General features: G+C 39.2%; 2 protein-coding genes and 2 pseudogenes across 6 annotated transcripts; 3 read left to right on the top strand and 1 right to left on the bottom strand.

The window, feature by feature from the left end:
• The first annotated feature begins 5,160 nt into the window (after positions 1–5,160).
• SPMIP2 (sperm microtubule inner protein 2) lies at positions 5,161–92,342 on the top strand. Its single transcript, XM_012735621.2, has 5 exons — positions 5,161–5,348; positions 42,134–42,366; positions 53,565–53,623; positions 83,289–83,469; positions 92,068–92,342. Exons 1-5 carry the CDS (start codon positions 5,285–5,287, stop codon positions 92,086–92,088), a joined length of 558 nt encoding a protein of 185 aa, XP_012591075.2. The 5' UTR covers positions 5,161–5,284; the 3' UTR covers positions 92,089–92,342.
• On the bottom strand, positions 91,416–209,176 carry FNIP2 (folliculin interacting protein 2). Of its 5 annotated transcripts, none has more exons than XM_012783589.3 (18): positions 208,771–209,176; positions 156,189–156,315; positions 153,390–153,533; positions 151,006–151,106; positions 150,823–150,894; positions 148,937–149,037; positions 148,675–148,764; positions 147,066–147,137; positions 134,983–135,112; positions 127,711–127,912; positions 127,314–127,402; positions 124,859–125,005; positions 124,571–124,740; positions 117,255–118,608; positions 116,176–116,332; positions 100,056–100,256; positions 96,165–96,280; positions 91,416–94,252 (listed from the first exon to the last, which is right to left on the bottom strand). In XM_012783589.3, exons 1-18 carry the CDS (start codon positions 208,878–208,880, stop codon positions 94,174–94,176), a joined length of 3,462 nt encoding a protein of 1,153 aa, XP_012639043.3. In that variant the 5' UTR covers positions 208,881–209,176; the 3' UTR covers positions 91,416–94,173. The 5 variants fall into 5 exon arrangements, with proteins under 5 accessions (XP_012639043.3, XP_012639040.1, XP_012639041.1 ...); XM_012783586.3 differs by lacking the exon at positions 208,771–209,176 and adding an exon at positions 176,025–208,734; XM_012783587.3 differs by lacking the exon at positions 208,771–209,176 and adding an exon at positions 176,138–208,733.
• A 168-nt stretch (positions 209,177–209,344) lies between these two features.
• LOC105881754 (gem-associated protein 8 pseudogene) lies at positions 209,345–229,059 on the top strand (annotated as a pseudogene).
• Positions 229,060–230,441: 1,382 nt separating this feature from the next.
• On the top strand, positions 230,442–230,546 carry LOC142876739 (uncharacterized; annotated as a pseudogene).
• The last annotated feature ends 13,946 nt before the right edge of the window (positions 230,547–244,492 follow it).

A 244,492-nucleotide genomic window follows, 5' to 3' on the forward strand; every position in this document is an offset into this window, starting at 1 on the left:
TGATTGGCCAATGACCAATTCAGAGAGGGACTCCACTAGCTTAAGCAGAATGTGTCTGAGAAGCAGCCAAATTAAAACTTAAACAGGAACAGCCTATAGGAGAACAGAGAGGAATATGGGCACTTGGGACCTCCAGACATTCAAGCTGGTGGATGAAGTGAAGTTCGGAAGGGGATTGATTTTTTTTTTTTAAATAGTTACAAGGGTGGGAGAGATATTAAGCTAGGAAAATTTAGGATTGAATGTTGCTGTCACCTAACTTGCATTCACAGACTGGGAAGTTGCAATCGCATGCAGAGGGAATAGTTTCTAACTATGATTATTTCTTCATATGGGAGAATTTCAATCATGTAAAAATAACATTTTGAAAAACATGTTTATTGAAGATCAATATTAGATTTCAACTATTACAATCTAGAAATAATTAGCCAAATTTGGGAATCAATGTTCTCTGTTGTGGACGCATAATGAGACATAACTTTGACACTAACCTCTGTGGAACTCGCCTCTTTGGTAGACTAGGGTAATGATTCTATGTCATAATATTATTGCGCAGTTAAGAAAACTTTTGGGAGTGTGTTTAGCACAGTGCCTGGCACATAGTAAGTGTGCAATTATATTTGTTCATTGATCAATGAAAAAAGCCTTCATCAGAAAGTTAAAGTGGTGGCAGAAGAAAGATCAAGTAAAACACTAGAGCAAACTCCAAGGGTTTTTAATATCCACAGCACCATGAAAGAGATGACAGACTCTTTGACAAGGCAGAGTAGGGAGAAAAGCACCCTGAACCAAGAATCAGGAGTGGTTTTTTTTTGTTGTTGCTGTTTCTGCTTCCAACTCCCCTGGTGCCTTTGGCGAACTCCTTAACTAACCCCTCCCAGTACCAGCTGGCTCTTGGGAAAAATGACTGGCTCAGCCTCAGTAATAGATAATTTCACTTTTAACAATGACAATGCATACACTTAAAAATATGACCATTATTGTTTCCATAACATGTGCTCTAAATTATTTATTGTTTTTCAATGTATAGTATAGCAATTAGGGGATAGCAATTATAATGTTTTGTGGATTTAATCTTTAAACTGTATTTTTATGGAAAAACACTAAGTGTTTTATAATCTCCAATTAAATTAACTACAACTGTGGGAAGTTGGGATGATTGGACTGATAGGGAGGAGCACCACTATGCTTTGGGCACCACTCTATCCAAATTAGAATTAAATGAGTAGGAAATAGACCACAGACCCTTTTAAGAACTAGTCTTGCAAACCCAAATATTAAGAGTAAAGTTACATGAGCCAGGCATGGTGATATGTACCTGTAGTCCCACCTACTAGGGAGGCTGAGGCAGGAGGACCACTTGAGCCCAGGAGTGTGAAGCTGCAGGGAGCTACGATTGTATCACTGTGCTCTAGCCAGGGCAACAGAGCAAGACCCTGTCTCTAAAACAAAACAAAACAGTAAAGTTATGATGGTCACAGTATAAATTTGTATTAGTCATCTATATTTTCTCAGGAAAGAATGGGGGGTGGCATGGATGTAGGGAAGGGGTGATGAGACTAATATTACAACTAATATTTATTTAGTACACACTATGTATCAGATACTGTGACAAGCATTTTACATATATTATCCCATTTGCCCTGTTGGTAGGCATAATAATTCTCATTTTATAGAAAAGCAACTAGCTAATATTACACAGAAGAGTTGTTAGGATTTGAAGCCAAGTCTGTGACGCTATTTGGTGTATTTTCCAGATTATTTCCTGAAAACAGGAATATATGGAAAGGACAAAAATATTTGGTACTCAAAGGTACAAGGAAAGGTTCACTGATACATGGATGGCAAAACTTCCCAGTTTGCAAAGCATGTTTAGTAATAGGATATTCGAATGTTATCGTGTAATCTTAGCAAATTCTGACCTATGTTCATCTGGAGATAGATATCACTGCTGTATTATAAAAGCTTCTAGTTTGTATCCCTTTTATGTCATGAAAATGTATACCTTAATTCTTTCCCAAATGTTAGAACACGGTATTTTTGCAGGGCCCCTGTATTCGCCTCCACAGTTGTAACTGCTGACATAGTTATCAACTCTGAAGCAGCTATTAAATTATCGAAGCAAGACAATAGCCAAATTTTCATTTGTGCTGAGCAGCAAACCCTGAGTTTCATTAGAAGAGGCTACTATTGATTCATAAACAATAGGGATTTTCTCTAATAGAGAGGCATCTGGTGGTTAAGGGAGACCACCTTTAATCCCTATAATGAGCTCAGTAACTGTCATCATATTTTATGACAATTTGGGCTTAATTTTAACCGCTCTATTAGCCTGTTGTGCGGCATATACAAATCCACATCTAGTTAATACTATTGCTTTATGTATCAGCCTTGGTTTTATTTCTTTCTTTTGTTTCCTCTGTCTTATTTTGGAGTATTACTACTACTCACCAGTCAACCAAGCTAGAAAACTCGGGCCATCCTTGCCCTCTAACATACATTCCAAATGTGTCTCCTCTGCTCCTTGCCCTCATCCTTCACTGCCTTGGATTGCTTCAACAGCTGCCTGCAATAATCATATCTAGGAATCTATCTCAAAGATGTCTCAAAAAAATATGAGAAGATGTACACAGAAAACTATACTTTGTAGCTCTTTTTGCAATAGCAAAAAATTGAAAACAGCCCAAATGACCATTAATGATGGACTGGTTGAATAAACTATGGTAAATGCATACAACTGCATACTTTGTTGCAGTATAAAAAATGAGAAATATCTTTATGTAGTGCTATAGAGCACTCTACAGATGTTAAGAGAAAAAAGCAAGGTAAAAAAGTATGTTCAGTGTACTATTTCTTTAAAAAAGGTAAGGTTATGATCACAAATATAGAAGTATAATATATATATAAATATATATATATTTTTAAATGTTTTCTACAAGGAAGGAAAAGAAAACAGGGTGGAAGTGACAAGGATCAAAACTGGACTTCTCTTAATATCTCTTATTTTAAGGATTTTACTTTGAAACCATGTATTTACTTAATTATAAGATAATTTTTAAAATTTCTAAAAAATGAAAAAAATATCACATGAACCTAATATATATTGAGTTGATAGAATAATCTCATGGAGAAGGACTAATTTGGTTCTTCTCTATGGTCCTTTCTCTCTATCCTTTTGCCATCAGAATTTCTGGCTCTCAGCCTACAACATATTGTAAAGTTTATAACAGTCTCAAAGGCATAGTAGAAGCCTGTATTCCACATGATAGCTTAATAGGAAGTCCTCGATCAAAAGCCAACATCTCCATTGTTTTCTGCTTATTTTACCAAAGAATTATTTTCTTCATTTAGGTTCCTCCTTCCTTTCTCTTCTCAGTATCACTAAAACCACAAGTGATATACTCAAATGGGCCGATTCCTGTCTTCTACTAGGAACTTTCAAACTTGGATGCCTTGGAAAATGGTAGCTCCAAGGATACAAATAGGGCATTTTCAAAGAGGGATACTTTCTTAGGTAGGGACAGAGAGCCCTTGGCTGTAGTGACCAGAGCTAGGAAATCTCAGAAAGAATAGAAAGGCTTCTGAAACAGTAGTGGGCCAGGATGGAGGCAGAGAAGAGTGCAACGCAGGTCAGGACCAAAGAAAATGACACCAAAGATCGGTAACACAGCAGAGACTGACTCTAGCAGGCCACACTGGGAAACAGAATCGGTTTCCAGCTAGAAGGGTTGAGTGGTTAAAACGAGACGTGCTTCTGTGTAATACATTTGTGCGTTTCTGTCTGTGCTGTCTAGTTATCTCAGTTCGGGTTCTCAGGAAGTGGTTGTATGGATCTGCACCTGCGGAGTGAAAGGAGAGGAAGCTGGATTGAGCAGAGGAAGACGTTGAACTGTGACGAGGGCTTAACAAACCCTTGGCCAACCAGGTGAGAAACTTCCCCATGGCAAGCTGAAATGACTGGCCCTTATACCCCCACCTCGCCTAGTCACCTGGCACGGGCTGCCCCAGAAAGGGCTTGGCCTCAGACAGAAGAGGCAGCTCTCTGCAGCTAAAGCAGCCCTTGAAGGCACTGCCAGCTGGAAGCTCTCTGCTCACAGTCCTTCCTGCAGCTGGGAGACGAGCCCTTCCTAGAAGGGGGAACTTCCTGGGTGGCAGATCTCTCTGCCAACCGTACTAGTAAACCTCTCCAGAGTTAATACAGCATTGTTACTTTAATTCTCAACAAACAAAAAGTATTACATTTTTGGTAAAGAACCCCATATGTTTAATGTTGAATTCAAAATTACTGTTAGAATTTATATTCACTGGATTGTCAGGCAGTCAATATTATATTTCTAGGATGGACTGTTCATTCATCTATTCATTCCACAAACATTTATTAGCTATCTATCGCATACCAGTCTCTGGAAATTGAAATATGAATAGATACTTCTATCATGAGCTTCTAGAAGTCAGATTCTAGTGGGTAGACAAAACAGACAAATAAATAAAGTAATGAGTTAAAAAGCTAGGTCTGAACATGATGCTGTAAAGGGTAAAGGGACATGAAGAAGAAAGTACTTAGCTGTGTGTGTGCAGACATTCTCCTGGAGGAGATGTGGGCATTGGCTCTTAGAGGACAAGAAATATTTGCGTAGGAATATTACAGGAAGAGCAAATTGTGTACATAAAGGCCCAGAACAATGAAAAAACATTGCAAAGATTGGAAATCACAAATAAATTGCTATAACCATGGCACAAATTGTGTTTAGGAAAGGATTAGAATATGAGGCTAGAGAGAAACACATATAAAATTATCTTATTCATTTATTAATGTAATTTTTACTGTATTTTATCTAGCCAGTTTTTTTCATATATATTTAACCATAGTTTGTGGGGGGTTTTTTTGGTTTTTTTGCCACAACACACCTATGCAGAATATTCTTTGGGAAACTGAATGACACTGGTGATTGAGACTGCCAGACTATCTGGGACCTAAGCCTGCTCCAGATCTAGTACCTGGACAATTCTAATCTGACTTGTTATTGACAGCTAAGGAAAAGTTATCGCTGGTTGCAACTCCTGGGAATGCTGTAGCTGTATTTACCTGTTCTTGGAGACTGGAATACTGAACTCTGTGGGAAGGAAGATTCTAATATCCCTGTCATAAAGAGTCCTTAGCAACCACCTAGTTTAGGTGACAGGGAGAGCAGAGACTGAAGAGTCTTTGGCTTTTTGTTGTGCAGGTTAATTGGTCTGCGGAGGCTGAGGAGGAAACTCCAGTGGCACAGTGAAGACTGTAGCCATGGCATCTATGTCCTACCGGAAGCCAACATCTGCCAATGTGGGAAAACGGATGATTTTTACAGGTAAACAAAGAGTTTCGTGTGTGCTTTCACAAGGAGACTTAAATTTCCTTCATCCTTCCCCTATATGAGACTTATGTAATGGACATAACAGTGAAACAATTCATGTTTATTTCACACAATACTGCTATCTCATTATGCCCACTCAGCCGTGGATACCTTGTTGCCATAAACACATCTTTAACACAGCAGTTGTCACCGTATCTGAGCTATCTTTCACAAAGGAACATTTTTATTAGCATAACATTTACAGTTTGTGTAAGAGAAACTGCTCTGATGTTAATAAGAAAGTGTCCTTTTAATCAAACTTTCATTACTACTGATTTAAGCTTCTCATATCTTTATAAACTTGAAATGTTTGCTTGATAAATTTTTGTTTTAAATTTCAGAGTATTATGGAGGTACACATGCTTTGTTTACATAAATTGCCTTTGCACTGCCTGACAATCATGCCCATACTCCAGACAGCGTGTACTGTATCCCTTAGGTGTGGATTTACCCATCCCACCTGCTCAACACCCTATGAATGTTACTACCCATATGTGCACATTACCATGTTTCCCCCAAAATAAGACAGGGTCTTATATTTATTTTTCCTCAAGAAGACCCTTAGGGCTTATTTTCAGGGGATGTGTTATTTTCCTAGCCATGCCCATCACTAGGTCTTATTTTCAGGGTAGGGCTTATATTGCGCAAATGCTTAGAAATCCTGCTAGGGCTTATTTTATGGGTAGGTCTTATTTTCGGGGAAACACAGTAGTGTTGATCAATTAGTAACAATTTAATGGTGAGTACATGTGGTATATGTTTTTCCATTCTTGTGCTACTTCTCTTAGAGGAACGGGCTCCAGCTCCATCCAGGATAATACAATAGGTAGTTCATTATTTTTTTAATGGCTGAGTATACCATGGTATACATAAAAATTTGAACACAATGTGCATTAAACCTAGCAAAGTTGTTGGTTTGTGTTTTGTTCCTTTAACTTACTTTAAATAATTTGGGCAGCACACGTGTGTGGAATCATAAAATCTAAAATATGAAATATGAGTAACTGGAGTAAGTCCATAAGGCATAAACTAAATTTCTTCTTATTTCCTTTATGTTTTCAAATCAGAAGCATATTTTACAATGTTACAGAAAAATAATCAAATGTGTATTTACAGTGGACATTTGTGATTTATGTTCCTAATCATCTATCTCTGCCACTATTAATATTGAACATAAAATAAAATATCATGAGAAATCATTTTTTAAAATTAGTTTAGATGTTGATACATAAGGAAAAACAAACCAGATTATAAGAAAATAAGAAAATTCTTGCAAAATTTTGTGGCAATTCTGAAGGTGACTTCAGAACACTTTTTAAGAGGTTCATAGTATTTTTATTGATGCCTAATTTAATTTTAAAGTGAAATTTTGCTTTTGCTTTCTCTTGCTATAGGTATAATACTACTCTTATATTTATCATTGATAAGTATAGTTGTTTTAATTTTCATTTCTATAATTTCCAGTGATATTCAAATTATTATTAGTAGTAGTTAATTTATTTTTTTTTAGAGTCTCCGTCTATTGCCCAGGCTAGAGTGCCATGGCATCAGCCTAGTTTACAGCAACCTCAAACTCCTGGGCTCAAGCAATCCTCCTGCCTCAGCCTCCCGAGTAGCTGGGATTATAGGCAGGTACCACCATGCCCAGCTAATTTCTTTCTATTTTTAGTAGAGATGGGGTCTTGCTCTTGCTCAGGCTGGTCTTGAACTTCTGACCTCAAGCAATCCTCCCACCTCGGCCTCCCACAGTGCTAGGATTACAGGCATGAGCCACCGGTCCAAGCCAGAGACTCAATTATTCTGTGTAATGTTTATAGTATGTATTTACTTAGTGTACCTTGACTACTTAACTAATTTGATCACTCATCAAATTTTGATATATTTCCTTTTAAAATATATTTTTGATACCAATTTTTTATCATATATATTTGAAATCCAATTTAACAAACATAAATTGAATCCCAATTGAATACTAAACATTCGGCCATGAGCTTTGGAGGATACGAAAGTGAACATAAGATGTCCTTTTTCTTCTACAAGGTTATACTCTATTGTGTAATCAGAACATAATAGGGTAGATTTGTTCAGTCTAAATATTCAGCACAGCATAGTGTGCATCCAAAAGAAACACAAATCCAATTCCAAAATAATGTAAAACAAGTGGAAAAGGAGGAAAGTTACCTCATATAACACTCCACAAAACTCTACCATGTATTTCGCTTTGTTTTCTTACTCATTTCTCTGTTTTAAATATCATAATTAGAACATGAATTACCGCCTACATTGCAGATGGATTTTTAAATTTATTTAGTTTTTGATTAGTAAAGGGATGGAGATTCTTTTTGAAAAAAACTGTCAGCCAGTCCAACTTTTAAAACCTTTTAAAAAGTTGCTAGATAACATGTTTTATTAAGCACTTCAGTTTAGTGTTCAGCTTGATAACATTTTACAAAGTGAACACCCTTGGTATATACTTTTTAAATGAAGATAGTGAATGTTTTAACACTAAAAAGTTTCTTTATGCCTTTTCCCAGTCAGTGCCCCCACAGTCAAACACTGTTCTGATTTCTATGATCCATATGGTTTTGATAACTGTATTAAACTGATAGGGTAAGTTAATCATCTGTACTTTTAAAACATTTACTTGCTGGCTATTCTTCCACATTGGTTTTACTACTAATTTGCCAAATTCTATGATGTAGTAACATTATAGATAATGTTATTTTTGCATTACAAAGATTTTACTACAAAAATCTAATATTATAAATCTAATATTATAAACAAAATCACGAAGAGATTTAAAAATATTCAGAGTATGATTATATATATATATATATATATTTTTTTTTTTTTTTTTTTTTGAGACAGAGTCTCACTCTGTTGCTAGGGCTACAGTGCCATGGCGTCAGCCTAGCGCACAGCAACCTCAAACTCCTGGGCTCAAGCGATCCTCCTGCCTCAGCCTCCCGAGTAGCTGGGACTACAGGCATGAACCACCATGCCCAGCTAATTTTTTCTATATATTTTTAGTTGGCCAATTAATTTCTTTCTATTTTTTAGTAGAGATGGGGTCTCGCTGTTGTTCAGGCTGGTTTAGAACTCCTGACTTTGAGCCATCCTCCCGCCTTGGCCTCCCAAGAGTGCTAGGATTACAGGTGTGAGCCACCATGCCCGCCCTGATTATATATATTTTAAACTTCTATTTACATAAAATAATATAATTTATTTACTTAGTTCCAGGTCCTATGCTATTTTAAAGTTTAAAAATTACATTTTTTAAAAACACATTCTTTAATTCTGATTTTTTTCATGAATTCCCTCTTGTTCCAAATTAAAGATACTTATAGAATAATTAATATAGGACATGAAGTTAAAAAGGCATTATAACATATAATATAATTTAACCCATGATTTTTCAAATGGGAATGCTTAGGGTTCAGAGAAGTTAAATGACTTACTCAAGGTCACACAGCCTTATTCAGGAGGATAAAAGCCAGCTGGACACATTGGCTCCTGCCTGTAATCCCAGTGACTCAGGAGGCTGAGGTGGGAGGATTATTTGAAGCCAGGGGTTCAAGAACAGCCTGGGCAACATAGCAAGACTCCTGTCTCTAAAACATAAATAAATAAATAAAAAGAATGGAGGCCTCCACTTGACCCCTATTTATATGGGCTATTTATGTGCATTATATCTAAATTACTGACTAAATAAAATATTAATGTATTTAGTCAGCCATCGTATATTTACTAGAAAATCTGCTCATGTAAGCCATGAATATTGCAAAACTATACCTTTTAAAGGAATGATCACAGCATGGGATTTCTGTTAGAAATATATCAGAATTGGAAATATGCTCTAGGATATGGCCAGAAACCAATATGATGAATGAAACTATAAGTGGTAAGAGAAGAACATAAATGTACATGTAATTTTGAAAAGTATTGCTCCATTAGCCTGGGTTTCAGACCCATTTGTTCATCTTATTTTTTGCTGTGTGAAACTGTCACACTAATAGTTATGTCTCAAATTCAATTATTTTAAAAATAGAAAATGACTTCACACTGAATTGCCAGTGGTTTCCTGTTTGAAGAAATAATAAAATAGTCCTACTGCAAATTCAGCTGAAGTCTCATTGCTATAATCCACAAGGCAACTATTTTAGATTTTTAAAAGCTAATTCATGACAAAAGGTTATACATTTTCATGTTACTGAAACATTCGGTTGCTAAACTGCATTTTATTTATTTATTTATTTTTGACTGCATTTTATTCTGTTGTCATAGCATGCAGTTTGTCCTGAATCGAAATTCGTTCTGTTATTTGAAGATATATATTGTGCATAATATATGTATGTCCTTACTAAGATTCTTTGGCCTAATAAAAAATAATAAAAAATTAAAAGCTAAGGGTTGTTGGAAATGATCGTCTGATAGAATATAATGGGCCATTTATTTAAAATAAAATTATCAAACATCTACTTAGCCTAACCATATCCAGTTGTAGTGATTTATTTATTTGCTTACTAAAGGTAATGTTAGATGTTAGGTATCACTACTATAATACCAAAAGTAAGAGGCCTTATGTATTTGCTATTCATTTTCCTCTAGACACTGGTTTGGGTTTTTTTTGTAAAAGTTATTATTATTTTTACAAAAATAAAATGTTACATGAAGGCCTTATCTACATGTGACAGGAGTTTCAAATTAGTCCTACCTTAAATTGCTGGTCATCTAAATCAACACCAGCGTGATTTGCAAGGGAAAAAAAAAACATTAGTTGCTGTCATCACTTTGAAAAGCATCTGAACCAACCTCTTAGAATAGGACTTTTAAGGACAACTTTTTCTCATACTCAAGTTTTTTTTTGTTTTTTTTTTAAGAACAATAAACACCTTTACTACATGAGCTAATATGGAAGGGAGAAGGATTTATTTGCCTTTTGGGGCCTTGATTTAATTTTCCAAAGTTGATACCTTGTAGGTTACATTAATATCACTTTTAAAAATCAGAGTGAAATGCTCATGATTAAGCAAAAAGAAGTTTGTGTTGTTGAAACAGGGTTTGAAAAAATTCACTCTTTTGTAACGGTAAGTTGATTGTTTACTGTGTGTTAGGCCTTCCGCTCCCTTCTAAGAAACGGGATAAAGCATGAAGACACTGCTCTAAGAAGCAACTGTGAGCTTAGACATCAATCTTGGCTTTTCCCCTTACCCTTTCTGAACTCAGTTTTGCTCTGTAATTTGGGGAAAATAATACCTATTTTAAAATGTTTTCTATGCTATTTTAATGAGATGAAAGTACCTGCATATAATATGAATTCAATCTTATTTTTTGTACTTTTTTTTTTCTTGAGAAGTTGATTATCTGGGGGTGGTAGGTGCTGGTTAAAAGACACAAAAATCATCTTAAAATCCTATTCTTTCTTAATAAGCCAACCAAGTGCACTTTATTTCCCAAAGTCTGAAGCCATAAGCAGGTTTGTAAAGTAGGGGAAGAAACAACCTAAGATTATCTCAGTGAATGGTTTTAAAACTTTAACGTGAAAAAAAACCAAAAAACAAAAAACTTTAACGTGCATGTGATTCACCTGGGGAGTTCTGTTCAAATGCAGATTCTGATTCCCAAGGTCTGGGCTTGAGAATCTGCATTTCTGTCAAGCTCCCAGGTGATGCCTATGCTGCTGGTCCAGGGACCACACTTTGAGTAGCAAGGATCCAACTCTTCTGGCTCCATTTACCTACTGCTGTGACCTTGGACAAGATACTTTACCTCTCTGTGCCTTAGTTATACCATCTGTAAAAAAGCAATAATAATATCTACTTTATAGGGCTTTAAGTGAGTTAATGCATGTAAAGTACTTAGAACAGTGCCTGGCATGTGGTAAGTGCCATGTAGGTTAACTCCGTAAATGTGCATTGTCATCTGACATAGATCATGGGCAATAGAAACTGCTGGCTATGGGGGCTAGAAGATGAAGTTATTTGTGATTCTAATAATTAACCTGATAAACATTGGCCTTTTGGATTTTCTTGTAAACTTGATCTAAATAACACTAAAGAAAAACAAGTTCCATTAAGAATATTTTATGGGCCGGGAGTGGTGGCTCACGCCTGTAATTCTAGAACTCTGGGAGACCGAGGCGGGCAGATCACTCAAGGTCAGGAGTTCAAGACCAGCCTGAGCAAGAGCAAGACCCCATCTCTACCAAAAATAGAAAAAATTCGCCGGGCATGGTGGCACATGCCTGTAGTCCCAGCTACTTGGGAGGCTGAGGCAGGATTACTTGAGCCCAGGAGTTTGAGGTTACAGTGAGCCAAGTTGATGCCACTGCACTCTAGTCGTGGCAACAGAGTGAGACTCTGTCTCCAAAAAAAAAAAAAAAATATATATATATATATATATATATATATATATATTGAATGGCAGATTTTGGAATCCTACTGATAAACCTCCTTAGTTTACATAGTCTTGGTTGCTGAAAACTCTATGCCATTCTATAGGCAGGAAGAATAGAAAAATCTTATTAGGGTGCTCTGAGTGGGCTTTTTATTACAGGCATCATTTTGTCTGTTTACCTTGAGTCCACCTCCTTTTCCTTTCCTCCCTCTTGTGCAAAAGGTGAAGTAGCACATGCTGAACTGCAGCAAGGAAGCACTTTACCCTCAGTGCCTGCTGTGCACGATCCTAGTCAATTTCATTCGCAGCAAGCGATAAAGGATAAAGTGCCTCACTGTCTTGCTAACCTCAGTTGCCAGCAATTATCTCAGAAAAGGTAAAAACCTTTCACAGCGCCTATTAAAAGCCCCATTTGACCACAGATATCACCTTTTAGAAAAATATACCCCAGGGAACAGTCTGAGGTGGATAGAAGATTATCCATGCCTTCAAGAATTATGGCTTTGAAAGGGACATCAAATCCTTTAGTTGGTCAAATCATTCATTTGGGGCAGCACTTTCTAAAATAAAGGAGATAATTTCTGGAAACTACGGAATTGCAGGAGAGGCAATGATTTGAGGGGAAGAAACGAGCAGACTGATTGCTCAGGCCCTGCGGTAAGGGTCGAACCAGACAAGCACCACAAGGAGTCCACCTACTCCATTTCCAAGCAGAGTCTGAGCAGAACCGAGCTCCCAGTCAGGATGATGCCTACTGGTAGCTCTCAAAAGGACCTGCAATGGCCTTGAGAAACCTTCTGGTGGAGGAAAGAAGAGATCTGCTTTATTCTTGGCAGTCAGGCGAACCACACTGGGAATGGAGGAGTGGGAACCCGAGGGCAGAGCCAAGAACCCCAAGTGGCTGGAACAAGCACAGCAGCTTCCAAGTTTACTAAACAATGATCAAAACTTACAAATGCATAATTGGCAGAGGGTATATATGGATATTTAGAAAGAGATTATGAAGGATCGGCTCACGTGACTATGAAGGCTGAGGAGTCCGTCATCTGCTGTCTATAATAAACTACAGAACCAGGAAAGCGGGTGATGCAGTTCCCCTCCAAACCTGGAGTTTTAAGAAGCAGGAGCACTGATATCTAGGGCCGCAAGCAGAGGGCAAATGTGCCCTTCTTGCCTTTTTAGTTCTGTTCAGGCCCTTGCAGGATTGGATGATGCCCACCCGCATTGATGACAGGGTCTTCTTTACTCAGTCTACCTACCAAATCATATGTTCCTCCCTCCTGAAAACACCCTCACACACACACCCAGAAATAATGCTTAATAGACTCTCTGAGCGCCCTTTAGCCCAGTCAAGTTGACACATTAAATTAACCATCATAATCTTCCCAAAGGGGTCTCTGAGCCATTCACTATCCTGACTGCAGGACATCGATTCTCCAAATGTAATAGGCATAAGAACCACTGAAGAATGCAGAGTGTCAGGCTCTATGTCCCAAATTCTGAGTTAGTTTTTCTGGGGCCCTGGAACCCGTATATTAAGGCAGCACGCCAGGAGACTGTGACATAGGCAGTCCATGTGACACTTTGTGGGAAACACGGTCGGCCCAAGAACAGTAGGAACTGTGCAAGTTCTGCTCCTTGAAGTTCACATGTGCTTCCATTCTATTGCTCATTAAGGTCTAACTTGTCATAATCAGTCAGAAGGCTTCACTCGCAACCACAGATTTTTAAAAGTAATATAAAAGCCCCCAATTTGAAATAATAAAAAGGATGGGAACATTTGTATAATCCCAATTACTGTGCACTATACTCATTCTGTAAATGATTATATAAAAATTCAATATTGTTTTCAGCCCAGTGAATGATGGCACTGGTGACAGGATAATTAGGAATCTAAGTAGTCAAAACTTATGCAAACAGCTATCTGGAGTTAAGGGAAGATTAGTGAATAAATGCTGATCGTATTTGGGTTAAATTCTTTGTTCATAGCTAGGAAATAATACCTCCCACATCTCTTTTCTTTTAGAGATTTCCAGACTCTTTCAAAGTTCAATTACAAGCTAAGTAGCTGTCACCACCCTCTTTTCAAAAAAAAAAAAAAGAAAAAAAACGGAAGCAGAACAAAATAGACATGCTAGTCATGTGGGCTAAAAAAAGAAGTTTTTAAAAAATAGGCTATGATTCTATGATCCCAAGAAGTAACAAGATAGATCTCATTCCTTTCCTTTTCTGAGGATTCTATAGCCACTGAAAACACAAGGTCCACCCCTGAACCACACTCTCCTTCCCCATCACCACCCTCCCCAGGGTGTGCACACCTCTGAGATGTGGAAACATCCTGAGCCTTCCTCCCTTGCAATCAAAGATGAAAAGATTCCGGCTGTTCCCCAGATGTCACTAGGTAGAAAGCCACTTCTACTCTGAGCAAGTTTTGCCCAGTGAAGACAGGTGACAGTCACTGGGCTATTTACCCCTGTCTGGTTTGGATCCGCTGCTCCTCTTGACTAAAGATGACTTATCTCAGACCCGCTATTGAGTTCATCGTAAACCCAAGGAGAAGACTCCGAATTTATCCCAAATTCTTTCTAGTAATTCCAGAGGCTGCCTATTTTGCAAGGGGCCTGAGACCAGCATTCTGAGCCACCATAGTCGCTTAGTGGAAAAAACAAAATACGATTTCCTTTCACTTTTTATAGTTTGGACTTTTCTTTTACCTTGTTCAATGATAAGCTGCCCATGGCTTCATCCAGCTACTATCATTCATCAATACGGATTGCCTAACACTAGACTCAAATAACTGACATAAAGAGCAAATAAGAGCAACAGTGGAATGCGTTAGCTAGACTGAACTCCTTGCCCCAACCTAAACGTGGTGGGTTTGCACTGTGTCAACTGAGCCAAGTTGGAACTTTTCCCAGGTTTCCCTTCCCAGGATAGTGTAGGGTTGGTCAGGGCCACACGGGACGTTTTATGCGAGATTTGGAAGGCAGACATGAAGAAGCAGACACATCATTTCTACTCAAGAGCTCAGAGGCGGGTGCAGGTCCCCAGCGCTGTTGCTGACATGAGCGCCCACCCTGCCATCCCGGCCAGTTCCGCACCTCCTCCATCGGCATCTCTGACTTCCGGGCCAGTGGTGTGTAGTCCCCTGTTGAAAGGCACTCGTTTCGCCGCAAGCCACTGCATCATCAAAATTGGAGGCTTGGAGGTGATAAGAGACCTGCTTGGGCCCAGCTAATCCTCGTGGGTTCCTGTTTGTCGTACAACTTTAAAGCCCACGTTGAGTCTGTCAGGACCATCTGAAGCCACACCTGAGGCAGACTCAGTAGCCAGCATCCTGGATTTCTATGATTCATTCTTTTATTTTTTGAGACAGAATCTCACTCTGTAGTCTGGACTAGAGTGCCGTGGCGTCAGCCTAGCTCACAGCAACCTCAATCTCCTGGGCTTAAGCAATCCTCCTGCCTCAGCCTCCCACATAGCTGGGACTACAGGCGTGTGCCACCATGCCCTGCTAATTTTTTCTATATGTTTTTAGTTGGCCAATTAATTTCTTTCTATTTTTAGTAGAGATGGGGTCTCGCTCTTGCTCAGGCTGGTCTTGAACTCCTGATCTTGAGTGATCCGCCCGCCTCGGCCTCCTAGAGTGCTAGGATTACAGGTGTGAGTCACTGCGCCCGGCCTATGATTCATTCTTATTCCTGCCCCACACTCTATATCTCGCTGCCCCAAGAACCCCTCTTTACCGGTTCACACCCACAGTGGCTTAACTCATCGGCTCTGACCTAGTGCTTGTTTCCCAGCGTCAATCGCTCTCCTGCGCTTGTGTCAGCAGACCACACACAGTGCGTGTAGCACAGGCAAGGTCTCTGGTTGGGCAGCTCCAGCTAGGAGACCAGGACTCTGGGACTCACACTCTTTCTGGTTCCGGCTTCTGAGAATCAGAAACACGTACACAGTCCTAGCACCAAACACAGTCTAATGCAGAGTACACTACAAAAAAATTGTGGAAAGGGTAAATGAACTGATTGACAAATCCTTGAGAAGTTTGTAGTCTAAGGCATTTTCCTTTCTCTTACTATTCGCAGACACTAACTTACAGGTTTGTCTGATTGTTCTACCCAGAGAGTCATTCTAGACAACCGTTTATCCCTAAACTGGGTCAATAATTGCGTCAGGATAGAAAGGCAATGCATGCCGGGCATTGTGGCTCGTGCCTGTAATCCCAGCACTTTGGGAGGCCAAGGTGGGAGGCTAAGGTGGGGGTCTCAACATAGTGAGACCTGTCTCTACAAAAAATAAAATAAAATAAAAAACGAGATGAGTGTGGTGTCACACACCTGTAGTCCCAGCTACTTGAGAGGCTGAGGCAAAAGGATCACTTGAGCCCAGGAGTTGGAGGCTGCTGTGAGCTTTGATGACACCACTGCATACCAGTCTGGGTGACAGAGCAAGACTCTCTCTCTAAAAAATAAATAAAAACACAATGCGGAAGGAACATATCAGTGTTCACTGTGTTTGCTTCTTCTTTGCCTGGCCAAGGGTGTGTTGGAAAGGAGGGGAATCCTCCCCAGTATGGCCTTCCTTTCTCATCCAAAGTCTCTCCAATGCTGCTTTCTCACTGATCCATATGATTTGGTCACTAATAGAGGACTCCTGAGAGAACAGCCAGAAGCAGATTTCAGATAAAGAGCTTCCACCTGTGCCTTCCAAGCCATATTCCATTCAACCCCACCTCTTCCCATCGCTCCCTGCAGAGCTTTCCAGCGTGGTGGCTACTTATGTTCACTCTGCTTTGGCAGAGACAGAGATTGGCTTTCTAGCAGAAATGGAAACTGAAGGCACCGCAGACACAACGTGGGACTGCAACGTGGGACGCAAAGGGAAGGACTCGAGCAACTTCAAAGGGAATGTACTTACCCCCTCCTTCGCCAGTGGCTCAGCTGCTACTCACCCTGGCCTCTCCTTGTGGGGGGCAGGCTGCTGTGGAAAAGCAAAATTGAAAGCACAGTAAGACTCCCCACTTTAGCCCTTTTAGCTGGCAAACACGCTTGAGGTAGCTAGGCTACGACCACAAGGGGTTACCAAAGAAAAGGTAGGAAAATAAAATAGCAAAGATCGCAATCTAGAAAATCTCCCTAAGAAAGAAGGGGAAAACAAAATAATAACAGAATTAATACCTTCTTTTTTTGTTAACTGGAAAATTGGGAATTAGAAAAAGATCTGTAATTTTTAAATTGTTGTATTTTTTTCCCAGTTATAATTAACAGGAAAAAGTTAACACTTGAAGGAGCAAAGGTAATGTTTTTTGTTTTTTGGGTTTTTTTATTTGTGAACAGTAGAATAGTAAGTGGGCTAATTGGTCCATGGTTATCACTGTAATTTCTTCATCTGCTGTAAGGAGTAGTCAGCTTTTGAAGAGGGTGGAAAACATGAGGTTTTTTTTTGTATGAACCTATAGCATGTCATCATGATCAGAGAATAGGAAGATGTAACAAATTCTCGTCCCCATATTTCACATGTATTTGATTATAAACTTATATTTTTGAAATTATGAATTCTAATTTTTAAAACATGTGTGTTATAGCCTTAATGCATTTTTTGCCCGCTGCCCAAGAGAAAGCCAATACACTGAGATAACAAGGGTTGCAGCAGAGAAACGGTTTAGTATCACAGGCACCATTAGAGGTGACAGGAGGAAGTTCTCAAATCCATCTCAAGAATTTGGGAGAAAGGGTTTTTAAAGATAGTTTGGTGCCCTTAGGGCTAGAATTGGGCCTGGCTGATTGGCTGGATTTGGGGTGGAACCACAGGGGTGTAGAAATTGTCTTCTAGTGCTGAGTCAGTTCCTGGGAGGGGGAGTTACAAGACCAGTTGAGTCAGTTCCTTGGTATGGGACACTGGTCCGGGTGGGTCAGCTGATCCACTGGAATGTGGGCCCTGGAAGCTATCTCAAAACTAGCCTTAGGTTTCACAAGCATGATGTTGTCTATAGGAGTAATTAAGAAAGATAAGAATCTTTATGACCCTCAGCTATGTGACCCATGAGTAATAATTATTGGAAAGCAAACTAGAGGACAATGGCTGGTTATATATATATATATATATATTTTTTTTTTAACTAAGCCTATGCCTTGCAGAGTTCAGGCCCCTACCACAGTTCCCACCTTGTGGCCCTTTATTAATTTTATAAAGCGTGGCTTCCTGTTGACTTTGTCAATCAGTCCTGCTCAGGACCCACGTTTTCTATGACTACTACACACTGATTACACCGTTCTCTGAATTTCTTTTTCAGTTAAAGGAAGCATCACCCAGTTCTGCTTTAGCTGTTTAGTGTGTAAGACTATTTTCTTAGCTAGATTATAAGCTCTCTGAGGTTTGGGCCAAGTCTTATCCTTCTGCCTCCTCCTCATCCATCAACATTATATAGCACATGTAGTCAGCACTTCATACACTTTTTAAACAGCTGTAATCATTAATCATCCTAACTGCACAAAATTCTAGGTTTTCAATCTTCTGACAGCATTTTAACATCATTATTCATATTTATATATATTATAATGCAAAGCATTGCAAAAAGTCAAATTTCTTTGTTGCAACTCTTTCTAGTATGATAGACTATTTATGTCTCTTTGGTCTAGCAAATCTTGAAACTTATATTACAATATGTACAGAGGCATTAAGAAAAATACTCAGAAGTTGCACCAGTTTTTATTTTTTGCTTTTCAAAAGGGACTAAGTAATACTGAATTAAATTTTATTTCGAAATGTTTTGCTGCAAACAAAATTCATTCTTTCTAAATGGAAAGTTATTAGCTTTATTTTAAAAGCTGAATTATTCCTGCAATAATGTGATGCTATCCCACAGTGTGTTGCTTAGAGGTCTGGTTTTCATGAGACACTGCATTTCTCCCTTCCTTCAGTGAGGGGATTCTTTCATAACATGCAGATACACACATTTATTCATTTATTCACAAATACTAATTGTGCGTTAGGATCCAGGCATTCCTTGCATTTGTAAACTAGTCAAGGAAGGGAAAGAGAGGCAAAATATATCTGGGACTTTCCAATTCTGCTAGTTTAGAGTCAATTAGCAGCTGACAATATTATTACATTATTTACATACTTGCAGGACTTGGAAGTCCCCAACTGATTTTTCCATAATTCAGTAAATGTATAATTTTATTACCATCACTGTGATGACAGCACATGGGAAAAATGAAGTTGCAATTTGTACTTAAAATCTAGGAAATTCGATGGAAAGGTAGACGTAAATGATGAAATAGCCATCTGATACATTTGAAAAGACAGCATAGAAAAAAGCAGAAAACAAAGATTAGGGGTTGACAGACTGAAAGTACCTCGTGGCAACACGGTGTTGCTGAACCAAACCGGAGTTCGCTCACCCTGTGCAGCCCAGGCAGACACGGAAGCCTAGAGCCTCACTGGGAGAAAGAGGCATTTTTATTGCAGGCCTCCTTGCAAGGAGAACGGGCAACTAATGCTTTAGACCCAAGCTCCCTGAGGGCTCACAAGAAAGGGTTTTTTAAAGGCAGGGGTACATTTCAGGAAAGCAAAAGTTGCAGGCAAAATTGTAAACGAATACATGGAAGTCATACAATGGTCTGGCCTAAAAAGGCAGGATATCCTAAAACAGGGGCTTGTCGGTCATAGGCAGCTTCAGGGATTCTTTGATTAGCCGAAAGAAATGTTGAGCACAAAACCTCATGCACGTTTCAAAGCTAGGTGCCTAAAACTTCCCCCGAAGGGACTCAAGATTTTCCTTTATTTCCATGGCTGGGGGGCCCAGCAGGCCACTAAGAGGGGGCCCTGCTCCATCTCAATGGTAAGTGAGTGTGTTCACATTTGTTTCAGAAGGAATATGTCCACCAAGAGTGAGTGCCATACCAAAACGTGAACAGTTTAAGTGCTTTTCTCTCGTTTTTTTCTTTTGTTAAAAAATTGTGGCAAAATAAACATAACATAGAACTTATCATTTTAACTATTTTTAAGTGTATAGTTCTGTGGCATTAAGTACGTCCACATTGTTGTGTGACCATCTCCAGAACTTTTTCATCTCGAAAAACTGAAACTCTGTGCCTATTAAACACTAATTCTGTTTTCCCCTTTCCCTAGCCTCTGGCAACCACCATTCTACTTTCTGTTTCAATGGATTTGTCTATTCTGAGATCCTCATATACGTGGAATCGTGCAGTATTTGTATTTTACTTAGTATTATGATGTCCTCAAAGTTCAACCATAACATAGCATGTGTCATAATTTCCTTCCTTTTTAAGCCTAAATGATATTCCATTGCATATGGTTATGGACTGAACATTGTTTTCCGCAAAATTCATATGTTCAATTCACACTCTCAATGTGACTGTATTTGGAGACCAGTCCTTTACAGGGGTAATTAAAGTTAAATGAGGTCATAAGGGTGTGGCCCTAATCTGATAGAACGAGGTCCTTTTAAGAAGAGGAAGGGACACCAAAGTTTTCTCTCCCTGCACATACACAGAGGAAAGGCCATGTGAGGACACAGCAAGAAGGTGGCCTTCCACAAGCCAGGAAGAAAGGCCTGACCAATCACCAACCCTGACAACACCTTGATTTTAGACTTCTGGCCTTCAGAACTGTGAGAAAGTAAATTTCTGTTGTTTAAGCCACCCAGTCTGTGGCATTTTGTTATGGCAGCCCTAGCAAACGAATACATAAATATATACCACATTTTTTTTAATTCTTTATATTTTTTTTCCTTTTTTATTTTGTTTTGAATGCACTTCATACACAAGCACATTTTGTTATTCATCCATCAATGGACACTTACATTGCTTCTATACCTTTTGACTATTGTGAATAATGCTGCTATGAACATGAGTGTACAAATATCTGCTCCAGTCCTCACTTTTATGTCTTTTGGGTATTTATCCAGAAGTGGAATTGCTGGGTTTTATGCTATTTCTCTCTGTGAGTTTTTGAGGCATCACCATACCATTTTCCACAGCAACTGTACCATTTTATATTACCACCAGCAATGCACAAGAGTTCCAATTTCTCTGTATCTCTCATTTTAAAAACATTTAAATATGATATTTTGGTTACTGCGAGGAACCTGTGGCCACTGAGTAATAACTAGTGACTTGGGACTATTGACCACATATTCAAATGTGTAAAGTTCATCTGCTTTCCTGCAAGCAGTGCTGCAACAATACACGATACTGCTTTTGAAGGGGAAATCCAAATAAGCAGGATTATTGGTGCCATTTTGTATGAGCATAACTGTGGTGCTAGGTTAGCTAGGGTTATTCATGTTTATAAATGAAACAGTTGCTACCCCTTCTCCCACAGTGCCTTCACTGTGTCTACTGAAAATACATTTTCTGGTCTTTCCTCTCTGGCTGTTTGAAAGGTATCAGATCCAATATCATCTCTGAGACCACCCCTGAACTGAATGGGGCATTTGTGATCATGATGTTAATAGCTTTCAGCTCCACATTTCCCATAATCGTGTAGCTCATAAACGGAGTTCAGGAATATGTTTCTTCACACAGCCTGTAAACGCCAAGTGTTAATTCTCTGTGCTAAGTAGGCTATCTTTTAAAAATTTTTTATTTATAGTTATTTTCTCTTCTTATAAACTGAAGGAGCCATTTGAAGAATAATTTTCATAAGCACAAAACTAACTCAAAGAAAATTGCAAAAAAAACTTCAATTTTCTAGTAATGGTTTTTAGTACGGCATCACTACTCTCCAAATACCTCAATTAATCCAGGATTATGACAAAAGCTCTTAATTATTCTATACTGTGTGTGAGCTACCTCCTTCTGCACACATCAAAGAACAGGGATTTATATTTCAAATATTTACTCCCTGGTAAGCGCTCTAAATGTTCCCTAGGAATTATTTACAGTGATTGCAGCATTTTCATTTTTTAGGCTACTTCAGCTAAAAGACAGATTGAAGTAAAATTGGCTAGTGAAAGTCAATGTTTAACTGGTACTTCCCTGGGACATTTTATTCTAGTTTCAAGCTTTAACATTTAATAATTGATTGCGAGAGAGGAGCAGGAATTAGCTCTGTCTTGTTCCACAGTTTTCTCAGTGATTTTATAGAGAGGGAAGGCGTGTTGTTATGTTTGCAGCAGGTAAAAACCAAGGAGAAAGATAGGAAAATCAGATGATGATTTGGATTGCAAAAGATGTTAATATTTTAGAATTAGAGGCTGAGACTAGTAAGGTTATAATTTAATAGGAATAAATATGAACCTTGCACTTGGAGTTAAAAAATCAACAATCCAAGTAGAGGACAGGCGAGACATGACGTAATTGGCTGGTGTGGAGGTTACCTAACTGCAGACTTGAGATGGACCCAGAGGTTAGCACTGTTGCCAACAAAGCTGACATAATCACAGGCTGCATTAACAGAGCTCTGTGCTCAATAAACAGATGCTGCCCTGATTGGACCGCATTGTAGCATTATTTTTGGTTATGCATGCCACATTTTAAAGGAGATATTAAAAAATTCAAGAGCATAAAGAGGCAGGATGGTGCAGAGCCCGAGAATCGTGTTGCATGGGGAACTCGGAAGAAGTGGGGAAGCCTAATTTGCAAAAGGGCCTTGCCCAAGCCTTTCCTAGTGTCTGACAGGCTATCCAATGAGACAGGGATTATTAACTGGAATTCAGAATTCTGACCAAAGTATGACTGCTGCATATCTGCTACAGAAGGCAAATTTCAGCTCGGTGTATGGAAGAATAATTAGACCTGTCCAAAAATAGAATATGCTTCTGTTACTGGAAATATTTTGGCAGTTGGATGAACACGTGCTGTGAGAAGGAACCTACACAGGGTACAAGGTTGTCCCTGCTGACCTCTATAGGTTGCACCAAACCAGAGCTCCCTCAGAACATGCTGGAAACCATGTACCTCTCTGCCAGTACTTTGTAATGTATAACCAAATTTAGGGCTCTATTAGCATGATTTCCAAACAAACAACTAGCAAAACAAGTGGATTAATATGTCCACTAATATAGCAGGGCATATATTTATTTTAGCATAGGAATTTTGCTCATGGTCTGTGCCGTAGAAGCCACTTGAAATCACAAGTAGCTTTTTACACCCCCTTCTCAGAACCTCTCAATAGCAACATGAAAAACGGAAGCATTTGAAGATAAAATTACCTTTCTACCCTAAGAGCAACAGCTTGGTATCCCTTTTGTTGATTCTTGGAACATATATTAATGAATTCCAATTTCAGAGTCCATAATTAGATGCTTTGAAAAAATCAGAACGCCAACATTTTTAGTTTTGGCACACTAGTTACTATGTGTTAGAAGGCAGTTGGCACTTCTCCTTCAGAAACAACAACAGTATCCGGCAGTGGTTCTCAGACATCAGCATGCATCAAAATCACTTGGAGGGGTAATGAAGATATGGGTTGCAAGGTCTCATTTTCAGAGTTTCTGTTTCAGGAGATATTAATAGGGCCTGAGATTTTGCATTTTTAGTAAGTTACCAGGTGATGCTCATGCTATCGGTCAGGGGACCACACTTTCAGAACCATTGGCATAATGCACGAATGAACACGGCATCAGAAGCCGTGTTATAATCAGGAAATTGCTAAGTGTTTATATGAGTGGTATGCAGGAGCCAGCTTATATTAATACCTGCTTGAGAGAACCAATTGCTAGCATCTCTTTCCAACTTTGCATTCAGTGATGTTACATTGATAGTTTGAAATTGGCCGTGATAGAAATATTTATACCACAGAAATTGGTAAATGCTAAAACCATAGCTTTTTCTTTTTTGTTTTTTGTTTGTTTGTTTTCATCTTTGAGACATGTTTTGAGACATTGGTGTTATCATAGCTCACTGTAACCTCAAATTCCTGGGCTCAAACAATCCTCATACTCAGCCTCCTAGGTAGCTGGGACTATCGACACAGACCACTACGTTTGGATAATTTTCCTATTTTTTGTAGAGATGAGGTCTTGCTATATTGCTCAGGCTGGTCTCAAACTCCTGGTTTCCCAAAGTGCTAGGACTACAGGTGTGAGCCGCCACACCTGGTTCATAGCTTTTTCTCTTGAGAGCCAGTTGTTAAACATTTACTAGTAAACCAGTGCTGTAGTCTCAAAGCAGAGAGAGAATATTGAATGATCAAGGGTCTAATGCAATGCTTCTCAAATTCACTTTATTCCTTTTTTCTAAGAGATGTGGTCTTGCTATGTTGCCCAGGCTGCTCTCTAACTCCTAGGTGCAAGTAATCTATCCACCTCAGCCTTCTGTGTAGCTGGGACTATAGCACCTGGGCCACTCCACCCAGACATTTATGCTTTTAATGAATATTTCTTGAGTCCTGGCTATATAACCACAGCAATATTTTTTTTTAATTACAATATGTTGAAAAGTCTTAACAAGAAATGGAATTCATGAAATAAACTGTATTCTTGGATTAAAGCAAATACGGTTTCATATATTAATTTGCTCTAAGAAATAGTCAACATTTGATCCATTTTATAAATGAGTATTAAAATTATAACATTTAAATGTTACAATAAGCACAGACCAGTGATCATTAAATTATGTACAGTACTGTAACACTGACTGCTTAAAATGGGCACTGTTCTAAATTCCTTTTTTTTTTTTTTTTTTTGAGACAGAATCTCACTCTGTTGCCCAGGCTAGAGTGCCGTGGCCTCAGCCTAGTTCATAGCAACCTCAATTTCCTGGGTTCAAGCAATCCTTCTGTCTCAACCTCCCGAGTAGCTGGGACTATAGGCGTGCGCCACCATGCCTGGCTAATTTTTCCTATATGTGTTTTTAGTTGGCCAATTAATTTCTTTCTATTTTTAGTAGAGATGGGGTCTTGCTCCTGCTCAGGCTGGTTTCGAACTTCTGACCTTGAGCGATCCTCCCCCCTCAGCCTCCCAGAGTGCTAGGATTACAGGCATGAGCCACCATGCCCAGCCTGATTATATACCTATGTTTGACGTATTTTCAATGTGTACATTATTATTAGGTTATGGTCAGTCTCTGATTGTTCCGACTTAAATACCTTCTGTCTTTAAGGTTGTTTTGTACCTTATCATCTGATCACAATCAGTATGGATCCTGGGGGATTTCTATCTGTTACCTCTTAGTATTGCCTACAAGTCATCTTTCATGCTCAGTGTTTCGTTCAGAACCATAATATGACCAAAAATGAGTATTAGGTTGAATGAAAAACTTAGAAACTCGAGATGTCAGCATGTGCAACATATCCTGTGGGGAGTGTAATCTCACCTTCACAGGGATCCAACTGTGAGCAATTAGCTATAGAAACCTGGAGGGCAGGTTTCAGGGATGAGTAACAAGTTGAATATTACATTGCAGCGGCAGGGCGTGGTATATTTATCCACAGGTTAAAGCTACTGGCTTTTCCTCTGCATAAACGTGGTTACTCAAATTAGTTTCATTTTGGTCTTGGGAATGGACCTTCCTATACTGCTTCTGTCTGACTCGTCAGCCAGTTATATGCACAAAAGACCTTGCCCTAACCAACAAACATTGCCACACGTTTTCCAGATCTTAATGAGCCACATTTATAATTATCCACCCGCTTTAAATATCATAGAATTTCACAAGTTACTAAACTCTAAACCAGCAATGTTCAATAGAAACATAATTCAAACCACATATGTAGTTGAAAATTTCCTAGTAGCCACATTAAAAAAAATTAAAACAGGTAAAAACAACTTTCATAATGTTTAATCCAATATATCCAAATAGTTACCATTTTGATATGAAGTCAATATTAAAAGCTATTAACAAAATGTTCTACATTCTTTTGTACTAAGTCTTTGAATCCGGTATGTATTTTTGACTTACAGCACATGTGTTATGTGGTTGGTGGCTACTCCATGGAAAGTGTAGACTGTTTAGAGCTCAGGTTAATATTATCTTGGAACACCCAAATATCCAAACACCCCTAGTTGATGGCTTTTTAACTAATTTTCCGGAAGGAGTCATTAATTAAATACTCTTGACCTGATAGCTTCAATACCAGGTCATATAATTAATAGTTAGAATTACTAATAATAAAGAATTAATTATAGTGAAGAACAGCTAGAAGCTTACTGTGTATAAATAAACATGAGTAAATGTATTAAAGTTGTACAAAAATAGAATAGCCATGTTAGATGCCATAATTTCAATTATTTATAATCAGGTAAAGTCTGCCCAGTCTAGGAATCTAGGAATGCATAAAGTGGCATATTTAATGAAGAAGAAAACCATAACAAATATAGAATAGGTTCAGACAATCCCTAGTTCCTCTTCCAAACGGACTCAACTGGTGATAACTCTTAAAACAATCAGTGTTCCAATCTGATTCCTTTTTCTGTGTCTGACATCATCTTCTCTGAAATAAGAATATTCTTGACCCCATCAGTAATCCCAGGGCATTTTTATTTTTGGCTTTTAAGTCCTGGGGAATAATAGTTTGAGCTGCAGCTCTGACTCTCTTAGCTGAGTGTCCAGCATTTCCAGAAGCTGTGTTGTCTTTAGAGAGGAGTATTTTTACGTCCACATTTATAATAGGAGGGAGATTTTAAGGTTTCTTTTGTGGAAGAAGAGTTTCTCTCTCTCTCTCTCTCTCTCTCAAGTAAAATTAAATCTGATCTCCTTCATGTCTTTGGCACCATGGTTCTTCGTATGTAAAACCATTCAACATTTCTCACTACAGTAGTTTAGGGCATTGAATTTAATCACCTCAGGCCCAGTATTGTACAGGCTACTATAGCATTAGCATAGTAGAAATTATGGACATAGGGGAAGGCAATGGAAATAACAGAAGTGGCTAGAAGGTATATAATGTGGTAATAATAGCTATCATCAGGCATCGGTTATGTGCCAGGTACAGGACTGGACATGACTTACATATGCTAAATGCAATATCTTGCTTAATTATTACAACAAATACATGAGGTGGTTAAATGTGGCTTTACTTTTCAGAAAAAGAAACTGAGCCTCAGAGATAGTATTTTGAAGAAAGTTACAAGGCTATTATGAAATGGAGTTCAGTTGAAGTATGGTGCATTCTCTTTTCTCCACATCAAGCTGCCTCCCAATAAAGCAAAACAAATGAAAAAGGAAATGATTTGCTGTAAGCCAATTGCAATCCATAAGAAATATTGAATGAAAGGTCACAATGTGAATTACACAGAGGGTGATATAAACTTGGCAGGGAGAAATAAAATGTTTCATCATTTCCCTGTGTAGCAGAGAGAAGAGGGAAAAATTGAAGGAACAGTGAAAACAGTGGTTTCCTGAGGTGATCATAAATGTGCTTCCACAGAAAATGAAATTTTAGAGGCACAGAGGGAATTGAAGAAGTAGGAAGGACTGAATATACAGAAGTGATAGATATGTAAGATTAAGAGACCAGAAGAGAAAAAAAAAAAATAATTCAGCTGACCATTATAGCAGTAGCTTTTAAGCTTTTCTGACTGTAGCTCACAGTAAGAAATACATTTTACACAGAAGCCAGTTAACAAACTGTGTGTGTGTGTGTGTTTGAGTGTTTACATAATTTAATAATATATATTTAGTGATATATATTATTAAAACAAAGATGTAAGGCAATTCAGTGGAGAAAGGATAGTCATTTATAAATGGTGCTAGACTATCTAGATACCCATATACAAAAATTGAACTTCATATCTCTTATCATATATAAAAACTGACTTGAAGTGGATCATAGACCTATGTAAAACCTAAAGCTATAAATGTTCTAAAAAAACATAGGAGAAAATTTTTGTGATCTTGTGTTAAGCAAAGATTTTTAGATATAACACATAAAGTATGACCTATTAAAAAACAAATTTATAAGTTGTGTTTTATCAAAATTAAAAACTTCTGCTCTCCATAAGATACTGCCAAGAGAACAAAAATACAAGCACATACTAGAAGAAAATATTTGTGAAAGAAAATATATAAAAAAGAACATATATTCAGAGCATATAAAGAACTCTCAAAGCCCTCAGTAAGAAAACAAAGCAATTAAGAAATGGGCAAAAGATTTGAACACTTCACGAGAGAGAATATCTAGATGGCAAATAAGCAATAGATGCACAACATGATTAGTCATTAGAGGATGCAAGTTAAAACTGCAGTGAGACCACTACATACCTGTTAGAATGCACACATTAAGAAGATCAAGGGCCGGGCGCGGTGGCTCACGCCTGTAATCCTAGCTCTCTGGGAGGCCAAGGCGGGCGGATTGCTCAAGGTCAGGAGTTCAAAACCAGCCTGAGCAAGAGCAAGACCCCGTCTCTACTATAAATAGAAAGAAATTAATTGGCCAACTGATATATATATAAAAAATTAGCCGGGCATGGTGGCACATGCCTGTAGTCCCAGCTACTCGGGAGGCTGAGGCAGAAGGATCGCTTGAGCCCAGGAGTTTGAGGTTGCTGTGAGCTAGGCTGACACCACGGCACTCACTCTAGCCTGGACAACAAAGTGAGACTCTGTCTCAAAAAAAAAAAAAAAAAAGAAGATCAAGTAGTGACAAAGACGTGAAAAAGTAGAATGCACATATGCTGTTGAAGGGAATGTAAAATGAATAACCATTTTTGAAGCAATTTGGAAGTTTCTTTAAAAATTAATACAACTACCATATGATCCAACCCTTCCACTCCTAGATATTTACCCAGGCATATGTCCATGCAAAGATTTATACACAAATTTCCATAGTAGCTTTATTTGTGACAGCCCCAAAATGAAAACAGCCTGAAAGACCATCAACAGGCAAATCAATAAACTGTTGCATATCTGTACAATAGATTATTACTCAGCAATAAAAAGGAATATGCTATCGGTACATGTTATAAAATATGGATGATCCCTAAATGATTATGCTTAGTATTAGAAGGTGGATAAAAGAGAGCTCATAGTGTATGATACCATTTATATCAAATTCTAGAAAATGCAAATTAATCTATAGTAACAGAAAGCATAAAAGTGATGGCCTGGGTATGAGAAAAGAGCAGCAAGTAGGAAAGGAGAGGATTTACAAAGGGCCACTAGGAAACTTTGGCAGTAACAGGTCTGTTATTGATCTTAATTGTAATGATAGCCCATGGACAGGGCTGCTAGATTTAGCAAATAAAAATATAGGATACCCAGTTAAGTTTGTATTTCAGATAAATAAATGTCTTAGTGTAAGTATGTACCATGCAATGTTTGGGGGATATACTTATACTAAAAAACGAGTCATTGTTTATCTGAAATCCAAATTTAATTGGGCATCTTGTATTTTAGCTGACAACCCTGTTCATGTGTACACATATGTAAAAGGATACAGATTGTACACTTTACATATGTGCAGTTTATTGTATGTCAATTATACTGTAATAAAGCTATTTTTTCAAAAAAGAAAGAAATTAACGTTAGCTAAGGAAGAGGAAATGACTTTGTCAAGTTCTCTATGCCAATGGCAGAAAGGCCAAGACCAAAAATCCCAATTGTCATTCTCCCTGTCCAAGTGATCTTTCTATTATACCAAGTTGGTGCTAAAAGAAAATGTTTGCTCACAGGGATGGAAAAATAGATCCTCAAAGTAAGAATATTCAGATATGGACTGAAAAGAAAATTTAAGTAAATTTGTAAATCTTTGATCTCATGTGGCTTTATCCACCTAATATTTTACCTGTTTACAAATCTATTTATTTTAAAAGCTAAATGCTACAGTACAATGAAATCCATTTTCGGAATGAAATAAGGGGTCATTTTATTTCAATCTTCTTAATAATCTGGAAGTACAGCCAGTCCCCTGGCTAAGTAGAGAAGGGTAAAGGTGTTATAAAAAGAAAACCAAAAAATGTAAAGAGTACCTATCTGTTGGTTACTGCTTACTTGCTTTTTACAATTAAATATTTCTCAATAGTCCAAATAGCAGGTTCACATGTTCACATGTTTTCCTTACAGCATACTTTTACACATATTCACTTGTTTATTTTATAATTTGCAAGGTTGATAAATACCACTTACGGTCTAAATTACCCTGGCCTAAATTGAAGTCACTTACTGCCATCTAGAAATAGACAAGCCTTTCCTGATGGACTGTTTATCCAGGGAACAGAGAAGGGAATTGCCGTACGTCATCTAGGCTAAAGAGTATCATTGTCATAAATTGCATTTAACTTGTCTGTAATTGTGATGCTCCTTCCTATCAATGCCTACATTTAAAGTGATGAATTTCTTTTCTCTTTTTGAAGCAAAGCTGGGATTAAGTCCATGGTACCTTTTACAACCTATATCATTACAGAGTGGAGGGTTTAGAGCACCATTTCCACCCGGTGCATTGTTAGCTGTGCTCTTCTCCCCGGATTACATCATAATTACTGTGATCACTCAGAGCAGTGAAAAAGCAATGCACACCTCTCAGCTCTTTGCAGTGTGGGTAATTCTTACCTAATGTTATCATTTCCAATCTGTCTGTATAATTTAATATGCCCACCCCCCAAATTTTTAATCTTTTAATTGCACTGGCACATCTATATTCATATCTTCTCATTGATCACTTACACAACTCTCATAAAAAGAAAACTAATTATCACAAAGTCAGAAATGGGATGGGGCCAAATTGACACTGGCAAGGTAAAGCAAGACTCTCCACTGGGATTTGTTATTGTACAAATAAAAAGCGTGCTCTTTTATGAATATGCAAAATAGTACGTTTAAATGAAAAACTTATTTTTGCAGTTATATAACCAATTATTTAATTCTAACAAATAGAGAAGCTTTGTATCTAAGATATGCATGGAGGAGGTATAAGATAAAAGACAAATAAGAAAGGTTAGTAGACAGACTATGGCTCATGGGCCAAATGTGGCTTGTCACCTGTTTTTGTACAGCTGAAAATGGTCTTTCACTTTGTAAGTGGTTGGAAAAAATTAAAAGAAGAATGATATTTACTGTGCCGTGAAAACTGTATTAAATTCTGATTTCAGTGTCCATAAGTTAGGTTTTATTATAACATAGCCACATTTATTATTAATAGTTTCATCTTGTCTACTGCAATGGCAGGCTTGCATAGTTGCAATGCAAGTGGTGTATACAGTTCCCAAGCTTAAAACGTTTACTATCTGGCCCTTTACAAAAAAGTCTGCTGACCTCTGCTCTAGATCAAAGAGTTTGAATATAGAGGAACACCAGCAATTGCTCTCTCCCTTGCATTTTGTGGAGATGATTTCAAACTGAGCCACTGGCTTGCCTCTACTCCTTGTACTGTTAAGCCATATCCTCAAGTATGGGCGCAGACACCAAACTAATTATAATTTAGCAAGTGATTAAGGCCAAAGGAGGGGCCAGGTGCGGTGACTCATGCTTGTAACTCCAGTGCTTTGAGAGGTGGAGGCCAGAAGATCACTTGAGGCCAAGAGTTCGACACCAGCTTGGGCAACCTATAGGGAGATGTCGAAAGAATTTTTAAAATCTTGGCTGGATGTGGTGGTGCGTGCCTATACTCACAGATAGTCTGGAGGCTTAAGGTGGGAGGATTGCTTGAGCCAAGGATTTGAGTTTCCCAAAACAACAACAAACCCCCAAACCCAGTAAAAACAGACCAAAGCAGAGAAAAGTAGTGATTTCAAATAATTTCATGTGATCTTAAAAGGAGATTGCAAAGCAGCAGCTAAAAGTTGTGTGTGTGTGTGTTTTCTGTAAGGAATGTTTTCCTTTCTGCTTTGTAGCTGATAGAGGCTAGTACATCCTCCTCCCTTTCTAGAGAGCCTCCACTTTATCTGGAGGTCTACCTTCACCTCACATGACTCAGGAGTAAATTCTGAGTCATCCAAGCCAGTCATTGAAATCCCAACCCCCTTGCCAGGGCTTGGTTTTAGGAAGAGATGAATGACTCAATTCTGGCAAATAAAGTGAGAGAAAATTTTATCTGGAGTTTTCTAGGAAGGGCTTCCCTGCTGATTAAACCTCTTGGACATTATAGTTTCTGACTATGAAATCTGAAACCATGACAGCCTCCTTGGGACCTCGGGGGAACTTACCTGAAGATATATGGAGGATGCAGCACACATAGGTGGAAAGAACCTGTGATTTTGAAGACATCATTGAGCTACTGAATTAAACAACCCCTGATGTTCCCTCCTTCAGAATATCTTATTGTGTGACATAATTTTCCTTTATTATTTATTCTATTTTGCAATGGATTTCCTGTTACTTGAAGTATTCTAATGGATTTTTATTAGTTCTACATACATAGATCTTGCTATTTTTTATGGAATTTCTAGAATGGTAAGAAATCTACATGAACAGTAAGAGTTTCTTATAATAAAATTGACTGTATCATGCATATTTAAGCTAGAAAAATTCCAAGCCAAAAAAAATGTCATTTATTAACCCTTTGCACTAGGATGTCGAGTGTGACTCGACACAGTTAGCAAAAATTATAGAGATTAAAATTACTCTTTGAATGTATCAATAATTTGAAATATAAAAAAATCCAAATAAATATGTTTGTATGAAAAGAAACTCCAGTTTTTTATTCTGCTGCCGTGCTTTGTAAAATCTGGGGTATTTAAAAAATTAAATCCCGGCCGGGCGCGGTGGCTCACGCCTGTAATCCTAGCACTTTGGGAGGCCGAGGCGGGTGGATTGCTCAAGGTCAGGAGTTCGAAACCAGCCTGAGCGAGACCCCGTCTCTACCAAAAATAGAAATAAATTAATTGACCAACTAAAAAATATATATACAAAAAATTAGCCGGGCATGGTGGCGCATGCCTGTAGTCCTAGCTACTTGGGAGGCTGAGGCAGTAGGATCGCTGAGCCCCGGAGATTGAGGTTGCTGTGAGCCAGGCTGACGCCACGGCACTCACTCTAGCCTGGGCAACAAAGTGAGACTCTGTCTCAAAAAAAAAAAAAAAAAAAAAAATTAAATCCCGAGTAGAATAAATGAATCGAGAAAAAAGCAAGCAAGAGCAAAGGGTTAATTATCTACTTAGATTTCCCCTTCAGGTGAGATGGATATGTGGAGAGTCACCTGGTTGCAAAATTTTGTCAGGATGAGTCTGTTAGTTTTATTTTCCAAGTAAAAGTCCAGAGATACTTATGCAATTTTTGTCTTTTTGTTTGTTAGGTATTTATTTAACATTGCTTATTATTAATATAAATATACTAAAGATGCAAATTTTAAGGCAATATTAACTTTTCCAAGAAGAAAATCAATTAGTTCTTCAGGTTTCCAATTTCAGTCTCTCCTCTGATCCTACCTTCTTTCTCTACTCACCAGAAACAAGGTGAAATTTTATATTTTTGGATTACATCAGCATCTTTAATGATAAAGCAGTCGTTCTTTTAAACAAATATTACCAAGCATTTGCTGGGTGTATTGCACTGGCCAGAATTCTGTGGAAGTTTTGAAGTAGATGGGGGATAGTGCAAGTCCCTAAAGGTGACCAATAAGGGATTGATGGACAAGCAAAGAGACAGGACACATACTCATGAAAGCTAGGAAACCTAAGCACACACATGAACATAGATCAAACTGTATTTAAAGTTTCAGTGAATAATAGTGTCTGTCATGAAGAGCAGAAAATGTTTCTTAAATTAGGTTAGCATGGTCTTCTTTAGGTTGTACAAGAGACCAGAAAACCAGAGGGCTTGTCACACGATCTTTGTTCACACCGACCCAGTGCAAGGCTCATAGCAGGGTGCCACCAATGTTAGTTAAACCACTGGTTGAACTGTGCATAAGTGTGAAGTGGATTCTCTAATTCTTTATAACTCTGAATTCCAATTTATGTTTTTATGCATAATGATATCTGTTACCTTATTGACCAATAATCCTGTGGGTTTACTGGAAGCAGTAACTGCTGCCCCTAATGCTTTCAGGTTGTCCGCAGAAGGTGTATCATTTGAGAAAAGAACTAATGTATATAGTGAAGGTGTTTCTGCCTGATGTGTGTTTGGCTCATTCAGACAACTGACAAGCTGAGCCTTTTTTTTTTTTTTTTCAGTTCTTGCAATGGTTTAAAACCTTTGCATAATTGCATCAAACTGAATTGAAAGGCAATATTTAAAAATTTTTCTAGTCCATGAGTTCATTCTGTGATAACTCTCAGAATTGGAGAGTCTTATTCATGTTAGCAGTTATAGTAATTAATCTCTAACGTTGTCTCCTCTCTTCTTTCCCCTCTGCACACATAAGCTGTGCCCACGAGAGTTCATTTCACAGAGTTTCACATTCTCACCACCACACTCTCACTCTTGCCCTGGCTTCGCTCCCCTGACAAGCCCAGCTGTTCTGCACTGCACATCTGCAATAGGCAAATTATGCCCATGTTGTCAACAGATTATCAAATATTCTTGCTAAAACACTCCTTCCCATGTTCCACTTCATTCCTTTTGATTTATTTCCATGGTATGTTTCATTTTGGTCACTGAAGTGGAGGACTGACCTCATGCAGCAATATTATAGAATGAAGTAATATTACTATGAACTCTCATCCTCCTCTTTGCCTCTAGCTATTAAAAATAAATGTTGTGAAAAGCAATTCTTCCTCTGACCTTAAGTGTCCTATCAAGAAATGCGTAATAGAAGGAGGGTTTAGGCCAGGAGTGGGGAACCTTTTCATGTTGGCAAACTGCATTAATTTAGCTGTAACCAAATAAGGCTGCCTTCATGAAACATCAATTAGATATACCTTAAAATGCACATTCTTTTGTAAAAATCTAACTAGTATGTACTTAATAACTTCAAAAATGAAAACTATTTGTTAATTTTAAAGTTAACTTACCTTTTAATGACTTTGTTTTATCTGTTTTTTGTTGGAAAGCATGTGAATATTTGCTCATAGCATGGAAGTGTGTAGTTTCAGTTGATCCTCTTGACAGGTATCAGTCATTTGTGACCTTAAGGGCATCTTGATTTGGGTTAGGTAGGAAATGTAAATTCTCAGCAATGAGTGGTGGAAAAGCAAGAAAGTATTTTTCAGGCATGTTGCCAAAGGGGTAGGTTCTGCTGAATTTTTCCATATTTCAATTGGATCTTTCTTAGCATCAAAAAATGACTTTAAAATGTCATCTACTGAAAGCTCAATCAATTCCATCTGTAGTTCTTTAGGTGCCTTGGTGATATCAATTAGGTGAGACAAAAATGCTAATTTGAGTGTGATGTTATGATTCTTAAGGTTGATGAAACTTTCATTGTGTTCTCCAATTAATAGGTCTAGAACAGATGCATATTCTTCAAATGATTGGCACATATCATCCTGCTCATCAGTGACCTTTGCTAACTGGGGAAAATGTTCATCCAGAATTTCCTTTGGAAGAAGAAATGTTTTGAAAAAAGATAGCTTTTTTTGAAATGCTTGGCTTTTTGGCCCCATATCCTATATAGACTTAGTTTTACCTTGCAATAAATATTCAAGTCATTTTGATTTGACATGATATCACACAGAAATGCTTCCTTCCTATAGAAATCTTCTTTCAGTAATTCACACTGCTGATTCAGTTCTTCATAAAATTTAACTCTGCTCTCACAGAGGTAAAATTTTGGCTGACACCTGTCCCTGAGATAGCCAATGCACTTTAGAATCATATGGTAAATCCACACTGAATAGCTCATTGTTCAACTTTAGTATGTTATGAAACTGACAATGCCTTGTTATATTTGCACTAATAGAGTTAACAATACTTATAACTTGTTGCAAAGTACCACTTAAAATAGTAGTTTTAACACAGAGATTTTGCTAATGTATGATATAATGAAAAGAAATGAGAGTATCTGGATCTGTTAATACTTTTTTTATTTTTTTCAGAAAGAGTCTCACTCTGTTACCCGGGCAAGTGCCATGGCATCAGCCTAGCTCACAGCAACCTCAAACTCCTGGGCTCAAACAATCCTCCTGCCTCAGCCTCCTGAGTAGCTGGGACTACAGACATGCACCACCACACTTGGCTAATTTTTTGTATATATTTTTAGTTGGCCAATTAATTTGTTTACATTTTTAGTAGAGACAGGGTCTCACTCTTGCTCAGGCTGGCTTTGAACTCCTGATCTTGAGCGATCCGCCTGCCTCGGCCTCCCAGAGTGCTAGGATTATAGGCATGAGCCAGCGCACCCAGCCTGGATCTCTTAATACTTTTTTATCTGTGCAATAAACCCTTTATGTTTTCCTGTCATGGAAGGTACACTATCTGTACATACACTCACTAAAATTTGCCAAATTAAGGCTGGTATGGTGGCTCATGCCTATAATCCTAGCACTCTGAGAGGTTGAGGCAGGAGGATTCCTTGAGCTCAGGAGTTCCAGACCAGCCTGAGCAAAAGTGAAACCCTGTCTCTACTAAAAATAAAAAAATTAGTCCCAGGTACTCAGGTGGTTGAGGCAAGAGGATTTCTTGAGCCCAGGAGTTTGAGGTTGCAGCTAGCTATGATGATGTCATTGCATTCTATTCAGGGCCACAGAGCAAGACTGTCTCAAAATAAATAAATAAATTTACCAAATTCAGTTCAACTTCATGACACATCTTGAAAGTTGTTGAAGATATCTATGCCTTATGTTCACAAGAGTGCCCAAAGTGAGTAACTCTTGGTAACAAAGCAAATCTTCTGTTATGATCCAAATTATAGTACAAAACTTGGGCCAAGTCAGTAGTATCAGTTGATTCATCCAAAGCAACTGAATAATATATATTTTCCTATTGAAGTATTGCATGAAGCTGTTTTGTTAAGTTGGAGGCTAATTCATGCTGCCGATTGTTCTCCTTGTAAGAGGCAATTATTTGTGCTTTGAAACGTTATTGGAGTCTGAGCATCCTACAACTTCAACAATGCATTCTTTCACAATTTCCACATCACTGAATGGCTTCCCTTTTCCCCCAATTATATAAGCTTCTTTGTAAGTTTGCTTTAGTGGCATTATTTCTAGGTCTTGTTGCTGCTTGAAAGAATTGTCTTTGCTTTTCTACTTTTAATTTCTATAATACAACCTTTCGGGCCTCTTCTTCTAACTTAAAATATTTGTGGTCCTTCTGAGTGTTATAATGCTGTTGAACATTTACTTTCTTTAATGTTGGTATTGCAGTATCACAAAGCAAGCAAATCATCTTATCTTTAGCAGAAACAAGATAACATTGCAATTCCCAATCCTCAATAAAAAGTCCGTTTTCTTCCTTCAGTGTTCTCTTAGTCTTCTTTGACGTGATGGGTTGTTAAGCAGACAGAAGTAAAAAATACTGTCAAGCTGTGCAACTACTCACAAATTCCACTTCAAACGGAAACACAGTGCACTGGTGTCAAAAGCTGGTAACTGACTGTCATATTTGACCCCCATAAACTCTCACCAACAAGCCTCATGCAGTAATGGCACCGCCAGTCGGGTGGGGAAAGTTAGAACTAAATCATAAGTGTAGCAGCCGTCAATTTAGCCTTTACGGCTTACTAATGTTCTAATTGTGCTGGTCAATCTGGGAGAATTATTTCGTTGAAACTTATTTTATGTTTTTGGTATTTTAAATGCATTCATTTTAAAAATAAAATAAAATATGAAAAGTGAACAAAAATGTATTAATAAAAATAAAAGTATTCTGTAAAATTTGGATTCAGTCAAAAGGCTACACTTAAGGACCTAGAAGGCCACATGTGGCCTCAATGCCACAGGTTCCACACCCCTTGTTTAGGCAGTTCTGAAAATTTAATTTCTTGTTAGATACTTAAAGAATTGCTTGCCTCTCTTCCAATATGACTTTGTATATCTATCTTCTGATGGAATTCTTTCATTTACTCAATCAACAATTTGCTTATTTATTCAACACACATTGCTTGTGTGCATCTCTTATGTTCAAAGCACTGTGCTGGCAATTAAGAGTTGACAGAGACAAATATAGCTCTTACCCTCTAGGAGCTTACAAATGGAGAAGATCCATTAAGTTTGATATTGAAAAGCAAAATGAAATTCAATGAAACTACCATAATTACGGCATGCTGATTGTCTAATTTTGACTTGGGAGGATTAGAGATGTTTTCTAAAAAAGGAAGCATGTAAGGTTTGTTTTAATAATGAGAAAAGGTTATGGAAGGCATTATGGTCAGATTATGAAGACACTGTTCTGCAATCCTGAGAAATCTAGGTGGACACAAATTTATAAGCATTGGAGAAAAGCACCTTATGTTTTTTACAAAAGGAGGTATTTGATGTTGTCTGGGTTTTAGATCACTCTTTGGAGCTGTGTGGAAGATGCATTAGAAAGGAAACTAGAGCCAAGACTAGTTAGGAAGCTGTTGTGATGATCCAGATGAAAGACAATGAAGGATTGTTTTCTTCTATCACTTGACTCTCAACTAAAATATAAGTCCCATGAAGGCAGAGCCTTTGCTCTATTCACTGATAAAGTCCCAGCACTCAGAACAGTGCCTGACTTACAGTAACTGTTCATATGTATTTGTTGAATAAATGAATAAATAAGTTAGTGAAAGAATAAATGAATGAATGAACTTAATGAGATAATGAAAATGCAGAGAAGAGGTCAGAAAGAGATATTTGCCTCAACGATGGAATTTTCTCCTTCTCTATTGACACACATTGTAGCTGTGTTTTCTTTTTCCAAATGTTGTCAGGAAAGGAAGTTTGTAGGACACACACACATATTTTGGTTGCAAAGCATGTGCACTTTTCACCACATCTTCTAAAACCAAGTGCTTGCTTGTTCTATGGTTTGAAAGTGTTCCCTCCAAAATCCAGGTGTTGGACCTTAATGGTCAATGCGATAGTATTAAGAGGTGGGGCCTTTAAGAAGTGATTAGGTCATGAAGTCTCCGCCCTCGTGAATGAGATTAAGGCCCTTATAAAAGAGGCATCACGCAGCATTCAGCTCACTTGTGGTTGCCCTTCTGCCTTCTGTGGGGTGAGGACGTGGCATCCTCCCCTCCCAAGAATGCAGCAACTAGATGTCTTGGAAACAGACAGCAGCCTTCACTAGACAAAGAGCCTTGATCTTGGACTTGCCAGCCTCCAGAACTGTAAGAAAATAAATTTCTCTTCTTTATAAGTTATCCAGCTTCAGGTATTTTATCATAGCAGCAGAAACTAAGACAGCTGGCAGGTAATGGCTATTTTCTTTTTTTTTTTTTATTTCGGCATATTATGGGGGTACAGATTTTAAGGTTTCAATAAATGCCCATTTCCCTCCTCTCCCCACAAGTCTGAGTCTCCATCATGACCATCCCCCAGATGGTGCACATCTCACTCATTATGTATGTATATACCCGTCCCCCTCCCCCCTCCCATCTGCCCAATACCCTATTACTGTAGTACCTATGTGACCACTTAGGTGCTGTTCAGTTAATACCAATTTGCTGGTGAGTATATGTAGTGCTTGTTTTTCCATTCTTGGGAAACTTCACTTAATAGTATGGGTTCCAGCTCTAACCAGGAAAATATAAGATGTGCTATATCACCATTGTTTCTTAGAGCTGAATAGTACTCCATGGTATACATATACCACATTTTATTAATCCATTCTTGGATTGATGGGCAGTTGGGCTGTTTCCACAGCCTTGCAATTATGAATTGTGCTGCTATAAACATTCGAGTGCAGGTGTCTTTTTTGTAGAGTGCCATTGGATCATTTGGGTAGATGCCCAGCAATGGGATTGCTGGATCAAATGGTAGATTCACTTGTATCGCTTTAAGGTATCTCCATATTGCTTTCCACAGAGGTTGAACTAGTTTGCAGTCCCACCAGCAGTGTAGGAGTGTTCCTCTCTCTCTGCATCCACGCCAGCATTTGTTATTTGGAGACTTTTTGATAAAGGCCATTCTCACAGGAGTTAAGTGATATCTCATTGTGGTTTTGATTTGCATTTCCCTGATGATTAGAGATGATGAGCATTTTTTCATATGTTTGTTGGCCATTCTTCTGTCTTCTTTAGAAAAGTTTCTGTTCAAGTCCTTTGGGTAATGGCTATTTTCAAAAAGTTATCACAGGCCGAGCATGGTGGCTCACGCCTCTAATTCTGGCACTCTGGGAGGCTGAGACGGGTGGATGGCTCAAGGTCAGGAGTTCAAAACCAGCCTGAGCAAGAGCGAGACCCTATCTCTACTAAAAATAGAAAGAAATTAATTGGACAACTAAAAATATATAGAAAAAAAATTAGCCAGGCATAGTGGCACATGCCTGTAGTCCCAGCTACTCGGGAGGCTGAGGCAGAAGGATTGCTTGAGCCCAGGAGTTTGAGGTTGCTGTGAGCTAGGCTGACGCCACAGCACTCTAGCCCAGGCAATGGAGTGAGACTGTGTCTCAAAAAAAAAAGTTATCTCAGTCCACATAACAATAAAGAAACTACATAGATGTATATCTGCTCTCACATTTATGGTAGTATGTGGTGATGACAATTTTAAAGATAACTGAAACATTATACAGATGGTCAATATTTCCTCAAATTTTTTTGGTGTCTGTAGAATGCATATAAATGACCCAGTAGGAAAAAAAATATGTTTAAATCAGTTTGAAAAACAATCTATTATATAATTATAAACAGGTTTATTCACCATGGGACTTCTCAGAACTCTTCATATATTTTCATCTGTGAATATCTAAAAGGCAAACGTGGCAAGCAGTGTTCCCGAATGGATTTGACTATGGAGCTCTCCGCCCCCCACCCCAACACACACACATATGCCTTCACGGTGCACTCACAAGAGCAGCATTTGATGAAACATTTGGGAAAACACCGGCCTAAACATACACTGAAATGCCAGCAGGACTAGCATAGTTCTTCTATATCTCACTCTGTTTAGAAGAGATTGCAAAAATGTCCTTGGGTTAGGAGCTTTGTAGACAAAATTTCCAACACCTGTCTTATGAGGAGAGAAGATAGTTTTTCATGCTCTGACAATGCTCTACTTTACCAACGTAGTTACACCTGAGTGAAAACCTGAAGCAAATAAAACTGAGAGCACAATATACTCATCAGGGGAAATGAGCCACTCAGTGAATACGCAATGCATCCTGGGGAGTGATGGTGATTAGGAAGCTGTGAAAACACCTGCCCAAGTCGTGTTTCTGAAGAGTTCTCACGTTCCCCACTTCTTTGGAAAGCTGAGATTACTTTTCCAAGCACAGACCTGTTGCCACATTGACCATCATTGGAGTGCCTGGTCCACATGGCAGGGACAGTGGATCAAAGGCCTCCTCCACCTTGTGCTCTCTACGAATACTGAACTCCTGGATGTAAGAGCAAGGTGCAAGGAGCCGCAGGGCCAGGCAGGGCCCAGGGGGTGATGTGACCACAGCACAGCTTCTGCCTCCAGGGTCTTTGGTCAACTTTTGGTAACAGGAGTGAAGTCTCTTCTTTGTGTCCCCAGTCTACCCATACAATCCTACCCATTTTGGTTCTGGGGCTTTTGAAATTCTTCTTGGGTCGGTAGCTCCACTGTCTATTTTTAATCAGTACCATTTCTTCCAGAAAGTCTTAGCTCCCGTTTTTACTTTCATGCCCTCAACTTTAAATACTAAATTTAGCTGGGCTTGGCGCCACGTGCCTGTAGTCCCAGCTACTCAGGAGGATGGCTTGAGTCCAGGAGTTTGAAGGTGTAGTGTGCTAGGATCATTCCTGTGAATAACCACTGCTCTCCAGACTGGGCAACATAGCAAGACCCCATTTCTCTAAAATAAACCTTAAAAAACTAAATTTAAGTGACCTTTTCCTAGACCTTATTTTTGCTTGTTTCACTCATTTCCACAATCCATTGTCTATTCTTTGTTCATTGTTTTACATTTAAAACACAAGTATGTATTAAATACCCCTGCCTTTGGTCATCATTTGTTATAAGTTGTCCTTCTCATCTAACAATATTCTCCACTTTACAATTGTTGCTAGTGTATTTGGGGAGTATTCTAATTCTTATTTCAGATTTTAATGGGATAAAACACCCCAATGTATGAAGGCCTATATCCTGCAAATGAGGCATGTGTAGAAATTTTAGTATATAAAATATGTCTGTATTAAGTTGGTTATAATTCAGGCAGTTTAGTGAGGCAACTAAGAGCCCAACCATCACAGCAGCCTGCCTGGGTCTCGAGCTTGTTAGCTGTGGTTCCGGACAAGTAACCAACCAGTCTTCCTGTCCCTCATTTTCTCATCTATAAACTGAGGAAAATAATTCTACCTATCTCATTTGGTTCTTAGTAAGGATTAATTGAATTCACAAGTCCAAAAACGTGAATGACAACACCCAGAGTATAGTCATATACTCATTACTTCCACTGTTAAAATAATGAAAACATCTTAGAATAAAGTGTGGAATATTTTTAAAAGTATTTCTTTTTCTCTTTAAGGTCCAGATTACATAAAGGACCATTTACCTAAAATTCACCAGCACACTTCCTACATAGGAGAAAAGCGTCCGGTGTTAGAAAAAACTGGAGATCTCAGGTATTTATGGAGGCCGGCCCCAGACAGAAGCATGCCAGCAAAATACAAACATGAGTATGTCGGTGGAATTGGCTGGGGAGTGCAAGAGTATAATTTCATCAACAAATCGAGGCTTGCGAGCGGCTTTCATGTCAAGGTATTGCTCTTAATCTATGCTCTGCATAATATATCGTTTTCTGACTTGAGTTCTTCCAAAGGAAATGGCAGGTGTTTGATCTCTCATTGAGAATTAATGGAGTTTGTGTTTTGCAGAAAGGCAAATGTGTGAATACATGTTCTTGCTCCCACACCTCCCCTTAGACCCCCTCAATACAAGAGAGCAGGGGGATGAAGAAAATGAAGTCATGGATAATGCAAAAGCATTTGTGTTTGGTGTTGGAATGCATTCATGCTCACATTTGTGCTTCCCCCATCCTAGCACTGCTCCGTGAGTGGGTGGTGTAAAGGGAGACGCCTGTGTGGGATGCAGTCCACGAAGCTCACATCTGCGTCTCAGATCTTTCAAATCCACCGTGTGGGTAATGCTTTTGTGTCAGGTAATTCAGGCTATGTTGTTACAGGGTTCTTAGAAAACTTGTCTTATTTCCTTTTGGTGATGGGGACGTAGGCACAAGCCCAACAGTCTCCTCTGAAACAGGAAAAACAGTACAAGTGTTTTTAGAAGTAAAATCTGAGAATTCAGATTTTTTTTTTTCCTGGTCTTTGCATTGTCTGAAAATGTATCAGTTATGCAATAACTGGATTTCCTCAAATTCTTAAGGTGGTATAGGACACTCTCATCTAGTAAAGGTTAACAGAAGAAAAAACCTTTTCTTGGCCCAAACTACAGCAGTCCAGGGGAATGGCTGGAAGCTCAGTCTTTGAGGTGGGACTCTGATTTAGGTCTAGCTCTGTGACCTTGGGCAGAGGGGTTCACCCCCTCTGCATCATCGTCCCCTCCTCTTCCATGTGGCAGTGTTTGGAGGTCCACTCTCCAGGATCACCTGAACTCCTATCCTGGTTCTGTCACCAGAACCAGGCGGCCTTGGTCAAGTTCTTTAACCCCTGTGCCTCAGTTTCTTCATTATGAGATTTTTAGTATCTATCTTATCGGCTTGTTGTAAACAGTAAACAAGTTAATAATTGTAAGGTGCTAGGAGCAGTGCCTAGCATGTAGCAAGCTCTGTGTGTGTTTAATATTGTGAGGATTAAATATGAGAACCAAAGGACACACTGTGACCCTTGCACATGGCTGACATCCAGACTTCAGCTATTAGCATTAACTGTTGTCGTTGTTTTATTTAATGTTACTCAGTATCAGTTAAACAGAAGGATTGCTCAGCTTCTTATGGTGTGTCCTGTTCCACTTGGGCAATAAAGGTGAACATCAGAAATTTGATTAGATATCAGACTGGCCACCAGGAAGAAGAGTACAACCCAAAGCGAAGCAGCTGGTTTGAATAGAGTCCAGAACTCTCGTTGCCGTGTTACTTCTCTTTGGGTGGTGCCCTGCCTTGGTACGCGGCCCTTGGTCTGTCAGGGCATCTTGAGTGTGTATAGCCTCTCTTCCTTCTTCTTTTGCTTGAGGACTCATTTTTCTGCTCAAATGAAGTGCAATCAAGCATTCCTTGGTCTTTAAAGCAAGCAGGGTATTCAAAAGAGATGACAGCCACGAGTTAGCCTTCTGGGAAGGTATTTATTCCATTCTTTTAGTTAGTATTTCGCACAGTGCTTTTCATCACTGCCCTGCTGGGCAGCCGTGTCCCCTTGGGCTCTGTGGGATTGAGTGAGAGCCATACAATGATTTTCTTCCCACACTGACAGCGCACTAAAAAACTTTTTATTTTTTTATTTTAAGAGATAGAGTCTCTCGCTCTTGCTCAGGCCGCTCTTGAACTCCTGAGCTCAAGTGATGCTCCCTCTTTGGCCTCCCAGAGTGCTAGGATTACAGGCATGAGCCATCGCACTCAGCCAAAAACTGGTCTTATTTGGAATATGTTGTGAGGGACGTTGCTTATCATCTGTATAATTTCTTGGCCCGGGCATTTTAACAGTAATTGTTTTCAAAGATCTACCTGTCTCAGATAGTAATCTTAAGCAGTACCTTAAAGAATTCCTTGGACTTAGAGCTTTATAATAAAAAGATTCACTGAGAACGACCATATATATTAGCAATGAGCCGCCTACAATTCACCTACCAGTTAAGACTTAGGTTTTGGCCAGGCACAGTGGCTCACACCTGTAATCCCAGCACTCTCGAGACCAGCCTGAGCAAGAGTGAGACCCCGTCTCTACATAGAAAAATCAGCTGGGGGCTGTGGCACACACATGTAGTCTCAGTTACTCGGGAGGCTGAGGCAGGAGGATTGCAATGAGCTACGATGATGCCACTGCACTCTACCTGGGGTGACAGAGGGAGACTGTCTCAGGGGAAAAAAAATACCCTAGGTTTTGTCAGTGAGGTTGTTCATCTTCCCTTCTACATCCAAGGCAGATCACAAAGTCATGTTTTGAGTCTACACTCAGACTTTGATTTCCAATCAACCCTGTGCTTCAGGAGGGTCCCTCCAATCACTCAGACTTATGTGAATTGACACTTGAGCTGATACATACACATGCACTTCATGCACAAAAACATGCACCTAATTATAAAGAATATACAAGAGTGGCAGCAATAACTCATGCTTTCCTCACAAGGGAGCTGGTAAATTTCTCAGTGAGTGTCACTTAGGGCAATGTCTCAATCCACTTCCTGTTCTTTCTCCAGTTCTTGCATATCTGTCTTTTCTTGAGACAAGATCTCACTCTGTTGCACAGGCTATAGTGTGGTGGTGCAACCTCAAACTCCCAGGCTCAAGCGATCCTCCTGCCTCAGCCTCCTGAGTAGCTGGGACTACAGGCATGAGCCACCCCACCTGGCTAATTTTTTAAAATATATTTTGTAGAGACAGGGTCTTGCTATGTTGCCCAGGCTGGTCTTGAACTCAAGCAATCTTCCTGCCTCAGCCTACCAAAGTGCTAGGATCACAGGTATGAGCCACCACACTCAGCCAGTTCTTATCTTTCTGTGGACCCCTTCCATGTGCCTTGCTCTTCCTGTGCCCCATGATAGTTCAAATCATAACAGTCACTTATTTCAGTCTAACTGCAGAGACTCCTCAGTGTCTCTCACTGCAATTGCTCAAAATTTAGATTTTTAAGCACAAACTTTCACCTACTGGATTTTTATGGCTCTAACAGCTGCTCTTCCTAATTTACTGCTCCAGGTTTATATAAGACTGGAGGCTGAGGAACTCGGGCACCTCCCATAGACTCTTGGTAAAATGCCTGGGGCAGCTGCCTTCTGCCTGGGAAAGCTCTCTCCTATTTGGGGCACTGGGAGGGGTTCTATAGATCATCTGGGTTTTAGCAGGAAGATAATAACTTCCATGCTGAGTGACACCTGAAAAATTTCCCCCACATTGCAGAGGTCAGTAAAAATCACAAGATCAGGTTTCTCTTCTGGATTTTTTTTTTAATGTTTAGCTCTTTTCTACTCACTTTTATGTGGGTTACACATGCCATAATACTACATGTATATAAAAACCAGGAAAAATCATTACTCTTGTTGTTGTTTCAGATTTAAGAGCAGCACATTCTTTAAAAAAAAAAAAAGAATGGATTTGGTGTCTGCCAAACTATGTTGTTTCTGCAAGGATATATGGAGACAATTGAAACAGTTCCTTTGGTTTCCATCCCATGCTAAACCTAGGAGCTTTTCTAACTGCTTCTGGTCGTGTCTCCCCTTCCCCTGGCCTTCGTTTAAACCAAACCTTAACGGTCAGCTGGCCACATTCTGCTCCTGTGCTCTGACCTTGTGACAAGATGATTTAAGTCATTTGGTTTTCCCACAGATCACAATGTTGTGCTGGACTTGATGACTCACTTTTCTCATTGGTGTGAGCCCAAGGACAATATTAAACCAATTCATCATAATATAACTAATATATAATTTTAAAAAATCTATATAAGATTATAAGGAGAACCATGGAAACCCATCAATATATTATATTTACATGTGATACAATATAATGGAAACTAACATTTTTGAGGCTTTGCAATCTCTGCCTCATTTTTTAACTGCCACAAATTTTGCCATTGTGAAATAGAGAGGTAGACAGTTTTATGGACATTTGAGCAGACTTCTGATGAGATGTTGAATTTCTTGATGGCTGTGAAATAAATTCATCGAGGGTTGGTTGTTTTATTAAACAGTTTCCTTGCTATGCATTTATTTAGAGAAGACAAACATAAAAAGAGCTCCATTGACTTATTAAAATAAGGCTGGTACTGTGATTATTTTACAGTGGAGGAAACTGGAGTGTCAACAGGTGAGGTTCCTTGCCTGAGGCCACACAGCTAGCCATGGCAGAGTCAAGATTTCAACCCAGGCTGTGTGAATTCAGGGACTGGGGGGGGGGGGGGACAGGTTGTATGAAGTGAAATGATAGACAATGAGATCAGAACATTATGAACTGGAGCCAGTATATAAAGTGCATAGCTGTGTTATTTTTCTGTAAGGTGGTGTCAGTTTGGGGTCAATTCCAGCTATCTTCTCAGAGAAGGTAGACTCCCCTTTCTTCACAGTGCTCTCAATTTTTTCCCAGCTTCCCACTTTGCATCATTTGCATATAGTGTACTTCATTTATAATATTAAAATAAATTTAGTAGATGCCACCCACCTATTTGACTTAATAAGAAATAGCTTGGGTAATAGTTATTTTTGAATTTTTATTTGGTAAGTGCTTTGTCACCTTTCAAAACATATCATCAAATACAATCCTTGCCCCTGGCTGGGAGAAAGAAGACAGTGAGGTCTCACCAAGCCGAACCTTCTTTCTTTGTTCCAGCCTCACTCTGTGCATTCTTCTAAACTGTCTACTCTTACACAACAGTGTCCTCCCGTTTTTAAATTCCTTTGGAAAAAGTGTGTAGCCATCACGGAGTAGATAGGTATGGAGGCCACCAAGATACATATTTCAGAATTTCTGTGTTTTGTTTTTTTTTAATTCTCCAAATCCTCATTTACCTTTGGGTTCATTTAGAGCAATTGTAAAAACAGCCACCAATGTTGAGTCTCATTAAAATTTCTAATCTCCAGATGTTATCAATATGGAAGATCTTTAAAAAAATAATAAAGCTTCCCTTTTCAACTAAGTTATAAAAGCAAAATAGAGAATAGCTTTTTCTAAAGTTAGGCACATCTTTGGAGTGCTGCTGTTCCTTCCCAGATGGGCGTGTGTTTACTTCTCACTTTTTACTTCTTACAGTTATTTGCATCCTAACAGTTTGTGGCTTAATATAAAAATAATTACACTAGCACCTTTCATCCTTAAGTGCTCTACAAAGTAACATATTTTATGATACCATGGGAAGCCTTTAGTGAGGGAATGCCACGTGCTGACCATCTGTGAGGAAGGAGAAACATCGGCTAAGGGAACCAAAGAACCCTCCTTTTTTCTTGAAAATAATATATTAACGCCATTAACCTTCTTATACACAGATGTTACATTTTCCCCTTTTTACAAAGCTTAGCTTTATAGGATTCTTCAAATACACTGAAGAAAGCAATTTCCTTATAAAATCTTACTTGTATCTGAACTTTCTGAAAATAAATTTGATGTTTGATGCTTGCTTTCCCTACCAGACCATGGAACGTCAAGGGAGGCATGTATCACTGATTTGCAGTCTCTGTACTGTGTTCAGAGCGGTTCTGTGCAGATTAATGCATTCGGAATAGGAAGTATTTCTGCTGGGAGCTAGTGATGCTGCTATGTTCTATTGCACTGCCCAGCCCCAGATGACCTGACCTCTCAACTGAACACAGTGCTTTCCCTCTCTTGTCGAGGTGACTTTAAAGAAAATTATCAGTCCATTGGAAAGCAAACCCATCCTAATTTTCACCTCTTTTGTTAGGATGTGGAAATTGGTGGGGAGTGGGAGGGAAAGACAGAAAAAGAATCCAGTGTAATATAAAGCCTGGTAGGTGATTTTATCCCTTAATTGAAGAAGGCTAAAAATACACGATGGTTGTCATTAACTTTTGTAGGGCTTGACATAACATCTTGAGTATGTATCTAAATGTAAATATCACCTTTTGTTAAGAAAATTAAACTACTTCAAGTTAGTAATTAAGCATATGCCATAGATTTTTCAACAAATATTATTTGATGATGGGGATATACAAAACTAAGAAAAGACTGTATAACTTAGAATGGTTATAATTGTATTAAAATTGTGGCATGACTCCATAGGTAGGATATTTTAAGTATATTGTCAAAAATTCTGAAACTTGTATGTGATCTAATATCCCAAACTCAGGTGGATAAAATACTAGGGCATCTGTTTTTCTACATCTGGCATTTATCCAGTCTTTTTTTCTTTAAAAGATCATTGGGGAAAATTCTTAAATCATTGTAAATTTATGATTATAGTTTTCCTTATTATCCTAATATACACTACTTCCACAGTACCTCATCTATGTAGACAAAAATGCATAGCATGCATAGCAAACAAAACCAATCTGGAGACACCTATTTTCCCAGGCTTGACTCTAGGAAATCAAGGAATCTTAATTGAGAAAGTTTAGGAAGAATTCATTAAATATAGGGGGCCCCTGCTACATGCACCCAGCTCTGTGTTTGACACAAAGAAAATAACCCTGAAAATACATGCTATAGAAATCCACTGTGACCTCTTCAGTTGGGGAAGAATTTTTGGGAAAGTTTCTTTGTGGTGTTGCTGAAGTTTTTAGCACAACTATTGTCAGTAATTGTAGTGTATAGGCTCAGCCACATTCCAGTGGCTTTAAGCAACCTGAGGTCTGAAATATGTTATAGTTGTCTTTGTACTGACATCAACACACTCCCCCACCTACCACCTCCTGGTGCTTAGCATGGGGTAGATGATTATCAATAAGTGATGAGAAATGGAGACTGAGATTGCTTCGATTTTCATCTCATGCCGTGTCTTTGTTGAGAGACCAAGTTGTAGATGAAGAGTAATGAATTTTGTAAGTGTGCATTAGATTGGCAATTATTCTACTCCCAGCTTATTCAGTAAAATCATTTGAAAACTACCTTTTTTAAAAACTGAAACGTAAATATATTGTTACTGTTCACAGTGCCTGAGTTACCACCCCTAGTTTTAGAGTTAATTGGACAGTTAACTTGGAGGAAGTATACTTTTTAACCTTAGAATGAACAACAGTGGCAAACACATTGAAAAACTCCAAGGGCGAGTACAGTTGCAAAATGGGCACTTGATTATATTTCAGAAACTATGCACTGAGCACACGGAGAGACTTGGAAGCTCTTGTATGGCTTGTCTGTAGCTCGAATAGTTGAGTCCGCTCAAATTTCAGACCCTGCCAGGATCATCAACCAGCTCTGGATAAAGTACTGATATCAGAATGATTGGTTACCTGTCACAAAGCATAGCAATTCCCAACAAAATAAATTCTAGTCTGTCTTTAAAAGAAAATCCTAGTGTATCTTGAATTATAGAATGAATAAGGAAAATGTTTTATCTCCCTGGAAGAACATAGGGAGAGAAAATAATAGAAACTTGCCTTTTCTTTGCGAATTAATGAAGCAATTAGCCATTCATTATTGTTTTTCAGGGCAAGTCTATGTTTGTGGCCTTAATGAAAATTGAATGTGGCTTACCAGCTAAGTAGCTGGTTGAAGAACTTTCTGTTTTTCCCCTTTTTCTCCACCTGCATGCTAGTCTATTGTTTTTTATGATGCCTCAATTTTCCCATCCATAAAATGGAGATGATACTGGCTTTGTATTGCTGTAGTAACAAATTACTACAAATTTAGCAACTTAAAGCGACACCCATTTATTTGCTCACAGTTCTATGGGTCAGAAGTCCAGGGATGGTGTGGCCGGGTTCTCTGCTCTGCTCTCACAAAGCTGCAACCAAGGTGTTGCCGTGAATCTCATCTGAGGCTTGTGCTCTCTTCCAAGTCCACGTGGTTGTGGCAGATTTTAGTTCCTTGTGATTGTAGAACTCAGGTTCTGTTTCTTTGCTGGCTGCCAACCAGGGGCCATTCTCAACATCTGGAGGCTGCCCACGTTCCTTGCCACATGACCCCCTGCCTGTTTAAAGCCAGCGTGGAGAACCTCCCTCCTGTCAAATCCCTCTCAGACTTCGAATCTCCTTTGCCAGGAAGAGCCCAGGTCTTTTTAAGATCTCACCTCATTAAGTTAGGCTCACAGAGGAGGATAATCTGCTTTGTGGAAAGCCAGCTGATTTGGGGACCTCATTACAACTGCAAAATCCTTTCACAGCAACACCTAGGTTAGTGTTCTGCTGCATATCTGGGAGAATGTGTGTATATCAGGGTGAGAATATTGGGAGCTATCTTAGACTTCTGTCTACCACTGGGATAATAATACTTTAGAGTGTTCTTAAATGGCTTGAGATATGTGTGCAAAGTACTTAGCATAATACATAGTACAATGAGGTTCAATAAATAGGATCTAGTATTGCTAATGTCTATATTTTCCTGCCTGCGTGGATTTTTGAATTATAGCATTATAAGCACACTAGAAACATGATAGAATATGTTGCTGATTATTTGGATACTCCACAGAAAGCAGAGATACTAGGCCAACAAACTCACAAAACCCAATATTTAGTCTATTTGCTGGAAGTTGATGAATTAATCAAACTGCACTAAAAACAAAACAAAACAAAACAAAAAACCCCAAACCAGGCTATCATTCATGTTGATACTCAAGCCCATCTATTAATGTGGCATAAAATGAAATATGTATGGGTCTCTACATTGTTCATTTTTTTTTTTTTTTTTGCTTTTTAACAAGAAAAATGCATTACAGAATCCATGCCTTAAACACTGACATTTTTCAGAAAGAGTTGTTTTGTTTCTACTCATGCTCTGAATATAAAATGAATACTTCAAATGCTTCATTCATGCCGGGGCCTCTATGCCCCCTTTCTCCCTTCAATAATCCCAGCCTAGAATAGGCAACATTATGCAATTTGGTGATCCAGCTATAACAATGGGAATGCTTCTCTCTGGCTGTGGGAAGAAAGATACCTAAGGGGTTAACAGTAATATTTTGCAAATTGAGGCAAGGGAAGAAAAAATACATTAGCATAAGAAAAGGTAGCCTTAGGGGATTTTCCAACTCAAATGTTTGGTACTAAGAGCCCCATGTTACCAAGGGGGAGGTTAGTGAAGAAAACCCTTAGTGTCGCATTCTCGGAATACATCGCTATTGTATTTATTCTACTGGAAAGAAAAGACCTCATAGTTAGAGAGATGGAAAATGGTTCTTTCTAGGAAGAGAAGTCAAAATCTGATATAGTAAGAAAAGCATCTCAGAGTATCGAAACAAGAGCAAGAGGATTCCTCAGGGATCAATCCCAACAAGATGATTTCCTAAGTATGTTGGGACTAGACTAGAGGTGGTTTGAAATTGAAAGTCTTTAAGCAATGATTTTAATTGTGAACTAGAACGAGCCCCAAATGTCTGCAATTAATTTAACTTGAATTTAACAGTTTTTACTCCTTTTAAAAATTGTCTCACAGCATCTGAATGCAGTTAGCAGATATTTCCCTTTTATTAGTACCTAGACTTTGTAAAGATTGTTTTGTAGGAAATATCAAAATAATTATTAGTTAAAAACATTCAAAATAAGTATAAATGATTCTCACTGATTTCCTTAAGATAGAGAATATACTAATTAGTTGTTACTGTTCCTATGAAGATGTTGAACTAGTTAAATCAACCTTTTCCTTATTCTTATGAATGACTAGGCAGTAAGTGATTTATTTGATTCTGAATCTAATTAGCTTCAACACCACAGTGAGTGTATGGCTGTCCAAATAAATCATGATGCATTTCATTAATAAATTAAGGTGGAGAAGAGCCAGCTTATTTTAGATAAATTGTTTATGACATACACTATCTATGGGGGAAATGCAAAAAAGATGTTTATTTTTTTTCTGAGAAAGTTCTTATCCAATTAATAAGATGCAATTTTGGTTATTAAAAATGGGAATAGCATAAGATCAAAGAAGATCATCCAAGTCCTGGAAATGTGTCCACAGTAAAGTATTTATGATATTAACATATAAATAAAATTAATTATAAGTCAATGGATAAGGGCAATTTTCAGTGACTCATATGTCAGAAATCAATTGAGAAATAAAGCTATACCATGGTCTTTCCATTGTATGCAGATTATTAGTTTTCAGATCTTCTGTGGAATTAGTGATCTTGTTTATGTCTCTTTCTTTGTTTCATTTTATGTGTGGATGTTGAAGAGATCACCATTTCAGGTCTTTATTCCTGAGAAGGCATAAGTAAATGGATCTGCTTTCTCAAGCACAAATAACTCTGAAGTGGTTAATAAAGAAACTTGAGAGAAAGGAAGAAAAAAGAGGGAAGATTATTTAAAAAGTACTAGGTAATTCCCCTGATATTGAAATTCTCATAATATGATTTTGCATTTTGAGATATTATGACCATAGCATCCTATATTAATGTAAGTTAAAAATGCATTCCAAAACTCAAGTGAAATTCTTTTGGATGATCCATGTTATGGTTTCCCAACCCTAGCTGCAAAATTGAGAAATGATTATAGACCAAAACACTTTTCAGTATAAATCTGACACTTCTATTCCACGTGCTTATTCACAAGAGGTGCCGTTCGTTGGGCTGTTCCCTGTGAAAAGGAGGTAGTATATAGAGTCATTCATTCAGTAATAATTGATCATTGCAATGCACGTAGGAATTATTTTTTTAATGTGGGAACTGGTTCTAAGCTACCAAGTATTTTATCAACAGTCTGAGTTATGCTTTCTGAAAGTTTTCAGATCTGCAGTTAACCACAGACCCTCTATAATCCAACTCTTTCCTATATTATTGCCACAGTGCTTTCTAATTCTGTGAGTATAAGGTAAAGTGAAGAGAGCTAAACTATTTGCGTCTAAATGGTAAATGGTAGTTTAGAAGGCCTGCTTTTTTAGACACAGAAGCAAGAGGAGCAAGGAGCTTAGAGATCATGGGTCACACCCTTTTTGCCATCCAACACCCTTCCTTTTACAGAGAGGGAAAGGAAAGCACATTGGGTCATATTTATTTTACTTCTTGTGCTTTTTTTCTCTCAGTTCAGGAATCAAAAGACCATCTTCCTTCCTGTCTTCTTTTAACTGAGTTTAGCATTTCCTATTTCATTTCCCAATGTGACTTCCTTTTTGACTAAGAATATAGACCCTTGGATATGTTGATGCCTATTTACCTTGGAACCATGGTACATCAATTTTCTTCCTTTTACAGGGTGGAGAAGAAAGTCTTGCTGCTCTTAGTAAAGTAACCCACAGATTTCAAAACCCATGGTAAGCCCATGCAAATATATTTTTTATTAATATTATTAATGTACTTCCTTCCTAAATTGGTAACAGGGTTAATTTAAAAAAATTTTTAAGTATATTACCACTTTTTATTTCATGTAGGTTTTTTGGTAAAGTTATGAATTTTTTGTTTCTGATAAACACAATAAATTTTCACTTCCTGCTAGGTTTTAATTAAGGAGAAGAAAAGAGTAAAGCAAACATAGTGAGAATAAGAAATTGCTGTATTATAGCAAAAAAAAGAGAAGCAAGCCTGAAGCTATTAAGAATGGCAATTGCATGAGAGATTGGCTTTAACTTTATAAATAATTCTCTCTGTGGAAAAAAAAAAACAATTAATTTTCTTTTCAGTTTCAAAAAGAAAAAAACCTTATTTCATGCTGTTGGCCTGGAAACCATCATAATGGATAATCTTGGTTAATAAACATAATCCTACTAAAGTCACATAATGGCTTGAATTCATGCTATCTTAAGGCAGTTTCTAACCAAAATTAAACACATCTAGCCAAAGACATTTTAAATGATGGGAAAAGAACAAAACCAGGGTTTATCATCTAGATGTAACATACAATTCAGGTTCGATTCAGGTTCCTAAGAGGAAAGGAATTAATCAGCATTGCTCTTACAAGATTGCAGATTAAATATTGTCTTTGTTATCATAGGTTTTTGGAGGTGAGGGTTTCTGGGGCCTATCTCACCTCCTTTTTAATGATTAAAGGATATAATTATTAACATGTGCAAAGTTATTATATTTTAATCTTTTCTTTCTATACCACCACAACATAAACTGCCTCAAAGAGACACAAGACTTTAAACTCCATGTCAAAAGCCAGTTAGTTACTATTCCAAGATAAAAGATCTCACTGGGCAATTCCTATAACTTATTAAGCATATCCCATATTTAAAGCCATAGAGAAATAGTTATACTTCATTGCATGAAAAGTACATATTCTTATTTAAATATTCTACTTCATTTATTTAGATAACATTGCAGGTATCTACTGCAAATACTCCAATGTTTTTCTTTGCCTAGGAATATGTGATAAAGTCCATTGAAAATCAATGACATTTCAATAAACATGGTTAAAAGTGTAAAAATTTGCTGCATTTAACATAAAAAAAATTGTTTGGAGAGCACCTGAGAAACATGGAAGCTTTGAATATTTTCTTAGATAAAAGAATGTTGGCTATCTTTATTTCTGGGGAATATGCTATGGATTGTACCAGGTCATGAGAATGCTGGTACAATGTTTATGAAAAAGACTTTGTACTTAAGGGATTGTCAATTCAATTGGGAAATTGGGCATATATATGAAAGAAAAAAAATAGCAAAATCAATTTGCATGTTGAGTGCCAAATTAATAACGAAGATAATAACTAGAAAATTAGTTAGGTTTAAAAATTTTTTTCATGTATTGGCGACCCCCTGGACTCACCTGTAACTTCTGGATTGGGTCCTTTTTCTTTTTGTTTAAAAAATTTTTTTCGTTTTATTTCAATATATTAAGAGGGTACAAATGTTTTTGTTACACGGATACCTTGTATAATGTTTAAGTCAGGGCTTTTAGTGCGCCCATCACCAGAATAGTGTTCACTGTACCCGATAGGTAAGTTTGTACCTCTCCCCTCCCCTTTTCTTGATTTCCAATGTCCTTTACATCTCTTTGTGCCATGTGTGCCCATCATTTAGCTCCCAGTTATTAGGACATGCAGTGTTTGTTTTCTCATTTGGTTCCTATTTCAAACTAGTCAGATACCAATAACCCAAATGTTGCTTCCCTCTTAAGATTTTAAACACCTATGCTGTTTAAAAGCTTCTCTGCCCCACTCTTGAGCTAGCAGGATATCCTTGAATAGGGTACCGACACGGACAGGCTCAGGTGTGCTCTAAATTGGCCTACGAGCCATCCCTTTCCTGGGCAAAGTTAGTGCTTGGCCTCCCCATCAGTTTTCATGTTCTGTTCTCGGTCAACAGCATTCACTGAATAAGTTCAGCACCGCCTATGTTCAGAGCTCTGGTAGATTCTGTGGCCATGATAGCGAATAAGCCAGTCTCAGTTTATGCGCTTCTTGGAACTTGTATTCTAGGGGAGGAGAGAGATATTAAATGTATGGCTTTTTAAAAATATTATACAGTTCACATTTGAAAAAACATTTTTTTTTAAATTGCAAATATAAATCATGCTTGTGGCAACAAATCAAACAATATAGAGGTATACTGAGGAACAAGTTAATCCCCTACCCTAATCCATCCAGTTTGTGACAAAACAGTGCATTATGTAGGGTATTTATGGGATTAAAGAAAAGGTTTCCCTGGGGCAGCCACCTGGATGGAGGGTTGGGGAAAGTGTTTACCGAGAAAGTGATTATTAGGCTGGTATTGAGAGGGTGAGTATAAGATCATTCCTGGCAGAGGGAAAATATTAGCCACAGTCTGACGTAGGAAGGAGAACGTCAAGTTAGGACTCGTGCTGTCTGTTGGCCCACAGAAATAAATAGGGAGAATAGTAAGATGTGGATCAGGTTTTGTAGAACTTTGCAGGCCAGGTTAGGAAATTTGGATTTTGGTCTAAGAACAAAGAGAATTCATTGGAAGATTTAACATAGGAAGCAGCATGATCCAAATTTTTTGGTTAAGATCCTTCTGGAATGCTGTAGTCCTGTGTGGAGAATGAATGGATTGAAAGGTGACAAGAACAGTTCCAGGAAGATCAGCCAGGAGATGATTTCATTTTTACAGGCTGTCTTGAGTTTTCACTGGGCTTTGCTGACAGCCAAAACAAACGAGCTTACAGAGAGCTGGGGCAAGGAGAAGGGTTTGAGTTGAATTTTTAAAGAAACATAGGCTTTAAATAAATGGAAAAAGAGGGGACAATAATGACGGGGAGCATTATAGCAATCTGATGAAGCAGATTTAACATAGTCTCTGAAATTTGATGTCTTCACCTGTAAAATTAAGATAAAGTCACATGACTAAGGGCCACAGAGCTAGTGTTTTGGGCCAGGTTGACTGATTCTATTGATCCATGTGGCACCTGGGCTTGGACATTTTTAAAGAGCTCTACCAGTAATTGCGATGAAGGGCTGAGAACCTCTAGCAAAGACTGAGAAACGAAGGGGATACCCTTGAATAGGGTACTGTTGGGGTTGCCCACATTGAGGGCAAGATCAATGGGAGTCACTGCAGGAGAAAAGGAGCCGTAGAGGTGGGTGACTTAGGACAATGGAAGGCTGCCGAAGCCTGTGGGGAATTTCAAAGAGTAGACATTAATACAAGGAAACAGAGAAATTAAGGAAAATAACAGACAAATATTTGGAAGTTATCAGAGGCCATAGAGAAAGTAGTGTAGGAAACTAGGATGATTTGATTCTGTATTACCAGTGTCAAAGAATGTTTGTCTACTAACACGGTGAAATCAAGAGTCCATCCACTCTGTTTTTGAGACAAGACATACACTAGAGGACAATTCCAGGATTTCCTCCATTCTACAGCACACTGTTTATTTTTAATTTTCTTGAAATCAGGACAGGTTTTATAATAGTTGTGTATAAATATAATGCACAAATGTAGTGCTGATTTTTTTTCCTTCTACGTAAAGCTATATTAAATCAGTGGTATGTTATACAATTTATTGCATCTTAAAGACCAATAAGTACGTACTCTAGCAAATGTGAAATGGTGACTTGCTGTGTGCCACGTGCTCAGAATTTAAAAATTAATAAGCGGGGCCCTTACTGTCAAGTTGCTCAGAGACTTTCAAGATAGATGATGTAAACAGAAGATTTCAGTACAATATACATCAGTGGAGAACGATTGTAGTCCTTGGGTATGGGTTAACACCTTCTTTTCTTAATTAAAGGAAACATACTTTTGTTCTAAATAGCTCAGTTTTCTCTAGATATGAGTTATTCGTTTTCATACAGTCTTTTCTGTTTGCAGTTGTATGTGTGCCAATTTATACGTACATGACTTCTAATTTCCACAAGCAGAATAAAAAGCATAGATAGAAAATAGAGGAATAGTTTACAGCCCAATTAAGAGAAATCATAAGAGAATGTATTTGGCAAATGATGACTTGGCAGGGCTTTTTGTTTTGCTCTAAGAGGTGAGTGAATTCTGTAGAAGCTACATGCCATTACTGAAGAGCTCATTCTATCCTCTTAGGAAAGACCTTTAACAAATAATATGAAGGCTGATTTCAGAGATGCCTCTGTTTCTCCTTTCTGATGACAGAAAACTTTCTTTTAGGATCATCTTTTGTCCTAGATGTTTGAGTCACTGAGCTCTAAATAAAATTATTTCCGGGGTTAGAATTTCTTTAGATCTTTGGAATACAACTTATTTAGTGGTTGTAATTATCGTGTTATTAAACATCTGGGCACAAGATTCATCTCAAAGTCACTGGGTTTCTCTAAAGCCACGTTGATTTAGAGGTAGACAAGTTTGGAAAGGGACAATGTTCTTGTCATTCTTTCTACTCATGATTCAATAAAATGTTCTCAGGTCATGTCCTTTCCAAATAAAAAGTGAGGAATGCTGATTAGTTGCTAAACTTCATTTCCTTCCATAGTGTGCTGTTTTTTCTTTACCTCAGAGGTAGTGGATCAGCAAACAAGAAATACTTAAACACAAATCCAGTCCTTAAAGTTAAAATGTCAAACCAGCAATCCCAAATTATACAAAAAGTAGACATAATGTGTTTGTCTTGCCATCAGCAGATTCTGGATTTCCCTGCAATTTTGCAGGTCAGAAAGAGGAAATTAGTACTTTTGGAAACTATCTACCCTAAATCTTCTTCCCCTTCCTTCACCCCACACCTGTAGTGAGAATCTATGGAAAACTACTCAAAGTCATGAAATCACCGGGCAGTCTGCATTTTCATCCATCCCTGACATATTTCAGTTAGTCACCTAGTTAGGGAAAGCGTTTCGCTGCAATCAGAGCTCACACGTGGGGACGCGGCCCCCTCAATGTGGTCTCCCGCTGGTCTGACATATTCTCTGAGGCCTAGCTCCTCGAACCTGTCGTATTCTTTTCAGGATGCATTTTGTGTGTGTGTGTGTGCATATGTTCCTTGTTCTAGCTGAAATAACTTTTAAACTTTCTCTCAAGGTACCCTCCCCTCATCTGTTTCTTAGACCTATTCATAAAACCAGGAATTCAGCATTCATTCTCTGTTCAATATAATGACAGCCATGTGCTGCCTAATGTTTCAGTCAATGATGAACCAAAGGAGACCATCTAAGATGGTGGTCCTGTGAGGTTATAACACTGTATTGTTACTGTACCTTTTATGTGTTCAGATGCACAAATACCATTGTGTTATAGTTGCCTACACGCAGTATGGTAGAGTAACATGCTGTACAGGTTTGTAGCCTAGGAGTACTAGGCTGTACCATTAGAGCCTAGGAGTGTAGTAGGCTGTGCTCTCTAGGTTTGTGTAAGGATACTCTATAATGTTCATACAACAAGGAAATTGCCTAATGACACTTCTCTGAATGTATTCCCAGAATATTTAATTAATGACTGCATTTATTAAACACTAGGTGGTAGGTACTAAAGCAAAGCATTTAGGAAACAAAGATGAGTGAAAGTATGGCACCTACCATCAAGAAATTCACAGTAGAGAAGGGAAATAAAAACAGAATATAGCAACAGTTTAATTCAAGAAGATAAGATAGAATAAGAAACAGTGAGGTCCCACTGGGAAGCAGCTCACAGTAGGAAAACACCTCTAGCTCTCTGGAAACCTTATTCATACTTCAAGACACAGCTTGCATGTGCTCTTTCTTCTGTCAACCCTTTAACCTTCCCACAGGCCCTCCCTCCAGACACTGTTTTGGAGACTGTGACTCAGCCCCATGGCATATTGATCTTCCCCACAAGATGGTGGGACATGGAGGTATTTTGCTTTCTCTTTTTTCCTCTTACATTTAACATGGTGCTTGACACATACGGGGCACTCAATAAGTATTTGCTGAGTTAGCTGTAAAAGACAAGTCCTGGTCCTGCTTGTACTCCTAATGCACAAATTGGTATAGTTGAGGCTTGGGAAGCTGAATGAGCTCATCATGAGGACTTCCTGAAGGAGATGAAATTTAAGCTGGGCTTAGAATTTTAGGAAATTCTCTAGCTGCCTCCTTGGGCGAATTTTTTAATACATATAAATAAAAGACTTATTGAGATTATGAAAGCAATAGAATTACTCACAGGCAAACATCATTCTAGAAAGAAATGATGACTTCATGTCACAACAAAGTTGCCTCTTTGCCAACTGGGGGCTCCTGATATTTGCCACTTAACTTGCTGATTTGTGGATTTGTCCCAGGACTAGTGTTTTAAGGGACACTTGTCATTCCTGTAGACAGCCGTTGTCAGTAAATGGGGGCGGGTGTCAAGGAGGCTGCAAGCTCCAGGGAAGAACAGCCAAACTGGGCATCAGCCATGTAGATCAGAGAAGCATGAGTTTTAAGGATCAGAATTAACTACAACCTCCCCTAGGTTTTCACTTACTTGAGAGCCACAGAGACACAACTCTTTTCAGTGTTGACTCTCTCAATCTGCTGCTTGCAGTTTGCTTTTTCATAACTGTAGGATTTGTTAGTGAGCACCCATGCCCAGGAGACATGCAGCATGGCCAACTTGGAAGAGTGTTGAATTGAGAATCAAAGTTGGTTTCGCTAGGAATTTATCCTTCCCAAGTACGTAATAAAGGAGATGCCCAAAGATTTAGCTAAGAGGAAGTTCAACAGTATGTCAGCAGTAAAGTCAGAAATAACCTTATATTTCCTCCCCAAATAGGGGAATGTGAGCACTTAAGAGGCAGTATCTATATAGAGATTAAGAGTGATGGCTCTGAAGACAGGCTTCCTGAATTCAAGTCCTAGCTTTACCACCTACTAGCTGTGATGCCTTGGATAAGTTCTTTAAACGGTTTATGCCTCAGTTTCCCAATCTGTAAAATGATAACAGAATCTATTCCACTGGGTTGTTGTATAGATTGTGTTTTTACATACACAGTGCTTAGAACTGCCACATACTGAGTACTCAATAAATCAATCGAAACCGGACACTTTGAAAAGTAAAAGAGGAAGTTAATCAAATGGGTCACCAAAACAAACTAAACTGAAAAAGCAGGCCACTCTATTAATATTGTCTATTAAATAAATGAAATACATTGAAATAATGTAAATGCATATATTAAAATTCATAGTTGGCTAAAACTGATCAGTGCAATGATTCAGTATGGCATGGAAATTTCATACTATATAGCTGAGTTAATCCTTCAAGAGTAAAACAAAAAGTCCAAGAAATGGAGAAGAGAAGAGAAAAAATATGAAAACAGATTAATTAAAATGACTCATATCTGAGTAAAGATCCAGAAAGGATTTAGAGAAAACAGAAGGAAATCAATAATACAAGAAAATGATCACAAGGGAATAACATAAATTTCCAGATTAAAATTCTCTATCACGTGTGAATGGGGAAAAAAAAACCCAAAATACTTCAAGGCATATAATTTATAAAACTTCATAATACTGGGATGAAGAGACAACTCAAAAGCCTTCCAGAGAAAAATTGGGATGCCTACAAAGGATCAGGAATCAATATGGTATCACACTTCTCAACAGCATACTGGACTCTAGAAGGCATTGGGACAATGATGCCCGTATCTGATAGAAGATGACTTTCAACCTAGAATTCTATACCCAGCCAAAGGGCAAGTGGAAGGGCATAAAAAAGGCATTTGCAGGCATTTCTGTATTCAAAAAATCTATCTCCAGCCATTTTTTTTGGAGGGGAGAGGTGATTGGAGAATGATACCTAGCAAAACAAGGGGGTAAAACAAGGGAAAAGAATTCAATCCAGTAAACAAAGTACCCAACAAAAGTGACAGGCAAAGGGAATTCCCAAGACAGTGGTAAAAGAAAGTACTAGGAATGTGGCCATTCAGGGACCTAGAGAACTATCAATTCAGATAGGAACAGGAAAAATGGGGGCTCCAGAGGGAGCTTTTATTGTATATATATATTGGGGGGCTAAATAGAGTACCAGAAGAACCAAATGGGCTAAAAGTGGTTGCTTTGGGGAAGTGAATGTCGGGGTATAGAGTGGGGAGAGAAGGGGAGTGTTTTTATTACAAGTGCTCTAGTACTGTTTACATGTATTATCTACATGTATCTAAATTAAAACGGAAGAAATACTGTTATGTACATATATAAGCATTTTATTTGAAAAAATAAAAATACTATGGGAGAAATAGCAATAGTCAACTGGAACTTTGGTAGTTAGGGCTCCTAAGTTGAAAAAATTTCAATCAAAAGCCAGGACTTTCAGTGCTAAAGTTTTTTCACTGACCTGAATAAACAAGACTTTTTATTTATTCAGAAAAGTATAAGGTGTGCCTATATTCGGCATTAATTTGTTGGTGTATAAAAAATTGCCTGTTTTATTCCAAAAAAAGTACTTCCCAAACCAGTTGTTAAGCTAGCACACACTTAATGACAGCCACCATTTAAAAATATATTAGTACATAAATGTGTGCTTTTCTTCTTGGAGTTGTTTTCTCAAAGCATCCATAAATCTTGACAGCTTTCTATTTTTAAGGCTGCCGGTGCCTGACACACTACAAGGATTTCCGTAAGCATTAAGTAGCAAAAGTTCTGCAATTTTTCAGATTGTTAGTGCCTATTCCTACTTTGGCCCTTTACGCCTGTTTACTAAAAACCGTCTTCCCACTTTCTTTCCTGAGTTGCTGCCTCCCCCACTGGCTGCCTCCTCAGCTGAGCAGCGAGAGAGCAGGGTTCCCGGGAGGCTGCCGCTGAAGTCAGGTCAGTAGGGAGCTCCCGGGGTCGTCACTGTCGCAGTGCCCCACTGATAGCTGGTGCCAATCTATCTATTCTATAAATATCTGAATGCCTCACGCCTGTAATCCTAGCTCTCTGGGAGGCCGAGGCGGGCGGATCGCTCGAGGTCAGGAGTTCGAAACCAGCCTGAGCAAGAGCGAGACCCCGTCTCTACTATAAATAGAAAGAAATTAATTGGCCAACTAAAATATATAGAAAAAATTAGCTGGGCGTGGTGGCGTATGCCTGTAGTCCCAGCTACTCGGGAGCCTGAGGCAGGAGGATCACTTGAGCCCAGGAGATTGAGGTTGCTGTGAGCGAGGCTGACGCCACGGCACTCACTCTAGCCTGGGCAATAAAGCGAGACTCTGTCTCAAAAAAAAAAAAAAAAAAATCTGAATGCCAACAAGACAGACATAGTTCCTGCTTCCTTACCATTTTCTCAGGGGAGATAGGACAGAAACAGCCTAGTATATGATTAATTATCTAATTGCAATCATAGAGTACTTGCCATAAGGGAGAAATGCAGGGTGCACGTGAAGTGTGTGTTGAATGAATGAATGTGCTTCTTCTCAGGATGGAGCCCTTACAGCAAAAAGACAAGATGCAACGCATTTTGAAAGCTGCTGCTGTTAAAAGAAAAGCTAGCTAAAGAAGAGACAGTGCTGTTATTCTTAAGGAGAAAACTCCCTAATTTATCACTTGATGCTCAGGTGATGAAAACTTCCATTCATTTCAGAATGTGGCCTTTCTCTGCAAATTCCTCTCCACGTAAATTATGAAAAATACTGACATCTAAAGCGTGTAAGAAAGAGGCAGTAACAATTCACTGGCCTATCATCTATAATTTCTCAGCACTTCAGATAGAACTGTAGCTTTTACAGCACGTTTCAGGAGACCAGGGTTACTGAGGGAACGGCTGCTGGACCTAACGGAAAGGCGCATGGCAGTGAAATCAGAGCAAGGACTGCAAATTACAAGTAAATAGATGAGTTAAAACTTTAGGCTCAGACAAATAAAGTCTATATGTTGAAAAGAGTACTACAGGGAAAAAAGGGTATGTTACAAGTGTGACGTCCATCTTACTGGTAGGGGTCTGTCATCAAACTATTTCAAAGAATGTAGGTTTGGTAAAATTTCAGCTTTCAGTGAAATTGCCGTATCTGTGACACGTAGCTTCTCTTCAGTGTCACCACTGGGTCCGAGGCTTGTATGATTTCCCGATAGTTATAGTGACACAATGGTGAGGAAGAGAGCTGTTCTATGTGATATTTGGAGACTATGCAAAAAAAAAAAAAAAACAAACAAAAACCCCAAAAACTAAGAGTCCCTGTAGCCAAGGGCATTTTAGAATTATTAATAGTCAAAAGGAAAGTTTCTGTTCAGCATTTGTATTTTTCTTGTAATTCGTTTTATCCCAAATAGTCTCTTTGGTATTCAGTAAAGAAGAAATGCCCTTTTCTGACTACTTTGGTTTAAAGCCTTCAGTTGGACCATTCATTATTTAGTCAATATATCAATACACACTTCTAGAGTGCTGTCCTTTCCATCAAACAGCTCATGTACTGGGGAAATAGACACACGGATCATTCTGAAGCGCGTAGTAAAGGCAGTGACAAGGCCACGCCAGGGTGTTTGCACGTCCCCCAGAGCAGGGGTGGGGAGGGAAGCACAGGAGGCTCTCTGGGGAAGAGTCTGAGGAGGTGAGGTTAGGTAGGAAAGGAAGGGCAGTGATGCAGAGGGGTGGTTCAAGGACAGGTAACAGAAGTCCAGAAATAGCCATCACATGGACTGATGCAGATGAGTGTCCTAGTGCTGGATCCCATGGCGCAGGGAAAGCCAGAGACGCAGTTGGGCACTCTTGGGCTCTGACCTTCAGAGGATGGGAAAAGCCAAGAAAGAATTTAAATTGTATCCGCCATTCCCTTTGAACGGCACCTGAAGTGAGAAGGTCAGGTTTACAGTTTGAATAGAGGGTGGATGTACGTGGAGCACTACTGGAGACAGGGACACCAGGCAGGAGTCTGTTAGGGTGGCCCAGGGGACTGATGGTGACCTAGGGGAGGAGGGGGATCATGATTGACAGGAGGGGACAGACTCCAGAATTATTAGGGAGTAAAAGCAGGATTTGGGTATCAGGTGTAGGGGATGAAAGTAATGATGGAGGCAGTGACTACATCAGAGTTCTAGTTTGAGTGAATGAGTTGACAGTGGATCAACTCAGACTGAGCACAGCGGGAGCATGTCCTGTAATGGGGGAGGGCGAGGAGATGACAAGTTTGGGGAGATTTGAAGTCCCTGTGGGACATCCAGTGACAAACAGAGATTTGTGAAGCTGGATTGAAGCTTTCTCTGTCACCATATTTAGGTCACATTTGAAAATGAGTGAATGTGAAGGGAGAAGACCAGAGAAGTAGGGCAGGATTGTAGGGATTCAAACTCTGATTGGAAAAGAAGAAAAGCTGTGAATGAAGACATAGCAGGAGCTGAGGCGAACCCGGAGAACTGATGATCAAAGTTAAATAAGATGTGGACTGAGCAGTGTCCAGTAAAGAAAATAGATAGGAAATCACTGGAGACCCTGGTGAGAATAATAACTGACAGAACAATTTGGGGGAAGGGGAAGGCAAAGACGATAGTGAGTTGTATGATTGCGAGACGAATTTGAATAAACAAGTACCTGTCATGGTAAAATTGAAAAATTTAGATAAGGGAAGAAAATGTGAATGGTAGGGCCAAGTGTAGGCTTTTTTTTAGAGTGTCAGAACTTTATCTAGAGAAGGGCTTGGGGCTTTGGAGCAGTGTTGGGGGTTCCATTGTGGGTTCAAGGGGACAGGTGAATATGGAATTCCTGGATGGGAGAAGGAATCCCTCATTCCCAGAGACTGAAGAGAAAGATAGGATTGTATTTGTAGGTCTAAGTTTGGGGTGCAGGTTTAGGGTGGTGGTTGATGGAGCTTAGACCAGATGGCCTTGGTGTTCTCCATGGAGTTATTTATTTTGGTGATTTTTTTTTTGAGACACAGCCTCTGTCACCTTAGCTAGAGTGCAGTGGTGTCATCATAGGTCATTGCAACCTCACACTCCTAGGCTGAAGTGATCCTCTTGCCTCAGCCTGCCAAGTAGCAGGGACTACCTGGCTAATTTTTCTATTTTTGTAGAGACGAGGTCTCACTTTTGCTCAGGCTACTGGCAATTTTTTTTTAAATGATGGTATAGTAGAGATAACATAAAATGTACTATTTTAATCCTTTAAAAATGTGTAATTCAGTGGTCCATGAAATCTTGTACAAAACCATGTCCTACAGAGAGCTGATAAGAGTGATGAGAATGAGACATAATAGATGTCTTGAGGAAACCAGGAAGGTCCACTTGAAGTTAGAGACCATGGGTTTATAACAGTGAGATTATCCAGTTTTCCCTAGAAGAGTTAAGCCACCTTGATAAAGGATCCAAGAAAAATTGGAATTGGGGCAACTGGCTAACCTTTTGGAAAAAGTAAAATTACAGCTATACCTCATCATATAATAAAATGAATTCCAGATGAACTAAACAATTAATGATTTTAAAATTGAGATAATAAAATACAGAATAAAATATACACGAACATTTATGTTTATAGAGTCATGGAGTACAAAAGTCAGATTGTAACATTAAGTTGAGGGTTTGTATGTTATTCATCACTTTATCTTTAAATGTTGACTCATAATATCCTTGAGAGCATCTCATGTTTATTATCTATAACTCTAATTCAATTTTCAGCAGTGTTACCTCTGTTCTTTGTTCCATCCAAACTATGGACAAGTATAGTACCAAGCAAATAAGACAAAATTTTCCTGCCCTTTTAGAGCTTATCATCTAGTTGGAGGTGGGAGACGCATAAACAGATAATTATATTAGAGAATATTAGGATGCAGCAATAGAAATATTTATGGCCTACAAAAAGGTAGTCCATAAATATTGGACCAAGAGGTGACCAATAAGGTCACCTGAGCTTGAAGGTTGGGTAGAAGTTAGCTTCTAGAACTGCTGGATTTAGATTCTAAGATGCTGCTATTTTAGAGATGGAATTTCACACATTCAGATGAATTACCTTGGGACACAATATATATTTGACAATATAAACTTTCCATTTCTAGCCTCTGCAGCAATGTGTGAAGATGGCAGGGTTTATCCAGAATGCTGTGGCTTGTTTTCTGTCTAGCAGCCTAAGGGCTAACTCATTAAAATTCAAAGATGAATTACATGGTGGGTGGAAGAACAAATGTTTTCTTCACTGAACAGAGCTGGGGCCTCAGAGACAGTTTCTCCCAGAATCTAAGTCACCCTTTGCAGCTGTTCAGTAAGACATGATTCAGGCATCACCTCCTCCTCCAAATCTACCATGGCACCAACATCCCTTCCTCTTCGTTAGACACATATGGTAATGACAGCAATAAGAAAAAAAAAAAAATAGAAGAGCAATGCTGGTTCTGTCCTTGACTTGACTTTGAAACCATATACATATTTTACCAATTGAAAATAAATTAATTTAAATATAAAAATTTGAAAAGACTAAATATGTTTCCAGTTGATGATTTAACACATAGAGATGAATTATTTCAAGGAATCTGAAGCACAGTAATTTGAGTATAAATCTCTAGTGGGGTATACCCTAAGATGAAAAAGAATAGCAAAAAGTGTTATAAAAGTGTTGCTTTGATTTTGCTGTGGGTATATTGTGGAATACAGCAAATGAACAACAATATGATGTTTTTACTCAATCATTCCTGTTTTGGATTAGTGTTAGGATTCTTGGAGTGGGAGAAAGGAAATGCAGATGCTATGATAAAAGAGCTGAAAGACAAACTCTGAATTTGATTGAAGGTTATATGTATCTGTTTGCCTATCTGTGTGCATACATATACGTATGTATATAAAGTGAATGATTTTGTGTTTACCTTGTTCTTCATTGCTCTGTTCACTGTAAAGGCCCAGATGCAGAGATAACTCAGTAGCTGTGTACTCCCCTAGTACTCAGATTCTTCAAATACCTTTTCCACTAAAAGGAATCAGGGCTTCTTGAAGAAATGGCTGATTCTGGGTCTGGAGAAGGAAATAAAATGAAAAAAGATAAGCCTTGCCATCCCAGATAGCAGGGAAGCCAGCAAAGACTACCACAGGCCTGTCTAAGGAATTTAGGAGCCAAACTTGGAGAAATTTCCACTGGTCAAAAAGGACAACTTGGATAATAAGGGTAATAACTATAATGGATTAACATAAATCATACATATTCATATACATATACATGAATATTCAGGAGTTCAGTGTCACTTAAAAATCATAACTGGTCACATTGGAGGATTCCAATGAAACAAGTTGTCATTTTGAAAATGGTAAAAGCAAAGAATTAAACATGAATTCCACCTTTGCGATACAAATTGTACCACTACATAACCAAATGGAAAATATGACTTTTTAAAAAGATTAAAGTATGGCCGGGCGCGGTGGCTCACACCTGTAATCCTAGCATTCTGGGAGGCCTAGGCGGGCAGATTGCTTGAGGTCAGGAGTTCAAAACCAGCCTGAGCAAGAGCAACACCCCGTCTCTACTATAAATAGAAATTAATTGGCCAACTAAGATATATAGAAAAAATTAGCCGGGCATGGTGGCGCATGCCTGTAGTCCCAGCTACTCGGGAGGCTGAGGCAGGAGGATCGCTTGAGCCCAGGAGTTTGAGGTTGCTGTGAGCTAGGCTGATGCCACGGCACTCACTCTAGCCTGGGCAACAAAGTGAGCCTCTGTCTCAAAAAAAAAAAAAAGTAATCCAGTTAAATAAAGGAACACTAGAATTAGGACATATCATCACTTTGTCAACCCTAATAACTTAATGAATCTAGACATTGATCATCCATTGGCTGCCAAAACCACGAGAGATGACCAGATACGAAGTGCCTCTTAATGGAAGAACACAGCACAACCTAAGAAGTAGTGGTTAAGGGTTAAATGATGTCCCTCCCTGAATTCATATGGTGACATTCTAACCCATCTAGAATGTGACTGTATGGATATAGGACCTTTAATGATGTAATTAAGTTAAAATGACATCATCATGGTGGGCCCTAATCCTACCCTAACTATAGGATTATAAAAAGAAGGAATATGACTGGTGTCCTTATAAGGAGGGACGGGTGCAGAGGGAAGAGCATGTGAGACACAGGGAAAAGACAGCCATCTACAACCCAAGGAGAGAGGACTCAGAAGAAACCAACTTTGTAGACACGTTTATCTTGGGCTTCCAGAATTGTGAGAAAATTAATTTCTGTTGCTTAAGCCACTGTGCCACTTGGTTATGGCATCCCCATCAAACTGATACAGTAGTCTTGCCCCAAAAACCAGCCTGACTCAGATCAGTCCTCTAAATCCAACTAACAGCGTATAGGAAATAAGATGACAGTGGAAAATGTTCAACAACAACATGGAGATATTATCAGAAAAATGTATTGCGGGAAATTTTATACGACAAATGATCACTTTTTTCAACAAATTGGGAGAAGGAGAAAAAGAAAGGAGAAAAAAGAGAACCTATGAATTAAAAGAAACTTGTCAACCAATTGCAAGGTGTGGAACTCATTTGGATTGTTCCAACAGTTAGAAAATCATAATTTATGAGACAAATTAGAATTTTGAATGCTGAACATTTGAGATTATTAAATTTTTAGGAGAAGTAATGGTATTGTGATTATGTTAAAAAAATAGTTTTTTTTTTTTTTTTTTTTTTTGAGACAGAGTCTCGCTTTGTTGTCCAGGCTAGAGTGAGTGCCGTGGCGTCAGCCTAGCTCACAGCAACCTCAAACTCCTGGGCTCGAGTGATCCTTCTGCCTCAGCCTCCCAAGTAGCTGGGAGTACAGGCATGTGCCACCATGCCCGGCTAATTTTTTATATATATATATCAGTTGGCCAATTGATTTCTTTCTATTTATAGTAGAGACAGGGTCTCGCTCTTGCTCAGGCTGGTTTTGAACTCCTGACCTTGAGCAATCCGCCCACCTCGGCCTCCCAAGAACTAGGATTACAGGCGTGAGCCACAGCGCCCGGCCAAAAAAAAAAAAAATAGTTTTTATATTTTTGAGGGTCATACCAGAAGGATCTGTCTTGGCAGGGCTGGAGTGGGATTAGTAAATAGGATAGAAATGAAATAAGAGTGGTTATAAGTTGATGGTTTTTGAAGTTGAGTGATTAGTACTTGGGGATTTTTAATACTGTTTTGCCTATTTCTGTGCATATTTAAAATTCACAAAGAAACTGAAAATAAATTGTATTAACCTCGTCCTTTGCTAATGAAGGTCAAAACTTACCCAAAACTACTGCTATAGTCTGCTGACTAGCTTTCACCCTAACTGCTAGCAAGCAGCTGACATAAACATGGCTCTCCTTTCTTCCCTGCTCTCTGATACACAAATATGCAAGTGACGTCTGGAAAGCAACAGCACGAAGGAAGCCCTGGGCTTGGCATTTCAGAAGCTCTGAGCTGCTGAAATTGGCAGAACTTCCTGGACGTCTTATCTAAAATCTCCCATATCTCTGGGAACATCAGAAATTATATTTAACACTCCTAATAGGTGACACTAGATGATCTAATATGCTGCATTTCTAGGAAGATTTTGGACAGCTGCCCCTGAGGCTTATGTGCACAAGAAAACCCAAAGTGATTGTCACTTCCTATAAATCATTGAAAAATACTGAATGAGAATCAATAAGCACCTCTGTGTATTTCTACATCATGGACAAACTCCTGGCAACAGTAACCTTTTGTAGTAAGCTGTTCTGCACAGGAAGATGGTACGTTTGATTTAGAGCACATAGCCGGTATAACTACAAGTCCAGCTGGAGCCCATAAGGGCAACCAGCCACATGCTGGTGACGTCACTATGGCAAGGATGGCATTTTTCACATTCTAGAGTTTGGGGACAACAATCTGGCAAATTAATGGAGGAGTGTTCACTTAGGGTAATATGAGACCTTTCTTGTTTCAATTAATTCTTTAGTACAGCAGTAGAATATTTAACAAGCCTTTCAAATAAAGTGGCTCTGTTTTCTATGAAATAAAAGCAATAAATCAAACCAAAATAGTCACAAGTTGAGGTCTGAAGCATATGGTGCATATAATTTTGCAAAACTGTGCAATCTTTTGATGCCCTCCTTATAGCAGAGAGCCCAAGAAAGTGGGCTTTTCCTTCTTAAAGGAAAAATAAATATGATTAAATTGTTTTGTTTTTCTGTTTTTTAAAAATAGTGTTCATAGGTAGAAAGACTACTCTTGTGCTTTCCCAAATACCACTTTGGGATGGGATTTCATTTTTGTCCTTGAGACAGTATAGATTTCATACTAATGGGGGAATATACGGTTTTGTTTAGAAATAATTCCTACCTATTTTTGCAAAATAATTTGTGCTTGTAGATATGCAGACACATTTCATGAATTTGTTTTTGAATTATTTTGTTTGAGAAATGGTCTTGCTCTGTCACCTGAGCTAGCGTGCCGTGGTGTCGTCATAGCTCACTGTAACCTCTACCTCCTGTGCTCAAGTGATCCTCCTGCCTCACCCTTCTGAGTAGCTGAGACTATAGGCATGCTCCACCACACCTGGCTAATTTTTTCTATTTTTAGTATTTTTACTTGGGGACGGGGGTCTTGCTCAGGCTGGTCTTGAACACCTGAGCTCAAGCAGTCCTCCTACCTTGGCCTCCCAAAATGCTAGGATTATAGGTGTGAACTACCACATCTGGCCTTGTTTTTGAATTGTTAATGATGTAAAACTGATCATAGACATTTTTGTCATTTTGGGAGAGAGAAAACTCCTGAATAAGAATAAAAGAGCCAAGCAGCTGTAAAAAATTCTTTCACATTTCATCATACTCATTCTTGGAAGTTTATTGCCATTAAATAACCTCTTAGTACTCATTTTACTCATTTATAGGTACAGCAGTGAATAAGCAACTGTTTATTCATATACTAATGTTTTTGCCTTTTGCCATGTGTCTATATGACACAGACTATTAGCTTTCTGTGTGGTTCCCAGAGGACTGAGTACATGGTTGAACACATTCTAGGAGTATGTTCAATAAACTATGTCTCAGATACTTATTGTCTAAAAATAGGAGAGCATATAGATAGCTTCTGGATCCTTAAGGCTACTAAGTGCCTCAAACTGTCCTGATTAGTAGGATCAATATTGCTTTGGACCTTAATTTTAAGTAGGATGTTACCATTCAGAGGTAGACCCTCAATTTTCCCAGCATCCCGAAGATTGTACATAAAACAAGTAAGCATGGCCCATGTCTTTCAGATAAATCTCGGTAAGCTCCTTTGGATTTTGATTACTAAAAATTAGCTTCTTTTTTTTTTTTTTTTTTTTGAGACAGAGTCTCACTTTGTTGCCCAGGCTAGAGTGCCATGGCGTCAGCCTGGCTCACAGCAACCTCAATCTCCGGGGCTCAGTGATCCTACTGCCTCAGCCTCCCAAGTAGCTGGGACTACAGGCATGCGCCACCATGCCCAGCTAATTTTTTGTATATATATTTTTAGTTGGTCAATTAATTTATTTCTATTTTTGGTAGAGACGGGGGTCTCGCTCAGGCTGGTTTCGAACTCATGACCTTGAGCAATCCGCCCACCTCAACCTCCCAAAGTGCTAGGATTACAGGCGTGAGCCACCACGCCTGGCCTCAAAAATTAGCTTCTTTTTATAAGTCCCTTTCTCTTTGTACTTCCCACAAATCTCCTGGGCAACAACTAACGTTGGATAAACTCATTAACATTGAAATTTTTCTTGATTCATAATTGCTAAATATGGTTGTATATTCATTTGTCCAAATACAAAATATCAGGATAACTTCCTGCTTTTAATCATCTCCATGACAGCTGTTGATCCAGGATCAAATAAATGTTATCCCAGAGGATTAAGATGAAATGTTTTGAAAACAAGATACAACATTATCATGTATGATCCTACGGAGGCAGGGAGAAAAGGGAGATTAATGTGGAAGAAATAAGCTTAGACTCAATCATGAAATGGGCCTATAGTGTCGCCAATTTCCTCAGTTCCACGTTTGTGGTACTAACCCTTTAAAATATGCTATCTTGAGGAAGGCCAGGTAGTAATGCCTTATTGTCCCTCTGTGTGTACTGGAAGCCTGTCTCTACTTCTGGAAAGAAAGCAGGAGCAGAGTAGGACAGAAGGGAGTATTTTCTCAGGCAGCCAGTGTCGCTGAAATCATACCCCATATGTGGCTGCCTGTGTCAGCAGTCACACCCACCCCACCTATGTGGACAGCTAATTTAGCAAAGGAAAATATGATTAAACACATCTTTGTGGTCCCTATAGTGATTCCCTTAAGATTCTGTCCGTAGGTGTGGACTACACCGTACGCTCAAAAAGATCTTTCAAAAGCAGAGGTCTTGTTTTCCTGCAAATGTTCCAAAGAGAAAATAACAGGGAAAGAAGGCTTGTTCTCCCAGAAAGTACAGATCCTGCCAAATGGTTTCTAAATGTGTTTCTGAAAAATTTCCATGTGCCATCGATGGCTTTTTAGCACTTTGGGGAATGGAAAGAGCAGAGATCAATGACACTGTGAGAAAGCAAGCATCTGAGGGAACTGGCTTGCTGAGGAAACAGGTAGTCATGCTTCTAGGTCGCAGTGCAGATATGGCACCAGGCCTCTTCACAAGCCAGAAACACGTGAGTACACAGAGTTACGTCACTTTACGATGCCGCAAGGAAAATGCTGAAGCCCCAAAGGGAAGTTTCCACATAATTTCTCCATTTGAAACTCAAGTGAATGACTGTTTCTGGGGTTTATATTAGACTGACTCACTGGAACTTAAACAGTAATTTTCTTTCTTTAACTTTGGAATCCAAAAAGACAGTAATTTGACCACTTATTAGAACTATTTTTAGTCAACCAGAGGGAGCCCAGAAGGTGGGGGTCAGAATGCTGAACAGAAGCAGGTTTCTTCCCAGGCGAGACTGAAGCCCGGGTGGTCAGTTCTCCAGAATAACCAGCTTATTTTGATCGATTTAAGTAAACATATTTATTCAAGCTGTTTGTTTTGCCAACATACCAAGAGTTCATGGGATTGTTTGGTCATGAATCAAAATGGCTACTACTGAGTCCGCTGTGAGCCCAGCTAGAAGCACACAGGAGTGGGAAGGCTGGAGACCAATAGCACCACCCCCGGCACAGCCGTCCAGAGTGTTTTCTCTGGCAGAAGTGTCAAAATGAATGTCAAGTTTGTCCCATCTGTTTTAGACAGTTACATAAGCTAGGCACAGCCAGTCATTTCTTAACTGAGTACTGGACTCCCCCATCTTCTCATCCTATTTCTCCCCTGTTCAGGCTGCTAGGAAAATCTTGGTCATTTCTCAAATAACCCAACAGTTTTTAAGGAAAATTTCAACATGTTTTAATATTTAAAATCAGTTCCCCCACACCCCAAACCCTGTATTGTGTGCCGTCACAAGTCTCTGTTGTTGAAGAGAAAAAACATTTTTTTTTTTGGTATCTTTATAGAAGGAAACAAAATTGACTGAAAATGTGTTCTATGTCAGGAATTCTGTTAGACACTAAAGATACAAAAAAGTAAGGAATGGTTCCCTCCCTTTACTCACAGATTTACTGAGGGAGAAAGTCCACACGACAACACCAAGTGCAATATATTTGATAGAATGAACACTGTCCTGTGGGGAAGAAAGGAAGTAATTGTGCTACAAAGTTGAAGGTGGGCCAATGTTGAGGGATGTTTTGTAGGAGAAGTAACACTTGAACTGTATTTGAAAGGCTGCGTGGAAAATCATAAGGAGAGAGGGGAGGTGGAGGCAGGAAAGGAATTCTAGCCATAGGGAATTACACAAGCAAAGGTTCACCTTTCATGATGTGTTGGGAAAATGACTGGTTGTCTGGTATGGCTAAAATGTAGGGTTTTGGCTTTGAAGTGTGGTGAAAGACAAGGTTGGAATTGCAGTACAGGGACCAGATTGTTCAGTGCTTTATTTTCCTTCCATACCGAAGATTTTGAGCTTAAATCTATTAAGCAATGAGGAGTTGTTTTAAAAATTTTGAGTAGGGAAATGATATAATTAAATCCATGTGTTAGAATACCTGGCATATAATAGGTGTAGGACGCTGTTTGATGAGTGGATGGAGCAGAGGAGGGAGTGACTGAGGAAGACAAGTTTAGTGATATTGGAATAATCACAGTGATGGGAGCCTGAATTAGAGAGCTGGGGGTGGTGAGATAGTTTAGAAAAAGCCTCAGTGAGACTTGGCAACCAACTAAATGTGGAAGGATAGAGGAGAAGTAAAAGTGAAAGCTAATTCTGATATGTCTCTCTTGGGTGATGGAGTATATGGTTATGTCATTGACCAAAATAGGGAACACAGGAACGAGAGAGGGTTTTTGGGGGGTTGGAGGTGGGAAGAGAAAGTAGGGAGATGGAGAGATGGGCTGAGAAGTAGAATCCTATAATAATAATATAAATAGCTAATGTTTATGAATTTTTTACTATAGGCCAGATACTGTTTTAAGTGCTTTGTAAGTATTAACTCATTTAATCTTCATAAAAAATAGATACTATACTATTATCCCCATTTTACAGATGAGGTAATCACGTTTTTAGAATAAGACAACTCCAAGTTCAAATTCTAGCTTTTCTGATTTTTAGCAGTTTTATCTTGGATATGTAAAAATGAGAAATGAGGCCAGGCACGGTGGTTCATACCTGTAATCTTAGCACTCATGGAGGCTGAGGCAGGAGGATCCTTTGAGCTTAGGAGTTTGAGACCAGCCTGAGCAAGAATGAGACCCCATCTCTATTAAAAATAGAAAAAATTAGCCAAGTGTGGTGGCACATGCCTGTAGTCCCAGCTACTCAGGAAGCTGAGGCAGGAGGATCACTTGAGCCCAGGAGTTTGAAGTCGCAGTGAGCTATGATGACACCACTGCACTCTAGCTGGGTGAGCAAGACTCTTTCTCAAAAAAAAAAAAAAAAAAATATATCTATCATATAGGATTATTATGAAGGTTAGAGATAATACATATAAATCAACTAGCCTGGTATCTGTAACCTCATATATCTCCATAAATGCTAGAAAGTATTATTATGATTGGCTATGAGATATCCTGGTACTATGACCAGTAAGAAGCTGAGCATTTGTAGATTATAGAACTGAAAATAAAAAATTTAAACATCACTAGTTGATGTAAGTTAGATCTGTAGATATAGATACTATTCCTTGGCTTGCAGGAGGGTGGTAATATATGAAGAAATGAGAATCAAGGATGCCAATGGTAAAGCAGCAAAAAGAAGAAAATATTCTTCCAAAAGAAATGTAGATGAAATAATATTAGAAGTAATTGCTGGTTTTCAAGGCTACCATGGAAAGAGATTCCAAGAGGAGGACAATGTCAACAATGTTCTGGGAAGTCATTAGCCTGAAAAGAGATGATTTGATTTGGAAGCGAAAAAGGAGGTTGCTGCTGGCTGGGGTGAGAACCATTACAATGAGGTAATGACAACCCAAAGCAGAATGCAATGTTTGGAGGAGGGACAAATGAAGAAGTGAAAACAGAAGGTATAGACAATTTTTTCTTTAAATAGTCTCCAATTTGTTTTACAATGATTCAGTTTGGGAAGCGCTTCAGTAATGGTAGAGTAAGGACCTCCAAAAATATGCTCCTCCGAAAGGAAATAAAAATACTTGGCCGGGCGCGGTGGCTCGCGCCTGTAATCCTAGCACTCTGGGAGGCCGAGGCGGGCGGATTGCTCGAGGTCAGGAGTTCAAAACCAGCCTGAGCAAGAGCGAGACCCCGTCTCTACTATAAATAGAAAGAAATTAATTGGCCAACTAATAGATATAGAAAGAAAATTAGCCGGGCATGGTGGCACATGCCTGTAGTCCCAGCTACTCGGGAGGCTGAGGCAGCAGGATTGCTTGAGCCCAGGAGTTTGAGGTTGCTGTGAGCTAAGCTGACGCCATGGCACTCACTCTAGCCTGGGCAACAAAGTGAGACCCTGTCTCAAAAAAAAAAAAGAAGAACACTGGCAAAAATCATCAAAATCACCTTTTTTCAAAACATTGGAAATGAACCAAATGCTTATAGCAATTCATGGAGCATTTAAGAAAATTGGCCAGAACTGGTCAATTTGTGGCATCTGAAATTGTGCTATTCCCATCCCTCTCTTCCCAGTTCCATGGCAGCCTTGAAAACCAATAGCCTCACAGCTATGATAACTGAAAACCAGCAGCTTACCAGTCATGGAAAGGGAACACAGGTTTGAAGCTCTTTAAAAATCCCTGTATCCAAAGAGATGTCATGTGTTACCTGTCTTGAATCCCCTTGAAAAAGATCCATTCTCAGGTTTTGTCTTTATTTGACCTGACTCTGTGTGTGAACAGCTCTATCCCATGGACATTTGTAAAAAAAAAGAAAAAAAAATCAGTAGCAATTGTTTCACATCATAGCAGTCTGAGGGAACAATAGCAGTTGGGGCAAAGAGTAGCTGACAAAAAACCTTAAAAGGAAAAACCAGGAAATGAGCTGTCCATAGGGGGTTTTGAGAAACTTCAACATATTCCTAGGGATCTAGAAGGCTGTGCACATGTGTGTAGGGCTGTGTGCATGCCATGGAAAGACCTGAGAAGGACTTAATCTCTCATCTTTGGCTGACCTTGAAGTTCCTATGCAAGCAAGAAATGAAGGGTAAGGCAGAATTGTAATGTGACTCCCAGAGCATTGAAGGTATGCCTCAACATACACAAAGACCACAAATCTTATTGGTTCAAGGCATTTTAGAAATTTCTGCCCAATAATTAGCTGACCATGAAACTAACCAAGCAGAAGCTTCAGGGGGCACATACGACAGACTTTATACTAGTTCAGGACAGTCACTAAACAAACATCTGTAACATGACCACCACCACCAAAACCAACAAGAAGGAGCAGCATCAAAGTCTATGGAGCTGGGTGCAGTGATGCATGCCTGTAGTCCCAATTATTCAGGAGGCTGAGGTGGGAGGCTGAGACAGGAGTATCCTTCAGGAGGTTGAGTCCAGGTTGGGCACAATAGTAAGACTGTATCTCAAAAAAAAAAGAGAAATTCTTTACTGGAGGAGCTCAGTATTGAAAAAGAATCAGTGAATTTGAATATAGGTCAATGGCTATTATCCTGTCTGAGGAACAGAAAGAAACAAGAATTTTTAAAAAATGAACAGAGCCTTTAAGACTGTGGAACAACAAGCATATTGACATAGCATATGATCCTTCAAGCAGAGGAGAGAGACAAAGGGGAAGAAAGAATATTTGAAGAAATAATAGCTAAAAACTTCCCAAATTTGATGAAAAATAGTCATTTATACTCCAAGAAGTTTAACAAACTCCAAGTAAGATAAACTCAAAGAGATCTACATGTAGGTATGCCATCGTCAAACTGTTGAAAAGCAAAGACAGAATCTAGAAAGCAACAAATGAAAGTGACCATCATGCACAAGGGATACTCAATGAGCTTAACAGCTGACTTCTCAGCAGAAACCATGGAGGTCAGAAAACAATGGGATGGCATATTCAAAGTGTTAAAAGAAAGATGGTCAGCCAAGAATTCTACATCTAGCAAAACTATGCTTTAAAAATGAAGGAGAAATTAAGATATTCTCAGATAAACAAAAACTGAGAGATTTTGTTGCTAAAAGACTTGCCTTATAGGAAATGCTAAAGGGAGTCTTTCAAGCTAAAATGAAAGGACTGTACACAGAAACTCAAATCCATATGAAGAAATAAAGAACACTGGTAAAGGTAACTGCATAGGTTTATTAAAAAGTCAGTATTTTTCATTTATAACATTTTATATGATTTAAAAGATAACTGCATAAACAATAATTATAAAACTATATTGCTAGGCTTATAATTTAGAAAATGTAATTTGTATAAAAATAGCACAAAGGAAGGAGAAAATGGAGTAACAGTGAGCAAAGTTTTTTATATTACAGAAATTAAGTTTGTATTAATCCAAACCAGATTATTTTAAATTAAGATATTAGTGATAATCCTCAGGCAAACCACTAAGAAAATAATTCAAAAACATATAGTAAAGTACAAAACAAGGAAGTTAAAATAGTGTACCAGGAAATATCTATTTACCACAAAAGAAAGCAGTAATGAAGAAATAGAGAAAAAAAAGATGTAAGACATATCGAAAACAAATAGAAAAATAACAGAGATAAATCCTACCTTATTAATAATTACATTAAATATGAATGGATGAAACTCTCTAATCAAAAGGCAGAGATTGACCAAAACAAAAAACAAACAAAACTACGATCCAACTATATTCTGTCTATAAAAGATAAACTTTAAATTCAAAGACAGGTATAAAAGTAAAAGATAGGCCAGGCATGGTGGCTCATGCCTATAATTCTAGCACTCTAGGAGGTCAAGGTGGGAGGATTATAGCTTGAATTTAGAAATTTGTGGCAGTCTGAGTAAGAGCAAGACCCTGTCTCTACTAAAAATAGAAAAATTAGCTGGACTTCATGGCACGTGCCTATAGTCCCAACTACTCGGGAGGCTGAGGCAGGAGGATCACTAAAGCCCAGGAGTTTGAGGTTGTAGTGAGCTATGATGATGCCGGTGTACTCTACCCTGAGGTGACTGAGTGAGACTCTGTCTCCAAAAACATAAATAAATAATAAAATATATATCATGTGGTAAAGTTAGAACGGTTATTCTAATATCAGAAAATTTAGACTTTGAGGGAAAAATTTTTACTAAAGATGGAGGACATTTTTTAGTGATTAAAATGGTCAGTCCACCAAGAAGACATAACAGTTTTTTGGGGAGGAGTGTGCAGAGTACACACCACTCTGCCTGGCTAATTTTTCTCTCTTATGCAGAGATAGGTTTTCGCTCTGGTTCAGACTGGTCAAGACGTAACAATCATTAAATACATGAGCAGCCTAGACACGGTGGCTTATACCCGTAATCCTAGCAATTTGGGAGGCAAAGGCAGGAGGATTGTTTGAGGCCAGGAGTTAGAGACTAGCCTAGACAACAAAGTGAGATTTGATCTCTACGAAAAAGTTAAAAAAAAAAAAAAATCAGCCGGTGGTGTGGTGGCTCCAGAGTAAGGAGTTGGGGAGCCGTGTTGGTCCAGAGCAGGTGAGAAGGGTGTCCGCGAGGGAGTGTCCTGGATGAGGGTGTCACATTGCACGTGGTGTGAGGAGGGTATGCACAAGGCAGAAGGAATGGTAGTGGTACTGGGAGATTGGTTATAGACAGGGAGGGAGCCTGATCAAATAAGGGGCATGGGAGCCAGGTTTATCACTATAGTAGAAGAAATTTACAAATACAAAAACGAAGAAAGCTATGGCTCGGGAGCAGTGTCATTCTATAGCAATAAAAATGCTTAGAACCCAGAGCTTGGTTTCTGAATACCATTCTCCACTAAAAGGGACTAGAGTAGTTTGCAAAATGGCTTATTCTAGGGCTGGGTCAGGAAAAAATGAACCTGGGACATTTTTTGTACCAAAAAACAAATAAAAGGAAATGCTCAAAGAATGACAGGGGTATAGTCACAAGGACACAGAAGCCAGATTGAAGGGGCTCCTACTAGCCAAATCTGGGACAACTTGAGTGTCAGAATGAATAGCGTTAGTGATGGGTTATTACCCATTGGATAAAATAGAAAACCATGAGTCCATACTGAAATAAATAAATTTATTTATTTAAACAAAAATAAATAAATAAAACATTTGATATGGAATGAGAATTCTGCATCATTTGAAGGTATTTTCCCACAAATTAATAAAAGGGCAAAAGTAATGTTACAAAAGAGAATCCTTTTTAAGCAAGTGACCTAAGTGAAACTCACCTCAAACTTTTTAAACGGGGGGGCCAGTTCACTGTCCCTCAGACCATTGGAGGGCTGGATTATAGTTTTAAAAAAACTATGTACATAATGAGTGAGATGTGTACTATCTGGGGGATGGTCATGCTGGAAACTCAGACTTGTGGGAGGAGGGGGGGAAAGGGCATTTATTGAAACCTTAAAATTTGTACCCCTATAATATGCCGAAATAAAAAAAAAACAGACTATGAACAAATTCCTATGCACACTGCACATATCTTATTTTGAAGTAAAAAACAAACAGGCAAAATCACCCGCATGTGGCCCTCGGGCCGTAGTTTGAGGATGCCTGAGTTATGGGCTCAGTCAAAACTATGGCCATTCTGTGTTATTCCTGTCAAAGATGCATAACCCAAATCTAATTAAGAGGAAACATAAGATAAATCGAAATCAAGGGGCTTATACAAAATAACCAGCCTACATTCTTCAAAAGTATCAAGGTGTGTGAAAGCCCTAGGAAGACTGAGAAACTGTTCCAGACAGAAGGAGATGTGAATACGAAATGTAGTGTGAGACTGTGAACTAGATCCTTTTGCAAAATGGATGTTATTGGTACAATTGGCCAAACTTGAATGATGTCTGAGGATTAGCTGGTAGTAATACAAAAATGTTAATTTTTTTGATTTTCTCTGATTCTGTTGGTTATGTTTAGGTTATGTAAAATGTCCTTGTTTGTAGGAATTACAGAAGTATTTGGGGATAATAGGTATCCTGTCAACAACGTACTTTCAAATGGTTCAGCAATAGAAGCTTTTGTACTGTGCTTCCAACTTTTCTATTAACTGGAGATTGTGTTAAATAAATATCTGACCCTTAGGGATCTACTTAGTGTAATAATCAAGTAGTGAGAGTGTTGCACTAAAATGTTTGGTGGTGTTCATGGTGGGGGCACGTGTGTCCCGACACCTAATCATGACTGGGGGCCCAGCATTCATGCCCCGTGTGCAGTAGACCTTCTGTTCCTTGGTTGATCTCTTTAGACTTTGGGGCTCATTTGTAAGTGCAACATAGTATGGGTAAATCCCCATCATTGATGTGGCCATTATTTCTATAAGACCTTTAAAATCTTTGAATTACAACTATTTTTTTTTTTTTTTTTTTTTTTTTTTGAGACACAGTCTCACTTTGCTGCCCAGGCTAGAGTGAGTACTTTGGCGTCAGCCTAGCTCACAGCAACCTCAATCTCCTGGGCTCAAGCAATCCTACTGCCTCAGCCTCCCGAGTAGTTGGGACTACAGGCATATGCCACCATGCCTGGCTAATTTTTTTCTCTATATATTAGTTGGCCGATTAATTTCTTTCTATTTTATAGTAGAGATGGGGTCTCACTCTTGCTCAGGCTGGTTTCAAACTCCTGACCTTGAGCGATACATCTGCCTCCCGGAGTGCTAGGATTACAGGCCTTGAATTACAACTAATTTTTAACTTTCCATTGCTTCTGGCGATTCAAGATTCAGGAACATAGGACATTCTGAATTTAAACTAGGAGATTACAAAATATTTTAGTCCTTAAGGAAAGACTAAAATATTTGCAAGGATTTTTCTTTTCTAAACTATTCTATATAGTTACTTGTTTGCATTATTGTAAAGAAAAGGTGACACATTTGCATGAAATGGTTATCCTATGCATCATGAATCAAGCTAATATAAACTGTAAGCAATATCTGTTTTCTATATTCTAATCATCAGCTATCCTGCCCTTTAAAGTTTCTTAAAATTATCTGTGCACGGTAGCTCACACCTGTAATCCTAACACTTTGGGAGGCTGAAGTGGAAAGATCACTTGGGGCCAGGAGTTTAAGACCAGCCTGAGCAACATAGTGAGACCCTGTCTCTATAAAAAATAGAAAAATTAGTCCAGCTGTAGTCTGAGCTACTCAGGAGGCTGAGGCAGGAGGATTACTTGAGCACAGGAGTTCAAGACCAGCCTGGAGCTCTCTGGGAGGCCGAGACGGGCGGATCACTCAAGGTCAGGAGTTCAAGGCTAGCCTGAGCAAGAGTGAGACCCCGTCTCTATTAAAAAAAAAAAAAATAGAAATTAATTGGCCAACTAAAAATATATAGAAAAAATTAGCCGGGCCTGGTGGCACATGCCTGTAGTCCCAGCTATTTGGGAGAATGAGGCAGGAGGATTGCTTGAGCTCAGGAGTTTGAGGTTGCTGTGAGCTAGGCTGATGCCACGGCACTCTAGCCCAGGCAACAGAGCAAGACTCTTGTCTCAAAAAAAAAAAAAAAAAAAAAAGACCAGCCTGGGCAATGTAGTGAGACCTCATCTCTTACCACCCCCTGCCTTTATGATGGAAAGGCAGAGCTGAGATAACGTTTTAATTTAGGGTTGTTGAAATCTACCCAAGGATGTCACCATGGAAAGAGGAGGAAGCCTAGATCTTTCCTCCAAAATGATGGCCAAAGCCAGCATTAGGAATCTAAAAGCTGGTGTTTTCTTGAATGCCCCGGAGACCTCAAAAAGGACAGGCCATGTCCTTCAGGAGAACACATGGGTCTCAAGAGGTCTCAGCAACATGCCACCTTCAGCCTCACAGCATCTTCCCTGCTTGGCTCTGAAAAGACATAAAGGGTCAGTCATGACATGGGAGTGCGTTCATTGATGAGGTTCCTAAACGAGTGTCCATCCTGCAGGCAGTTTCTGGCACTTACAGCAGCCCGGTGATGTGGAGAGGATGGAGTCCAGGAACTTCTCAGAATGCTGGCTGGTGGCTCAGGTGTTCAGCTCTCCCACATGGCTAGAATCGCCTCAAATGACTACAGAAACAGACACCTCTCAAGCATCTGAAAACTGGTGGCCTTGTTGCTCGATTTTTTTTCCATCTGAGAACTCATCAATTTGTTCCTATTTCAGGCAACCAAAACCTCATATCCTGGATATGCAAGGAAAATATAGTCGCGCTTTTATGGCCTGGCATACGGATAATTACGAGGAAACCACTCAGAGAAATTCCAAATGGGCCGTTCTTGTTAGGCAGAGTAAGTCACCATCAGTAAGACCTTGCGAACAATCTAAGCTACCAAAGAAGGAAAAGGTAAGATTTTTTTGCTTTTCTGAATCGTCACGGAAAAAATTCAGGTTGTTTTAACATTAGAGTGTTTTTAAGAATAACCAGTTGTATATCTCCTTTTAACTTGCCAAAGCATTTTGTCATTAATATTGGATTGCCACAATAATGTTAATTCAGTGGGCAAGTGGGTATTATTCCCATTTTATAGCTAAAGAAAACAAGAGGTTGTGTGGTTTAGTCCTTAGAATTGCTTATTTATCACAAGGTTTAACCTGGAGAGAATGCCCATTTCTGTGACTTCCTGACCGAGAAAGCACTCGATGAAACAGAGGTAAATCTCTAACTCCCTCAAAACTCGCACAGAGTGAGAATATACCAGTTCAAACTCTAGGTTTTTTTCCTTTACTCTCTCCTGATTCTTGGGCAAGTTGCATAATTTCTGTATATGGGTTTTTAATAAGTAAAATGGGGATATTTGTATGTGTTCTGAATATTTTATAGAGTTAGCATGAGAATCAGGTAAAAAAGTGTAAGTATATGTTCAACAACTATTTTCTGAGGTCTGTGTACAAACCACTCTCCTACAATAGCCTCATGCATAATCCCACAGCACGATGCACTTTGTAGTCATCCAGGATTTCACTAATTGAGTTTGACAGCAAATTCCCATGGTAGAAAAGCGAATAGAAGAGCTCGGATCCAGAGACTCCTGTTCCCTACACGGAGTCGTCTTGCTCCGTTGCAGAATCTTGCCAACTCGCTAGAATATTACTTACCCTCTGTCCCCAGAGAGCTGATTCATCAGCAATTAATTATGTCTATTTGAAACATTCTCCGAGGAAGCCATGGTCGTCCTCCTTGGTAGGTCCTGACCTTAGGTAGATTCTGTGTTTAAAAATGGAACAGTTCAAGTGCTAACATTCTGTGTGGTCTGAATTTTGGGATAGATCCAAATGAAACGTTTCATTGCAGTGTGTGCGGAGGAGGCTTGGATTAGTTACTTTACATCACTGAACTAATTTTGTGTAGGATTAGAGTTATCATGAATTCAATTACCCCCAATACCTTCTTCTATCATTCACTAAATCCAATTGAAATATTTTTGTGCATTAAAAAAAAATCTGGTAAGACTTCTTATTTTGATTTCAAATTTGCAAAGCAAGTTGCAATAACAGTACAAAGAACTCCTCATATACTCTTCACCCAGGTCCATCTGTTGTTAATTTTACTTGCTTTAATGTTCTCTGTCTCTCTCTCTCTTTCCCCATTTGATGGCTAGTTGCAGACATGTTTCCCTTTGCCCCTCCTCCCATGCTCTTTTTAGGGATACGGTCTCACTCTGTCACCCAGGCTGGAGAGCAATGCTGTGATCGTATCTCACTCCTAGGCTCAAGAGATCCTCCTGCCTCAGCCTCCCAAGTGGCTGGGACTACAGACACGTGCCACTACACCCAGCTTAGCCCCTTTACTCCTAAATATTTCAGGATGTATTTCCTAAGAACAAGGATATTATCTCACATAACCACAGTACAATTGACAAGATTCAGGAAATTTAACATTAATACATTATTATTATTATTATCTAAAGTTCATAATCAAATTTTATTAAATGACCTTTGTATTTTTCCCTGATCCAGGATTCAATCAATCTAGGATCATGTATGGCATTTAGTTATCCTGTCTCTTTAGTCTTCTTCAATTTGGAAGAGTTCCTCAGTCTTGGTCTTTTATAACACTGATGTTTTTTTGAAGAGTACAGGCCAGTTCTATAGACTATCTCTCAATATGGGCTTGTCTGAAATTTCTTCATGAGTGGATTCAGATTATGAGTTTGGGGCAGGAATCCCAGATAAATGCATCTCAGTGCATCTCATCAAGAGGCACCTGAGGTCAGTTTAACTCTTCACTGGTGAAGGGGGTTGATCACTTTCCCTTCCAGAATAAACAAAATACTGTATTATTCAAAATAGTCTTTCCTTCAACCAGGCTTTCTCCTAAATTTCTGGAGATATTTAATACATTAGATACTTGTTCTCCAAGTCCATTTTTTATACCATCCTGCAGAGCTCTTGTGGATAGTTCAGTAAGTACTCAACCCCCCTCCCTTTTATATAAATCCTTTTCAGGGAAAATAAATTGAAGCAAGTATTCTTATATATTCAAAAGCAAATAATGAATACCACATGCGAACGGCCTCCAACACAATGCCTCACACGTAGACACCAATGTGTGGCTGCCATCACTATGCCTGAGATGCCAGCACATTTTCCATTCTTATGCTGTAAGCATCAGAACCATGCACCGAAAGCCTCTCAAAAGTGAAAATGTGGGATCTGAATGAGAGTTTTACAATCATAACCCTGTAGACAATACCACATGCTTTCTCATCAAAATAGATGGTTGAAAATGGGCATATTTTATACTCATGCTCTTGAGTTTGATTTTCTATTTATAAAGTTTAGAGCTTAATTGTAATTGATTAATGTTTCTAAAATATACGATTTATGCTAGTTAGCAACATGTATCATTCTTGTATACATTTACCCAAGATACTCTTACAGATATTTTTAGAAATCCACTGGGGCAAATTTCTAAACTGTTTCTTCTACTCTATTCTCCCCAATTTCTCTTTTTAAATCACAAAGCAGGCCGGGCGCGGTGGCTCACGCCTGTAATCCTAGCTCTCTGGGAGGCCCAGGCGGGTGGATCGTTTGAGCTCAGGAGTTCAAGACCAGCCTGAGCACGAGCGAGACCCCGTCTCTACTAAAAATAAAAAAAAAAAGTTAATAGTTAATTGGGCAACTGAAAATGGAATTAAAAAAAAAATCACAAAGTGTCTCTCAGGTTCTATCCTTCTGGTCCATTTGTTATTTTCCCTTTTCAATTTTTGGTCATTGTTTTTCCTCCACATAAGTAACAGCTCCATAAGTGTCATAAAATTTATGTGCATATGATATTTTTTTTTAATTTTTATATTTTTGTAGAGATGGGGTCTAGCTATGTTACTCAGGCTGGTCTCAAACTCCTTGCCTCATGCAATCCTCCAGCTGCGGCCTCCCAAAGTGCTGGGATTACAGGCATGAGCCACTGTGCCTGGCCTGACAGACACTTTTAACATCATCCATTTCTTTGCTGGCAAACATTCTCATTGCTCTCCTTCATTCCAATAAATGAACATCAATCTCAGTGATTGATACATTCTTTCCTTCATCCACTCACTCACATTGAATTTAAGAGCAGTATCCTCAAATTTGTGCACACGAATCACAAAGGGATTGTATTAAGATGCAGATTATGACTCAGGTCTGGGATGGGGTTTGAGATTCTGCATTTCCATCAAGTTCTCAGGTGATACAGTTAGTTGGTGCTGGCCTGGGGACCTTGAGTAGCAAGGTGCTAGAGGATTTGATACGAATTGAATTTTGAGCTAGGATCAGGAGGGATTTGATGAGGCAAAGGGAAGAGGGAGACAAGAAAGCGCAGATTTATAGGGCAAAGGCAACAATAACCTAGCACCTTTGGGGAAGTGTGGTTCAACATGGCTGGATAATAGAGCACAAAGAGGAATATCTGGTGATGAGGCTGCAGAAGAGAGATTAGCTGGGCCATTTAAGTGCACAGTGCTCAGGAACTTGGATTTTACTGGGCTGACTTTTTGTTGTTTTGAGAAAGGGTTGTCTCTGTTGCTTAGGCTAGAGTACAGTGGCCTACCTGATCACAGCTCACTGCAGCCTCAAACTCCTGGGCTCCAGTGATCCTCCCACCTCAGCCTCCCACGTAGCTGGGACTTACAGACACACACTACCACATCTAGTTAATTTTTTCTATTTTTTGTAGAGACGGGGTCTTGCTATGTTGACCAGGCTGCTCTTAAACTCCTGGCCTCCACCAGTCTTCCCACCTCAGACTCCCAAAGTGTTAGGATTACAGACGTGACCCACCATGCCCAGCTTGGGCTGACTTTTGAACAGAGCAGTGACAGGACTAAATTTTCATTTCCGAAAGATGTAGACTTCAGGCTGGAGGGTTGATTAGAGCTGTTTGATATAAAAGGGAGGTGAGTTTTGAGCACATTTCAATGACTCGATTGAGAAATGAGGAGTGATTGAGAGAAGGCAGAAAAAAGCAAAGGCGATACATTTGACACACAAAGTTGGCTTGACAGCTGTCACATGGGGAATTACTTCCAGTTATCATGGGAAGGAAGGAACTCTCAGAACTAGTGAAGGTGGTGGGGAGTGGGGAGCCTGGTGGCAGTGAGTAGAGAATGAACAGGAAGCAAAGAAGTGAAAGCCAAGTAAAGCTCTCTAGCACGGTGGTCCCCAACCTTTTTGGCACCAGGGACCAGTTTCAAGGAAGACAACTTTTCCACTACCAAGGGGTGATGGGGGATAAACCTCTCTGCTAATGATAATCTGTATTTGCATACACTCCCCAGCACTAGCATCACCGCCTCAGCTCCACCTCAGATCACCAGGCATTAGATTCTCATAAGGAGTGCACAATCTAGATCCCTCGCATGTGCAGTTTACCGTAGGGTTCGCACTTGTATGAGAATCTAACGCCCCTGCTGATCTGACAGGAGGTGGAGCTTATGTGGTGATGCCAGTGATGGAGAGTGGCTGTAAATACAGATGAAGCTTCCCTCGCTCACACACACCGCTCACCTCCTGCTCTGCGGCCCGGTTCCTAAGGGGCCACAGACTGGTACCGGTTTGCGGCCCGGGGGGTTGGGGACCACAGCTCTAGAAAATGCTTGGCTGTCAAAAGAGAGGATAAAGGGAGGGGGGGCTTAAGGGAAAGGCTTAATATAGGTGAAACAATTTTTTTAATACCTTGTGTTGAAAAAGTCAGTAGACTGAGAATCTGAAGATAGAAAGGGATGATACATGATGGCTTGAGGTCCCTAGGAAAGCTAAGAGATGCACAGCTATAGGAATTAGCACACAACTGTGGGGAAGAAGGGGACATTTTTCTTCCATTTTTAATGAAATGTTACCTCATTCTCATCTCAGAGGGTTCTGTTTTTTTGTTTTCCAATTTTTCTTTGCAGTACATGTTCAGAGACTATGTGACTTGTATTTTAACCCGTAAGGGATAACTCTAAAGTCTATACTGTTATTATGTTAAAGATCTTTGCTTACGTCTACTTGCTATAACTTGACATGACGATACTCTGATCATACTATACTCCATTTCGGGTTACCACATATATCGTTGTACTGATCTCCTAAGTACTTGTACCAGTATCCTCCAGAGAAACAGAACCAGTGGGATGTGCATGTGTATAGGAGAGCAGGAGGAAGGGACAGAGGTGTTCCTTTTAAGGAATTCACTCCTACAACGGTGGAAGCTGGCAAATCCAAAATCGGCAGGGTAGGCCAGCAGGCTGGAGACCTAGGGAAGAGCTGATATTGCAGGTCAGATCTGGAGGTAGATAGAATTCTTTCTTCTTGGGGAGACTTCAGTCTTTTTTAAGTCTACTGGTTCAAATATTAATCTTAACTAAGAAATACCTTCACAGCACCATCCAGACTGGCATTTGACCAAATAGCTGAGCATTGTGGCTTGGCCAGGTTGACACATAAAATTAACTGTCACAGTACCCGTCTCAGAGAAAGCATCTGACAGAACAGTCTAGACACTAGGGAACCAAAAAGCAATGTGGTGTGTATGTGTGTTGTTTAAATCCTTTACCAATGGCATGATTTCAAAACTGTTTCAGTTGAGTGCACAGTGGGGAAGCCAACCTTGGTTGAGTATGCAGGGAAAAAAAGAAAAAAACCCTGCCTCAATGAACATGAGAAACTCTTGAAATTTTCATTTAATCAGAAAAGATTTTGAAATACCTAATCTAACTCCTCCTTATAGTCTTTAAGATAACATAATACAGTGTGGCATCATGTTGGTGCAAAAGATACCCTCAATGGCATATTTTTTCCTGAGACCCGTAGTGTATCAATGGATCTCATTCCTTTTCAGAGCAAATATTTTGTAATGCCTCCTTTACTGCCCTAAAACTCAAATAACTATATACTGTATGACTAACCAATACAATGCCCTAGATATACTATTTAAAAGTAATTTATAGGCCAGGCACGGTGGCTCACACCTGTAATCCTAGCACTTTGAGAGGTTGAGGCAGGAGGATTTGCTTGAGCTCAGGAGTTCGAGACCAGCCTGAATAAGAGCGAGACCCCATCTCTACTATAAATAGAAAGAAATTAACCAAACAACTAAAAATAGAAAAAATTAGCTGTGCGCGGTGGGGCATGCCTGTGGTCCCAGCTAGTCGGGAGACTGAGGCAGAAGGATCGTTGGAGCCCAGTAGTTTGAGGTTGCTGTGAGCTAGGCTGACGCCATGGCACTCTATCTCAGGCAACAGAGTGAGACTCTGTCTCAATAAATAAATGAATGAATGAATGTAATTTATAATGGTACCTAGTTGAATATGTAAGTGTTATGTACTAGAAGGTTGAAAATATGATGAAGTAGGCAGATGCTTGCATCTATGTAGTGTCTCCATGAATGCAGCAGCTACAAATGAAGGCAGAGATATGTACTCTGCCAGTGACTCCAATTCCATGAGTATCACAGCTGTTAAGTCACATGGTTTTCCAAAAGTACGTCAATTCTTGGTAATGACCAAGTGACCAATTCTTGTTAAAGTAAAATCTTCCCTCAATTTATATAACAGCTGCATTCCTAGAGAATTTATCATATATTAAAATCCTGTAAATAACACATTGTGCTTTTAATGTAAAGCAGAATTGAATTATCAGATTATCACAAACAGATTTTTCACTCACATGAATGTCCGGCAGGACATTTAAAGGTGACACAGGAGGTGGGACAGTTCCTCGTCTTGTGGGGCTGTCCCTCATGGTACAGGACATTTCACCTGCCATTCTGAGCCCCCACCCTCTACATGCTACTCCCTCTTCTCTCTCACCTGTCATTATGCTAACCAAGAAGGTCCCCACATTGAAAACCACTGACATATATAGAATTGTTTTGGTATGAATTATTGGAAATGAGACTTCTGAATTTGATTAAATGTGACAAATCATATGCAGCACCAGGAAAATGTTCAAGATAAATTCAAAAGGTTTATTGCACCAAATGCCACAGAAAAAAATGGATCAAAATAATACATGAACAAGTTTTAAAAACAAATTTTCACACAATGACATTGGTATCTATTCAACTGATCAAAAATATAAAGTCCTATGAGTTTCTCTTAATGGAGCTTCAAATAATAATAAATCCCAGAATTTTCTCCTTTTTAAAACACCATTTAAATTTAAGCATATTGCAATTTCACTTCCAAGATGTATGGTTCATCAAATCTTGACATTTAAAAATAAACATTCAGAGGGGGCTGGTTGATTTAGGCAAAAATTATATTAAAATATCCTCTCCCCCAAAGCACAATAAAAACACAAACAGTTCACATTTACCAAGAGAAGCTAAAGACTTTTTCAATTTAATGGTGAAAATATGCATGGACAAAATGCTCTCAAAAGTACATATTAGTGGAAAAAGCCAGACATTTAAAAGAATTTTGGGGTCACTTTATATTCTTTATTTTTATGTACAACCAACTTAGTGAAGAACCTAAAAAGCTACAGACTAAATTTTTATAAAATCTCAGGATCTAATTATAAGAGCACAAACAACAGTTTAGTATCATTTAGCATGTGGGGATTTTCCTCCCTTCAAAAAAGTTAATTTTGAAAAATATGGTCAGTTTAAAAAGTTGCAATGTGTAAACGGCAGTTCCATGGGATGTGAAAAGATTATAATTACTTTCATTAAAAAACAGCACACTTCCGAAAAATGGATTGAAGCCTGTACAAAAAGCTATTTAACACTGATAAAAAATAAAATACTTTGGAATTATGCACAAGGATGGAAGCTATATTTTAAATTTTCATTGTCATGTTTAAAACGTCACAATTACCTTTACATTCATTTCACTTATCAATTTATTAAAAATAAAACTGCAACATGCTAGAAAGAGGTCCATCACAGTAACATTTACACACTTCTGCTCTGTCATGCCTCACTAGCTTGCTTAAAAAAAAGCAAGATGCTACAAAAGTTACACTCAACAGGTAAGACTTAAAAGTTGAAGAAACCCTAAAGGTGGAATCCTGTCAACTGAGGTAGATTTCTTTCTTTTTTTTTTTTTAATTTTTTTTTTTCTCGAGGTGGTCATGGGAGCAGGTGGGATCCCTTTCTTGCCTCTTGGGCTCAGCCAGAATGAAGCCACTGGTGCCCGATGGGTGAGTGGGTGTATCTCAACACACTTCCATGAGATTTTCTTTTTTGCTTTTGGGAAGAGGTTGAATTTAAGACAAAGGAAACTTGAACGTTAAGTATTTAAAGTAGGATTATAAAAGAGCAGCAACATTCTTGGTCTGTTTTTGTAGGCAATAGAAATGATTAGGCTGGGGCTGGAATCCTGAGTGTCGCTGAGACAACCCCCACACAGGCCCACCTGTAGTTTTCCAGACATTTTTGGAAGAGTTTTAGAGTATTAGATTCAAAGGCAAATTACATTTTCTCAGGCTTATGAGGGTCTGGGCTAATTTTTTTTTTTTTTTTCTTCATGTATAGAGTTTGGAATCAACCCTTTAATTTCCCCTATATGGGTCGAATTTTCAACATGCTACTATGTCCATGTTAGAATTGATTTTGTATCAAGTTATTATCTATGAAAACCTGGAAGATGGTGAATGAGGGAAAGCGCCCAAAACATGTAAACAAGGAAAAGGAAACTAGAGATGAGGGGAATGCTTTAAAAACTGGTGCAGATGGAAAAGCTGTAACATCAGCTATGACAATTTATTCACATATAATGAGAAACGAATGCCGAGGGAGCCGAGCCACAGGTAAGGTTCATTCTCTTTCTGTAACATAACAGCAAACAATGGTGTCATGCAACTAGAGAATTTAAAATACCAAATGTTAGGCAAAAGGAAATGGAAAACCTCAACTTTATGAATGACATAAAATGAAAATTAAAGACCTTAAGAGCCTTAATGCACCCATCTACACTTCACATTGTCAAAAAAAAGAGAGGGAAAGGTAGCAGTTATGACCTATTCCTAGGAATTACTCCTAAGAAATATGTTGATTTTTCTCCATGTTATACTCTTTCAAACAAATGATTTGCATTTGTAAAAGAATAAAGAGACAAACTTGTGTAACTTGGTGTATAGGATCAGGATTTTATCAAATAGAAAATCTTAAATCATTCTAATCTCTAGAAGGGAGGTTATTTCATCTTAGTTACAAAGGATGTATGGAAGGACTGGAATTAATTCATAAAACAGTGAAAGGAAATCAGTGCTTGGTTATAATCAACTGCACTCAAAATCTCCAAAGTGCTAACAATGTTTTGTTTTACTAGATTAGTCCTATCTTTCAATGGCCAATTTTTTTTAAGAAAGTCTTTTATTGGACCCTGGATGTTGGTACATAGTCTGTTTCATGGTCAGTAAACTAAACTTTCTTATATTAACAGAAAATTAAGGTTTGCTTTTTTTTTTTATTTAAAGTAAACTGGGCTAAAACAATTCATTTTGGTAGGTTTTATACAATGGGTAAATTTTTGGAAAGATGTTTTGAAAAGGACATAGGGATTAGAAGGCACAGCAATGATAATGTAAAAATTTAGATCATATAAGAATTGTTTCTAAATGTTCAAACTAATTGCTTTCACTAGTCATGCTGAACTACTGCAGGTTTCATTTCCCACCAGCACAGCTGTGCCTTTTAAAGTATAGTCATTTGTATTAACTAGTCTAAGAAAGTGGCTTCAGCTGGAAGAACTTACCAACAGAAACACTTCTGAGCTTATAGAAATAACTTTGGTACATGGCCTCTCTTAAAAAGGCTGCTGAAAGCTCTAAAGTAGAAGGATACAACATATGGTTTCAGACTGTACACTTTGTTGCTACAAACTATATCTTGATGGGATTAAGATGCTACATTGATTCTTGGGTTTATTGCACCAATAATCCATCTCTGACCTACCTGTGGCTACATCTGAAACAAGGTAAACTCCAAGAAGAAATGAAAACAGTGGGTTCCTAAAGCACGCTTTCCAACAGGCAATCCTCTTTCATGTTTTATGTCAAACAGTAACTGCTACAGCCACCACCAAAGTTGAAGATGGTACAATCTTTGGTGGCTTTCTTCATTTCGCCTTGTGTAAAAAGCAAACTCCAATCTGGAATCCAAAGTCCTTGTTCTGTCTTCTCAGGATGGCAAAATATGCTTTCTCCATTTTGGAGTGCTCATGCTTAAACCTGGACACGGTTTCCTACTGGAATGTCATGTACATTGTTTACCTCCTTGCTCCAAAGTCACTGGTTCTTCTTCTTCTGCTCAAACAGCACAAGGCAATCTGTCGCAACAGCTTAGTGTTTCGTGTAGTGCTTATGTTTCCTCCTACCAAAAAGGTCACACTCTCTGTTGATTCATGGGTAACAAAAGGCCTAAAATGTTCATGACAGTCACAAATGCCATTATGTCAAGTAAACCTAAGGCTTCCAATGAAGCATCTGCTTGAAAACAAAAACACAAAACAAAAAGGTGGAATGACTGTTTCCATTTGCTCTTCTTATGCTTTTGACGTCACAAAGAGCTTATTCCTTTCTCCTTCAGTTGAGAATTTGATTTTTTTTCTTCTGAGGAAGAACTGTCCTGAGCTTTAGCTTATAAGAGTATTTGAGCCACATAAGGAGAATGTGTACTGGCAACAGCAGTCAACAGAGGCAGGTCATTGGATTCAATCCTGAATATTGAAAAAAAATGTATTACTTTTACATAGCATGATTTTATAGGAAAGCATTATTTCTAGAGCCCAAGCTTACTAGATCATCAAACTTCATGGACAAGTAAAATAGATGGAAAGATAATTAACGTATTTTTTTTAGTAAGATCTTCCAGTGGACACAACCAAGGAGGCAAAGGGAGACAGAAGCAAGTGTGCTGTGCATATGTGTGGACATCAAGCTATTCTTCCCCACCCTGACTTTACATCTATAACTTTTCTGTGTTCTCTGTAGAACTTCATTATGTCATACTTTAAGGCTGTCTCCGTTATGTCTTCGTTTCTCCAGTCAACACTCCTAAATGCATAGTGATTTGGCAACCAGGTTCAAATTAGTCTTAGGAAGATGATGGTAGTAATTTATTCAAAAACCCTGGGAATCTGTTCAACAGGGCATACAACTTAGGGTCTCACTAACCACTTGAGCCACAACACTTTGACAGCAAAGTGACACTGAATTAAGAGACATCAGTTTCAGATGGACATAGCTTTCGCTGCCCCTGTTAAAGCAGAGAGGGATACAGTATGGTCCCAGGCCAAATGATGCCAGATATCATAAAAAAAATTTGGACTGTTTCAGTCTATGTAATACAAAATAATTCTTTTCCTTGCATTCCCCAAAATAAATTTTAAAATGGTAGTTGGCACTACTTCATGGAGCTCTCTATTCCTTCTCCAGTAATGCTAACCTGCAGCTCTAGTACCAGAGCAGACAAGAAGTTCTCTAGTGCTTTTAGTGCTGCTGGACCTAAACATGGGAGAAAGTGGGTAAAGGAAGGATGAGCATGATTCCACTAATAATGGACTCAGAGGACCTGGAGATGAGTGCCAAGGGGAAATAATTTCTTATGATCCTTCTAATAGTGTTGATGGTGGATACCTGTCAGAGTCAGGGAGGCACGATTAAAGAGAAGAAATAAAAACTAAGAAAATAGAGATATAGTGCAAGTTAACTGCAAAAGCAAACATCTCAAAAGGGGATTAAATGTTTTTAAAAATTAAGTAAGAAAAACACAGGAAATGCTAAAAGCCAAACTATACATCAGTTATATTCTGGGTGTGAAAGATGAAGTCTGACGAGAATGTGAAGGCCTGAATCTTAAAAATAATACCTTGATTAGCAGGCTGCATAGAGAATTTAAAGGTCAACATTACAAACCCTATTTTCTTGTCCCAAGTTAGGGGAATCATGATCATGGATAAAGGGGGCAATTCCCCATATATATAATGTCTTGTTATTTTTCTGCTGAAAAATTAAGCAGAGAGTTAAAACAAAAGCCATAATTTCTTCCCCTGGAGAAGTTATGGTAAATACCCTCTAGAAGATGATATACATTATTAGTAACAGAAGCAAGTCTCCTTTCTGGGGGGCTTATAATAAAAGGAAAAGTACAGTCACCCCATAGACATGCAGGCAGGTGCCTCAACATCCAAGAGAAGGGCCTTTCCAGCCACCAGGTGGGCAGTGCCTCCCAGCTCCTCCTCAGGGAAGTGAAAGGTACATACAAGCTGCTGCTCTGGGTCTGACAGCCTGTGACTTGGGCATTTTAAAATATTAATACTAGAAATGGGCAGATAGAGTGAGATTTAAATTTTTTTCCTTTCAAGCAAAAAAATAACCCAGGGAGAAGAGTAACAAAGTACCACTAAGCCTAAAGTTCTGCGATTGTTTCTAGGTGTGAAATCTGGTATCAGATACAAGGAACACGCTATTTATTGAGGAGCTGCACAGGCACACAGCTGATAGACCCCAAATACTTTGGTGGGTCACCAGGGCCTGCGTGTTAAGGGTGGCAAGGCTAAGTGGGTCAGTGGGTACAATACTAGGAAGAGCCCATCACAGGGAGAAGTGGTGGCACGTCACAGAACTCACCCCAGTACGACGCCTAATTCTTTCACATGGACTCGTGTGTGTCCCCGAAGATATTCAGACAGCATTTTACTTTTAAGGTACATCTCCTGCAGTCTGTCTTCAAGATGCATGATGCACTGCAAAGCCAATAACATTCAGAATGAAGGCTAGAATTCAAACCTCTGCCAGTATTTTAAGAGTTACAATCTTTCTCTTAAATCATTTCGAAGTACACAGGTATAATCTCATCCCATTCAAATATACTTAAAAAATTACAAGCCATCTTAAACCTTGGTATAATAGATTTTTGTAAAACAAAGTTTACTTTTTAATGACTATTAAGATTTTCATATATATCATTCTAGTCTTTTTAAAACATTTTTTACACAGTTGAAATCATTCCCTAAGTACAATTATTCCCTGCAACCCTCTCCCATGTTAAGAATTCTTTATTGATGTAATTTTTATGGCTAAATAATTCTTGAGAATGTGAATTTACAATTATTTAACCACATGGCAATTTGCATTTTTGTTATAAATGATTTAGTAAAGAATATCTTTGTTGTTTTTTCCTATATCTCAGATTATTTTGGCCTATTACATTCCTAGAAATAGAATAACTAGAACAGGTCATTTTTGAACACTTTTTTTTTTTTGCTTTCAAGAGCATATTTTAACTAAGTCTTTAATAACAATAAAGAAAAGGCAATTATTTTCAGGACATCTTTACCCTTGGAATTGTGTTCAGCTTCATTTTTTAGAGAATAGCAACCATCTGTGTCTTTCACCAGAGGCAAATGCTTTTGCATTTGGCAGGCAGAGCTACCCGAGCATCTTCAGTAAGACACCTGACGGCTTTGGCAAGGGTAATTTCATCATACATAATCTTCTTCTAGACCATTAGGCCTGTTATTTTCAAGGTAAAAAGATTAACAGATGCATTTGAAAATGTTGATCTTGACCATCTGGGCTGCTCAGTGACATGGGAAAAGTATCTACAGGAGATACAATCTTCTCAGTTTCTCGTTGGTTTAAAATCTTAAACGCATTGTGTCAAGTGGATGAAACACAACTGCTAAGTGACAATGAGAAATAATCAAAGCAAGGAAGATTTCGCCAATTCTCGTGGAAATGTACCCCACCCCCAGTAAACAGAGTTAAGTAGTAAAAGGATCTCTTATTAAGTTTCAGTTCCTTCTGGAGTGAAATACAAAGTTTTTAATAAGAATGTTAAATATTAACAAGAACATTCATTTTACATTGAATCAAAGGATGTTTTGAAATAGTTAATTTACAGTGTTTTCACAGTCTGCGTGAAAACTGTATGATGCAATGTGGAAATAGAACTCTGGTCTGTATAGAATGTATGCTGAATGTGAAATTAACGCAGTTAGAAAATTTTTTTAAAAACTTGATTATCAAATAGAACTGTGTTGATTTTTTTTCCCTCCTCTTTCTGGGATTTTTCTAAGATGGATTTCTTCAATTTTTAGCTTCTAAAATTTTAAATAACTGATTTCTCCTTTTGTACTGAAGGTTCTAATAGCCATTTAATCATGTTTCATTCAAGTGATATTAAAGGAGAATTTTAAACAATAGATAAAATTTTCCTTGATCTTAGTTTTGTCATGTTAAATATGTCATTTATATTTTAAGTGGTTAAACATTTCCACCCAAATGAAGTAAAAAGAATTAGCTACAGTAATGTGTTGCTTTGATAACTAAGATGTCAAATGTAAAAAGAGCTATGTATTATAGAATGAAATGTATAAGTTTGATAAATAATTACAGCAGTAAAAAACCATGAAGTCTTTCTTCCCTTACAGAAAAAAGACTCTAAATGAGCAAAACCAAACCTACACTAGAAAGAAAAACTGCCTACAAATGTAGAACAAAAAATGACCTCATCATACCATATAAATACTTGTCGTATTACTCCTGGCATGGATGTCCTGCAAGAGTATGCTTCCGTTTAAAGACCAAATAAAGATGTTAGTAAAAAGGTGTTGTCAGTCTTTACCATTAATACTGTTTCATGAAACTAATTGTTAGCGACCATCATACTGATAGAGGGTATAAGCACTCAGTTGACAGCTACTAACACTATTCCAAGTGCTTTATGTTAATTCTCTAATTTTCACAACCATATGAGATAGGTTCCATTATCTCCCCAGCTTTGCAGGTAAGGAAATTAAGGCTTTGAGAGGTCACACAGTAAGTAGCAGAACTTGCATTTCATTCTAGGCTATTGGACTCTAAAGGCCATGCTCTGGCCACTAACATATACTGGTTTTTAAAGTATCTTATACTGGCCTGGTGTTTTGGCAGTTTAAAAAGCAGTATTGTATACCTAATTTTCAGAAGATTCTCACAGCACACTTGTCGAGTATGCACTATCTTCATTTTACAAATGAGAAGGCTGAGCTTCAGAGACACTCATGATTGTCCACTGCCACACAACTAATCAATGGCAAAGCCTAGGCTTTAGCCCAGCCACGGTCAGTGGTCTTCCTGCCACACCACACCGTCACTCCTTTGACGACAACCAGGCAGTATTTCAGAGCACCTGCTTCAAAGCCAGAAAAGTCATGACTTTTTCTCAGGAATGTGGTGCGAGTATAGATTTGGTCATAAGAACCCAAGGAAAGTGAACACTCTGTTAGCAATTAGCAGAAGTAATTAAACATTTAGCTTCCCACCTGGTTGTTAGGCAGGTCTGTATCATGTTTGGGTCTGGGGCTGTGCCGTGGAGAGCGGCAGAGCAGCGGACTCTTCCATTCCCGCATGCAGCCCCCAGGGCCGGCTCACCTAAGCCCTTCCTGGCCATGAACCCGGCAGCCTCGCTTTTATTTTTTCTTTCTAGTGGTTATCACCACCAGAAAAACAGCTCCTCCTCTTTAGAAATCTTTCTCCCTCCCTTTCTACATATATCTCTCTATGTATATCTCCTCTTTCTCCCTATACACACAGATATTAAAAGGAATTTGCTATGTATGCTAATTCCAGTGACTGAGAGCTGCTAATTTTCTAGGAGTTTACAGGCTCTATTTGTTGTTAGTATCTAAAATGTTATGAAAGTGATTCTAAAATCCTCTTTGAAAAGAAGCAACTGATACCATCTTACATGTGTATAGTACTTTGAAATTAAGTGTTGGCCGGGCGTGGTGGCTCACGCCTGTAATCTTAGCACTCTGGGAGGCTGGGGTGGGCGGATTGCTCAAGGTCAGGAATTCAAAACCAGCCTGAGCAAGAGCAACACCCCGACTCTACTATAAATAGAAAGAAATTAATTGGCAAACTAATATATATAGAAAAAATTAGCCGGACATGGTGGCGTATGCCTGTAGTCCCAGCTACTCGGGAGACTGAGGCAGCAGGATTGCTTGAGCCCAGGAGTTTGAGGTTGCTGTGAGCTAGGCTGATGCCAGGGCACTCACTCTAGCCTGGGCAACAGAGTGAGACCCTGTCGCAAAGAAAAAAAAAAGAAATTAAGTGTTTATACCAAATAATATATTTTATCCTCAACACCTTTGTGAAGATAGCCACTGAACAAAAGAAGCCGCAATCCCTGCTTAATATTAATTTAATGAAAGGAGAACTAATGAGTTCTCCAAAGGAGGATTTAAAATTTCCCTTTATGCTTGATCTTTCCCTCTTATACCTTATTTCCTTTACCACATACCTTGGTTCCTTGTTCAAAAGAATTTCAGTGCCACTCTTATTTCATGGAAGGGCTATTGTTACTGAAATCTATCCTGTTTGCTGGTTTTATGTTGCATGTTCTATTTTTACTTATGCTAACCTCTAATTATATTAAAAACAACACTTTTGAATTTGTGATTTTATAAGCAAAATCTTTTTTAAAGTACTTTTAAACTATATTTCTCTGGTGAGAGAAGAACAAACACTTACAAAATCTGCAGGGAGGTGAAGTTTGTAAAGCTGTAAAATGGACTGGAGTAAACTGGACACCTGACTGGACACCAAGACGTCCTGGCCCAGTTTCGTGTTGTCCATCACTTTCCTCTGACTCGTGGCCACCTGGACACTCCACTTATCCGTGTCTGCGATGATACAGACAGCTTCAGCTATCGGCTCATCAAGCACTGGGTGCTGCAAGAGAAACACAGAAGGTCATCTTTCCACAACACTGCATGACAGTGCCCCGAGTGTTCTTGTTTAGAATGAGACCGACAGTTTAGAGGTAGATGGCGGGAACTACAGAAATTTGGAGCTTTATGGGAACTCAAATAGTATCACTGGTCATTATTTAATTTGGTAAAGATGCATTTCATTTTTTTCTTACGCCAAGACGGTAGACTACAAATAATAAATATTGAAAGCAAAAAGATGTCCTCCCAACATTCTAGGTTATTAAAATTCATGTCTTTTTGAAAGACTGCACTCTCCTTTGAAAAAAATGCCACAATAAGGTGTAGGATTCCTCCATTTCTCCAATAACAAGGTTAAGCAGGGTAACTTAGTATTTCTTTAAAGTTAGCTTTAATCATTCAGCAAGATTTCTTTAGTAACTATGTGTGTTACATAAATAACATGTCTAACAACCAAAATCAGACTAAGGGATGAATTTGTTTATCCAGATGAGTCCAAAAGGTCAAAGTTTGGCTACTAATATACTTAAAATGTAAAATTCTCAATAACAGCATTTATGGATAGAACTGATTAGCAGCTAGTAAATTGTGCCACAGGGAACAGGCAAACACTGAAACAGTCAAGGAAAAGGGACTTTTAAAAAGTCTGATTTCTCAAAACGGATCAAAGTCTAACCGCTTCACCACCAGCACCTTCCGAAACACAGACTTGATACCCTGTGAGTGTGCAAGTCAGCGTCACAACAGCACTGCCCTTCCAGGCCCCAAGCTAAGGGAGCGAGAGAAGAGAGGGATGAGGTTACAGGGACACAGGTAGAGGTCACAGCCAATGCCCATGAGCACATGTTCCCAACCCTCATCTGCCAAAGGAAAATGAGTATTGGCTGCTTCTGTCTCTCGATTCCTTCTACTACCCCGTGGTGGCCATTTGTTGCTTTGGGCTGCTTCGCATGACTTCCTCCCACTAAGTTCATCCTCATTTCCCTTTGAAGAGTGACCTTTCTTGGATAAGGCCTGGTGGGACTAATCAGGGCGCCACCTCCCTCCAGCAAGGTATGGTCACATGACCTGAGCTGCCGGTTAGATGGTCGTCCTCTGTGAGCACCAATGGCTGGCATGACCTGTTCCTGCCCAGATAGCATCAGTCCCAACTCCCTCAGACAGACTGTGGTTCCTGGGCCTCCAGAGTTGCCTTGTTTCCTATTTAAGCCAAGCCTAGTTCTTTGGTCTTCTCATCAATTCTAATAAAATTCTTCCAATTCTAATAATCCTTTAATTCTAATATCTTTCCAATAAGGTCCCTTCTGTTTAAGTTAACAAGAGTTGGTTTTTGCTAATTGCAACAAAGAACCCAAACACATACACACCCTTGCTATCGGACAATGGTTACCTGTGATTTTTAAGACTTAACACATGTAGTGGGAAAACTGCAAATGGAAATCAAAGATGTATGCTGTCATCCTGTCCTTTGAACAGGTGATTTGACTCCCTAGTCCTGGACTTTGTTGTTAGAAGGGGAGCCTACGCAGCTTTGTATTCTTTCTCAGAAATGGGGAAGATGCGACTGGTGGGCTGAAAGAAGTGACTGTTGGGACCAACATTTTTTCCTATACTATATCCAAGGGGGAAACTTTCAGGGTTTGTATTTTTCCCACTGAAAGGACCAACAATCAGGCAAAGTCTAACGTCCAACATTTACTTAAGCACATGTTCAAATAATCTTAAACATGAGAAATAAAGAATTCGATAAAGCATACTTTTGAATTAATAAAGCCCAGTTTTCCAAGACAGTTATTAATTTGTAGAGTTGTTAACCGAACAGCACAAAGGTTTTCTCGCACACGTAATGACCCCGCTACCACTCTCAGCCAAAGGTTTTCAGGACCCGTCACTCCTACGCTTCTCACACGCATGTCTACACTCTCCAGAACAGACAGCTGAAGATGCGCAGCCCCAGTGACTTCCCTCTGCAAGCTTTTGCTTATCACTGTGTCATAAATTTACAGCAAGATGACAATGACCTGCTATCAATGTGCTTAGTCCTTATGAACAAAGAAAATGGAAAATTGGCAATTTAAAGAATTTGTAATTTGAGCTCAAATCCCTTCACTGCTTTGCATTTGCCAGAAATTCAACATGTGCCATAACACCACAGAATCATCTATACTCTGGACCTTTCCTTCATTACTGACCACATGCCAACATGCATACAATGAATTGAATGTATGCCAATCACCTTTCACCATAAAATCTAGCTTTTTTCCAGGGGGGATTATCTGTGATTTGTAGCAGATAATTTGAGCTTTAGCTTTAAATTGAACTCAGTCTTCTAAATGATCTCCCCACTGCAGTGGTAGGGAAGGGAAGAGTGTGTCAATCTTACTGTCCAATATATCATAGACTATAAATTATATGGTACCACCACTACTACAAAAAGCTTCATTGGAAGAAACAAAATGCTGAAATAAGGGCAATGAGGCTTACTAGGGAGGTGATGGAAGATTCTTTAAGCCCGGGTCACATCAGAATGGCATAGATCTAGATATGGTAACCAAAGGGCAGAGAAGCTGGCTCAATTATTTGAAAAGCAACTAAAATAGGCAACAGAAATGTAAAAAAAAAAAAAAAAAAAAAAAAAAATCCAAGGCATAGACTTTAAGAGACTAAAGACTAAGAGGTCTAAGGGTTGAGACAAACTGATAGGAATTTTCAAGCCCATTCCTTGAAGATGGGGGCTGCCTTTTCTCCCTATATCCTTAGCCCGTGGCACAGGACCTGGCATTTGAAAAACGTTAATTACTAACTAAACTGAAACAGGTTAAAGCATAAGCACATGACAGAGGCGATGGGCACCCTGCATTCCCATGCAGCATGAGATTGCTGGCTGTCCGCAGGCTCCCGCAACAGAAAAGGACCCCCTGAATATTTTCAGAAGAGTATCTTAGAAAAATACTCAAAGAATTACACATCCTCAGATTACTAAATACCTGACACACAATTCCCTGAATATATCATGGGGCAATCCAATTGCCTCCATCTAACAATATCATTTAGTAGCTACTTATTTACTGAAGAATAAGCAACTTTTAAAGGAAGAAAAAAATAGAGGGAAATCTAAATGGTCAAGAAAAAGAATACTGGAGAGACATGAAAAACATCATTAGCACCTATTTTAGTTACCAATTCAAGGGGTGCTAGGGCCATTGGCTGGCCATCCCTGACCAGGCCTGAACTTGCATAGGGTCAGAGAGTTTAAGTGCAAGTTCCAGTGAGTCTAGAGATTTGGAGATAATCTTTCCAAAAGAAACTCAACCCCATTAGAGAGAGGATAGCTTAAACATCTTATGATTTGGCTTATCAGTCAATCTCTAAGTTTTCAGAATTTAAAGAACTCTAAGATCCAGAAAACCATGTGTGGGTTTGTCACAGAAATGCACACCCAAGTTGGGCATGGTGGCATGTGCCTGTAATCTCAGCTTCTACTGAGGTGGGAGGACTGCTGGAGCCCAGGAGTTTGAGGTTGCAGTGAGCCATGATGATGCCACTGTAATCTACTCAGGATGACAGACTGAGACCCTGTCGGAAGGGAAGGGGGAAGGGAGAAGGGAGAAGGGAGAAGGGAGAAGGGAGAAGGGAGAAGGGAGAAGGGAGAAGGGAGAAGGGAGGAGAAGGGAGAAGGGAGAAGGGAGAAGGGAGAAGGGAGAAGAGAGAAGGGAGAAGGGAGAAGAGAAGAGCAGAGCAAAGAGAAAAGAAATACACATGCCCACACACCCTATGCTTGGTATTTAAAATTCCTCTTAGGGAAGGCTCTATTTAAGACATACATATTATAGAACCACAATAGACAAATGAAACACTGAATTATATGTGTGCTTCTTTTTAATGCTTTTTTTTAGCTGCCACACCTTAATGGTAGAAGGTGGTAAATAGTAAAATCTGTTAAGATGAGTTTTTAAGTTCACAATTTTACCAAGTTCATGTGCATATCAGGGTACACGCAGACACACACGCACAAACATCACTGCAGTAACATACAAGTGGCAGTACTTTTAAGAAATTAAGTACTCTAAGAAATGCCATAAAACGTAAGACCAAATGATTTAAAAACTTATGAAAAGCCTGATCCATCCATCAGCTATTTTTAGGGCTTGGAGGTTGGGAGGGGGCAGCAGGGGGGACTGAAGAAAAGGAATTGGAAAAGTGGGGCATTGTTGCACCCTGACACTGACACATGAACCTCACTTTGGCCTCCTCTATGCCTTGAGGAAAAAGGAGATACAACATGGGTAACTGCCAGCTTGGTAAGATTACTTAGTAAAATTCCTCTTCTTAATGTTGAAACTTTTTTTTTTTTTTTTTTTTTTTTTTTTTTTTTACAAAGAGCTTTGTTATTTTGGGTATATCACTAGAAAAACACATCACAAAGCCCACACTGTATATGTATCCTTTAAAAAGATCCCCTCCAAACCATTATTGTCTCAGATTAATCCAGTCCTCTGATGATGGAGTTATGAACAAAAATATGAGGGAAACACTAATATTAAAAAGTTATTTCCACTTAAAATATGCTTTTTCTACTATCCCCTTTCCCCCCCTTGAGACAGGGTCTCACTGTGTTTCCCAGGCTGGTCTCAAACGATCCTCTCGCCTCAGCCTCCTGAGTGACTGGAATTACAGGTGTGAGTCATCATGCCTGACTTAAAATGCTTCAGAAACTTTACGAAACGTGCAGATGCTGACATGCAACGATTTTCCTTCTCTCTCTCAAGCTAAGCGGAATCAATTTCAAAGTAAGTTTCTTTCCCAAAGAACTTCTCAAATTCTCACATCAGAATGAATCTACAACACATTCCTACTTTCTCCATAACCTCCCGAGTACCCACACACACCGAGCACCCCACTGCAAGCAGGCAGTGATGCAGCGCCACCAGCCTTGTGCCTGTCTGCCACCCACCCCAGACCACTGCCACCAGCATCCACGTCTCCTGTGGAAACGCCATTGGGCAACTCAAAAACTTCTGACAGGGCCTGGACTCAGTGAGGCGCTGCAGACGATTGTTAAGGCAGGTGGTAATGGAAGGCCACCATTGCTCTTCCCTTGCTCTGCTCATATGAGAAGACAGAAACAATCATTTACACCGTTCTACCCTGTCAACATCTCATTTACCCAAACTACTTTCCTGTGAAGATTTCTCAAGATATTAACAGATTAACAAATGAAATGCTGTTTTATAGATCTTTAGTGGTTCCTCAAATTACCTTGGCTGTTACAGTTTGTCGAATTAACAGAATAAGCCTGGTTAATTAGTAGGCTCTATGGATTTGTGGGTCTGTTTCCTGGGAGCGATAAATGCCTAGGATGTCGTGCAGTTTCAAGGTTCTACGTCAGCTGAGTACACAAAATATGCTGCCTTGATTCACACACACACAACTTCTGCTTAACTTAAAACCTCCAGGGACAAGAAATGTCTAAGAGGTTTGACTAATCAGAAGAGCCGTGGCTCTGATAATTCAACAAAGGCAATGATAAGCCAACAGCAAAAGCTATGAAGTCAGACAGGATTGGGTTCGAATATGACCTCAGTCACTGACTAGATGTGAGACCTTAGCAACTCCTTACCTGGGCCTCAGTTTCCACATCTGTAAAATGGGTAGTACTTAACTCAGTTTCTGTGAGGTGTAAATGCAGTTTAACACATAGGTCTTCTGTAAGAAGAATGTGTGTGAAACACATCGCACAGCACCTAACACACTGAGTACCTAGACGGCCGTAAGGATTTCCCACTCCACCCCTCCCTGTACTACTGACCACATCCCCCGAAACCTCAAACGCAGAGCTCATACACAGCGAGGCTGTGGACAGACTGTGGACAGCGCTGCCCTAGTTATGCACTTTACCTAAAACCTCAAACTTCCTAAAATGCCACATTTTATCATTTCCCTTACAGCCGAAAGCCTCCCGCTAGCATGTATCACCCAAACGGTTAGTTTAAAACTGTTCTGCCACACTCACAGCTCCTCGTGGTCTAGACCCATCTCACCTTGTACATGTTTACCTCTTGGTGCTAAGAAGACCTCCCCCTCCAGCCTGGGAGGAATCTGGACTCTCACCTCACTTTGTGCCCGGAATGTCTTCCCTGCCACCTGCTAAAAATGTGGCCATCCTTCGAGGACCCAGCTGTGGTCCCGTCCCCGCCACGCAGCCTCCCCACGCCTACTGCTCTTGGACCTCCGACAGCACTTACAGTCTATGCCACTCATTCTGGCATTTCATCACCCGCTGTCTGAACGTGTTCTGGACTTCACATCTGTCTGTCTACTCGGTGATTTTATAAGTAACTCATCGAGGTAAATCATTATTTATTTTTCTTCTGCAGCCTCTGAAATGAGCATAACAAAGTGCTGGGCATGCGGCAAAATACCTCATACATTCTAGCTGTGGTGAGCAATTTATTTTTGGATTCAACCTAGTTCCTAGTAAGTCACCTGCACAATTGCTAATGTATTTCTTTCTTTTCCATGCACCACACTGAAATGACTAGCATTTCATGTGATTATCTATTTTTAACTTGATGCAGAGTAAGAAAATACCATTCTCACATATGTGCTTCCCATAGCTACTTATTAGTTGATCATGCGCTTTTCCTGCAGGGTGGGCAGGAACATAGTACTGCTCTACATATGGAAACACTGTGGTAAAAACATACTAAGAGTTTATTAAGTATCTTGGCATGTCCGAAATAGAGTCTAGGAACTCACTCAGTGAGTCTGCCAAGCCCTCTACTATGAAATCCTAGGACCTTGTCGGGGTGGAAATCCTTAGAAGATCAGACTGCAAGAAGTGCAAATGACGGTCCAATAGATACTCTAAACTGACTCTTTATCCATCCTCAGATTTCCTGTTAGATTTCACACTCCCTGAGGACAGGGGCCATGTCGTCTTCTCTTTGGCTGGTTGTAAGAATGTTCTTTGATATCTGGTTACTCAGTGTGAATCTGTTTATACTTTCCCCACTTGGGAGTCAGTGTGCTTATTTAATCTGAAGGATTAAATCAAAGATGTCTCAGCCCACATGTATATTGTAGATAGCAAGAGCGTAAAGACAGTTCTGCACTCAGAACCAGCTCTCCAGTCAGCACAACAGTTGTAAGAGTGCACGTTAAACTATCGGGGACAAGCCATGGAGCAGCTTCTTTAAAACACAAAGGGAACAACAGGCGACTTACGATTCAGGTAATTTGAAGCACTTTCCTATATGACTGATTTTCTCCAAGATACTCTGCATAATAAAACCTAAGATGCTTTGGCTTCATTTGAATGCCACTTTGTTAATCGCTTCATGTAAGATAATTCTGGTAAATTTTATAATTTTATGAAACTGTACTCGAAGAAGATCCTGCATGACAAAATACCTTTCCACAATGATTTTCATTATGTTACAGCACCATAACTTAATAATATTAGCCTTTATGTAACTCTAAGAAAGGCCTTTAGTCAGTCGTGCGGAGAAGACGATATGGTGAATGCAGTGCAGTTCACCTTCCTGCCACATACTCTCAGCTAAAGGTCCTCAGCCCCCAGTTGTTATTCTGCCTCCTCCTCAGAGAAGACCAACCTACATGACCATGTCCTCCACAGCCTTGGAGTTACAGAATTAGGCCACATAAAGTACTCCTTGGCCAACCCACCTCCCTACGATGGCTGAGAGCCACATAAAAGCACTGTGGATGTGTGTGGAGCACAGACCAGTTTTTGCAAAACTAAAAACAAACAAAAACCCCCTTCATTCACAAATCCACCCACAGAAAAAGAAACCTGGTTATCACTTACCACTCTTAAACCACCTCTAGTATATAAAGTCATCTAGAAAACTCTTTTACTAAATGCTGAGCATTCAGACATTCCTGATGGCAATTTTACTAAGGGGGAGACAGACCCCCGTTTGTGGCAAAGCCAGTTCTGCATGTAGGTTAAGAACCTGCTCATTCAACTCCATCAGCCAAGGAGTCTCAGTTCCCTGAAAGAGCCAGGCCACCCCTGCACCTTCCTCGCTTCTCATCCCCACTCACCCGCGGTGGCTGACGCCAGCTCAGGGTCCTCGCCACTTCTGCCCGGCACATCCTTGGCACCCTGGCTTTCCCCTGCTGCCCCTCTGCCTCGTTGTACTTCCTGTTAGACTTCATACTCCCTGAGGACAGGGGCCATGTCGTCTTCCCTCTGGCTGGTTGTAAGAATGTTCTTAGATGTCTGGTTGCTCAGTGTGAATCTGTTTATACTTTCCCCACTTCGGAGTCAGTGTGCTTATTTAACCTGAAAAACTCCAGTCATTCTTTCTTTGAATATTGTTTTCTCTCATTTTCTCTTCTCTCCTTCTGAATGTGATTTTCACATTTCAGAAAAATCTCATCATTCTAGCCTCCACATCTTTTACTTGCTTTTCCATATTTCTCATGTCTTTCTTCTCAAAGCCTCCATTTCGCAAGTCGTAATTCTCTTTAAATAGCTGTATTTAACCTGCTCTGTTCTTTAACCTATCCCTTGAGTTTTAATTTCAATGACGCTGTTTTTCAATTTTAGAAGTTCTTTTTAGTTCCTACACAAATCCAAATAATCATTTATCACATTATTCCACCTTTTTTTTAAGTTTACGATTCCTACTTTTTATCATTGCAAACATTTTTAAACACAGCTTCTTTACAGTCACTGCAGATTGGAGGAGTGCTAATTCTCCTGCTCGTGTTTGCTTCCTCTGCCTCATGATGCTTCTGGGTTTCTTCAGATAAGGTTTGTAATTTCTGAATGTGGACCTATCTTGCTGGAGCTATGTTTCATTTTCCTATATGTGTCTCATGAGCTTGTGGCTGTGAACGTGTCTAAAGTACTGTGCTTCCTTTTCCCAGATCCTAGAGGTTTCGATGCTCCTGGTTTTTATGTTTATTTCTTGCATAGGGATGCCCAAGTCACTCGGGTAGAATAAATCTGGATCCCAAATCCACGAATCGCACAGGCCTGGGGTTTTGATTTCTCATGGGTGACTTTATTTCCCTCTCACCCAAGTTTCCCACCTGTTTCTTTGCTGCTTCACTGCTTATGTCTGAAGTTTTCTAGTTTCCTTTTCGTGGAAAAATAGCTCTTTGAAGCTTCAGGCTTTAAGTAAAAGGCTCAATTCCAGGTCCCAAACCTACATGTATGCAAGACCACAATATCTCATCCTAGGGTAAATTAAGAACCTCAGCACCAATTCCTAGGACCTGCAGGCAGACTGAAATCTCAGATGACCACCGTTGCATCAGACCACACTTACTGCTCTAGTTTTGGTTTCTATTTGTTTTTGGCACAAAAAGATTTCCATTTTTTTCATGTACAGGTATGACAACAACAGAGCTTGAGTCTGGCAGGGGTGGGGAACTCAAGGCCACAAATGGCCCTCCAGATCCCTGAGTACGGTCCCCTAGACCAATCCAAACTGTAAAATTTGGATTCAGTCAAAAGGCCGCACTCAAGGATCCAGAAAGCCACATGTGGCCCCAGGGCTGCAGGTTCCCCATCCTTCTGGGCTATAAACACAGTACTGCACACAAAAAAGGTACTCAGTATTTTTCAGTAGATAAATAAGTCTCTAAGGTATGACTCTTGCCTTCCTTCCCCAAAGCATCTCCAGCTTCCCTGCCCCATCACTGGTGACATGAGTCAGCCAGACCACCTGCAGTGCCACCACCAGAGATGTCTAGTACATCAAACATATGTTTAACATATGAAAATACCAGAAGTGGTAATAATTATATATGATCTTATCCTAATTCTGTAAGTATTTATCAGAAACTTTCTCTCTCAGAAACAAGTTCAATGTCAGCCATTAAAGTCTTAAGAGTTGTAATAAGGTAAAAACAGAGGAAAAGGAAAATCAACCATTTTGGAACATGAAACATTTCTGAGGGACCCTGGTGGGTACACCAAGGAAGGGGACTCCAGTGACCCTAATGACAGCACGAAGACCTGGGCAAAGGGAAAGAGAGAAGGGTCCCAAGTCTGGAGGGTGCAAATAAAACACCTGACCTTCTTGTACTTGTGCCTGTGACCACCAGGTTCGCTGGACAGGTGCCCAAATGCAGCCCACAGCCTTGAGGACACAGTGTGCGGCCTCTGGAATGGCTGAACCGCCAGGCTGGCCACTTGTTGAGGTAAGACACAGTTGGAAGTCGTGGAAAAGTGCCCAAAGTCAAAAAGGGTCATCAGAATAAGGTTATGTAAGGATCTGTGCAGCCCTAAAATACAAAATACAATGAGAGAGGGTTGGTAGCTTTTTGTGCCTGCAAGATATTTGGCACAGAAGTCCAAATACCTTGCCGGTAGTAAAAGAGTTTAGGAAAGAGATGTGTAAAAAAGTAAAACAATGCAAGAGACATGAAGCCTAAGAGACCTATAAGAAGCTTTTATTCTCCTTTAGGTAAAGAAAATGAACACAAAAGAGGTACAGGTAGCATGTCTAAACACATTACTCTTCCCTTTCTTTCTTTTAAAGAAAGACCATCTGCCATTTCCTTTTACTTTTATCACGAAGGGACACAATAACCATCAGTTTTATCTGTAGTAATAAACCAGTCAGCTAACATTACTGAGTGGTTTCTATGTGCCACTCACCCAGGCGGGGGCACTAGGGTATAAAGGAAGAAAAGTCCCTGTTTTCTGCTTCAAGGTGCCAGCAGCCCTTCGGGGAGGAATGACCTTTGGAACAGAACAAAGGTACAGTGCCTGGGATGGTTTCAGAGAAGACGCAATATTTGAGCTGGGTCTTCTAAAATGTAGAGAAGTTTGTTCAATGTGCCCTAGTAAAAAAGGCATAGTCTACACAGGAAGGAGGTGTGAGAAAAGGCAGGCAATTAAAGAAGGGCAGACAGAGTGACCAGAGCATAAAAGGAGACGAGATGCAGGGATGTGTGAGTGTGTATTTGAAGGACATAAAAGCTAAGGGGTTTAGAATTTACTCTCTTTAAAAATGGGAAACTCTTAAAGCCAAACAGTAAATGATCATATTCATACTTCAGAAAGAGTCTTCTTGTGGCACTACACAAGATGATTGGAATAGGGAAAACTGGACATAGGGATACTATTAATATTATATTTGGGGATTTTAAAGGGCACTTAAGATTGTAGTCACCGTGAGAAGGGGAGACAAAATCACAAAGATTTCAAACTGGAGTTGGTGATACCTGGAATCAGTATTGTTTTTCACAAAATTTTTTTTTACCAGTCTACAAGAAGAAATACATTTTAACATTATGACCCAGTATACATGCTTGTACATGTGTCATATATGTACATAAATGTACACATATATACAATACAAAGATTTCACTAACCAACAGTAACCCTAATTACATGTGCTGATTTAAGTTCTATATCATTTTTTAAAAACAGGTAATCAAAACCCAGTTATAGGTCAAAACATGTAGTTTAAGAAATATCCCATAGGCTGGTGGACACAGGTAGTGTTGCATTCAGGGCTGTATCCACAGAAGACAGTTCTAGAAGCCCTAGGCAAGGCCATCTTCATTACCAACACAGGGAAATGAAAGTCACCAGAGGTGTTCTAAAAGAGCAGATTTGTCCTACATAGATGTTTCCTTTGCAGCCTATTGATTTTAAGATTGTTGCTGACCTGAGGCACTTAATGCTATCTGTGTTACTTAAGTAATGATTTACCATTTGATGGTAAGACTTGCTGTTCTTTTGTAGTCTTGCTGGTTGATTACACTGCATGGATTAATTAAGTATTCATGAGCATACATATCTCCCAGCCAGGCTTTTAGCAAAGCTCCTTATCTGTGCTACGGATTCCTGCATGATATTTCTGGAGTCAATCTGTTGCTACACTTAAAATTAAATGGAAGAGGCTGCTATATCCAACTGTTAATTCATTTTACATACTACTCTGTAAAACGCCTGAAGCCCTGGAGCAAAGGTTTGTAAAAAACAAGACCATTAAAACGTGATGCTAATTTTGGTCTTGATGACCGTACCCAGCAGAGTTAGAGTTGCCTGGTCTGCTCCAGGCAACGTGAAAATGATGCTGTGAGCACTGAATGAATGTGTGCACGGGTTCTGTTCAGTCATCTCCAACAGGAGTGCCCTAAGACTGAAAAGGCCATTGACTAGTTAGGAGAACTTTAAGTACATTTGCATATAACTTTCTTAACTCTAATAGTAATTTTCATTTTCACTACAATAATGGTTGCCATTCTGTTCTCCCATATTAAAAACATGTTCTTTTGCTTTATCATTTACAAAGCACTTTCATGTGTATTTTGAATAGCTAACATTTATTGGGTATTAGTAATGCCCACCTGATGTTAGTATTGCTGGTAACGGGCCAGGCACTGTGCTAAACACTTGACAGCGCATTATCTCACAGAATCTTCAAACCAAACCTATGATGCAGGTATTGTTCATTGTCCAAATTAGAAGATTAAGGAAACTTGCCCAAGGCCACAAAGCTCCTAAGGGGTGAGCCATGATTCAAACTCCAGTTTGTCTGTCTTCAGAGGTTAAACTCCTAATCACTGAATTATATTTTGTCTGTTCTTCTAAATACATTTGTCTGAGGCTTAGCGATGCCAGTTGATTTAAGTAAGATGATCAGCAAATGAGTGATAATGCCAGTACTCAAACTCAAGCCATCAATGCTAAGTCGGTGCTCTTCCGCCACCTTACACTGCTGCATAATTTAATGACCCCACATCGCCCATATCAGCAGAATTCACAGAGAGACAGGACCCCCAGGGGAACCAGGAGAGGGAAAAGGCTACTCGGGAGGCACAGGCACAGAGTGCTGCTGGCACGCCCCCACCCTCCGTTTAAATTCAAAAGATAAACAGAGGAAAGAATGCACATTTAGATGTGGCAGGAAAAAAAATGAAACAATATTACTTTACCCTAATTTAAGGCAGCTGTATAACCTCTATGTTAGGGGACAGAGTTCAAATGACAGAAAAGAGGTAGTACATGAACTAAACAAGAACATGTGTTTAAATATTTAAAGAACTTCTGAATCTTAACATGTGAAAGTCAATAATAAAAATGAAAATAGATGAAATAAAGTTAATATTCTTTCTTTCACAGGAGACTAGGATAAGAAAAAGTACAAAAAGAAATTCTTAGTAATGGAAGCTCTAGAAATCCCTCAATGAGAGAAAAACTCCAAACTAGTCCACTGCAGTTATAAAAAGTGCACATATACAGCCAGGTGCAGTGGTGTGTGCCTCTAGTCCCAGCTACTAGGAAGGCTGAGATGGGAGTATCACTTGAGCCCAGGAGTTCAAGTCCAGCCTGGATAACACAGTGAGGTCTTATCTCTTAAAAAAAATAGTGCACATGTACATAAGACAGATTTTACAATCCAAATCATGCATAGGTCTAAAAAATAGATCAATAACCTAAATCAATTGCTTTTAAACAGTTGTTAAAAATCTTTCTCTAAAAAGAATTATGAATATCAAAGTCCAATGAAGTCTATCATGAACACTGATAAAACAATTTATTCCAATTTTCTCTTCCTCAATAAGTCATTATTATAGCTCTAACTCTGGTCATATACTTGTTCTTGGATCTTTGTTTCTTTTTTTGACAACATACTCAAAAATTCAAATAATCACTAGGCTGGTATGGAACAGTAAATTCAATATAACATTTAATAAAATGCTCAACTTATTTTTCAACAAATATTTGTAAATAGATATTGAAAGTAAGGCTGTTTAAAAACAAACAAAAACCACTGCCATAGACCAGAGTGCCAGTCTGAGAGGCAGTTTAAATGGGACACTACTTCAAAAGCAAAATTCATTATGATGAATGTGTCAAGTGAAATTAGAAATCCACTAATGCTAATTGGATATATTCTGAATGTATTAAACTTCTGAAGATATTTTTATGAACCGTTTGCAATTTCCTATTAACACCCACGCATGGCTGCACTTTGGATATATCTGCAATTTGACACAATATAGGTTATTACGCTTAATAACTTTCGATCTCTCAGGGTGATTACATAGTTTGAAGAAATGAGAAAAGCTACAGTGTGAAAACACTACTTCTGAAAGCAAGAGAAAATGACATATTAAAAAGCTTGAAGAGTAATGACAGAGTAAATATGGTTATGTTTTTTCAAATATAAGAATTATAGAGCCAGATGGTCACCATGAAAATCTAATATATAAAAATTAGAACTTGCCAGCCTATGGGAAACATAAAAAATTTCAAGAATGATTCTACAGATAAGTTCAAAGAGGGTTTATCAATCAATGGACTATATTTCCACAGTGGTCAGTGAGTGAATATAGGGCATTAGGACAAAAATCCCCCAGCTGCTAAGATTGATGTCACTGAGGACAATCCCATTAGTTCACACAAAGCCTCTTGGTGCCTCTGTCAGAAGCAGAACACTGGGCTTCATGGAAGAAAGGTCCAGTGAACACCAATGTTCTTAGTGGCAAAATGACAGCAGAGCAGAAAGAAAACCCCAACAGGTTTTGCATATGTGGTTTATATAAACGTTAAGGTGCTGACAGAAAAGAAAATGAAGTCTTCTACTTCCCTGCCTAACGCTACACCCAGCTACTAGGCATATACAGTCCATAAAATCACGGAGGCATCATATAGTGCTTAGGACAAACCAAAAAGATGACACCATGCAATGATGGCATTATTCTTATCCCAGGGTCATTGATGTACAGACCCGTGGAATGATAAATGAGTATATAGTGTTCATTATAACTATGAAAATAAATTATATTACGTGTAGAGACAAAAGCAATGTCACAGCTTCATTCCAGGGATATCCCAGTGAGGGTGGTGTCGACCCACAGAGCAGGGTGGAGTTAGGAATGTCTGGCCTCACTGCTCATGTCTTCACCCTCCCCACTGAGGGGGGTTAGGAGGACATCAGCTTCACTACTGAGCTTTTCTTCCCATTCCACACAAAACCCTTAGCCTGTTTAGTCTGTGTCTGATGCATGTTCAGTCTTCACAGAGGACACACTCAGCCCAAAGATAACATGCAATCCCTTCTGTTCCACCTAGAAAAAAATACTTGGTGGGTGAGGAAACAGGTAATAAGCCAAACTCCAATTCTCTTAATGTAATAAGGATTTTCTCTACTGCACAAGATACAGTATGTTTCTAATGCAAAACATTTATTTTTGCACATCTGCCCAGTAGCAACTCGATTAAAAATAGGCCCATCAGGCTGACACAGTTGCCTTAACTTCTCAGTTCTTGTCACGCTGCAGATAGCAGAAAAGCACTTAACGGCAGCTACAAGGCAATTTTCCAGTAAGTCTTGTTAATCTTTATACAGTCATCCTCATGCAGCCATCAAAGTGAACTTAATGACAAATCAGTTAAAATAAATTACTTTTAGGAACTTGTTTAACAATCAGATAAAAAGCAAACCATATGTGACATCGCTTTGGTCCTCCCCATGATGGCATATAATTGTCACCATCTGTGCTGTTTATTCCATTTGCTGACCTACCTGCCTCCCAACCGCCCCCAGAGCCAGGCTTTGCCCTTCTCTGTCCTGTTATGGGCCCCAAGAGGCTGACCCCGATGGACCACAGGACCGTATCTGCATCAGCTGTGACCTTGCTCTGTGGCTTCCAGCTGAGCTCAGCCAATGGGAGGCACCCGAGGAGATGGGAAGATGAGAGGAGAGACGGCAGGAAGTCATCCCCTCCTCCCATCTCCTGCAGCTACGCTGAGAGGCCCTGGGTGCTTCACTAGTCCTTGCTGTTTCCATAACCCTGCCCACATCTCCGTAAACAACCCCTTAATTAGTTGTCTTCAGTCTAAACACCTCCTTGTTGGCCAAGACCTCGGCTGACACACTGTTAGCAGCCAGGGGCTCCAAGCTGGGATCACTCACATGAACTGTGTGGACCAGGTCGGCCAGCAGGCACTGCTTCAGCTTCTCGTCACTGCTGGTCCCATGAAGCACGAGATCAGGCATGTATGTGGGGCAATAACCTGCCAGGAGTGAGCGGCCAAAGTTTCTTACATTCTGGGTGCTGATGCTCTGAGACCTGAAACAACATTTGGCCCATTAAAATACACAGTTGAAAATGTACTTCCTTCTTTTATTACAAATGGAACAAAAGCCCTGATGACAGGTAAATAAAATAGATTCAGCGTGTCCTGCTTCACCAGTCCTCCAGTAAGTGGATCATTGGTGTGAGAACAGGAAGAGGTGGGGAAAGAAAAAGGAGGGTTTTTTTGTTTTTGTTTTTTTTTAAATAAAAGGCCAGAAAAGTAAAGTATTATATTTCCATGGCTGGTTATGAGTTTTTTTCTTATACCTCATATCAAACACTCACCAGGCAGTTTGTATCAAAAGAGTGAAGATAGAAAAAAACCTGAGGCAGGGCTCTTGTCAAAAGTCTGGCTTTAGGAATTTGACATATCTGCACAGGGTGGTGCCCATGACGGTGCAGAAGAACAGAAGAAATCTCTAATTACTGCTTTCAGTCATCACAGACCAAATAATCAACCTGATGGAGTGTTAAGGAAGAGGTGTTGTTTCCCAGCCACCTCATGCTGTTCTGATCGGCAGGAGCGAGGCCACACGGCGAGCGCTACCCACCACCTCCGAAGCCAGGCATCTGCTGCCAGCCGTACAACGTCCCTACAGATGACAGAAAATTAACCTCCTTGTTCCCCGCCACCACCTCTACCACATCCCTGAGCTTCTCCACAATGTCATGGTGCTGCAGAGACAACCACTGGCCTTCTTCATCAGTGAGCTCGGTCGAACTAAGCCAGTGATCATCCTTGGATGAGGGACGGGCTGGAAACTGCCCATCCTGATTTGGTAACACTTCTAATACTTTTGAGAAAACAACGCATTGTGTGTCAAGCACCCAACAGTAGCTAACGTGATCACGGGTGTCAGGCCAGGAAGACAGTGTCTGAACTCAGTTCCCTCTGCTTCCGGCCTGCTAGCATTACCTTGGCAGGGGCAGCTCCACTTCCAAGCACCCTCCGGCTCTGTCATCACCGTGACCTGCATCTGGTGTGGCTGAAGCACACGCTTCGTCGTCACTGTCGCCAAGAGCGCTATCGGAGCTTTCGTTCCTGGGAATGTCTCCTTCGATTCTGAAGTCGGCCTTCTTGCCGTCGTCCCCACAGGGGACATCTGCAGCAACTGAGAGGCCAGAGTCCTGCTGGACACACCTGTCTGCAACAGGCTCTAACAGAGGTCCTTCCGCAGCCTTCAGATACAAACCGTGCATTTCCTCCAGCATCCCCCTCCTGGTTCCTGCTGGGGCGCCGGCAGCTGCGCCCGAGTCAGTGGCGTGGCTGAGTGGCCCAGCAGCACCTGTCGTGGTGTGGGTTCTGATGCCTCTGTCCTCAGCAAAGCCCCTGTCAGACTCACCTTCATCCCCCTTGGAAGACTGACTCTGAGGACAGCAGACCTTCTTTTGAAAGCCAGGTTTGAAGAAGCACCTAGAAACCCGCGGGTCCTGAGCCACGTCAGTGGCCGCCCTGGGCTCGGCCGAGGGACCGGCTGACTCTGGACATTGTCTGCAGGCCCTTAGCCGCTCCTCCATTTTTTTGGTGCGGCTCTCAAAGTCAGACTCTGGAGACGCGGAGCTTCCGATTTGGAAAGTGACCTTTTCTAAAGGAGGCTTCTCACGGAAATGTCTGTCGGGGCATGGCCAGGCCGCTGACTGGTCTGGTAGTTTCCTACCAGACATTTCCCCTTTCGACTGCTCACTGGCAGTTTGTTGGTGGATCTTCATTCCTGTCGCCAGACCTTCGCAGCTGGAAAATCTTGAGCAGTCATCTTGTGGTGCCTCTTTTATACTTTCTTCATCCCCACAAAATGCGTCCTGAAGTTTCCAAGAACTGTCTAATGCTGCCTCTGGGAATCCCATGCTACAAGCCTCAGAACTCTGCTCTGACCTCTTGTTTCCTTCTCTGTCAGGTTTGGGACCCAGGTCTCTGATGTCAGTGCCCTCTGGGGTCTCAGGTAACCCTGCATGCTGGAGGTTCTTTCTCTCGGCCGTCGTCAGCGGTAGGATGGGGGGTACGAGAGCAGGCTCATTTCTCACCGTAACTACCACATACTCAGACTCCTCCACTTCTCCTTTCTCCAAGGCTGTTACAATCTTGCTCCCATTTAAAACCTGGTCACCTTCACTGTGATTCCCACTCCAGGTCAGCTGGTTCTCTTGCAGCTCAGAGCAACGGAGAAAGTATGTGAGGACATAAAGTATGCGCTGGACCAAATCCTTCTGCTTCCCTACCACCACGGTGCGAGTCAGTCTCACTGGAGAGCCTATGGCTCCATAAAGATCACCTAGAGAGCAAAAGTGGACACAAGACAAAGTCCTCTGGGGTTAGCATGTCACAGATATGCCAGCCTTTACAAGAGCAAAACAGATTCCCAACCTAGAATCATTTCTTCAGACACCTGATTTCTAATTTCTAGCAATGACCATGTTTTAGTTTTGCCTGTAATGGAGAGTCAGCCTGGAAAGCCCTGACGCAGGCTGCAGCCCACCACCCTTGGTGCACAGAGCTGGGCTATTGTGGACACCGTGCTTGTTGGGTCTTCCCATGTAGCACACTGAGCCAGTGGCTTGCCAGAGCAAGGGCAGAGCCCGAGCTCTGAGTATGGCCAGATCCAATGCTGAATCTCTAAAAATGTGGAAGAATTTGTTAGAAGAACCCCAGGACAATGGCCCTGGGGATGAAATCCAAATTCAAGGATTTCTGAACAGAAGTGCAGTGAATAAATTCAAAATACTTCATGAGGTGGTCTGCTTAGATTCCTCTCACTACACGTACACACATCGGGTAGAATCAGTTTGACTAACAAGAAGAAAATCACTTAGTCATGATTAATGAGCCTGAAGGTTTTATTTTATTTCACATAAAAGTTCTGCCGGAAAAAAATATGTCCCATTAGTTATATCCTGACAAGTTGATTAAAAATTGGCTAATGCACCACAGGTCTACATCCCGCTTAAGGATGGAAGAATAAGGGCAAGTGTGTCATCCAGCCACCCAGCAGTTAGGAGCTTCTCTTCAAAAATATTTCAGTTAACTATTAAAATGATTGCATTTGATAACTTAATTATTACATTGGATAATTAGTTATATATTTGATACTTTATTGGTAATAATGATATGGACAATTATAATAAAGAGCCAGTATTTACTCATTGGATAGGCACTACGCTAAACGCCTAAAGGTTTATCTTACTGTATCTCTGTATAACCAACCTGGAGTTAGAAACCATTAAAGAAATAACCATAATGCTGGAACAAATCAAAAGCTGAAAAGATACTAAATAAAGGAGACACGACACATGGTAGTATTAACAGTTATAAATAAGAACTTAGGAAGTTAGAGCTCATCTGAGGAATGCATCTAGAGGAGGGGGGAAGGCATTAGAAAGGCATATACTAGATTAAACTAATGAAAATTAATAAAGATGGAAAAAAGTTATGAGAACCACCAGGAAGTATGTGCCCTTGGGGACACATCAGGAAGTACCTCCTCTGGAGAGTGTTCCCTAGGGTAGGGCTTCTAAGAACATTCAAAAGGAAGGACAGAAATAATAATCAACAGTCCTCTCTATAAAAAGACTAGATTATCAGCCAATAGAACTTAACTTTGCAGCTTTTGCAACTGACTGAGAAATCCTCCTAGAATTCAGAAGAGTAACTCAGAAATATAGTCTGAAATATAGTAGGACTTTTGTTTGAGAAAACTTTCTTAACTAAGAGCTTATTACTGTTACTTTCTTTGCTCACATCTGCCCATTGCTGCAGGGCATCACAGTCTTTTCAGGAATTCGTAGGACATTTCTGTTAAATCAATTTCAATGTTAATAGAGAAAAAGCATTACATTTCTGAAATCTGCTATACCAAACCACAGGGGAAAGGCCACGCAGAATGACATTTTCTAGCAATGCATTTAACTTCTAGTATTGCACATTTTAATAACTAAATGGAAAAAAGTAAAACAAGTAAGGTTATTAAAAATACAACTTATGATAATTTAAACTCTATAAAGTAATGAGAGCAATGTGTGTACCAGCATTATTACTTTATAGCCAATCATCATAAAATAATGCATCATTACAATAACAGACCCATAATATTAAAGATTTACTGGATCCTGAACTTCAGGCAATTTTTTGAATCCTGGATTAAGGAGGCTACCAATTTTTAGAGTAGATTCCTTTGTTTTCATGAGTATAATTTTTTAAAATGAAGAAGAGGTAGCACAACAATGTGAATATCCTTAACACCACTGAACTGTATGCTTAGAAATGGTTATGATGATGAACTTTGTTATATTTGTTACCTCAATTAAAAATAAAAATTTTAATGTAAAAGAGAGAGGCAAAGGGGATAAAAGAAGAGGAAAAAAGTGAAAGGGTGCTTGCAGGAGACAGAGAGAGCACGGAAGCTGGAAGGGATGTTGGCCGGGATGGGAGGAGAGATCAAAGGAGAGGAGGATAAATAAAGTAGACAGTGGAGACCAAGGGAGGGAAGACAGGGAGCAGCGGCACAGAGAGAGGAAAGGAGGGAATAATATAGAGAAGGGTAAGGATGGGAAAGGAGAAAGAAAAAAGAAGGGACATTAGAGAGGTGCAAAGTGATAGAGGACCAGAGAGAAGGAAAATAGGGTAGAGAAGGGGAGGTGAGAACATCAAAGAGGATAAAGCACACATTGGAAAAGAAAAAAAAAATGTCTAGGGAAACAGCAAAAAGATAGAAACAGGAACTAGAAAGAGGAAAAAGGAATGAGGTGGAGAAGCTGAGGGAACTGAGGAGCCCTGTAAAGAGGGGATGGTAAAAAGAGAGAGGGTAGAGGTAGGGGAATATAGAGACAGAAACCCAAGCAGAAACTGGTAGAAGCTGAGAAAAAATAAAAAAGGAGATGACAGGAAAAACTAAGGACCTTAAAGGGACTCTTATTCACAGTCACATTCTAGAAATGTCTATGCCAGGGAATTTCCCTTTAAAGAGCATTTCCCTACACCCTACACATTTTGACTTACTATGTCTTTATCATCATCATTAGTGCAAGATATTTTCTAATTTTTCTTGCGAAATCTGTCTGACTTGTGGGTTATTAAAATGTGGTTGTTTCATCTCTGAGCAGTTGAGAATTTTCTTTCTTTTTTAAAAAATTGATTTACAGTCTAATTCTACTGTATTTTGAAAAATACCATTTATACTTTTGGGAATAAAATGAAGAAATTTCAGATTTTACTTATATAAATTTAAACCAGCGATCTGAGAAGAAAAGCTGCTTTTCATTTCCTCAAACTCTTGAGATCATTAGGTCAAAAAGAGACCAACATGGAACTCCTTCAATTTGTGGTGTAAGACAGTGGCCTCCAAACTCTGTACACCCACACCAAAAAAGAAATACATCTTATACCGCAACCTCACACACCCTTGGAAACAACCATTTTACAAAACATACATGTAAGTTGCTCTGATATTTTCTATTCTATTATACCTTTTAAATGCTTTTTGACCCATTAAATTGCTTCCACAGCCCACGAATGGGAAAACACTCGCATAGAGCACACATCCTAGGCACAGGCAAGGCGGCTAAGCTCCTGAGCAGCAAGTCGGTGAGAGTGTGGAAGGGATCATTGCTCCCAGCCTCTCCTTTCCCGCCCCTGGGAACGCTGAGAAGCCACAGAGAATGGGTGCTGGACTGGTCCCTGTCCTGGCAAGCTCCCAGGTAAGTCTGTGAACTAATTCAAGACAGAATCTTTTTTATCACTTAGGAACCTGGATTAAAATTACACCTGCATCATTGTATGTTCCCAGCAGCTTATTATTTACCGTGACTTGCTAAATACTTAATGAAAAAATTTTTGGAGGCAAGTTCTTTCTCTGTGAAATTATTGAAGCCCCTTGATATTTGTAATAACAGAAACTCAACCAACACTTACGCTTACAAAGCTGCCCCATGCCTTCTCTGCCTTGGGCCTTGTCCCCTCCCCTAAAACCTCTCTTGTCAACACCCAGATCCCTGCTGCCTTGCGTGGGGAAGAGAGGATTGAAGACTTAAACAATACACCATCTCTTCCGAAAAATGACAATTGTGAACCCACAGGAAGGGGATTCTGCCTTGCTATAATGAACACAGGGAATTAATGGCTCTCAATTAGGTTAAATTTCAAATGAGAAGCATGCCTAATTATAAATACATTTATCTAACTTAATGCACACTGCTTAATTAGCATTGTTTTTAAATGGGTGACCCAGCAGCATGAAACACCATGTTTCCTTAATATCCCCTTCCCTTTACCACTTGATGACGCTACATTTTTCCCCAAGGTTATTGTCCCATAACAAAAACAACCATATTTTGTCCTCCCCAGGAAGGACTCCTCACATGACCCAGAGTGAGTCAGGCCATGTTCTGTGTTCTTATCTGAGTTCAGTGTTGATCGTTTGTATTGTCTATTAAAAATTTTTTTTAATTGACATGTAATAACTGTACATATTTACAGGGTACAGTATGATATTACAATACCTATATACAATGTGTAATGATCAAATCAGAGTAATGAGCATATCCATCACCTCAAACACTCATTATTTCTTTGTGCTAGGAACATTCAAAATCCTCTCTTATAGCTATTAATACTTGAAAATACAGAATTATTAACTATAGTCATCCTATAGTTCTGTAGAACACCAGAACTTATTCCTCCTATCTAGCTGTAATTTTGGATGGGAGGCAACTTCTCCCTATCACCCTCCTTTTGAGTCCATTTTTAACATCCATAAATCTTTAATTCATTTAAAACACACCTATTATCCCCAAACCATGAGACTCGAACTCTCTTCCTTACACGTCTCACGACCAAGGGCACATGGGCAAGACAACATCTGTATTGCTATAAAATGAGGACAACATTTATAGACGAGGAAGGAGAATCTAATCTATATGTGTAAAAAGCACTTAAGACAGCATGTAGCTCATAGTGTCAGCTTTCATTATTATTATTCTAATTTTCTAAGACTAGAGTGCTTTCCCTCCACTTCATTTTCTAGAAAATGCATTTTAACATTTTCTCAAGTAAGCCTTCCTGAAAAGCCCCTCCATCCCCTCACTGTCTCTCCAGCTGCCCCTAAAATAGTGTTTGCAGCATCAGCAACCAAAACAAAGGTGCTTTGTTTCACTGACTTAATTCCCACAGCAACCATGAGGTAAGTTCCATCATCACACATTTCACAGGTGAGGCAACAGGTACTGGAGAAACAGAGCAACCTGCCCACAGAGACTGGGCCCTGCCACTAGGCCCCAGCCCCATGTGCCTCACCTCTATGCCTTCTATCTCTCTCTTGTCCTCCTGGACACCCCTGTCAAAGGAGTATCAGGATGCTCTGAAATCAAGAGATCACAAATCTGCTCCTTTCTTGTGTAGCCAGCTGGCCGAGGCTAGGCAGCGCACGCTACTCAGCTCTGCAGCCCAGCGTCTGTTCAGACCCTGTCTCGATGGGGTGAGTGAGAGGCCCCAGAGTATACTTCTCCTCCACACGAACCCAGATATGCAACTCCAGTCTCACTAGCCCCAAACTATGCCAAAGTACTGGATTCCTATATCAAGCCTAAGTACAAATTGAGGAAATAAATGCCATCACTAATTGCAAGGAAGCAGTGTAAAGAAAGACAAGATTTCTGACTTACACTAAAACTTAAAAGGTGGTGAGATCAGGGTGTGTTACCTTCCTTTTTTCTCATTTTTTCCCCCCAATCCACTCCATCAACCAAGGCAGTGGCTCTCAACCAAGTGTTGTTTTCCCAATAACAACCCCAGCCTCACCCCCAACAGCTAACAATATCCACAGACATTTTTGATTAGTACAACTTCAGGCAAGGAGGGAGTTCTACCGGCATCTAGTGACTAGAAGCTGCTAAACATCAGATAATGTATACGACAGCTCTGCCCCTTCCCCCCACAACTCAACTGATCCAAAATGTCAACAGTGCCAAGGTTAAGAAACTCTGCTCTAGGGTAAACAGCCACTGTAGAATGGGAGAACACAGTTTACCGAAGCTGTTTTAAGAAGGTAGAATAAAGCTGCTAGTAGGGGAAGGTGGTAGCCTCACAGTTAGAATCTGTGGGCCAAACGTCTATTCCTTGCCTGCCCATGACAAGCAGGGACAACTCATGAATCACTGGGTTGGACAGCCAGCATAAACTATAAATTCTAGGACTTTTCCTATTCAATCCCATATATTCTCTGAATAGTCAAATTAGGTACTCACCCAGCTGCGCCCAGAGTGGATTATATGGATGTGTTTTGGCCAGCATGTTCACTGACTGAGAGGTGCGTTTCTCCGAGAAGGCTTTAATGGGAGGGTGGTCCACAGGCATGACAGTTGGTACCCAGGCCAGGTGGTAGGTTAACACTGCAGTCAATAAGGCAGCAAAAAACCTTGGGGAAATGGAAGAAAACACGACCAGATTACTCAGTGCAGGAAGAAGCATACCCTATATAGCACGTCCATGAGCTATGAAATTGGCATATAAGCCTTCAGAGACTTAAAGCTTACTGGTTTTTGTTGATCTGTTCTATTAGAAGTGTAAACTCCTTGAGAAAGCGCTGGCAAAGCTGGGTTTTTTCCAAAGTGCTAGACATCATGGTAAGCCATACAGGTTCTGCTATCCTTGGAACAGAATATAAGTTCCAGATAGTCCCTCTATGGAAGAGAAAAAAAAGGGATACACAAAACTGTTACAAATATTATTTTGGATAACCTTGGTATAAAAGAACAAAGGAGAAAACAATAATTTGGATCTATATAGTCCTTAAGTGATTCAAGCTTCATACATAACAGGGGTTGCAAACTATGGCCCACAGGGCAAAATCTGTCTGCTACTTTTTATGAACAAAGTTTTATTAGGACACAGTCATGCTCATTTGTTTACATATTGTCTGTGGCTGTTTTGCAGGAAAAAGGCAAAGTTGAGTTGCTCCAAGAGACTCTATACAGAAAAGTATGCCAACCACTGACATAAAATATCCATTTTAAAAACAATTTATTTTCATAATGCTTGTGTCAGAATTTACAACCATTTTTATAGTAAACGAATAAAGAGAGAAAGAAAGTATATGCTATATTGAAAATGTGACCAGGGGTGACTCAACTCTCCCAATTTCTGGTTAATGCTTTGGGGTTCACTATGCCAAAGAACCCTATTCGTTTTAGATGAAAAAAACCACACAAATGGCTCTTGTTTATTTCATGATATACTAAGTTTTACATGAAGGCCTAGAGAGATTGGGTTACCTGCACGAGACATACAAATATTTAATGACAAGGTCAAGGTGAGAATTCAGTTCTCAATACCTGGCACAGAGGACTCTAAGTTATATGCCTCACAAATGCTTTTGCAGGGAGCATACTAACTTGGCTTAGGATGTCCACTTAAAAGGCCACTGTATCTCTGCATTTAAAACACACCCACATATCTTAACATATTAATCGAAAAAAAAAAAAAAAACCACACCCACTATTCCTAAATCAAGATAGATGATACATATTCTGACTTGACATTCTAACTGTGTATAGGAAAGAATTGGGACACAACAGAATTCTACCTTGACAAAAAACAAAGCATCTGCTGAGTTAGGTGGCAATGGCAACAGTTACGGGTCACTGGAATTCATTTACTAAAACTAAAGTCTCCAAAGGCTAACACTTTATTCTGTCACCATTTCTGAAGGGTTTGATTGTTGAAGTACGAACAAGACCTAGGTACACAGTGAGGTTTTTTGGTTCTGTACTTTCAGTTTCTTGATGCCTGAAAAATGGACACTTTCATGAAAGTAGTATGTAGAGTCTTGAGCACAAGCCAGCATCTTGTCTGACCACAGTGAGCAACAGGCAAAACCAGTGATGTCCACACAAACTATGGAAGGTTTACTAATATCAGATTGCCATAAAAAAGCATAACCTCACATGCTTTCTACCATACGTGACTTAAGTTTTAACAGTCACCAGATAATGACTAATGTGTTACTGGAGTTTTTTATGAATAACCCAGAGTTCATAAAGGCTGGTGATTTTGTTCCAGGTAGCATTATAGAGGTCACCAGCATATACTTTAAGCATCATAAAATGTTTTAACCCTTTGCACTCGCTTGCTTTTTTCTCATTATCCACTCGACATTATCCACACTTGACATCAAGTGCAAAGGGTTAATATTCTAGGAACTGTAAAATATTTTTATCCTCCAGCTATGGAGTAAGAGTTTGGCTCATTAGCTCATGACTGCTTTGGAGTGGAACTCCATTCCCCATCGAGATATTGGCTTGAGGAAATGGTGCAACAATCTCAACTCAGCATGACGGGACAGAATCCCACCTGCTACGCAAAGCAGTGTACCTTTCCACCCAGACATTAGGTGCAAGGACTCTAGAAAAGCAATTTCCAGAGTACAAAGATCATCAGTTAGAAATTAACTACGAAGACACACTAATGTGCCCATATAATTTAATGCCCAGACCAGGACACTTATGAGAGGACACTGGGTATAAACTAGGACCTTTCTGGCAAACTGGACTGTATGTCTCCCTTACATGGATACTCCCTCCATCTATGCTTTGGGGATAAGCATCTCTGAACTCAAGTGTTCACATCTGTAAAATGGGGTTAATAGTGCTTACCATAGGGCTTCTGGGAGGATGACATGAGACAATGAACAGACTGATAAAAGACACCTGAATATTAGCTTTCTCCATTCACCCTGTTAAAACAGTCATGTGAAAAACTGTCCATCGGGCAGTAGTGAGGATTACTCAGTGGTGGGTTACTTAAATTTTTTGCTCTATTTGGTCTCAGAGTCCATCTTGAAGGGTGAAGCTGCTAAAGAAACTAATAATTGCCAGTCTCCCAGTTCTCCCAAGGTGCAGGTCTCTCTGCACCTTGGGAGATCCATGGCTGCTGTTGCTACTACTGCTCATAAATATCCCTTGTTGGACTTGCCAAACTTTGCCATTTTACCTGAATTCCCCCAGAGCTTCCATCAGACGGCTGACATAAAACTGGACACGGAGGCTTGATTCTGCTATTTTCCTGCAGGAGATCATGGCCTTCATTGAAGAGAAAGCAAGCCAAATTACTGAGAAGAAATTTTATAACATATCTATGGGGATTTTTAATGAAAGATAATATTATAATCAATTAGAAACACTCAATAATGCCTTCAGTCATGAAAAAGCAGTAATTTCCTTCCCTCCAGCAATCCAGTGTCTGGTAACTAACAACAAAACCTAAGGATCTATCACTGCTGTGGGTGATTTAACTTCTTTAGGAAAGAGATCTGATACATAAACAAGTGATTCTATCATCTTTAAAGCCCCGTAATTGCTTATTTGATATTGGATTACATTCTTATTACCTTTTCAATTGCACTCTTCAGCCTGTTCATGTGAGATTCAAACAGGGGAAAGTGAGAAAAAAAGAAGTCCTGGAAATTCTTTTGTGCCTCTTCTTTCTCACACAAGGAAAAGATGATGCTTATGGCAATTTTCTTCCTCCTAACCATGGCTGGATTAGAACTACAGCTTTCTTCAGCCAAGCTGAATGTCTCATCAGTTGACCTGGAAGAAAAAGGAGTTTGAAAAGTTGCCATGCATCAGTGACACACACTGAAGACGAACTGATGCCCAGGGACGGCATTCAGAAAGCTGATTCAGAACAGTCTTAACTAGGAGTGCGTCTACCTCTAATTCATTCTCTGTGGTTCCCTGTCATGAAAATTGAGAAGAATAGCTCGCCACACAGTATTATCCTAATGTGAAAAGAAACTCAAATGAAAACGAAAAGTAATTTAAACGTCCCTTTATGAGACTCTTGTCCTTTTCCCTGGATCATTTTTATAGCAGATTGACGGTATTTAGGAAGGAGTGTGAAATATCTGTTGGTTCAAAATATAGGTCCTTTATCTTGGTTGCTAGATACCAATAGAATAAAGTTAGAAGAGGAATGGATTCTATGTGGTATTCTGTTTAACAAAGGCATCGTATTTGAATATTTACTGGTACTTCCAAGGCTTGTTTCCCAAGGCTATTAAAACCACTAGATGAAGTTACTCCTCTAAAAGCTCAGATTAAGCCATGTGATTGACCAAGCTCCCTGGGAAATCCCCCAAGCAGAAAGACTCGCCTTTCTTCTGTTACAGTCAAATTCCCTAAAAACTTATGACTCTTTTGAGAGACTCTGCTTTTATGATAAGAGCCATGAAGCCAATAAATTCTAAATACATATTCAATTTGTCTTAAGGAGTAAGCCTCATAAATATAGCCTAACCATGTCTCTTACTTAACTGCAAAAAGCCAGTATAGCTACCCCACAGCTACCAAGAGCAAGAGTGAAAATAAAAGAAATACTTTGTTCTTTTTCCACAAAGACACCAAGGCAAAGGACATAACATATTGCAAATGAAAGCCTCTAGCCTGGCACACAGTAGGTATGCAATACATTTTCTCTTTCTCATTGACTTCACCATTTAGCTTCATATCTCTGCCAAACATGGGAAGGAACCGCTTCCTCCATTTTTGGTAATGCAGATTACAACAACATAATAATTTCTTACATTGGGCAGAATTTGAGCAGTTAGCCTTCTACCCTTGGTCTTAAACTTCTTATTTAGTGCTCTACTTACAGTCTATAATGTTCTTATGATTTCAAATATATCCAGATTTTATTAAACATAGATACATCAAATGCTTTATGGTCAGGAAAGCTATTTTATTTTTAAAGAAAAGGAGACAGACATCACAGTTGTATGTTACCATTTCCCTTAACTTCAATCACACCCCTGGAGATGAAGATATGGTTGATATATCAGTAAAAGGTTTTCACTCCAGACATGCCACTGGCAGCACATGGTGCTGTTGTAAATGCATTAACTGTTCTCTCTGAGAAATCCCTACATCCTAATCATCAGAAAAAATTCTTGATGCTTTCTCAGAGCTTCCCACAATCTCACACAATGCTCCCTCTTCTTTTCTAAAATACCTGTACTAAAACCTTGTTTCCCTGTACTAGTTTCCCTGTTTATTCTTTTCTGTATAGGAAATTTTTCTGATCTTATATGACAAGACTTGTAATCCTTTCTTCTTTGTCCGTCATCTCCTACTTCCCTTCTTTTTCAGAAGTAAAATGACCATATCAGGCCACTCATCTTCAGGCCAACTTGATCTTTAATAACCAAACTGTAACAAACACTGAATCCTATGCAGCTTTACTCATCATCTTCATCTCCGCCCTATAAACAATAGCCAAATCTTTCATCGGTTTTACTATAGCAGAGAGTGCCACCTGCTGAATTTCTGAAAAATGTCCACAGTTATAATAGAGTGGATAATTCTTACTTGTTTGCACTATATCCCTCTACTGAATTCTAAAGCAAATGTGCCTCATTCTATAGACTTGGATCAAGCCCGGAATCTGGAATAGATCAGGTCATGTGGTGTGGTGATTCTATTTTAAAATTTTTTCTACAATACAGGGTGTTTGAGAATGTTTCCAAAATTTAAGTGTATGCTCAAATACTTCGTCATATCTTTACACCCGAGTCATCAGGGAAAGTACACAGGCTGTTTTGCAAATGTGGAGACCAAGGCAGAGTGCATATTCAACTTGCCTCGAAAACAGAAAGCTTCACAATGCTGACTTAGAAACTAGGGTTTCTAACTCCTAGTCCAGGCTCATTTCAGGGACACTGGAAATGACCAGGGACTCTGACCCTATGCCCAATCCATCTGCTGGTGCTCATGCTACCCGTTGCACGCGCCAGCTGGGGCACTGAGGGGAAGGAGCTGGATACAACTGGATCAGCTGACAGGCCTTGGAGTCAGGGAAAGACTCCAAGCTACACACACAATTTTTTTCCCTTATAAAGAAATCAAATAGAATTTGTTGATATATATGAATAAGCATTTATGTATACGTTAAGTACTTCAAAAATCACAAATAATTGAACCCCAAACTATGGTTATTTAAGTACATCTCAATAATCCATAATTAATATCAGGACTGCTTAGTCTAATTGTTGTTTATATCAGCTTTGAACTTAACACTAATCTATGAGTTACATTGAACCATATGAAATTTGACATCTTCGAAGGTCAAAGAACATCCCATCAGCATAATTCAAATCAAAAAACTTTCCTGGGACATTATACCTTGCTCCTTTAGGGTTTCAATAGCCTCACTAAGTGATGGAATCCCTGAGCCTTCTCTTTCCCTATAGACAGTACTGCTGTACCAGCTGTTAGATGCCCAAACCCCTTTCCCCTCCAGGGAATCAAAGCTTATAGCTGACATAGCCAACTGTCAAGAAGTGTGAATATCATCCCTGACTACCATTAACTGTCTTAGGAAGGATGTTTTTAATCACTGGGTGTTTTCTCTCAAAGCCAGAAGCAATCATAATTTTTGGTACCCATTGTCCTCTTGTCTCTAGTATAAGAAATTAATTTTTCTACCCACATACCTACCAAAAGGGAGAGATCAAACTGCAGCATCCTTTAAGTGAAAGGATCTTCACAGGCACAGTGATCAATTCAAAATGTCTGCTGCACTTACATTCTCAGTGGTCAACAAGTCTCTATCAAGGGCTGGCTGCATGAACTGGCGACCCTGCTCACGTAGGGCCCTGCTCTCAGAAGTACCCCAGGCTTCGTTTCATGTTCTGTGATTGCTGTTGATTTTTCATGATTTTATCTCTGAACTTGTGTGCTGTATGTAAAGTCTCATGGGACAATGAAGCATGTGTTGGGGCTCAGGAGCAAGACTTTTCTGACCCTCTCCTGCTCTTTTTTCTCCTGCTCCTCTCTCTCCCTTAAGGCAGGCCACAGAAAGTAGAATTCCTCTTCCCAAAGGCAGGTCATAGAAACTGGAACTCCTTTTCCCCCAAGCCAGCCATAAAATATTGTCCTAACTTTCTCCTGGCTTTCTGTATAAGAGCTGGGCAAACAGAAACTCTCTGACCTACCTTGTCTGAAAGTAAATCACAAGACCCTCATTCCAGAAGGGGTCCTGCCCTAAACCTGAGAGGAAGGAATGCTACACAGAGAGGTAAAGAAGAATTCTGAACAGACAGGCCTTGCTGGTTTTTTCTGCTTAAGTCTATTACTATTAGATCATACCCTTTTGTCCAATCACATTTCCACATGGCTGTCCATTCTTCATCAAACCTAAGCATAAAAATAGTTTTCTCTAGGTCTTTGGTCTTTATTTCTGAAGGCTCTCATCTTGTGTAAAACTTTGATTAAATAAATTTGTTATGCTTTTCTCTTATTAACCTCCACTTTGTTATAGGAATGTCAGCTATGACCCTTATGATGGGGAGGAAAGTTATCACACCCTTTCCACCCTACACATGCACATAAGCAGTGAAGACACTGGGCAGCAGTTTGTACATGGGTGGGCTCAGAACCAAGGGCATGTTACCCAGACACTGAGCAACCGGCCTGGCGGCTGGGCAGACACCCACATGTCTGAGACAGACCAGGGACTTGGACCCAGACTGATGGCTGTGACAGTGGCAAAAGCAGAAGCAGCCATGGTCATGAGAGATGAGAGAGAGGGGGGGAGAGGGGAGAGGAGGGACTCCGGCGGCTCCAGGAACCATGGTGAGAGGCCAGCTTGCCCATCCATCACTGGAGCTTGTCCCCATGGAGTCTGCACAAATATTTAACTCTCTGACCTGAGCCCCAGGACGGTAAATTATCACAAAGTAAAAGCCTACACAGAGACATTGCAATAAAGCATATCAGGAGGTCTTAGAATTCCCCAGAGAGTTTATAATCTCTGGTTTTGAAAACTGCTGCAATACTGCAAAGCAAACATTCACAGGCATAGAAATAGAAATTTAATGTAAAGATTATCATACTGGACAAAAAACTCCCACTGTTTACACATGAAGCTTCAGAGAAACAAATTTATTAATGAAGATCACATTTAAAAATTAATTTTTCCTCATAATTGAGGACACAGGGATAGAATGCATAAATAGGCATTTTGAATGATATACAACTCATAAGGACATTTTTAATTTCTTGTAAGATCTCTACAAGTTGTAGGAAATGTCAGAAGAAACATTAAAATAACCTTGTATAAATTTACACCTAAAATTAAATTCAGACTTTCACGAAATGGAACTGTGTGAAGAACTAAATCTTTAAAAAATTGTTCCACAAGAATCATCTGATCTAGATGTGCTAAAATTTACATTTGGAAAATTTATCCCAATGTTGTCATAGCCCATAAAGCTACGTAACATCATATCAGCAGAAAGATCTTCTCCAAGTAAAAAATTACCAAAAATTATTTGCCACCTTACATTTGCCAGGAGTGACCAACATCACACTTTCAATTATGTGGACTGAAAGCCAAGTTGCTAAAACTATAAATATTGATGACCTAACAAGTAAACTTGTAGAACAGTGAGCCAGACAAATCTTATGATAACCCAAGATATCACATTAAATATTATTGTGTTATATAAAATTATGACACCAAAAATATTATTTTGGGAATTTATATGTTTATGTTATTATTCATCTACCACTATTACCTCTATTACATCTTAAAAGTAAAATATTCAGGCCGGGCGCTGTGGCTCACGCCTGTAATCCTAGCTCTTGGGAGGCCGAGGCGGGCGGATTGCTCAAGGTCAGGAGTTCAAAACCAGCCTGAGCAAGAGCGAGACCCCGTCTCTACTATAAATAGAAAGAAATTAATTGGCCAACTGATATATATATAAAAAATTAGCCGGGCATGGTGGCGCATGCCTGTAGTCCCAGCTACTCGGGAGGCTGAGGCAGGAGGATCGCTTGAGCCCAGGAGTTTGAGGTTGCTGTGAGCTAGGCTGACGCCACGGCACTCACTCTAGCCTGGACAACAAAGTGAGACTCTGTCTCAAAAAAAAAAAAAAAAAGTAAAATATTCTTAAAAAAACTACCTTTTAGTGTCTTTTATAGTACTTTTCTTGCTTTTTAGGCAAGAGCTTCAAACAGCTTCATTGTGTACTGGTCCCAAAAATCATGTAGCTGCCCCTAACTGTACTCACAGGCTTTCTGAACATCAGATACTTATTTTAGGTATAAGTTCACTAGAGAGTCATTAGTTCCCAATGTCAGGTCTCAATTCAAATTAGAATATTGAAGAATTTTGGAGGAGTGAGTTGAGGAACACAATTCAACTTTGGATTTAAACCTGAAGGGATGCGAAGGCATTTTCAGTAAAGAGAAGATGTCTGAAGGGGAAGGTTTCCAAGACCCAACTCTTCCAATCATAGACACTGTGAGAATGGTGATAGCGCCTTTTCCTGACAGTTGGCAGTGATGGTGATGATGACGATAGCAACCATAGCAGTGGCTAATTTGGATTGACCAGTATTTGTGTCCTGTGACCATGTTGACCATATCCTGTGTCCTGGCTAAACACTGGACTTGCTGCAACTCATTTAACCCGCCCAACCACACGCTGAGGCTGTACCAATATTATCATCACATTGCACATGAGGAGGCAACACTTAGAATCCAGGTTAACTTGCTCCACCATTCATCTAGCGAGTGGCAGAGCTAGGGACTGTCTTCACAACAAATTCCAACCCTTCATCATTCTACTGGAACTCTCCCAACCACAAAGCAGCTCCTCGGCGAGTGACGCAACTATAGTTTTTTCTTTCTGTCCAGCTCCTGAGGATCGTGAGCAGAACAGGGGAAGAGGCAAGCAGCCCGACGTGTGCTCCACGCATGCCCCAATCCCTTGTTTCTCAGCGTGTACCGTCTCTTCCACAAAGGGTTCCCAATTCCCCCGTGACCATCCCTGTTTTCAACCTCCTAGGAATCCCACAGCACTAGTGTCTCCCATGGCATTTATCATGTAACAGCCTTATACCATTATATATGCACATACCATCTTCCCCACCAGTGTGTAAAGTATTTAAGTGCAGGCACATAAATGAAAATGTTTATACCTTCACACATCATGACGTGTGGTAATTACTAGTCAATTTACTAGGTCAATTAATTGACATGTGGATTTTTATAGGTACACATAAAAACTCCCCTTTAAGTTTTTGGGCTGTAGGAAGAAGATGTTGGAAGCTACTGATGTAACATCAAATGTACATTTTGCACACAACTAAATTTTAGATCCAAAAACCAACTGAAATGAAGAACAGAAAATACCTGGATGCTGTCTGTATCATCATATTCATGTCTGTCCAGCTTAAGAAGTTTTACAAAAAGAAAATGTTACAAACCCTTGATTTCATATATTTCAAATACCACATTGGTATTCACTGTAGCCAAGGAATAGATTTATCCCTGTTTTCATTACTTACAAAAACTACATCTCAAAGGGATCCAATTTAAAAAGAGCACACTCATTTTAAATTGACACAAAATCTAGCTCATTACAACACAACCACCCAGATATTTCTCAGTGTCTTCCAAATGAGAAGACTTCTTTTAAAGCTTTTATTTATTCTTTCTTTAGAACTTCAAACTTGTAAACTTTCAGGTTAAGCGGAAACTAATAAAAAAATTTCAGCTCTTTTTCCATTGATACCAGGCAAGTACAGCTGCCCTGCCAGTTTCACCAAGCTGATTACACAAGGTCTTTTCTCAGAAAGAGGAAATTTGCAACTCACCTCCTTGGAAAGATGCCATTTTCCAGACTTGTTGTCTGACTTCGAAGCCAGCGGCGCTGGTAACTGCTGGAAGAGGATGTAGAGGAGCTTGGAGATGGGAAAGGCGTAATCAGAAGACTGCTTAGCGAGGCTGTGGGGAGGAAAATTTGGAATTTGAAAGTTGAGGTAAATGAGTCCTTATGTAACTACATAATGTACAACATTATGAATATACTTAATACCACTGAACTGTACGCTTAATACTGGTTAAGATGATAAATTTCATGTTATGTATATTTTAACATAATAAAAAGATTAGAAAACATACATATATATATGTGTGTGTGTGTGTGTGTGTGTGTGTAACCTAAATTTTCAGATTCTACCATTCTTATCCAGCAGGGGGAGACTGTAACTTCTTCCTTACTAAGATTTCTAAACAGCAAAGAAAACATCATTTAAAAAGGAAAACAAATTAAAGGAAATAAGGATTACAGATATAGCAAGTGCATAAATTATCAGGCTCCACATTACAAATGCAAAATAATTATTATTCCAATTAAAGTATAAACTGTATATTTTTTATGTTATGTAGATTTCTTATGTTATGTCCACATAACATAACTGTTTATATTGCTACCTGGTAACTAATGCCATGTACAATGCTTACTTATACATTTCCTCCTCTTGACTACTACTTCACTCTGTATTTTGAGGTGAAATTTAGGCAAATGAGTATTTCTTCCTCCTTTCCAAACCCTATCTCTCTCTAAATATACAATACTTATCTTCCTTCTCTCCAGCCCCCTTATTACCCCCTTGCCTATGAAAAAGCAACCTCTAGTCTTAAATATACTTTCTGCTTGGACTACCTATTTGCCTCTGAGCCTCTCTGTCTCCCACTACGTAATATCAGATGTCTACACTTGGGCTCTCAGGAAGTATGAGCCGACTGAGCCAAGCCACACTTTTCTGACAGGCAAGGAGGGACTGGTCCCTCTAAGGGTAGGCAGAGGGTTTCTTTCAAGTCATGGCTGCTTGATTAACATCTACTGGTTTGGAAGAATGAAAGTAGAAGACAGACTTGTTCTGCTTTTACTTCCCTAGGGCTAAGGAATTAGGCACTGAAATGTCACTCTGTCCAGTGGAAAAGAAAATGGGATGGTCTAGATAGCTGGTCAACATTTTCAGAAGCAAATCACTGATTCAGAAGCAAAAGAAACTGATTTCGATAAACACAGCATACTATGCTTGTGGATATCACTTGATAAAGCAGTTTCTTCATATGAACTATTACATTTTTATTTACACTTTTGCAGGCAGATGTAAATAACTTAACCCCCTGACCTGAGCTCTTAAATACTACAGGAGTTATTTGGCTATTTGTCAATAATAGAAAACTGGATGCTGGAGAGTGCCAGGTGCCATGCTAGGCAACTGAGATACAATGCAGACAAGACAGAATCCACCCTCATGGAGCTTCAAGTCTATAAGAACATCAATGACCATGATAATGTGAGCTTCTTTCCACAGCAGAGGTCCATGGGATGCTTTTCTTGAAATCTGGTCAATAGTCACAGAAAATGTGTTTGGTGGGTCTTAATCATCTTTGTATCCCTTGTACCCAAGGCAGTGATCTGAACACAGAAGGCAACTGGCAAATATCTACTCAATATGTGGCACTTTTTGTTTTTACTAAGGTGTTGCCCAGATGTGGCTAACCCTAGAAGCTGCCTCTGTTCTGATCTGGCTTCAGTAAGTCACCAAAACCAAATCCACATTTCAAATATCAATGAGTGGGTAATTTTACCGAGAATTTTGGAGTTAGAAGAGCTTTTCTAACAAAGAGCTTTTCCTCAAATTCACACAAAGTTATTTAATAAAAAAAAAATCCCAGGCTGGGCACAGTGGCTCACTCATATAATCCTAGCACTTTGGGAGGCTGTGGCAAGAGAATTGCTTGATATTCAAAATCCCCTTATGGTCCAGAAGACCCCTCCCAGATCTTTAGGGTCCCTGCCTCTCTCCTTGTCTCATGCTGAGCAAATCATCTCCCTGGCATGGGGAGAACAGGGTTGAGGTTGGCACTTGTTTGCTAAATAATTTTTTTCCTATCACAGTGTTGGTGCTCAGAAAACAATACCCCAAAGTATGTTGTTTTGGCATGCTGAGAGCCCTTTAAACTAAAGGACCTTGGAAAAATCCCAGAAGCAAAGTCTTTCTAACTCTTTCTCCTGTTCTCCCTTTTGCCCCAAGGTCATAGAAACTAAAATTCCTCTTTCCCAAGGCAGCCATACAGTGGAACCCCTCTCCCCAAAAGCCAGCCATAAAACCTAGAAATATTAAACTTATCCCCACTTGCTGTGTAAAAGCTGGCTATAAAGAAATTCTCTGACCTACCTTGTCTGAAAGTAGATCATAAAAGACCCTCATTCCAGAAGGGGCCCTGCCCTATATGTGGGAGGAAGGAATGCTACACAGACAGGTCAAGAAGAATCAAGTCAAACAGGCCTTGCTGGGTTTTCCCCACAGTCTCTTAGCATTAGACCATTCCCTATTTGTCCAAGCACATTTCCACAGGGTTGCCTACTCTTCATCAAATCTAAGTATAAAAATGGACAGATCTCCCTTGGGTCTTTGAGTCTTCATTTCTGAAGGCTCCAGTGTCATGTAAAACTTTGATTAAATGAGTCTGTTATGCTTTTCTCTTGTTAGCCCGTATTTTGTTTTAGGAGTGTTGGCCATGACCCTTATAAGGAGTGAGGAAAGGGATCACACCCTTTATGCCCCTACAATAGAAACAAGACAGATATGACCCTGAGGTCCAATTTATTCTGGAAATTATCCATATTGTATAATTCAGTTGGGCAAACTGAGTTAAAACCCAGGCTCCTTGTTCAAATCCTAATTCTGCCACATAGTAGCTGTGACACTTGGGCAGTTTACTTAACCTGTCAGCTTTCTCATCTGTAAAATGGAGACAATAAAGTATCACACCTAAGTATTTTTCATGAGAGTTGCAATCTGCTAGTGAATTTTGAATTGTTTAGTGAATCAAAACCAACACTTAAGAAAAAAAGAGAAAATTTAAAGTATATTGCACTGTAAATATTAATCCATAAAACTTTTGTTTATTATATATAAAGAGACTTATTACTGGATCATGATGTAAAATACATGAGTATGGGTTGCAAACAAAAGAAAAATGTGAAAAACACTGACCTATTTCATAAGGTCCGTGCAAAGATTAAACAAATTGATATATGTGCAACACAACTCAGTGCCCCACACAATAAATGTTAACTATTCACTCCCTCTGATAATTCTTGGAAAAGGTGGGCCAAGTAAAACATTTTGGAGTTCTAAAAGATTTTTATATAAAAGTACTGTGGCATATCACTATCAATCATACACTCTAGCAAACAATATAGTGAAACTTTCAAATGCAAGATCAGGACTAATCTTAACCTGCCAATCACTGCTATTTTCATGATTAGAGGGTGGATTCAGATATCTGTTCAATCAACATTAGAGCATTTGAATATTGGCGTGGCTCAAGGTCTGAAAGGCAGCACCATCTGATGCAATGTTGGGCTCTGGTGTGCATTTGAATCACCTGGGGAGCTTGTGTAAAATCAGAGCTACCCCCAGCTGATTCACTACCTGGCAACAGAGCCTGGTATCTGCATGATATTGAAAAGTGCTTTTGCATGAGAGTTCAGTGGTGTGAGTTCCAGCCCTAGCAATGCCCCCAATTAGCTCTGTAACCTAGAAAAAAATTCTTCAACTGGTGCCTCAGCTATAAAATGTAAGACTTTTAAATTATTCATAGGCTTAGTTTCAGTTTTAAAAGTGCTATATCTAACGCTCCTTAATATTTTTAGTATCACTTTTGTTTTTACAATATTTTCATAATTAGAAAAAAGCTAATACATACAGACAGCAAAAACTTTTTTGCAGCTTTATGCATTAATAATAAAGATTACCCCTAGTCCCATTACCAGGAGATTACTGTTAACATTTTATACTTGGTTAACTCCTAATTGAAAAAACTGCGTTTCTTCTCCACCCTCCTGTGTAGGGAGTAGTCTTCAACTAGCATCCAATTTATTCCTGCAGAGATTAGAGGGAATAAATCTAAATATCTAAAAATGCTGATTCTTGCTCTTCTTGGCATGTGTCATTCCAGTTCAAGATTAATGTTTAATTTTCTCTGAAAAAATGTTGGCTATTTTGACAGTTTACTAGACACTCTGTACTGATGACACTCTGTACTGACTACAGAATTTGGATTTTACCAAATAATGCCCTGGAACTCTTACGTCAAATCCATTCACTCAACAAATATTTACTGAACACCTACTAAGACCCTGCCACCATGCTAGGGACCAGGGATGGAAACTCACAGGATACAGGCAGAGTATCTGCCCTTAAGAAGCTTACACTCATGGAACAAATGTTTCAGACTGTGATAACTACTATCAAATAAGTTATTATGATTTTCTTTACGTAACTAGGGCAAAGGCTTACAGGTGGGTGGTAAATTCTTTAATCAGTGGTCAGAGAACACCTTTATGAAAATGGGACATCACAGTTGAGACATAAATGCCAACAAGAGCCAGCCATAGAAAGGGCTCAATGGGAGGGCATTCTATATGAAAAGAACTGGATACTATTAATAATTACAAAAAAACCCTGTGAATATTTCTACTTATATATATGGATGGACATATTTTCCTCCCTCATTCAAATATTCATTGAACATCCACTATATGTCAGGCATCATACAAGTTGCTGGGGATAGAACAGTCAATGTGATGGACTGGGTTAGTTTCTGCCCTGATGGAGCTCACATTCTAAGGGAGAAGAAGAAACAGCCTCCAAGGAATTAATGACATAACCACAGAATGTGATAAGTCACAAGGAATAACCTTGACTGAGAAAAGGAGTGCAAAACTCTAGACAGAAATCAGAGGCAGTGAGAAAAATTTTGAGGTTGGCTTATTTATCCTGCTAAGAAATATAATGATAAAACCAAACAAGCAGCACCCTTGGACTTTGTGCAGGAACAGGGCTATAGCAAATGTTCAGAGCAGGCCCAAACATGGACCTAAAACAGCAGGTTTAGGCCTTGCCAAACATATCTCACTTGCAAGGAAACATTTGGAGGAAGGATGCTGCAGATAACTCCTTTCTGTCTCTTCTGCAGCCTTCCAAATATATGCATTTGAAAACACTTCCATTGAAATAAAAAATATATTAGTGGCATCAGGCCCCTTATTTCCTCTCTAAGCTCATCCTGCACCACCTCTCCCCTCACCACAGTACAGCCCTTTTTCTAATCCTTACAAACAAACCTGCAAAGTCTTCATTCCCATGCCTAAGATATTCTTTACTCTGATCTGCATGTGGCCAGTTTGTTGGCATTCAAGTCTCAGCTGAAATTTCACCTTCTCAAAGAGGTTTTCCATGAAGCAACTCCATAGCTCTTCTTTTCTTCAGTGATAAGTGCTTGCCTACACTTAACGTTCATTATCTGTCTTTCTTTTATTGAATATAAACTCCATGAGATCAGGGATAATATCTATGTAGCCCTGATCTATCACCATATGCTAGAAAAATGTCTGCCACAAGATACTCAAGAAATGCTGCTGAATGAAGAATGAGCAAACGGTTAAGTGAAGGATAGGGATGTCTATCTCAGTAAGTATGATAGAAACAAAACATTAGAGAACAAAAATTTCTGGACAGAATCCAAAGATTAAATTTGTTAAAAGTTCCTATGGCCACAGCTGTATACACAACATTTAGATTTTCTTTTTCTCCCCCACCTTCATTTAATTTTTTTTTTTTTTTTGGATGGTGGTGATATAGCCCTGAACCTGAGCACTTTTTATATCTGTTTGACACAGAGGGTATTACATCCAAAACACAATAATGATTTGTTTACTATAATGTGATGGTACTTCTTTTCAAGTTTTAGCTTACTTAAAACATTTGAAAAATAGAAGGTTCCTTAAAGTTTAGCAGTTGTATTTCTAAACACAACAAAACAGAAGCATTTAAAAAGTCAATGGGTAGAGCTCTAATTATTGTCTGGCAGGAAAGGCTCATTTTTAATCAATCAAACAAGTTAATTTAATAGGCAAATCAAATTATAGGTAATACATTTTAGTTCCCAAATCACAAATTGATTTTAGGAGTTTAAATAGTCCTCAAAAGCACCACAGGTAGTTTAGGATTTAATAAAATTCTTATAAAGCCCCTTCAAAGAAATAATAATGTTCTCACCACCATGATTTCAAAGTACCTTATACTTTAATTTCTCATCTAGGATATAAATTATAGCCTAGCCTTGGTGACCAACTCACTCTCTGCATTTATCCATAGTCTGGGTTCTGAGAATGAAGTATCTACAAAAGACTTATGAAAAGCATAAAAACCTGGTCCTTTACTCTTCCATATAAGTAAAAAGTTATTTAGTATGGCTTTTCAAGGGATTTTTAATTCAGATTACACTGAATTTATAGATTAATTAGCAGCATTTGATTTCTCACTCCATTTATTTAGGAGAAACTCCTATTTAAACTTTGTTCTTTTAATAAAGTTTAAAATATTCTTTGTAACAGTATCACACATTTTCTTAGATTTATTCCTCAATCTCTTACAGTTTTGACTGCTACCTGCATTATTTTCTAATCTTTTTTTTTTTTTTTTTTTTTGAGACAGAGTCTCACTTTGTTGTCCAGGCTAGAGTGAGTGCCGTGGCGTCAGCCTGGCTCACAGCAACCTCAATCTCCTGGGCTCAGCGATCCTACTGCCTCAGCCTCCCGAGTAGCTGGGACTACAGGCATGCGCCACCATGCCCGGCTAATTTTTTGTATATATATTTTTAGTTGGTCAATTAATTTCTTTCTATTTTTGGTAGAGACGGGGTCTCGCTCAGGCTGGTTTCGAACTCCTGACCTTGAGCGATCCGCCCGCCTCGGCCTCCCAAAGTGCTAGGATTACAGGCATGAGCCACCGCGCCCAGCCAGATTCTAATCTTTTTTAAACAGGTATGTAAGCATGCAAGTTTATAGTAGAGGAAAGACCTAAAGTAGAAGAGCCAACAAATTTGTGAGAGTAAGGAAGATAAAATACCCATTCCAGGAAAATATCATAGGTCTTCAATATAAAGAAATAGAAAAATTGAGTTCTGTCCAAACCACATGTATAAGACAAGGCAAAGCAAGGCCAAGGCCAGCATTCAGTGGTAAAGATGAAACCAGTTATTTTTAGATTTGGCAAGTTTATTAATTACATGTAGAAAAGAAGAATAAGCCCAAAGCACCAGCTCCCACTGACCCTTACCACCACTTACCAAAAAGGACAATCCAAACACAAAAGGGGCTGATGTCTGCAATGCAAGCTGTTGGATAGCCTATTGTTGGGGAGCCAGTACTAGACTATAGCTAAGTACTTTTATATTATGCAGCTCTAGTTTGGGAGCTGGGATGGGGTGAAAAGCTCCATATCTCATTAGAACCCTGGAGGTGATCAGAAACTGCCTCAGGAACACTTCCTGGGGAGACAGGAGTAGAAGATGACCTCTTAGCAGCTCCTTCGAGGAGGTCTCCCATCCTCTTTTGTTCCAAGAGGATCACAAGTTGTACAGCCAGGACTCAGATAAGCTGCAGTTCAAGCCTTTGCCTATGTTATATGGAACTGTGCAAGGTCAACAGGGTGCCACAGCCTTCTTCCCCTGGACAGAAAACAAACGACAGCAGCCTCCTGGACTCCTGCTTTTCTCTACAAAGCGCAGTATCAGTTAAGTCAAGGAAGGGCTCAGGTCCAAATGGGATGTCATTTTGCATTATTTAGTTGTGCTCGTGTTGTAATTAAGAATCTGACTTCATTTCTAGATGCTTAACTGCTGACAGCTTCTAAGCTTTACCTTTTTCTCCCCTCTTTCCCTTCCTGCTCCATGTCTGGACAAGCTGATGAGAAAGCCCATCGTCCAAAGCTTCTTTGGAACCAGTGGGAAGTTGAAACCACGTGCAGGAACACTCACCCCAGCCTCACCCACTAACCACCATAAAAACCCCAAAGTTAATCCCCTTTCCCTGTTCTTTCAAGCCATTTTCTGACCAGCTTGGGAGGCCTACCCTGCTCTCTCACCAGAATAATCTCACTATGTGATCAATAAACATTTTCATATTGTCGTGTGTGTGTGTGTGTGTGGGGGGGGATATCATCAGTCCTGACATCCAAACAGAATTTTGGGTGGGGGTCTGTACTATATCTGTAGAGTGGCCAAAACATGTTATTCAAACACTATGATGATGTACATCCTTAACCTGACGGTTTATATTAAAACACTTAAATGAAAATGTTTAAAAGCACATATTAGTAAGTTTTCCTTATAGTGACCTTCTGTTTATTTTACCACTTTTAAGAAAAGAGGAAAGGCAGTGGCAGAGAGAATGGGAAAATTACTTTTCTTGCCAATGATTTTAACTTTTTGATGAGGAAGAGAATATAAAGTTGAATTAAGGTCGGAAGACAAGGCTTGGTGATGCTGCTCTCAATGCTAGCCCCCCGAACCTTACTCTACTCACGTACCCAAGACTTCTAAATTTTAGCTTCTGCTCAGACCCATCTATTTAGAGCCAGTTTCCTACATCCAAATTACAGTTGACTACTCACAACTGGAGAACTTGTAGACACTTCTAGCTAAAAAAAATTATCTCAATATCTGTTTCCTCCGGCTGGCTTCCTGCTTTCCTTATACTAGTTAATGCCCACCATCCTCTTGTCTTCTCAATATAGAAACGGGAGAGTCATCCTTGGTTCCTTCCTCCTCCTCCATATCTCCTGTCCCACTAATCACTGAGCCCTCCCACTACAACTTCCCAGTATGCTGAAAACCCATCCCTCTTCTTTCCAACACCTTACTTGAAAATTTCTAACTGTAACCACTAAAGTAACTTCTTAAAACACAACTTGTCTTTTTTATTTATATGTGCAAAGATGATATTTAAAATATCCAAAATAAAATACAATGAGAATGTATTTCCCTTCCATACCTGTCCCAATTTGTGCCCCTTTCCAGAGATATTCTATAAGTAGAGAAATGGTTGATTCTAGGACCCAGGTAGGAAATATATAAGATGACTCTGGAGAATCTTGTAGTGCCAGAAGGTAAGGAAGTGCTCAAAATACTCACCCTACCACCTCTTAGATGGGGGTGTGTTAGTATGTTAAAGGGGCATAGGAGCCTACTGAAAGAGTTCCCAATGGCCAAAGCTGAAACAATTTGAGCAACAAAATAAAGAAAGTAGTATTAGGTTATGGCCCAAAGTAAAAAAATTTCATTGAGTCCATATTGATATAATGACTGAATAAATGGGGAGAAGAGACATATCTCCCATGCATTCCAAATAATTTATGTAGATACTCTGCCCTCAGGAGGAGCAACACAATTGCCCACTCCTCAGGTGTAGGCTAAGTATGGCGACTTCCTTCCAAAGTCATAGTATGGAAAAGGAGAAATAAAGAGTAACTTTACAGTGGTGAGACCAGACAAGCACACTCTCAGCCGGATAATCCGGGCCACTATCAATGGCCACAAATCAAGTTGACAGTAGGTACTGTTGATATGACATGATAAAAATAGTACTTTACTTCTGTGACATTCCTTCCAAAAACTCATAATCTCAATGCCATCATGAGAAAAACATTTTAAAAATTCTAATAGTGGAGCATTCTACAAAATACCTAACCAGTACTTTTGAAGGTTATCAAAAACAAAGGAATTCTGAGAAATTGCCACAGCCAAGAAAAGCCTGAAGAGACATGACAACCAATGTAATGTGCTCCTGGAAACGAAAAAGGGCATTAGGTAAAAACTATGGACTTTAGCAAGCAACATTTTATCAATATGACATTAGAGAATAAACTATAATCAGAACATAGACAGCTCTTATGTTAAGAGAGTGTTAAATTTCCCCAGAGTTTTAAAGCTGACACTAGTCTGTACATGGACTTGGTGATACTAGCTTGGGGTATCCGAAGGTGAGCACATCTACTAAGACAGCAAGGAGAGCAAAACACCACTCAGGCATTTGCAGCCCTCTCCATCATCTCTGCCCCCTTTCTCCCAAAAGAACAACAAGAAACTGCAAGTAAAGATTGCCTGGAATAGAAGCCAGACTACCAAAGAAAGCCAGTCTTCTCTAATTCTGAAAATTCACATTTATATCAATACTGTTCACTGTCCCCACCCCAAATCTGGTCAGTCCTAAGGTCTTCTCACGGGCTGTGCAAAAACATTCAGATCTGGCTGCTATAGACTTATCCCTTTAATTTGAACTTAGCCCTCAACTTTCCTGCTTCTCAAGGGGCAAGTAAAAGTAGTTTTAGGAGTAATTTAGAATCTGAAGAATACAGAACAAGAGAGATTTTTTACCTGGACAACATGAACCATTTACATCAACTATAAACTGAAAAGTTCCCTAGGAAAATCCAAACTTCCTCCTAATAATGTTTGTGTTGGTTATTAGTTCCCTCAAAATCTCTAAATCTTTTCTGGAATAAGGAGGGGCATAAATCAATAAAATAATGTTATGACCAGACAAAAACTCAGTGATATTAGCGTTCAGAAAGGGCCTCAGTAGAATGTTGTTCTCTTTCTTTCTCTCACCACATAAAGCCAAACATAATAAGTTCTGTAAGCCACAGAGATAGCAATTTTGATTAAAAATAATCTCAGTTCCAGGATTGTGCGCCCCACTTTATGACTTCTGGCAAGACCCACACCTTCTTGCCTGGAAATTCAGCCCCAGCACCAGTCCTGCCGGGTGGGCCGTACAGGGCAGGGGGCTGAGCCTCAGGACACTGAGCTCTTCAATGCATACTCGTCGTCTTCAAGTAATTGAACTCGAAGAGTCATGTGACAGTGCCCCAATAAGCACCATTAAATATAAACAAAGCAAAAACAGTTCATTTATCACTTCATACATTGTCCATTACCTTCTCAGATTTTACGTTTGAACACAAGGGACTGTGAGTGAAAATGATACAAGTCTAATCAATGGGAGTTACATCTCTGACCAAAGGTTCCAGCCCAACTTCACAGGAAAGATTATGAACACCAAAACGAATCAACTTTAACCACAGATAAAATGCTATATACACTTTACATTATGTGACATATATACAAACCAAACGGGGGGATTCAGTAATAAGTTACATTTAGTAACTCGAGATCAGAGTTGTACAAATTGGGGTGAAGGGCTCTGATTCTACAAAGAAGGAGCACGAGGACCTGTGAGCAGTGTCTAAGGGCAAGAGCTAGAAAGAGAAATGAGTGAAGGCCAGGAAGAAAGGCACCTGAGGCTGGGGTCTAGCCCGATCACTGGCTGGCTGGCCTATTTGGTGAAGGTGCCATGTGTCACAGGAGAAGCCAGCAGGGTGCTTCTAGTCTTCACTGGATGGTGGAGGCTGCCTATATGGTAAGTATTCATCAGGCAAAGCCCCACTCGCCTCTGAGTCATTGAATTCCAGATCATTCATTCATACCTTTATCTTGTAACAGAATCTACCTCATATCTGTACCACAAATCAAAAATCACTAGCTGAGTTGTGTACAAAAGCTGAAACCAAGAGATCTTAGAAGCAGTATTAGAAAAGTTTAGGCTTTGAAGCAAGGAGAAGGGGACCTGAGATAAAGTCTAGATAAGCATGTCTCCAGGACATGAGAAAAGGCCCTCCCACCGCCATGGACTGATTCACTTTCACAAACACTTCCCTTCCTCTGCTTCTACACTCAACAGCCATTAAGCACACTCCCAGGACAATTGGCTTAAGGGAGCTTCCCTCTGGAAAGGAATTGCTCAACATACATTAGTCTCTTATGAATTTGGGTATTAGAAAAGACTAGTTTATGTTGCACAATCACTCAGACGCTGTAATCAAAATTTCAGATCTCCAGACATATGACTTAGAATATGAAGAAAAAAACCCCAGAGGATGAGGCCTATCTACCTGTCTTCTACTTTCCCAACTTCTACATCATTGTGGATAGCTTTATTAGTTAAACCAATAAAAAGAAATATAAATACCTGATCGAGCAATGCCACTGTCCCTGTCTTCATTCTGCCCTCTGCTTGGCATATCAACTGGTGTACTGTGTGCTAAAATAAAGGCATAAGGAAACCATGTTATTGGGCTCTTCAAAGATAAGAAAGTTTTAAAAATGACTACAATAATTTTTACATTTCAAAGTAGGCTACTGCTACTGGTGATTGGCATAAGCTTATAACAGGGATTAATGATTTACTAGAAGGCAAAACTACATATATAAAAAAGATGGTCAGAGTAAGAAGAAAACAGAACAAAGTAACCATCTGCCTTTATCATACTGTAGCATGTACATTTTTTTGAGGCTCTATAAAGGCCTGAATAGTAAACTATTCATGCAGTTGATACAATGAACAAGCATTCTCAGGTAGATAAGTTTAGCCATTTTCCTCATTATTAGTAGTATTTCAATAGCACTGGATTTTCAAAATGCTTTATAAATCAGTTTCAGTAGTAACTGTAGGCAACATATGGAAGAGAAATACTTGAAAACCATTTCATAAATTCAAAAAATGTTTCTCTGTTTAGAACCCACTCTTTTGGCAGATAGAAAACACTTACATTCATTTTCAAATATTTCTTCCTCCACTTCTTTTCCATATACACCCATACACAGTATTATTAAAGAGTTACTCAGGAAAACTGGTGTTCTGGCACGAATTGTGGAAAACATTCTAAAATATTATAGACTTCTAGGAATGCTTCAGGTTGACCTGAGCTGTGTACTAACTGAGCTAGAAGGCAGATGAAATGTTGCTACCGTTAGTTTTACAGTTCCAAGAAACCTAGTGTCCTGGCCGATTATTACACTTGCCAGCTATTTTTTGAAGCATGTTTATTTTCACAATTTTAAAGAGAGTATATAAACATGTTATCCTCACTCTAAGTAGGTGGGAGGGTGTCATTTTCATTAGGGAGTCAGTTAAATATGGTGCTTAGCATATTTCAGGCTACGAGGAAGAATGGAAAGTAAAATACCATTTGCTATACTCACAACTTTAAATGTTAGTAATGGAGGTTCCCCACGCTTATTAATCATGCCAAGACTACAACAGACATTCAACAGCCTTAGCTAGCAAGACCAGTTCAATCTCAGAATTTACCCAGAAATACCAAGATGATTATACCTGTAAAGAACCTAAAAATTGCATTTAAACTAGTTAATTGAGAGAGAGACAGAGAGAGAGAATCTTCCATGCTCTTATTAAAGTGACTTTTAAAGAAACTCCGTGCAGGTAAGGATGCAGGTGAATAAATGGATAAAAGATACCACGGCAAAGGGAAACAGTTCATAGCAGCAGAAGAGACCCAGGGGGAAAAAATCAGAAAAAATAATCCTCTTAGAAACACTAAGGGCTCATTTCAGATCAAAATCAGCTTACACTAGAGAATTAGTGGAGACGTTTACAATAGAGGTTCACTGGTGGAATTTTCAAAACACCAAGAATTTGGCTACATTTGAAACTAATATCTCTTACGACAAGAGCCCCTTGGATTTCTAGAGAGGCACAAATAGGATTTTTTTCTAAGAATCTGCACAGGATTTATTAATGTGTGTGGGTTACACTGTACTCAGCATTCCACACAAACCTGCAAAGAAAGAAGCACTCCGGGTGAGCCGGAGGGGTCCTCCTTCAGCTACGCCCTGCAGCAGTTTGCTGCTGCAAGCTTGCAGCAGACCTAGACAGAAACACATAGAAGAGGGCAAAGTACACACACAAAAAAAATAAAGACAGATTAAAGATAATGCAAAAAAAAAAAAAAAATCAAAACACAACAAACTCAAATAAAGCAAAACACACACCCACAATAGTGGTATTTAGAAAGAAAGGATTTGCACGTCTGATTTTACCTAGATTACTTCCAGTACGACAAGGACCCAAATTATTCTGATTTGTGTTCAGTTTTCCCAAATTAGGATCTTGGTTGATGTATTCAAAGCTATCTTGCAAGCTAAATCCAGAGAGGGGGAGAAAGGAAGAAGAGAACAAAAATGTCAAGAGGCTACTAAAGTTGTTTTTAACAGACTTGCAAATACAGACAAAAACTGATCATTCAATACTTTTCTTTATAAATAAAGTCTCACATCTACCAAAGGGAATTAAATTGGCAACTTTAGAGGAAATTTTTGGAGGAAAATAAAAGCTTTCTGGAAGTAGCAAAACCCATACTACTAAACAACTGTATTTCTAACAATTTCATATTATATAATGGGACACCAAACTCTAAATTTTGCTTCAGTGACTGACACCTAAGATACTGCTATTCAGTTCTAAATTTTGCGTTAGCAACTGACACCCAAGATGTTGCAATTCATTTCATGGATTTTATATAAACCCTCAAAATGAAATTAATTTTAACTCTAACATTCATGAGCAATTCAGCAATTTTTTTTAGGGGTAAGATATAACAAAATTTATGATTCTCATAGGAGTTTGATTTCACAACTTCTAAAAAGTTAGAATTATTCAAAAAATGTGAGAGAAGGCCAGGCATGGTAGCTCACACCTGTAATCTAAGGCTTTTGGAGGCTGAGGTAGGAGGATTGCTTGAGCCCAAGAGTTTGAGGTTCCTCAGTGAGCTATGATGCACTGTAACCCAGGCAACAGAGTAAGACCCCCCACACACACAAAAAAAGGAAGTAGATTTTATTAGTTTATTGTATATATTAACAAGTAAAATAAATATCAAGACTTTGAGGATAACACAGCATGGTAAGGCCAAAATAATTTTTACTTAAATCTGAGCTCAACATTTTATTACAAGGAGTTAGAATTATAAATATTCAGGTAATCCTAAGGAACTGAAAAAAGAGTATCTCATAAACAACAAACATTAATTGTCATACTGGCTTAAGTCATGACAGTCAAATGTTAACTGCTCAAACTATTTTGTTGAAGAGTAAAGAAAGACTTACTAAAGGGTACCCAAATATACAAAGGAATATATTTTTAATTTTCCAGGATTATTAAAAGAAAATAGCCTTCCCTGGGCCTTTAAGAATGCCCTTTAATTTATAACAAGCCTTTCTTTCAAATTTATCAATGTATAACAGATGCTTTGCTGATTTACTGAAAAAAAAGTATATGAAATAATTCTCCTTGAAAATCCAAATTTATGAACAAATGTGCCAAGATGAGAGGTTAAGTTATTAGACATTCCAGTATTCTTAGTTGATACAAAAGTGTAAAATTGGAGGGAAAAAAAATCAAGAGTGAAAATCAAAATACTACATGGCCTAAGTACATCAATCAATCACAAAGGCTAAACTACTGCTCAGAATAGATGGCAACCCATCCTGCCATACAGGTGTGTATCAGCCTACAAAAACTCACTATGTACTTTAATCCTTCAGAAATAAATGCATAAATAAGATTGTTTAAAAGATAAAATATTAGAAAATACCATAAAATCATTAATGTATCCCCTTCCTTTTTTTCCTTTATTTTTCATTTTTCAGGGACTTAAAACTTGGTGACTGGTGGTGGGAACACAGTGGGTATGGGAGACCCAAAATAAAGACAAACTGTCATCTGTCTTTAAGGCTACCTGATAAAGTCAAAGGCCTTTTCCCAAAAACTCACTGTTTATAGGACAACGGCCACTTTTAAAACTCCTTTGTAAAGTTGGACTCATCTTACTTTTCATTCTGAAATGCCTTAAAAGAATTACTCTATCCAGAAATAGACACACAAAAAAATGGGAGGGGGGGGGAAGAGTATAAAACCCCACACTTACTTATTTGTACTTCCACAGAAGCTGCCCATTCTAGCAGAGAAGACTTTACTGATCATCAGTTGTGGAGGAGAGCTGGGGAAAAAAAAAGAAGAGGGGGAAAATGCATTTTTGAGTTAAGGAGTCAGTATCACCATTACACTTCTCCACTTCTCACAACTGGTAAAAAGGGAAGCCCAGACTCACCGTATATAGTGTATCTTTAAGGTGGAGCCTTTGTAACTCATTGCAACCGAGCCAAACATCATTTCCCCTAACATGTTGACATCAGAAGCTGGTCTTGTATACTAAATGCAAGAAACCAAAGTTAGTACATGTAACATCATGATATGCAATGCAATGCATAATAACATTTATTAATTTATGAGCCTCTCATTAGTTTAGTCAGTAATTACAACTCCTTTTCAATGCTGCAACTGGTCATTTTATAATCTTAATTTATAATGGTAATTGCCTTTCCCCCAAATTATTACTAATGTTCATGATTTCTTTATACAACATCTTCACAAAGGATCCAAGTGTTTTATCAGAGTTCATTTTCATTCCTTTTATGAGAAACAAAGATTACCATTAACTCCATTTATAAACAACACTAAATAGAAAGGTTAAATTATGCAAGAAACAGAGTGACTCTTCTTTTTGGCACTAAGAACACATCCTGAACAAAAATATGGTTATTATTCAACCAAATCATAAACAAGTATTGATCAAAAATGCCAACTGGTGCAGACAGGGTTTTGTGAGGGTTCAAAAGATATCTGATGGTCTGACAACTCTGAAGTTTTACAAAAATGTTTGACCCCTCCCATTTCTGACCAGTCCTCCTCATACCTTTTGTCATCCAACAGGTGGGCTGCACCGCCTCCACTTCCTCACTCTGGCTTGCCTGCTCCCCTCTCCTGCAGGCTGACTTTGCCTCTAATGCTCCATCTATCCCAACTGCTCTGATGATGACCTCCACCTCTCCCTGCCAGATCCAATGCACACATTCCAGTTTGATGCACTAAACTTTTTTCACTATAATTGATGCTGTTAACTACTCTCCTTTTTGAATCTCTTCTTTCTCAGATCATCCCTGGAACACGACTGGTTCCTCAGAAGGCACTCCTACTCACTGCCTACATTTTCAGCCATTCTTCTAATTTTATTATTTATATAGAAGCCCCCCCCCCCAACCCCTGGTGTCTTTATCTCTAGGTTCAGACCTCTCCTTGAGCTCTAGAATCCTATACCCCAATGCACTCATTCACATATTGAATATTATATGTGACACGTGAACGAATGCACTGGGATCTACCTTCTTAGCACCTACATTAAGTGCTGGTGGCACATTTATGAACAGGATGAATATGAATGTTGAGCAAACCAGTGTAGTACAGACACTCAAGCATAGCTGGACCAAAACAAACAACTATCTCTCTGCACCCCAACCTACCAGCCAGATTCTCTGCTGGTGTGCTTTCCACCCAAGGAAAAACATCAGAATCATCCTTAATACTCTCTTCTGAATCTTTTTTTAAACTCCAAACACACACACACACACACATAAACACACACTGACGCACATATACAGACTTACTCAGACATGGTAGCAGAGGTAAATCTATCAGTTTGTTCAACTAGGCTCCTCTCTTTGGTTATAGCTCACACCAACCTCTGTACTACATGCAACAGAAACCAACTGGCTTTCACATTCTTTATTAATAACTTCAACCCACCTCTTCCATTTTATAATCTGCTTTTTCTTAGGGTACAAGGACCACATGCCAACTGTGATTCTCAACTAGCTGATAATTTCATTCTATACTCTTAACTGCAAACTTCTTTGAGACCCAGGAGCACTGTGAAATAAGAGTAAATGAACTGCACAAATCCTGACTATGAAATTAACAAAATCCTCTAGAGCTGTGCCTTCTGGTAACTTCCCTGCCTTTGCTTTTCCAGCAACACAGTAGACAAGATTCTACATGGGTTTATAAAAAAGTTTGATATATCCTTCATCAATTAATACTCTTCTGCTATTCAATATTTACAAAACATTTCTTCTAGTTAATATTTCTCAATAACCCTAAAACACACATATATACACACTGCATAAAAAATGCCACCAGCTCTTTGTCCTTCATTCTCAAGTTAGGTGCTGCCATTCCTTTCTTCACCTATACAAGCCTTTCTTCCTTCTATCGATAACTTCTATGTGCTTAGGATGACCATATACATTCTCTGAATCCTCAGCAGTTCTCATAACAAAACTGGAAAATACACGTTTGTTATTCTGGATGTGACAGCAAAGCATATGAAACAAGATAATTAACTTGATTTCTATTTCTTCCTCATTCCGAATGTATTGTGCTATATCACCTCTGCTTGATCACAGTTTTTATTGAGAGATAAAAGCCAAAGTGAAAAAATGATATTGACAAGAAACACTTAGGAATGCCCTGCTGAATACCTATTCTCACATTCTTGGAGCAGAGCCCTGAAGCAGGTATTATTCCCTCAAGAGAAAGCATAGTAGATTACTTCAACCCAATGGGGCATTCCTACTCCTACGGAAGGGGCGGTTTTACCTGGTACTTTGGAAGCTGCTCCTTGGCGTGGGGTAAAGATCCCCCGGAAGAACCATGGGAAGAGATGCTGCCGCTGCTGCTGCTGACGCTGCTGCTTCCTTGACAGCACTTGGGGGACATTTTGATAGGGACATCCTCTGTTTTCTGGGTTGGGAGAGACAGTGAGGTAAAAGGATAACTAAGTATATATCAGGCTTTGTCAACATGTTCTTTACTGGGAATTTCTTTGTTAAAACATTCTGGTGTCTAAGTTGCATTAAAACCCAGAAGCTTTTTAAATTTTTTTTCTAATAACAAAAATATGGTTCCTGAGAGTTTATAGTATTTGGGAAGGTGGGTACTATTAAAGACAAAAGGTGGTGGGATATATATATTAAGACTTTACTCTCATTTAATCATTTAATTACTTATATTTCAATTCATATTTTAAAATCAATAAGAACTGATCTGCTTTGGTTATTAGAAGGTTTTCAGTACTAGGTAGAGTCATAACCTACTAAATTGATAAGAAGAAAGATGACACTTCAAATTTAAATTTTTACCAAGCAAATGGAACTAAGGAAACAAAACTATTAATTTGGACAGAACTGGCTCATGTCTTTAATGACACAGCTCATCTAGTACTCCTTTTTAAAGGTACAGGAAGGAAAATCAGTGAGGTTGAATTTGTGAAGGATAAAGTCAAAACCCTAAAATAGGAGCTACTGTGAATCCACAGCATATGATGGAAATATGGTCTTTAAAGGTTAAGAATAAGAGAGGATTATCGACTATACGGTCCCTAAATAGAGTTCACTGCTAATTTTTATCACAGTGACATAAAGGTATAAAGATACACCTTAATTTTTACCTCCCTCCTCCACCAGAATATATTACTTTCTACAGAAGCTTCCTGTACTCTCTATAAGTTGTTTCTATTCTGAGTCTTCTTTGCCCTTTTTTTTTTCCTTGTGCAGCTTTTGCTTGGAAAAAACATGAATGCACTGCAGCTTATCTAATCTCCAGTGTGACAGTCACACTGGTGGTCTAATGCAAATGCCTGCAGTCATGTGCTTGATACAAACTCATGACGTTTTGTGCTTGCCAAGGGGGGTTGAGGGGGAGCTAGAAATGGGAACAGAATGTCATGAAAACACAAAACGAGCTGGTCCACAATGGTCACTCCAGTAATGATGGCACTGAAATGGACTTGGTTATTCTCAAATATCCAGCACTCCCTCGACACCCTCTTGAGATCTGGCTGTTACCTAATGCCACTTAAGCCAGAAGGCCGCCTCAGAGGGCCTAAAGTGACATGAAGTCCCACCTGCCTCGTGGACTGCTAGACCCTTTGGCTGGAGTACAACATACAGAACTGTCTATAATTGGAGAGAGCACCTGGTACAGTGTGCTGCACCAGGTACAGTGTGCTGACTAGAGCACTGATTGGATTCTTTGGTAGCCTTGGGCAAACTACAATCCTCCCTTAACCTAAAATTGCCTTTCTGATTAAATGAGTGCTTCTAAGAAAGCTTCTGTTCCAGATTCCAGAGTTATCACTACTCTGGTATACTGAAGCTTTTAGTTCCTTTTGAAAACTTTTAAGATTCTTTTTTCCTCCATCTGTCACCACTATTAGCAGCCCTAGTGATGGCATGTGAGTACTCAGCTAACCCATCTGTGTGAGGCCTTCAGAGAAATGGGAAATGATGGGGTAACCATCTTCTGTCCACCAAAGGGTCAAGTGCTGGCTCACCTAAACTACTTTTGATACAAATCTACCATTAAAGCCTACAGTGAATCACCTGAGAGATTTCTCAGCACCACCACCACCACCCCCACCCCCCACCTACCTAACAAGCCCAACAACTACTGTAATGATTAGCTACCTGGCAGAACTCCATTTTAAAACACTGTGGAATCCACCCAGTGAAACTGCCTTTAACCAAACACTTCCTTCCTGCAGAAATGATCCTTATCAAAAGCAGGAAAACAGGCCCTTGGCCCTGATGAGACAAAGGCTGTGTTATAAACTGTTCATTTACTTAGCTACACATTCTACATACTGCCAGAATTTATGGGTAGCAAATTACTCACCATAAGAAGAATAAATACAAGTGGGTTTATTTAATTTGGAAGCATCTGAACAATCACTGAAAAGAGAGTGAAAGGTCTAAAGGTGACAATTTAGAAGTACCCTGGACTCATATCCAAAAAGACTCGGGAAGGACTAGACTCTTCTCCTCACCTTTCCCATTCTGGCTTCAAAGGATCAAGAGCTGCTCTGTCCTCACCTCTACCCATCCCTAGTCCCCCCACCCCCTGCCCCAGGCCACCCCCCTATCCTTACCCAATCCACGAAAAAGGAGATGAATAAAAGCTTCCTTGGTCAGATAGGTTTGAGAAACACTCTTTTTTGAAGATGACAGTGCAGGTTTGTATAGCGAAAGCTATTTCATTTTGTTTAACCCAGTGCTACATAATACTTATTATCTATGAGAAACACTGGACAGAATAATCTATTAATTTCCCTTCACACTAACACTTTAGCACTTTATGAATTTTGGAGTTCTGTTTTACCACCACCTTTGATGCACATACTTGGCATCAAAATCCTACTGGATTGCAACTCACCAGCAAATTCACCTCTTAGTGATATTGATAGTACACTGCTTAGCTCTTGTCATGATAACTTGCCTACTGCTTCACCTGTGTTTATTCATGAGCACATACATGCCTGCTGGGGTAGGGCTTTGCTTATGTTTCTTCTCAACTATTGATGGCCCTATATAATATAACTCAAAAAGAAGCATTTCATACCTGAGCTGCCACTTCTTCAATCTTTTGAACAGCTTTAGAATCAAACAAGATTTGTCTGCCTCTCCTTTCACAGTCCTGGTAAACTATCAGGCGAATTTCATTCAGGTCAAACTCCGAACATGACCAACTGTGGATTAAAAAGGGAGAAAGAAGTTCTGTTATCTGTGACATGTGGGACGACTGTGGACAGATAAGTTTCCCAGCCAACGTGCCTTCGTGCATGTAACCAGGCCACAAGTGTGCCAAGACAATGATCCCCTCAGACCTGAGGCAGAGAGTGAGCACCGGGCAGACGGCCTTGTCCGTGGATTCCAACAAGCCATATGGATATTGCCAGTTTTCGCGACAAAGGCTTGGAAGATGCTTTACATAATAAATCACTGGAGAGAAAGCTTCTCCTTCCAAAGCCAGTTTGGACACAGATGGCAGCCAGAAATCGCAAGGACATGCAGAGAGGGCTAAATTTGGATGCCTGGGATCTGGGGATGGCACATCAGAATTAAAGGAGTGTTCAAGCTTCTGTGTCATTGGGCAAGGAACCATTTGGAGCAAGATATTAGAGCCTTCTCATCTTCCCCTCTCCCACCCACCCACACTCAAGTCAAATTGAGAGGAATTACATATCCTAAATTTATTATTTTCCCCTACTATGTATGACTCATTCTAATACAGGAGTTTTGAAAACCAAGCACATCACTGTATGGCATCTGAATTGCCAATAATTACAGTCAGCAACAAAGGAAACATGGCTTGTTCCTAAGCAAACCAAAAACTATTGGGATAAAACCGCTCTGAAGAAAATGTAAGTTTATTCTTGAGTAATAAAAGTCAGCATTAGGGAACTATAGAAAAAGTAATCATTTAGAATGTACCGCTTTGGGCATACTCAGTTTTAATCCATTAATCCATTCAACACATATTTGAATGCATATTAGGTTCCAGGCACTGCAGTAAACGCTAGAGACTCAGCGGTTATTAACCAGATCTGGTCCCTGCCCTCATGGAGTTCATGGTTTAGTAGGGAATATTAGGTTAATAATCATACATAAATATATAACTACAAATTGTCAAAAGTGTGAAAAGGAAAAGTAAAGGATATGACAGTTTCAGATGTCCAGAGTGAAAAGATCGGGAGAGGGGCAGAGAAGTCCCTAAGGACTTGAATTGACATTTAAACACAGACCTGAAGAAGCAAGAGTTAAAGAGAGAAAGTGAATGAGGACCGCAGCAAGGAGCGGGAGGGACACAGTAAGGCATAAGGCTGCTGCAGGAGAGAAAAGAAGAAAACAGTCAGAGAGAGGGTGCTGTGAGGTGGGCTGGGAAGGCAGGCAGGGACAGGATTGTGCTCTGTGAGATGAGAAGCCAAGGAAAACAGACGGCTGATCAGATCAGATCTACACTTTTAGAAGTTAAATCTGGAGGCTCGAGGAACACAGGGGAGGGACAGATGAAGAGTGGAAGCAGAAAGGCCGAACAGCATTTACAGTAAGAGTTCAGGCCCTCTGGGATGAAGGCTGGGGTGGCAGCCACAGAGGGGGAGGAAAGGGGACAGACGTGGGCTGGGAGGCAGAACTGAGGTCTCTGAAGGCCTGGATGGGTGCCTGAGGCAAAAGGGACCCAGCTGCTTAGAGAGCCCTGAGGGGACGTTTTAAAGGGATGTATGATGGATAGATGGACAGACAGACAAGACTAACGAAAGCAAACTGTAAAACTAAGACAGTATGACTGAAGTGAAGTCAGACACTTCTGGATTCAAATCCAGTACCATGAGAATTGAGGCTGACCTCACAAAGCTGCAATATGGATTAAGTGAAATATGTAATGTGCTTCACACAAAGAGAGACACATAGTAAGTGCTCCAAAATGGTAATAATTAGCTCAATGTTATGATTTTTAAAGAAAATTAATACAGCGAGGCAAGGGCAATATATGTAACCTTAACAACATTTGTACCCCCATAATATGATGAAATTAAAAACAAAAAAAGAAAATTAATACAGTGTGTGGTGTGCAATCACAAATTGTGCATTTTTGGTCCTTTCCTTTTTCATACTGAACATGCTCTTTTAAGGTAGCTGTTCTGTTTTCTTAAATTCCAGCAGCAAAACATGTAAAGTTCTGTTTGTACCTTCTTTCAACAACCTGTGTTCTAAGTTGTCATGCCCAGCATCCTTTCCTCCTAATTTTGATGATGACATGGCAAGTTTATTTTGGAAACCATTTTCCCTCTACTCTCAGCCCAGAGGTATTCCATGTTCCAGGTGAAACGTGGCCACATGATCCAAGCTGGCTGTGTGAGCAGGCCCCAAAGTTAGTCACTCAGTTCATAAATGGCAACCCTGGAGTTGGTGGTGGCTATTTTTGCCATCACGAGGTAAGAGCCTGTCTGAAAATGAAGTCAACGTGGAGGAAGGCAGAGGTGAGCTATGGAATCAGACAGACTCCTTTTGGCACTCGAAGACAGCTGTTCCTGCGTAAGCACTATTCCTGGAGTTAGTTTTCCGTCACAACCAAAAAAGCCTGATAACTGTGACCCAAAGCACTAAATGTTAAAATTACACAAGGTCACTAAAAACATTCTCCAAAATTATGTATTATTAAAACATAGTACACAGGTCAAAGTTACTGAAAGAAATCAACAAAGATTTAATTGCCTTGTGTTTTCTTGTTCAATCTATTTTGCTCCAATAATTTCTCATGCTGCCAAAAGAGCATTGTAATTTACAAAGCAAGTTGTTCAATCCTTATTTTTGAGGAATAACATTTATTCAAACATCAACTAAACTGAAGATAATCTGTCTAGAAGAGCTGAAATTTAATAATGGCCCTAATACCTTATTAAATGTTTCTTGGTTTTTTTCAATTAAAAAAAGATGGGAATAAAAAACACATGGAGGGAAAAGTATGTATGTCAGATTGTTCAATTTTTTACCCAAATGCCTTAAAAGTACTTTACAAAATATAAGGAAAACTCTATTCTTCCATGTGAACACTGTCTTTGGTTTAACAGCTAATTATAATTTTGACATTTACCATGTCTAATATTAGTAGAGGAAACTATAGTTAAGTAATTTGGTAAAGGAAATAGTGGCAAGACAAAGGCCATTAAATGAGTGCTTCAGAATGAGACAGGTCTGGGATCAAATCTCAGCTGTGCCTCTCACTAGGTTTATAGACTTGGGAAAATCTCCCCTCCTAACACTTGTAAGGCCAGTTGTGAAGATTAAAGGAGATAATCTATGGAAATTCCAAGTACACTTCCAGTCTTTCCCTGCCATCCCCAATAGACAGGGCTTGAGTTATTAGCAGTCACATGCCACATATATTCTCTTCATATTCACGTTCACTTCTCCATCGAGCCAACAGTTACTGGGGAGCTTCTGTGAGCACTGACCACGGTTCCTGGTGTTTTACTAAGGACAGCTCTCTGTATGACTACAGGCAACTGTGCATGATTGAAAGAAGTATGAAAATAAACCAGGGACTTCTGCCTTAAAATATCTGACCATTTCAGAGAAACATATTCTAATCGGAACTGTCTCACCTCTCTGCTTTTGTTGAAAGCAAAGAAAGAAAACTGTCCTTGGAGAATGCAGAGTGTATTATTTGTCCACTCTATGTCTACTTTATGACTTCAGACACAATATGATCAGATGAATTGTCTACCTTTTCTTACTGTAAAAGTTAAATAAAATGACTTACATGAACTCTTCTTGGTTTTAAAATTCTATGATGCTAAGATTTACCTGGGTAGAACTAAACCAGGTCTTATTTCTGGAACGATTCAAGAGCAGAAAGCAAGTAACCAAAGTTTGAATTGCTTCCCTGAAAACAACAAGCAATAGTTTAAATGATTTAAGATACAGAAAACAGAATTCTCTTTAAAATAGCTATAACCATGCAGTGTGGTTCAAATTATGTCCCTCAAAAAGATACATTCAAGTCCTAATTCCTGTACCTAGGAATATGACTTCGTTTGGAAATAGGATCTTTGCAGATGTAATCAAGTTAAGATGAGGTCATACTGAATCAGTATGTGCCCTAATCCAATGACTGGTGTCCTCATGAGGAGGAGGAAATTTGGACAAAGACACAGAAGGAATAATGAATAGGGGTTGCACTCCAGACTGAGGGCACAGCACTAACAAAAAGGCAAATGGCACAATATCACTGGGTACTTGGAATGTGTCTACTGCAGAAGAATCACCCAGAGGAAATGAGGCTGGAAAGACACTTTAGCACTACTTGTGGGGGATCTTAAATGCTATGCCAAGGAATGCATATTTTGTTTTTCAACCCATGGTGTGACAATTTGAAGTATTCAAGGAAAAAAATGATATGATCTGCCCTGGTTTAGGAAGAAAACTAAAGTAGCTTGAGAAGACCATTTTCAGGGCAAACGCAGAGGTAGTACTGACTTGTACATCTAGGATGTGAAGGAGTAATAGGCAACAAGGAAGAGAGAAGTAGTTGTACATATTTTCACAAGGTGATTTGCTATATCCTCCAAGACCAGTGCTAGTGTTTGGTCCTGCCCTTGAACTTTTACAGGAACCAGACTAGAAATGGACTTGAGTATCCCCATGTTGAAAAGCATGATCTACATTTTCCCTCTTGGTCTCACAGTAAGCAAGGAACCCTATATAATCAAAAAATAATTTTAAATAAGAGTTTAAAAAACAGTCTTATGGTCCAAGAATGTACATGTTCAAAGAGTCAGGTATGATAGGGAACTTTAAACAGTCCAAGAAAAGGTAAGATGAAACAAAACAAATTATCACAACAAAAACTGGCAAATCCTGCCCATTTAACAAGCAGTTCCTGATTGCCTACTGTGTGCAAAGCATTCTACCAGGCACTGAGATAAAGCAGTGAACAAACCATTACCCCTGCTCCTAGGAAATTTACTATATTTATGTGGTATTTTTCCAGCTACTCTGTTCTTTTTTTTCTGCCAACCCTCACTGCTTCCTTACTCTTTCTCAAAAAAAAAAAAAAAAAAAAAAAAGTTTCTAAACTCAAACAGAAATCTCTCTAAATGTTTGCTCAAGAAGAGTGAAGAGGCTCAAATGTCTGTAACAATAAAGGAAGACTGGGGGTGGAAGAAAAGGGAAAAATATGCTTGAGATGGCAATCAGAGTTCACCCTGTCAGCATAAAATATACATTATTTCCCACCCAGTAACAAGCTATTTATTTCAAGAAAAACATTATGTAAATAGATGGCAGTAATATATTTGGAATTCATTTATTTTTTGCTACATTAGTGTTCTCAGAAAGATAGCTAATAGGAAAAGCATACTGCAAATTAGTTGACTGTCTTTCTTCTCCTGCATGAATCGCCTGGTGTAATTTCAGAGGAACTGCATGAAAATTCACCACTAAGTTGCCGTCCTATGATCAAGATTACAGTAAAATGTGCTTAAAGATTTCCGTCCTCATCAGAAGCTTTAATATATAATGTAATATTAGTTTACAAACTATTCCAATTAAATGTATCCAACTGTTATTTTACCAACAGATGTTGGATGCTGGTGCAATTTTTCTGTCTTTAAGAAAGTGGGTAAATCCTTTTATCCTTCTATAAAAGAACATGTGGAACGAAAGAATAAATGAGTATAATCAATAGCATGGCACGGAAAGAGCACTGGAACATAAGTCCAAAAGCACACTTCTGAGTTCATTCCTTCCACACATTTTTGAGCATCTCACTTGACAAAGGCACCATGGAAGATACAGGGAACAGAAATTAACTAGATCTAGTTCTCACTTCAAAATGCTTACAATCTGAAATGGAATGGCCAAAGCATAAATAAGTGAATTATGCCATTACAGGTACAGAGATGAATGTCCGTAGGGTGTTACAGGGAACCTGCTGTCAAGTCCACATGGAGAGGCAAGGGATGGTGCGAGTCACAGAGGATGTGATGCCGGGGACATGTTTTAGCATCCATGAGGGTAAAAAGGGCTTCCAGCTCTAGCTCTGCCACTTTCAACCCAGGTGACTTTAGGAAAGCTCCAACCTGAGCAGTCAGCTTCCCAAAATGTATCTGCGTTATCTTGCAAGGTTGCCAGGAAAAAACAGAGAACAAGTATGAAACTGTAAAGCATAATTCAAAGATCAACTCAGATACACAATCCCTTAACTGAGATCCTTGGGGGTACATGTTTCAGAATTCAGACATTTTTTTAGCAATTAGAAAGATGCTTATACCACGTATTACATAATACTTGCTCCAGGGGTCTGAGCTATGCTCAAACCCCAACATCAAACAAATTAATATTTCACCAGCCTGAGTTATGAACATTTATGCCAAGTGGATTAGATAGAGACTATAAATAGCTTTGCATCAGTTCAGATCAATTCCAAAACATTTTCCAGAGATTTTAGGATTTTGAAATTATGAGATAAAGGAATGTTGACTGACGCAATGATTACCATGTCTAAGTAAGGGACAGAAGACTAGAAAAATAATTTTCTGATCCCCCACATTTTCCTGAATCTAACTGATCCCTAACAAAAATGACAGTCAAAAGTTTAAGCAGGCTGTTTGTAACTCTGAGCTTCCTTCCCCCACTCCCTGCCACTGAAACAATGCTATAAATGGTAGCAAAGGTCACAAGTGAAAACCACATAAGTCTTGAAATACTGTGTTCACAGAGCAGTGACAAAACATTATAGTGTGAGTCACAATACAGCCTGAAGTTTGGGCTCTATGAACAGGCAGCTAATGAAGCACAGAAGGGGAAAAGACAGAACTTCTTCCTTCTTTTCTGAGTTCAGGGTCATGCTAGGTAAAACTCTAAAATAGGTAAAGTTTGTGTGTGGCACTCACAGCTGCAGTCCCCACACCCCTTTGCCCTGAGGCCACCATAGCACAGACAGAACAGCAGAGCACTGCACTGAAGCCAGAACACCTGGGCTGGAGGCAGGATCCAGAGCCTGAATCCAGTCACACTCCTTTACCACTTAGTGCGATGTTTCTTCCTCTATAAAATGAAGGGGTGGGGCTAAAGTCCCTAAAGGTCTGGTCTTTCCAACTTTAACACACTGTAATACCAAGTTATTTATTTTAAATGTGCATAGTATAATTCAGAATAGATGATCCTAGCCAGGTACTAAAAGGAAAGCAATCTTATTAACCTACATTGCTACATGGTACCTATCCTGTAACCATTCCAGATATAACCTATACTTTGATAAGCATGCTTCTAATATAAACACATCTCTAATCAATAGAACTTTCAAAGGTGCTAAGGACAATTGAAGGAGAAAAGTACAAGTGCTTTCGAGGCAAGAGGGACACTGAGTGGGCAGGTCATTGTCCCAGCCAAGATTCTGTCCTTTGCTAGCTTTCCAATTTTATTGCTACTGTTATTAATAGTTTCTTTCCTTTCTCTCCTTTAAAAACCCACAGAATCTCTATGTATGGCCCATTTTCCCCAAAATGGTTCCTTTAATTCTTAAATGAGCATATTTATTATCATCTGATATCTATAAACTAGAAACCACCAGTACTTAAAAAAAAAAGCCACTGACCAAAAAAAAAGAGCTTTGCTGTTCATCCCCATGCATACATAATTCAATAATCACTACTGAACTAATTCTTTTATACCTTTGTCAGCTTAACCAAAGCAGTCAAGACTTACTATTATATACCTGGATTACTGAAATGTGTAACTGCTCTGCTAATAGGTAACTTGCATCAACATGATTTCATATTTCTTCCTGAAGGTAAGGTTTCCCATCCTCTTCCCCATTTCCACAGAAACTATATAGTATTAAATAATAACGAATGAATTTCAAAGTAAATATTCAAGACATTGCCTTATATATTTATCAATTCTAGAGCTAATTAAATTATACGCAGATAAGGTAATATATTTTCCTAACAGTTTCCAGAGGTCAAAAGCATGATTCTCTGTGTAATGTCCCTCCATTTGTAAAATGAGAGAGCCAAAATAAATTATCATCTAATTTTGGTTGTAAAATATTATCTCTAAAAGAGTAATGGGTACAAACACACATACTCTTGACCCAGTAATTTCACTTCTAGGAATTAAGCCCACAGACAAACTTGCACGGGTGCAAAAGATTATGTACAAAAAGATATTTATTGCAGCACTGTTTGGAATAGCAAAGGACTAAAAACAAACTGTCAACATAGGATGATTAAATAAATGACGGTACATCCAAACGGTGGAGTATTATATAGATACAACAAAAACTGAAGAAGCTCCTTATGTAATTACATAATATCAAATCCAAGACGACATTTTAACTGGCAAAAAAGAAGTACAAAACATTGTATATAGAATGCTACCCTATGTCTAGAAAAAGAAAAAAATTGGGTATAGGGGACTCTGGATTTGATTATGTATGTGTAGAGTATCTCTAGAAAAACAGACAATGAATTGTTAACGCTAGTTGTCTCTGGAATAGAAACCTGGGCTATTGATGTATAGAAGAAAGCAGAAGACTCTTTGCTATATGCTCTTTACAGAGCAAAGGGAAAGTCTTTCTCTGTACTATGTTATACACATCCATCAAAATAGCACAGTGAGAAAGAATATAGACTCTGGACCTAGGCACCTCTGCCTCTTCCTGGCTATGTGACTTTGGGGAGTTACCTACCTAACCTCTTTGTTCCTCAACATCCTCACCTGCAAAATGTGGATAATAGTACAAATCTCTTAAATGGCTTTTTTTTTCCATTTCTTTTTAATTTCAAAAAATTAAGAGGGTATAAATGTTTTAGATTACATGGATCATTTTTATAATGCTTGGCGTCCCAGCTACAGGTGTGCCCATCATCCAAATAGTGGTCATCGTACCCATTAGGTAGGGTTTTGCTCCCCTCTTCTTCCCCTCTTCCCTTGGTTGAATTCCATTGAGTTTTACTTCCCTCTGTGCATATGTGTGCTCACTGTTTAGTTCCATTTTAACAGTGAACACATATGGTGTTTGTTTTTCCATTCTTGAGATACTTCACTTAGGAGAATGGTCTCTAGTTCCATCCAGATTGTTGTAAAAGGTATTAATTTATCTTTTTATGGCTGAGTAGTACTCCATGGTATATACATTACCACATTTTATTAATCCACTCATGAATTGATGGGCACTTGGGTTGATTCCACATCTTTGCAATTGTGAATTGTGCTGCAATACACACTTGAGTGCTGGTGTCTTTTTGATGAAAAGTCTTTTTTTCCTTTGGGTCGATACCTAGTAGTGGCATTGCTGGATCAAATGGTAGGTCTACTTTTAGTTCTTTAAGAAATCTCCATATTGTTTTCCATAGGAGTTGTACTAGTAACTGTTCCTTTCTCTCTAAGTCCACTCTAGTATCTACTGTTTTTGGACTTTTAAGCCATTCTAACTGAGGTAAGGTGATATCTCATTGTGGTTTTAATTTGCATTTCCCTGATAATTAGTGACATTGAGTATTTTTTCATATGTTTATTGGCCATTTGTCTTTCTTCTTTTGAGAAGCTTCTGTTCATGTCCTTTGCTCACTTTTTAATAGGGATGTTTATATTTTTTTCTTGGTGATTTGTTTGAGTTATTTGTAAATCCTGGATATTAACCCTTTATTGGATCTATAGCTTGTATTTTCTCTCATTTTGCAAGTTATCTATTTGCTCCACTGTTTCCTTACCTGTGCAGAAGCTTCTTAGTTTAATCAAATCCCATTTATTAATTTTTGTTGTTGCCATGATTGTCATTGGGGTATTTAGTCATAAATTCTTTACCCAGGCCAATATCTAGAAGTGTTTTTCCTACAATTTTCCTCTAGAATTCTTATGGTTTGATGCCCTAGATTTAAGCCTTTTATCCATATTGAATTAATTTTTGTGAGTGGTGAGAGGTAGGGGTCCTGTTTCATTCTTCTGCATGTGGCTGTCCAATTTTCCCAGCACTATTTATTGAATAGGGCTTCTTTTCCTCAGTGTGCATTGCTATCTGCTTTGTTGAAGATCAGTTGGTTACAGGTAGATGGTTTTATAACTGGGTTCCCTGTTCTGTTTCATTGGTCTATCTCTCTATTTTTGTATCAATACTATTCTGCTTTGGTTACTATAGCCTTGTAGTACAGTTTGAAGTCTGGTAATGTGATGCCTCTAAATTTATTCTTTTTAATTAAGATTGCTTTGGCAATTTGGGCTCTTTTCTGGTTCCAAATGAAGCATAGAATTATTTTTTCTAGATCTGTGAAGTATGACATTAGTAATTTGATGGAGACTGCATTGAATTTGTAGATCACTTGATAGTATGGATATTTTAACAATGTTGATTCTACCAATCCATGAGCATGATATGCTTTTCCATTTGTTTGTATCCTCTGTGATTTCTTTCCTCAGAGTTTTGTAGTTCTTCTTGTAGAGATCTTTCACCTCCTATAAGTGTTGTTGTGATGATTAAATATAAACTCAACAGGTATACTCTAAATACTTGCCATGACTTTGTGCCTTCTGAATGTCAAACTATGTGACTGTACTGTCTCTTGAAAAATTAAAGACAACAAAGATGGGGACTGTAACAGGAACACCCTATTATCTATTATTGCTTTAAGACAAACATTCTTAATTACTGTTTCTTTTAAGAGACTTCTTGGTAGCTGAAGCATGAAGCAGTGGGTGAACTCCTACAGGGAAACCACCTTAATGAATTCAAGGCATTCAGATTCAGTTTTCAAATATGTAGTTCGGCCTTAGACAATGACATTTATTGAGTTTTCTTCTCAGCATTCATATACCACATTTTACTGTCCTTCTTCATCCCCTGCCTCCCTGAAGGGACAGGAGAAAGTTTCTCTCTAAAAACAACTACTCTTCTAATTTATTAAACCCATTTATAGTTTTCAGTTTGTGATTGCTGTTCTATACTGTATCAAGTGGATTTCTATGAATACCATAATAAATATCTGCCTTTTTTTTTTTTTTTTACTGCCTAATTCCCATAGAGCCTAGAAACACCAGTTCCAGGTCTGGTGTTTGGATATAGGCAGGGGAAGAATGGTAGTCAGAGCTGCACAGCACATACACAAATAAATGCCTAACATTTTAGAGTTTGCCAAACACTTGTACAGAACTCACCTGAGTCAACCTTCATACATGTTCTATGAGAGCCAGAATTAAATAATCTATTCTACATAGAAGTTAGGAGACTTTAACAAGGTTGTAACTAATAAGTGGTAAACTCAAGACTCAAACCAATGTCTCCTGACTCAAAATTCTGTGTTCTTCCAACTCCACTACACACACTTATCACCTTAAGATTAGTAGCAAACAAGTCAAGGTAACATCCTCTGCCTTCCAGGGCCTTCCTTTGCATTTCCTTCTGAGGTGTAAAAACATGACCCATTTGAAAAATAAAAATGCTGGTGATATAATGTTAAGACTGAAAAGCAGAACACAGAATTATGCATACAGTGTGACTTCAGCATATGTTCTGCTAAAAAACAAAAAAAAAGTATAAGATCTATGATGAAAACTATAAAACTCGGATTTAAAAAATCAAAGAACTAAATAAATGGAATATTTCACGTTCATGAACAGGAAGACTCAATACTGTCAAATAGATCTAAACCCTCAATGAAATTCCAATCAAAACCTTGGTAAGTTATTATTTTTTTTTATTTTAGCATATTATGGGGGTACAAGTGTTAAGGTTACTTACAATGCCCATGGTCCCCCCTCCCCCCTCAAGTAAGAGCTTCAAGCATGTCCATCCCCCAAATGTTAAACATCTTACTCCTTGTGGTTGTATATACCCCTCCCTTCCTCCCCCCTCCCACCCTCCCGACACCGGATAAATGTTACTCCTATATGTCCACTTAGGTGTTCATCCGTTAATACCAATTTGCTGGTGAGTACATGTGGTGCTTGTGTTTCCATTCTTGAGATACTTCACTTAGTAGAATGGGTTCCAGCTCTAACCAGGAATACACAAGAGGTGCTATATCACCATTGTTTCTTAAAGCTGAGTGGTATTCCATGGTATACATATACCACATTTTATTAATCCACTCATGAATTGGATTGATAGGCACTTGGGTTGTTTCCATAGCTTTACAATTGTGAATTGTGCTGCTATAAACATTCCAGTGCAGGTGTCTTTTTCATAAAGTGATTTTTGATCTTTTGGGTAGATGCCCAGTAGTGGAATTGCTGGATCAAATGGTAGATCTATTTGTATCGCTTTGACATATCTCCATATTGCTTTCCACAGAAAAACCTTGGTAAGTTATTTTGTGGATATTGACAAACTTACTCTAAAGTTTATATGGAAAGGCAAAAGACCCAGATTAGCCAACACTATTTAAGGGAGAATAACAAAGACAGAGGAATTATACTAACCAACCTTTGCTATACAGCTACATGAATCAAGATGGTGTGGCACTGGCAAAAGAATAGGCAAATTAATCTATAGAAATGAATAGAGAGCCTAGAAAAAAATCCACATAAATATAAGTCTATTGATATTTGACAAAGGAACACAGGTAATACAATGGAGCAAAGATAACCTTTTCAACAAATGGTGCTAGAACAACAGGACATCCAGATGCAAAAAATGATTCTAGACACAGACCTTGCATCCTTCACAATAATTAACCCCAAGTGGATCACAAACCTAAATGTAAAATGCAAAACTATAAAACTCACAGAAGATAAACACAGGAGAAAATCTAGATGAGCTTGGACATGGTGAAGAGTTTTTAGATACAACACCAAAGGCATATAACAAATTATTGATAAGCTTGTCTTCACGAAATTAACAACTTCTGCTCTAAGAAAGACACTGTCAAGTGAATGAGAATACATGCCACAGACTGGGAGAAAATATTTACAAAAGAGGTATCTGATAAAGGACTGTTATCTAAAATAAAGAACACTTAAAACTCAACAATAAGAAAACAATCTGATTTTAAAAATGGGTAAAAGACCCTTAACAGATACCTCACCAAAGAAGATATAGATGGCAAATAAGCATATGAAAACATGCCCCACATCATATGTCACTAGAGAAATACAAATTAAACCACAATGAGGTATCACTACATGCTCATTAGAATGCCCAAAATCCAGAACACTGACGATGCCAAATTCTCGTGACAATGTGGACCAACAGGAAATCTCATTCATTGCTTGTGCCACTTTGGAAGACTCAAAGTTTCTTACAAAATTAAACATACCCTTACCTTATCAGCAATAGTGTTCCTTGGTATGTACCAAAATGAGTTGAAAGCGTATGTCCACACAAAAGCCTATACATAGATATTTATAACAGCTTTAGTCATAATTGCCAAAACTAGAAGCAACCAAGACGCCCTTCAGTAGGTGAAGAGATAATCAGTGAAATATTATTCAGTGCTAAAAAGAAATGAACTATCGAGCTATGAATAGACATGGAGGAAACTTGAATGCATATTGCTAAGTGAAAGAAGCCAACCTAAAGGCTATATATGGTATGATTCTAACCAAACGACATTCTAAAAAAGGGAAAACTATGGAGACAGTAAAAAGATGAGTGGTTGTTGGGGGTTAGGGGAGAGGGAGGCAAGAACAGGCAAGCCATGGAACATTTCTACCATAGTGAATCTATCCTGTATGAACGGTGGCTACAGGTCAGTATAATTTTGTCAAAACCTATAAAATGTACAATACCAAGAGTGAACCCTAATGCAAACTACGGACTTTGGGTGATAATGATATGTCGATATAGATTCAATTGTAACAAATGTACCACTCAGGTGTGGGATGTCGGCAGTAGGGCTCTGAGTGTGTAGGGGCAGGGAGTATATGGGAACTCTATACTTTCTGCTCAATTTTGCTGTGAACCTAAAACTGCTCTAAAAAATAGTCTATTTAAAAGGGAAAAAAACTTTTTAAAAAAGTTTCAACTGTCAAGGGAATTTTTTAAATATAGGAACTTTCAGGAATAAGCACCTGTTTTAAAATAGTGATAGGATGATTCTCTGAAGATCATTTTGGTCTGTTATAGTTTTCTAGAAAAGCCCCGTGAGGATGAGAACCGAGAACACATTGCTTGAGCTTTGGATGTAGCCATCAAAAGTCTGCCCCTGCTTCAGCAGGGTTATAAGCCCTTGTTCTATCCACCCAGCTGGAAAGGGGAGGTCAGTCCTCACACACTGCTCTACAGAGTGCGCCTAATCCTCTCATGTGGTCTTTCTCCTACCAACAGAGGAAAAAGTTCCCATAAAAATAGTTCACACTAAGGTATCAGTTACTGCAAAGAGAGAACGATGCTTACATACAAAGAAACAACATAATGATTGGAGTTTTTTCAATCAAGCAAGGGACGATGGGAGAGGTCTAATACCTAATGGGCAGGCAACCTCTGCCTCCCTCTCTCAGCATGGTGTGCAGCTGCTAGACAGGTCTAACAGCACGCCTCCACCCGATTCACATTCTCACGAAGGATCATTTACCTTCTGAATCGGAATCATCTTCACCCTCAGGCAATATTTTTCATTTTAGGGTGCACACCAGGCATGTTCCTGCCTTAAGATCTCTGTACTTGCTGTTCCCTCTGAAAACGTACTTCCTCGAATACCCAAATGGCTTGCTCCCTCACATGGAAAAAAAGATCACCAGTGAGATAGTTCTGACTCCCTTGATTACCCAGGGCCACATTTTCACATTTCTCTAACTTTGGGACTCATGGGTCACTGACAGGTAGTCGGCATGTTAGAGCTCGAAGGGACCACAGAAACCGCCTAGTCAGTGGTTCTCAGATTTGGCTTATTGTTAGAATTACCTCCGAATCTGTGTGTGTCTGTATGTGCATGTGTGTGAGTTAATCAACAAAATTTCAGAGGCTCTACCTCCAGGAACCAGTGGATCTGAAGTTGTGGCTCAGGAACTTACATTTTTAAAAACACTTCACACATTTGGGGACCACTGTCCCTAGTCTACCACTTAATTTTTTTGGAAAAGGGAGATGAGGCGATGTTCCCAAAGACACAGTGACTTCAAGGCAGAGAAGACCCCCAGATCATGAAATCAGGATAGAGAAGATCCCCAAATCAAAGATCCTTCCACTGTATCTGATTCTACAGTCTAGAATGTTAAGTGTGAGAGCTGAATTAAAAAAAAAAAAAAAAAAAAAAAAAAGAAAGTTTGGCCAGGCGCAGTGGCTCATGCCTGTAATCCTAGCACTCTGGGAGGCCGAGGCGGGTGGATCGTTTGAGCTCATGAGTTTGAGACCAGCCTGAGCAAGAGTGGACCCTGTCTCTACCAAAAGTAGAAAGAAGTTAATTGGACAGCTAAAAATATATAGAAAAAAATAGCCAGGCATGGTGGTGCATGCCTGTAGTCCCAGCAACTCAGGAGGATGAGGCAGGAGGATTGCTTGAGCCCAGGAGTTCCAGGTTGCTGTGAGCTAGGCTGATGCCATGGTACTCTAGCTGGGACAACAAAGTAAAAATCTGTCTCCAAAAAAAAAAAAAAAAAAAAGAAAAAGAAAAAGAAAGAAAATTAGTAAGTAGAAAAAAATAGCTGAACTTTACTAAGTTCTTTTTTGGCCTTTGGGCAGGGTGAGGCACGAAAGTGAACAGATGTGGCACAATGAGAAAAAAGAATTTTTATTCACATCTGTTACATAAAGACCTGAAAGTAGTTTTGAGTTTTTTTGCTAACCTTTCTTAAACCCCTCAAGATGGGAAGGCTGATGGATGTATGCATACCTGATACCTACACATCCCCTTGGGACCCCATAAAAGGAGAGAGAATTACTAGAGACCTTGGTGTTTTTACAGCCCACAGACTGGAGACTCCCTTCGATGAGTTTTGATTGGGAGCTCAATTATAATCTTAGATGGGTCACAAGTTATTGCTCTCACCAATTCTCACCAGGGCTTGCTACATCACTGTTCAGCAGTTATTCAGCTTTTGTTACTATAACAATAAAAGGATAAGGCTAAGCTGGAGCCTGACTCACAACAGGAATCATGACAGGAGAACCAGGAATTGTGGACAGTGCAGTGAGTGTTCCAGGTCAGCACAGAGCTGAGCAGGAACTGGAGGGGAAACGGCTTCAGAAGCTGCCCAGTGACAGGCCTGCAGACCCCAGAGCTGGAGTCACCTGGTCTTCTGTCTGGAACGCTGTCATTCTGGACACAATTAGTTATGGTGACTAACAACAGTGCTTTACCCTGTTACATCATCCATGCTTACCCAAATACAACCCAGACAAAAGTTTATGTCAGTTGTCAGCTTCTATGAAAATCCCCTATACAGAGACTGCTCTGATTTATTCCCAGGACGTGATGTATCCTCAGAGGGAAAAGATGAATGTTCTTGAATCCTAAATCAGACGTGATACCGCAGCAATACCAAATCACCACTGTAATCCTTCACTTATTCACTCAGTCTCGAATTACATCAACCAGTGGAAATAAACTCTTCTAACTAGTCAAAGAAAAATCCTCATGGCACATAAAATCAGTAAAAAGGGAAGGAATGCAGGAAGGGCAGAAGAGCTTGTGACAGCAATACCCAATGCAACTGAAAGAGTCACACCCAGCAATTTACAACCTCCTGGTGAAGCTGTCACAAAGCACAAGACCATCAGCTGACTAGGGTTTCGTTTTTTTCTCTACCCACTTCATTCAACCTGTCCAACAGCTACATTTACTATTAAGTATTATCAAAGTAGAATGGTTTTCAGTTTCTACGTGCAGAACGCAGTGGAAAATACTCTTCCCATTCCTATAACCTGCGTCATACTTTTTTTAAATGACCTTTTACTGGAATCTTCAGAATTCTTTGGTCCGTTGCCTTAGCATCTCTCTCTCTCTAAATCTGTGACTATTTTTGTATTTCCTAGTCAGTAATCCTAACTGCTATAAATAAAGACTTGTAGTAAAAAATCATGGCCAGCTTATCCATGTAAAGCAGTTTACTTTGTGAAAATATACCCTGGTTTATGTACTTTCTTGTTAAGCAACCACAACAGACAATTTAAAGATTTTCCTTTTTAAATAGAATTAGTTCATATAAATATAAACAAGACAGATATCTACACTCATTAATCCGCCTGCTTCTTCCATGCTGGTGATTCTAAAGCAGTACAGAGCGTTTCTTCTGAATGCAAATTTCAAGATATGAAACTGTAAAGCACAATTGACTCTGAAGTGCTTTGTTTCAGTTCCTCTTCAGGGTATAAAGGGTATATTTTAAAGACAAGATTATGGCAATTTTTCTCTTGCCATCAGAGAAATGATTCACAAATAGGCTTAGCTAATATTCCCAGATTTCTCATATAAACAACCCTATGTACTTGTCTAATTTACTGGGAAAGTTTGAAAAAAAAAAACAAAAGTTGTTAGCAGCTTTGCTATAGTCAGTATTTTAAGAAATAAAATTGGAAGCAATTATTTGAAGACTGTACCATATACTCAGCATCATATTTCAGAGTTACTAGATTTGAAGTGAGTTTTAGCAAGGAATTTTTTTAATGACAAACCATCTAAGATGCCTTTCATTGAATTATAGTTTTTTGTTGACTCTGAAATTTTGTGAAGTGAACTGAACCCCAGTATCTGCCATTACAAGGGGGAATGGAAATGAAGATAAAGAGGACATTCTGTCTTAAAATGTTTCATGCCACATGAACCACTATGAGATGATCAAAATGTTTGTTTCTGCAATGAACTGTGTTAGTTTTACACTGTGGCCATGATTAGGCATGCAACATGATTCTACTGTTCCTGCGGAATCTTTCTCTTCATCTTTTCAATAACTCTAAAGTCATAAGGAGGAAAAAAAAAACCAAAAACAAACAAACCCTGCTTATCAGTGTGGTCAACTAAGAAGACCACTTGAAACTACTAATTTAACATACCCAAGAGCAAAAAGGGAGTTGGAAGCCCTACCTAACTGCCACATGACTTGGACAAACAGATAACTCGTGAGCACCCTGGAGCCAGATCCTTCAGTGCAAGCTCCTGTCAATAATTCACTTTTACCTTCAAGTTGGCCCCAGTCCTAAAGAAATTCTGGAAACCAAACACAATACTGCAAATAACAAATATGCTTTCAAGATTGTAGGAAGGGGAAGAGAAAGCAGATAAGGTCTACCAAGACAACTGGTCTGACCAGAGATGAATTCTAATTAATTGACAAATATATGTCACCATTGTATAAAATTCTTAAAAAAAAAAAAAAAAGTCAGCATTAGAGAAGTAAATCTAAAGGAAGAGAAAATAGGGAAAAGGGATCACAGATATAAAAACATTTTAAGTTTTAATTGCTGCTTAAACAAAAATGATCACAATTCTATCAAATGGCAAGTTTATTCAAAGTGAGAAGCAGCAGTTCACCTTCTAAAAATTTTAGAAGGTTTTAAAATATTGGTATGGCCCTGCATATTATTTTCTTCTTGGACACTCATTCCCTGTCCTTCACCCTAAATACCTATTTGGGGGTCTAGAATTCTACAGAATAATAAAAATAGGGGATACAGAAGGTTCTAATACTATATCTCAGAATCTCAGGAGAAGAAAGATTTTCTAAAATAATCTGAGCCAACTACATAGCTTAATAGTTGAGAGCAAGACACCAAAGAGTCAAGTTGTTAGCCCAGGACTGGGAGTCTCCTTGGGCGGCAGAGGTGGGGGATCAGGATCATTACTCTCTCCTATCACTCAGCTGCCCTTTCTTGATGAGAAACAGATAAAAACAGACATTATAAAAGTGAAATTCTTATCTGAACACTCAAATTTATTTTTCTACTATTGCATATCATCACCTCTTCCTCTACAAACATATCTCCTTAATTGAGTGAACAGCATGTGACCCAACATTTGTAAAATGACCTCCCCACTTCTCCCTAACTCTCCAAGCTACTGGGCTCTTATCCTATGGCAGACTCTATCTCGTTTTGTTAAGGTTCTACTAAAAAATGATAAAGACTTTTACATGACATAAACTATATCCTGGTTATTTTTAACAAAACCAGGAACCATATGTATGGGATAAATAGTTTATGAGACATGTTAATTTTGAGAAAATTTCTGCAAGAAAAAAAAATTTAGACAAATTTAGAAACTTACTTTTACACTTATCATGAGAATCAGTGCTTAACCTTTGGCTGTCCTTACTATCTATCTACATAAGATTTTGGAATGAAATGTCATTCTCAAAGAGTTTTTCCTTTTTATTGTATGCAATAAAATTCTTTACAATAGTGTTTCAAGTTCTACTACTAATAAAATTAATGAACCCTTCTAAAGTGGATGAAAAAAAAAAAAATCAACCTAAAAGAAAATAGCAAGTACACTGTTACTCTCTTTAGACAAGCTACATTATTAAAATTAGTTGATCATAATACATCCTTCTCATGAAAAAGATTTTTCAGGAGGAAGACTAGGCTCTCTTTCTTGCCACCCTGGCCTTCAACCAGAAAAGCACCACTTGGCCACCCACCATGCAGACTATGAAATGAGAACTCCCAGTCCTGTGCCCCATCCACTAGCTTTGGTAGTACTTCAGGACTGCAACTTTTTTTCCTGATAATTACCGTGAAGAGTATTGTTCAAGCTTTAACAAAAGACAAGGATGTAACCATTCCAGCAGAGGTAATGAAAAGTTAAGAAGAAAGTAGATGGGTAGTAGAATCACAGAAAAAAATTCCATGTTTATACCTATTCTAAAAAAGCAAGATTTCTGACTCTGCACATCCCCACAATGACCCCATTCCTCCTACTTAGAAGCACTTTTGAAAAACTGTCAGATCAATACAATTCCATCTCCGTGGTATTTAGTGAGTTAAATAAAAATTTATCTGAGACTTTGAAATAAAGTTTCAAACCTGTTGTGGAGTCCCTTGTGATCAGTGTTCCTTCCTACACCCGCACGTTTTCGAATCTTTGTGCATAAAAGGGTCTTGTAAATCCTCCCAGCACCAGAAACGGCATCACTCACACATCTGGCCGAATCTCGCCAGCCCCCTGGCTGGTATGTGGTCTTCGTTGTGCCGCCACACATCTCCTAAGTGGTTTGACGTTCTTCTGGTTTATCCCGACCATCAACATGGACTTGGACACAAATCTTGAAGTTCCTTTGTTATTTGAGAGATAATCCACAGTGACCAGCAGTTCTAAGCAATCATTTCACTCCCTATATAGTATGAGAAAAGCTACTTGGAAGCAGCCTCCTAATTTCCTCTTTCAAAAGTTAAAAAAAAAAAAAAAAAAAAAAGGAGTGAGGAACATTCATTTGTTACGTAAATTAAGCCTGCCAATGATTTAGGAAGTCAGATGCATCCATCAAGTTATAAAACATGCTGTCTGCAAATACATTATAAACATAGGCAAATCCAAATCCCTTTTCCTACTTTTGTTCCTAAGCTTGTACTCCAGTTACCAAAAGACAAAACACTCAACAGGTTGAGCAGCTTGGAATGACTCACTCCATCTGTCCTCCCTAGCTGGAGATTATGTAGTAGTCAATTAATTGGTCACAAGACCTATTCATATGGCTCCGAGCAAATGCAGTGACTTGCCTTCAGCTGCAAGGTTGTTCTGACATTGGCCACACCACCCTCTTACTGGTGTCATGTGAGCAAGCATCAGCTGACAGGTCTTACTCTGCAACCTTGCAAAATCCTACCCATAGCAAGTGAGAGATGGTTACCCACAACAGCCAAATGTAGGACTTAGTGTATAGGAAGTACCATGGGGGGGGGGGGGCGGAGTAGGGACATATACTTGCTTTAACGTAAGGAAAAATTGGTAAGAAAAATAAAAATGATAATAAGAAGTAATAATCCCTCAAAACTTGTGCTGAATTCCTGGGCATATCCAAGTTGAGAAAGCCCTGAACTATCAGAACTCAAGGACAAAAGAAGTTCAATTTTGACTTCTGACACTAACATACCTCATCTGAAAAATGAGAATATAGCATCTGAAAATGCTATAGAATACGAATCTGTACATTCATGAAGGAAATACTTCATTAGAAATAAAAATCCTAAATCCCTGGAATATAGATCAAATCTTGATACACAAAGGGATTGCTCCTGACCCTAATTGCTTTTCCTCTTCCTAGTCCTGTAATTTGGCTGAAGAAAACATTAATGGATCTCTAGAATCTGATGAACGTTTGACTGGTTCTTTGGTTTCATTAAGTTTTAAATGTATCTTTATATATGGCAGCCATATTTTTTCACTCCACAAGTGTGAAAAAAACTAATCATGTCATAGCAGAGCCCTCAGTTCCCGTAAGACATTATTACATATGTGACCTCTAAAATTCCTACATAATGAACTCAAAAAAAAAAAAAAAAAAGGATCTTAAATACACCCTTCCTTGAGAAATAAAGATTGCAACACACCTGTGACAACAACTTGGCTTCTTTGTGGCACAGGCTAAATTGACAGTATCAAGATAAAACCTATTAGGAGAAAATGAATTCATTTTTCCATGAAGGGGAATTCATTTTGAGCTAAAGCTTAACTGCCATGGCCATAGGCTGATCACAGGTTCTTTTTATCCCTTGAACTATCTTTAAGATCACTTTTTTTTAATAGAGAATCAGAAGATTACTTATGCAAGCACTATAAAAAACTTTAGACACTTTCCACTTTAGGCACTGGGCAGCTCAATGAGCAAAGGCTGAAGGTAAAGCCTCCATTCAGTACAAACCTGCCTGCCTGACAAGTGATGCCCCAAATTAACGTTTCCGATTCGCCTAAGGTTTAGCTAGTCTAGAATCACAGGAGAAACGAAAGTACGGGTCCAATATAGGGGATTTAAAAATGCTCCCCATACCCTGAATTTTATAAAACACATAGTGGAATTGCTGGGGGAACACACCCCATTTTTTATGTATAAAAGATGAATTTTAGTTTTAAAGCTTAAATCTCTAAATGGCATTTATCCAGGATCTGATAAAAGAACATCAACTCCCTATTGAAACATCTATTCTGTATATACTTTTACCTAGTAGTTAGCCCCCCAAATGTTCAATCATTCTAATACGTGGCTTTTACATTTTCCAGAGCCTTCAAATGTTATAAAAATGCAAATTTTATCCACTATCCAGGTGGTGCAGACATTTTAAATGATGGGAGTAATAGGAGATAAAAATGATGACATGGTTACAAAATACAATTGGATGAAATAAGGATCTGCCTGCAGTCAGAAAGAATTCTCTTAAGCAGAAACTAAACCAAATGGCACAGGAAACTCTAAACCTCTCCTGTGTGTCTCCTTTGCTTGGCAGCCATCGTTAACTCAGCACTTACTGTGTGCCAGCTACTGTCTCTCCCTAACTTCAGTCAGTGCACCTTTAGCCACGGCTTCCTTGGTAAAGTGGTGTTCAAATGTTAGCATGCTTGTATGAACACAAATTGCCGGGCCTGCCCTCAGGGTTTCTGATTCAGCAGTTCTGAGGTGGAATTTGAGAATTTACATTTCTAACAAGTTCCCAGGATGCTGTTGCTGCTGGTCTGAGAACCACACATTACTAAGAATCACTGTCTTAGTAAAAAATTCCATCTTCCCCATGAAGATGTTTCTGATTACCTAGGCTAGATGATCTTTTTGTTCTTGAACACCTCTGTAATATTTTTTAGCCACATTTTAAATACCTAACACATAAATTGCTTTGTAATAGTGCACATGTCTTGTGATCCTAACTGGATTGTAAATTCTTTACAAGTATAAAAACTGGGTCTTGACATTCATCTTTGTACCTCATGTAGGTTTTACTCATGGTAGATGTCCAACAGATACTTTCCGATTGTTTTAGTAACACTAATTATTTGCATGAAAGCTATGATATGAATCTACCTGCAATAAGCAGCGGGCTTGTCTGACAGTCTGATGCATGCATTCTGATCAGGGGGGTGATCGTACACTCACACTCCATTTCTCCATTTCCCTCTTGTTTACTACAGCAAAAGTTCCTTAGAAGCTTTAACATCTTGTGACTGTGACTTATTACGATACCTTAACAGAGAGGACTTTCAGATTTTTTAAAAGTGAAAATGCCATTTCCTCTGTTATTCTGCTTAATAACCCTTAATTCTTCAAAACCTGATAAAATGTAATAATGTAGAGATGTATATCAAAACCACAGCTATAATACTTAAAAGGGGTGTGCCTCTATATGACCCCAAATTTCCTGTTTAAATGGGAGCTCTAAAATTCCTTCAGTAAATGAAAAAAATAATTGTACCATCACAACTTTTCTTCTGAGACATCAGAGCAGCTCAGAGAGTAGCTAAGAGAAGCTATGTTTAGATCTTCAATGCCCAAATGTCTGTTCTCTCCCCTCAATCCAATCTCCCTGTTTTGTCAATCCTCTCCCTCTTGAAATGGAATTATCCTCTCATATAGGTATTCATATTTTTATTCATTATTATGCTGGGTACCCTGCTCTTAAATATCAAATAATATACATATTACAATTTACCATCAACCATACTTGTAACCCTATACATGGCCAAGTTCTCTATTTCCCTCACTTAGTTCATCCAAGTGTCACAGAAAATAATTTGCGTTATCCAACGTTTACACATTTACAAAAGTGTCTGCAATCACTGACTGGACTCCCACACTCCACGTGTAGTTCAATATGCTGATTGGAACAGCTTCTGCCATCACTGATACTTTCACAATATAGACAAACTTAATAAAACATTGGCAGGAAGGACCAGAGATGTATGGAAGTATGATGAATCCATGTCATATATTGAAGGAAAGGAGAATGCTGGTTCAATTTTTTAAGCTGCTATTTGAACTGTTTGCAATATCATACCCAGGTACTAAGTGGTCTCACAGAGGAGTGTCAAGTTATTAGTCAATAAATGGCATAACCATCCTTTAGATCACTGAAGGCAAGTATCTGCCTTCAAGTACCCAAGACATCAGTCCGACCTCTTTAGCCCATGGCCAATATCTCTAATCAACCAGAACACTGTTTCCTGTTGTGCCCAGACTACTCTCCCTCCAAATCTTTCTTTCCAGTGCAGCGCTCCCAGGATCCACCTCCAACCCAAGATTTGACATCTGAGAAAAAGCCCATTCCCATGCCTGATGCAGGGCTGGAAGAATTAAATTCAGGAAAGTTTCAAAGTAAGTATTCGTGCGTTTCTGCATTCCCTTGACCACTGTTCACATGATGAAAAGCAGTGATCACAATATGTAATGAAAAATAAATTCAAAGGCCACAACGGAAGTGGATTTGAAAAGAGAAAAAACTAAGGCTAATATAGGTCCCCTAAAAGTCCAGTCTAATTATTCTTATCTAATAAATCTATCAAGAATCTTTCTCTGCCTATTCACATTATCTTAATAAGCAAAAAGGAAGAATGCAGGAGAGGAGGGAGTGGCAGGGGAGTATGATCCACAACCCTATAACTGAGCCTCCTCTTTATCAGGGTGATTCCCTCTCTTCCACAATACCTTCTCCATGCCAAGAACAACTGATCACGGACCTTTCTACGAAGTGATTTTCAAAGCCTGGTCCCCAGAAGGAGACACAAAAAGGTTATGGGATGCTGTTTCTTGATATGAGTACTGGTGCTGTGTGTACACAGCAAGCAGAATATGTATGCTTTTTTGTGTGTATATTATAATTCAATATGAAGTTTATTAAAAACAAAAACCAAAAAGGCCCTCATACTGGGCTAGAGCAAGTAGACTGCAAAGAGGAGATGTGAGAGCATTTTTTAAGCAAGCAGTGTGCTTTAGGGGAACGGGCTTTGGAAACAGATCGAGGATTGGAACCAAGTCTGTCAATATGTGGCTGTTCTCAGAAATGTGGTCATGGATAGCTCTTAACAGCTAAGCAACAGCCCATCTGCACACCAGTTCAGTGTGCAATAAAAAAAAAAAAAAACAAAAACCTTGCCCTAACGCCACCTAAACTCAACTGATGAGCTGAGCACTCAGGAAATTTGGTGATATGTACAAACTCAGTCATATTGGGTAGATAATGCCTGGTGTTGGCTAGATCAACCAAGTGCTTACTTTCTTTAAGTGCCAAGCATCATTCTATGTGTTCCATTTAATCACAGGAAGCAGGCAGTGGCAATATCTTAACAGATGAGAAGAATGAAGCACTGAAAGGAGAAGGAACTGCCCAAAGATGTATTACTAGCTTGTCAGTGGCAGAGCCAGGAGTTAAGCCCAGGCATCCCTGCTCACGAGTGAGCCCACCCTGTTCAACTGCACACTGTTCTACATTGGACTATCTGTGGATAGATTTTAGAAAAAGTTAGGAGGAGGTAGGTGGATATCACTGACTGATAAATCAAGTCAAATTATTTCTCCTACATCTCGAATCCCATGCCACTTGGAATGTTTAAATTCTAATGCGGTTCACTGAGGACAAGGCCCCAGACATGTGCTTTGCGTGTGACTGTCTTGTCAGACACCTTGCCATGAACCCTGCCCTACTTTTGCCTGTAAACAACCCCTGTGCAGGAGCCAAGCACACCAGCCACCCGGCGGGCCCTGCTCTGTCCTCCCCGCTCCACCCTGCCCAGTCCAGCATGTTAGCTAGGGGCAGACTCCTAAGCAGAATGATTTTTTTGATCCACACGAAATTAGCTTAAATGTACAATAAAACTAACCAGTATAACTGCTTTGACTTAAAATGTAGAACCACCTGGGAGATCATTTGGTTTTCAGATTCATATAACAGTTAATAAAAATTCAGGGTGATATGTAATTCCTAGTTATAATCTAGATTATTTTCTACTCCCATGTCTTCATACTTTGAAGAGCAAAATTTAGTATCCAGCACACAGAAGGCCCTCTGTGATCGAAAGAATGAGTGAATGAGTGGCATGGCTTCATAAAATCTGTGAATCATAGAAAGATAATTATGTTATAATGTTAAATAAAAAGAAAAGGATACAAAATTATATATGCACCTTGGTAATAAGTGTGCTTTCTAAAAACCAAAAGTAGAAAAAAGAAGTATCAGGATACCTTTGAATAGCCAGACTAAGGACACTTTTGAAAAAAATTTTCTGTATTTTCCAATTTCCAATAATAGATATGTATTATTTACAAACAAAGAGTAAAACTTTTTTTAAAAAAAATTCTTACCAGTAACGATTTCTTTACTTTGCAAGCTTTATTGTAATGAAATTGTCAGAGTCAAAACAATCTCAGACAGCTGAAAGGAAAAGCAAAGCACTCACCCTGTAAGGGTATGATTCTACTCACAGTTTTTCCTTCAACATAACTGCTATCGTTAATATTTACACAAGCCAGCGAAAGTATATAGCTGTAGCTCTTACCCTCTTAAAGTATCTAACTAAAATAAAACAAAAAATAAAAACAAACAAACGAACAAAACTCCACAATTTCCATTTGGAGACCTTGTACCAAGCAGCAATACAATACATATAACAATGACAGGAAGTTTTAAACCACACACATTATACATTTTTTTTTTTTTGAACAAGTGCTACTCAAAGGCTATCTGACCAAGTACCAGCATGCAGACAGCACAGAGATAAGGAAAAGAAAGATAACACTCTAGGAAATCCCCAGCCTAACTAGTGAAACAGTAGCTCTGGGAGGAGAGCTACAATGAAGCAATGTTTGTGACTATTTCATATCTAAACTTTAACAGGAAAAAGAGGTGGCCAGGTCAGGCCTGTTAACAAGAGGTTGTGAGGCTTTGGGGTGTAACTCGCTGCCCACAAAAAGGGGCACTGCTTATCTTTTCGTCTCAGTAAAATGATTCACCCTTTTTCGAATCACCCAGATAACCAGTACTTTAGATAAAGACGTTCATGACTTTTTTTAAAGATCCAATATCAGACCTCGATTTACATTATTTTTTATGTAGTATTTTTACAACCTATCCCCAGGTTTCACTGAAATTAATAACAGCCACAGGATTATTTTTAAGATCCCCCAAAAAGTCAAGTGCATTAGCAACAAAATATTGATTACATAACTTCTAAAGTTTCACTCTGATTTCAAGCCAGGTTGTCACTAGCATTTGGATGTAGGAAGGTATCATTAGTCCGGACCTGTTTAAGAAGTTGGAAGCTGAGCTACTAGGTTGGGGCCATCATCTCTGGAATCACTCACAGGTCTCCCATTCTCTGCAAATCATGTAATCAGGCAAAAGCAAAGTAGAAGGTGCCTTGAGGAGTTGTTGCACATAGTCTTATTCATCACATTTGCTCTCTCTACCTACCTGACAGAAAATGGCTCCACAGTGCTGCCAGTTTTCAGTGCTCCTATTCTTCCCATCAAAACTGTCATTATTCTTATGGAAATTGTTGGAATTGTTTAATTCATTAGAAGCATTTTGAAAAAATACTGAGTGAACTCTTGGCTACCTCCATCTCCCTTCCATTTAGATATACAGCTATGGTATAACTTTTCTGTTGATGCTTTGGAACTTTCTGATGTTGATGCCTGGATTACTTAGCATGCAATGCGGAGGTCAAAGTCAAAGTCAAGTCCTAAGATGCTGTCAGTATTTAGAAGCAGCAGCTCACGTGGCCAAGACCACAAGTGAAGCTTTAGCCACCAGGGCTGAGCATGAAGGCTGTCTGCAGTACCTTCTCATTGTTCTGTACCTTCTCATATGCCTTGTTCCATTCAGGTAAACTACACACCTGGGTCCTCCACCAAACAGGTCTATGAGTCTTCCAGGAAAAGAGTGTTTTTGTGAAAAGTCCTCTCTCTTACATTTGTAACATTTTAAAGCATTTATAATTTTTTTTAATACTTACAACATGGAGATAAAACTACTTATCTTACAGAGGAATAAGTAATTCAATCAGTTTACTGTAAATGACATCATATAAATAATAACTATTATTATTGCCATTGGGGTAATTTTGGAATTACTAGTAATGCATTAATATATACTGTAAGTAAATAAGCCACCAAATGGGATTACATTAAAGAGCATTTGATATTCCTTTAGAGTTTATAATGGCATCTTATTGATTCTGCAGAACAATCTGTGAACTTACTTCTAAAATATGTTATTGAAAGACTTAGGACTCCACTCATTCATCCTTTCAAATATGTAAAGTGCCAGGCCCCATTCAAAATGCTGCTGATACATGAACAACACTGAACAAAACCCGTCTTCATGAAGTTTACATGATAGTGGCAGAAGAAGGAACCAATAATTTAGAAAAATATTTGGTATGCCAAAACAAATGGTAAGTGTGATAGCAGAAGATGAAGCAGGGCAAGGGTAAGCAATGGAGAATACTGAGGGGGAGGGAGACTCACCTAATCATCCATCCTGCTACATGGGGAGTAAAGACTTGGGTTAGGGGAAAACCTAGAAGCCTTGGGCTTCTTATGGTCGCCGGTATAAGTAGTTATAAATAGGATAAAGAGGAAAATGAAATTAGTGAGCTGATGGTCTCGAGGTGCACGTAGTGATGGTGTAACAGGGCTCGTAGTGTTGCGGGAGGTCTTGTTAGAATACTCAGAGTACAAAGACCCTCCCTTCATTCACCACTGGTGATATGAAGGCCAACCAAGAAGTTTCATCCAGAGCATATGGTGCTCTGGGTTCCCTCCTTACTCGAGCCAATGGACATACAGCAGCTTCCATCACAGCCTCCTATGTCACCACCCTAGTCCAAGCCGTAGGTCTTGCCAGGACTGCCGCAATAGCCTTCTTACTGGTACCCCACACATTCATGTCCTGTTACAAATCCATTCAATGGAATAGTCAATGTACATAACAGAATAACAAAATTAATGAGAATTATTCAAGAAAATCTATGTAGAGAGGTTGAGTTAGTGACAGCAGATGCTTCTCTCCTGTTTTCCTTCAGTTCTGGTTTGACAGGCAACAGTAGCCGACACCTAGCATAATATAGCTAAAATTAAAAGCTTCCCACATAATAAATTTATCATTGGCAAATTAAGTGAGAAAGACTCTTAAAGTGCTTTAAGAGTTCTAATAGCCACAAGACTATGAAAGCTGCGTGGGAGTTGAGAGAAATCAATTTATGAGAAGAGAAGTCTGGGAAATCAAAGGCTGGGAAAAACGTATTCAGCTCTGAATCAGCAGACTCTCATTTCTCTGAGTCAGTTCCACATGATAAGGCTGAGTACTAGGAACTCAGGAGATTCCAGCAACCAGATGAGGAGTCACCATCAGCAGTGTCCCTGCTGAGACACGGTGTCATACCAGGGAAAAGAACCCTGGATGAGAAGGCAAGAGCTGTGTCTAGTTCTGGCCCAGTCATTCAGTTCCCACATGACTCTGGGGAGAGAGACTTTCTGAGCCTCAGTTTCCTTAGTTATAAATAAAAGGGTGATGATGAGATGATACTTACTCCACCTATCTTGGAGGGTTGCTGAAGATATTAAATGTGAGCGTTTGAAAGTCCCTTTGAAAAAGTATAAAGCTCTAGATAAAATGTGACGTGTTGTTTTTTATATACATGAGTCCAAAAGGACTCACTGTCCTATTTGAGTTGCTAAGCTCATAGATGACTCCATTGTATTTATACAACATGAAACCAAGATAAACAACTTTGGCCACAAGGACATCTGGCAAATAATGATTTTACTCAAGAAAGTCAATCACCTCCTCACCCCCCAACAAAAATGTAGACAATTCTCTGGAAGCTCCAGGCGATTAGCGCTCTAAAATAGATCTATTACAAAGTTCCTTGGGAAAAATAAACTCTAGAATAAATTAGTGCAACAGCTAGAAAATTATATCTATGAAGTAATTAGCTTTCAAATTAGTATAAAATATTCTCTCTTCCACTGATAAATCTCCCTTCAACCCCTGTGTACCCTCAATCACATCAATTTCCCCTTCTAAAATACTCTTCATCTAACTCTACAAGCCAAATCTTCTAAGTTCTTTCAGGACCCAAACCAAGGGCCATCTGTTCTGTAAAAACTTCCCACAATGGGCCTTTTCTGAAAATGTTTCAACATCTGTAACGGGTAGACAGAATTGACTCTATATACAATGCCTCCCAAGGATTCTCTATTCACTTCTTATAGCTCAGAACCTTCCCAACTACAACCATGGTTTGACTTTCCCCTTGGCTATACTTTAGAACAACAGTCCCTGTGTCTTACATATCGCCATGGATCATGGTTTAGAGAAGAACAGCTGCAAGCCATGCACAATTCCCATAAAAGAACATGTATAGAAGTGGTGTATATTCAAGGTTACCTTGAATTTTTTAATAAATAATTTCAAAGTTTAGCACTTTAGCTGCCATTATAAGGTATTAATCTCTCCTCACATCTCATCAGATACACCAGAATGTTAGAATGTCAGCGAGGAATTCCTGAGCCAGTTAATGAACTTCTTGAAGACGTGGACATCTTTAATTTCTTTTGTGTTGTGTTTGTGCAGTTAAGCTAACATTGAGCAGAGAGAAGACACTTAGTAAGTAGTTATTAAATTAGATCCTTTTAAATGAACCTCCTTTCTGTCATATTTACTAAGGCTGCCTTGCAAATAGCTGTTCACCTAAGTTCTGAAAATAGTCATCTCTCAGGGACAACAAAACCTCATTATACCATGGCTTGATGTGATACAGATTCAGATATTCTTTTGAAAAATAATTATACATTCGAAAATATGACTGTATTTGATTAGTCCTAAACCCAAGCTAATGCTAACCCTGATACCAATCCTTAAAGGGTTTCAGTCATATTCCATCCAGTAGAATTGCAATGAATGTTGACTTCATTTTATTTATTACAGAAGAATTACCAAGGAAAATGAATAAACTTCTCAGGGAGAAGTTTTCTTAGCAGAGAGAATGTTTAGTATTCATGACAGTAATTCTTCTGTTTATAAGAGCTGTATTCAATTTTGAGGACATTACAAATACAAACTGGACCTAAGAATTTGGTCTTTAGAAGAATATTGTTTAATACAATCATTTTCAAATTATTCCCTGGAAATACAAAGGAGTAATTTGAAGAGAGCAGTGCTGTCCACCAAAAAGATAATGTGAGCCATATATATAATTTTAAATGTTCAACTACCCATATGTGAAAAGAAACAGGTGAAATGAATTTTAATAATTTATGTTATTTAACCCAATATAGATAAAATCTTATTTCAACATGTTATCAATATGTTAAAAATATTAATGAAATATTTTATAATTTTTTTTGTACTATGTCTTCAAAAACCAATGTGAATTTTATACTTAGAGAACATCTCAATTCAGACTAGCCACATTTCAAGAGCCTACCAGCTACATGTGGCTAGTATTTACTAAATGAGGCAGCATAGTGCTAGAAAACTCTTCACAAGAATTACTAACATGACGGTGGTACATGTGTATTTTTTGCCTCTGTTCCATTCCTAAACCCCATCACAATGACCAATGAGAAAAGGTACAAAACCTGAACCAATGGCCGGTGGGAAAGTTTGGAAGGCTAGGATCTGAGTGTGTAGAGCTGTCAGTGAAACCTTAAAGTCAAGAGGAAGCTGACCCATTTCCCCAACCCCCATGCAAGCAGAACTGAGAGGAATCATTACCTCTATTTACCAAACCATAAGCATACATAGTCGCCAATCTTAAATGCCATAATAATGAAAATCACATGATAAGGGAACTGAAAATTGAGGAATTATGAGATAAGAAAAAAAAACTCTAGAAATACCTAAACTAACCCTGTAGAAGAAAAAGCATCTCACAGTAATTAGTCAACGATGGAGTGACTCTTGACTATTCACTCCTTTCTCCCCTCCTCTCTGGAAACCTAATCAATGAACAAATCTTGTTGGTTCTTCCTCTGTGTCCTTCCCATGGCATAAATGACGTGGGGCTTGTAAACTGAAAAAGTACTTTGTATTCTGTGCAGTAAAGAACCTTGCCACTCATTTGATACTTTGCATAGGCCTCTTTATACACATTATTATACCTGGACTTTTAAGATTCCTGGATCATGTCTCAGGGCTCTTGGAATCTCTGGAAACATGTACACAAAGCTGCACCCAATGGGTACTCAAATTGGTTTGTTAGTACTCTGGGCCCTCTGGTGTAAGTATCACTATAAAATCCCTTTTGAGATCAATATTCAGAAATGGTCTATCCAACCATTAATGAGCTGTTATCTGACTCTTTTGTTTTCATTTCTACCCTCCCCCATTTTCCAGTAAGACTTTGACCAAAACCTCCTACCCTTGCAACCATCTTATTCCCCCCTTGCCTGCTGACTTTAATAATCTTGCAGTCCCTTGATAACTTCCTTTATTAAACCCCTTCCAGCCTCACTTTTTTATCTTTCAAGGCCTATGAGTCAGCACTTTGATTCCCTATCTCATCTATCCTTCCATTGGACTGATCCCTCAAACCCATTTTAAGATAGAGCTATCCATTTGCCTTCTCCACTCTAAGGCTCACTGTACGGTCCATTCTCATTATTTGAAGTAGTTATGTTTTATAAAGTTGCTAAGAACACTGAAATTAGTGACTACTGAACCATTGCTTCTAGGGGGAAATACAGGGTTAGGTTCCTATAAGCCTCTGGTTACAACATTTTCACCAACTGATATACACATAACCTTGTTTTATGTGTGTTGCTGTAAGCTCCCTGAAAGTAGATCATGTCTTATTCCTCCATTTGCTTCCAGAAACTAGCGAAGAGCTTGGTATACTGAAAGCACTCGATAAATGTTTGCTAACCTCGACTATACCCACATTCACCTTTTCCTCTTCTTATGGGACAAAGTTTTGCTTCTTATAGTCTATGAAAAAGAAAAGATAGCCCCTGAGTTCTGGACCTCATTGCTCATTGTCTCTCCTCTCCTAAGGGCCACTGCTCCTGCTATCAGCTGACCCTGCCACCTCTTACCTGTTTTCAAGCTTTCTATATATGGCAGGTATTGCACTCAAGACTACTGACATATGTAACTCTCATTTATTATTCTACAGAACGCAGAGAATGTGTAGGAAAGCAAACATGGAGGGTCACCTCTAGCTGTCCCTATTGGCAGTGTGGGCAGGGCAGCAGAGCACTCTGTAAGCCTATGGAAAACAACTGTGTTCCAAAAGAGAACTTCCTGCATTTCAACAGTGGCTGGTTATCACTGGTAAAATTCCTAGTATGACAAACATACCAACATGAGAACTCTTAGGGTTCTCAGTGCAGAAGAAACATCTAAAGTTCAGCGTGTTCGTGGACACTAAAAATAAAAATGAAGATATAGAGGGGACTAGAAGCAATACTGCCTGAGAATGTTTAGGAAGAAACCACCAATCCCCATCAGAAAACTCATTTGTTGCTGCCCCCCTCCTCCACCCACTTCTCCACCTGCACCTCTTTCTATTGCCTTGGGTTAAGTTCTCAGGAAACCTCTAAATAAATTCTAATAATGATAACCAAATATTTACTTTCAGAAAGTCATCTGTAGACAAAATGGAAAGACAACAAGAATAAAAAAGATTATGAATACAAATGTCCAAATGATTTAAAAATATGTATTGCATATCTAACTCTCCAAATAGACGGAAAGACAAAAATCTAAAAAAGTGCTAAGTGAAGAAAAAAGAATAAAAAATACGGGAATCTGCCAAGCTGAGAGACCTAAATTAATCTAATAAACCTTTATTGAGCACTTCTGTAAGGCTTCCTTTGTCTACTTTTTGGTATACAGGTTGGGTATCCCTTATCCGAAATGCCTGGGGACCACAAGTGTTTCCAATTTTGAATTTTTTTGGATTTTGGAATATTTGCATATACATGAGATATCTCAGAGAGGGGACCCAAATTTAAACACAGTTTACTTATGATTCATATATACCTTATACACATAGCCAAAACGAAATTTTATACAATATTTTTAATATTTTGTGCATGCAACAAAGTTTTGTATATTTTGACTGTGAGCCATCACATATGGTCAAGTGTGGAATTTTCCACTTGTGGCCTCATGTCTGGGTTCAAAAAATTTCAGATTTTGGAGCACTTCGGATTATCAGATTAGGAAGGCTCAACCTGTACTATTAGCTCCTGTCATACATGTTACAACATAACCATAGGGAATAAACCTTCATGAACTAAACTCCTCAAGGGCAGGGATATATCTTATTCATTCTTGTATTCTAGCAATTCATTGTACTTGGAATGTGGAAAATACCAATAGATGCTTTTGAATGAACATTTACTGTTTGGGATCCTGTAAGTTGCAAGTTTTAGAGCTCAGAGCACACATCAGAAACATTACTATAAAGCATGCTCAGAGCACCTGGCCATACTACAAAAACCAGGTTAACTTATAGCCATCATTCTAACAAATAAATGAGCTAACTGTCCTTCATAATATACCATCTTAACCTTGGGGAAATGTTTTCTGAATGGTAAAAGCCTACTATTTTACACATACACGTACACTGCCTCCCTCCAGCCTTTAGAGACTCTGAGGTCCAGAGGCAAAGGGTAGGGGAGCAAGGCTGTCAAAGTCCAGTTTGGGGTCAATCTTTGCTTTTCACTACAGCCTGTTGAAAATAAGATCAATTCTACAGCAATTCATCCAATTAATTGCTAGTCTCACTCCTCTACTCTTCAAAGCTTCAATGGCTTTAAACAGAAGAATCACAGCAACACAGCAAACCCCTCTCCCCTGCCCCTGTAGGTGAGGCATTACTTCACCTAGAACACACCACTGCCAGGCCTCAACCAGGTCACCACCACCCCCGGAGGTGGAAAAACAGACTCTCATTACTTTTAGTCAGAAACTATTCTATTCTCATATGAGCTTTTCCTTTCACAGTGTTTTCCTTCTTGACTAAAGAGGGAGCATGTAAGGTGAAAAAGTCAAGTGGCTTCTACTACTCCATTACGGCCACAGCACACTTGATCAGCAACGAAACTGAGCACCGGGAAATCCTGTGCTTTAGACAGCTGGGGGCAGGGAAGCTATGGCAGTTTTTAGGTTAAATCCAGACTTGTGGTCAACATCAACCTGGGTGTTCCACCTGAATCTAGACTGTTCTATGTGGAAACCACTTTAACTTTTTCTTAAAGAATACAGTGACTTTTCAAGAGTCTTCTCCATATGTACAGCCTCTTTTCCCAAAGGGGAAAAAGCTACGCTAAGCAATAACGTGTTACAACTCCAAAAGCCTCCATAAAGAAACCTAGGTTATCTAGGAGATAATCTTTTCTATCCTTTCCCCTCTCCTAAAATTATCCATCAAAAGCCCCAAATAAAAGGCAAAAAGGTCTTCACAAAAGGAAAGAAAAGCTGAGGTCAGCGACGCAAGCTTACATCATAAGCTAAGGAGGCCTTTGCTTATTCATTTATTCAAACATTTGTCTAGTGTCTGTAAATGCCAAGTGTTGTAACCCGAAGTGAACAACACAGACATGGCATGGTCATTCCTGTCCTCGTGGGGAATGGTAAGACTCAAGCACAATTACAATCCCGCAGGACAGGGTTCTCAGTGCAATTGGAGAGCCTGAGAAAGAGCAGGGCTATCTAGTCCCCTGGCATGTGGGGTGCTATCAGAAAAGGCTTCCAGCTATCAGAGGTCTTACTATGTGCCAGGCACAATTCTAACTCTGCAAGAACAAACCCACTGAAATCTCATAACCACATTATGAGAGGGTTACTCTCATTCCCAATGTACCAAAGAGAAACCAGCAGCATAGCATGATGTGGTTGGTTAAGTAACTTGTACGAGATCCATATAGCTATTAAGTGATGGTGTCAGGTTTTGAAACCTGAAGTCTGGTTCCAGAGCCCGTCCCAACTTTTAAGTAGGAGTTAATTCAGTTAAAGGAGGAAGAGGGTAGGCAAGTTCCAGGCAAAGAAGTCTTTGTAAAGGGAAAATTAAGTTGTTTGAGGAACTGAGACAAGTTCACTTTGACTGGAGTAAGGAGTGTGAGGGGAAGAGCAACGAGAAACGAGACAGGGCTAGTCACGTGAAGAAGGGTGGACTTGATTCTAAGAGTTACATGTCGCAGTTCTCAGCCCCTTAATACCAGAAAGGAGCAAAAGCCTAGTGAAAATAACACAAAGGTCCAACAGTACACAAAAGAATATGCATTTATGGTAAATAAAAGCAATAAAATGAATTTTAGCTACAAATTCATAACAGTTTTCAAGAAGTGCAAAACAGAGGAACTTGCCATACTTAATAGGACTAAAAATTGGCTGAGGCAAGAAGCAGGAATCAAAAGGTCTGTATTCCACATCTTGCCCTACCTGTAACCAGGCTCTGTAATCTTGGCCAGTGAGCCTGTTTCCTAATCTACAAAACATAACTGCTTTGGAAGATAAAATCCAAGTAAATGTCAGCTACTACAGTTAAATTAATCTTATCAATTATACTTTGAAATACTGGTCTTTAAAACACAGCAGCACATTAAGCCAATATGCACCTCTCTCTCACCACAATTTTTAGAAAACTATTGGGAAAACTGGTTTGTACAGCATGTAAGTCCTAAGTCCAGCATCCTAAATCTCCAGCATGCATGGTTTGTTTCTGCTTTGAAATCATCACCACTACATTTCATGGGCTAGACAAATCTTTCTTTGTTTTTGCCAAGGAAGAGAAATGATTCAATTGAAAGTACCTCTGGCTAAGTGCACCCATGGGGCAGGGAATATTCTGAACTTTCTCAACAATGGCTAAATGCAAGACCCTCCAAGCCCTGACCCTCCCCCCCTCCTAGACCACTGGGAGACAGTAGCAGCTACCTGGAGTCACAGGTCCTTCTGTCCTAGGTGTAAAATTAAAAAATCACAGACTTGGGGATTCAAAGAAACCTTACAGCCCCCTAAAGCAAGAGAGACTCAGAAGATAATCTCTTATTCTACTGCTTCCTATCCCTGCCCCACCAATAAATTATTTCAGCTTAGTCAATTTAAGTGGCAAATTAAAGGTATAACGTCATTAAGAGAGAATCATTAAAAAAAAAAAAAAATCACGAGGAGAAAGAAACCCTGTATTAAAATTGCAATATCTCTGACTCTGGTTAATTTGTCACTATATTTTTAAGAAACAGAGAATAAGTATCTCACAGAATAAAAAAGGTTGCAGAGGCTGACTATAAATTGTGTTCTTTGGAAACTAAAAACCACTGACAGCTTCCATTACTACAAGAGGACAGGCATAATTTACAAGTGAAATAAATATTTTCAAGCCTTAGTTGGTTATTTCAAAACTGATATCCACAAAAACTCAAATGAGAGGAATGAGTTTCTGACAGCTCCTTGAAAACTATAATGATATATAATCTATGCACTAGTAAATCTAGTTTTTGTTGTTTTTTTTTTTAACTCTGGCCATGAGAAACCAAAATAAGTATTCTTTTATTCATCTGAATCTCCTATGCAATTAACATTTTCCCCATATGAACTGCATTAGTACACAGGTATTTGGTCACTTGTTTTTATGAGCATAAAACAGCATGAGGCCAACAGAATATTTATCTTGGACAGAGGACTGGATTAGGTCCAGAAAAAACAAAAAAGGACAGATAAACAAACATTTCTCTGGAGGAAGAAATATAAACAGAATGGTCTTTTCAGTGACGGGTGTAGAGATTGAACTTGACATTTTCATAACTAATCTGGATGAGAGATTGGCCAGAAATAGGACCATATCTATAGATGGCAGTAAACATTTTTTCACTGAGATAATGCCCAAGTTAAGAAAACAAACAGTAAGATCTTTCAAGGTTCTGTGAACAAACAGATAAATGGCAAGTGAGTTTCAGTCAAGACAAAGGTTAAATTAAATTACTCTGGATAAAAATGATCTTAAAGTTATTCTTATGGTAGACCCTAAACTCTTAAGTTTTGTTCCATAGAATTTACTAAAGATAGACATCAGTTGGGAGTAGGGAGGAGCCAACAAAATGCTGAGTAAATCAGATATGATGTCAGAAACAAAATAAAAATTACCTTGCTTTCATATGTAAAAAAAATGTATATTCTTAATAAAATGCCATACATTTCTTGGCAGTGAATTTCAAAAATCTAAACTGGAACTGAAATAGAAAACAATAAAATCTATAGAGGTAAGTCTCTGAAGTTAAAAAAAAATTATATAGCAAGACTCCATCTCTACAAAAAATTTTTAAAAATTAGCCAGGCATGGTGGTGTGCTCCTATAGTCCCAGCTACTTCGAAGGCTGGGGCAGGAGTATTGCTTGAGCCCAGGAGATAGAGGCTGCAGTGAGCTATGTTGATATCGCTGCACTCCAGCCTGGGTGACAGAGCAAGACCCTGCCTAAAAAAAAAAAAAAAAAAAAAATTAGATAACCCTGTAACTGTAAAGAAAGAACAAAAAGGGTTGGTAAATACAGTAAGAGGCATGGATAGGATAAATGCACTTATTTGTTAAATTCTGAAATAATGGAGATGTTTTCAAAGCTTCAAAGAGACAAATTTATGTTTTACAAAAAGAACTTGATATATTGGCTAATAAATTCGTATTTCTTTAAGTAGTGGTACTACCTGAAAAAAACAGGTTCAAATAAACATATTTAAACATTTACCATGCTTCTACCGATGTACTATAATCAGTATTGTGCTATGCACTGCAGGGACACACATATAATGTTCCTTGTTCTCAAGGTATAATATGGTGAAGCGTTTGGATAAATAGAAAAACAGCTCATGGAATGTGGCAACTGCCATATAAAAAAAATGTGCTAAGCTTAGTAGTTCAGAAGGACCAGCATGCCTATTTGGGGCAACCAGCAAAGAAAATCAGAGGAGGCATCTAAACTGAGTTTGAAGAAAGAACAGAATCTTGACAATAGTAATTTTGGGGAAAGGAATACAAAAAGAAAAGTCTTAAAGAGTAAGAGATGGATTTCCCAGGCTCTCTGGCAAATATTGGTTTAATGTCTCCACTGACAACAGTGGAGACACGAACATTGGCCTCACGAACATTGCTACTTGAAGTGTCCAACTTCACTTAAATTCAACATGTACAAAATCAAATGCAGATATTCCCTTTTAAAAAAGCACTTCTCAGTATAACTTCCCCATTTCTACTAATTATGGTACCCAGGTTACTCAGGCTCAGAACCTTGAAGTTATTTTATATATTACTAAGTATTTTTACTATTTATACTGTTTGCTTATAATTCCCTCTCCTACTTTCACATCCTGTCTAGTTTTCTTCTGAAATATGCCTTGTGTTTGCCTCCATCGATACCAGTTAGGTCCCCAAGGAAGAGAAAGCAATGGAAGACATAATAAACCCTTAATTCCTTGCAAGCTTTGATGAAAATCTCAGCCTCAAATCCTAGTAAGCTAACCAGGACCAAGTAGTTCTGGAACTGAAGGGGACCAGATGGAGAATTCCAGCTGTGATTTTAGGGCACCCAGAGCCTCAAGCAATGTAAGTCAAAATGACCTCCTCTCCTACGCCCACAAGGCTATACAGAAATCTCTATCATACTAATCTGAGAGTGAGGAAGTACCCCTTCTGAGAGTGTGTGAGCCAGCAAAAAAAAAAAAGAAAGAAAAAAAGAAAGAAAAGAAAAGAAAGGAAAAGAAAAAAAACAGATCAAGCCTGCTTGCCCCAATAATTAGAGCAGAGTTGGTCTAGGCATCACATCCCAGAGGGGTAATATATGACAGATTCATAATACTTTGTGATTTGAATTGAAGAAGTGGGGAGATACTAATATTTCATCCTTGAGGATAACTGTGCTTCGCCCCCAGTAAAAACATGTTTGGGGTAAACTTCTGGTGGAAAATGATGAGCTGGATGTCCAGTGCCTTGTACAGAAAGGTTTCTAAAATAAATGGAGAAAGAGCAGAGGTCTGACACATTATGGCAATACTTTAACCCCAGGAAGTTATCTATTACGGTCTGGTAATTGGACCACAACAATTTTGACAATCAGTTGCTAATCCTGACATAATTCTGAAAAGAATGTTCTTCTTAAACTACATTAAGCACACTGGCAGGTCAAGGCAAGCTCAAGACAACTCGCTTTGCTACTGCTGGGTTAAACACAATATTGACTTTAACGGTCCAAGCTGTAAAACTCAGTGCTCTGTTGGAGTAAACTAAAGAGCAGCGTGACAGTGATCAGCTGTGAGATCAAAGTCCACACAACCTGGATTTGAAGAAGGAAGACACACCGAGGAACAAATTATAAAGTGTGGATTTGCACCTATTTGGAACTAGACTGCTTTTTTTGGAGACAGAGTCTCACTCTGCTGCCCGGGCTAGAGTGCCGTGGCATCAGCCCAGCTCACAGCAACCTCAAACTCCTGGGCTCAAGCAATCCTCCTGCCTCAGCCTCCCAAGTGGCTGGGACTACAGGCATGTGCCACCATGCCCGGCTAATTTTTTCTACATATATTAGTTGGCCAATTAATTTCTTTCTATTTATAGTAGAGACGGGGTCTCGCTCTTGCTCAGGCTGGTTTCAAACTCCTGACCTTGAGCAATCTGCCCGCCTTGGCCTCCCAGAGTGCTAGGATTACAGGCGTGAGCCACCTCGCCTGGCCTAGACTGCTTTTTAATAGCTTAAGTTGGAGCAAGCAGAGGTTGCACACTTCTCTTAGCACATTATCTAAACTAGCACCCTTATGCAATTAGAAGCAGTATTTAGCACTTTGCAGGATAAGATTATCAGACAATTGTAGCTTTTCTTTTTTCTAGCTTCTGATATAAATACCTCTCTCTCTTTCTCCCCTTCTTCACTACCCCTCCTTTCTGTTTATAAAAATATAACAATCGTGAATTAGTCAGAGCCTTCAAACACAAACTCCTTTCCTTGGAGTAAGTCTGGAATTTTAGGATACAGTCACAACTGGCTCGTCACAAATGCTTATGAAGTGATTCAAAGAAGCAGAAGAGCTATCAGGAAACTACTAAAAAATAAAAAAAAGCTTCAGAGATATAAAAAGAGACATCTATGTATCTGATATGTTTACCACATATGGATCTTGCCACAGGCTGGGAGGGAAGCCCTAAAGGTGGGAGCATGATGTTACTGGCTTGTATCAGTTTTGTTCTTTCCCTTTGGAGAAGAGAGGTCTGGGATCAGGGAAAGAGAGGGAAGACTGGGGAATATAGATTAGGTTCTGCTTGCTGATATCATGCACTGTAAAACTGCACTGACTTGAATCCCAGCACCAAAATTTAAGTTAAGGTACCTGTGTTGAGCAAGCTGCTCCACCAACCCACTGCTCAAAACTGCAGTGGCTCCTCACTGCCTGAATTCAGAGAAGGATCTCCACCTTTTGGTAAGGACAAGCTAACTGCCATTTCCCTACAATCTTGAGATCACCCAGAGAAGGGATTAATACAGGGAAGCAGCTCTAGGACCTGGAGGGAAAGAGATAATATTTAAGTCTCTGAGAATTGTAAGAGTCGCTACTTATTTAATGTCTAATAGGTGCCGAGCATTGTGTAGTAGGATTGACATATATTATATCTAGTTTTCAGACAACCTTGCAAGAAAGGCGATTTAACACCCATTTTACAGATAGAAAAAAACTTTAGAGAAAATAATGTGGCCTATCTATGTTGTAAGTAGGAGAGCCAGATTTGCATTAAAAATGTAAATCTATAACAAAGTCCCTACTCTTTCTATTAACTTTCAAAGGTGTAGATTGGACATTTCCCACCCCCCGTCTATACTTTAGGGTCACCTAAATTTAAAATTAACAATGCTTGCAAGGCTCTGCACAATCTTGTCCCTATATATCTTGCCTCACAGGAACACTCTTATATCAAGGAAACTGGTACATTCTTTATTAATCCAGTAATACTTCCAAGGTAAATAGTTTCTTCACCTCTCTGAATTCTACCCATCAAATCCTATGTCCTCCATAAAGCCTCCCCTAAATAGCCCAGACTAAAGCACCCTCCCTCATTTTCTTCCTTTCATTTTACTGGACTTTTGAGTCTTGGTCCTAAACTACAGCTTTGTACTATGGATTACTTTTCCACACTTAATACTTATTATTTGCATAATTAACAGTAAACTCCCTAGAAATAGTACTTAGATGTCACACTTTCTTATAAACTCTACAGAATCTTACCATAGAATCTCAATCTTAGGTACTTCAAATAGTAATCTGCAAAGAGGGAATAGAGATTCATGTTTTAGAAAAGAACTCACTGACTTGCATTTGAACTCCCAGTGTCACTAGTTAACCATTCAATAATCTCAAGCAAGCTTCAATTTTTATCTGTAATTATAAATTTATAATCTATAAATTGGCTACTAAAAATACCCATTCTCAAAGGATAACTGTGGAACATGAGTGAAATGATTTAAGTAAGAGCATTTGACACAATGGCCAGCACATGGTATTATTTTCTGCAAACATTAATATTAAAGGGGTCTCCCTTAAAATGTTTTCTTTTTTTTTTTTTGAGACAGAGTCTCACTCTTTCACCTGGGCTACAGTACAGTGGGTTAGGTTATCATAGCTGACTGCAACCACAAATTCCGGGGCTCAAGTGATCCTCCTGCCTCAGCCTCCTGAGTGGCTGGGATTACAGGTGTACACCATGATGCCCAGTTAATTTTTCTTTTTGTGGAGATAGACTCATGCTATGTTGCTCAGGCTGGTCTTGAACTCCTCGCCTCAAATGATCCTTCTGCATCAGCCTCCCAAAGCACTGGGATTACAGGTTTGAGCCACTGTCCCCGACCACCCTTAAAATTCTTAAGAAGTAGTTAAACGCATCTTAAAAGATTTCAGGGAAGCCATTTACATATGTGTTCTATAATTACATTTTCACTAATAAGGTTTTTTTTTTTTTTTTTTTTTTTTTTTTTTTTTGAGACAGAGTCTCGCTTTCTTGCCTAGGCTAGAGTGAGTGCCGTGGCGTCAGCCTAGCTCACAGCAACCTCAAACTCCTGGGCTCAAGTGATCCTCCTGCCTCAGCCTCCTGAGTAGCTGGGACTACAGGCACAAGCCACCATGCCCGGCTGATTTTTATATATATATATATTAGTTGGCCAATTAATTTCTTTCTATTTTTATGGTAGAGACGGGGTCTCGCTCAGGTTGGTTTTGAACTCCTGACCTTGAGCAATCCGCCCGCCTCGGCCTCCCAGAGTGCTAGGATTACAGGCGTGAGCCACCGCGCCCGGCCACTAATAAGGTTTTTACAATATGAAAATACATCTCTAAAACCATAAATAAATGGCTATTTGCATTATAGAAGAATTTTACTTTTCTTCCTAATTTTAATTTTTGCCCACATAATTTTATTATGGTAAAGGAGATTTTTTTAATAAAGGATATTTACCTACAATCTCATTACCCTATCACATCAACTGTTCTTTATTATTTTTTTTCTAGTTATTGGTCATACATTTGCATATTTTACTAATATATTCACCTTATGGATATCAATTGATGTTAGGATTTTTTTCATTTAACATAACAAACATTGTACAGTCTTCAGGCCAGGAGCTGTGGCTTACACTTGAAATCCTAGAACCTTAGGAGGCCAAAGTGGGAGGACTGTATGTACACTATGATTTCTTCCTATACATACATACCTATGATAAAGTTTAACTTATAAATTAGGCACAGTAAGGTATTAACAATAAATAAAATATAACAATTATAACAATATACTGTAATAAAAGTTGTATAAATGTAGTGTCTCTCTGAAAATATCTTTTACTATACTCACCCCTCTTCTCCTTGTGATTATGTGAGATGATAAAATGCCTATGTGGTCAAATGAAGTGTGGAACAGAGATTTCATCACTCTATTCAGAATGGTACACAATTTACCAATTTATGAATTATTTCTGGAATTTTCCACTTAATATTTTTGGACTAAGTTTGACCGGGGAAAGCAAAATCTTGGATAAGAGGGAACTACTTTGGTGTGTTTGGCTGCACACTAATATTACTTAGGGAAGGTTTCATAAAGACAGACCCCCAAACACCACCCCAGACCAATTATATAAAATCTCTGAGAGAGCAGTCTGGGCCTTTAGTTCTCTCTAGGTGACTTTAATGTCAGCCAGACTTGAGAACTACTAGTTTAAGTATTATACATGCATTTATTCAAATGAATACAAGGTAACTTTTAGCATAATGCAGTGTATACAGGAACTACTATTTTGTGTGAAGGAAAGAGAATTCTTTTATTGTATTTGCACAGAATATTTCTAGAAAGATACAAAAGAAACTGGTTTAATAATGGTAGGCTTTGGGAAGAGGTATTAAAGGGTGTGAAGTGAGAGGCTTATATTTCCACATATTTTACATTGATTTTTAACCAGGTTGATTAGAAATTAATAATCCTAAAATCAAATCACAATTTCATTGATAAAGAATTTTTCAGGTACACATGGCACTAAGCAATGTATAGCAATCTCACAGCAGGAAGCAGCTACCAGTGTTCCTAAGGTCCTCCATGGAGCCCTGCACACTTGGAAAGAACCAAGTAGCTACTGGGGTCCATTTTTGCCCTCTGGGCGGAGCCAGTAGTTCCTGACACTTCCTGCTGCCCTAGCAACTAACTTAGTCAATGTACCATTCTAAAGCAAACAGTCACTGCCTGATATGCTTGGGGAAAATGTTTGCTCATAGCTCCCTCCTCACACAGTGGAGGCCACCATTAATGGTATGTTAGTCCAGGGCATACTCTTCTTAAAGAACATGTCAGATTAATTAAAGCATTTTTAAATTAGTTTCTCAAATGGAAAAAAATCATACATGGAAAAAAGGGATGATTCCATCTTTTTTCTAAAGCACTCATTTCATGTAACATGCAAATACAGTGTCTGCAGGGTTCAGAATACCAGTATTGTTTTCCTAATTAGGTGTACCATTACCAAAAATTTGAGAGAACCAATTTGCTTGTTTCATTCTATAATGTATTTCAGTGTTGCCAAGCCACAAAAGAATTCAACTGAATCTAAGAAGTATACAGAAGAGAGTTCTGCATTATCAATCCACAGCTAATAATTTCAGAGTTTCACAGATACTTAAATTAAATACCTTTTCAGTAGGTCATTTCTGACAGTTGTGAGATTTTATAACTGGGTCTCAGATATTCTACTTAAACAAATGTCTTTTTTAAGGTTTTTATTTTTTGGGGGGTAGCAGGTCACTCAACCCCTTAGAGCACTTTTACCCCATCATTTTGATACCAGAAAAACAATTCACAAATACTAATGGAAAGAAGGAAATTTCTTTTGAGTTGTCTGTAACAAGATTCCTTTTTAAAAATGTCATAATACATGTCAGAAACATCAAGAAAGACAATTTCCTACCAAAAACATTAACATTTTAAGAGGATCAGATTCTGGAATACTAGAGACTCTTTAAGGATCATCAGTTTTCAAAACTCTTAAATTCATTCATTCATTCATTTAATACATGTTTTCTTAAATGCTAACTTCTGCCAGGTATTGCTTTAAGCACTACAGACACAATGACAGGTCTAGGATTTAGCAGAACTCTCAACAGCCATGCTCTAAGCACTACGTACATTTTCTTGTTTAATTCACAGTTACTTTCAAATGTATGCTTTACATTTAAACGATAAATTGAATTTGTAGCATCAAATTTAAAAGATATTCTTATCTTAATCATATTTATTTCTTACTATTTCTTAATCATATTTAATAAAATAAAAGAACTTGAGTAAAAGAGGATAGTTAATTAAGAGCTAAATGATAACAAACATACTTTTTTCCCCATTAACCCCTAAGGTTTTGACTGTAAGACAGAAAAAAGAAAACATCCAATTTTCTGGGCACATCAGAGAGAGACAGTTGGCAGTCTGAAGTATTTATAAGGTGTTAAAGGCAGAACTGATTAGACTGGTGATTTTGTTGCTTCTTCTTAACACATCCTAAATCAACACCTGTTTCATCTCTTAAGGAATGTACAGGTTAACATCCAACTCATCTTCAATTTGTGAAGAAATAGAGTTGCTATGACAATATGCAACTATCCTCACTGAGAATTAGAAAAAGGTCCCCAACAGGTATGTAGCTTCCTGATGTGTCCCATTGAGGGATGAATTTTTACTGCCCCTGTGTCCATTCTCACTTAGGCACCTGGAATGAATTAGTTGTCATTTTCAATTAGAAAACCAACAGTAGATACCAATCACCCATCATTTATTTAAAGTTATATATCAAATACAGAAATGCTCTTCTTTATGATTAAAAAGTCTTAGGCATAGTGATAAAATCATCTTTATAAAGCAATATGTGCATCTCTCTATAGCACTATGCTGGACACAAATTCTAGAGTATAATTGACAAAGTAAGCAAGTTTATAGGGACATACAACTAGAAAACTATTTAAATTTACCTAGAAATGAAAGGCATACAGTTCAGGAGAGAAGAATAGATAATTAGAGATCCAAACACATGCTAATGCTAAAATCTTATGTAACGGAAAAAGCACTCTGCTATACAACACTTATCTACGACATTATAGTATTAATTGCTGCATTTTATTGCACTTAATGTATTGTGTTATTTTGGCACAAACCAAAAGTGCAATAAGAAACAAATTATGTAGCATGATGCATGAGAGGGCACATTGTCCTTTTCAGAAGTCCATTATAAAGGCAGCTGGACAGATTCTGGCTGAACAGAAGTGGGATGCCAGCCCATCTCGTCTATCCCCACCCCACCCTCCCATTCAAGCGCTGGTTACAAAAGTGCCTGTGTGGTCATGAGAAGTGAGTCATGGATATTCCATTTACAGATGGGGTGGGGTTGAGGGAAATCACTATTACATGCCCAGTTAGCTGGAAAAGTCCATCCTGTTTTTTTCTCTTTTACATAATAATCATTTTTCATAAACCTGAGATAAAGAATGCTTGGTAAGTAGGAACTCACCAAATATTTCGGCACTCATACTCAAAGGAAAGACTTACTTTTACAGCCAAGTACATGATCTCATAGTCCAGACCTAACAATTCACACTAGGCAAGGGACTTGTATAATCAGTAGAAAACATTTGTTCCTTTCGCCCACACCAAGAAAAACAGTGGCTGAAGAAATAAAGCACATTACCAGTTCCTAAATCAGATTCACCCGCCAGGAGTTCATGCTGGCAGCCAAAGTATTTCATGAGTGCAAGGACAATCTTTTACAACTTCCTTTGCCCAGGAAACACAAAGGCAAAGTAGCTTCATAAAGCTGACCTTACAAGCAAACAGTAAGAAACACAACCTAAAACAACATACCCTTTTAGGAGTTACACACTCGGTGCATTAAAAGACACATGCTCCAGTCCATTTCTTCATACTACCTAAATCAAAAAGCAGTGTATGACAAATTCACATTTCAGCCTAGCTCACAGCAACCTGAAACTCCTAGACTCCCGTGATTCTCCTGCCTCAGTCTCCCAAGTAGCTGGGACTACAGGTGTCTGCCACCATGCCTGGCTAATTTTTCTATTTTTAGTAGAGACGGAGTCTCGCTCTTGCTCAAACTCCTGACCTCAAGCAATCCTCCCGCCTCAGCCTCCCAGAGTGCTAGGATTAAAGGCATGAGCCACCTTGCCCAGTCCACATTTCAGACCTTAAAGTTATGATACATGTTTTAGCTTTGAAAACATCTAATTCAGGCCTCTTAACTTATCCAAGTTCCCTCAAAATGTGAAGGGCTGAGTCAGTCTTTTCTAAACATATTGCAAACAAAATTTGAAACTTGCATACAGCTTCTAAACTGTGCTCTGAGCCCCCATGAAGACTACACTGGATTCTGAGGCCAGGGTGAAGTAGAGACGTTACACAACTATTTTGCACATACATATTGTCTATAATTATTATTAATAACATCACCAATTAACTTGGCCTCCTAAGATTTGCAATAAATTTAGGTTTTAAGTACATTAAAATTCACAAGAAACATTACTTTTGATAACAGGAACCATCAGTTATTTTAATGAAGAGGAAATATTCTATGAAGAATTCTTATTGAAATCATGCTTCTCCACAAACATTATCTTTAGCCTATTCCCTCACAGTATAAAACACTCTAAAGAATAAATTATTTAAAATAAAACTCTAAGGAGTATTGAAATTATTTTAAATAATTCAAATCACAAAAGCAAAAAATATTCATTAGAACAAAATCCAAAAATACCAACAAAATATAAGATACAAAAGAATAAAATTTTCACCCACCCCTTGGCAAGCACTATTAATACGTTGGCATGCAGTGCTGCTGACCCTCTTCTGTACATGCATAATCATATATTCCTATTTTATTCTTTTTGAAAGATTTTCAAACTAATTTTATTACCTCCTCACCACAACTCTATTACACAAGACTGATGCTACCACTTTACAAATGACAAAACTGAGCGCCAAAGAAACCAAGAGTCTTGTTTGGTCTCACATCAACATGGTACATGAGGCAAGAATAAATCAATGGTGTCCTTAATTTGTCTTCCAGGTGCTTTTAACAGAACGCACTTCATTAGATGGAAGAGTTCCCTTCTTCACCTCTGTGAAAAATCACTAATAACCTCCCAAGGTACACATTATGTTTCAGGATGAGGGGATATGATGTAAGGAGTGTGCTGGCAGATGTACAGCAGCAGGCAAGAAAATCTACACCAAGACCATTAGAAAGCAGTAAAAAGAGATCAAAACTGCTATTTATGTGTCACATGTCTTACGGACATTAAAAATGTGTGGGTACTGGAACAAAACTCTTTTTTCCAGAATATTCTCCATCCTAACTCAGAAAAATCTCATTACACATGCTTGCCTCTTGGAACCTGGCAGTGGAAGACGAGGAAGCACTTCTGTGTGATTTGTGTGATTTCCCTCTGTGTAAGGGAAGAGAAAAATCACAATCCTGCCTCAGTCACTTTAAGTATGAGAACAGCCAGTGAGTTCTTAATGTAAAAATCTACTCTTTCTCAGTGTTTGACTTCTGTGTTATAGTTTCCAATGTAGTGTCTGCTGTTTATTCATCGTAGTGTATTATCTGTTGTCTTTCAGTTTAGAAACTCCAGCAGGTTAGATCATAGGTATCCTACCTGGATTCAGACAGGTAGAGCACCAAGCCACAACCTCATAGGCATCCATTGCTATTTGATAATAAGTGGATTAACTTATATTTATACTAACCCTCTAACAGATTACTTAAATTTGTTCTAACAGAACAATGGGGATTAGCACTAACTAGGCCATTTGGCCCTAGGTATTCAGTACTGGGAGGAAGAAGAGTGGAATCTATTCTCTGGCATTTACACAGCTAGCTAGCAAGCAGCTGCAATGCTTCCATTTACTCGTCCTACCCCAGGCAATATATATGTTTACTCACTTCATTTAACTGGTCCAAATAAAACAAAACATTTGATAGCCCATGATCCTTTCCACTTCCCTGCAACATGCACATGTTAGGGAGAGACTGGCCCATTAATTTATCAGACACATTTAAAAAACAAAAAACCTTAAGATAATATTTCAAATTTGAACCACACATGTAAATCAATGGGCAAATCTTGGATTTTTAAAATTCCTATGTAAATATGCTGGCCTTAAATCCAAGGTAACCAAGAACCCAATTCTATGTATTTCTGACTTGAGTCACCATACAAATCATTTTTTTTTTTTTGGACCTAATTTTTCCTTCTGGAACAAGGGGTTATTCAAATATAAACTTATGTATCAATTAATTAAATGTGAAAAGCAGTCTGAAGACCAGCAAAGAGAGAACTCTCTCAAATTTCAAAAACTACAATGCAATTTTACAACTTCAAATAAGGTTTAAACTTCACAAATACCATAATCATATAGTGTTCCTAACTTCTTCTACCAAAATGTAAATTCAATCTCTTGATTCCTTTTTCTGTTTTCCTAGCAACCTCTTTCCTCAACACTAAGAAAAGGGCTTTTTGTCAAGATCCTAAAGGAAATATTCAAGAAGGAATCTTAACTGTGACAACTCTCTTTATAGATGAAATGCCAGGAAGCATGAAATGACCTGTGATGTAGGCCACTTGCATTAGACAACAAACTTCCTCTCTAGTACAGTAGTGAAAGCTGGAGGAAGGAGAGAACAGTAAGAAACCCAGAGAAGGGACTAGGGAGTGCACAAGAGTAAACAGAGTAAAACCAAGAGCAAAATAGTTCAGAGAAGAGGAGAAAAGTTTAAAATAACTAGTGAAAGTCCATCGTGGAAACAGGGAAGATATAAAAGGCTTCCACACACTTTAAAACAAAAAACAAAAAGGTGGATCTTACTTTTGTTTATATTTTCCCCAATATACACTACAAAACTGCACCCAAAGTCTACCTGAATCCTCAGGGACTTTTCATTGTCCAGATCTACAGGTTACATCCTGTATTTAAATGCACTAAAGAACACAAACTCGTGTTAGGAATACTTCATTTTTAAACTAAGGATTTTATCTTAACTTCTAGAAACCTACTCAATTACAAGAGCAGCCAATCACCTGTATGAGGACCCCCTTCCTCCAAACAAGCACACGCCAGCTCTTATTTGGTAAAATCTGGATAAAATGAAATACAAGGTCATTAATTTTTTTGGTGGAGAGGAAATTTTTCCAGGAGGCTTTTCCCAGGAGGGCTATATAGCACGTAAGAGTTAGTTCAGGTAAAGAGAACAAAAGGAAAGACTTGTTTAGGTGTCCTTTCTTAACCTGATGAGCAATGGTTGATTTGTCCCCATCTTCCTGCATCTTTGCTGACATTGGTTACTTCACCTCCTTCTCCATGGTGACCCCTATCAGGGACACTACTGAAAGGGGTTCTCATCAAGTGTGGTGTTCAACTGAAATTCCCAAAATTCTCTAAAAATATCTACCACAAAAACTTGTAGAAAACACTAATGAGGTCAAGAACAAACAAACAAACAATACTTGGCACAATTTTCTGTTTTTCATTCTACACCAGTGAGAAGTCAGAACACTATACTGAAAATATTCCCACAAAGTGGGACTCAATTTCCCTAACATGGCCAGGCCCTAAATATAGCCACAATTTTTGTTCAAAATATAACTAATTAAACTTGTGAATGGAGGAAATGGTGGTGGGCAATTGGGCAAGCACAGGGAACAATGCCAGTGTAACTCCACTGTCCCAACCAGCATTAAAATGGCTTTAAATGTCCTTGGCAAGGGCTGCCAAAGTATAGACACCTGTGACACACATGCCCCCGTCGCTCCAGGCTTTGTACCCTTGATAGAGTCTGGGTTACTGGGAGGGAAGGGAAGAAATTACACACCCTGGGTCTGAAGTAATTCTACCATTCTGAGAAGGTATGTGGCATGACTAGTACTCAGTCAGAGTAGTGAAAGGCATAGAATTCCCTACTCAAATTATAAGGATTCAGTTAGTCTAAGAAACATGAGAATTTAACCAGGGTAAAGTCCTCACAATTTACCTTTGAAACACACACACACACCACAAAAAATTTCTGCATATTCAATTTTCACATAACTACAGTGAGGGACTGTGTTTTAAATGAATGAAATTCAAGAAAAGCAAAATCTAGAACATAAAACTTAATCCAAAATTTAGTTCAAAGTTTCACTTGAAACTTTTAAAACGTTTATTATACTGTATCTAGAACTGTTTTTGCGAGACATTTTGGGTGAAAAGCACCTAGCAGAGTGTCAGAGTTGGGAGTAGCTACTCAATAAAAAAATTGCTGAAAAACTGGTAAAGGTATAAATGAACATCTCAACATAAGTGCGCTGAAAGGCCATAGAGGACATTTTAAGGCATCTTTTAAAAGTTAGCCCTTGAAAGCAGAATAGCATAGGGATTTTAAAGACTTGATTCAAACTGCTTGGGTCAAAACGCAGGCCCTGCCACTTAGAGCTGTGGATCTTGGGCAAGCTGCTTAAGTTCTCTGTGATTTTAAGTTTCCTCACCTGTAAAATGGGAATTACAATAGCACCCACCTCACGGGTTGTTAGGGAAGTAAAGGAGAGAAATCAACATAATGCATGTAAGACAAAGGTATGTTTTTCAGGTGGTCAAATCTATTAAACGTACACTTCAGCTTTGCTAAATTGAAATTTCAGAAATTTCATAAAAGCATTTTACTCCCCCTTTCCACACACCATGCGGCATCAACCTTCCAAATGATGTGGAAATTACATACTTTCATTCATCCCTTTGAGAGCTTGTCATGAATAGCAAAAAAGAAGAAAGATGCCTTTTTCGTAGCTGTTGCTCCTTCACAACTTCAAAATACTGTCACGTACACAATAGGTTGGAGCTGCCCTCAAAATGACAGCTCACAGCTTTGCAGGCCCGCGGAGGCGCCCAGGCGGCTCTGCCCGGAAGGGGTTCACCCCAAAACACGGCGGCTCTCCCACCTCCAGAGCCAAGCAAAGCGCACGCCCGGGAGCCCCAAGGAGCACAAGAGAACTCTTTGAAATCGGGAAGGACTCTGAGTTGTGGAGAAAGAGAGGGAGGACGGCAGGAAAGAGGGGCGCCTGAGGGTCACGGAGGGTCCGGAGGCACACGCGGAGCAGGCGCGTCCACGATGACAAGCCTCGGGACCCGGTGCCGGCGATGGGCAGCGACGTCCCGGGAGGCCCGCTCCCCTCCTCCTTCCCGTCCCCGGCGAGCACCGAAGCCAACTCCCGTCCCGCGCTGACTGGCCCCCCGGCGCCCCCTCACCTAAAGGCGGGTCCTTCCTTGGGAGCCTTGCCCTGGGCAGACGCCGACGCGGAGCTGCTGCCGCCGCTGCCCCTTTTGTTGAAGAGCTTCTGGAGCAGGGTCGGGGCCATGATGCTGCCGCCGCCGCGGCTCCGGCCGTGGCGCTCGGGGGGCCGGCGGCTCAGCGCGCAGCCGGGCGCGGCGGCCGCGGTGGCGGGGCCATCGCGGCGGCGCGGCCGCCCAGCCTTGCGGGAGCGCGGGGCCGCTGCGGCTGAGTAACTCTGCCTGGCGCTGGGGGCGCCGGCTGCCGGTCATATGACTGAGCCGGGCCGCCGCCGCCGCCTCGCGCGCTGACAGTTATCTCCTGCGGGAGGAGCCCGCAGCCCCACGGCGGCGGCGGCGGCGGCGGCGGCGGCGGCGCGGGAGGAGCGCGGCGGCCCCGGCGGCGGCCATTGGCCCGGAGGCCGCCCGCCCCGGGCTCACGTAACCCCGGCGGGAGGCGCGGCCCGGATCGGGCGGCCCCGTGCTCCCGGCTCGCGGGGGACCGGGGCGGGCGCGGCGCTTAAAGGGGCCCGAGGGGCGCGGCGGGGAGGGCGGCTGCCGGGGCGCAGGTCCGCCTGCGGCGCGGGGCTCCCAGGGAGGCTTCGCTCCTTGGTGACGGCGAGGAAGCGGCTGGGCCGATCTTTGTTCGTTTGAGACAAAGACCCTGAACTTGGGTCCTCGCTTTGTTCAGGTACCCGGGCTCGTTTATGGAAGGCGTGTGCTGAGTGGAAGGTCTCACACGTGAGGTGGCTGTTGCAGAGGGCTGCGATTCGAATACACAGCACGTTTCTTCCAAACCCAGGTTAGATTTCTCTGGGCTTTTAAAAATTTTAGTTTAAACTGATTATTCAAATTATTTGTTCTGTTTGGTGTCTTGGGCCACCATGGTTGTATCAAAAGTTTCATATGAAATGTTAAGCCCTAAAAAAAAAACAGATGGAACTCACTTCATAGATTTAGAAACTTCAGAGAAGCTATTTTATAACGAGGGAGATTGCTTTCCTAACACATGCTTAACAATCAAGGCACATGATAATCTTTTATTAACGACAGATAACTATTTGGTTTGGGGAAGAGAGGAATTATTGTGCTTGCGTTCACTTTCCTGCTCAGTCCCACCCCCCAATCCCCTGAGAATTTAATCCTGTGTGGTGCATCAAGCAGCCTGTGGTAATGAAAGACGTTACGAGATTCAAAGAAGCTTCTTAATCTATGTTTTATAGCGTTGGGCGCCACAGTTTTTCTGATGTTGGGTAATACAGTTAAAGTTAGTAAGATCCCAACCCGCCTGTCCCAAGTTCTCCTTCAGGAGCAGCAAACAGTGATCACCTGGGTTCTCTCTCAGACTTCCTAGGACTCTTAGCGAATTCAAAAAGGCAAATGTATTTCCATGAATATAAGTAATCAAAAATATCTATTCTGGGTCTATTTTAATTTATATTATCTTTTTTTTTTTTTTTTTTTTGATTGTGTAGGTTTCTGGCCTGGGTTGGAAACTAGCTGTGAATGATCATGTGCTGCAATTTCAAAAAGGTATGGGAAAGGTGGTAGAAACTGAAACTCAAGTCATTTTTTCCTTTCAGGTTTTGACTGTTAAAATGGTGGGTTAAGTGTTCATGTTGGTGAGCAATCGTACTTTTACACAATTGAGTGTACACAGAACCCTGTGTACTTTGCTGTTTCTCATAGGGCTGCCAGTGTCAGTCCCTTATTTAGTAGGTATTGGTTTCGTCTGTTCTGACTTTAAGACATGGTCCCAGTCATACTATGGCCAGCAAGCAACACATTGCCTTTTCTTACCCCATCCTTGGTTGGAAAATATTCTCTAATCTCCAAACGAAAGTCTGCATACTCTATAAACCTAGCAGCTCTCATAACTGCACATTGAAGAGTAGTTTGACAGGGTGTTCCTTGTTTCTCACTTCCAAGGACTATTTCAGTTCCAGTCCAGTCCAAGTACACAAGATCATCCAAAAGAAGCAATTTAAAAAAAAAAACATAGCCTACCCCAACCATCATCTTCAATTTGGCCTTGACTGGGCAACTATAAAGGACGAGTGTGCATTTAAAACTATTAAGGACAAGATTTGAGATGAGGTAGAAAAAAGGAACTGTAATGGCTCCCCTCTTTCCTCTTTGGCCCTTTGCTGCTTCCTCTTAGCATCACATTCTTCCTCATCCTGATTCTGGCCACACCCCCCACTTTAGGTTTTGTTTTATTTTGTTTTGTTTTGTTTTTCTTTAAAGACAGGGTCTTGCCCACTTGCCCAAGCTAGAGTGCAGTGGCACAATCACAGCTCACTGCAGCCTCGTACTCCCAAGTTTAAGCAATCCTTCCTCAGCCTCCCAAGTAGCTGGGACTACAGGTGTGCACCTCCATACCCAGCTAATGGATTTTTAAAGTGTATGAAAATCATAGCCAACAAAGGTCTCAGAGACTATTCTAGAGAGATGTCCCAGTCTTTTATTTCTCTTTTTGGCTATTCAAGTTCTCTACAAAAACCCATACTTTTTGCTTGTCATCCACTGGTCACTGCCTGATCCTGGAAGCTTGTCGTCATCCCAGTCTCCAAAACTGGTGCTGGAGTCATCTCCCAATTCTATACATCTTCTTTATTCACCTCATCCCACTCACTCTGTTTTAGAAAATATACCAGCTGGCTGTTCTTGTATACATCTGGCAAGAGGAACAGGAGATAAGACAACATCCTGAATGCTTAGAGATGACAGAATAACAGTCAAAGGGGAGGGGACAGTTATAAAGGACTGACTGACTTATCCTCGTCCATTCTGAGTCCTGGTAACAGTTCTCCTCAATTAGTGTATGTTCTGTAAGTTGTTTTAGTAGTTTTGCTTCTAGGCTGTCATAGATGCTGTCTGTAGCCTACCTAGTATCTGTTAGCCCTTCTTCCTAACAGGTTGCAATAGGGACAGGAGCTGGAGGAGGAGTGCTTCTAGAAAAAGTTTCCTCATTCTTAACAGATAGATATATGTAGTTTCTTTTTCTTCTTTTGGATGTTGTATGTCTAGATCTAATGCCACAGCTATCTTGCTACAACCATGAGGATGAAACCAGAACTGGAGATGGCAGAGCAGAGAGGTGGAAGCAAGCTGGATCCTTGATGACATTACTGAGCCACCATTCCTTTATTCTAAGCTGACACTCCACATTAGGTGAGTTAATATTTCTATTGTCTGAAGCCAGAAGCAATCTATTTAAGAGGTTCATGTTTTCTGTCTTTCTCTGTTGCTTGTTATGTGAGACAAATTTTGATCTATTTAACTCACAGTATGCTAGAGGAAACATTCATCACCAATGTTCCTGTTCTTGTTCTTTTTTTTTTTTTTTTTTTTGTCGTATGTTTAAGTCATTTTGCAAATCATTTACAGAAGCAAGAATAAAAAAAAAGTGAAAAATAATTTTTCAATAAGTTTTATTTTAAATATAGTAAGGCCAATTTTTTATTCTGTATTTTCCCGCATTTGCAGCAACATTTACCTTAAAAGGGCAATGTTTTTTGAATACAACTACTTATCAATCAACATAGATGAACCAAGAACACAATCACCTTGTAAATATTGATACCATATTCAAATACATCTCTAATGGTTCTAGCTTATTGTTACTTTTGCTGCTTCTTGCACTTGAGTAAACAAAAAGCAATGCTTTTGAAAACTTTGATGTTTTATCATTTTAAAGAGAGGATAGCCATATTCTTTGCTTCTTAGCTGCAAAACATTTTAGATTTATAAATGCCTATCAGAATTAGCAATTCAATGAATTTTTTCATCTCTACCTCGTATGTTTCTGTGCATTAGTCTTTGTATGTATGCATTTGCCTTTATCATTTGTTGATTTACAAACTAAATGAAGTATATTTGATATGTAACATCATAAAATATGACAAAATATATTACATCTGTTTAGGATAGCTCAGGTTCTTGTTGCAATATATTGATTAAGGAAATCATTCCTGTTAAATGACTAACTGGATGAGAATACTATATTTCCTTTTTATTCTTAAATATATATTGTTGAAGTCATTGATTCTTGAGTTTGAAAAAATTTATCTAGGATATCATCATCTAAAGACTCATGGCCTGAGATTTTACTTATGTGATAAATTTAAACAACATCATTAAAGTCTAGAGTTCTTTTGTCTGTCTTTTCCATTCATCTTCTGATGTTTTCCAATATTTGGAACTGTTTTCCTTTATCAGTTTTCTTCTCTTTGCTATTATGAAAAGAAAATGAGAAATTCTGAATTTTTATCAGTGATTAATAAAAGCTCTCAGACAACAACAACAGACACTTCAAAGACAGTGTCTCCAGGTTTTTTTTTTCTGCCCTCTTGAAAGATGTTGCAGTATTTTGGGCATTACAATAAGATAACAGAAGGATGATCTAATAATGATGATTTGTTTCACTGTGGAATCAACCCTAGGTGATTCTAAATTCTTCATCTTATTATTTTTGTCTTTTCTAATGTAGTTTGGAATAATTATTGAGTAATGTTGAAATAATTCCTAGGATAATGATATAGCAAAATGTTTGAAGCCAGAGGAAATCAAGATCACTAAGATCCTTTATAAGTTATAAAAGGTTCCAATGGACCCTATATGGTAATTTCAAGATAGAATGAGTTTTATTGTATTTTTTTAAAAGGGAAATTTACTCCTTTTGGAAAAAATAAGAGCCTAAGAAAGAATAAAAGTTGTGAAATAGCTATCCTTATAAATAGTTAGAACCTCTTAGAAAAAAAAGTCAAAATATAAAATTAAATCCAATGAACCCTGGTGGTGGTATAAGGATTAATTCACTGTAAATTGATTCTTCTGGTATTTGCAACAGAATTCAATTCACCTGATAATCTTACAATGCCAATCAATGACCTTCATGGTGCTGAAATCAAGGTATGTTTTCCTGTCTTCTCTGCAATCAATGCAATTGACCACTTGGTTCCTTTTTGAAACATTCATCCTTTGATACTGCAGACATCTAGTTTTAACCAACCTTATTTAGTTATGCCTTCAGTCTCCTCTGGAGGTTCTTCCTCTTCCTATCCTTTAAAATAGGAAATTCCTCAGGGCTTCTCCTCTTTTTTCACCAGTACTCTTCTCATCTGTACTCTCCCTGTCTCTAGATAAACTCATCCATTCCTGTGACTTTAAATGCCATCCGTATGTTGATAACACCTAATCTTTTACCTCTGATCCTGACCTCTCTTCCAGAATATTATAACCCGATATCTACTTGATATGTCCACCTGGATATCTTGCAGGCATCCCACACTGAACTCTTGGTCTTTGCTTACTCCAAATCCTGCTTTTCTTGTCCATCTTCCTTATCTCAGTAAGTAACACCTCCTTCTTACACATGTTTAAACAGAAATCTAGAAGCATTCTTAACCCTTCTTTTTCTCTCATCATCTGAAATATTTCTCATATACATTTCTCTCCCTATCCATTGCCACAACCCTAGTTCAAGCCAGTTTTATCTCCCGGACTTCTGCAATAGCCATAATTGGTTACTTTCTTGTCTTATCTCCAATTTACTCTACGTACAGCTGCCAAAGGGATTATTTAAAAATGTAAATTGTTTTCTTTCACATCGGTTTCTCATTGTACTTAGTAAAACCCAAAATTCTTAGCATCACCAATAAAGTCCTATATGATTAAGTCCCTGCCTCCCTCTCCACATTCATCTCATATCAACCTCCTACTCACTTGCTATCTTCCAGCCACACTGGTATGCTGTTATTTCTTCCATGGAGCTGCCTCTGCCAGGAATGCCCCACCCCCATCCCACACCTCTGTCAGGTTAAATCCTTATTTATCTTTCAGTTTTCAATTTAATGTCACTTATTCACACATTCACTGGCCAGTTCCCTTCAGTCTCCATTCTTATTAATAATTAAAGACCCCACCTCACCCCAGTGTTTCTTTTATAGTATTCTTTTCTATTCCTTTAAATTTGTAAATTTACCAAAATTTGTAATTAACCAGTAAATAAATATATAATACCTTTGTCCCCCACTAAGCATGAATTACTTTAGGTCAGGGACTATGTCTGACTTGCTGATTAATCTGCTTAGCACGTGGTGTCTTTTCAAAGTATATTTGTTGACTGAAAGAGTCAATAAATGAATGACGTTCACAAGGCCCTACTGCATTGGTAAGTTCTGGGCCCTGACAAAAGAATTCTACATAGTAATCACTAGATGAGGAAGACTTCCTGAACTTTTTCCACTTATTTACTTTGGGAGGAAGAAGAGGTCACTGCTGTGTAGTTATAAGTCCCATTAGGAAACAGGTCATATAGGGGGCTCAGACTTTTTTTCTTGATTGTCTGGCTTAACCATGAAGTCCTTTTGCCTCAATATTACCAAACCAGGTCTGCAGAGAATCCTATGCCAAGTGTGAATTTTGTCTTTCTGAATCATCTAACATTTAATACTATGTGCTTTTTCTCTCATCTCCGTCTTATACCAAATCCCCTTCCTAAGACACAGCATACTATATCAGTTACTTTTGCCTTTTGCTACAAGTAATAGAAGCTCCAGCCCAAATAGCTTTAAACAATAAAAGGATATTTTAACTCATAAAATAATAGGTCCCAAGGCAGGAGAGGGTCCTGTTACGGTGTGCAGACCTCTGATTCTGCTCCTCTGGGATTCGTTTGGCTCTGTTTTTCTCTGTGTTAGATTCTTTCCCAGACTGGTACCAAGATGGCCACCATGGTTCCTGGGGATTAGGTACAGGTACAGCAATAATATCCAGCAGAATATGGGGGCGGTCTCTCCCTACCGGTCTCATTTTCTTAGAAGCCATACAGCATCTAATCACTGGCAAGGGAGATGTAGTGTTGTTGTGATTGGCTGAATCACACAGGGAAGAGGCTATCACAAAGTAGAAAGTGATGAAAATGACGTTTGGGTAAACAGCCAAGAGAACTGGCTACAAGAATCACTAGACAGTTGATGAATACCTCCAACATGGTAAATAAAGCATGCATACAGAAGGAAATGGATCTGGAGGGATAGAGACAATGCAAAGAGAAGGAAACTTCCAAAAAACTATAATTGATTAATATCAAAGAGACAAAAGAAGATATGCCTCTAAAACAAACTGGAAGTGATGAAAAAGGAAAACAAAAAGAGCTTGAAAATTAAATATATAGTGGTATAAATAAAATATTCAATAAAAAGACTAGAAGATAAAGTTGGGGAAAGATGAAAAATAGAAATGATTCATTAGAGAAACTATTTAGTGACTTAATAATAGGAGTTTCAGAAAGAGAGACCAGAGAAAACAGAGGGGGAAAATATCATCAAAGAAATAGTAGAAGAAAATATCCCAAAACTAAAGGATAGGAATCCCAATATTGTTAGGGCCCACCCAGAACAGTTTAAAAGGAAACAAAACCATTTAAAGGTACATCATCATTAAATTTCAGAACATCTTGAATAAAGAAAAAAATTATAAAATCTTTCAGATAGAAAAAGCTGATGACAAAAAAATAGAACAGGACTTAGAATAGCATCAGAGTTGTTATTAGACACCCTTGATAGAAGATAATGGGAGTGCAACCTTAAAAATTCAGAAGGAAAACTATTTTTAGCCTAGAATCCTTTACCAAACTAAAACCAAGTCATATAGAATACACACATTATCAGATATACAAGGTCTCAAACATGACACCTTTTGTGCATTCTTAGGGAACTGGAGGATATACTTAAGCAAAATACGGAAGTACAACAAGTAAATGGAAGATATAGGAAAGAAGATTCAGTGAAAAAAAGTATCAAGTAAAGTTCTAAGGAACTTAGGAAGGGATGTTTCAGGACCTCTAGAAAACAACCAGGTCAGAGAGGAGGAGGGAAGCGGACTCTGGAGGTAGCTTAGAAAAATGGAACTTAAGTAATCAAATGTAAAAAATATTGGTAAGTTTATGGCAGAGATACTGGAATATTGGGAAAAAATTAACAATAGGTAGATGGAAAACCAAACAAATGATAAAATGAGGCAGCTATTAACTTTGGGGGAAAAAATGAAAGCTTGTATAGGAAAAGAGGTTTCAATGTGTTATTTGGCTTTGCAAATAATATTTACATAGTCTAAATAATGTAATATTAACTAACAAAAAATTGTATTTAAGAGGATGGTAACCTTTAGGGCTAGGACTGGATGTGGGAAAAAGGTAGGAGACTTTGTTTTAAATCATAATTCTCTTAGTGCTATTTGACTTTTAAAATGATACAGATGAATGCTGTATATGTATTTTCCTTTGATAAAAATAAATTTTATTTTTAAATAATCTCACCTATGGACATTGTTAAAAATCCTGTTTCTGGGCCAATCCAGTAAGTCTGTAGTGAGATTCAGGAATCTGAACTTTTAACTAGACCCTCAAGAAATTTGGCAGTAGGACTATAGATAATACTTGGAGAAACATCACCCAAATCCCTGAAATTGTATACAAAGATTTGCAGAAATGTGCAGTTTTTTGGAGAGAGTCGAGAATTTTCAGATTCTCTTTGATGCCTCAAACCCAAAAAAGCTTTAAAAATTGCTAGGCCGGGCGTGGTGGCTCACGCTTGTAATCCTAGCACTCTGGGAGGCCGAGGCGGGCGGATCGCTCAAGGTCAGGAGTTCAAAACCAGCCTGAGCGAGACCCTGTCTCTACTATAAAAATAGAAAGAAATTAATCGGCCAACTAATATATATATATAAAATTAGCTGGGCATGGTGGCGCGTGCCTGTAGTCCCAGCTACTCGGGAGGCTGAGGCAGGAGGATCGCTTGAGCTCAGGAGTTTGAGGTTGCTGTGAGCTAGGCTGACGCCATGGCACTCACTATAGCCTGGGCAACAAGCGAGACTCTGTCTCAAAAAAAAAAAAAAAATTGCTGTTCTCTGCCTCCTGCCTGCCTTTCATTGGAGAATAATTGAGATTCTGTTAATTATTTAAGGCCAAAAGCTGAGCTAATTATTGTTGTAGTAAGTTAAACACTATAAAACTCATTAAATGATATAGACTAAAAGGCATTGGCTAAATTTTCAGTCCATTGCTTAGTGGATTACATGGTGAATGTATTGAATATAAATCTAGTGGCTTGAAAAAGTTAGTGTGAATCTACTGGCATCTACCATAATGTTGACCAACACTGTAGCTTAATTTTATTCAATTGAAAAAAAAGTGTTCATATGTGATCATTCAATGGTATCTCAAATGGTATAACTGTACCGCATAAATGTTGCCACAGTCCAAATAGAAAAGTTTAATGTAGGTATTTTAACAATATTGTACCTTTAGTCAACATTTTAGTAATTCGATGGTACAAGCCAGCCTTTCTCAAACTTTTTCAACCCTTTAAAAATTGTTTTTGTCTTTATAAAACATCATAGGAGTTTATGAGATGAGATCTGGATAGATAGCGATATGTGATTTTATTTTGGGTATGAAATCACCAAAATGGATGGTATTAAGTGTTGATTCATATTTACAAAAACAAAAACAACCTTATACATTGAGAAGTTAGAGAAAGTAACTTTTTTTATTTTAGTGAAAATAGAAAATTTTAGACATTTTAAAAGAAGATACATCACATGGATCAGCACAAACCAGTAGCTAATAATTAATTATTGAATGAATATGTAGCATGGCCATTATTAGTATGTAAGCTGATTATGCATAGTAATAGTAGTATTCCCATTTCACAGAAGAGAAAAGTGGGGCACAAAGTAGCTGTATACTGCCAAGCAATATCCAGCAAAAGATGGGGGTGATGATTTGAACACATCAATCTGGTACCAGTATCTGTCCCCTTAACTGCTGTGCTATACTCTCTCAAGACCAATTATCAGAGAACAATCACATAAACAATTATATCAGTATATAAGGTACTTTCTCATAGATACATTTTTAAGATATATTTTTTAAAAATATATCATTACCAAAAAAATATTCTTCACACAGAAAAGCTATCAAGCAACACTTTGTGGCACCCTCATGTTTCAGAGAACATGTTTTCTGAAATGATAACCTAAGTAATAGTTTGAAATTTCCATCTGTGTTATTTGTTTTTGGCTATAGTTCTTTCACTTGGCCTCTTCTGAATTTACTTGCCTTCCTGTAAGAGAAGAGCTGCTTCTCTTACAAGACTTATTAAGACAATACCTTCATACAACTCTCTGGCTATCCAAAGTGCTTTCTTACTAAGCCTGCAGTTCCCCTTCCTCCTACCCACAATTAAATGCTTAGTCTTTAAGCTACATTTCTTAAGTATTTCCTAATCAAAGTGTAAGTGAGATCTAACTGTCACTGATATACATTTTGTTTTTTTAAAAAAACTTATTAAGCCATGTTGTATCACTGTAAAAAAAGTTTCCACTGTGATCTAAATATCACAACAATTTGATACCTTTTTAATAGCTAGAAATTTTTCATCATTCTTTGATATCCATGAACTAATATTTCTATTCCTCCCCTCCCACATGATTTTATCTTAATGTAAAACATTTTTTACACTTGAAAGTCTTTGATTACTCAATTATATTCTGTAATAAAATATGTATATAAACTTATTTCCTGGGTTAATAAAGGCTCTAAATATTCAAATATTCTATCATTTTAATTATTAGTAGCAAAAAAAATTGATCAGTATAAAAAATTTGTAATTCTTAAACATAAAAAATTGCGTTGTAAATGCATTTCTCAATTTTATGAAGATTTCTCTGCAAGAATGAGACAGGTTCAGCATTTATGTGTGTGTGGTATATATATATATAGTTTTTTTAGTTGTAAATGCTAAGAAACCTTATTTACTTAAATAAGTAGATAAGAATGGAAAGAGTTTTGTAACAGCATATATTTTTTTTGTTCTAAAATATATTTTAAAAATCACCATGTTCTATCATCAAAAATTAGACTGGTGGCCAGGAGCAGTGGCTCATGCCCATAATCCTAGCACTTTGTGAGGCCCATGTGGGAAAATCACCTGAGGCCAGGAGTTCAAAACCAGCATGGGCAACATATTGAGACCCTGCCTCTACCAAAAAAAAAAAATTGATAAATGAACCAGGCATGGTGGTTCATGCCTATAGTCCCAGCTACCTGGGAGGCTCAGGCAGAAAGATCACTTGAGCTAAGGAGTTTGAGGTTATAGTGAGCTATGATGACACCACTGTACTCTAGCCTGGGCAACGGAGTGAGACCCTGTCTCAAAAAACAAAAAAAATTAAACTAGTGTCTAGCATGTAAAAAACTCTATTAAAAATTAATATTAACCTCCACTTGTTTTTTTGTTTTTTTTTTTTGAGACAGAGTCTCGCTTTGTTGCCCAGGCTAGAGTGAGTGCTGTGGCGTCAGCCTAGCTCACAGCAACCTCAAACTCCTGGGCTCGAGTGATCCTTCTGCCTCAGCCTCCCGAGTAGCTGGGACTACAGGCATGTGCCACCATGCCCGGCTAATTTTTTATATATATATCAGTTGGCCAATTAATTTCTTTCTATTTATAGTAGAGACGGGGTCTCGCTCTTGCTCAGGCTGGTTTTGAACTCCTGACCTTGAGCAATCCGCCCGCCTCGGCCTCCCAAGAGCTAGGATTACAGGCATGAGCCACAGCGCCCGGCCTCTCCACTTGTTTTTAATAGTAGAATTTGTTTTTTCCTTTCTAGTCAGGTATCACACTGCTTTAATCATTATAGATTCAGAGGATATTTTGATATGTTAGATAGACCAAGTCTTTCATTTATTCCTTATTTTTTGTGGTTTCTTAAAATAAAATTTATTTTTAATTGACAATAATTTATGTATGGGGTATAGTATGATGTTTTGATATATGTATACACTGTGGAATCATTATTTCAAGCTTAATCATCACCTCATATACTTACTTTTTCATAGTGAGAACATTTAAAATATTCTTTTCATAATTTTGAAATATATAAAGGCTCTCTGGAAAATATCCAGCCATTGTTAACATAACAAGAACAGTTTGATGGCTGGATACTTTCTGGACAGCCTTTGTATAACACATTATTATTAACTGTGGTCACTGTGCTATGCAGTACATCTTGAAAACTTATTCCTCCTAAGTAAAACTTTGTACTTCCCCCCCACCCCCCACGCCCGGGTAACACATCTACTCTCTGTTTCTGGGAGTTTTTGTTTTTGTTCTTTTTCTAATTCCACGTGTAAGTGAGAACATGTAGTATTTGTCTCTCTGTACCTGGCTTATTTCACTTAGCATAATGTCCTCCAGTTTTATCCTTGTTGTAAATGACAAGATTTCCTTTTTTTAAGGCTGAGTAGTATTCCATTGTGTGTATGTGTCTACCCATTCATCTGCTGATGGACACTTGGGTTGACTCCGTATCTTGGCTATTGTGAATAGTGCTGCAATAAACATGGGACTGTAGGTCTCTCTTTGATGTAGTGCCATCACGTCTTTTGTATATGTACCCAGAAGTGGGATTGCTGGTTATTCTCTTTCAAAAAAAATTGGGGGGCTGATATATACCTTTCCCAGTATTTTTTATTATCAACTTGTCAAGTTTAAAATTCTCGAGTTAGGATATTAATTAAAGTACAATGAATTTTAGATTAGTTTTAACATATTTGGTATAATTCCAATACTGAATCTTCTCACCCAGGAACCCAGTAAGTCTCTCAATTTTTGTAAGCCTTATTTCATGACCCACAATAAAGTTTTATAGTTTTCTTTTCATGGATTTCACATATTTTTGAATTTAAGATCACACATATTTTGGTTACTTGAAATGTGTTCTTTATTTCTCCTCCCTCTCTTACTTGTTGCTTTCTTTTTCTTTTGCTCTTATCATCCCAAATAGATTGTAAACTCCTGCAGGACTAGGAATGGATTGCCCTTATAACCTCCTAAGTGCCTAGGATAAAGCTATTCTAGACTGGTTGCTAAGGAAAGAAATACTTGTTGAATAAATAAATGAAAGGCTTGATTCATAAACAGAAATGTAACAGGAAGAATCTGGGGGATATGCCAGGAAAAGCCTCAAAAGAATTATAATCCCTCAATAATGGATGATAAATTATGGCTTGATTATGCTATATGGAAGATCTGAAGAGAAAAAATGATTTGGATATTAGGCATAGTCTTCCAAATATAGATTCACTCAGAGAAGATAAATAACTGCTGCTGATTTCCTCAGAAAAATGCCCATGTTTTCCTACCTGTGAAGCTCCCTGAAACTAGTTCCATTGAATAGTAAAAGGATAATTTAAAATTTTCTCTCATCAAGGATGTCTGCCCCCCAATGTCACAGATTTAATTGGCCTTTTACATAAGAAATGTATTAAACATGAAGACTAACTAGTATTAGGGGTAGTGGAGGAATTTTTGAGTGGGGCTGTTCCATACACTTTGTTGCCTAGAAGAAGATTATCATCATTTCAGAGTGCACCCATCCTTTGTTCTTTACATACCATCCTTATGGACTTTGGCCATAGACTGAGAGGTGGGCTCAGAGCCTCTGCCCTGTGTGTTTGCACGTGGTCTGTGAGAAAGGGGTGGAGGGTACAGTTTTGAGGCATCAGAGAGGTTGCACCAGCAGAGGACAGAGCCTCTCTGTTCTGAAGTCAGAGATTGAAAGCGGAAGAAGACTACTTGGGCAGCAATCCATTTGGACAGGAATTTCCTCTGACTCCTGCCACAACTTAGTGAGCAGAGCCTGGAGAGTGGGAGAGTATAGGGCAAGGACTGATCTTGTGCTGCTTGTCCTGCAGGCTTCACTCTTACATGGTTCCAAAGTGAGGCTGAGAAGAAAGCACTAGAAAACATCAGAAGCTCTAACCCAGAAAAGCCTGAGGAGAGCCCAGTGTCCCTTACAGATGACAGCTGTTTACTCACCCTGTGTGGCAATTCAGACTGCACTTGTCCCACTTTTGCATGCAGTGACAGGAACAGAGGTGGCCTCAGAGTTGTTGGAAAGACTTCATTCCTTCCTTCCCCACAACACTCATGGCCTTGACAATATCTACCTGAAACCATCAGGATTAGTCACATTATCCCTTTATCCCTGGTTACATGAATGCTACCAAGAAGCCATGGACTCCCAGGACACCCTCCCTTACTCCAGTCCCCTCATGTCTATGTAATCTCATTCTCTTTCCTTCTCCCACCTCTCCCCTGCTGAATTCAGCTGCTTGCATTCTCTTGGTTTAGTTTAACATGTTCCCCTCTTTACCATATTTCCTGCAAATTGGTTGTTAAATTTAGACACTTGATTCCCTTCTCTACTGAATCCATTCCTCACCAGGTTGGGGCCCAGAACCCAATATCCCAAAGTATGGCACTTTGGCGTGCTATTTTTAACTAAAGGAGATTGGGAGGCCTCAGAAGCACAGTCTCTCTGACCTTCTCTTACACTCCTGTCTCTTGCTTCTTTTTCTCTCCCAAAGCAAATCATAGGAAGCAGAATTCTATTTCCAAAGGTGGGTCATAGAATCTAGAACTCCTCTCCCTCAAAGTAAGCCATGAAACCTAAAAAGATGACTCTCTTCCCCCTTGAAGACTCTCATTCCAGAGGGATCCTGCCCCATCCCCAGGAGCAAGGAATGCTACAAAGAAGAATCTGAACAGACAGGTCTTGCTGGGTTTCCCCCCTAAGTCTATTCTTATTAGATCATATACTTTTTTGTCTAATCACATTTCTACATGGCTGTCTATTCTTTGTTGAACCTAAGCATAAACATAGCTCTCCTTTGGGTCTTTAGGCCTTCATTTCTGAAGGCTCCCATGTCATGTAAAACTGTAATTCAATGTATCTGTTATGCTTTTCTCCTGTTAACCTGTGTCTTTTGTTATTGGAGCATCAGCTGTGACCCTTATGATGAAGAGGAAAGGTATCAAACCTTTCTGCACCTACAACACCCACTGTTGCTCTAAACCCTGTCAAGTTTGTTAATAACCCACTTTGCTAAATCTAATGATCTGTACTAAGCCCTATTCTTCCTCCATTCAAGGAGATCCTTCCTTCGTGGATTTCCTGATCTGGCTTACAGGACACCACACTTTTGTTGTTTCACTTTCACCTCATTTCTTGCTCCCTCTCAGTCTCTTTGCTGGCTTCTCTTTACCATTACCACATGTAAACATTGGAGTGCTCTAAGATTAGTTCTTTTTTTTTTTTTTTTTTTTTTTGAGACAGAGTCTCACTTTGTTGCCCAGGCTAGAGTGAGTGCCGTGGCGTCAGCCTGGCTCACAGCAACCTCAATCTCCTGGGCTCAGCGATCCTACTGCCTCAGCCTCCCGAGTAGCTGGGACTACAGGCATGCGCCACCATGCCCGGCTAATTTTTTTTGTATATATATTTTTAATTGGTCAATTAATTTCTTTCTATTTTTGGTAGAGACGGGGTCTCGCTCAGGCTGGTTTCAAACTCCTGACCTTGAGCGATCCGCCCGCCTCGGCCTCCCAAAGTGCTAGGATTACAGGCGTGAGCCACTGCGCCCGGCCTAAGATTAGTTCTTATTCTCTCTTCCTCTCTATCTGCATTCTCTCCATTGGTGGCCTCATTTAGTTCTCAGGCTTTAATTATCATTTATACATGATGACTTCCTAATTTATAGCTTTAGACTGGATTTCTCCCAAGAAATGAGAATTTATATAGCCAAACTCTTAAAATTTTTTTTTTTTAGAGACAGGGGTCTTGCTGTGTTTTCCAGGCTGGAGTGCAGTAGCACGATCATAGATCACTGCAGCCTCAAGCTCTAGCACTCAAATGATCCTCCCACCTCAGTCTCCAGAGTAGCTAGGACTACAGGGGCGTGCCACTGTGCCCAGCTCCAAACTGCTTATTTGATACGTCCATTTGAATGTCCAGGAGGCATCTCAAATTGATCATGTCCACCATTTAACGTCTGACCCTCCTTCCAGGTCTTCTTTTCTCACAGTTTTCATTTCAGTTAATAGTAACTCCGTCTTTCTAGTTTTTCAGGCCAAAAATCTTAGAATCATTCTAGACTCTTTCTTTCTCTCTGCCTATATCCAATCTGTCAGCAAATCCAGGTGACTCTACCTTCAAAATATACCCACAGTCTAGTCATTTATTACCACCTCTACTGCTATCATTTGATTCCACTGTCATCTCTTGTTTCAGACACCATAGCTTCCTAACTCTTCTCTGCCTCACTCCTTTGTTATCACAGCTATAGAGTGGTCTTTGTAAAATGTAGGTCATAGCAGATCACTCCTCTGCTCAAAATGCCCCAATGATTCCCCATCTCGTAAGAGTAAAAGCCAAAGTGCCTAAAATGACTTACTAGATTCTACATGTCTTGCCCCACCAATACTACTCTGACATATCTCCCAGCATTCTCCCTCTAAACTTATTCCACTCCAGCCACACTGGCCTTCTTTTCTGTAGCACATGCATACACTCTTCTCAACTCAGGCCTTAGTATTTGGTGTCCTGCCTGGGCTGTTCGTCCCTGGATATCAGCATGGCTCACTTCCTCACATCCTTCGAGTTTTGTCCATTCCTGACCACCCTCTTTAAAACTGTATTTCCCTAGAATTGAGGGGTCAAAGAGCATTTGTATTTATGTCTTGATAAATATTGCCAAATTGTTTTCACCAATAATGTAGGAGCACGTAAACTTCTCCTTATAGCCTGGCCAATTAAAGCTATTAACTTCTGAATTTTTGACAATCACAGTGTAATTTTAATTTGCATTTCTTATGAAGGAGGTTGAGAGCCATTGGTATTTTCATTTTTGAAAACTGTAAACTCACATCCCTGGCTCTCTTAGAGTGTAAGTGTTTCTCTTATTTATTTGTAGAAGCTCCTTGTGCATTAGGGAAATGAGCTCTTGGTCTGTGATATGAGTTGGAATAAAATTTTCCCAGTTTGTCATTTGTCTTTGACTTTATTCATGGTGGGTTTTTCTATGTAGCATTTTAAAAATTGGAAGTCTATTAATATTTTGTTTTATGGGTTCTGAGTATTATATCATACTTTGAAAGGCCTCTCCCACCTGAGATGTATTTTGTAAATCAAATTGTTTTACATTTATATCTTTTTATCTATCTGCAATTCATTTGGTACAAAGTGTGAGGTACACTTCTGACTTTATTTTTTTCCCAGATGGCTACCATTTGTCCCAATACCATTTATAGGATGTTCCATGTTTTCTCCATTGACATGAAATGCCATCTATGAGATTCTTCAGCAGAATTTAACAGTTGTGAGCTGAAGTTGAGGTAACAGTGTTTTCTCTTGGGAAACCTGTCCATGCAGAGCCCTCAAGCATGCCAATGAGAGCTGCAAACAAGTCAAACCTGTAAAGTGCTAAAAGCCCACACCCAGTAAATGCATGTATAATGTCTCCAAATTGTAGTTTGGGATGTTGTGAGCACAAGATTGTTACATAGTTAACTCCTCCACCCCACGCACATTCTCTCCAATAATGTCAAAGGGTGGCAGTGAATAGTCACATGATTTTTGGTTGGTTGTTCTGCAGATTTACTCCATTTACATTTGATGAATACCAGATCTTAATATTTGTAAAGTACTTTGAACTATGGATAAGAAAAGTGCTATTGTAATCCTTTATGCTATCTTTTAGATTTCAAGCATGGTATTGTGATTTCAGCATTTCTAGGCTTAATGAAGTTTTATTTCAATGAGTATAATTTATCCATCTGTGCTCAAGCAGTTGTGAAACCAAGCCACTGGGTGTGGATTATGAGGGCTGAAGCTTTGAGAAATGGGATAAAATTTTCAGAACTAGTGATATCATATGAGATCATTAGAGGTGGTTCACCTGGCATCAATCTGCTCGAATGTTCTTTAAACTAGGACACACATCTATTGTTTAGTGATAATTATATTGATAGTGATAACACTGAGAGCCTGCAAAATCCTGCTGAACTCTTTGAAATAAGTTCTCAATCATCATAAATAATTTTGAGAAATACAATTTAACTTTTAAGGCTTTTTGGCTTGTTTCTTAACAGAAATATTTAGTGGTTAGGGGTTTTGTTCAAGATGCAGACAGGAAGAGTGTAATCTTGATTCTTCTATTTTTTCTCTGAATGACTTTGAGCGAATTAACCTCTGTAAGCCTTAATTTTTTTCATATGTAAAATGGTGATAATAATAGTACTTACTGTTGTGGAGATTAGTAAAATCCATTTAAAGTATAAGTGCTAAGCGATCTTTGATTGGCAAAGATCAAAAAGATCAGAGGCTCAAGCCTGTAATCCTAGCACTCTGTGAGGCTGAGGCAGGCAGATCGCTCGAGGTCAGGAGTTTGAAACCAGCCTGAGCAAGAGCGAGACCCCGTCTCTACTATAAATAGAAAGACATTAATTGGCCAACTAAAATATATAGAAAAAATTAGCCAGGCATGGTGGCACATGCCTGTAGTCCCAGCTACTTGGGAGGCTGAGGCAGCAGGATTGCTAAGCCTAGCTTCAAATATTCTTTTAGCAATACTAGGTAGACCAAGACACTCAACCTGTACCATGCCATAAGAAAGAATGAGGAGACATTTACGTTATAGTATTGGGTGTTGCCAAAGTATGGTATTGATTAGAAGAAGTGAAGTTTAGAACAGTGTGAAAACAAGGTGGGAAGTAGGTAATACATATAGACATTTGCTTGTGTAATCACAGAAATGCTCAAGAAAAACACTCAAGAAAATGTTAGCATAGAATTCCACCAAAGCTAGAATTTAGGTGACTGGGTGGTCAGGAAACTTTTCACTTTATGTTCCCTTTCATATTCTGATTGTACTTTGTGAATGTGCAACTTTTTAAAAAATAAAGTGAATATAAAGTATATAGAACACTCATAAAGTAAGCATGCAATAAATGTTAGCCCTTATTTAAAATTTTAACTTAATGATTATCTTCCACTAAAGTAAAGATATCCAGAGATTTTTTTTTAAAGATTGGCTATTTAAAAATTTAAATATCAACTTCTTCTCTATCTCTCCCACGAAAAATAGATCTGCACGCAGCCCACGAGCCCACCGCCCAGGATCTGCAAGCTACAGCTCACGAGCTTCGGTGCTCATTCGTATTTTACTAGTCCGAGATGGCCGCGAGGGCGTCAGCCTCGAACGCGGCTGAGTGTTGGTATTCTCACCCGGTGTATGCAAGATACTGGCAACATTATCATAAAGCAATGGCTTGGTTGCAGAGCCACCAGAATGCCTACTGGAAGGCTGTGGGGTCCTGTTTCAATTTTCCGTGGTACCTCTCTCCTGCAGTGCTTCCCCAAAGCTCTTACGATGACCAGCCTGGATATCCTCAGTCCTTCTATGACCTCCACGCGGCCTGGCAGGACTCCCTCTACGATTCTTCACATCTCAGAAGGTCTGGGCAGCATGCACACGACAGCGGTGGGATCCAGGCATCCCCCAGGGACGACCGGTCTGTGTCTGAAGCGATGGAGGTAGAAACCGAGTCAGAGGAGGAGGTAGAATGCGACCTGAGCAATATGGAAATCACCGAGGAGCTCCGCCAGTACTTTGCGGAGACCGAGAGGCACAGAGAAGAGCGACGGCGGCAGCAGCAGCTGGACGCGGAGCGCCTGGACGACTACGTGCACGCCGACCACGACCTGTGGTACAACGCCCGCAGGTCCGCCCAGCTCCCGAACGAGAGGCCGGGCGAGCGGCGCCGGGCCGAGATGGAGCGGCTGTACGGGGACAGCGCCGCCAAGATCCAGGCCATGGAGGCTGCCGTGCAGCTGAGCTTTGACAAGCACTGCGACAGAAAGCAGCCCAAGTACTGGCCCGTCATCCCCCTGAAGTTCTGAGTCCCGGGCACAGGGACCCCTGCAAGGGCTGTCTGCACGGGGTTCCCAGCCCCACCCCCTTCCTTTTGGGCACACTCGCTTCATCTCTCCTTCCGTGTGTCTCCCTGCTGAGATGTTCACCGAAGTCCCAGTGGGCCCACCACGAGGTGGATGTAATATGCCAGGCACTTGGAAGTCAGCAGGGCGTGAACTGTTGCCAGCATGAGAAATTTTCTCCTGACATAAAATGATAATTTTGCATGTATTGCACTGTTTGTTTTGATGTTGTCAATAACAATTGTTCATTAAAGTTCTTGCCTAGAAAAAATAAATGACTAAAAATAAAAATTTAAATACCCCCAATTTTATATATGTAATTTGTCTTAATATGAATTAAAAGGCATTGCTTTTGGCCTATGAAGTTCTACATATCTTTTTCTTTATCATTTACATTTCTAATAAAGTTATGAAAATATTCAGCAATTTTTAGAAGTCTACTTATGCAAAAGCACATGACTAGAAGGAAAAGTGTTCTTATACAAATGAAGGTTTCTCATGATTTAGTCTGTGCAGTTGGAGATTTGGTAGATAATAGATGTCATTTAAACTCTCAGACATTACTAGAATTTTGAAGAAATGAAAATACTGAACATTATTTTAGATAGATTTATTCATAGTTGGGTTTTATTTATAGTTCTGAGTTTTGAGCACATTTAGATGAATTGAGAATAAATGGAGAATTATTTTTCCTTTTTTTTTTTTTTTTTTTTTTAAGAAATTGGTCTTGCTATGTTGCCCAGACTGCAGTGCAGTGGCTATTCACAGGCATGGTCGTAGCTCACTGCAGCCTGGAACTCCTGGGCTCAAAGGATTCTTCTGCCCCCAGCCTGTGGAGTAGCTGGGATTACGGGTGCCCACCACCATTCCTGACTTCTTTTTTCTTTTTGACTTATATGTGTTCAGACTACCAGGCTGAGCTAGATTTTCTTTCAGTAAACTATGCACCACATCTAGGTTTCTCACTTTTATCAGATATTCCACCATTAATATTTTATTTCATTCTCACTCATACTTTGGTAATAACAGCCTCACTTCTTTCTCTGGTTTTTAATTTCCTAGACATAAGCAGCTTTTAGGCCATGCTAAAGATATGACATTAGAATGTATCTGGCAAGACCCTAAACTTTTAGCCTAGCAAAGTATTCAGAATTTAAGAAGAGTTAGATCAAATAGCACCTACCCTATGAAATTGTTAAGAAACCTCCAAAGTTGGATCTATCAATTTTTCTCACATGACATCTTGACTCCACCATCATTTTATCACACATATTATAATAATCTGTCTCTTTCAATAAATAGTGAATTCCTCAAAAGCAGCAACTCTGTTTTTTATCCTTATAACATGTTCAGGGCCTGGCTTGTATTAGGTACTCAATAACGTTTACTGAATAAAGACTAATTTTTTCCCCAGTAGATACGTTACACCTTAACGAACTTCAAATTGTCACCACTAGTAATCCATGGTTATCTAGGATGATTGATATTGGCATTAGGATACAGAAGGTACTTATATGTGAAAGCGTCTGGCACACAATAGGTATTCAGCAATGTTAGTTTATGTATCTTTAATTCCCACAAATAATTCTGCCAAAGAAACTGAATCTTATGTAATAATGGAATAAAACTCTATTATTATAGGGTTTTTTATTGTTCACACCATTTTCAATAAATTTTAAGGATATTACAATAGTAAAATTTTGGAATGTTAATACTAGAAATTTAAAACACTAATAATCACAAATTATTTCATTAGAGAGGTAATACCATCAATTATTAGCATCTCAGCAAGCTCAACAATGACCTCGAAGACTATACTTTCAGGGATCATTTCTATATTTCTATAGTTCATTTCTAGAGAAGTTTCTCTGAATGTGTAGAGCAGTGGTCCCCTACCTTTTTGGCTTCAAGGGCTGGTTTCATGGAAGATAATGTTTTTACTGACTGGTGGTGGTGGGGTGGGGGGGAGAGCTCAGGCCATGATGCTAGCTATGGGGAACAGCTATAAATACAGATGAAGCTTATCTTGCTTACGTGCCACTCACCTCCTGCTGTGCAGCCTAGTTCCTAACAGGCCACTGACCTACTGGTCTGTGGCCCGGGGGTTGGAGACTGCAGATGTAGAGCACAAAAACAAACAAAAAATGACCTCTATCTCACTAAATTCAGTAAATGTCTATCCTCTTTTTTCTTAACTTCACAAGTTGACTGGTAAAAAATCAACCTGTTTATCACTGTCTCCTTGAAACATTCTTTTCCCCCTGGATTACATAATACCACATTCTTCTCCATGTTTATCTTTCTACTTTTCTGCCTCCATGCCAGACTCACCCTTCTCTCCTCTTGTCCTTTAAATACTGCAGTTGCTCAATGCTTTTGCCTAGGGTGTCTACTCACCTCTACTCTCCTCCCCCAGCAATCACACCTTTCCCCATGAAATTATCATCTGTATACCAATGATACCTAAATTTATATCTCAATCTTAGACCTTTCCCATTATACATTCGACTACTCAGTACCTCTCTTTGGATGTCTCAGAGGTACCTCAAATTCAACATGTCTAAGATCACAGGGATGATATTCCACTTAAATGTTACTTTCTCCTAGACCCTCTCTCCACATATTCTTCTACATAAAGGAGGCGGAGACAGCATGGGCTGTTACTTTCATATATATTCATTTCTTTTGGCTTCAATCTCTGCCCAGAATTGGGGAAGTTCGTGGAAATGCCAAAAGATTGGCACCAAATCTCTAACCTCTGTAACCTCTCTCACTCCATGCAAAGTGATTAGGAGGAAATTTTATTACTGTTTCATTTCCTATGGAAAAATGTTTTATTTGCCTCTGTTCACATTCTATACATACAGAGTATCTTACAAAAGGTATAAAAGCCTAATCCATTTTATGATGTCAGATCAAAGCCAAAAAATGAAACAAGCCCAGCATTAATGTTGGGAAGGAGCTCAAGGGCCCTTTATATATCATGGTATATTTTACAATTATTTAAACCTATAAAGATTTATAGACTCTATTTTCCTAGTGAATAGTGAAGTGGTTTTAGGGACATATTGGGCAACTTTTTTTAACCTCACTAACCCTTATCTGTCTGGTAAATAAAATGGTCTGATGACCCTTCTTTGACAGATTACATGCATTAGAGAGTTGTTTTGAGGACTAAATAAGAAAAAGTATGTAAAGTACTCAGCACAGAGCCTGGCACATGGTAATAATCAATAGTTGCCAGTTACTATTATTTTTGTTTACAACAGTCACAAAGTCATTTTTTAAAGTCCTTTTAGGTTTATGTAAATTTTTTTTTCTTTGGAGGAAAGGATTACTAAGGATTTGAACAAATCTATCATTGCTGTTGTTCAATCAGATAAGGGTAAATACATGCTTTGCAACTGAAAACAGTTAAAATTAATCTTAACTATTACTCCACAGAAAGAAAATAATCCTATTTACTCTTCAGAAATAGGATTTCTGAATAATACTATTTCTTTTTATTACATATAATTTTCCTCTACCCAGCGCTATTGTAAACTGATAATCAAGATCCTTTCTTGTCATGTCACTTTTGGCTCCTAGATGAAGACTCTTGTCCTAGTGGGAATCCTCAGGCACAAAGTCCACTGTGTCGTTTCTGTCGTTTCTGTCATTCTGTGGGATGATTTCTGCCGGTGGCGGAGACTCTGCTGTCCCCTAGTGGCATCTGTTGTCTTTCATTCGTTCAGGGTTCTAGCTCAGAAAATCTACAGTTATCCTTAGACACTCAAGGTTAGCAGGCAGAACCTGAGAGTAGCGCTTATGTTCTGAACGATAGTTATTACTCTGATAGCGGAAGCAGCACTCCCTACGTATATACGGTTCAGAGCAGGGATCTTGGTCAGGAAGCTTTCCCACGTGCTGCTACCCCATCAATTCCAGTGCTTCCTCTCCTTAGAGTTACATGCTAACCTCTTCTTTGGAGTTCTAATTCTGCTGTCAGAGCCTAACTCTACAGAGAGCATACTGAAACTCCCTTCTCCAACTTTGGTGTCCTTCCTAATTTCTTACCTTTGACAAAGGGGTTGGATGTTACTTCAAATTTGCCTAGGATCCTAGGAAAGACCTCATTGATCTACAACCTATGCCCATGTAAAGGCATAAAATTAGATGTGTACAAAATATGACTTTATTTTTTTATTTATTTTTAAATTTAATTTAATTTATAATTTTGTTATTTTTTTAGAGACAGGGTCTCACTCTGTCACCCAGGCTGGAGTGCAGTGGCCTGATCATAGCTAAGTGCAGCCTCAAACTCTTGGGCTCAAGCAATCCTCCTGCCTCAGCCTCCCTAGCAGCTAGGACTAGAGGCATGCACCAGCACACCTGGCTAATTTTTAAAATTTTTCTGTAGAGAGTAGGTCTCGCTATGCTGCCCAAGACCTCCAAAAACACTGGGATTACAGGTGTGAGCCATCGTGCCCGGCTACAGATTTATTTTTCTATAGCCCATCTTGAGGATAAAACAAGTCTGGCATCAATTTTCAATTTCGAATTGCCTGTTCCAATTTCAAATTGGTTGTTAATATCATAATCTTTGACAATTTCTGGTGTTCTTTCTTTCCCACCCCCTGGAGTTGGGTCTAAATTTGAGAAGGTCTAATATGCTGGGAAGTTTTTGGTTTGGGAGCTTCTGGTTCTCAATGTCATCTGTCTACACAGGTATCCAATGCGAATTTCACCATCCTAACTCAGTTCTCAGTTCTCATAGGCCTCTACTGAGTCCAGAGTTCCCTTCTGCAAGTTCCCTTTAATTCTAGAGGCTGTCTTTTTCTATGCCATGTATAGGTGTAAAGGGATCTTGTTTGTTTTCTACTTCAAATTAGGGCATAGGAGATCTTTGGAGCCCTGTCTATTCCTAGCTATGTGCTCACACCATGAGTCCATGTTCTCTCCCTGAGGTCTGCTACCTTCCTGGGGCTGTTCAGGAATCAAGGCACACGTTCCCTCTGCTCCTGGATCTCACAGACCCAACTCTGGAGGTTTGCTGTCTCCCCAGGGATATGACCGGAAACTTGCTATTTTTGGATGTGAAAATCTGCCTTATCCCCGCCTCCCCTTTTCCTCTCCTCTGTCTGCCATCCACAATCCCCTTGTTTTCCAGCACAAGAAAGGTGGGATTTTTGTTTGCTTGCTTGGTTTTTTTTTTTTTTTTTCTGAGAATGGAAAGCCATGGTCTTACAAAAGATATTTTGTCCAAATCTTTTGCTAGGCTAAGAGTCTTTTCTGTTCCTGTAAAGCCAAGCTGTTTGTGACGCCAAAGCCAGGAAGAGACTCCTTTTTTTACCCTTTGCTTTCTTTGCTGTCACATCTTTCTTTTAAAGCAATGAGCACAGAATGCCTCACTGCTTGTTTGGAATGAAGGGACGGGCAATGAGATGAAGAGGAGAAAACATGCAGGGTTGGGGGTGAGGAGAAGTTGTTAATATTATCCTATCACACTTAGGAGGAACAGACAGAAATTATAATAAGGCTCTCAAAGCAAATATTCTCTCCTCCATCCAGATGAAATGCTCTCCTTAGCCCTACGAAATGGTACATGGTACGTGCTCTTGGCTCTTCTCCTCTGTCCCTTGCTAAGCACAGGCAAGATGTCAGAACTCAGAAGTCCTGTTCTAAATAAGCAGACTGACAATAGGACAGGTTGTCTTCTAGGAAAAGGTTTATCTTTTCCCTAGAGATCCTGTTCTGAGTGGTTTTAAAAGGTACAATTCTTTTATTTGGTTTGGTTCTAGGAATGTGACAGTTTATATAAAGCTGTTACTTTACTGTGAAAAATCTAGTCACAGTGAGAGTCACATTTGGAGTAGTATTTTACACCCAGAAACCTGCATAACAGGAAGAATCACGTTTTTCCCCCGTCTAAAAATGCAGAGGCATCCTCAAAGCACCTTTGCAGTTTTAATTTCCATTTTGAAATACGTTGATGTTAGTGATTATTCTAATAAAGTATTAGCTATTTATGGTTAATAATAATTGCTTATACTTATTACATACTTATTATGTGTCAGATACTAAAACACCTTCATTTAATTCTCATAAAACTTTAGGAGATATGTATCATTATATTTACAGGTGGGGAAAGTAAGGCAGAGAGGCTAATTTGTCCAAAGTCATAAGCTAGTGTCTGTTAGAGACTGAATTTGAACCTCAGAATTCTGATGCCTTCAAGTGTTTATCTTGCTAGTTAACACATTAACTGGCCATGTGAATTGTATTTAACTCACACTAGTTTTGAGCCCAGGGCCTTTTAAAGCATATGGAACTCACACATCTCTTCACCTTGGGAGCCACAAGAACTATTTTTCAAGTTGCATATAACTCATACACAGAAAATGATGAAAAATCACACATTTTTCATTAAATTAGAAAGGATCATTTTGTTTTCAAAGTTTTTTTTTTTTTTTTGAGACAGAGTCTCGCTTTCTTCCCCAGGTGAGAGTGAGTGCCGTGGCGTCAGCCTAGCTCACAGCAACCTCAAACTCCTGGGCTCAAACAATCCTGCTGCCTCAGCCTCCCGAGTAGCTGGGACTACAGGCATGTGCCACCATGCCTGGCTAATTTTTTTTTATATATATTAGTTGGCCAATTAATTTTCTTTCTATTTATAGTAGAGACAGGGTCTCGCTCTTGCTCAGGCTGGTTTCGAACTCCTGACCTCGAGCAATCCGCCTGCCTCAGCCTCCCAGAGTGCTAGGATTACAGGCGTGAGCCACCATGCCCGGCCTTGTTTTCAAAGTTTTTATTCTGTTTTCATAATAAAACACCATGGCCCCAAGGAAAAAAATTTTTTTCCAGTGTGGCAGTTAATGTGTATATGCATCATGATAATAATGTCTAGGAGGCTATGGCATAAAAGTGGCAATTCTTGCAATAATAAGCTGGAGGCTGATTTTAAGCTAGTAGATCAAAATAAAAATTTTAATGAGAAATTATAGTTGGGATATATGTGAGACAAAGTGTAAGTTACAGTTTGCAGCCCTGACAGAAGGCTGGGTTAGAGAATGATTTTGACTCTCTTGTTTATTAAAGGATACAGAAATTTTGTGCTGAGCTGTCTTGGGTCTTTAGGGATTATAGTGAATAAACGCCATGGAATTGAAGGACATAAGAAATTAACATTGTATATTAATATTAATGTGCTGGAATTTGAAAGGAACAACATGGACATCTGATACAGATAATCTTCTCAAATTACACTTAAAGACACATGGAAATGAAATTTCTTATTAACATTATTTCATTTTATTTTATTATTCTTATTTATTTATTTTGAGCAGAGTCTTGCTCCATTGCTCCAGGTAGAGTGCAGTGGCATCTTCATACTCTTGGGTTCAAGCAATCCTCCTACCTCAGTCTCCCAAGTAGCTGTGACTACAGGTGTGGGCCATAACACCTGGCTAATTTTTCTATTTTTAGTGGAGGTGGTAGTCTCACTTTTATTCTTGACCAGCAAAGGCTGGTCTCAAACTGAACTCCTGAGCCCAAGCAATCCTCCTGCCTCAGCTTCCCAGAGTGCTAGGATTACAGACACCACCTTTTGAGAAAATAAAAGCTTTATTGCAAGGCTAGCCAGCAAGGAGACAGGCGTCAGTTTTATATCTGTCTCCCCAGTTTGGGGTTTGGGACAAGTTTATGGGCTTGGTGGGCACGGGACAAGATTTAGGAATGTTGCTTAGTAAGGTCTGGTTGGAGGGCTTCAAATTTGACCATCCACGGTAAGGTATGTTGAGGTGGATTGTAGCTCTGGATCTTGTAGGCCAACGGGCCCCTCATCACTGAAAGAGTTCTGGAAGTCAGAGTCCAATCATGTCCTGGGCTTCTTGGTTCCAAGGGGAGGAATTGTTGATGCCACGTATTGTTACAGGTCAAAGCTTTTCCAATTGTGCATGCCCAGGCTACATGACTTGTAGTTTTTGGCTCTGTTATACAAGGTAACTTGACATTTCGTTATCAACAGAGTATCCCCAGTTTGGGCTTATCCTGGGTTTACACTATGCTCTGGGCACTGTTAGAAGGGCTCAGGGTAGAGTAATGAAAAAGCATTATAAAAAATTTTTGTCCTGAAGATGGCGGACGAATAACACTGCCAGACAGAGGGTCGCTGCAGAAAAGACAGATTCTAGCAGAAACTAGAGGAAAGAAGCAAGAAGACGAGCATACAGCGGACAAGGGCCGGAAGGAGGGGTACCTGAGACCCCGGGAGACTCCACGGGAGGAGGCTGCGGAGGAGAACTGGAGGCTGAGACCACCGGAGCAGCCTGGAGACCAGCGGCAAGGGTAGGTGGATTTGCTGTTTCCCCTCCCCTGCATTCGGGACTGCTGGTGGGCTCCCCAGCGGGTGGAGAGACCTGCGGACATCAGCCCAGAGACTGCCGCCGCCTGCCAACGGTGAGCCTGTAGCAGACGTGGCACCAGGTTCCCAACTTCCTCCGGGCACCTCTGTGTGCACGGACCCGAGCCACGCGGCAGGCGCCATATTGCCTCCTCCTCCCCTCCGCCGACCCTACCCGAGGCTGCCCAGAGAGACAATACAGCCACCAGCCAGAGGCACCTCCAGGGAACGGGACCTTCCCATTTGGGGCCCCGCCCGCCCTCCCAGGTGCTGCTGGCACCGTGTTCCCAGGAAAACGGTGCCGACTCAGAGGCTGAGAGACATAGACCCAGCTTGGGCTCCCTGTGGGTGAATTAGGACCGGAAATCCTCTCCCTGGTGGGAATACAGTTTGAACTCTGGGACCCAGAGGTCGGACCTGCAGACCAGATCCCCTGCACTGAGGGCTAGCATTGCCCGGGGCACAGAAGGGTTATACGTGAACAGCCTACTGAGGTGTGTGTGCCGCTAGGGGCGGATTGGCGTCCTAGAGGGCAACCCTCCTCCCAGGAGGAGGCCATGCGCCCAACCCAGGTGGCGTTCCTGTGCAGGGAACCTCCCCGCCGGCATCACAGTCCGGGGAGGCCTGGTGGCTTGTGGTCTGGCCTGCTGGCAGAGGCCCAGGAGTAGCTGCAGAGTCGGGGAGGGTGGAAAGAAGCGAGGCCTGCTGCAGACTGCGGGTCTCAGACAGCCCCACCCCCACATCCAGACTTTCTGGCTGAGCAGGACCATTCCAGCCCCGCCCAGACAGCTTTCCCTGGAAGCATAGAACAGAACTTTGACCCCTGCTAACGGCCTGAGGGCAGGCTTACCCAACCCAGCTCCGCCCAGAACCAGAGCTGATAACAGGACTCAAAATCAACACCATAGCCTGTTCCTCCAAGCAAACGCCACCTACTGACAGGGACAGCATCCTGCACAGCCTTTTCACGGCACCCACTGACTCAATATACAGGAAGTGGTCCAATTTCACCCACAGGCACCACCTAACGCCTCAGAAACTAAACAAGGTGTGTGAATACCCAAACAATAACCTAAGGAAAGAAACAACAACTGATCGACATGGGAAGAAATCAGCGAAAGAACTCAGGAAATATGAAGAACCAAACGGAAAACACACCCCCAAAGAGGAGCACCAGCCCCCTAGAAACGGACACCGACCAAAATCAGGCAACCAATATGACAGAAGAGGAATTTCGTATGTGGAACATAAGAACACTCACCCAGCTGCAACAACAACTCAATAACCAACACCAAGAAACCACAAAAAGTCTCCAGGATATGAGAAAAGTAATAGACACATTGAAGAAAAGTGTAACCGAACTCCTGGAAATGAAGAATCAATTCAAGGAACTACAAAATACAGTGGAAAGTCTCAAGAACAGGGTAGATGAAACAGAAGAAAGAATCTCAGAGCTTGAAGATAACACCCTCCAATTAAATAAATCAGTCACAGAAATAGAGCAGAGAAACAAGAGAAAAGAGCAAAGCCTACAAGAGCTGTGGGATTATGTGAAGAAACCTAATGTGAGGGTCATAGGGTTACAAGAAGGGGAAGAAGACAACACTCAAGGGTTGGACAAGCTGTTTGAAGATATAATAGAGGAAAATTTCCCAGGCCTTGCTCAAAATCTTGATATACAAGTTCAAGAAGCTCAGAGGACCCCTGGGAGATTCAACGCAAACAGGAAGACGTCACGACATGCAGTCATCAGACTAACCAAAGTATCAACTAAAGAGGCCCTTCTAAGAGCTGTAAGACAAAAGAAGCAAGTAACATACAAGGGAAAGCCAATTCGAATAACATCAGACTTCTCTAATGAGACTTTACAAGCAAGGAGAGACTGGGGCCCCATTCTCACTCTTTTGAAACAAAACAATGCCCAGCCTAGAATATTATTCCCTGCAAAACTAAGCTTCGTATATGAAGGACAAATAAAAACATTCTCAGACAAGCAAAGGCTCAGAGAATTCACCAAGACAAGACCAGCCCTACAAGAAGTACTTAAAACAGCGTTATGCACGGAACATCATAATAATAACCCACGAATATAAAAACAACCAAAACCCAAAGATATTAAAGGCCAGATATTACAATGGCTCAAGACAGAAATCATAGCAACAACATCCAACCCAACAGAATGATCAGTAATCTACCTTACCTATCAGTTCTCTCAATAAATGTGAATGGCTTAAACTCTCCACTCAAGAGACATAGGCTGGCTGAATGGATAAGAAAATACAGGCCAAGTATATGCTGTCTTCAGGAAACGCATCTAACCTGCAAGGATGCATATAGACTAAAAATAAAAGGGTGGAGATCAATATTCCAAGCAAATAGAAGCCAAAAGAAGGCTGGTGTGGCAGTTCTAATTTCAGACGATTTAGTTTTTAAACCAACAAAAGTAGTAAAAGACAAAGAGGGTCATTATATAATGGTGAAGGGCACAGTCCAACAAGAAGAGATAACAATTTTAAATATATATGCACCCAACTTAGGTGCACCCAGATTCATAAAGCAAACCTTACTGGAGCTAAGCAAATGGATTAATAGCAACTCCATAATTTCCGGAGATTTCAACACCCCACTGACGGCACGAGACAGATCCTCCAAACAGAAAATTAATAAAGAAATAATGGACTTAAACAAAACGCTAGAACAATTGGGTCTGACAGACATCTACAGAACATTCTACCCAAAATCCACTGAATATACGTTCTTCTCATCAGCTCACGGGACATTCTCTAAGATTGACCATATCCTAGGACACAAAGAAAATCTCAAGAAATTTAAAAAAATAGAAATCATACCATGTACCTTCTCAGATCACAGTGGAATAAAACTAGAAATCAACCCTAACAGAAACTCACATTTCTAAACAAAAACGTGGAAATTAAACAACCTCCTACTAAATGATTACTTCGTAAATGAAGAAATCAAGACAGAAATAAAAAAGTTCTATGAAGAAAACGACAATGGAGAGACAAGTTATCAACTCCTCTGGGACACAGCTAAAGCAGTTCTGAGAGGAAAGTTTATCTCCATAAATGCCTATAACCAAAAGACAAGAAGATCACAAATAGACAATCTAATGAAACGACTCAAAGAGCTGGAAAAAGAAGAACAGACCAACCCCAAACCCAGCAGAAGAAGTGAAATCAACAAGATCAAATCAGAACTAAACGAAATTGAAAACAGGAAAGCTATTCAGGAGATTAATAAAACAAAAAGTTGGTTCTTTGAAAAAATAAACAAAATTGACACACCATTGGCTAAGCTAACGAAAAGCAGAAAAGAGAAATCTCTAATAAGCTCCATCAGGAATAAAAAAGGAGATATCACAACTGATCCCAAAGAGATACAAGATACAATTTATGAATACTACAAAAATCTTTATGCACACAAACTGGAAAATGTGGAGGAAATGGACAAATTTCTAGAAACACACAGCCTCCCTAGGCTCAACCAGGAAGAAATAGATTCCCTGAACAGACCAATCTCAACAGCTGAAATAGAAACAGCAATTAAAAATCTCCCTAAAAAGAAAAGTCCCGGTCCAGATGGCTTCACACCTGAATTTTACCATACTTACAAAGAAGAACTAGTACCTATCTTGCAGAAACTATTCCACAACATCGAGAAGAACGGAAACCTCCCCGACACCTTTTATGAAGCGAATATTACTCTGATACCAAAACCAGGAAAGGATGCAACAAAAAAAGAAAACTACAGACCAATATCCCTAATGAATATAGATGCAAAAATTTTCAACAAAATCTTAGCTAACCGAATCCAGACACTTATCAAAAAAATAATCCACCATGACCAAGTGGGCTTCATCCCAGGGATGCAGGGATGGTTCAACATATGTAAATCTATAAATGCAATTCACCACATAAACAGAAGCAAAAACAAAGACCACATGATTCTTTCAATAGATGCAGAAAAAGCTTTTGACAAAATTCAACACCCTTTCATGATACGAACACTTAAGAAAATAGGCATAGAAGGGACATACCTAAAAATGATACAAGCCATATATGACAGACCCATAGCCAACATCATACTGAATGGGGAAAGATTGAAATCATTCCCACTTAGAACTGGAACCAGACAAGGCTGCCCACTATCTCCACTTCTGTTCAACATAGTGCTGGAAGTCTTGGCTACAGCAATCAGACAGGAAAATGGAATCAAAGGTATCTAAATAGGGGCAGAAGAGATCAAACTTTCACTGTTTGCTGATGATATGATATTGTATCTAGAAAACCCCAAGGATTCAACCAAGAAACTCCTGGAACTGATCAATGAATTTAGTAAAGTCTCAGGATACAAAATCAATACACAGAAATCAGAGGCATTCATATACGCCAACAACAATCTAATTGAGAACCAAATCAAAGACTCAATTCCCTTCACAATAGCAACAAAGAAATTAAAGTACCTAGGAATATATTTAACCAAAGAGGTAAAAGACCTCTACAGGGAGAACTATGAAACACTGAGGAAGGAAATAGCAGAGGATGTAAACAGATGGAAATCCATACCATGCTCGTGGATCGGCAGACTCAATATCATCAAAATGTCTATACTACCCAAACTGATCTACAGATTCAATGCAATACCTATTAAAATCCCATCAACATTCTTCACAGATATAGAAAAAATAATTTTACGCTTCGTATGGAACCAAAGAAGACCCCGAATATCAAGAGCAATTCTAGGCAACAAAAACAAAATGGGAGGCATTAATATGCCAGATATCAAACTATACTACAAAGCTGTAGTAATTAAAACAATATGGTATTGGCACAAAAACAGGAATATTGACCAGTGGAACAGATGTGAGAATCCTGATATAAAACCATCCTCATATAGCCATCTCATCTTTGACAAAGCAGACAAAAACATACGCTGGGGAAAAGAATCTCTCTTCAATAAATGGTGCTGGGAAAACTGGATAGCCACCTGTAGAACGCTAAAACAGGACCCACACCTTTCACCTCTCACAAAAACCAACTCACGCTGGATAACAGACTTAAACCTAAGATATGAAACTATTAGAACTCTAGAGGAAAAAGTTGGAAACACTCTCCTAGACATCGGCCTGGGCAAAGAGTTTATGAAGTCCCCAAAGGCAATCACAGCAGCAACAAAAATAAATAAATGGGACATGATCAAACTACAAAGCTTCTGCACAGCCAAAGAAATAGTCATGAAAGTAAACAGACAATCTACAGAATGGGAGAAAATTTTTGCATCCTATGTATCCGATAAGGGACTGATAACTAGAATATACTTAGAACTCACGAAAATTAGGAAGAAAAAATCAAATAACCCCATTAAAAAGTGGGCAAAGGACTTGAACAGAAATTTTTCTAAAGAAGACAGAAGAATGGCCAACAAACATATGAAGAAATGCTCAACATCTCTAATCATCAGGGAAATGCAAATCAAAACCACAATGAGATATCACTTAACCCCAGTGAGAATGGCCTTTATCAAAAAATCTCCAAACAATAAATGCTGGCGTGGTTGCGGAGAGAGAGGAACACTCCTACACTGCTGGAGGGACTGCAAACTAGTTCAACCTCTGTGGAAAGCAATATGGAGATACCTTAAAGCGATACAAGTGAATCTACCATTTGATCCAGCAATCCCATTGCTGGGAATCTACCCAAATGATCCAGTGACACTCTACAAAAAAGACACCTGCACTCGAATGTTTATAGCAGCACAATTCATAATTGCAAGGCTGTGGAAACAGCCCAAGTGCCCATCAATCCAAGAATGGATTAATAAAATGTGGTATATGCATACCATGGAGTACTATTCAGCTCTAAGAAACAATGGTGATATAGCACATCTTATATTTTCCTGGTTAGAGCTGGAACCCATACTACTAAGTGAAGTATCCCAAGAATGGAAAAACAAGCACCAGATATATTCTCCAGAAAACTGGTATTAACTGAGTAGCACCTAAGTGGACACATAGGTGCTACAGTAATAGGGTATTGGGGAGGTGGGAGGGGGGAGGGGGGCGGGTTTATACATACATAATGAGTGAGATGTGCACCATCTGGGGGATGGTCATGATGGAGACTCAGACTTTTGGGGGAAGGGGGGGAAATGGGCATTTATTGAAACCTTAAAATCTGTACCCCCATAATATGCCAAAAAAAAAAAAATTTGTCCTCATGGACCTTAATTTTAATGGGAGAAGACAAAAGAAATAAGTAAACAATAAGTGTATTAAAAATGTTAAGTGCTAAGGTAAAATAAGTTAGGGACTTGCTATAGGGGTGCCTTTTGAGTTCTTTCTTCTCATTGTTCCTTTTCCTTTCTACTTCAGGGATAAAACGGGCTAACTCCCTACTTCAGGGATAAAATGTTTCTCATTCTCAAAACTCCATCTGAAGAAAAGCTGGACAGAAATACAAACCAAAGTATGACTTCTGATTCAAGCTCAAAACCAGTGGTCCAGATTCACCTGAAGTCAGAGCACTGGCTGACAAACTGGCTTCTCATGGAGAAGTAACATGGTTTTCTTGGACATTTTTGCCTTGTATGTAGTTCCCTCTCCTTTGAACATGCTCTTCATCTGTTCCCTTCTTACCCCTCTTACTTGCCACATATACTCCTGTGACTGACTTTATTACTATTTCTGATTTCAAAAAGGGCCCCTGCTGTGTGCCCCTGCTATGTACTGAATGTAACTGTATGTTTCCTATTAAAGCACTAAACACACTGCATTGTAGAGGTTTATTCAATAATCTTTCTCTCCTGTTAGACCATAAAATTTGTGTAGTTAAGGATAAGGACTACGTTTTTTTTCAACATTGTATCATCAGCACTCTGGCATATAGTAAGAACTCCATAAATTTTTGTCATATACATGAAGTATCTATCTGCATGCCTATGTACGTATACATCTTTTGTTAATGCTGGAGCTTTGTGATTACACAGAAATATTTAATCAATATAATGTGCTTATTGATTTGTCCTATTATTTCTTTCTTTCTTTTTTTTTTTTGAGACAGAGTCTCGCTTTGTTGCTCAGGCTAGAGTGAGTGCCGTGGCATCAGCCTAGCTCACAGCAACCTCAAACTCCTGGGCTCAAGTGATCCTCCTGCCTCAGCCTCCCGAGTAGCTGGGACCACAGGCGTGCACCACCATGCCCGGCTAATTTTTTCTGTATATATTAGTTGGCCAATTAATTTTTTTCTATTTATAGTAGAGACGGGGTCTCGCTCTTGCTCAGGCTGGTTTCGAACTCCTGACCTTGAGCAATCCGCCCACCTTGGCCTCCCAGAGTGCTAGGATTACAGGCGTGAGCCACCACGCCCGGCCTATTTCATTTTTTGATTATAAAAAGATGTTGGTATTTTAGTTAAAAATGACTTCACAAGTTAGTTTTATAAAGAGAACCTAGTAAAAACT

The sequence above is a fragment of the Microcebus murinus genome, chromosome 15, assembly GCF_040939455.1.
Source record: "Microcebus murinus isolate Inina chromosome 15, M.murinus_Inina_mat1.0, whole genome shotgun sequence".
NCBI lineage: Eukaryota > Metazoa > Chordata > Mammalia > Primates > Cheirogaleidae > Microcebus > Microcebus murinus.

Excerpts from the sequence above, each read along its gene's own strand:
- SPMIP2 (XM_012735621.2), top strand. The coding sequence starts at position 5,285 with ATGGCATCTATGTCCTACCGGAAGCCAACATCTGCCAATGTGGGAAAA. Across the intron at positions 42,367-53,564 it reads CGAGCGGCTTTCATGTCAAG|GGTGGAGAAGAAAGTCTTGC; the intron begins GTATTGCTCTTA and ends TTCCTTTTACAG. Across the intron at positions 83,470-92,067 it reads AGCTACCAAAGAAGGAAAAG|AGTTTGGAATCAACCCTTTA; the intron begins GTAAGATTTTTT and ends CTTCATGTATAG.
- FNIP2 (XM_012783586.3), bottom strand. The coding sequence starts at position 176,200 with ATGTGTGGCGGCACAACGAAGACCACATACCAGCCAGGGGGCTGGCGA. Across the intron at positions 153,534-156,188 it reads TTGAAGAAGTGGCAGCTCAG|AAAACAGAGGATGTCCCTAT; the intron begins GTATGAAATGCT and ends CTCCCAACCCAG. Across the intron at positions 125,006-127,313 it reads GAAGCTCTGGGGGAATTCAG|AGGGACTATCTGGAACTTAT; the intron begins GTAAAATGGCAA and ends TCTCTTCCATAG.